The 209,375-nt window shown below is 33.3% G+C and overlaps 3 protein-coding genes across 6 annotated transcripts; 1 reads left to right on the top strand and 2 right to left on the bottom strand.

The window, feature by feature from the left end:
* Positions 1–61,281: 61,281 nt before the first annotated feature.
* Positions 61,282–118,943, bottom strand: LOC148275389 (uncharacterized). 2 transcript variants are annotated; one of them, XM_088235777.1, is made up of 17 exons: positions 118,872–118,943; positions 118,578–118,697; positions 110,519–110,736; positions 107,121–110,132; positions 105,859–106,078; positions 104,927–105,002; positions 104,121–104,223; positions 103,258–103,347; positions 101,827–101,985; positions 92,363–92,533; positions 89,518–89,727; positions 88,018–88,150; positions 87,459–87,552; positions 86,328–86,664; positions 84,383–84,495; positions 82,482–82,605; positions 61,282–62,511 (listed from the first exon to the last, which is right to left on the bottom strand). In XM_088235777.1, exons 2-17 carry the CDS (start codon positions 118,660–118,662, stop codon positions 62,392–62,394), a joined length of 5,265 nt encoding a protein of 1,754 aa, XP_088091903.1. In that variant the 5' UTR covers positions 118,663–118,697; positions 118,872–118,943; the 3' UTR covers positions 61,282–62,391. The 2 variants fall into 2 exon arrangements, with proteins under 2 accessions (XP_088091903.1, XP_088091902.1); XM_088235776.1 differs by having other exon boundaries at positions 118,578–118,943.
* A 2,357-nt stretch (positions 118,944–121,300) lies between these two features.
* Positions 121,301–132,024, top strand: LOC148275388 (uncharacterized). 3 transcript variants are annotated; one of them, XM_088235774.1, is made up of 7 exons: positions 121,301–121,420; positions 122,910–123,820; positions 124,961–125,134; positions 126,524–126,661; positions 128,344–128,411; positions 129,610–129,787; positions 131,385–132,024. In XM_088235774.1, the coding sequence occupies exons 2-7, from the start codon at positions 122,923–122,925 to the stop codon at positions 131,501–131,503; spliced, it is 1,575 nt and encodes a 524-aa protein (XP_088091900.1). In that variant the 5' UTR covers positions 121,301–121,420; positions 122,910–122,922; the 3' UTR covers positions 131,504–132,024. The 3 variants fall into 3 exon arrangements, with proteins under 3 accessions (XP_088091900.1, XP_088091899.1, XP_088091901.1); XM_088235773.1 differs by having other exon boundaries at positions 126,515–126,661; XM_088235775.1 differs by having other exon boundaries at positions 126,515–126,661; positions 131,368–132,024.
* Positions 132,025–134,829: 2,805 nt separating this feature from the next.
* Positions 134,830–178,329, bottom strand: spz6 (Spaetzle domain-containing protein 6). The gene is made up of 9 exons (XM_088235768.1): positions 178,120–178,329; positions 142,746–143,011; positions 140,926–141,060; positions 139,689–139,808; positions 139,424–139,574; positions 138,802–138,908; positions 137,158–137,338; positions 136,405–136,521; positions 134,830–135,929 (listed from the first exon to the last, which is right to left on the bottom strand). The coding sequence occupies exons 1-9, from the start codon at positions 178,138–178,140 to the stop codon at positions 135,822–135,824; spliced, it is 1,206 nt and encodes a 401-aa protein (XP_088091894.1). The 5' UTR covers positions 178,141–178,329; the 3' UTR covers positions 134,830–135,821.
* Positions 178,330–209,375: the final 31,046 nt, after the last annotated feature.

Genomic DNA, 209,375 nt, shown 5'->3' with positions numbered 1-209,375 from the left:
TTGTAATTCTGTTTTTTTTAATGACTTTTCGGAAAAAAAATTTTTAAAGCTTACCATGAGGAATGTTCCTCTGAAAGTTCGCGGTCTGGCCCTGAAAAACCGTGTGTACACAAACAAGTTTCTGATTGCCGTATTGAAATAACGTTAAACTGTGAAAATCACTGAACAGGGAAGTTCTCTTCTATCTATGATAAAAGCCGTTCTTACGAATGGATGCTATTGTATTAATTTCGTTCAACCAACAATCGCGAATAGCGGAGTCTCTCGATTAGCATTTAGATGAGTTTAGCTTGTTGATATTTGATTTTTCTCAACAAAACCGATCTGAAGAGGAACGTTCAAAGTTGAAAAGAAAAAGCTAAAAATATATATATGATATGTATTTTATTTTATTTTTAATTATTAATAAAACATAACAATACGTAACAAGAGATTATACTCCCAGGAGTTATTGTTTATATTATTATTTATATCACTACAGAGATGGGTAGAATTTTTGTTTCAAGATTATGGATATTCGAGCGTTTACAGGGCTTATGACCTGTCATAGGTTGGGTTCAAGTGGCCACTTTTTATGTAGAATTCTACAACATCCCCCATTCCGCTTATTGGCGAATATCCATATCGGTGACATTTTTGGTTTTTGTATATATGTCATGAAACAAGGAAAGCTTTCGCTAGCGCGTTTGGAGCGCCAGGGACAGTACATAAAAATTTAAAATTTTTGTGACAATTTATTTATTTACTTCTTTATGTATTTTTTTACACATTTTTGAGACATAAGTCCCAACTCCGCGGGACTAAAAGTCCTGTGTTGAGTTGGGACGAGTATTTGGTTGACACAGACACAAGAGTATATCACCACAAATATCTGTACCTTGAAACTGAAATGCTGGAAGTCACATTTGGTAAAATGTTCAGGAGAGCGGTTTGAAGTTGTAGAACTGTTTCAAACGTATCTTTAGAAGTAAAAACACAATGTATTGCTGTTTTTTTTGATTTCTAGGCTTTTGATAAAAATATTTAAGAAAAAAAACATTTAAAAAATGGACTATCAAATAACTATAGGACTTCAATGTTTTTTGTTCAAACCGCCCAGCCCGCGCCCTAATTCCTCCTCGGACTTTAGAATAAAAAATAATGTAGAATATTGAATGAAAATCTTTGTTCAACAATTTTTAAGTAGGTCCAAATGCTTGCAAACTGGCTGGATTTTCTCCCTTGGGAGTTATTCATATTTCAATTTATTTCAACAGTGGTAGGTGATTTGGTTCAGCCAAATGAATCACACTCACGTGATAAAGGTTTCAGCTCTTTAACTTCAAAAAAGTCAACAGATGGAAGAGTTAAGGAAATGTGGATGTTTAAACATGGGCAGAATGGTGAATGTTACGCAGTGTGTAAAGTGGCCACTTAAACCAGCCGATGACAGGTCATAGGCCCTGTAAATGCCTAGACTTTCATATTCCCTTCTCAAAAATGTTTTCCTACTCTGTTGAAATAAATTCGAAAGAAAAATTTCAGCTCTTTTACTTCACAAAAGTCAACAGCTTGCCCACCACATACCGCACACTGCATCTGAGGACTTAAGTCTCCTTGGCGATGCCCACATACACGGAAAATTTGCTCGTTGTCAAACGAGAAAAGCTGCCCGAAGGAGCTCTCTAAAATCTGGTAGCCTTAGCATCTTTGTGCTGAAAGAAAGTAATCCAGAAGTACATAATATGTACTCCATTGGATTGAGAAGAGAGGGAAGTGAATTCTTCACTGACTGGGATTAAATTGATTGGACATGATCAATTCGCCGAAATGATGTTACACAGTGTGTAAAGTGGCCACTTAAACCAGCCAATGACAGGTCATAAGCCCTGTAAATGCCTAGACTTCCATATTACCTTAGTTAAGGTATTCTCTATCCCTGTTGTAATTTGTTAAACTCATATTTGTTTCTCAATCGACAAAAGTTTTAAATCGGATTCGAAACGTTTTTTTAAACTTTATTGCGTAAAAAATATCGACGAGCTATAATTAAGTATGACGAATGCAAATTTAGAATGATCGGTCATGAAAATAATACGGCGGTTGCAGTATTGAATATCATATTATGGACGGGCAGGGGTAGAAGGGGCCATATTAGGGGGAGGCATCCCTCAAAAGAGTGGTTTGTCATGTTTTCCCCAGAGATGCAGAAAGCATGCATGAATTTCTATGTCCCACATGCATAGTAAATAAAATAAATAAATAAATATATAATCGTAAATACTGAGCACTTATTTAATCCGGTTATATTTTTAAACTAGAAAAATAATATTACAAAGAACGTAGAGATGTTTGTTTTAATATGTAAGTATACTTTTCTCACTGGCCATTTGAGAAATTCAAATTTAAGAAATAAAATCAACATTCAGAAATAATTGTTTGCTTGAAATCTAAAAGGACCGTAAAAAAAATTGTTTCGACTTCACAGAATGTAAGTACAACACCAAAAGATATTTGTGATTTGAAAAAATAATAATTATAACACATATGAAAAATAAAATACAAATCACACAATGCGTGTGCAAGTGTTTTGAAAAACAATTAACAATTAAAAATTCAAATAATTATCGGTTCTTCACTTTTGTTTAAACTCTTTACTCTTGTGTGTGTAATTATTTTTTTTATTTTTTATTGTTTAATATTAATATTTATATAAACCATGAAGTTAACTTTTTAACTTTCCTTTTAAAGCACATTCTTTTTCTACTTTTGTTTCTCTTCCTCTTTTTTAAAACTGCTATTTTCTTTAATTTATCTTTCTTTTATATAGGTTAATATTTATATTTGTTACAGGTGTAATATTTCTTTACTATAAATACTGTTTACTATTGTATACTTTTCTCGATGTTTTTGTTCTTTATAAATATTGTGCTTTTTTTGTTATATTGTAATTATGCAAAAGGTTCACGGAACCGTAAATAAATAAATAAATGCTATTTACATTTTTTTCTGATTTATGAATATACATATATATATACAGTGTTAAGTAACTTGAAAACCTTATTTTATAATTTTCACCACCATGTTATAGTATGTATGTGGGTGAATGTGTATGTGCGTGTATATGTGTGTATAATTATACATACGTGCGCACGCATGCCCATTTGCATGCATATGTATATGCACTTATTTATAAAAAAATGTTTTATATTAATTTATTTTTTGAAATATATGTGTTTTTTGTAATTAAATTAATAATGTTGTAATCTTACAGCAAGCACAAGAGGTTGCTTCTTTTTTGGTGTGGTATTTTCTTTCCATTTTTTTATTCTGTCCTTTTGCTTTATTATGTATTTCTTTTTGTTAACATGTCGTTACTTCATATTATATTATATTTAATAAATAAAAATAATAATTAAAAAAAAAATTGGATTGATTGTAGAATTTTTAAAAAAATAAAAATTTTATACCTTAATTTGGTCTGTATTTTTTTTTTGTTCAATGCTTTAAATTAGTGCAGCAAAAAAAAAAAATAATTCAAAAACGAAATTCCTTTTATAATTATTGTGTTAAAAGATAATTCTGTTAATACGAGTAAGAGTCGCCATCTATTCTTAAAATCACAAAAGGGTTGGGAAGAATAAATTTAAAATCACGCATAAACAAGCCGATAAAAAAAGAGCCTCGAAACCGCGCGTAAATTGGCTATTCTAAAATTGTATTTGGGGGAGTTATTAAAGATTGTTTAACAATATCGGAGACGATCAACCCTTCACGCATCGAGCGTCGCAAGAACGGGGGTTGTTTTTCTTGGTGTGCGGGGGAAAACAAGACACAATAATAACACTCGGGTTTGTTGGCTGAGACAGAAACAAACTCCGCTGTATCCAATCAACTTCGGCAAACGTTTCAGGCAGGTGGAATAAATTGGATTGGCTCAAGGGTAGGCGGAGATTTCAGGAACCTGAAATGGAGTCGGTATGAAATGGACAGTCTGCAAACAGCTTTAAGGTCGATGTTTACACTGCATTGTTTATTAATTTATTTCCTTCGATTTTTCTCTCTGAGTCCGGGCGGATGGAAAATACAGTTATTTTTTCATTTTATTTGGGAAACCAATAGTTCATGCATGAATATTTATAGTTAACATCAAATATATTGCGTGGATTTAGAATCAATAACAGGTTTCTTCAAATTGTACTAGAAATATAAAACATATTTTTACATTTTATAGATATCTTAAATGGTCACCTTAAACTGTAAACCTCGTAACTCCATGAACAGCAACTTTTCAATTGAGACTTAAAATGACATTTCTTAACTATTATTTTGATGAACAAGGTTATTGTATGATAATATTTTTGTTTTTATTATTCTATATTTTTTAAATACCTTTTTAGAACTAATAAACGGAGTTCAGAGGTTTACACTTTAGAAAAACAAACACGACTTAGAAGTTACAAGCATTTTTCTTTATGTTATTAAACATCATTAAATTCAGAAAATTCAATAATAACAATAAAAATAAGTACTAAATATAGGATAAATATAGTAACTTCGATTTTCATATATCTGTCAAGTTTTTTGGAGTGCATTTGAGAATGTTGATGAAAGTAGTTGATTTGCACCAATAATTCACATAAAAAATTACAAAGCTGTTTTAGACGCCCATTCTTGTGTATAAGATATTTATTTTTTGTAAAAATAAAAAATCCAATTAAAAGTAGTAGCAATGAGCAAGAGGAGCGAAAATTAAGAGATTTAAATACAAATGGGCGTAAAAAGTAAAAAGAAGTTACGAGTATTGCATTTTGACTTATAAACGTGATGGAGTTTGAAGGTTTGTATTTTAATGCCTAATCATCTAAAACTATTTTATGCATTTTCGAGGTCACCGAAGATGTAAAATAGTTTAAACATGCAAATGGTATTTAAATCTGATTTTCGACAAAATCGGGAGTTACGAGTTTTACAGTCTAGGGTGGCGATATATAATTATGATATTTAAAATAACAATACACGAAAATACGTTTTAAAATATATATATTTATATATAACAGACATATGATTTTAGTAAACGGTGCGGAAATGAGAATCCTTCTGAAAGAGATACTGTATATCTCTGATTTGATATTTTAAATAAATAATTATTTATTGTATGATTATTTATTTCAAATATAAAATCAATAATTCAGTAACTCTATCACTTTTTTCTTGAAGTTTATAAGTAACTAGCGGACCCGACAGACATTGTCCTGCTCGAACGTTAGCTTGACTGCTATTTATTACCTTGGAAAAAGACTTTTCATTGATAAGTAGGTACCTAGGTACTTGTTTATGATTGAATTCCAAAACTAAAAATGGTTAATTTTCAAATATTGAATTTAAGTAGGTACCTAGGTACTTGTTTATGGTTGAATTCCAAAACATAAAATAAATATTTTTTCAAATATGGCATTCCCGGTCTTCTCACCAACAGAGGGGTGTACGTACTTATGTAGGAATACGATTTTTTTTTAATGTATTGAATTTAATATTATTTTAGTGCTACCAAAAATCCAGTTAAGAGAAATAAATGGGTAGAAATTATAAGGAGTTGTTTAAGGAAAGAATTTGATTGAGATCCACAAAAAACAAATGCTATTTGTAAACATTCAATAAAAAACTTTTTTATACACAAAAAACGAACATCTTTCCATTTTTTTGTAAATGCATTCTTCTCGAATGCAACCCTGGTAGGTCGATGAATAAAACATTTATGCTTCTTACTTATTTTTTACACATTAGATTTAAGATTTTAATATCTACGAACACGCACAGCGCAAAGATCTATTTTTCTCTGAAAACCGCACGTAAATCGGTTAAGCCGTTTAGGAGTTCAGTGACATCATACGTACGGAGGAATTATATATATAAAGATTTGTGCATGAAAATACAAATTCATAGGTCATATTTAAAACCCTTTAACTAGGCCTGAAATCTTGAATATTAGTCACAAGACGATGAGGCTTTCACAAGTTGCGGGGAAATTTCGTTACAACCCCACCTCCCTGTCTTGGAAAGGGTTGGGATAAGGGGTGCGGTACAGGAAGGGGCATACATCATAATTGTGTTTGCCACCAAGATTGGCCGCTGATTGGCGGAGACAAATTTGCAGAGAGCTGTTTTCGCCTCTCGAAGCATCTTAGGACTAACAACGTGAACCAAAGTTACAAGAGCCGATTACTTGGATAGACAAAGAGGGGAGATTGTTCAAGAATATTATGTAAATAAACTCTCGATCGATACGACATATATTTACTAACACGAGATAAATTAATTAAAACAATATTTATGCTCCATTATTTAAACATTGATTATAATTTTGTTGTAGCAATACATGATTTGCTTACAGTCCCGACTAACTAGAAATTTCCTGTGTTAAGTCAGAAGGCTTATTCTGTCGTAATTTCAGTTTCAGTGCTACAGAGCAGCGTTTATTTAATAATTTAAAATACAAATGACAATTTGTAACCCACTAAGTCTAAAGGATTTTCGGTGGGACAATTTTTTTTTATAACAGGTTTATTTTACTTTATTTTATTTATATTATTTATTTTATTTTTACATAAACGGCATAAATTGCCTTTAACATATATTGAACATAAATATAAAAAAACCATATGTAAATGCATAACAAAAATTTATAAAATTGCATAACTATAACAATTGTAACAAGTAGGTAAATACACATAAGCAACCAAAAATATTGATGAAATAAATACATGAATATATAAAAAAACAAAAAAGAATAACTTTATCAAATATAAAGAAAAGTTTAAGAATAATATTGCGAGAGAAAAAAATAAATCAGACTCGTTTTAAAACTATCAAGTCCAGAATCAAATATATCAGCCTTGTCCTCATACTGATTGGCATATCTGTGGAGCCTAGGTATAGGCGAGTGCATGTGAAAGTTGGTCATAGAACTTGCAGAACAAAAAGGAGATCTGTGGCGGTCGATTATTTAAATTTATTTATCAACAGGTATAAAGTATTTGAAAATATATTTCTTCAGTTCTTTTTTTTTTAATTTAAAGGTCTTTCATGTTAATGATGGTTTGTGGGAGATCATTGAAAAACCTTGGAATGACGCAATTTAATGTTCGCTCTCCGAAGTAATTTGTAATTCGGGGAACGATCAGGGAAGCTCTTAGTTTTAAATCTAGTGTTGTGAGTGTGGGAAACTCTTTTTTTTAATTCAGGATTAACAAAGTGATCTACGATCAATTTGTAGTCACAAAGTTGTTTTACCGGCAGGACATAACAGAATTAAAAAAAAAAAAAAAAAAAAAAAAAAAAAATATATATATATATATATATATATATACACCTTCGCCCGTATGTTTCGCCTCACGGATTATGCTATCTGGTACCCTTTAACAGTCTCACCTGAAAATCATAAACTTTACCCAGATGAGACTGGAAGGTGAGACCCCAGACACGCACTCCGTAAGATATAATCGATTCAATGAGCGAGGTATATATGTATCTTAACGTTTTGAAAAGTAGTATGCTTTTGCTTTCATAAATCACCTAAAGCCGGTACCTTAATTTCGTTTCGTAAGTTCGTTCGTTCGTCATATATCCATCTCACTCTAACGCAATCAAAATAGATTTTGCTCGCGTTCCATCTCATACGGTACAAATGAATTCACGAAACGAATTGGTTACAGAATAAGGCCACAGGATTTTTTTGTTACTTGAGGACCCTAGCAAAAAAATCGGATAATCGTCATTATTCCAAAATAGGTTTTTTGATTGTTCATGATAGAAAATATTTTTTTGACAAAAAACTAAAGATACATATAAAAAATGGCCATTTGGAGTAGAAATTAAGGTATTAAACATATATATATGTATTTCATTAATATGTAATTATCCTTTATTTTCTAATACTCTGTTTGACCTCTTATGTAACTGTAAAAAAAACAACAACAAAAAAAAATTAAGACTGATTCTTTCTGGCTGCGATACGATCCCACTTGCTATTTAATAATGCTCACACTTACACACTCCTGAACATTTACTCCCACATACACACAAACACACCTATACACTTACTCTCTTACAAATACACATAAACACACCCTTTTGTTGTACCACAATTTAGTATGTATGATTTTTATTTAGAAACTTCGCTAGTCTGTCCTTAAACCGTATCTTTTTTATGTTTTTATTTCATTGTCGACTGTTTGTTTCTGTTAAATAAATAAATAAATATTAAAATTAAAATTTTTTTGTTAATAAGTACTTTTTTTTTAAATCACTGAACTTCCTCATTGTATGTTTTGGTTTCAAAAACAGACATTTTCCGATCGTGTTTTTTTTATATATTTTTTTATTTCTCTCTCTCATCTCTACCCATTTATTTTATGAAGGTATAAACATAGATTTGATATTGGTTTCTTGTATATCCGAAACAGAAAATAATTTCTGCTGAAAATTACGAAAATTGTTATTGTCCCGCTTTGATACTAAGGTCCACACTTATTCATCATGTACCAACCGAGCCAGACCGCGAAACTTTGAAGAACATTCTTAATGGTAAACTTTTTAAAAATTGTTAAATCTCTTTTTATTCACGAAGAAAAATAATTATCACAACTGAGGGGTATTATTTGAAAATGGAGACAATCCTTTATGTATCGGACTACATCTTTTCATTCGTCTGTCTATCCATCTGTTCATTCGGGTCATTAATAGCGTGTTTTATGTGTGCGTAACACAAAGTTTTCAAACAAAATGTGCGAATGTGCGTACAAATAAAATAAAAAATGTTTTTTGGTTAACAGACATGCACTAACTTAATAGTCACTTATATATCTTCAGGTACAGTCGAACCTGGATATAAGAAAGAGACCTGGACATAAGAGGAACCTCTTTAAAAAGCAGCTGGCTTAAGGTCCCGTCATTATACATTATATATAAACAGCTATACATGGCACCTAAAATGACAACATCATTTGGTAAAAGGAGTCAAATATACCTTGGACCAAGAATATATAACAATATACCATTTGCCACAGAAGCAGATAAACATCTTGAGAAATTTAAACTATTTATAAAAAAATGGCTACTTGATTTGGGTCCCGAGAACTGTCTCGAGATGGTCACCCCACCAAAGCACCAAACTTGTTTATATTTAATTATTTTTGCATTTCATGTTTTGTATTTGTATCCACACTGTGTCTCTATGAATATTTTTTTTATTTTTTTTTATTTATGTATTTCACAGTTTTAAAATGTACAGAGTTTATTTGTTTCAGGTCCCGACTAGCTAGGAAATTCCTGTGTTTAGGAAGGACCTTATTTTTTTCATGTGTTTTTTTTTATTTATTTCATTAAATGATGCTTAATAAATTCAAAGAATAATAATAACATTAGAAAAAACCAATAAAAATATAAATTAAAAAACATGCAAGTAATAATAATAAAAATTGAATCATAAAAATAAATTAGGAAATATGCCATTAATAGTAAATAAATGAGACATAATATATGTCATACACTCGTATATTTGGCGTTTATGCGGATGTTGGGCCACCGGGAGCTGACAGTAGCTTGTTACTTGACCAACAAGCTACAAAAAGTGGCTTGGTGGGATTTTAGTTTTAGTAAAAATATAACAAGCGAAATTTTTTTAAATTGTAAAAATGTATAATTATGCTATTAAATCAAATAAAAAAAAAATAATAAAAAAAATGTCTGCACAGTAGTTAAATGTGTGAGATGTACCAATAATATAATGTTGTTTTCTTTTTCTTCTCTTTTTTCTTTCTTTTTTTTTTCTCTTACTATTATAAATGTATATATATCGGCGTGGATTAAAATATGAATAAGTAATATTTAATATGTATTTTATAAATATATTTTTAGGCACTATAAGTATAATATAACAAAATAAATTATTTTAATTAAATTACAAATTTGAATGCTTCAATTTAATTAACTTAACAATAGAATCACCATGTAAAGCGCCCTTGAGGTATTTTATTACGAAAATGGCGCTATATAAGTTATCCACAATAAATAAATAAATATATTAAATCATGCAAATGAATGCCTCGACACGGGTTGTGCCCAGTGAGGTATTCTATTTAAATTTTTTTTTTGTGTAAAACGTGAAATTGAAAAAATAAATAAAAAAATAAATAAAAATAAATTAATTAATTAACAGAGAGCAGAAATAACTTTGTATAAGGGAGTCGTTCTATCTGACCTATATATGAGAGAGAGCCGAAACCGTGACCTATGTATATACTAGAGCGTTTGGTTTGCAGATGTAGCGGCAGCGTCACTGCTTGTGCACGTGCTAACAATAAAACAATTTGTATGATTTATGGATGTGCATCTATTTATTTATTTTACTAACATAAACGGCAGATCTGCCTTTTAAAAAAATTATAATACTAACACAATCGGCTTTATATTTATAAAAAAAAAATATTTTACCCAAGATTTATAAAAAAATGAAACCTAAAAATGAAACAAGATACTCAGTAGAAAGTTTAAACAATTTAATAATAAGTGTAAAAAACAAATTATATAATAAAATATTTTAAAGTAATACGACAAGAAAATCGCAAATTCTGTTACATACGGCTGGGCAATGTGAACAAAAAATTGTATATATTATGAAATGTATAAATAAGTATAATTACCAATATAATTATTAATGTACCTCTTTTCCTAATACATACATATGTCATGTACTTTCGTTTTTTTGCACCTCCCGTACATATGTACATAGTAGTACACAGCAAACTGTGATTGTGTAAATAAATAAATATATTATACTTATTTGTCACGTGACTGTTATCTAATTATATTTTTTTTGATACTGCAGTATCACTGATCTGATGTTTTAAATAAATAATTGGTCAAAGTGCGATTCGTACTCGATTTTTCTGCATTTAGATGTATATCAAACACGCATATCGTATTTATATAAATAAGACATCATGGGCGAATATGTGCCACGCTGGGAGCCGACGGGGGGTCCATTTTGGCGATTGTGGGCGACCGCGGGCGTTATAGTGTAAACACTAATCTCGCATCTGGACCGCCCGTCACGAGAGGGGGTCCGAATAGGCACAGGGCTGACAATACTGCCCCATTGGCGGTCATGCCCCATGCCACGCTACTACGCCACTGCAGAGTACAGAGATATTGCGATAAATTAAGGCTAAATACAGACTAGTCGGCCATCGGCGCTAGGTATTTTACGTACTGACACAGTCCCACATCCCACCTCATAAATACAGGGTGTTCTTTAAACCCTGTCACATCCGAAACCACGATGATCAGTATGGGCAAGAAGACATATTAGCATATTTAAAAAAATATTTAGGACGCAGAAATTAAAAAAATATAAAATATTAAGAAAACAAATGGTTGCTTACTTCTGCGGGAAAGAAGCGAAGGGAGCGTGGTCATGTGGTTGACGGTGTATCAAACTCCTCCGTCCCCTCTCCTCGCTTCTCCCTTGCAGAAGTAAGCAACCATTTGTTTTTTTTAAACATTTTATTTTTGTAAATTTTATTCGTTCTAAAAATTTATTTCAATGTGCCAATATGTCATCTTGCTCATACTGATCATCGTGGTTTCGGATGTGACAGGGTTTAAAGAACACCCTGTATATATATTACTTTTTACAATTTAAACCGACGCGCTTCTAGCTCAAAAAATTTCTCAAGACTGAAAACTAAATTAATACATTGAAAGAATTACTTCGGCGCGCCGCTGCCGGCCGTGTTATATAAATTTGTATGAAGATAGCCGACTCTGGCGTTTCGAAATATTCCCAAAGTTTGATTGAATAACACTGAAAATGTCAAAGGAAGTGGTTTTAATACATTTAGAGTAGATTTTATTTAAGTTATTTTATCTGGGATTTCAGCAATTACACGATAGAAATACGAAGCAAATGTGTTATATTTCACTAATATCGAGACTTCTTACTAAGAAGATAAGAAAACATCCCTTAGTGAAAATGCACACAGCACGGTAAAAAATACAGAGGCTAGATATACACGTAATTGTTTTATTTTTGTATTGTTTTCATGCAGGCAAACGCACGAACCAGTACACTATGAATTGGACTAATCTTTATTCGATTTCCTTTTACAGGGTTTTTACCTGAAAGTAGCCCCTAAAAAATATAAAATATTTTATTTTTTTTAAAATCCACAATAATTTTACCGTGTTGGGTGCGGATTTGTACGAACGTGACCGATGCGGTGTTAAATTGGTCAACTAGTGCAAGAAATAGGCGGTGAAAGAAAAAAAATCATTACTAATCTATTAATTTAATATATGAATATTGAACATCACATTAAATAAATGAAATAAATATAAAACTGGCAATGTATCTAGTATCCACAGTTAAATAAACCAAATCAAATAGGGTTGTATGGCCTTCTATAGTAGATGAATCGAGGATCTGGGGAGGGTAAGAAAGGTAAATAAATCCGCATCGTTCTGATGTTTTAATTACAACTGAAAGGGAGAACGGAGAAGTACATTTTGTCTGCCGTTAGGGATGTGGAACCATTTCAAGATTAGTAATAAGCGATGGTTAGGGCTGTAGTCTCATAAAAATTAAAGAAATCATACGATTGAAATGATTTAATAATAATTTTAAAAATATAAGAATTCGAGATACGTTTACAGCAAAATATTAATGCTCATATCGGCCGTCAAATGGCGTTTAAATATTGCTGAAAACACACTGTAGAAATGAAGTGTTTAAATTCTTAAAAATATTCTTTAAAAAAATAAAAATGAAAATGTAAGTAATATGGCAACCAAAAAAAGAATTGGGATTTTTCGTACGTGGAAAAAGTTGAATACCAGAAAATAATTTGTTTATCAATTAAGCGCGACTAACCATTTAAAAACTAAAAATTAAGGCGTACACTTCTCACAAAAGTTAATAGCACATACACTTTTTTGAGAAAAATCACAAGAATATGAAATTTCTTGTAATTTTCTTGTCCCAAATTGCTCTTACGACCAAAAGGAATCTTCTCCAAATTAACATAATTTATTACGCATTAAAGTGCGACATGGTCGGTATTCTGAACGGATTTACAACGCGCTATAACGTGTATTTAGTACTTATTTTTTATTAATATCCCTACAGAGATGAGGTAGAATTTTTTCAAATTCAGGATTATGGATATTGAGTATATATCTTATTATATGAGAAACCTCATTTAATAAGATATATACAAAAATCAAAATGTTACCTGTGTCGATATTCGCTAATAAGCGGAATGGGGAATGTTGTAAAACGTAAAGTGGCCACTTAACCCAGCCAATGACAGGTCATAAGCCCTGTAAACGCTCGAATATCCATAATCCTGAATTTGAAAAAATTCTACCTCATCTCTGTAGGGATATTAATAAAAAATATATACCTACTCCCCCTCGGGAGAAATCCAGATTTGTGTATGTACAAAAAAATACACATACCAAAAAATAATGTTGTGTATTTAGTACGTAAAAACACGCTATAGATGCGTTCGGCAAAAGATGTGTGCATTTCGCGCGTGACAGGTTATGACCTGTCTCATTGCGGTGCGTGCGGAGGTGACGAGGCGGGAGTAGATCATGTCGCGACACGCGTTATTTGTCAATTATTACATCACATTGCGTTACTAATATTATTAGTAATTGGTAATTATTTGTTCATTGTACATCATGGCACCATTTAATGTAATAAAAAAACGCCCATTTGGGAATATTGTGAGATTTTTAAAGACGATATTAAATAAACTGGCGGTGTATTTGCTGTGCAACAACAAGATCTCGCGAGGTATTATTTATTAGGAAAAGCGCAATCGTTTGCTACCAGCAAATACTAAAAAAAAAAAAAATTCATTATAACAAATCAAAATGACATAAACAGACAACAAAGACAGCAAAATAAAATATTGAAGTAAGCATATGACCTACCCTATCTAACAGCAAATAAAGAACTTTTTACACAAACTAAACAATTAAATGTAACTGAACTCTTTAAACTAGAATCCTAAGAAAATATTTATAAATTAGCCACTGATGTAATTGTAGACGAAGACGAAACATGAACACAATACGAGAATATCAGAAAAATATCATATACAACCTTTTAAAACGAGAAAAGGACAATAGAGACTAATAAACCATGGACTGAAATTATACAATAAACTACCAGACAAAACTAAACAAAAGACTCAGACAACCTTTACAAAAGATGTTAAACATAGGGATGTAACGATTCCGATACCGATATATTGGGCGATATAATCGGCAGGCCGATATATCGGCATCGGCGATTATATACAGCCGCTATTAAGAGTTTGAAAAGCTACAATACTTTTCTTATCAACTGAGCTCAGTTGCCTTAGAGCGTCTGTTTTCAACTGCAGGTCTAATACAAAATAATTTGCGAACAGATTGTCTGCTAATAATTTGAACAAACTTTGTTTTCTTAACGAAAATATACCAAAACTTAACTATAATTACTGAATTTATCTTGTGTATCGGTTTATTTGACCACTTTGTGTAATTGAGTAATAATTAATTTCTTAAGTAGCGCTTTGATTGCTTGATAATATTCTTGATTATTCCATACAAATAAATGTTTTCTTTGAAATTTAATTTAACATTTTGGTTTACAACCTTTTCAAGGTTCAGCCTCTAATAAATATATGTGACTTTTATGCAGAATAAAGACAATTATTCATTATTTAATTGTTTTTTTTTTCTATTTCTACTAAGCCACCGATATCGGTATCGGTATCGCCGATTATTTACTCTAATGATCGGTATCGTATCGGCAAAATTATGTATCGTTACATCCCTAGTTAAAAATATTATTATTAACAGTAGAATGTGAATTTTCAAAGTAAAAATGTTTTGTTAAATGTATGAAACCCGTAAGGGTTTATCAATAATAAAAAAATAATAACTTACCACTGATGGATTTTAAGTATTAAACTAATAATTTGTGATTAAAAAAGATATATTTTTGGATAACATGTGCGTTTTTTTTTTGTTCATGATTAGGTACGCAGTATTTGGTCTGATACCGATTTTATTTGTTTATATTCGAGTAGGTCGAATACCGAATAGTAGCCGAATGTTCGTGGCATCTCTAATATCGAACCTAAATGTGATCACTCGCCTGGAGTAAACTGATGACCCAGGCCAAGGACTTCACTCTGATTCATTGAGCAAGAGTGTGTGTAACGAAAAATTGAAAATACGTCCAGATAGGTCCTTGAGAAATTTCCTAAGTGAAAATGGTTCACATCATAAATCTACGCTGTTCCAAAGAAGTTGCCGTTCTCTGCTTGTCCACAGAGGCCTCGTAACGACCTCAATTGTTAACTCAATTATCCGGCTGGTGTCCCTGGAGATTCGGGAGTACAGTTTTGATACGGGAATAAAGGGGAAACTGTGGGAAGCCTTTTCATGTGAAGAGACAAAGCGGTGGCAACCCTGTTTTTTTTATATTTTATTTTATTAAGTATAATGTAATGGATGATAAATAACCAATAATCGTTTCGTCAGAAGTTGATTAAAAAAGGTTTATTTTATTTGTTTTTGTAAATAATCCATACTAATAATCTGAATGCGAAAGTGTGTTTGATTATTGTGTTTCCTTCACGTCTCAACGGAGCGACCGATCGACATATTTTTTTTGCATGGGGATAGCCGGAGAGATGAGAAGTAAAACAGGATACTAATTTTCCATCCCGAATTTTTAAAGAAGACAGTAAAAAATATACATATTATAATATCAACTTTGGCCAACATTATTTTCAAATGCGTAGGCGGTAAGGTAGTATGTCAAAAATAATAAATTTAAAATTAAACGATTAAATTTCTATAATTTAGTTGCTTTATCTATGGTTAGTTTGGTTTGCGTTTCGTTTTGGTTTTGCAATAGGAGGACTGGCAATCGATACAAGCTACGTTTAACTTAAAAATTATACATTGTTTTGAGTATGTCCAAATACTTGCACACTGGCTGGATTTTCTCTCTAGGGAGTTATTCCATATACTAGACTTTCATATTCTCCCCTCAAAAATGTTTCCCCTCTCTGTAGCAACCAATTTAAATTGAAAATTTATATTATTTCATCAGGAAAATACTTATTGATAAACGACAAAACTAATTAATTATCTAACTAATTAATTCCTAATTGATTATTTTTGACATCTCCCATCTTCATATTCATGTCAAATATTTTTTTTCATGGAACTTTTTTTAAATTCGGGATGAAGAATTTGTATCCTATTTTACTTCTCACCTCTCCGGCTATCCCTATCCAAAAAAATGTCAATCGGTCGCTCCGTTGACACGTGAAGGAAACACAAACAAAAACACTTTTGCGTTTATTATTTATTTATGCTTTATTAAGTTAGTTCATAACATCTTAAAAACTAATATAAACTTTCAATAATACTACTATTTTTTTATCAAAATTTCTCAATAACATATTTTTTCAAATTAATTTGAAATATTTAGATCATTTATATCTCCTTTATTTCTTCAGGTGACTCATTGTACAGCTTCAATCCCTTGTACAATGAGTTGTAAGATTCTGTTTTTCTCCTCATTGGTAATCTTATCTTTTTTTACCCCTTGTTTCATATGTATGACATTGTTGGTTACATTTTATTATTGTTTAAATTTTATTCACCCCCTTAATTATTTGATGTGTAAAAATTGCTACATTATATTTAATTTGCTGCTTTACTGTAAGCAAGGCAATTTCTTTGTGCATTCTTTCTACATTAGAATAGATATTTCTTTTGAGTATAATCTCATCGCCTGTAATGATATATAATATTAGTTCACCGTTGACTGAATGTTACAATAAAATATATAAATAAAACAAAAATATTCCAGATATCTTATCTTTTTCTCGCTAAAAACCCGATGACAAATCACCTTGTCTGCATCAATCGAACGTACCTACATTATGAGAGATCACAGTATTATATTTGTTAACAGTAGACAGGGGTAGGTGAAAATATGAAATTCATCTTCTTTTGAATCTGAGCGCATCGTTTATAACCCTTAATTTTGGTTAGCGATCATTAATATCAATAAACATCCCCTTATTACATCACGCGGTGTGCTACCACCACCTTATTTATAATATTCTCTTAACTCTTTTCATCGCTTACAAAGGTTCGGCCATTTCAAAATAAATATTGCTGCGTATGCATGTATTTTTAATCAGCATCTGTTATCACGGTTTGGATGCGTAAGTCTTTTCTACGGATATGCAAGTGCAGACTTTTTCGCAATTCCAATTGAATAAATTCACTAAGAAAGAGTCTTAAGTTATGTTGTAAATTTTAATCTTTACGTGTTTTCTTATTTATTTTTTTCCACATAATAAGCAAAGATTAATAATGAAAATAATATGACCTCACTGGGGTTGGGAGTGCCGAGGACGCTTATACTTTTATGTACATAATTTACTTTAAAAAATAAATATTTTACAAGAAGACTTAATAAACAGAGATAATTAACAAAAAGTTCAGACAGTTTTATACACTATGTATTTATGTTTATATTTCATTTATGTATACCTATATTATCTATATCATAAAACGCAAAATAAAAGAACGAAAACATAACATATAATTATACATTAGTAGAGCAGTTGATTCAATATTGGTTTGGGCGAATAAGACAATCTATTTTACTTCTACCCAGCTCCACTATCCATTTTTTTATAGCCTTTTTGAACATTTCATCATCATTATTGCCTTTTTGCACATAATGGTGCATAGGGCACTTCACGGTACACCAATCGCAGCGTATATTGATCAATTTTGTAACATGAAGGTAAGGTGATCAGTCTTAGGCTTCAGGTACCAGTCCAGGGACTATAGAATATTCAAGTGTAAAAACACCCTTTTCAATGAATATTTCACATCAACCATGTCGGGAATCGAACCCGAGACCTCTTGCATGGTAGGGAAACGCGCTGACCATTACACCACGAGGCCGACAGTTTAAACATTTTCTCGTTACTAATTATTTTAATGTATAGGTTGTGTGCGCGTGAGTTGATTTGAGATTAAATGAGAAATATGGATTGCAATTTAATTTAATTTTTTATTTTATTTTATTAGGTAATTCAACAAAGATACATACTAGAAAACATACAATTTAAAGCATTCGTCGAAATAATTTAACATGCATATATATCTTCAATTATAGAATTACACAAAATAGATTTATACGTTAAGTTGTAATACATATTTTTTAATATTTTTGTTTATACAGGATACAATGCAATAAAAAATAAGTTGTACGTGTGTACTTATTGAATTAGATTTATTCCTAAGAGATTATTCGCAAAAGCTGAGAGAGTATCATGAAAAATGACAATTTTATTGTTTCGGCAGTATATATTATATTCCCGACACATGCGGGCCATAGGTGTGTGGTATGTAGCATTATTTGAATTTAAGTTGTTTATTGAGTAGTTACACACGAGTTACATCCTATTGTCTTGTAATAGTATAAATAATAGCGAACACTGGTGAGGAATTTTTACACGTAGTCGCCTTCCTGTTCTCTGCAGTTTGTAAGTCGTGGCACAAGCTTTTTGATGCCCTCCTCATAGAACTCTCCCGCCATCTCCTTCGTTCACTTCAGGACCTCTTGTTTCACCTCCTCGTCGGTAAGAATTTTATTCCACCCATGTGAGTCTTCAGGAAGGTGAAAAGATGAAAATCTGAAGGCGCAAAGTCAGGGAAGTATGCAGGGTGGTTCAAAATGTCCCAACCGAACGAGTTCAAACGCGTCTTGGTGGCGTTAGCCGTGTGCGGGCGGGCGTTGTCGTGCAACAAACACACTCTATTTGTCAACATTCCCCTAAGTTTCTTTTGAATCGCTCTTTTGAGCTTTCGTGGGGTCTCACAGTATCGTGTTGCAGTAATCGTCTCCCCCTGGGGCAAAAAATCAATCAAAATTATCCCTATTCGGTTCCAAAACATGGATGTCATGATTTTTAGGGCCGAAATTGAGGTTTTGAATTTTTCATCAGATGGGGAACTGTGTGCCGCCACAGTGATCACTGTCTTTTTGTCTCAGGGGTGTGATAAGCCACCCATGTTTCATCACCAGTCACAATGGAGCTCAGAAAATCCTCACCTTCCAATTCAAATCGCTTCAGGAACTCGCGAGCGCTAGCGGCATGATTCAATTGCGCACTTCGCCCTTGGCGGGATTTCTTATTGAGATCTTTCTCAGAAAGGAACACTACTAGGCAAGTTTTGGTACTAACGAGGGTCGCCGGTGCCCGTTGTGTTCAGGAGACCCCCCACTACTAATCAGTGTTGCCCACTTTTACTTTATGGATATGGGTTGTACATTAGTAAAACAGTTCTGTAATTTTCCCTCGTCGGTTCCGTTAGCGCCCGCCCCACGAGATGGAATAAAAACAAAATTAGCATACCGGACTAGGAGAACACTCGGCAGCGGATTATGTACGCTTTATTGCCAATTTACAATTCAAATGCGCCGCCTTTCAAGGGCCAATATGCCCCGTGGAATCCGTCTTTCGGCTTAGCGGCATTCGGGAAATTGTACTCTTTTCGCTAATGCGAAAGAAAAACATGATGCAATTATTCTGAATGATGAAGATTAGCCAATTTTCTTGTTATTTTTTAAATTGTTTATAGATTACGCTGTCGGATCCATAAAGGATTAAAAAATGTATTTAAGAAATCAACAAATTACAACAGGGATGGAGTATACCTGAAATAAGGGAATGGAAGAACTGAAGAAATATGGATGTTTCAAACATAGGCAAAACGGTGAATGTTACACAGTGTGAAAAGTGGCCACTTAAACCATCCAATGACAGGTCATAGGCCCTGTAAATGCCTAGACTTCCATATTCCCTTATTTAAGGTATTCTCCAGCCCTGTTGTAATTTGTTAATCTTAATAACTCCCGAGGGGGTGAAATCCAGTCTTTTGTTTACGAACATTTGGACAAACTCAAATATTGTATTTAAGAAATGTTGAAATTTGCTATGATTTTATAGTTAAACTACTTTTAAAAACACGGTTTTATGAACTAACAGCGCCTTAAATTACATATTATACCCGCCAAAAATAAAAAAAAACATTCGGAATGATTCTGTTTTTAAAACACGGTGTGTGTGGTGCGGTGCTTTCACACCAGAGACCGATTAAAAAAATGTACGAGGTTGGTTCGGAGAATAACGGGAATTTTCAAATTTCGCGGGTTTGGAGAGTCCGATTGTCAATTTTAAAAAAAATCTTTTGGTATACATGCCCTTGAAGTATGCTAAAACTCTCAGCTATATTAATTGTTTACTTTGTCTGCGGCAGCCGCTGAGGTTAGACGTGTTCGGGGTGTTCGGCGATTTTCGTCTTGAGGATCCAAAATGCTTCCATTGGGATTACCTAAGATGTGCATTTTGCAGAAAACAGCAAGCCCTAGTAAAACTCTGATATGTTGTGTCATTATGTATTGAACAAATTATTTTAAATTTATATAATGGTACTAAATTGTAATGAATCACTTATTTAATTTATTTTAATAACTTTGAAAATAATGTTATTATGCGTTAAAGCAATTTTGCTGATTTTTTTTTTAATCTGGCTGACCACACAATCTAAAATATGCATTTTGCAGAAAAAAGCCAGATCTAATATTGAATGATACCTCATTCAAACTTTCAATATATAAGGTGACATTCGGTATTGAAACATATTTTTTTATTACAGGTATTTTTAAATTCACGAATTTATAAAATTGAAATACTAAATATGCATTTATTCACTTTAATTAATTTAAGAGATCTAGATTTCTGGAGCCATTGATCATGCCGTAAGATTTTTCTAGTGCTGTGGGTGTTTTCTGCAAATTGAGAAATGCCGTTTTTGTGATCGACACTATTTTCAGAAGGCGATTATTACAGTTTTTTGCATGAAAGCGGCCTGGCTGTTTTAACAGAATATAGAATTATTGACCTTACGGCACCTTACGGCACCATATAACACCAATATTGTTTTTTTATTGAGGACTAGCTGCTTTCTGCATAACTACGTTCAATTTTAAATATTTTTTTGTGCAGAAAAATCGAGTGTAGATAGATATTCACGAGATATTTCTAAATCGAGCGCCATTAATCATTTGTTAGATGAACGAGATCTTGCAATACAATACGACGGTGTTCTGTGGTCCTTAGTAAATCACGTGTCACTTTCACACCACTCGCATCCCTTGATTCCACAGTTGCCACTGGGGGTTGGGGGTTGGGGGTCGGAGGGTGGGTCGAGGGGTGTGTGTGTACATATTTCTGTGGCGACATCGCGCTTTTAAACGGAGAGCAAATATTGTAACAAGTGTAACGGACACATCCTTTCACACGGCAGTTTTGCCACTGGCTTCGAAAGAAAAATACAAATACAGGAGGTGGCCATCGAATAACGATCACCTTTAGAATTTTTAGATTCGTAGATACAATAAAATATATTGAACAAGTAGACAATTAGTAATTAACGTATTATAAATCTTGTACAGAACTTACAAAATTCAATGATCAAATTATTAATTGAAAAAAAATTGTACTGTCAGCGACACGATATTCCAATATCCTTATTGTATAAATCTATAAATATTTTATCCGTTAGAGCTTTATTGTAGTCCAAGCTGGTTTCTCAGCATGCGTCTCTATCTGAATATAGAAATAAATTGAAGCATGTATATAATACTCGGTTCACTAGTGTAGATGGACTAGCTTTCCCTTAATTCAATAATAAATATGGGAAATGAACACTAGAGTACAATGTACCAAAAATGTGTAATATGCTCCCATTAAATATTAAAAATCAAAAAAACTTATCTAGCTCAAGAGAAAGACGTCTGCTGAGAATCTGGCTTTTAAAACGTGGTTTTTTATATTAAGGTTTTTTGTGTTTTTCTTTTTTATTTGGACAATTTTTTATTTTCCATGGACATATTTTTCTTTTTTTTCATGGTAGTAAGAGTTTTTATATGTTTATACAATTTAAGAGATAAGATTATGTGTATATTTTATACTTAACTATCAGCACCTGCTGACAAACTGCATTTTATGTAGTTCAGTAGGACTTGATAATTTATATGTTAATTTTGTATGCTTTTGATTTAAAAAAAATATTTTAAATAATGCCTTAGCCAATTGCAACAGTAACTGAAGAACCTTTTCTAACTCTATGCCTTAAACGACAAAACATTGAAAAATTATCACCCCACTATGTGGTTGCGCGAGTGGTTGGTGGGATTGATTGGTTTGTGGCTGGATAGACTGTCAGTTGATAAAGGTCCACCTATCCTACACCCACCATGTAATTTCCCAACATCCACTCCACAAAAACTTATTTATTTTCCTCGTCGCTATGGCCATGGGTAGCTACGGTAGCTATGAGAACAATATTCTATATCCATAGCAACCAACATCAACAATCTTGTTTTTCCTCTTTGCATAATTCGTTATGTAGACAACCGCGTGTATTATAATTTATCTGTCCGCATCTGCTCGCTTTTTAATCATCTGCCCGCATCCGCACACCTTTTCATCTTCTGACCGTCGCCGCATTCATAGATATACACCCATTCGCGCCATCATTTAGTGAAAGTGTTAAGTTATGTGATCGCCGACAAAACAAATCACTACGCGGAAGCAAAGACTTGGAGATATTAGCATCCGGACTCCAGTCCCTGATCCCCTTTCCCGACGTCCCAAAGGTACGACTTTTGTTTGCTGAAGTTCGTTTGGCCGCAGACTGTTTTTATCCGCATCTACCATCTTTGCGCACCGCATTTTTCTTTATCCGCAAATCAACACAGATCAACGATTCATTCAAATAATCTCACGCAAATCGTAAATCGCCAACCCGCTATGTATTCCTGATTATTAGCAATAATCCAATTCCTACAAGTATAGAAAAAAAAACGACATTCTTTCAACGTTAGATTTGATTCTCGTAATGCAAACATTGTGTCTCAAAAGACACAAAAAACTAACTCTTGAAAAGTAAGGCATTTTGACTAATGTGATTGTTTTCCCCCACCCCCCTTAGATGTAATAGTTACTATGGGGGGAAAAGCAACACAAATAAACACTCACGACGTTTCCTTGTAGGGGTAGGCAGAGAGGATAGAACTCCATTAATATAATTTAGGAAGAGTCCTCCACGCCTGTTCAAAGGAAGTCAAGTGTTCATACATATTTCATAGATCATTCAAGTTTTTTTTTTCTTCTATTCTAATTTTCTTCAGACAGATTTGAATTTATCTGTTGAAATACTGTTCGTTATCAGTTTCAACTTTTTTAAAGGAAAATCGCATTAAACAGTTTGGCAAAACAATAATCCTTAGACCTTTGTCCAAATGTTTGCATACAAACCTCGCTTCCTTTACATTCATACATCTCGTGCACGTGTGCCGATTGTTCCGATATTTGACTTGTCCACCTACAAATATTTATTGGATTTGTCTTGCTCAGCCTTCCTGGATTTCTGCATCCATCAATATTCGCATCGTAAATCTTTGGGGATAACGTGTTTATTTATTATACGTCTGTAGTAATACCCGAACAACAGCACAGCATAATTAGGGATTTGCCTTCATTGTCAATAATAATTCATAACATTATTTTTTGGTATGTGTATTTTTTGTACATACACAAATCTGGATTTCTCCCGAGGGGGAGTAGGTATATATTTTTTATTAATATCCCTACAGAGATGATAGATGATAATACATAAAATAAAGTAATATGCTAATTAAAAATACTTAACTTCAATATCAATACATAGATGGCGCTCCAACACGCTAGTGAATGGTTTCTCATTTAATAAGATATATACAAAAATCAAAATGTTACCTGTGTCGATATTCGCTAATAAGCGGAATGGGGAATGTTGTAAAACGTAAAGTGGCCACTTAACCCAGCCAATGACAGGTCATAAGCCCTGTAAACGCTCGAATATCCATAATCCTGAATTTGAAAAAATTCTACCTCATCTCTGTAGGGATATTAATAAAAAATATAATTCATAACCATAGTAATATTGATAAAATTATGAGGATTGAATATATTATATCAGTACCTTAAAGGATAAACCACGGGAGTCACATTGAAAGAAACGTTCGGGAAACGCGATTTTGTGATTGTGCTATTTCCAAAACATCTTTACTTTTTAACAAAATGAGATTATTTGAATCTATATTAAACTTTCAGTGTAAAATAACAATAATAATACATATTAAAATAGCGTACCTAAGACTTTTGATGTTTTTTGTGGAAACAAACTAAATAATTGTATTTCAAATTAAAAAAGCATTTAAATGACGAAAGTGGATTTCGGCGTTTTATTCTAGTATAAAATAGCTCATTTCTGCACTTTTAAACTTCAAAGTGGCAAAAAAGGACTACTCCCGAGTTTTATCCTCTATTATACATATGTTATATGTTGAGTTTCCGTAGTTCAATTAACGGAAAAATATTTGTGTCATTGTACAAATTATTTGTTTTGAGGTTGCTTGCATAAATATGCCCTACTACTGTAGACAAGGACCCGTGATTTGTTTGCCGAATAAGTAACAGAATAGTTTGAAGGGGTTGAAAAGGAGCTGAAAGGCTCTCCTTAAGAGTGTGCGGGGATGATAGAACGCCATTAACGTAAATTTAAGTTTACGACGTTAAATTGCTCTAATTGAATAATTCATGCCCTCAGATGACCCGAGTTTTTTTTTAGAAATAAACTTTAAAAAATATAAATTGGTAATTCTAATGTACAAGTCCTGAACGTCCACTGCTGGCTGTCGACAATAGTTCGTGTTTCATCCATGAGACCTGGATTTGATGCAGAAAAATGCACATTTGATTTATTTATTTGACACTTTTTAAGCATATACAATATATATACATATAAGGGCGGGCATATTGCCTTAAGGCAATTTCTTCCTACCTACCCAAACCGTTCAGTTTGAGAAAATTATGAATACATGGACATATTAAATCTTACAATTTTATACAAAAATTTAAAACAAAGATTAACAAAATAAAAATATATAAAAAAAATAATTAACAGTATACTATGAAGAGAGGAGAGGCTATGGGAAGGAAAGAAGAAGGATAAAGAAACAATTTAAATATTTAGATAGTGACATTTCAATCTTGACTTAGATGTAAATAAAGAAGGGGCCTAACATTAGTGGGTAGATTATTCCACAATCGAGCGGCTACTACTGTGAAAGAGGAGGCAAGAAAATTAGAGCGTTGACAGGGTATTAAAAAGTACATGAGTTGATATCTGACGGGCAAAACGTCAGTTGGTTGTCTATATAATAAATACCCTAACCAGGGAGCGGGCATGAAATGAGAAAGTTCAGTGCTACAGGAAATTTAATGTAAAAGTGTTTTCTTACACGTGGTAAATTAATTGTAGGGCGAAGTTTTTCTAAAATTTGTGAAGAAATAATTAAAAATAACTACTTTAAATGACGTTACAAGTTCGTCTAAATCAACCAATGAGAGAGTGCTGTTATCAGGGCTTCTTTTCCGGATCCAGGAATCCGGGAAAATATTTTTTCCGATCTTCGGGAAAAAACGCGAACGCATCGAAAACTGACATAATCAGCCGAGCAGTCACTGTTTCGATAATTATTTCAGTTGCAGACAGGATCCGATTACTAAAGTTCCGAAAACGAGATTCAAACAAGAGGATGGGTCATGGGGTCTATCAAAAACTCTCAATTTAAGTAAAGAAATTTCAGGTTTCTGGGCCCTAAAATATTCAATATGTTACCCGAACATTGCAAAACCATGACCCGAATTCAATTAAATAAATTTTTGAAAAAAAATATTACTAAAAATGTTTCGAGAAAAATCGAAAAATTTACTCAAAAACATTCTTTAATAATAAATGGTATAAGTTAATATTGTTCAACTGTATAATAAATTAACAAGTAGGTAGCAATATTATTGTTTATTTAGCATAAAAATGTCTGCCTTAAAACAGGTTGTACCTAGTTAGGCAGACTAGACATGATTCAGAGAAATCTATTACCTAAGTGTGTATGTAGTAGATAAAGATATTGTTATTTTTGTTAATAAACCGTGATTATTATTATTTTTTTTATTTTTATTAAGTGAAATTTTCTGAAATGTCGAGAATAAAAACATTTGAGGATGAACTAAAGTAAAATATAAGTAAAGCTCATAAGGAAGATACGCAAACGCTGCAACATTTATTAAAATTTTCGATTATTTGAGGTATCCGGAAAACGAACCCCAAATTAAAAATTACTTCGAAGAACGAACATTAAATTGCGTTATTCCAAGGTTGTTCAATAGTCTCCCTTAAACTATCATTAATATGAAAGATCTTTAATTGAAAAATAAAGGACTGAAGAAATATATTCTAAATATTTAAATTTATTTCAACAGAGGAAAAACATTTTTGAGAAGGGAATATGGAAGTCTAGGCATTAATAGGGCTTACGACCTGTCATTGGCTGGTTTAAGTGGCCACTTTACACACTGTGTAACATTCATTTAAATATGAATAACTCCCTAGGAAGAAAATCCAGCCAGTCTCCGAGCATTTGGACATACTCAAACATTGTTGGATATTCTACATACTTTGTAGTGTCTGTTAAAGGGCAATTATTGAATATGTTTGATATAAATGAAATATTATGATATAACAGAATTTAATAATATGTGTGATTTTTATTGAGAAACTTCGCTGGTCTGTCTTTAAACCGTATTTAAAAAAATATATATACATTACTGTCGACTGTTTGTTTCTTTAAAATAAATAAATAAAATAATGTCAAAAAAAAACTGTTTAAAAAAATGTGTTCAATCGAAAAGTCTTTAGACTTAGTAGGTAACAAATTGTAAAATGTGTTTTTTTAATATCAAACAAACGCTGTCCTGCAGCACTGAAACTGAATTTGTGGTTGCTTTAAAAAGCTTTAATATCTGTGAAACTAACTTCCACAGAAAGTGAAAAAGCTTTTTCAGCGGCTGGCAATTTCGGCAAGTCGGCTTTCCGGTGAGGCGTTAAATGCCTTAGCACGTCTAAAGGCTTATTTTACTAAACAATATGCAAACGATTTTTGTCCATCCGTTCGACCTTGTAATAATGCATTTTTCGTAGATCCCTGATTCCCGGTGAAAACCCGGAAATTTTTATTTAGTTTTCCCGGGCCCAGGGATCGTAAAAAGCCCGGGAGTAGAGAAACCGTAATTGTGATAGATTTCCGGTTTCCGGGAAGCCAACCCACCGATCAAGACAACGCACCGAAGAGAACTAGTGGCGTCACGATACAATGCGTAAAAAAATAAAGTAAAAGAGTAGAAAGAAGAGATCAAGGAAGAGAAAGAAGATGTTTCTTCAGACGTGATTTAAACAGCGATACTGTAGTAACAACTTTGATAGTGGATGGTAGATGATTCCACAGTTGAGTTGCAAAGACGCTGTATGCGTTAGAGAAGAAAAAAGAATTGTGGATGGGTATTAATTTATTTATTTATTGTGGATAACTTATATAGCGCCATTTTCGTAATAAAATACCTCAAGGGCGCTTTACATGGTAATTCTATTGTTAAGTTAATTTAATTGAAGCTTTTAAATTTGTAATTTAATTAAAATAATTTATTTTGTTGTCACGTGCTACGGATATATTCAAACGATTTAGAGAACAAGTGGGTTTTAAGTTTTTTCCGAAACATCACTTCACTTTCACAGCCTCGCACCTCTGCTGGGAGAGCATTCCATGCCATAGGGCCTGCGACCGCAAATGCGCGCTCACCAAATTTAGTGCGCTGTTTGCGTAGAGGTATAATAACTTTTCCTCTCGCCGTAGACGTAGCTGATCTAAGCGTGAGACGCCTGTCAGCTAGTTCATCTGGAATGCATAGTTCCCTTAGATATTCCGGAGCCGAGTTGTGCAGTGACTTATACATAAGCCAACAGAGTTTGTATTCGACCCTCTGTGGAAAACGTAGCCAGTGTAGTTCCCGAAGTAGTGGAGTGATATGACTGAACTTAGAGATTCCGAAAATAAGTCTCGCTGCGGCATTCAATACAGATTGTAGGCGAGTCATTTTGTTCATTGGTAGACCTGCATAGATACCATTACAATAATCGACTCTAGACACTACAAACGCATTTATTAATTGACGGGCGGCATCAACCGGCAAATTTTTGCGTATGCATTTAATTTGTCTCAGCTGGTAGAAGCATGAACTTATCGTTCTACTAATTTGAGCGTCAAGAGATAGGTCAGAATTGAGTAAAACTCCCAGTAGTTTAACGGTGGGTAAAACGGCACTCCCTACATTGGGTAGAGCCGTATCCTGGATCAAATTCTGTCGTCTGACTGAAGCCACCCACAGTTGTTCAGTTTTTGATGGGTTTAATGTTAGTCTGTTTTCAGCCATCCAGTTTCCTATTTTCTTGATGCATCCATCAATTAAATTGACAAGCACACTTCTCTCGCCTGGTTTGCAATAAAAATAAATCTGCGTATCATCTGCATAGCAGTGCGACCACAATCCACATATTAAGAGGGTGCTTTGAGAATTAGAACAAAGAGGTAAACTATGAACAGATAAGCGTTGAAAATTTTCACGAAGGTATTTAGGTGCGTTGGGAATATGAAGTGCTATCAGAAGGACTGTTAGTGATTTAATAATGATATCCATCTAACCCTGATTAAGTAAAATGATAAATTCATTCGTGTTAGCAAATTGAGTATATAGGACAACTGAGGCCTTACTTATAAACTTACTTACGCCTGGGCATGGTGCTAGAATAAGGATTAAAATAACATCTTAATTATATTGATAGAATAAGGATTCGAATACCATCCTAATTCTACCACTATACCTAGGAGTAACTTTGTACGAGGTTTTCAAGTAAGGCTCCTGATGGTTTTTTGCTTAAAAATTAAAACAGAATGAATATCAGATTTTTATTTTAGCTTTAAAAAGCATTTTTATGACGAAAGTGGACTTTATTCAAGTGTAAAATAGCTTATTGCGATGTTTTCTGGATTGTTAACTTAAAAACGGCAAAAGTAGACTCCAGTGTTTTATCCTCCAAAGTGCAGATTTTTTATATCAAATTTTCAACGGCACTGAACTTTCACATTGATGGAAGATTTATTTTTTATTTTATTTTATTCATGTTTATTATTGTGCAAACAGTGCTATATTGGTATAATTAGTGTTATCACAAAAAACATAAACCTAACACAGCACCAATAAACAAAACGTTACAAGAATATGTTTAACGCATGACTCCATTTGTGTGAAATGTGGTGTTTGTTTTATATCAATTTTTGTTTTAAAAAGAGGCTAAATATTATTAATAGAGGCTAATGTTATTAATCGAGGCTAAAGACAGTCGAACTTGGTTATTACGAGGAAGATGGGACGGGACCACTTGAATTTGCTCGTTATAAGCGTTAATCGTTATACCAGAGAAATGTTTTTTTTTATACAATCGCTATTGCACATTGTCACTAAGTAAACAAGTAAATATATGCGTGTACATATAATTTATACAGAATTTTTTTACAGGGGTTAGGTTTTAACTGATCTGGTCTAGAACTCATCTGATATCACCCACTTGTAATGTTTATTGTGTATTTAAATAAGCCTAGAACATTAAAAAATCTAAAAAGAACCCCGTAAAAACCCCCGAAACAAGCATGGCATTCATAAATTACAAAAGCAGCTGTAAATTGTAACAATGTGCCGAACCGGCACTTACTAAGTTCACAAAGCTTGGATTTTTAAAAACCATGCGTGTTCATTTTTCAATATTGTCGGCGAAAAATCCAATTAGGTACTTAGACACTTACTTATGTATTTATTTTATTAGGTAAACAAACAGTATGTATTTATTTTATTAGGTAAACAAACAGTATGTACACATATATTGCCAATTTCTTTGTATAACTTTATCTGCATCTCTCAAAATTTCTATAATTTTTTACCTAAATTTACATACATTGTCACAGAAAATATCAGCCTCGGTAAATATATTGTTATATTGGTCGCATATTCTGGGTTTCGTCGATTGTTTAAAATAGTTTGTTGACGCGTTTTCAGTGTAAAACAGAAGATTTTGTCTTGTCGGTCTAGATGGCACACGGAATGGAAGTCTTTCAAGTAGGTGTGGAGAAACAATTTTATTATTTATTAATTTGAATAAAAATAACTGGTCTAACATTATTCTTCGATTTTTAAGAGAGTTTATTCCATGGTACTGCATACTTCCAGCATGATTAGAAAAGTTAATGTTTTTTAACTTACATAGCATAGCTATCATAAACATAATCCGAACCCAACGCCCGGCGGTATTTATCCTTTATGTTAGCCGGCCGTTTAGATTTTATTAATTCTTATTTCGAGAATGATGTTATTAACAATTGAAGATTTTTTGTATAATCTTTAACAACATTTTTGTTCGGTATGTCCGAGAAGTAGCTCGTTATAACAGTGAATGATTGTATGGAGAAAACTATGAACTAAAATGTCAACTAATGTTTCCTCGTTACATCCGAGATCTCGCTATTTCCGTGATCGTTATAACCGAGTTCAACTGTATTGTTAAAAGAGGAAATATTATTATTGTAAATGAGACTCAGCTTCTAGCGGAGAGCTGAGTCGCTAAATAAATCAATCAATTTGGAAAAATGACTAATTGCTCTTCCTAGTAGAGAATTCTGAGCTGGTCTGGTGTTGCATTTGTCGTTGCTCAGTAACGAAGTGTGTCTAGTGCGACGAAGGGGAATATTAAAATTGATTTCAGCCAGCAAATCGGCACGATCGATCCGATTATTGAGTAAATTATAAATAAACAATTGATCCGCAATCATGCGCCTTTTGTGAAGGCAAGGTAAATGAAGATTAGGCGAATGCAGGTCCAGTTACTTCAAGAAGAGACATGCGAACGATTTCTCTGTCATTTCATTCACATTGTATAATTGAATACTGCGGCCGGGTATTCCAGGAATCCGATTATTGATAGTTCCACCGGACGGGTCGTAAATTAGCGCCGGTAATAGCGACGGCGGAATGGTATCGCCTATTACGAGGACAATAAAGATAGCCAGTCCTAGGCCGGCCGCTAGACGGTTGACGGTTGGCGGGCCAGCGGCGCACGGGAGGCGGTGTGCTGACCGTGCTCGGGGGACGGGAGACGGGAGACGACGCCAGGCGGGGCCGCCAGACAGATAAGAAGATGAGCTAAGACGATCCGAGGCATTTGTTTTGCCGTGGCTTCTCAAATTATTCCATCACAGTATGAAAATACCCTCAAGCATCATGGTACCTTCATCGGTACATACCGAGACGGTATACTTAACTTCTGTACTGTCTCTATCTACCTCGGTATGTTCTACGGGCTTGTCTTCTCGACATCATATGATCGAATCCAACCAATTAGTGACCCCGAGAGTTTAGTTCGCGTTCCATAATGAAAATTTAAAATAGTTCTAGTTTTTATTTCAAATAGGCTTCTCGCTGCCCTAGTTCTCACTTTTATATGTTCAATAGACTATGCTGCGAATTTTACAAACGACATTTTATTTGTTTTTAAAGTCAAATAAGTAAAATCAGTATGTGGAGATTGGCACTCAAAAAATGGTGAAAATACTATTTAATAACGGTAAAAATAATAATTCTCTAGCTACATGGACGCGTAATAAGATAATGAACATATTGGCATTCATAACTCAATTTTCTAAAAATGGTCTATTGGACATACAACTAGGGCAGCATTCTGTGATAAAAAGTGGCCACTTTAAAGCGATTATAAGCTCCAATTAATCCCAATTCAAGCAAAAACTGTTCGTTTGACCACGATTTTTATATGACTTGACAATTACCAAGATGATATGCTTAACGATTGTCTGTATTTATCTACCGAGCGATTACAAAGCCGGCTCCTTAAACGTCTCAGTACACTCAGGAAGATAGTACAACAGATGAAAAACAAAAAAACTCAATTTTTTTTTATAGTGGAAACTTTTTCACGCCTAGATGCTCTTTTGTGTTAATGGGGCAGAATCTAGCCGTATTATCTGTGCATCTAGGCGTTCGTTTTCAAAACTGAGAGTTATGTCTTTGATTGTTCCTTTATCCTTCTTCTTTCCTTTTCATCCCTTCTCCTCTCTTCATAGTATAGTGTTAGTTTTTTTTATTTTTTTTATTTATTTTTGTTAATCTTTGTTTATAATTTTTGTATAAAATTGTAAGATTCAATATGTCCATGTATTTATAATTTTCTCAAACTGAACGGTTTGGGTAGGTAGGAAGAAATTGCTTTAAGGCAATATGCCCGCCCTTATATGCATATATATTGTATATGTATATAAAGTGTCAAATAAATAAATATCGGGACTATATTCGACTTCAAATTTAACTCATTTCTCTCTAATATTTTTAATAGGCTTTTAAGAAAAAAAGTGTCAACCGTCAACGTAACAATCGGCGGAACTGACCGAGAAGAATCGGAAGAGCACTTGAGACGACTCACGCGACGTAATTTCTGAATTTAAATGTATTTCAACAAAGAGGGAAAAAAATTGAGAAGGGAATACGGAAGTCTAGGCATTGGTTCAGCCGGAAAACCCTTCTCAAAAATGTTTTGCCTCTGCTGAAATAAATTTAAATATGAACAACGTCCTAGGGAGGAAATCCAGCCAGTCTGCAAGCATTTGGACATACTCAAACATTGTTGTAATTTCCGAAATAAAAAACTTTCAAAAATCATAGCGCTTATAATACAGAGTTTAGTAAAGTTTTATTGATTTTCTCAGAAATGTTTGAGAAGCGCTTTGAATCCGGGAATGACACACGAGCTGATAGATACCTAATTATGGTTTAGGTCAAATCCTCCAAACAAATAGAGAAAAAACTGGAGATTAGAGTTTCGTGCGTGTCACCCTCCTCTTGCGGCCGGGCATCGTACATTACACGTAACATTATGCGACCCGTGTCTCGTGAGCAAACCGCAACTTTTACGTTTATTGGACTATTCTGCGGTTATTCTAATTTACATACGGGCTTAGATAAAAATGGCAATATAAATAGTCATCTCGTATGTGACGACTCACGGCACGGCGCGGGGCGCGGGGTTTTTAACTAACGACACCTGATTTTTTCAAATGTTTTTTTTAAAAAATATAACTACTTTATTGAGATTCTTTATTGATTAAAAAAAAACTTCGACGCCCTTCGAAAGATAAGTCCCCCAATAATGCGTGTATCACCGCTTATTTATAAAACATTAATTAAATCAAGTAATCAAAGTAAAAGGATATTAATACTCGTAGGCAGTAGGGGCGAATGGTCCAAATAAGCGATTATGCACAGCTTACCGTTATATATGACTTTCGAAAATAATGTTTTATAGTAACTATGTTTATGGAAAAATAAATAAAATAATTGTTATTTATTATAAATCACCACCACTTATATCTTCATACAAAAAAAAACTTAGAAACAGAAATTGCCTTAAGGCAATATGCCCGCCCTTATATGTATATGTATATTAAGTGTCAAATAAATAAATAAACATTTTTTTTTACATACCTACATACATCACCTCTCCTCTCTTTATAGAATAGTGTACATTTTTAGCTTATATTTGTTCAAAATATTTGTAAAAAAATATAAGATCCTGTAAATATAGAGTGTGTCTATGTACTTGTAATTTTCTCAAACAGAACCGTTTGGGTAGGTAGGAAGAAATTGCCTGCAGGCAATATGCCCGCCCTTATATATATATAAAACGTATAGGTAAAAAAGGGGTTAAAAAACATAAAGAAACATGCCGAGGTAGATAGAGATAGTACAGAAGTTAAGAATAAGGTCTCGGTATGTATCGATGACGACAGCCTTTATAATCGCGGCCCAGGTTCTCGACTTTCTGGACGTCAGAATATGGGAGTCTAGGCATTTACAGGGATTATGACCCGTCATTGGCAGGTTAAAGTGGCCACATAACACACTGCGCAACAAATTAAAATATGAACATCTCCCTAGGGAGAAAATCCAGCCAGTCTGTAAGCATTTGGAAATACTCAGAACATTGTTGAATTAACTACCTGGTAAAAGAAGAAGTATAAAAAATGTAAAATTGTTTTCAGACGTTGCCTAGTAGGTGAATTGGTTCAGCCGGATGATTCTCATCCACATGATAAAGGTTTCAGTTCTTTTACTTCACAAAAGTCAACAGATGGAAGAGATGAGGAAATGCGGATGTTCAAACATAGGTAGAATGGTGAATGTTACACAGTGTGTAAAGTGGCCACTTAAACCAGCCAATGACAGGTCATAAGCCCTGTAAACGCCTAGACTCGCATATTCTGAACTCGAAAATGTTTTCCCTATCTGTTGCAACAAATTTAAATATGTACAACTCCCTAGGGAGAAAATCCAGAGAGTCTGCAAGCATTTGGACATACTTAAAACATTGTTAAAAACTGATTAACGTCATGAACCTTTAAAATTTAGGTAACGATTGACTATTGGTAAATTCGTGGCCGAAAAAGTTGTCTTTTTAACGAATCGTGGCCCACATTGATAGGGCCGGGCGGGGTGATTCATTGTCCGGCGATAATGCCGCGTGAGCGTGCGTCCGCTATCTCGCGCGGCACGACGGCCCGGGAAAACGGCGGCGGCGCACATTCCTGGCATAGTCGCTGGTCGCGCCTCCTGCCTCCAGTGTGCAGGTAGTGTGGCGGCGCCGACCACTGCGCCGTTATCGGCGACGTGTTATTTATGCCCGATTGATTACATTTGGTAAGAAAGATATTTCTTGAATCATCCTTAAAAACATAGACGGAAGGAAGCATTTTTTACTATTCACTTTGTTACACATACAAAAAAAAAAAAAATTACCTAGTTATCGGCTCACTGAAAAACAACTGTAAAAAATATTGACAAACCTTGACAAATACCAGTATTCAACAATGTTGGAGTATGTCTCACCCGCGTTGTTTTCAGGCGTTGCCTAGTAGGTGATTTGGTTCAGCCGGATGAATCTCATCCACGTGATAAAGGTTTCAGCTCTTTTACTTCACGAAAGTCTACAGATGAAAGAGTTGAGGAAATGTGGATGTTTAAACATGGGCAGAATGGTGAATGTTACAGTGTGTAAAGTGGCCACTTAAACCAGCCAATGACAGGTCATAAGCCCTGTAAATGCCTAGACTTTCATATTCTCTTCTCAAAAATGTTTTCCCTCTCTGTTGAAATAAATTTAAATACCAGTATGTTTTTTGTTGGTTGGAATATGTTACTTATATAAGCAATAATGATAATGAAAAAATATGTTTAAGGTGTTTTTTAACGAATTGTGTATTAAGTTGTGGTCATTATTTATGCCTATTTCGTAAAACAAACTTTAAAGCTCTATTTCTGGAAATTCTTGTTTTGGTCTGTTGGACATAAACGAACTGAAGCGCCAATATATAAAACATACGCATTCATTACATGCGGTACATATAAATGACGCAAGATGTACATTCAGCAACTATCCCAAACAATCAAATTCATGAAGAAATTTTCTGTATAAATGCAATGTGTAGTTAAAAATGTCTGCGTTAATACTGAGTTCATTACAATTTTTACAGGTACGTGTATACGAATTTGAGGTTTAATTAATTCTACAAGTTGGTCCCTAAAAACGAAAATTTAAACTGGCACAGCGTAGTGGACAACGAAAATGGATATTTCACAAAAGGTGCGGCGAATCAATCATATTATTAAAAATCTTGAAAAGAAAAATTAAATCACATGCGAGACGCCTTTTTTGTAATGATTATATATTTAATTAAATCAAAGATAATACATACTGTGCAAAAAATGGAAGAATAAATTAATAAAAGAGCAACAGTCATCGTATACGGCCTCTATTATTTAATAATTTAAGTACATAATAATATGTAAGTACTTTGATCGGGATGCATCTCGAACGGGGGGTGGTATTTGCTACACTGGCATATGGGGGAGAAGGGGAATGAAAAAATATGCATAGTGTAGAGGGTGCGATTTTAAAGCAAGTGGCTAAATTCAATATGATTTAGATTTATTGAAATTCAACGCACTGGAAGAGAAAACAAAAAACAGCCGGGTGGTTAAGTACATAATGAAAATAGGTCAAGTACACTATAAAATTTTATATCTCTACAAGAAACTTAAGACCAAATTATTTTTTTATACTGCATATATAAATTTTAAAATAAAATTGTTAAAAAACGTGACTTTACAAAAACGCGAAATGTTTGGCCTTGATAATTGAACGTTGTTATGTAGACAGCAGCTAGCCATAGCAAAGTGAAACTGAGATAATAACAGTGAATAATCAAATCCGTAGTGGCGGCCTCCGTAGTGTTGTGCTCAAAACGCTTGACTCACACACGGAAGGTTCCGGGTTCGATTCCCGGTGAGAACACAAAAAAAATCATGTGATTTTTCTCAAGTCTGAGTGTTCTGTGATGTAATTCACCACTGTAGTTGGGCCTCCTGGCCTGTTGTGGTGCAAAAAAAAAAGCAAAAGCAAAATCTACACAACAGTTAGAATGTTTTTGACTTTGACAGGTTATAAACAATTAATATATTCGTTTGTTTACATTTCAAACAAGTATCGTACTAATATTTGACCAGTTTTAGTAGTATTTTTAGATTTAGATTTTTCTAGAGCTGTGGGTGTTTTCCGCAACTTGAAAAATGCCGTTTTTAAAATAAAAACTATTTTCCGAATGTGATTATTCCAGTTTTTTGGAAGAAAGCGGTCTAGCTGTTTTCAGCAGAACATAGAATTGACCTTACTGCACCCGATAACACCAAAATCTATTTTTTTCAAAAGTGTAGACTGGCTGCTTTCCACATAACTACGTTCAATTGTGACGTCAAGATTCGTGACGATATTCTATTTAAATTTAAAAGGTCACAAAGTTTAAAACTTAACCGAATCGCGACGTATTAGGGGCGTGACCAATGCAATGGACCGTTTTCGAGGAAATTCAAAATTACAAACATTTTTTAGGCTACTAAAATATGTATGATAATAAAAGTTACATTAAGTATCGATGAACAGTAATTTACATATATTTAAAAAAAAATGATAAGAGTGTTTGTATTTGATTTTTCTTAATCCTCCCTTTAATGTTGTTTCATTTTTATTTGTTACGTATTGAGATTGCATTTTTTAAATATATACATATATTTTTCATTATTTTACAAAAAAAATATGTAGGCGCTACCGCGATATTTTTTGTGATTAAAAATAAGTAAAATACCCTTTTATTATTAAAAGCATATACAGGGCGATTCTAAACACATTTGTATTATTTTAATCCACATTTCTCAAGTGCCCAGTGCACCTAAAGCAAACATTGCACATCTGAAATAGAGACGTACAGAGTCAGATTAAAAAAACATTAAAACAGGGGTGAAAGCACAGCCGTCTCTTTTGTTACTCACTGTCAGAGAGGGACGGGGGTAGATGGGACAAGTGTTTTTCTGTCACTCCCCGAATGCGAGTATAATCACATCATATCGGTACGAACAATTAACTACTGATACACCCTTATAATCTCATCTCAGCACTAAGGGATGAAATAGTTACAGCCCCTAACCCCGGCTTACATATTAATAATTTAGATGCATTTCCGCGTACCAAGAATAAATGTGTTCTCTATAAGTAATGAGTTAATGAACAAGTACCTAAGTAAAATAAATAAAAACAACTTTGTTTTCAGCCACTTATTTTTTTTTTTTATACCGACCGGTTTCAAAGCTATACAAGCTTATTTATCAAGGTATACTTCACTAATAAATTATGTTCTTTTTTCAAGTCAACGCTCGTGTCGGTTTGTTTTTTGTTTTCCTCGTAAATAAATACAGTTTATTGACGAAAAATAGGCGTTAACTATAAAAAAAAACAATATTTTTTTATTTATTCATATTTTTTGTCTTACAAACTATAATTAATAATAATAATAGTGCAATATCACTGGGGTTAACCGTGCTGAGGATACTTAATAATATGCTTTTTTTTTTAAATATTTTTACATCCGAGAATAAAGAAACAAGACTAACTTAATAAACAGAAATAATTAACAAAATGTTCAGACAGTTTTAAACACTACATATTTATGTTTATAATTAATTTATGTATATCTATATTATTTATATTACAAAACGCACAATGAAAGAACAAAAACCTAAAATAAGCTATACACTTGTGGAGCAGTTATATATATTGCATTTGCAAAAAAGTTGGGAGTATCTTTTTTTTTTTATTTATTTACTTAAGTTAGTTAATATTACATTGTATATTAACTAATATATTTACAATTATAACAAATACTTATTAAATATTTCTTACATAACTACATTATTACAATAAACATAACATTTTTTTTTTTAATCCGTAAGTTTTCTTTCATTCTTCATACTTTCAGGCATCTCATCATACAGTTTTAACCCTTTATACATTAAGCTATTTTGTTTTTTTCTTAAGTGGTAGTCTTATCCTATTTCTATTTCTTGTCCTATATTTATGTACATTTCTATTTAATATAATTTCACTTATAAAATACTTTGGCATGAGATTATTAAACACTTTATATATAAATACAAATACATTATACAATAGTCTTTTCTTTATTCCTATCCAGTTCAATTGTTATCTCATTTTTTCAACACTATTATATTTGCTTTTTTTCAGTATAATTCTCATTACTCTATTTTGTAGTATTTCAAACTTGTTTATGTCTCCCTCGTTAGCTAAATATAATATAGTAGAGCAATAGTCCCAATGAGGGGTAATTATTGTTTTGTATATAAGTTCTGCACTCTTACAAAATACAAAAAAGTAAAAATTAAATAACAATTACTGTGGCGACTGCTTTTCTTGACATTTGGCTTGCCAACCGCCGGCTTAATGCAATAAATAGCATGATAAATAATAAATAAATAAATAAAAATAGCAGTTTTGGAATATTTTCCATATTAACACCGTGAAATTAAAATATGTGATGATTGCACAGCAAGATTATACGTCGCGAAACGTAAATATTTTGACATTTAATATTATGTGTTTACGGATGTTCCATTGTGATCGCGAATACGACAAACAACCATGGTGAGAAATTGTTATCCCGTCGCTTATTAGCACGTCGATATTTATTTGTGATTGAGCTACTAAAAACATTGTTATTATATTAACGGAATCCATGGCTTTAGCCCACTGAGTTCCTCCAGGGTATGCTCGGTTACAGCAGTTTGAAGGCCAGAAGGAACGTGTATTTAACTACGCACTTCTTTCGATTGCTGCGCGATATCATTGACAACCCTGAAATTATGCGGAGCATCAGCTTTTACGTTCCGGATAGTTACCTTAGACAGCGTCAGCATAGACTGTTTCACATTCCAATATACAGGACTAACCTGCCAATGGTTATGCCTGTTGGAAGGACTATCTCTACGTTGAACAATATTACTTTGGACATAGAAATTTTTCACGTCTCTGAGGGAGTTTTTCGTTACAAGATTCTCTTACTTTTTAAACATATTATTCTCTGGATATTATGTATACTTATGAGTTATTTTTATATATACCTAATTTCACCTAATTATTTTAATTATTCTATACGTATGAATAAAGATATTCCATTTTGTAATGTACATATATATAAATAAATAAAATTGAAATTAAAAATTGTTGAATTTTAACATTTTATAACTAAATGTTTTATTGTACCACTTTCCCCAAGTTAAATCTACAGTAATAGTATAGAAAAAACCCATTAAACTGTCTTATTGTATTCAATATTTTGAATCTACAGCTTTTCAGACATTAATCAAAACAATTTAGTGGTGTTGTTACCACCTTTATGTAGGCACCTAGTTGGTGGCCTAATTTTGTGATGTACAAAGTTATGTGGGTGCACAGAATGAGAGCAAGTAAAACAGGGTACTTACGTTTTACACAAAGATTTATTCACGAAACTAAACTACTGAAGCTAACACCTTGAAAGAAGGATTCTAATAACTATATTAGGCAAAATAAAATGAAGTTGGTAAATCTAAATTGGCGGTAATTTTGTGCCTCGAAGACGCGTGCGGTGAGGTCGGAATCCGGTAGTTTTCTCCTAGCCGGTTTGGCCCGTTCGTACGCTCTACGTCGGCGTTCGGCAATGTTCGGCTCGTGCCGTCGTTGTCGACCCGCCACACAGCCCCCTTCCAAGTTTTGCAATCTGTTTTTCAAAACTGACGCTGTATCACCCTCCTGCCGCTACGCGTTGTGTATGCCGGTTGTTCTGTTGGTGTTTCCGTTTCTGCTGGACTGGCTCGTTCTTCCGCTGTCTGGAACGCCGGCTTGCACCTGTCCAGCGAAACCTTTTTATGTTCGCCATCCACGTCCAGTGTTACCGTCTTTTCCGCCCTGGTGATGACCTTGTAGGGCCCCTTGTAGTTCGGCATCAGGGGTTTGTACACTCTGTCGTCCCTCAGAAACAAGTGTGTGGCTCTCTTTAGTTCCGGGTGGATGAAAACGTTGCCTTTATTGTGGTGCTCGACTGGTCTTGGTTTGACGTTTTGCATGAAATTTACCAGTTGCCTAGTGTAGGAGTCCGGGTCAATGTAGTCGTTCGTCTGCTCCAGGATGTCTGCTGGTAACTTTAGTTTGCACCCATACAGCATCTCTGCTACTGAGTGCTCTGCATTCGTGCGCAGTGTGGCCCTCAGTCCGAGTAGTATGGTGCTGATCGATTTTGTCCACGGAACAGGGTGGTGAGCTTTAATGGCCGTCTTCAGCGTTCTATGAAATCGCTCGATCATGCCATTACTTTGTGGATGGTAAGGCGTCGTGTTGGAGTGTGCTATGCCTGATCTGGAACAAAACAAGTTAAAGTCCGTAGACATGAATTGCCTACCCTGATCAGTTATAATTTTCTCCGGTACGCCGTATCTCGCAATCCAGTTGTCCCAGATGGCTCTGATGATTGTGTGGGTCTGGATATCTGCGATAGGGATTACTTCCGCCCATCGAGTGTATCGGTCGATACATGTGAGGCAGTACCTCAGTCCCTCTGATGGTGGAAAAGGTCCGATGAGGTCGACATGGACCACGCAGAATTTCTGTCTCGGCATGTCGATCTTGATGATCGGTGTCCTCGTGTGTTTGTTGACTTTGCTCTTCTGACAGGGTATGCAGGCCTTCGTCCAAGCTGCGCAGTCTGCTTTCATATTTTTCCAGACGCCTCTTTGACTGATGGTCTTGGTCGTGGCGTCGGCTCCTGCATGGTTGAGGTAATGCACTTGGTTGAAGAAAGATCTCTGTAGCGTTTTTGGGATGTACGGTCGCATGTTGCCTTTGTTGAGATCGAAGACGATTTCTTGTCCCTGCATGTTGGTTTTGATCAGGTTCAGAGCAGTGTTCTTGTCGTCCAAGAGTGCGAGTAGTTCGTTGTCCTGCCTTTGTTCTTTATGGATCTTTTCGAACGATATGTTTGCCTCTTGTTCGATCATGTCGATTCTTGATAAGGTATCGGCGACGACGTTGTCTTCTCCTTTTATGTATTTGATGTCCGTGCTGAACTGTGAGATGTAGTCTAGATATCTGAGTTGTCTGGGGCTTTCTTTGTCGTGACTTTTCCTTCTAAACACGAATTGTAGTGGTTTATGGTCCGTGTATATACAGAATTCTCTGCCCTCCAGATAATGTTGAAAGTACCTTACAGTCTCAAAAATGGCTAGTAGTTCCCTGTCGTACGTACTATATGAACACTGAGCCTTGTTCAACTTTTTTGAGAAGAAACTTATCGGTTTGTAGTTGATGCCGTCTGTGGTTTGTTGTAGCACGCCCCCGATTGCGTAATCTGAGGCGTCTGTCCCCACTGACATCTTGCTGCTTTCCTCTGGGTAGCTAAGCTTAGTGGCGTTGATCAGCGAGTTCTTGACCTCTTCGAAATCGTGTGTAGTGACTTCGTTCCACTCTACTTTTCTGTTGTCATTCTTTTTTGCTCCCTTGAGGTAATCGTGTAGTCGTATCAATTTGTGTGCTGCTCGTGGTATGAATCTTCGGTAGAAGTTTCCCATGGCCAAGAATCTTCTCAACTGCTTAATGGTTTCTGGCTTGTTGAGGTTCGTGATGGCTTCCACTTTTGTTGGCGAGGGTCCGATGCCTTCAGCCGAAATTTCATAACCAAGAAATAACAGTGTTTTCTTGGCAAACTCGCATTTAGATGGGTTTACCACCATTCCATGATCTTGAAGTCGCTGGAACAAAGCTTTTAAGTGTTCCACATGTGTTTCTTCGTCTGGTGAAGCGATCAATATATCGTCGATATATGCGTGTACTCCTTCTAGACCTCTTGTGACTTCGTTGATGTGACGTTGGAATGTTTGTGCAGCGCATGATAGTCCGAATGGCATTCTTACAAATTCAAATAACCCGAATGGTGTGGTTATAGCTGTCTTTTTAATGCCAGTTTCATTAATTGGAATTTGGTGATATGCTCGTTGTAAGTCAATTTTGGAAAAAATTTTACAGTTAAATAAGTCATTGCATATATCGTGGATATGTGGCAAGGAATAACGATCAGGTACCGTCTGTGCGTTTAAGCTACGGTAATCGCCACAAGGGCGATAAGTACCATCGCTCTTCTTCACCATATGCAATGGAGAGGCCCACTCACTCTTGGAGGGTCTACAAATACCTTGAGCCACCATGTGATCGAACTCTTGCTTCGCCTGCCTCAGTAGTTCTGGGGACAGCCGACGAGTCTTACACATAACGGGTTTGCCACGGGTATCTATATGGTGGATTGTGTTGTGTTTATCCAGCCCTGCGTATGGTTTATTGATATCTACTAGTTGTGGATACTTCAATATGAGTGAGTGGTAAATGTTGGTTTTGTCTGTTAATGATATGGAACATGTTATGTTGTTGTTTGTGGAGATGTCAAATGCTCTGATTATCTTGCCGTTTGTATTGTCTACTAACCGTTTGTTCCTAACATCTACTAACAGGTGGAAGTTGTGGAGAAAATCTGCTCCTATAATAGGGCGTGTCGTATCCGCTATTATAAACTTCCATGTAAACATTTGTTTACATCCCAGATTCAGTGTTACCGTGGTAACTCCGAAATTCTGGATCGTAGTCCCGTTCGCTGCATAGAGAATTAGCTTAGACTTTTCTCCATGGCGTTTGTGTAAAGATCTAGGAATTAATGATATTTCCGATCCGGAGTCAACGAGGTATGACACACCGGTATCACGATCTTTAACAAAGAGACGTGTTGTGTTGGTTGAATCAGCCGCCTCCGCTATGATTCGACCATCTAGTTTTTTGAAGCTAGATGCGGTTTAAATTCACATGGTGTGACGCATTTCTTAGCTTGATCGCCAAATTTTGTGTGGAAGTAACAAAGAATAGTTTTCTTGTTATTTCCGTTGGCCCTATAGCTTGTTTTGTTGAAATTGTTGTTGTATTTGTTGTTATTGAAATTGTTACTGCTGTTACTTGTTGTGTGTTTGAATCTATTGTTATTGTTGTTGTGACTATGTTGTTTGTTGATTGTGTGAAATAAACTCTCTACCTTATGGGTTAGAGCTTGTACGGACTGTTCTAAACTACAAATGTTATTTTTATTGTTGGTACCTACTACCGCTACATTATCCTGTGTGTACACCTGTATTAGGCGATCTGCTATCGTCGCTTGCCTATCCCAGTCATCTTCGCTTATGGCTAAATGCGCTTGGATCGTCTTGGGCAGTTGTTGTATCCACAAGTATTGCAACGTCGTTTCGTCTATTTGTAAACCTATTGCTAGCGTCCGCATCTCTCTAAGTAGGCTGGATGGGTTTCGATCCCCAAGCTGTAAGGAAGAAAACAGTTTTTCTCTCCTTCTGTCCTGTGGACAGCCCATGCGTTGGATTATAGCTTCCTTCAGCCTCGTATATTTTGCTCGGTTCGGTTCCATGAGTAAAATATCTGAAACTTGTTCTATGTGCGTTTGTTCAAGTTTTGACACTAAGTGACTATAACGTGCGTCTTCTGAAACTATGTTTGCCAACTCGAATTGTGCTTCTATCTGTTTAAACCAAAGTTCGATGTTGTTCACCCATAGCTGTGGTAGTTTAACGCTAATCCTATCCGTGTGGAACATGTTGTTTGCTGTGTTGATATTTGTCAAGTCAGTGTTGTCCTTGTTAGCCATTGTTTACAGTTTAAAAATATTCGTTTTTAAAAAAAAATTCAGAGAAATGTATGTAATAATGATTACAGTATAAGTTAAAATATTGAAATAAAAGTATTCAATAATGAGTGTAGTTGTATTAAAAAGTTAAGTTTAAATTATTAGATTTAAATTTAAATTTAAATTTAAATTTCAAACAAAAATATTTATTTTTTAAATGTCAGAGTCACTATTTGTTATGTATGTACTGTGCAAGTTATAGAAAAGAAAATTAAAAACAGAAAATTTAAATAATTATTTTACCATACGGCGGAACACATTTTCCAACTATTAGGTATTTGTATTCTCCAAGCCTGAGTGGTCCCCTCAATATTAATATTCCTTTTGATTGTCCGTTGTACAATATATCAAGTTTAAAAATGTTTATGGTAAAACTTCAAATCTGTAACACATAATAACATGCATAGCCTAGGTTAAAAATATAAACATATATAGTACAGTCACACAATATAATGTATATAGAAAAAAAGTATGGATACTAATGTCCACGTACTAAGTTAAACATTCGTCGGCTTAGCCGCCCGAATATCTGTTTGTTTGATAGTTTCAAGTTGTTTACAAAAATAAAATTTTACAAATTGCAAGTATTGTGAACGACTGCGCCAGCTGAAAAATATTTCCGATAGATTTCGCTGGTAAAAAAAAAAAACTTACTCCCGCAGTGCGTTCACAAGGAGAAAACTTTCGGATGCCTACGTCCCGCTTGTCTCGCCATATAATATTTGTCAAAAATAATTATGTACCGGATTTTTGAAAAAAAAAAAAAAAAAACAAAATTTAAGAACTATAAATAACAATTATTTTCCGGTACCCTGTAAGTACCTCTACTCAATCTGGCACCCTATGTAAATGTTCGTGTGAATTGTTTGTGTGTTCGACTCAAGAAAAATAAAAAAAATAAAATTTATATGTGTTGTAGGAATGTATTACTCGGCGTGCGATTTTTGGTGAGCGAGTCGCTCGAACGTATTATATTATGTTTGTTTATAATAATTTTAGTTAAATTATGAATCACCTGTTTGAATTAATCCCGGCCGAGTAATATTGTTAAGAAATTAATCACAGTTTAATCAATTCACTAGTTACATTAATTACATTTACATTAGTTACATTTACATTGAAGATTGTTACCGACAGAAAAATTCACTCGATTCGCTCGGTCTTTGAAAAATCTAATTCTATTATATATTATAATTATTATAATATAATTCTATTATACTAAATTAATTAACCTTACAATAAGTTAACCTTGAAATAGATTAACCTTGATTAATTACAAATAAATTAAAAGTGCAATCAAATTAAAAATGAAATTTTAAATTTTTCATGTACCGACCGAAAAAAAGTAATTGTTGTACAATTTTGTCAAGCGAAGATATTTCTGTCTGAAATTTTGCGCAATTTTTATGGAATTTGAATGGGGTCACCGTGATTGATTGTTTAATGTTGTGTTTTCGTGTTCAAACGTCGGGGTATACCACTTTAGTGGTGTTGTTACCACCTTTATGTAGGCACCTAGTTGGTGGCCTAATTTTGTGATGTACAAAGTTATGTGGGTGCACAGAATGAGAGCAAGTAAAACAGGGTACTTACGTTTTACACAAAGATTTATTCACGAAACTAAACTACTGAAGCTAACACCTTGAAAGAAGGATTCTAATAACTATATTAGGCAAAATAAAATGAAGTTGGTAAATCTAAATTGGCGGTAATTTTGTGCCTCGAAGACGCGTGCGGTGAGGTCGGAATCCGGTAGTTTTCTCCTAGCCGGTTTGGCCCGTTCGTACGCTCTACGTCGGCGTTCGGCAATGTTCGGCTCGTGCCGTCGTTGTCGACCCGCCACAACAATTTCGACCTGCGTGCGCAATATGTGTAAAGCAATAATGCCAGATTTGCATAAGTCCCTCTTATTGTGTCATTAATGTCACGGGAAGTTGATTCAATAGTATTTAAACAGTGACCCAATGGTCTGTCTGAATTCAGTCGGCTGAAAGCGTATTGTGATTCAGAGATCTAGCTACATAAAACGGCGATTTACTGTTAGCGCCTACTTCGGATATATGGGGATCATCTGTATTACAAGTAGTAATTTAAAAGATGAAATGCTGATTAAAAAAATAGGTGCTTTAAGATAAACAATAAATTATTGCGAATTTTTCAAAAATTCCAAATTGCCTGTTTTATCTTACTTGAATAATTTTTTATTTTTATTTATTTAATTTTACAATACGCCCAAGGGGCATTTAAAAAAAATTACAGGTACAAACATAGTCAATAATAATTTTAAAAATAAACAACACATTTAAAAAATAAATGTATACATGTAGAAACAATAAAAAGCATACAACAATGCAAAATAAAAAGTTAAACTTCGCATTCTAAAAAAAGATACAAGATATGGATATAAGAAAAATGTTAGAATTAAAAGCAAATTGTAAATAACTTGTCAATAATTTAAACAAAATATATATCCATACAAATTAATGTTAAAAACAAACTTATTTTATGCTTTTTTTTTACATTTTTCTAAATATTATTTGAAAACGTAAATTATATGAACTTTTTTTTTGGCTCCTTATATTTGAGTTAGTAGAAATTATTATTATACAACTATGTAGTGTTATCATATGTTTTAATGTAAAGGATCTTTAACGACAAGCCATATATTAATTGGCTCGGTGAGTCCTGTAAAAACTAATATTTTTTTTAATGTTTTAAAAAATAGTAAAAATGTATTATTGTATGTAAATAATAAATAAAAAATAATAAATAAAAAATAATAATATAAATAAGTTTATAGTAAGTATATATAAGATAATAATATAATATAAAGTGCACAAAAATATTTGATAAATTAATTTCAGAAAGAGATAAGATAATAATAATACGCATCAAAAACATTGAAAAAATTGCATGAAAAATAAAGTTTTATTACGATTTTAATAATAAGTTTTAAACGGTGCATTTAAGAACGTTTTAAAATGAATAATTGTTATATTAAAAATGTCTATATCGCAAGTAAATTTATTGGCTAAGAAATGTAAACGCGGAATCGGAGAGTGTCGTGCATAGTTAGTGCCTATGTATGTAGTTGCAAACAACTCGGTACTTGTTTTAACAAAAACGAAACAATTTTTTTTATGCAACTTGTTCTTTATATCATCAATATGATTTTATTTGAGAAAAATTAAATTACCAACTAATAAAAAATCACCACGTGTTATTTGAAAAAAAAAAACTATATTTCAACAGAGACGAAATAAACTGATTATTTGATTTGAGATGAAGGCATTATTGTGGAATGGCTGGTAAAGTGATCTAATTGTTTTAATTGAATTCGATTTTTGGTTATTAATTATAAATAGTAAGAAAAACAACATGACGCGGAAATATTTATTTATTTACCAATAAACACGGCACGTGGTGCCTTTTACTTTACAAAAAATACATATTGTGTAGAAATAAACACTTCAAATAATGTACAGTAGATAAACGAGAAAAAAAATAATAAAAAGTTTGTATGTACGTATTATAACACAATGGTTTCATTCAATGTACGCGCTAACATATTGTGTTAAAAATAAATCATTAGAAGGAATATAAAATTAAAAAGAACGAAAAATGTTTTTTTGGTTTGAAGATTTTAAAAAAAGGACCGGTAGCTAGTATAAAAAATTACAAAATGTAATAATACTAAGTTTAAGAGAAAAAATGTTTTTTTTAAAGTAAAAAGTTGAAGTTTGTCCAAATGTTTGTAGTGCAATTTAATCTTAGGGCGACATATTTTATTTATTTAATAAATACAACAACAACAACAACAACAAACCATCACGCCGTTTCCCCGTAGGGATAGGCAGAGAGGATAGAACGCCATAACACTCTATCTTGGCATACAGACCTCGCTTCCTCTACATTCATACATCTTCTTATGCACGCACGCCGATTATTCCTACTTTTGACATGTCCATCTTCAAGTATTTGATGGACTTGATCGTGCCATGTCTTTCTCGGTCTTCCTCGTTTCCTGCATCCATCAACATTTGCATCGTAGATCCTTTTAGTCGTTCTTTCGCTGTCCATTCGCTCTACATGTCCAAACCAACGCAGCACCCCTTTCTTGATTCTGTCAATAATGCATGTCTCAGCCTTACACACTTCACGGATCTCGACATTTGTGCACCTATCATACATCGTTTTACCACACATTCGCCTGAGGGATCGCATTTCGACAGCATTCAACCTACTCTCATCATTATTTTTCCAATTCCATACTTCGCTCCCATACATTAGAGTTGGAATTTAATAAATACAATATATTATTTTTAAGGATATTACTATAAAGAAGTGCCAGCGTCGGGGACACCTGACAGGGTGCAAGAAAAATAACGATTTGATCTAGTGACCGTAATTTCAACAGAAACGAAAGAAATTATTAAAATTATTTGATAGATATCTTAACTGAGATACATGAATTTCTCAAAGAAATGTGGAACTCGGGACCTGCCATTGGACAGTTTAAGAGATAAAATATTTTTTTTCAACTCGGTTGAGATATTGATGAAATAAATATTTTCTTTTGCCCCTGTTGAAATATTCGTCTCATTGAGTGAAATCCTCAAGAGGGTTGTCTACAAACATTTGGTCATATTCAAAATATTGCCACGCGATACTGTTTTTCTTAGCAAATAAAATTATTAACCAAAAGTCGAATCCACTTTAAAAAATAAGTTCAAAAGAGCAGCACCACCCCAGTCTATCGTCGAGCGTGTCCAAACTTATTAAAACATCCAGAACTTAACCATGTTAATTCCAAATGTAGTTAGTTTAGCGACATCTGCGCATCGCCCCCCACTACTCCTGCTACGGAGTTAGGAAGGGGGTGGTTCATGATTATTGAATTATATGTATAGAAATCACGAGGGGGCTCGACTCTCCTACCCCTAACGATACGGGAGCGCGATTGTCACCGTAAAATAATAATGGACTCGGGTTGATTCCTGTGCACAGTGCAGGGAAAAAAAGGGAAGGTATATGTAAGAGCTGTAAAATTTGGGGTCAGCGCGTTTGCCTACCATGCAAGAGGTCTCAGGTTCAATTCCCGACATGGTTGACATGAAATATTTATTTGAAAAGTTGTTTTCACGCAAGAATATTTCATAGTCGCTGTAGCTCAATCACAAATAAGTATCGACGTGATAACAATTTCTCACCATGGTTGCGTTATCGTATTCGCGATCACAATGGATCCGTAAACACCTAATATTAAATGTCAAAATATTTACGTTTCGCGAAGTATAATCCTGCTGCGCAATCACATATTTGAATTTCACCGGTGTAAATATGGAAAATATTTAAAAACTGCTATTTATATTTATTCATTTATTATTTCGCATGTTATTCACTGCATTTAGCCGGCGGTTGGCAAGCTAAATGTCAAGAAAAGCAGTCGCCATAGTAATAATAATTTAATTTTTACTTGTTGTATAAGATACTCCTTACTATTTTGCAAATGCTATATATTGTATTATTTTTTTATGGTAAACGTCGATTTTTCGCCAGTGAACTGTATTTATTTACAAGGAAAACAAAAAACAAACCGACACGAGCGTTGACTCAGAGATTACACACGCGTTGACTTACGACTGCGGTAACTTTTTTTTTGCATATCTTCAACTTTTTACAATATTTGAGTTTGTCCACAACACAGACATACGAGTATATCACCACAAATATAGTATAGGATCAGAAATATAATAATAATTTATGAAAATAAATATATGGCACATCAATATGGCAAACAGCAAACTCGGTTTAAATTTAATAAAAAATGAGAGAGAAAAAAAGATGGTCATATATTCGGAAAAGAAGTTCGCCGTTTAAATCCTTCCCACTAAGTAATATCTAGTCTTTAACTCGTCTCTTGAAAATAGTTTTTGCCCTTGAGAGCTTAATATGGTCATCCAAAATATTTTTCGCTCTCGGTGCGAAAAACGAGAGTTGTCTCGAATTGAGCAAAAGTCATACGTAATATTTTTTTATATTTCTTCTACGTAGTTAGGGGAAGGCGAGGCTAGTTGTTACATTCTAAATAACTCCCCCACCACTAGGTTCTGTGTCGTAAGTGTTGCACAGCATGTCAGGGTATTGTGTCCGCAGTGCCTGACGGAACTTCACTGTTGCCGGTCGCGCGTAATTCAAATAAAACCGATTAGTTAAGTTGATTCAAAGTAAATTGGTAAAACTCTACATGTCTCTGCTTACATTCAGATAATATATCGAAATAATAACACTTACCGTGTTAACGCTACAACAATTTGTTTTTATTTTGGGTCAGAGAGGCTAGTTGTTACAACGATGGGGAGGCAAGTTGTTACTGTTACAACTAGCTCTACAACGTTTCCCTTTTACTTCAAATGGCATATTTATTTAAAATTATTAAACCATTAATGATTGTTGTTCTAGATTTTATGTAACAATCGTACGGACATATAAAAAAACAAACAATAGAGGTGAAATTTCCGAGAGACCTACAAAAGAGCAGCTAAAGAAGTAACAGAAAAAAATACCTATTCGAGAGCTGCCGAAGCATACAAAGTAAATTTTAAGCCATTACATTGTTACATAAAACGTCAAGAGAATAGTCCAACCACATCTAACTTAGTGGGTTACAACAAACCTCGGAAAATATTTTCTGTTGATCAGGAAAAGGAGCTTACAGCATACATAAGCTTATGCTATAATATCATTACATGTTATTTTATATATTATTCATACATGTTTGATTTTTGTTTTAGTTCGTAACAACATGCCCCCCATCTTGTAACAACTTGCCCCTGTGTGGGGCACATTGTTTGAGTTTTAATTTATTTTTTGAAATGCTATTATTATTTTTATGGGCTTTGTATGAACACATGTAAATTGTTTTATTATATTCTAATATATGTACATTAAGATATAATCAATATAATGTGTCTTCAGAATAAACCATTGTCATTTATTTAACTTTTGATTTTTTTGTAACAACTAGCCCCCCCTTCCCCTAAATTATTCAACATGGAATGACACAAAGTTAGTGCTTCAAATATAAATTTTGTAGCATTATGTGTACCTAACGTGCCCCCTATTCCGCCGCAAATTTGACAGTGATCCTTAAAACAAAATCCGACAAGTGTTATTGAACGCTCGTTACTATCATATCTACGGCCCGGCAGCCATTGTGAACTGACACAGGGGAGTACAGTGTCTCTTTGCCTCTAACACAATATAACATGACCCATCTTGATGGAGGGTATAATGATACGCGACAATGATACGGATCGAGACATCAGTACGGGACAAGAGATACATATGCCACAAAACGGCATAGACCACTGTCACCCGGGACAGAAATTAGGGGGATGAAAATTTATTGCAGCCCTTTATTTTAATTGTTGAATAATAACGCCAGAACGCGAAAACTTACGAATCTGCCCTATTCGCAAAAACATTGTTTTATGAAGGACGCCTCAAAATTTGATTCTATTTGACTTCATCGGTACAAAATCGTTTTTTTAACGGTAATTCTTAGCGGCGTGAAACTCAGAATCAACATGTAAAATACCATTTTTAGATCAAATGTAATGATTTTAAGCTATTTTTTTTTCTTCTTCGGTGTAAAATATAAATATCTTTTTAACGGTAGGTCGTAGCGATGTAAAATTTAGATGACACACTTAAAATGCCATTTCTAGATCAAACTTACTATTTACATACAAAAAAATTCTCAGCGTTCCTGGGTATAAAATCAAACTTTTTAACGGTATGTCATAGCGACGTTAATTTAGAATCAAAATTTAAAATGCCATTTAAACCAAACTTTTCTCGTACTTCTTCGGAATTTTTTTATGTATTTTACTATGAAATCCAACTTTTTAACGGTAATTCGTAGCAACGTGTTATTTGGAATTCACAATACGATTTCTAAATCAACGCTACTCCCCCAAAGTAAGTCGTACAGACACGGAATTTAGAAACGTTATTTAGAATGCTAATTTTAGCTCAAAATACTAATTTTAAACTACGTTTCTTGGTAATTGTGACTTTCTCCCAAACGCGCAGCGGTAAATAGTAGCAACCCGTAATTTAAAATTCCATTTCTATGTCAACTGTGCTATTTTCAACTTGAACAATACCCGGCGCTACCGGTGATCGTGACCTTCTTTGCAAATTTTATACACATAATTTAATATACAAAATCTCCCAAATTTCAGTGAAATGAATAGTCTAGTATATTCCATCAGACCACAATAGGTTTCTGTGAATTCCCACCCCAGTTAGTATACCAACTCGTATTTACGAAGCGATGCGCAATGTTTAAGCTTTTGATCATCTAATGCGTATTAAAGTACCTACCGTTAGATTATCGGGGGGTTGAAACTTGTAACAATCACCTCGGGCCATTCTGTTCCACTAGCCGACTAGCCAAACAAATGAGCAGGTATTTTATTTTTGCTCATTTATTATATTTATATTTTAAATAAATTTAATGAATTAATACCATACCTACTGCAAAGACGAGATCACTTCAAAAAATGGGTAAACGACTAGATTTTTCGTGGAGGGAAAGATTTGAATAGAAAAATTGTCGATGTCATTATTAACATAATTTTATTCTAAATACGTAAATACGTTTTCATATATTTTTAAATTTGCATTTATGTACGATTATCAAATGGCGATTTCTCCAAACCAACCAATAAAATAAAATGCGTTTTTTTTGTTCCAATACGCATGTGAAAAGATATATGAAATAAAAAACTAAATGGAATAGATACTTAAATATTACTTATTATCATCATCATTTCTTTTCCGCATCTAATGGTGCATAGGGCACTGCATTGGTACACCAATCTCAGCGTATCTTGATCATTTTTGTTACATGAAGGTAATATGATCAGTCTCACACTTCAGATACAAGTTCAGGGATTATTTATTTAATTTTACAATACGCCCAAGGGACGTTTACAAAATATACAGGTAAGTACAAAGCATAGTAAGTAATAATTTTAAAAATAAACAACGCTTTTTTGTATACACGTAGAAACAACAAAAAGCATACTGCCATGCAAAATGAAAAGTGAAACTTTACATAGAAAAAAAGAAAAAAATATGGATTTAAGAAAAGTGATTATGAAATATTTTTAGTGTGAAAACACCCTTTTAAATAAATATTTCAAATCGACTATGTCGAGAATCGAACCCGAGAACTCTTGCATGGTGGGTAAACGCTGAATAAAAATATTGATATGAAAATATAACTAATAAAAATTAATTAATATCAATACTAGTCTTCATTTTAGAACGGTATAATTGACCACCCCGGAACTAAACTGGTATGTGTGATAATCATTCCCTTTTCGCACCTAATGATGCATAGGGCACTGCATTGGTACACCAATCTCAGCGTATCTTGATATATTTTTTTGTTACAAGAAGGCAAGATGATCAGTCTTACGCTTCAGGTACCAGTCCAGGGACTATTTTTATTAAGCTTTTTTATTGTTTTTTTTGCACTACAACAGGCCAGGGGGCCTAATTACAGCGGTGAATAACAACACAGAACAAGGACATCCGGGCTTGAGTAAAATCAAAATTAATTTTTGTGTTCTCACCGGGATTCAAACCCGGAACCGTCAGTGCTAAAGTCAAGTGTCTTAACCACTACGCTACAGAGGCCGCCAAGTTTTTTACTCAAACAATTAAATATATCCGAGTTAAAGTGTTATATGTGTTATTTCAGATATATTTTTTTTACGGGTGCAAAAATAACGTATAAACCACTTTTGCTAGGGTAGATCTAATTGTTTAAGTTGAAAAATGCTCATGACTTGATTTTGTCAAAAATATTACATCGACCAGTTTAGTTCCAGGGTAGTAAATTGTAATATTTTAAACATTAATCAAACTCGGAATAATATAACACTCGCTTTACTTATAATGGCGGTTTATTCACCCTTAACTCTTAAAAGACTGTGGTAAATAATCCCTTTGCGCGCGGTGATGTAACATCGTGTTACCGCAAGTAAACGACGGTATATTCTAAAGTTCAGTCATTTGGAAAAAAATACGGAGACATACTGGTCAATAAAAACACAACAGGAAATAATAACAAGATATTCCCCAAAAGTAAATTACTACGTGCCATAAAGTAAAATAACTTTGGCCAAGAGACTATATAGTGTGTGCTCATAAATGTAATCAAAACAAGATAAAAAATAAATTAAATAAAGTAAAGAAAATTAAAAGTACATATTAAAATTAAGATCTAAAAAATGTATGTTTCACATTTTGTAAAATGTTTCCCTCGGCACGGGACACCCCAATACGGACACCCAAATACAAACAATGTAAAAGTATAAATAAATGAATCTCAAGACATGTATCCTATGTGTCGACTAGTGTGACATCACAGCCACACAAGAGTTAAAATTTGTAATAAATATGATAGAACTTTATATTATATCGTACTCAGCACAGAACGAAGGTTTTATGGAGTAGGAACCTAGTTAGTATTAAAAATAAATTTGAGTGAATTTTGTGAATTACAAACAAATTAATAAAATAAACAAAAGATTTTTTTTTAAAATTATTATTGTTTAAATATATTTTCACACCTGTGACAGAATAAGTCGGATTTTTAGAACAAAAGCATAAAAAAATACACCACACGACAGAGATCGCCAATTCAGATAGCCATATTGATTGGATGATTGGCAGTCCTAAAGTACGACTACATTTCACCGAACGCGACAGATGTGGGTGAGTGCATCAAAGGACGGAACCACTCGAATAGTCGCTAGTTCGACTCCCCCCGCGGGAACATAATTAAATACAAACAGAGTGTAATCCACAATCGCTGTTTGCTTTGTATATCAACATTTTTTCGATTATTAAATTAATATACATAATTTAATTTTAATCGAAGGGTTGGGGAACGTTTAAAATGGTACAATTTGTACCGTGTTATAATTATTATTGAAACTATTATTACAGGTGGAAGAGATTTTGTGACACTTCAATTTAAACTATTAAAACGGGGGAAAAAATTGTTTCCGCCACGTGCTTTAGTGGTTTTTATATTTTTTCTCTTACAAACTATAGTTAATATTAAAAATAATGTGACCTCACTGGGGTTACCCGTGCCGAGGACACTTAACAATTTTTTTTTTTAAATAATTTTACATTTGAGAACAAACAAAGGAGACTAACTTAATAAATAGAGATAATTAACAAAATGATCATACAGTTTTAAACACGACGTATTCATGTTTATAATTAATTTATGTTTATATTATTTATAAATTGCATTATATAGAATCAAGGACCATCCAAAAACTCTTAAAATCCCATAGTTTTATATGTCGTCTTTAGACCCACAGTTTGCAATAATATATAATAACTATTTTAGAAAAAGGAAAACGTGCCGATATAGAAAATATCTTTCTAATAGTTTTTCTAAAGAAAAATAAATAAAATCCGTCAGGTTTGCAGATGATACAAAGCTGTATGCAAACCCACTCACTCACTCACTCACTCAACTCAACTACAGCAAGACCTGAAAAGCATTCATGAATTAACCACGAAATGGCTTCTCACACATTTAATGTTGACAAATCTACAGTTCTTCACATCGGCTCGAAAAACCCCAAACTTATATATAGTCTAAATGGTGTAGATTTGAAAGCTGTAAAACAACAAAAAGACCTCGGAATAACAGACACTTTGATAATCCAAAGGCCCTTATTTTATTATATTATACATTTGTCAGAAGCCATTTGGAATACGCCTCTCAGATATGGAATCCCCAGTATGCCATATATATAAGTAGAATAGAAAATATTCAAAACAAATTTATAAAGTACCTTAAATACAAAACCGGTATTTCTTATGTATCTACTCTCACTGCCTCCACCTTCCATGGAATAATTTCTCTACAATACCGCAGAGTGTGTGCGGACCAACTACTGCTTTACAAAATTGTGACAGGAATGGTTGACTGTACAGAGCTGCTTGGTTTAATAACAATACATGTGCCAGCCAGGATTTGTAGACGGTACCACCTGTTTCATGTACCAATAAGTAAAACATCGTATGTTAAAAATGCTTTTTTCGTAGGACTTTTTCAATGTACAATACAAAATTTAAAAATATAGATTATACAAACATCTCTCTGTCAGATTTAAAATTTACACTAAAAATGTATTATGTAACTTAGTAGACATTATAATAATAAATATGTACATCTCCCCCCCCCTCCTTATCCTCTCTTCAAGCATTTTTGTCCTTATCCCGCCCAATTTACAGTAACTTAAAGTTCTTAAAATTAATATTTAAAAAATCTTTGATTATTGAGTACATGAAAATAACATTTTTATATGTATAAATTGTATGTATTTATTTGATATGTAATATATATTTTCTTTACTAACTTTGTATACTATGTGGAAATCTGTTATTAGTTTTGAGTTTATACACTATATCTGTTTGTTTACTAAAAATATGTATGTAGAACTGTTGATTTCCCTAATAAAATAAAATAAAATAAATAAATATAAAATGGGAATGTCACATACTAAACAAAACAAAAAAATCGAATTAAATTATCTACTTGATAAAAAAAAGCCTTCTCATATATAACACCTAATACGCTAATGAAAATATATCAGAACTATTCTCGAATACGTGTTTCAGGTATGGAATTCCTATTTTGTTAAGGAAATCAACTTGTTAGAAAGAGTCCAAAGACAAGCTACAAAGTTGTCTCCGAGCCTGAAACGGCTTTCATATGTGGAGAGACTGGAAACTATCGGTTTCACGACGCTGCAGGAACGGCAAGAAAGAGGTGACCTGATAGACAAACAAGATACTCAACAGTCACTATAGCTGCTTAAATTTGGATCCCATGTTCAAGCTTACACAAGATGCTCGTCTTTGAGGGCACAGTCTCAGGCAGGAGAAAACGAGATTCAATCTAAATCCATGGAAGCATTTCCTGAGCAATAGGGTTGCTGATGGTTGGAATAAGCTCACACAAGAGCTGATGTGTAGCCTTAGGGTTAAAAAATGTACTAGATTTGTTTCGGAAAAGTTGAAGTGCGCCAACAGCTAACTTCCATTGAACTATTAAGACATATTTTTTATCATGACTTTAAATATGTTTCTTACTATGTATTCTGTTTTTATTTCGCATTTTACTGAGTTTCAAAATATTTTTATAGACATATTTATATATTTTAATGGTTTTTACTATGTTTTCACTGCATTTATTACTTTGTTTTTATCATGTTTTTTTTGCTACGTTTTTTTACTACATTTTTACTATGTTTTTACTACATTTTTATTATGTTTTTACTACATTTTTACTGTATTTTTACTTCAATTTTACTATGTTTTTATTACATTTTACTATGTTTTTACTACTTTTTTTACTTTGTTTATCACTTTGTCCTGTATCTTTATAACTGTTTCTATATATTGATTACTGTTTTTTACATTTTTTTTTACTGTCTTAGAACGGGGTAAATAACCCTAGTTAGACAGTCAAAGGAACTTTACATAAATTATAATTTTGTGTATGTGATATAAAAAAAAATAATAATAAAAAAAATTAGATTTAAGCTTTCAGCTGCTAGCTTAAAATCAATATAATAATAACGTTGGGAAGGGAAAATGGGAATTCCAGACATCGATTTTGATCGAGGCATAATCATTCCGACGTGCAGTTGACATTTTTGCATAGTATTCGAGGAGACATATGCGAGGAAGTGACAAAAAAAGTATATTCAAATACCTATTCATCAAACCGTTCTTCCGCGACATAGGATTGATCCAAATGATTATATAACTGGTGGATTTTCGATTTTTTAAAAAGAAATATTGATTTATGTTTAACACACTAGAACACGAAGAGTTTATCGAATTGGGTGGTAAAAACGATGCATTGTAGTTAAGTACCGTACTAAGTGCTAGAATATTGAATATCCGAAGTACCATTAAAAAGAGTGGCATATCGAGAGTTTAATTGCTCGAAAAAATTGCAGGGGAAGAAATGGCGGCGCATGAATTTAGATTCAACAAAATGTTTTTATTTAAACTTTGATACAATTATCAATAATGAGTAACTTATCACCTTAATAAAATGCATGTATTATTTGTTTAAACGACGTTTTTTTGTTTAAAAAAATGATGATGACGACTCAATCCAATAGCTCAATCGCAAATAATATCGACGTGCTAATAAACTATGTGATAACAATTTCTCATCATAGATGTTTATCGTATTCGCAATCACAATGGAACATCCGCGAACACCTTATATTAAATGTCAAAATATTTACGTTTCGCGACAATCCTGCTGCGCAGTCGCATCCGAGTATTTGAATTTCACCAGTGAAAATATTCCAAAATTGCTATTTTTATTTACTTATTGATTATTTTTCATGCTATAAATTGCATTTAGCCGGCGGTTGGCAAGCCAAATGTCAAGAATAGCAGTCGCTATAGTAATTGTAATTTAATTTTCATTTTTTTGTATCAGATACTCTTTACTATTTCGCAAATGCAATATAATGTATTATTTTTTATAGTAAACGCCGATTTTTCGCCAATGAACTGCATTTATTTACGAGGCAAACAAAAAACAAACCGACACACGCGTTGACTTATTTATTTATTTATTTATTCATATTTTTTCGCTTACAAACTATAATTAATAATAAAAATAATGTGACCTCACTGGGGTTTCCCGTGCCGAGGACACTTAACAATTTAGTTTTTTTTTAATTACATTTGAGAATAAACAAAGAAGACTCACTTAAAAAACAAACATAATTAACAAATATTCAGACAGTTTTAAAAACAAGGTATTTATATACATCTATATTATTTATATTAAAAAACACACAATGAAAACAACAAAAACCTAACATAAGCCATACAGTTGTGGAGCAGTTGATTCAGCATTGGTATGGGCGAATGAGACAATCCATTTTACTTCTACCTAGCTCCACTATCCATTTATGACTGCGATAATTTAAGCATGTTCATTATTGTTTATTGTGATCGCTCAAATGCTTAGCATGTTTTTAAGCAGGTCGATAGTTATTTGTGATTAAGCTGCAGATATGCCTAATGGCCTACAAATACTATTTATTAATGACCTACGTATATATGATTGCTCACAAGTTCGATCCCATCTAGAATATGCCTCTCTTATTTGGTCTCCATTCTACAGGACAATCTTTGCTCGGATTACAAAGGGGTATTTATTCCTATTTTGAAATAGAGCAATCTTTCAATCTGTCTGTTCTTTGCAGAAACGTAGAACTGAGATGGACCTTATATGCATTTTCAAAATACTTAATGCTATAAGTGATATATGAGATAATCAAATTCTTTTCATGTTCCCAATCAAGTCATTACAAGTCAAAATTAGCTATTTATTAAATCTTCTAAAAGCAACTTTTGCTTTAATGCCCCAATATCCAGAATATGCAGATTAGACAATTCGTCAAACGACTTGGAATTCTTTGGGATAGATCTTCCGGCTTTCCGAAGATATCTTCGCCACTAAAACAGTGCAGGATGAAGATGGATTGGAATGGTTTAACTCGAAGTCTTTTTAAAAATAATATACTCTTACATATAGGTGCAAGTTAATTAATTAAATTTTTTAGAATGTAATATGTAAGCCACAGACGAGCCATGCCTGGAGTCATGCGTAATCAACATATATATATATATAGTTGGATAATTTATAAAGCGCCATTTTTATGAAAATCGCCTCAAGGGCGCTGTAAAATTAATAAATATCCCAGTACGTCTTGCAGCTACAGAGCGCATGGACGGTTGGGATTCTAGTTCCTCGTTTTCAATTAAGATCAATAAAAAAATATAACAGATAAGAGCTAGATTACAGGACGTCTTGCAGCTACAGAGCGCATAGACAGTTAGAAATTTAGCCCGCATTTACACATTTTAAAAATTGACAAATAAATTTAGTGTATTAAAAAAAAAAAAAAATGAATAACAAAAAGGAGTAAGATTACAACACGCCTTGCAGCTACTAAGCGCATAGACGATTGGAATTCCAGACCCCGTTTACAAAATTTAGGTATTTTAAAGTTGATATATAAAAGCTATATAACCAATCATCGTACAGATACAAAGCGCATGGACGAGAGGAATTCCAGCAAAGTTAAAATAATATCAATAAATTTATAAAAAATAGAGTATAGTAGTAAATTGGTCAAGTTCATGCCAAGAAGTAAGAAATAAAAAACTTAATAAATCACCATCCTCAGATATGAGGCACGGATTGAAGAGAGATATGGAAGTCTAGGCATTTTCAGAGCTTATGACCTGTCATTGGCTGGTTTGAGTGGCCCCTTAAAAACCAAACCAGAAAATGACAGGTTATACTTTTAAACCAGCCAATGACAGGTCATAAGCCCTGTAAATGCCTAGACTTTTATATAACGTTCTCAAAAATGTTTTCCCTCTCTGTTGCAACTTAAATCTAAATAACTCCCAACGGACCAGCCTGTCCACAAAAATTTGGACATACTCAAACACTGTTAATTTTTTTTTAAATTTGTTTATTTTTTCCTACATATATTATTTACATAGAAACATAGTTACAAAAATACATTTTAGAAACATACATCTTAAAATTAAGCTATAACATGAATTTGAAAAAATGCCCACAAAGACTACAGCGTCTGAGCGTGGGCCATTCCATTGTTAATTGTCAAAAAGTTTATAGCATATATATATGATATATCATGACCATGAAAAGAAAAGAAAAAAAAATAAAAGAAAACCCAAATTAACATATTCTGATATAACGAAAACATGATTTATTTGCAGTGTGCATTTTTTTTTTTTTTATTATTTTTTTTTTTTTTAAGAAATGTGTCTATCTGTTCCTTCCATGTTAATCCAAGACCTCAAACGTGCTTTAAACTGTACCAGCGATTTAATGTTTTGCAGTTCCTTAGTTCGAAGATTGAAGGATCTTGGACCAACATGTAAGGAGCGCCTCTGCGCGAACTTAGTTCTGCATCCTGGAACTAACAGTACACTATCGGATCTATTACTAATAAGTTTTAAATTATTACTAAACAATTCCCTCTACAAGTAAACATATTTCAGGCACTGAAATAAATATAATTTTCTAAAACTAAGGAGTCCACTCTCTACGTATAATTTATTACTAGGAAATAAATGTTTTTTGTAAATTATTTTAATTATATATTTCTATTGTTTAAGTTTACCAATATTTAACTACTTGCGTTTCAGTGAAATTTCGCTACAATATATTATGACGCCGTCAGCGCAAAAGTATGGATGTAAAATTACGTAATTTTACCATAAAGCCTGGTAAAATACCGTAATATACGGTTAAAAAAGTGAAAACAGTACATACCGAATGACCTTGAACGTCCTATACTTTTAATGAATCTCGACAACCACCCGATGGATCTAAACCTGGTTTTCGCAGTCATGTAAAGCGTTCTAAAACAAAGCCACTCGTATTTGTAATATCTTTTAAAAATAAAAATTAGTACGTCAAATCCGTTTCTTACCGAAAAATACCGTATTTTACCAAAATCTGGTAAAATCCCAGTAAAATACCGCGGTAATTTTACCGCCTTTTATCTCTACGCAAAAGTGACCAAACCCTCAATCCTGACTTACCTACTACAAATTATTTAAAACGTGCTCAAATTTCATGCAAAACCGGCCTATCCTTAAATAACAGTACATTTCACGTAGCATTTAAGCATCATCATTAAACATAGTGCCAAAACGTGAAAAAAATATACCAAAAAAACAATGTTTCATACAAAAATCAAAGGGTATAACAAATAAAATAAATAAATAAGTATTGAAGAAAGCTTAACTATCCGAAATGTACGCAACCGATTAGAATTGAATGGGTAGGTACTCCGAATAGAAAAATGTCGATTTGAAAGTTCATTGTCTTACCTGACTAAGTCATTCATTCTGGGTGCTACAGCGGAAGTGGCGTAACGCAAAGCGGAAGTGGTGGCTCGCTGCAGAGTGGTAGCTAAAGCGCATGAAACGCCAGAGTTCACGGAAAACTGGAACAAAAAAATGACATTATTGTAGATTACTCGCAAATGTATATCGCACCTTTAGAACGAAAACGACTTAACTAAAAAAACCTTAAAATGAGTTGAGTTCATAAAACGACTTCAATGAACTCCATCTTTCGGCATTAAAAAAAATCAACATTCGGATAGGAATAAGACAAAACCGTTACATCGGTCTCTTTGTTATTCAGAGAATTTAGGTTCCGTGTCAGTACGGAAGCGACGCAATTCGTGTGCAACGCAGACAAACAATATAGTGTCCGAAAGCCGATTGAGTCGATTTTATTCTGATACAAATGGCCGCTTCACTTTATTTTTTAAAATACTAAAACGACCAATTTAGCTTTGTGATTGTTTCGTTCCGACTTAGCGATAATCTTAGTGACTTATGTAAGTCTATATAATTTCGTGAATAAATAAAAACATGTGTTTGGTGACCTGATCTGACCTAATAAAAATTATGTCATTTTATCTTATTTATTAAAGTGCATTTGTTTGTTTGTTATCTGTCAATCTAATAAGGACTCATCAAATAAATGTCCGGTTTGATGTTAAAATAATTTATTTTTATTAGGCTTTTTTTTCATAGATTCATAGCTGAATGCCTTCGGTATAATTTTTAACTCAACATTTGGTGCTTATTTTGAAAAATAGGGAACAATCGACGAATGAATACGAAGATGTCACAATTAACGTTCTTCTTTAGCAGTTTCCAAAAAAATTGATTTTTTTTAGTTGTTAATACGCATCAAACAGCAAACCTCGTCTTCTCTGTCAATCTCTAACTGGGGTAGGAACTCCAACCAAACCCCCAAATTCTTAATCCTACATATTAAAAGGGAAATATCACTTTTTTTTCAACAATTTTAATGTTATAATGGTCTACGAAATATTTTGTGGCAGGTACTTATTAGTAGCAAAGATAATATTATTTAATTTATTATTTTTAACTCCCGCGAAAACGGTTCAATACATCGGCCATGCCCCTAATACGTCAAGACTTGGTTAAAATTTGAATTCTGTTTAAATTAAAATATTACAACAGAGATGAAGAACATTTAAGAGAAGGTAATATAGAAGTCTAGGCATCTACAGGGCTTATGACCTGTCAATGGCTGGTTTAAGTGGCCACTTTACACACTGTGTAACATTCACCCTTCTGCCCATATTCGAACATCTATATTCCTTCAATTCTTTCATCTGTTGATGTTTGTGAAGTTAAAGAGCTGAAAACATTATTTATGCGGGTGAGATTCATCTAATTGAATTTTTTCACCTACATACTAGGCAACGCCTGAAAATGTTATTTTTTCAATTTCTATACTTCTTAATAGACCAGGTGGATTTATCAACAATATTTTGAGTTTGTCCAAATTTATTCTGATTAAGACCGTTTAAATTTAAATAGAACATCGTCACGAATCTTTACGTCACAACTATCAAGGCCGTTTCAATTTATTTTTTATTGTAGATTTTGTCGGCCAATTTTTTGTAATATGCATGTATTTGTATGAATAAAATAAAATAATAAATTAGTACATACTGATGCAACCTCTTAGGATTATTTAAAACTTTTTGATCCACCTAGTACATATCGAATCATCAACGTAGTTATCTTCTGTCATCTCCAACTAGTGTAGGAGCGGCCTCTCATCAACAACCCGACAATCCTACAGTTTCAGGAGCGTTAAAAAATTACTAAATAAATGTTAAAAAAACATGTTACATGCTTTTTGGGAACAAACATGACTTAAATATCAATATTTCTCTCGGAACTGGCTATATTGAAAATACCTATGTAACTAAATACTTGGGACTATTTATTGACTCCAAACTTTCATGGAGCTACCAATTTGAGCATGTAAAATCAAAAATAGCACCCGTAACTGGCGTATTGTATAGACTTTGAGGCTTGCTTCCTCATTCCGTTTTGTTTGCCGTCTACTACGCTTTGATTCATTCCCACCTATCTTATTTATCATGCATATGGGGTTTTGCCAGCAAAAATCAGATCTCGGAAACACAAGTTCTTCAGAACAGAGCTCTAAGAAACAAAACAACACACGGCTTAAACGGGATTCCCGTGTCAAGGATATCTACCGACAAACAAAGATACTTCCTTTCAAGGTAATGCCACTGCATGATATAACCAATACTATTTTAAATATCATCAACTTTTCTGCTCATTCAAATTTAAAACACACATTTGGTCATAATATTCATAATTACAATACGCGTTATTCAAGGAATCTTCGTGTGTCTAAGTTTCGGTCAACAAAGTTTGGCAGTGGGTCCTTGGAAAATATTGGCCATTCCGAATATAATAAACTGCCTGATGAGCTAAGACACGAAAAACTCAATAAAAAATCCAGAAGTGTCGCAATTAAAAAATATTTCTTAAATCTTTTTGATAGTGATAATTATTAATGTAGTTTATATAAGATGGTGTTTTATGTTTCTCATCCAATAATGTTTTCTTTTTATTTCGGATGTATTAATTTGTATGATGTTATGTATTGTCAAAAAAATGTTTTTTCTTATTTACGGTCCCAAATGAGTTTTTAATAACTCCTGGGAGTATAATATGTAATTTTTGTATTATATGTTTTATAAATAATATTTAAAAAAATATTTTTTTTTTAATTTTAGACTCATTAGCAAATTTCATCGCCATTTTACTGAAAATATTTCAATCTCTTTCGGTATGAATAGAATTTTTAATAATAAATTAGCGAGCGACGCGTTACCTGAAAATATTTTCAACCTTTCATAATCTGGTAAAAAAGCAAGTAAATCTTGGGATACTGAGCGGAGTTGCGGAAAGAGAAATAAATTACGTTTTCAAAAATGTTTACGCAAAAAGTTATTTTAGTAAAAATCTAATGGAATAAAGACCGGAGTCGATGGGGTGGGAGAGTTCTGAAAAAAATTTCAGTCATAACACAAGTCGCTTGAATATCGTTTTCCCCATAGACCTTTCTACCTCCCCTAAAGCTTTTAGGCTTAATGCAACCGGCCCCCCTACGCCCCCCATAGGCTTGCTATATACATAATATACATGGCTTGTGCTATGCGGAATGAAAGTAAGCCGCATCGACCGACACTTAAAAAAATACAACCTGAAACGTATCGTAATTTCGCTATCGGCACTCAATGGAGAATGGAGCACTGAATTTGAATTCCGATTGCGGAGTATCTGGATCATTTGATCGTAAGATAAGATGATCAAAAATGTTTCGAGTTTGTCCAAATTTTTGTAGACTAGACTTCTGGACTAAATCCATCTAGTTTAAGAAGAAGTATCTTATTTGAAAAATATTTTAAGGCGTTGCCTAGTATGTAGGTGAAATAATTTAATCGTATGAATCTCACCCGCAACAAAAAGGGTTTCAGCTCTTTAACTTCACAAATGTCAACATATGGAAGAATTGAAGGAGTATAGATGTTCCAATATATGCAGAATGGTGAATGTTACACAGTGTGTAAAGTAGCCACATAATCTTTCATTGATTCATTGATTCCAAACTTTCAAAATTTTCCTTCTTTTATAAAACACGCACTATCCTGGATTTAAATTAAAGATGTGAACTCTTTTTTTCCATGATATGTTTTGTTGCCCTCTAATAATAAGGAATATTTTCATGTTTTTTTTAATACTTTTTATTTCATTTTTTAAAAAGAATAAAAAAATACCGTATAATCTTTTACAGAATATTTATTTTCTCTTGCTGATGTCACATAAAAATATTATAACTGTCTATTTTGGGAGCAAAAATTCATCAACATTTTCTTGTATACCCACGAACATTTGGGATTTTTTGTTTACTATTTTTACTATTAATATGTATTTTATTGCTATGTAAAAATCCTTTATTTTTTTAATACTCCGTTTTACCTCTTATGTATATTGTAAAAAAAAAACTTTAAAAAAATCCAGCCAATGAGACTAGACTTCTATATTCCCTTCTTTAAAGTGTTCTTCATCTCTGTTGTATTATGTTAATAAGATGATCAGTCTTACGCTTCGTTTGTCAGTCCAAGAAGAGTGAAATATTGCGATGCAAACCACCTTTAAACCTTTGTTCTCTGAACATAGATTTAGCAGAGTTTTCGAACTTATTCTTTTTTAATTAATTAATATTAAATTTATATAAATTTTATATTCGACGCTCTAACTTTGTGAATATTCATTATAATAACATAATTAAAACAACTTTGTTTTTAAACACTTATTTTTTTTTCTACCGACCGGTTTCAAAGCTATACAAGCTTCATTATCGAGGTGTACTTAAATAATGAATTCTATGCTCCACATATGGAACTAATAAATAAAGTATTTTTGTCTTTTAAGGATGAGAAGCGTATCCGTATAGCGCCTGCTTATATTAAAATACAGAAAAATAACTTTATTTCACATATACATATATTAAAAGGGAAATATTCCTTTTTTATATAACAATTTTAATGTAATAATGGTCTACGAAATATTTTGTGGTAGGTACTTATTAGTACCAAAGATAATATCGTTAATTTATTATTTTTAATTCCCGCGAAACTGTTCAATACATTGGCTATCCTCCTAATACGTCAAGATTCGGTTAAATGATGAATTTTGTTTAAGACCGTTTAAATTTGAATAGAACATCGTTAAGAATCTTGACTTCACAATTGTCAAGGCCAAACATGTCACGTTTTTGTACATACCTATTTTTGAACAATTTAATAAAAAAAATCATGTATGAGAACTTTTCTCCGCAATATTTATTTGTATGTTGAAAATTCAATTATTTTTTTCTAAATTCATTTCACATGTTTTTATCGGTATTCGTAGAACGTGATACTTCCCTACAATATTTTTATTTTTAGTAAAATTTTAATGCTCATGTCGGCCGTCGTTTGGCTTTTTATTTATTTATATGAAGTTTTCATTTTCATTTTTAATGTTAATTTATAGAAAATTCGAGATAAAAAAAGCAACGGTAAATTACATATTTTTTCATTGTAGTCGGAGGCCAGGTTTTATTTTCAATTGGTGAGTTGGTTTCTTCGTGTTTAACGCCAGGCACATAGTACTTTACAACCTCTTTATGTATCCGGGAGCTTTTATGACGTTTCGCTGTGAAATGATAGTATATGACAGAATAAATACAGAAAGGAATCGGTGTAATATACATGCTAAAAGAATCCATAATTCGTTATGAAAAAATGATAGATAAATTAAATACCCATAGTACGAAGAAAATTGGTTATATAAGTACTTACAGTACCCGGCAATATATTAGATCGTACGTCGGCATTTAGAAAGAGACCTTCGACTGAATTTGGCTTTGTAGAGAGCTTCGTCTTTGTCATACACGTATCACGTGTAATGTCCGCCAGTCGTTGTTAATGTAGTACGTCTTTATCTTTTCATCATAATCAAGGCCCATATATAATATGTTCGGCATACTAAATGGTATAATCGATGTGCCATCATTTCTGGGACAGGAAAAATTCCATATTCAAAAATTTCATATTTGTGGGTTGAAAAACAATGGAGTACTGTTCATCGATCAGCATAGAACAAACTTTGTACTTTGAATAATAGATAAAATAGAATAAATAGAATAAATAGAATGAATAGAAAAATACATAAAACAGAATAAATAGAATAAATAGAATGAATAGAATAAATGAAATAAATGGAATAAATAGAATAAATAGAATAAATGGAATAAATAGAATAAAAATAATAAATAAAATAAATAAAATAAAAAATATAAATAATATAAATAAAACAAAGAAAACTAATAAAACAAATAAATAAAATAAAATAAATATAATAAATAAAATAAATAACATAAATAAAATAGATTTTTAAAAAAACAAAAAAATAAATTATAAATAAAATATATCAAATAAAAAAATAAATCAATAAAAATGCTTACAGTTTTTTTATAATGTTAGAAGTTCTGTATCTTATTCGCCATATAAGTGCTGTATCTTATTCCCCATGTAATAAATATGCACAAATTTGGAATATCCAGTGACCGGTTTCATCGCTTTCGCGACATCTTCGAAACTAATATCTTTATTAAGGAGTTTAATGTGTTTATACGAAACAGAAGTAAGGATAGAGAATTCAAAAAAGAAAGTAAATTGAAAAAATTAAATTATTTTTATCTTAAGGATCATTAACAACAAAAAATCTATTTAACTAATGAGTTGCTGTAATGCTATTTTTATAAGCTTAAGTAGAATGACTTAATGAACAGATAACACACGTGCATTCTCCATTACTATACCCATTGTAATATATTTTTATTAATGAATTTTTACCCTTTGTTTTTCGGAAATCATAATTGACAAAAACCACACTAAAGAAGGATGGGACACTAAAAATAAAAATAATATACTTAAACTCAATAAAAGAGCATTATATCAACTCATTAGTTAATCCGAATTTTTTTGTTAATGATCCATAAGATAAATATAATTGTATTTTTTCAATTAATTTCATATAATTTTGAATTCTCTATCCTTACTTCTGTTTTGTATAAATACATTAAACTCTTTAATAAAGTAACCAGTCTCGAAGATGTAGCGAAAGCGATGAAACCGATCAATGGATATACCAAATTTGTGGATGTAAGTATCACTAGTCTTTTATTTCTATGATAAATTACAATGAACTTCCATCAAGAATTTTCACTTACAAACTTAAATGTTTTTAAATAAATATGCATTCAAACAACAAACTCGTGTCTTCTGTCAATCTCTAACTGGGGTAGGAGCTCCAACCCTCAACAACCTAATCCTACATACCTACGATTTTTTTCTCCGAAGGAACTAAAGATGTAATGATATACAGACCAAATCGACGGTTTGTGGGTTACGATATCATACGTCGGAAGGGTCGATATATAAATATTTGTATCAATCAGTATTTTTCGTCCGTGTAAACTTTCAGATTTGTAGTGATTTAAATTCGGGGAAGATAAGAAAAGACATACACCCCGTTCTATATACGAGTAATCCTACGCCTCTAGTACGCCATTTAGGGGACGCAGAATAACAGCGGTCCAAGTCCACTAAAGACAATTATATTTTGTTTAGATACGAGTATCCTATTCGAACACATAAAGAAAAAAATTAAAAAACAAATTTACTTTTTTAAAACTATAAGAAATATAATAAGCTTAAAAGAACTTGTAAAAGTATATACGCAATAAGTCAATCAGTTTTGGAATATGGAATAATTGGATGGGGATATGCAAATGACACACTGATCAAACAAATAATAATTGCACAAAAAGCTTTAATAAAAAATATCTTATGAGTCCCAATCAGAACTAGTTCCCTCGGTATATTCGAAAATCTTAATGTTAAAGCTATCAAACAACTTTATGTAAAAGCTCTGTTACTACACGCACACTAACATTATTATCTGCCTTCCATAACTCAAATACAAGAGTTACTAGATACTCCACCCTGATGCTGCAAAAATAATTAAAAATTAATACAACCTTCGGTCGAAGAGGAATGGCCTACTACTCGGTTAAAGTGTACAATCTACTTCCATTATCCATAAGGACAATTAGTAAGTTCTCACAATATAAAATTGCTATTAAGAAATGGACAGTGGAGGTGGGTTGCGCATGGATCGAGGAGTACATCAATCCAAATAAGTAAAATGTGTGTACTGTTTACGAAATTTGGTCTATATAAATTGGTTATGTTTTTTATGATAATTTTAGTTTATATAGTTTATTGTGTTAATGATAATTAGGTTAATTAGATTGATTACGTTTTTTTAAAAATATTATTATGTTAACTTTGTTAAACAACTAATTTAAGGCATGTTTCAAATTTTGTAAAATGTTTCCCTCGGCACGGGACACCACCCCACCCCAGTGAGGGAACATTATTCTGTATAAAAAAAAGAAAACAAACAATGTGAAAGTATAATTTAAATTTAAAAAATACTAGTTTGTCGAAATAACAAAAAAAACCCAAGAGAAATTAATTAATTAACCGCTCAAAATTACATAAATTGCGAAATAATAATGTGCAAAAAAAATAATGAAATAATAAATTGATCAAGGAATACCTTGATCCACGCAGCACAAACTATAACTTGCACGCACCAATGTCCTGATTGTGTCGTATTGTAAACTCAAGACAAGATCTGGACTTTTTTTGAGTACCTACGTCTTTATATTTTTTTAGATTTAGATTTAAAAAATCACTAAGAAAGACCGGATCTTGTCTTGAGGTGGAAATTTTTTTTTCGTCCTAGCTTTAATTTTATTTACATATATTTTATTTGATAAGTACCTGTATTTATTATAAGAAATTGTATTTACCATTGTTAGAATGGACTGCGTGAATCCGTCAATAAATAAATAAATATTACAACAATGCCTTGAGTATGTCCAAACGCTTGCAGACTGGCTGAATCTTCTCCCCAGGGAGTTGCTCATTTTTAAATCTGTTGCAACAGAGAGGGAAAACATTTTTGAGAAGGGAATATGGGAGACTAGGCAGTTACAGGGCCTATGACCTGTCATCGGCTGGTTTAAGTGGCCACTTTACACACTGAGTAACATTCACCATTCTGCTTATGTTTGAACATCCACATTTCCTCAACTCTTCCATCTGTTGACTTTTGTGAAGTAAAAGACATGATAAAGGTTTCAACTCTTTTATTTATTTATTTATTTTATATTTTATTTATTTAACTTTTTTGTACGTAATGTTATTTGTACATTGGCAAGCTTATTGCCAAGTGGCAATTTCTTCCAACCAACCAATAAAATAAAAGTTTCATTTTTATAATTCAAGATACAGAACATATTCAATAGAAAAAAATATTAAAAAGCTAAAGATATATTAAAATAGAAATAAACGTAAAAAATTACCTTAAATCAAAACCATTACTCAATAGGAAAAAGGAAAAAAAGAGGAAAGCGGAAAGGAGGAAAGGGGGAAAGATTAAGGAAGAGAAAGGAGATGTTTCTTCAGACGTGATTTTAACAGAGATAATGTAGTAACATCTTTTATTTCACAAAAGTCAACAAATGGAAGAGTTGAGGAAATGTGGATGTTCAAACATAGGCAGAATGGTGAATGTTACACAATTTGTAAAGTGGCCACTTAAACCGGCCAATGACAGGTCATAAGCCCTGTAAATGCCTAGACTCCTATATTCCCTTCTCAAAAATGTTTTACCTCTCCGTTGCAACAGATTTAAATAAATAGTAAATAAATAAATATAATCAAAATACAATATGGTAATGGTTTTATCAATAAAATACCACTCCCCTTTCTTTCTTTTTTCGTCACGTATGTTTTTCATGTTAAAAAAAAGTTTACTCAAAAAAATTCTTCACACGGCGTGAAAACCGCGTATTTCAAAAGAGTGCGGAGTTGGAGCGTTATTATTCTGGGACATCTCATTAACAAGTTGTATTGATAGTCCATTATCGCGCCACTCGACCGCTGTTTGCCGTACACTCGCGGCCAAAAGTCGCGCGGGATGGAGGGAATCGCATAAATATGTTTACTCAATCATTAGCGCTTATTGGCTTATCGCGGACATGACACCGCGGACAGAACAATGCGACATATTGCCCGCCGGTGCACCCACCGGTGGTTGCTGTGATTCGAGATAACGGGGTGGGTAAAATGCTACATTACGAATTGAACGATTATTGCAATACACAATATTTTGAGTTTGTCCAAATGTCTGAAGACAAAGACTGGATTGCAACAGAAATGAAGAACAGATATGAAATATTTATTTGTGTAAGTGTTTTTACACTAGAATATTTCATAGTCATGTATGGATAATTTATATAGCGCCATTTTTGTGAAAATCACCTCAAGGGCGCTGTACAATAAAAAAATATCAATGATTCTAGTTCCTCGTCTCCAATTATGATATAAATGAGCTAGATAACAGAACGTCTTGCAGCTACAGAGCGCATGGACAATAAGAAATCTAGCCCCTATTTACATTTATTTTTTTTATTTTTTTATTTGACAATGAAGTTTAGAGTTTAAGTGATATTTTAAAAACGAAATAAAAATCAAATTTATAAAGTTGGAAGTTAGATAGCAACAAGTCTTGCAGCTACTGAGCGCATGGACGGTTGAAAGTCCCTGGAATTGTACGTTTTTTGGTTCTTATTATTTACTCAAATATTTGAATTTTCAGACCATTTCCTAAAAGTCGTAAATGACTTGAGCTGGGTGAATGGAAATCGAGTTGGCCCGAGAGCCCAGAGTAATGCCACGGGACCACAACCCGATTTTTACCTGAAGCGCAAGACTGATCATCTTACCTTCATGTAACAATCGCAATCGCGAAGATTATTTATTTATTTAAAACTTCAAGTACAATAAGTACTATGGTGGATTTATTTCTGAAAGCAATGTCTTCCAGCCAACCGAAAAACAGACTGGTCTAAAGAGTTGGTCGTAATTTGATACTAAAAAGACATAAATATACATGAAAAGATACATAAATTAAATAAAAATTACCTTTAAATTTATTTCAACAGAGAGGGAAAACATTTTTGATACTAAAAAGACATAAATATACATGAAAAGATACATAAATTAAATAAAAATTACCTTTAAATTTATTTCAACAGAGAGGGAAAACATTTTTGAGACGGGAATATGAAAGTCTAGGCATTTACAGAGCTTATGGCTAGGAAGGTGCATTTTTTATATGAAGAGGTAGCTCATTCCAAAGTCTAGCAGCTTGGACGGAAAAGAAATAGCTGAAAAATGATGTGCATTATACATATATCGTGGGCATACGAGAGAAATTGACCAAGTGACAAAATCAATAATGTTCAGGGGATCCATTTTAGTGTTTTTCTGGAGTTCAATTGCTTCTCAAAGATCAGATTTTTCAAGTAGGTGGTTGGTAATTATACATTTTATGCACGGTACTTTCAACTTTAATGTAAAATATAAACGTAATTTAAAAAATAATCACTTTTAAATAAATAAATAACAAATTAAAACTTAGTCAATTTTGCCTGTAAAATTTGTCATGAAATTTTGCAGATAATCATTTTTGTTTCGTTCTTCGAGGGAGGTAGTATTTTATTTTATAATTATAAATTATGTTTTTGGGATTTTTTAATATTTATAAAGGTTAAGTAAACACAGAAATTTAAAATAAATAATTAAACAGTGTTACGTAATAATCTAAATAATACATTTTATTAATTAACTTTTTATTTTAAAAAATACCATATCTGTCAAATACAAAACGCATACTAACTTATTAACTACTAACTCTTAACTAACTCTTCACTCGTGACATCTACCTACATGTACAAGTGACTAACTGTTACTTGGTCAGTTTTACTTGTCAAAAACCTGTGAGCTTCTATCAAATGGACACATATTTTAAAAACTATTTTTTTTGGGTGTCGGATCGATTTGGCATTTTTACCAGTCAAACATTATGCTAATACGATGTTAAAAAGTCAATAATTTCAATTCCGACATTTTTGCAAATGGTCACTTTTACTTGTGTAACGACGATATATAAATAAATAAATAAATGAATTAGGTAAGTACTCGCGGTTCCTACATAATACAATCCCGTAATAGTGTAAACATATGGTATTATGCTCATAAGAGACATATGGAATTAATTGCGATAAGGTTATAAAAAGGGATCACTATTTATTATTCCTGATTGGCTTTGATTATATTATGTCTGTAATCATGATTGCAACATTGAGTGGATAACAAAATGTTTCCACCTCGTATTGTAGTGGTTAGCGCGTGTCGCTACTATGCATGACATCTCGGATTCAATTCCCGACGAGATCGAAATTAAATAATATTTTTTAATGTGTTCGCACCATATCTACGTAAAAACATGATGATCCTTTTTTCATTACATTAAAATCATCTTGTACCGTGTACTGTAAATTTAATTCCAACTGAGCTTATATGCAGTTAAGAGCCAAATAAGAGTGGCTACTCGATTAAGGGTTTTAATATTAATAGAGTACAAAATGATGTGTTCTCATATCCAGAGTTGATTTATATAATACTAGCGGACCCGACAGACTTTTCATTGATAGGCAGGTGCCTAGCTAACCTAACTTGTTTATGATTGAATTCGCAAACTAAAAATAATACATTTTCAAATATAGAATTATTTTTGCATATGTCAAACTCGACTCTTCTCACCAACAGGGGTGCACTTTATTTATGAATATGATTTTCAAAAATGAATTGAATGTCAGTTAATATGATTTAAGTGTTACCAAAAATCCAGTAAAAATAAATAAGTGGGAAGAAATAATAAGGAATGCAAGGAAAGAATCAAGGCCGCGATTATGAACGGTTATCTTCACCGTTATACACTGAGACGGTAAAAACTTATATCGATATTTATGTACGAAAGTGTGTATATCTGTATGAAAATTCAAAGTATCTTCGTCGGTAACCTGTAAGTGAACATGTTAAGAAATAAAAATTGTAACCATATTCCATTTATCATAGAGAAAACTTAATTTTACTAAGTAGATAAAATTTAACTTTCTATCATAATCGAGGCCCTGATTGGGATCCATTAAAAGCGAATGCTGTTGGTAAACATTCAAAAACAAACTTTTTTTAAACACTAAAAACAACATCCTTTCATTTTTTTGTAGATGCATTTGCGTCAAATTCAACCCCGGTAGGTCGGTCTTTTTTTTTACAGATTTGATTGAAAAGTTTAATACCTACAAACACGCGCAGCGCAAAGATCTACATTTCGCTGAAAACCGTACGTAAATCGGTTAAGCCGTTTAGGAGTTCAGTGACATTACACGTAAAGAGGAATTCAAATGTCAAGAAAAGCAGTCGCCATAGTAACTGTAATTTAATTTTCACTCTTTTGTATTAGATACTCTTTTGCTATTCTGTATTTTTTCTGAACTGTATTTATTTACGAGGAAAACAAAAAACAAACCGACACGAGCGTCGACTTAGAGATTACACACGCGTTGACTTATGACCGCAATAACTTAAGCAAGTTCATTATTGTTCATTGTGATCGCTCAAATGCTCAGCATGTTTTTAAGCACGTCGATAGTTATTTTTAATTATGCTACAGACATTAAATAAGTAAATAATTGTTAAACAATAAATATTGATCCACCGTGCTGTATTTATCATGCCGAGTAAATTTTGCCGTGGTGTGGAATGAGCCAATCATGCGATATCACGCAGTGGGCTCGTGGTTTGCACGTGCACAGCGGTCCAGTCTCCGTGAATACACGGTGGGGTTATGAACTGAATTCCTCGTTCGCCCGGACACAAACAAATATAACAACATCAGAACAAAACAAATAAACAAGAAAAAAAAATTGAGCAAATTTTAGACGTAATCACTGTAGCATACTCGTGTATGCGCGTAAAAAGAACATTGCCAATCGTGAAATCGAACTTCGGCTAAGAGTAATATTTGAGCCGGATAGGCAATAGAAATAAAATTGATTGAAAATTTTCGGTCGTTAATTTTTACAACCCAAACTTACAACGACGCTTACGCGAACGGGGTGAGGTACGAAACTTGCATGTGAACAGTAATGAAAAGTGAACGTCGTTAGGCATAAAGCAGACAGTCCACAATTTTGAAAAAATTAAATATTTGTGTTATCGGGTGCAGTAAGGTCGATTCTATGCTCTGCTAAAAACAGCCAGGCCGCTTTCGTACAAAAAAAATGTAATAATCCCCTTGTGAAAGTAGTGTTGATCGCAAAAACGGCATTTCTCTTTTTTAATTTTATTAATTTTTCACGCCCATAAGGCTTTTACATACAAGGAAATTATATAAAACATGAGTATATTATCATGATCATTCCCTTTCCGCACCTAATAGTGCATAGGGCACTGAATTTGTAAACGAATCGCAGCGTATCTTGATCATTTTTTGTTACGTGAAGGTGAGTATAAAAAGAACATAAAATTTAAAAAATACAATCTAAATCAATAAAAGATAAAAGAGGGTTGTGGCCCCGTGGTTAGTGTTGCGGACTCACGGATCAGAAGTCCGAGGTTCGAACGCCACTCTACCGCAGTTTTATTTCCAAATTTCTAATAGTGAGTTATTTACAACTCGTTGAAAATGGCTGCCAAAATTGAAATATTTGGGTAGATATAAAAAAGAAGATGAGTATGTAAACAATATAAATTTAAAAAAATACAAAATAAAGAAATAAAAGATAGGAACAGTGCTCTCTTATGCTGGAGATGGTTCAGAAGTAATTTCTGAGGTATCTTTACTTAAGAAAGTGCGGATATTATCCGTGGTTGTACCCGTCTGACTTCATACTGGGAATGCTTGGCTACAATAGTTTAGAGAAAATAAGAAATGCATACTTGCTTAAGTATTTTTTTCCGATTGATCCGTGGTATTACGATCAACATAGGTGTACTGGAGAGTATTTTTCTTTATGTTCCTAATGACTACCTTAGACATAGACAGCTTAAGCTGCTTTATCTTCCTGCTTGCAGAACCAACCTGCCGATGGTAATGCCAGTAGGAAGAGCAATGTCTTTACTCAACCGTATCTCTTCGGATATTGACATCTTTCATATTAGTGAAAAAAAGTTCAGAGAGGATAGCATTCTTTCTCTATAATTGCTGGGTATTTTTATTTCACCATTTTTGTATATTTAAATTTTAGTATTATTTTTTTTGTTTTATGTATGCATTGAACTATTTCGTAATGTACAAAAACGTTTATAAAATAAAAATAAAAAAATTAAGATATATAGTTGGTATAAAAATAAAAATAAAAAGATGAGTGTATAAACAACATAAATTTCAAAAAATACAATAAAAAGAAATAAAATAAGGTTTAAAAAAAATTAATAAAAAAATAAGCTGTAGAAGCTAGATATTAAAAACAAAAAATACATTTGCAGAAAACATCCACAGCACTAGAAAAATCTTACGGTATCTTACGCTAACGAGAAGATTAATGCCTCCAGAAATCTAGTTCTCTTTTCAAAAAATATGTTTCCATACAGAATGTCACTTCATACATTCAAAGTTTGAACGAGGTATCTGGCTGTTTTCTGCAAAATGCATATTTCAGTCAGGTCAGCCAGACTAAAAAAAAAGCCAAATTAAATTATTTTTAAAGTTATAACAAATTAATTAAGTTATTTTTTACAATTAAGTCGTTTTATGTAGATCTAAATTTGTTGCAGCAGAGGAAAACATCTTTGAGAAGAGAATATAGAAGTCTGGGCAAGATCTGAATAACTCCCTAGGGAGGAAATCCAGCCAGTCTGCAAACATTTGGACATACTCAAAACATCGTTGAATCAACTAACTGGTAAAGAAGAAGTATAAAAAAAGGAAAATTGTTTTCAGGCGTTGCCTAGTAGGTGAATTGGTTCAGCCGGATGAATCTCACCCGCATGATAAAGGTTTCAGCTATTTTACTTCACAAAAGTCGACAGATAGAAGAGTAGAGGAAATGTAGATGTTTAAACATAGGCAGAATGGTGAATGTTACACAGTGTGTAAAGTGACTACTTAAACATAAAGAATATTTTATTTTCTCTTTCTTATGTTACACAAAAATATTATAACTGTCTATATATTAAAATTTTCTTGTATACACACGAACAGGACATGCCTTTGTGGGATTTTGTTGTTTACTATTAATATGCGTTTCATTGCTATGTAATTATCCTTTTTTTTAAATACTCTGTTTTACCTCTTATGTATATTGTAAAAAAAACTACGAAAAATTTAATAATATTTTTTTTTTTTTTTTTAATCAGCCAACGACAGGTCATAAGCCCTGTAAACGCCTAGACTTCCATATTCCATTCTCGAAAATGTTTGACCCTCTCGCTGCCCTAGTTCCTGTGTGTTCAATAGACAATTTTGCAAATTTCTCAAAAGACATTTTATTTGTTTTTAAAGTAAAATCAGTAAGTGGGGATTAGCACTAAAAATTGCTGAAAATACTATTTAGTAACGAAAAACGCGTAATAAGATAGTGAACATATTGGCATTCATAAGTCGATTTTCTAAAAATGGTCTATTGAACTTACAAGATCTAGGGCAGCGCTCTGTAGCAGCAAATTTAGATCATAATAACTTTTATTTTATTTATTTATTTGACACTTTATATACATATACATATCAGGGCGGGCATATTGCCGTAAGGCAATTTCTTCCTACCTACCCAAACCGTTTAGTTTGAGAAAATTATAAATACATGGACATACTGAATCTTACAATTTTATACAAAAATAAAAAAGAAAGATTAACAGGATAAAAACATATTTTTAAAAATTAACACTATACTATGAAGAGAGGAGAGGGGATGGGAAGGAAAGAAGAAGGACAAAGGAACAATTTAAATATTTAGATAGTGACATTTAAATCTTGACTTAAATGTAAATAAAGAAGAACTAAAAATAACTCCCAGGAAATCCAGCCAGTCTGCAAACTTTTGGACATACTCAAAACATTGTTAACTACATGTAGATGTAAGATCATAAGAATATGTTTATGTGTGCCCTATTTCAAGATTAAAAATAAACGATCAAATAAAAATAATGAGAGAAATATGGGTTATTTTACACCTGCACAGATTCGTGTCATCAAATACCAAAAAGGATTAATGTGGTTTTCCATCCCTCAAGAAATATCAGGCCGCGTTAATCCGGTAAGGATTTACTCAAAACTTTGTTGATTATGTATTGTTTTTATTATTTTACTATCATTTCGGAAGTCGCCTAAAGGTGTAGGGTGTGTCATGTATGAATGTACTATAGTATCTATAAATATTTTTAACCCCTTGGCTACGCGTCTATCTACACACGGCCGCGTTGTTTATTGTGAAATATGATACCGTTTTCTCATTAATGAATATAGACTCCCAGTATTATCATAGCGCCACGGGTTAAAAGCTTCTATTTTAGTAATCCGAAAATAATTTCCGTAAACAATTTTTAACATTTATTTTTATTAAATATTGAAAGAGATAGTGGCCCAGTGCAATTAGAGCAAAGAAGAAGTCGCGAACGTAAAATTGAAGAATTCGTTTTAAAAACATCAAATGTCCAAAAATGTCCGACATTTTTGGATTTTATTATTCTCTGTCTATGCGTCAGTACAATCGTTCTTTTCAAATATTTCTAAAAAATCGAAGGTACCCCAAAAATTCACTGTTAAAAATACGGTGATATTGTGCGAAAAATTTTTTTTTCACTTTAACAGTAAAAAGGGTCTATGAAATACCGTCCAGTAAAAAAAAAAGCTAAATTAATAATTAAATTAAATGATAAAATTTGTAATTTTGTATTCCCGCAAAAACGGTAATTCCATTGGCCACGCCCCTAATACGTCACGATTCATGTTCATTTTTAGCTTTTTTCCAAACCATCGAAATTTTCATATAGCATCGTCACGAATCTTGTCGTCACAACTATCAATGACTAACATGTCGCGTTTTTCAAGTGACACATTTTTTTAATATTTTCTTTTTTAAAGTTATATACGAAAATATTTCTCCACAATATCTATATCGATTTGGAAAATTCAATTAACTATTCTTAATACATTTCATATATTTTTATCGGTATTCGTAGTACGCGATTTTTTCCTATTGTCCACATCAATTTGTAAAATTGAACAAAATATATGTTTTGAGTGTGTCCTAATGTTTCTAGACAGACTGGATTTACTCCCTAGGCAGATATCAAACATTTTGAGGGGGGAATATAGAAGTCTAGGCATTTTCAGGGCCCACGAACTGTCAATGGCTGGTTTGAGTGGCCACTTTTCACACTGTGTAACATTCACCATTCCGCCTATGTTTAAACATCCAAAACTAACGGGTATAAAGAGGAGTATAAAACTTGAAAAGGTGTTTTCAAGCGTTGCCTAGTAGGGAATAATTCAATCAGGTGAATCTAACCTACATCAATAAAGGTTTCAGCTCTTTTACTTCACAAAAGTCAACAAATGGAAGAGTTAAGGAAATGTGAATGGTGGGTGAATGTTACACAGTGTGTAAAGTTGCCTCTTAAACCACCTAATGATAAGTCATAAGCTCTGTAAGTGCCTTGACTTCATATTCCCTTCTCAAAAATGTTTTCCCTCTCTGTTACAACAAATTAAGACTGATTCATCAAATCGCTCTTCCACGTATATCCGCTGAATGCCTTATATATTGTTTGCAAACCTTATTTATACAATATATTAATGATTTACTATGCATATTTTTTAATTAAATTAATCTACATTATTTTTTTTTTAAACATTGAAAGTTTAACATAAATAAGCATTTTACTGACATCTACCGGCCTTCAAATTATCAGTTGTAATGTTTACAGATTCCTACTAAAAAACATAACATGTTTCCCATAACAACCAACAGATGTCTCAAATAATACTATGAAAAAATAATACCAGATTATTTAAAAGGATGTTTACCGCTACCAGATCTCCTCACCGGAATGAACTACTACGACACCATACAGCAGGCCTCAGAGAAATGCTCAGGAAAAGCCCAAATTTTATGATAAAAAAACAATGGGAGCCTTAATTTTTGCAAAAGAAGGTATGTGTGTAAAATTTGAAGTAATTCAAATATTTGGAAATATATTGCTACAGTCCTTAAAATATAGCTGGATTAGAATGACATTTCTCAGAAAAAGTGACGACATAACTTTGTAGTAACGTCAAAGGAGTTATTTATATTGACACACGAAAAATCATTCATATATGGCGTGTTAATTTATTTTTTTAATACAATGCTTGACACATAAATCAACATTAATACATAAAATCAGCTTTAAAAGTAAAAAAAACTAAAATAAACCTAATTATTAATGACGTTCTTACAAGGTTACATCATTTTGCAAAAACGTTAGAGATGGGACAAATTGATCAATGTAAATTGATCGAATAAAAAAATAATTCATTTGATGTTGTTCATGAAAAAAGTATAAATGTCTCAGTTTTTGGTGAACAATTATATTAAACACACTATAAAAGGCTTGTTTTTCGTTTTTTATATTAATTTTCGGAAACAGAGTTTCATGATTGCGTGAAATAACTGATAAAATCGATTTGATCAGAGATCAGTAATTTCCCATCACTAATGAAATTCGTTTGACAGCTGTCCTTCTAATCAAGCTATATTTTAAGGACTATAGGGTTTTGCTTATAAACCCGGTATAAAGTTACGCCTAGGTAAAGGCGTAGAATAAGAATGGTATTCCTATCCTTACTCTACCAGTATAATAAAGATGGTATTCCCATCTGTATCTTTTACTTTGCCTAGGCGCAACTTCGTACCGAGTATATAAGTAAGACCTCTAATATCGAGGCTTTACTGACAGAATGCATTAAGTCAATAAAACAAGTTTTTATTATTTTGACGCATTATTTCTCCCACAATTTTCATTTATTTTAATTTTTTTTAAAGCTTTGAAAGAGTATTTTTTATTCTTGGCATGGCGTAAAATTTGAAATCAACATCTTTAAAAATATTTGAAATATATAAAGACTGTTGACTTAGTGAATTCTGTCGGTAGCCTCAAAATAATATTTTTGTTTTATTTAATGGCTGACCAACACACTAATCATTTCACTATCAGGCCGACTGATCTCTACTTAGTAGGAGATTTACCTGGTCTGGTATTCTGAACGCTTTATTAGGACATATTTACATACTAAATATGCACTACGCTCGCAAAAGCATTCAGAATCCCACCCCTGAAAGTAGCCGCTAAAATATCAATTCACACCAAATTTACCATGTCATATCGTTTGGATTTGGAATATACGTATGAAATGGATCGATCTCTGATACCTAATTATTTTTTTACTTTAACACTTAATTTAACTTCATTAATAATACAGAGACCAGAAAACATATTATTTTTTATCGAGTAGGATTATATCAACTAACCTGGAGTCTTTGTAGCATGAGATCAATGAGGCATATGATTTTGTTTGATAAGATGACATAATCACTATTCTGGGGACAATTTAGACACGCCATTCTGTAGAGATTTCCGGTCGTTATGAGAGTCCTAGAAAATAAAATAAAAACATTTATTAGTATAATGCAATGATACCTATCTATTTTATGGTCGCAAAATAGAAAAAAAAACGCAATAATATTAGAAAATCTTTAAACCCTAAACTGGGGTGATGAAAAATATAAAAACAAATGTGGGGAAATATTGGAGGGTATCAGAAACAAACTTTGAAATCTCCACAAAAACAAAAAAATTGTTATTAAATATTTGTATATAACCACTTACTGACTTTTCTATCTAACTTGTCTACCGGTTTCGAGACGAACCCGTCTCTTCGTCAGGACACCAGTTAAACCAACATGCAAACCGACATGCAAAACCCATTATACACCTTCACCATAGTTGTTGCACAAAAATATAAAACAAACAAGACATGCATTTTAATAAGCAGCAATTAGTTATTGATGCCAAAATAAACTGTGCATAAAAACCTACCTACCTAAATAATAGCGTAATTCAAAACCGTCTCTAAATCTTGCAAAAACATGTTACAATTGAACGTAGTTATGCAGAAAGCAGCCGGCCATAGAAATATTTAAACTGAGATAATAGCACTTTTGTGAAAAGAGTGAATAATCGAATGTACACAACTGTTGAAATGTTTTTGACTTTAACAAATGATAAACAATGAATACATTAGTTTTTTTTATATATTACAAACAAGAATTTAATTATGTATTTGACCAGTTTTATTGATTTTTAAAGTACTGTAAGATTTTTGTAGTACTGAGGGTGTTTTCTGCAAATTGAGAAATGGCGTTTATGTGATCAACACCAATTTCACAAGGTGATTAATACAGTTTTTTTTTATTTAAATTTATTTCAACACAGAGGGAAAACATTTAGGAGAAGGGAATATGGAAGTCTAGGCATTTACAGGGCTTATGACCTGTCATTGGCTGGTTTAAGTGGCCACTTTACACACTGTGTAACGCCCATGTTTGAACATCCACATTTCCTCAACTCTTCCATCTGTTGACTTTTGTGAAGTAAAAGAGCTGAAACCTTTATCACGTGGGTGAGATTCATCCGGCTGAACCAAATCACCTGCTAGGCAACGCCTGAAAACAATTTTCCAATTTTTATACTTCTTCTTCAGCTCTTTTACTTCACAAAAGTCACAGATGGATGAGTTGAGAAAATGTGGATGTTCAAACATAGGCAGAATGGTGATTGTTACACGGTGTGTAAAGTGGCCACTTAAACCAGCCAATAACAGATCATAAGTCCTGTAAATGCCTAGACTTCCATATTCCCTTCTCAAAAATGTTTTCCCTCTCTGTTGAAATGAATTTAAATATGAACAACTCCCTAGGGAGGAAATCCAGCCAGTCTGCAAGCATTTGGTCATAATCAAACATTGTCAGTTTTTTTTTGTATGAAAGCAGTCTGGTTGTTTTTAGCAAAACGTAAAATGGACCTTACTGCACCCGATAACATCAATGTCGCATTTTTTCAAAATTGTGGACTGGCTGCTTCTGCATAACTACGTTCAACTATACTACTGGACCCGCAAACTAAGCATTCTCCATTGAGTTGGTAAAGCATAATTAGAAATCATACAACTCTGTTTCCAAAGTTTTTCGCAAATATCTCAGCAACTCCTTCAATGGAGATTTCAAAGTTTGCTTCTAATACCCCCATTTGTATGAGAATGTAAAAATAAAAATGGGACTTGAACATTTCGGCATGAAAAGCGGTAAAATGTAAAATTGTGGAATGTAAAACTGAGGATTTACTGTATTAATAAAAAATATACGAAACTTACTTCATAGAAATATCAGTGTAGTTTTCCTTTTCGTTGGTACCAGTAGAAAGAATTTCATTTAGTATTGTAAATCCGTTTAGCTTCTGCCAAGTCAGTTTTTCCGAAGGATTTATCTGCAACAAGAGAGCACAAATATTAATGATATCAGACGACAATTGAATTGGGGATAGAAAGTGTATTTCTATCTAGGCCAAATAGAAAAATAAAATATCTTCAGAAATCTGCTCATAAAAGGTCTAAACAACTAGGTTACTTCAAAATCAGCAATGAGGAATTCCACTATTTAACTAAGCAAAAAAAATATATTTTTTGTGCGTTATTTACAAAGATATGATTTTTAAAGTTACATTTATCAAGTACCGCGCCAAATGACTGTAATCAGTGTGTCACTTTTCAGTAGTGACGTCATGAAACGGTTGGGGTTCTTACTTTCACTGACCTGACAAGAATCTATGGAATATTGTTTTGATTACTTCATTTAGTTGATCGTAATTTGCTCATTTCTATGTTATGGTTGTTTTTACAAACGTTTCGATTTATAAAAACCTAGAAAGTTGACACAATCTCTGGTTGAAATGTCAAATTATACAAATTATACTCTTTTTTTCTATGGTCAAAACGTTGCGGGGGCTTTAAAGCGGAAACCGGAAATACTACACGTAGATATAAGGAGTGACGTCATTATTTACGATTTAAAAATGAATACTATTTTTAACATTTTTTATTCATTTTTGCGTGCAGTTTTGAGATATTTCATCCTACTCCAAAATTTTTAAATATTCACGTGTACACGAAAACATTTCTAAAATTTAATTCCGGGTTGGGCTGGAATTCCTCATTGAGGACCATTTTAACAAAGCATATTATCTACAAAATGTAAATTTTTCAGAAAAGAAAAGAAATGGTTAAAGAAATTGCATTCACTATTTTGCCTACGCCTGAACATCCATATTTATTAAATTCCTCCATTGATTATTTTTGTGAATTTAAAGAGATGAAACCTTTATTGATGCAGGTGAGATTCATCTGACTGAATTATTATTTACTTATCTCACTCACACTGTGATAATTATTTTTTTGACACTTTATATACATATACAATATAAATACATATAAGGGTGGGGCATATTGCCTTAAGGCAATTTCTTCCTACCTACCCAAACCGTTCAGTTTGAGAAAATTATAAATACATGGACATATTGAATCTTACCATTTTATACAAAAATTAAAAACAAAGATTAACAAAATAAAAATTTATAAAAAAAAATTAACACTATACTATGAAGAGAGGAGAGGGGATGGGAAGGAAAGAAGAAGAACAAAGGAACAATTTAAATATTTAGATAGTGACATTTCAATCTTGACTTAAACGTAAATAAAGGAGGGGGCGTCTCTAACATTAGTGGGTAGATTATTCCACAATCGAGCGGCTACTACTTTGAAAGAGGAGGTAAGAAAATTAGAGCGATAACACCTGTATAATTAAATGATAATTAAATAAAAAAGAAATGTGTTTTTTTTTGTTGATAAAATTTTGGAGACCTTTATTATTTTTACTATGAAACCACTTTCGTCTAAAAATATTTTTATTTTTTTATCTTTGTTTTGAAATGTATATTACATGCTGCATTTTTGGCTAGTGAAATGATATATTATTTACTGTCTTAGTACATGGTTATTTACCCTAGTTAAACATTTAAGGTCAAACAGCACTACAGCAACATTGCACTTCGGCGGCGCTTCGCGTCAAAATTGTGTATGGAGTGTCGCGCAGTGTAGCGCAGCTGTAATACGGTTTATTTAATCCAAAACAGTGAAAATAATATTTCTTGTTGTTGCAATGCACCGTGCAGTGGCGATTTAAGTGCATTTTGACGTCAAAGGCAACTTCATAGGCGTTATAATTTTAAGTGTATAATATGATAAATAAATAAATATATATTACCTGTTTCTCCATTATTCTCGAAAGCTCTCCCAAAAATCGGTCCAGCTGATTCAAATTTCCGCCGAGTCCATTAACAAAACCTTCGCTCTTCAAGCTGCTATTTTTACTCAGGTCACTCAACGAGGAGTGGACGGATCCGATCCTTGAATCTAAACCGCCACTCTTCAGGATATTCTGACTCTTGACCACAGAGCTGGCCATCAAGTTTTGAGTGCTGGAGACGTGTTGTTGTCGCTGAACAATGTTGGCTATTTGGTTGATGGATCGAGACATCTTACTCTTTGTTGAAAAGGCTTCCGCTGTGGGGAATTCATATGACGCTTCGTATTCTTGACCTCTGCAAAAAAATATAAATAATCATTCGTCATCTTATTTGTGAAAAGACTGAAATAAAACAAAAACTTAATATCTCTTTCGTAACCAGTTTTTTACAATGTTTTTTTTTTTAATTAGCGTATCCAGTAATAAATATTCCCGTGCGGCCATAATACGGAAGAGGTCAGAATGTAATTTTTCAAGCAATACTTTTAGTTTGCCCAAAAATGTTCTCCATCTCTGTTAATAATTTATTTATATATACGCCCAATGGGCATTTTTAAGGACATATTTATACATGGAAAATTATTATAAAGGAAAGTAGAAAGACACAATAGTATATAGTAGACTTGGTGGGAGTGGAAGCGAGAGAGAGGTGTTTATAATTGAATATTCAGTGATCTTTTGAAAAAATACAACTTTTTATCAAAGAAATCAAAACTGGTATGTTTGTTGGCAGACCTAAGAATTCTAGGCATAGGGGAATGAAAACCATAGTTAGTTCTATGGTTATCAGTATGAAAGAGTAAGTTTTGTCTGAGGTTTCTAGTTTGAATATATAATTTTATTGAGCTCAGTAGTTCAGGCGCATCAAAGAGTGAGTTGAGAATTTCAAATATGACTAAAAGGTCAAATAATGTAAAATACCTGACATATTAATTTTGATAAACATTAAAAAGATTTTTGTAACATTTAAATAGCCCATATCAGAATCGAGGGATTACAAACTGAATAGTTCTCAAGTGGATAGATTTGGGCATGTCAAGATTTTCTCTTTATCTGGTACTTAATATTGTTGAATTATACTATACATACTTGGTGGACATCCTTTGCTTGATTTTTTTAAGCTTTTTCTTCTGTGTTTTGTGCTTTTCTCTGGAAGATGATGAAATCCTGATATCTTCGTTACCTTAAAAAAATTAAAAATCTTTCAAACTCTTAATTTATTTTAATTAATCATCATTCGCTTTCCGCACCTAATGGTGCATAGGGCACTGCATTGGTACACCAATCGCAGCATATCTTGATAATTTATTATTGTTTATTATTATATGAATTGTTTATTTATCTCTCTCTCTGAATCAATTATGCGATACGCTATAACTTCCTGGGGGTTATCAAGTGAAACTAATATTAATTTTATTCAAACTTTGCGAAATTCTTTGATCAAATTGCTACTACATAAAGATGTATACCGCCAGAGACACACTATTTCAGTATCATTGATGTATGAATCTGTAAATAAATTATCAGTTAGGGCTCTACTTTGGAACAACTTGATTAGTCAGCATGCGTCACACTCCGAGTATAAACACATATTCATTTGACACGAAAGGCATTCAACACAAGATATATAATGTATCATATAACATACCTTCTCCAATATTGTTACAATTAGTTTCATCAGAATTGGAATCCCTTTGCGGTGTTATTGAATCTCTGTTTGAAGGGTCGTTTTTCCTAAATGAATCTTGAATTGTTTTACGGGATGCTGAATCTCCAATAGACTGCAAAAAAATATAATACATTATTTAAAAAAACGAAATATTATTTTTTGGATCCTTACATTTGTTGATTTCCATGGAATCAAATAAATATAGAAATTTCAACATAGGCCGAATGGTGTAAAATTATCACTTAAATTTATTTATACATATCATATTATATTATTCATAAGAAATTTTTAAATACATATTTGGAAACATTAAAACAGAAGCATGTGTACGAATTTGTATTTTTTATGGTTTATAAATTAAGGATGTAACTATACTCACTTCTGTTGATACAATATTTATTTATTTGTTGATGGACTTATGCAGTCCATTCTAACAATGGTAAATACAATTTCTTATAATAAATACAGGTACTAAACAAATAAAATAAACCTCGTTTTTACAAAGCTCGATTTAACGTTTTCCTGCTTTTTACACTGAAAAATATAGGTCCCATTTTTTTCCACACATTCTCATTAAATTTTCCCCCCAATTAATGTTTTTTACGTTTTTCGTAACCCCAGTTTTACGTCGAATTTTTTTCATAACTCATTCGATCTGTAAAAAGACGAGCCGCGCGCCGTCGTTTGATTGGAGAATAAAATCGAGGTGAATAAAAAATGTGTAAATTATTGTCTCAAACTCAATTCATAATAGGTGCAGTGTAATTGACCATTTTGTTTAAGTGTCTTATTTTGCCATTTTACTAAAAAGGGACATGCAGTTAACGCATGTTTAGGAAGAATAAAGTCATACAATAGTTCTTCCCCTAAATATTGGGAAATTTTATTTAAATGGTATCACTTTTTTTAGTATGGTAACACAGAATTTCAACTGTCAATTACACTTGGCAAAAATGTTTCACACTTTTATGATGACTGTTTAAATATCTTTTTTTCACATTATGTTCATAACTTCAAATAATATTTCTATTGATAAATTTTAGAACTTTCTGCATCGTAATTTATTGATGTAAAGATTTTATTCTTCCTAAACATGCGTCAACTGTATGTTACAATTTAGTAAAATGTCAAAATTAGACACTTGAAAAAAAGGTCAATTACAATTACACTGCACTGCTGTCAATTGAATTTAGTTTGAGACAATAATTTACACTTTTTTTTATTTGCCTCGATTTTATTCTCCATTCACGCGGCGGCACGCGGCTCGACGTCTTCTGACCAATCGACCGGGGTTATAAAAAACACAAAAACGTCAATTGGGGGGGATATTTGAATGGGAATGTATAGAAAAAAATGGGATCTTAACATTTAACATAACAGTGTAATAATTGGGAAAACATAAAATTGAGAAATGTAACAACGAGGTTTTACTGTATGTAAAATTGAATGAAATAAATAAATCAATAGTCAGCATCTCACCTTCATATTCCTATTAACATGGTTCTCTTGCAGCACGGATTCCGGGCGCTGTGATGATAGCTCCAGGGCGCGTTGCCGGATGAGGGATATGGTCTGCTGGTGCCGCCGCGCGGTCTCACGTTGCTTCAGCGAGATCCTCCTCCTGAGGGCCTGAGCGGTCGCGGCCTGGGCGGCCAGAAGGGCAGACAGGCGTTCCGACCTTCCTCGAGCCTGTGGAAATTCAATTTTTTATTTTATTAATATACACGGCATGCGATGCCATGTGATAAAATAAAAATGATGTATGTATTAAGAAGAAATAAATACTTCAAATAAAGAGTAAAAACATACATTTATACATATCAATGGTAAAAAGTTTAAGTAACTGATAATATAGAATAGCTATTGAATATACCACTTTTTTCAGAATTTTAAGCTGCGTCATATGAGCCCAACACATATGGATATCAGATGTAAATTTTGGTGTTTACATCAAAAACCCTCTTTTACGACATTCATAAAAATCAACGTATTTACCACAGAAAATTTGACTTTTTGTGAATACTTGTTTTAAGTTTACAGTTAACAGAAGAACAGAAGTCTTCGATAAAAGGACAAAATTAATGGTATACAATGTTTTTATACTTCCACACTTTGTTTATGGATTAATTATATGGTCGCAGTGTAGTAAACAAATGCAAGAATTAATTGAAAGAACAATTAATGAAGCACTCAAAATAAAATTAAATTTTTATAAATATACTAGAACTATATTTTTATTTAAATAACAAAAATGCTCAGATTAGATTAATTAATTAACACAAAAAGGTGATATTTAAGATGAAAAATAATAAAATTCAAAACAAACATAAAATCAGATTTTAACTACAATATACATCCAAGAAATTCAAAAGTGTCAAATAGTTAACTAACGAAGAACCTAGGACTAACAGCAAAAACACAGTTTCATATATACAGCAATAAAGTTCTACAATTCACTTTCTAATGACTTAAAAGATATCAACAATATTTTGAGTTTGTCCAAATTTTTGTAGACAAGGACTGGATTCAACTCCCTAGGGAGCTGTTTATATTAACATATTACAACAGAGACGAAGAACATTTAAGAGAAGGTGATATAGAAAATATTGTTGATAAATCCACCTGGTCCATGAAGAAGTATAGAAATTGAAAAAATAAGATTTTCAGGCGTTGCCTAGTATGTAGGTGAAATAATTCAATTAGATGAATCTCACCCGCATAAATAAAGGTTTCAGCTCTTTAACTTCACAAACATCAACAGATGAAAGAATTAAAGGAATATAGAGATATTCGAATATGGGCAGAATGGTGAATGTTACACAGTGTGTAAAGTGGCCACTTAAACCAGCCATTGACAGGTCATAAGCCCTGTAGATGCCTAGACTTCTATATTACCTTATCTTAAATGTTCTTCATCTCTGTTGTAATTTATTTAAAAGATATACAAAACACATACATACTTAAAAAACAGCTTAAAAAAACTGTTCTTACAGCTCATGTGACGAGTGATATGGATGTTATTTTATCTAATATTAATTGTGTCATAATATATTATATCCCTTCATACCAGCAATTTTTTTTGAACAAATAAAATTTGCAATGTAATAGTTAGGTAAATATCTAAGTAAATTTTTAAAATACCATGAGAAATAAATGTAGGAATTTACGTAAAAACATAAAAAAATACCTTTTCTATCATGCTTTTTACTAAAATATTTTATCAAAAAAACTTTCATGATCCCAGATAAAATAAGTCAAATACTCTCACTGCATTAAAACCACTATAAAGTAATTGAATTTTCACTGTGATTCAATCATACTTTGGGAATATTTTTAAACGCTAGTCGCCTGTCTCCATAGAAAATTGTATTGACGCGGCCGGCGGCACCGCACTGAATCAATTCTAGCTATATATAAATTTATTTGTCAGTTCTGGGAAATATGTTGAGCTGGATGCACATGGGATTTGAACCTTTTTTTTTTATTTTTTTTATTTAATAGCATAATTATACATTTTTACAATTTAAAAAAAATTTCACTTGTTATATTTTTACTAAAACTAAAATCCCACCAAGCCACTTTTTGTAGCTTGTTGGTGAAGATTATATTTATACTGACTTAATAATATTATTTACATTTATAAAAACAATGAATAACATATAAAAATTAACAGCCGGAAAGATCAGAATAAACATGTTTATACAAATAATAACATATAAATTTATTTTTTAAATACAAGAAAATATATGAAAAATTAAAATATTTACACCTAAGCTACTATTCATATATAAACTATTGATCGAGTAGCCACTCTCTTATTTTGCTCTTGTTACAATGTGAGTTAAATTTAAGTTCTTTTGGTAATAAATTAGAAATTCTAGGTACTAAATATTTGAGAGTTCTATTTCCATATTTATTACATACTTTTGGTACTACCAAGCCATCATTAGACGTGAAGCGTGTATTATGGTTATGTTTGAGAGGAAACTTGAATGTATTACTATTAAATTGTTCCAAAATGATGCAAAGCCACAGTAGTCCTCGAACAGGCAGAGTTTTGATTGTTTTGTACAGGAGATCATTATTACTTCTTTGTTCGTAAATCTCTGCAGGTACAATTCGCTTAACTATAGAATACTGTAGACCCTGGATCATTTTAATATTAGTTTTAGTCGAATGTCCCCACGACTTTATACCATATCTTATTATTGCTTTGGCATTGATTCATAAAAAAAATAATTAATAGACTCCCTTGCAAAATTTACTTTATGGCACATCGTCATATAGCCTTTTTACCATAAATACGTATTAATTATAATTATACCTTTTCTTCAGCTAACTGAGCTCTCTCTTTCTCCTTTTGCAGTTGTTGTCGTCCCACTCTCTCTTCTCTCTGCCTCCTGCTTTCTCTCATCTTGTCCAGCTTCATAATCCTCTCCGTTTCCAGAGCTTTCCGTCTCTCTTCGACGGCGGCCTCCTTAGCAGCCTTCTCCTCCTGCCACAAAAAATCATAATATTGGCTAAACTGGAACCTCATTTTTTTAATACAGTTTCAAAACAAGGTTAAAAAATTATTTAAACATTAATTAAACAATGTGTAATAGTAATATAATTATGAATACTATTCTTATTAGGGTTGCAAATGATGAAATCAGACGAGAGTGCAAATCTGAGACAGGTTTAATTGATAAGATTAAGAAAGGATCACTAAAATGCCCTGGTCATGTAGAATGAATGGATGACAAAAGAGTGGTTACTATTACTACTACCTTCATGCTATTTTCCCATAGGAGTCGGCAGAGAGAATAGACCGCCACACACGTCTATCCTGGCATACATTCCTAGCTTCTTCCACATTCTAACATCTTTTTATACATGCTGTACTGTACAAGTAACAGTTTGGACTGTATTCCACAATCCTGTAGCAAGGGGTAGGTGTTGGCCGTGTCTCGCTGCCGTCGTCGCTCTCGGGGTCGTAAATCCCGAAAGTTATGTAGTCTCGAAATTCCTCTCAAGTCCGGTGTCACTGCGTAGGTCGGTGGAAGATACTGGTTCGTAGTCCTGGGGTGAAGCGATGGTCAAGTCCAAGGTGTAGATCCAGTAGTAGAGCGGGAGGTCGGGCGGGGTGACGAAATGAAACGATCAGACTAACTTGATGTCTCGAGGCGAACTCAATATTTATTGTTGTAAATGTACACATTATATAGGGCGTGTTGCGGGCTCCCGCTACCTGCGTCCGAACCGGCGTTAGGCCAATACGGGAGTGGGGGGGGAAATACCGCTCCCACTATACCCGGCCGGCGCGCCTCCCCCAAAGTGCATATAGGGAGGTGCCGGCGCTCGGCCCGGTCACTTCGCTGGGAGCCGCCGCACGCGCCACATCAATTACAAAATGCCTTTTGAAGGCAGTCCTTAGTCTTTATACAAATACAAATATGCATGTTAGGGCAATAACGCGTCAAACGTCTAGATTCAGGCCCTTTTTAGGGCCTGTAACACAAATTCCTGCTCTATAGTACCCCGGTATCGCTAAAGTCAGACCCGAAAGTGGAATATTCATCCTTTATTGTGGGTCCAACATTTAGCCTACAGATACCGGGGGCCCTAACTATATTATTGCATTTTATTCTCATATTTAACCGTCCGTTACACTCCCCCCGATGCCACGCTGTTCGGCTGCGGGGGCATCTTCTTCTCTGGACGGTCCTCTAGCAGTAGTGGGATGAGCCGGATCGCTGGTCGGGCATATTCTCCGGCCGCCGTCTGAACTCGTGCGGTCCGCACCTGTCCATCGGCAGCCAGTCGTGTCTCCATGATCCTCCCTCTTGTCCACTGGTTGCGGGGTGATGACGGGTCGGCGATCACTACAAGATCGCCGACTTTCAATGGCTCCGATCTATCGAGCCACTTTTTCCTCTGCGCTAGTGTAGGCAGAAACTCGCCCAGCCAGCGTCGCCAAAATTTGTCGGCTAGTTGCTGGGCTATCCGCCACTGCTTTCTCAGGCAGATATTCTCCGTTTCTTTGGGGTAGAAGGCGAGATGTGTGCGTGCCCCGGCCGAACCAATTAGGAAGTGGTTCGGAGTCAATGGGGTTTCATCTGCGGGGTCCACCGCCACATGGCTAAGGGGACGGCTGTTAACCGAGAATTCGGCCTCGGCGAACGCCGTCAACAGGGTCTCCTCTCGTGGAGATTGTTCTTTGAGGATAGCGACTAGGGAGGTTTTAACTGATCTCACTAGTCGCTCCCACGCGCCACCCATATGCGGTGAGGATGGCGGTATATACTTCCATTCTACGCCTTTATTTGCAAGTTCTATTTGGAATGCGGCGTCATTATGGAGATCGGCAATTGATTCTCGCATTTCTCTGTCGGCGCCGTGAAAATTTGTTCCGTTATCGGAATGTATCACCCTCGGTTGGCCTCTTCTAGCGGTCATCCGTCTGATGGCTTGGATGGCCGCGTCACTTGTCAGGGATGATGCTAACTCGAGGTGTATGGCTCTGGTCGTCATACAGGTGAATAAGACACCGTATCGCTTCTCCCGGCGTCGCCCTATCGTAACATATAGGGGGCCAAAGTAGTCCAACCCACAGTGGGTGAATGGTCGTTGGTAGCTGGCCACTCGCGCCTCCGGTATCTGGCCCATTTGCGGTGTGCCGGCTCGTCCTCGCCGAACTCGGCAGATGGAGCATCTGTGACTTATATTTCTCAGCGTCCCTCGTAACTTGAGCACGTAGAAGTTACGTCTCACGTCACATAACACTCTCTCCGTCCCCGGATGCCCGGCTCGTCTGTGGTACTCCTCCAGGAGCAGGCGGGTATATCTATGGGCGCCATCCAATATTATAGGCGCCCTCAGTCCTTCTGATGTATCTGTGTTCCTCAAGCGTGTTCCCATTCGCACGGCACCCTTGTCGTCTATGTGCGGCGTCAGCCCGTATAGGCGGCTCCGCGTAGGGAGTCGCTCCCCCCGTCTCAGGGTAGGTATATCGCCGCCGAAAGCGTCCGCTTGCGACTGACGGACCCAATGGAGCTCAGCATTTTCTAGCTCCCCAGCCGTCAGTTCGCCAACTTCGCGGGCGCCGTCTCTTCGGCGGCTTTTTCTCACGAAGCGCAGTATCCACGCCGTTGTCCTTATCAAGCGATTCCACGACGAGAATCGCTGTGGCGCGGGTAGCGCCTCGCTGGTGGTTATCGCCAGTACCACTCGCTCTGCTTTCTTCTCCAGCATCGCATCGTCCGGAGTGGGCGTCATCTTCTTTTCTCGAGGCCATGATTCTTCTCCTTGCCGGAGGTAGTCTGGCCCCTGGAACCATACTCCTTCGAGGGACAGGTCAAGCGGGCGGCCATCTCTCGTACCGATGTCGGCGGGGTTGAGTTTTGTCGGCACCCACTTCCAGTCCGCGGCGTCGGTGAGTTCGTCTATCTCACCTAGCCGATTGGCCACGAACGTTGAGTAGGCGCGCGGCTCCGACCGGATCCAGCACAGGACCGTTGTGGAGTCAGTCCAGTACACCACCTTTTCTATGGCGCACTGGGTTTCTCTCCTGATGGTGGCCGCCAGTCTGGCCGCCATGAGTGCGCCCTGTAGCTCAAGGCGCGGTATTGACATCACCTTTAACGGCGTCACTTTGCATTTACTGCTGATAAAGGTGGTCTTCTTGCCCTCGGTCGTGTTCTCCACGTAGTAAGCTACTGCGCAGATCGCCACTTCCGAGGCGTCGCTGAATAGATGTAGTTCTCGGCGGTTCCACCGACTTACTATGGCGCATCTGGGGATGGCGCAATTTAAATTTTCTAACTGTGCGATCCAATTTTGCCATCTAGTCTTATGATCTTCTCTTATCGTTTCGTCCCATCCGGTTTGAGCCCTCCATACATCCTGTAGGAGCATCTTAGAGCGGATGACGAGACATCCCAGGAATCCGACCGGGTCAAAAACTCGCATCACTGCACTCAACAGCTCCCTTTTAGTGGGCCAACTGTCGCTACCCTGGCCGAGTGGGTCGTCGAATTGATAAATAAACTCATCTGTGGCAGGTCTCCAAGTCACTCCCAGGACTCGTCCTGTGAATTCATTTGTAGCACCGGCCGTCTCGTGCGCTTCCGTTAGGCATATCGGCATGGCCGGCGCGGCGCGCGCTTCAGGCGGCACCGAGCTGAGCACTTCACTCTTGTTGCTAGCCCAGTTCGTCAGTGTAAACCCGCCTCGGCGTAGGACTTCGGATACCTCCCGGACCATTTTCTCAGCAGCGCCGGCATCGTCCATGGCGTCCAAATAATCATCCATATAAAATTTGGATTTGCATGCCGCCGCTGCCTCCGGGAACTCGTTCTGACTCTGTTCGGCCACTGTATTTCGCACATACTGCGCAGAACTTGGTGAGCACGCGGCTCCAAAAGTCATTGACGTCATCTTGTAGGTTTTCGGCATCGACTCCGGATTATCTCGCCAGAGATAAAGTTGAGCGAGTTGATCTTGTTTTGTGATTTTTATTTGTAAAAACATTTCACTTATGTCCGCCGCAAGCGCTATATGTCCCTCCCGGAATCGAAACATATTTCCCAATAGCGATGATAATAGGTCCGGTCCGGCCATTAACTTGTCGTTGAGAGAGACGCCTCTATACTTGCTTGCGGCGTCGAAGACTACCCGTATTTTGGCGGGTTTCTTCGGATTAATGACCGCAAAATGTGGCAGGTACCACCTCTTTGGTACGTTATTTAATTCACTTTCACATACCTCGGATGCATATCCCTTTTGTAAGTATCCGTTCATTTTCTCATGATATGCGGCGGCAAGCTCTCTGTTATTTCTTAATTTTCTTTCCACTCCTTCCAGGCGGCTGAGAGCGTGTTGCCTATTGTTGGGCAACCACGTATCTCCGTCTTTCCACAAGAGTCCAGTCTCCCAATGTCCATCCTGAAGAGGTTTTGTCGTGGCTTGCATGATCGCGTATGCGCGCGTTATCTGTCTGTCAACGCGCGTGGCACTCGTTACTCCCAACGAGTCGATTGTGAAGTTATTTTTTACAAGACTTGCTAAATTAACGCAGCACTTGGTTTGCTGCGCCCTATCACTGTCAGTCGGGCTTGTGGGTAGCTCCGACACGATACGCTCGTTCTGTCCGCGGCACTCGTGATTTACTTCGGTGGTTACAAACGGCCTTACTGGCCCGTTACACTCGCGATTCACTTCCGCAATTGTAAGCGGCATTACTAGCGAGCTATACTTGCTATTCACTTCGGCGGTTGTGAGTGGCATTACTAGCCCATTACGCGCGCGATTCACTGCCGCGGTTATGGGCGGCATTACAAGCCCGCTACACTCGCGATTCACTACCGTAGAGCACTTTGATTTACTCATAGTCGCGAGCGTAATGTTGTTTTGCGCCAGTGCGCTGCCGTTGACTCTACCGTGAGTCACCCAGCCTAACAAGGTTCTTGAACGGATTTCATCACCGTTCGTTATCACTTCCCGCGACACTATTACGCCAGCGTTGTCTTGCCCGATGATCATTTGTGGCTTGACAATTCTCGAACCGTTCGCAGTTCCACTGCGTGCACACGGCGCTTGTGGAAGGTTCAATTCTCGCACTGTGTTCGCTCCGATGCGATATGAAATGTCACTATTTCCTTTTATGTTCACTTGCACTCGGCGCGTGTCTATTGTTGCACTATTTCCACCGATTCCGCGGATCGAGATCACATCACTGCGTCCGCGGGCTCCCACTTTGTTCGCGACTTCATTGTCTATCAACGTGATAGTGGAACCTTCGTCCAGCATCGCGTTCACTGTTACGCGACCCCGTGGTCCGCTTATTTCCACTTCGATCACTTTTAATAAAACTTTCGAGTCACTATTCGGTCCGCTCATTACCCCGACGAACTGATTCCCGTCGGGCACTATTGCGGTTTCACTAACGCTGTCCGCGCTATTCACTCGCGGCTCGCTGTGTAATAACTTGTGATGGTTCGCTGTACACGTACCCACGTTGCACTTAGCGGTGCTTCGGCACTGGTTTGCTCGGTGTCCGTCACTCAGGCACCGATAACACAATTTTCTATTTCGCACAAAGTCTCGTCGCATCAATAACGACATCTTCGCAAACTCGTTACATGCACTTAACTTATGACCGCTACGGCCGCACTTCGCGCACTTTGATTCTGTTGTTGGCCGTGATTCCGTCGCCGCGAACACTGTTTCCTTTCCACGCGCCGGTAACTTCGTCTTTTCAAAGGCGCAGGCGTCCTTGGCGTTGTCCGCGAAAACCATGATCCAGTCCACGAAGTCGCGAAGTGTTGCCTTCTTGTTAGCTCCTTTCCGCGACATCACCCAGAGTTGCCGCGTGAAAAACGGGAGTCGAAGCACCATCTCGTTCAGCAGTTCGTCCGAATGCAGGTGTTCTTTGCGCCTCTTTTCCAACGTGAGGCACATGTTCCGTACGGCAATCGCGAACTCCACTAAATCGTCCATGGTGCTTTCTGCCGTCAGTCGCGGTGATTTTCGCAGCTTGTCCAACTGCGTGCTCATGATGACGTCCGGGCGGTCGTAGTGCGTCTCGAGGGTGCTCATGATCTTATGAACATCCTTTGATTCCACTAGTAGTCCCTCCACTAGCGCACGGGAGGGCCCTTTGAGTGCCTTCTTCAGCCTGAGAAGGTTTTCCGGGTCCGTCAGTTGGCACAGCTCTGAAGACTCCCAGAATTGGTCGCAGAATGCCGGCCAATGCACGGGGCTGCCGCTGAAGTCCTGTAGCTCCCTGGCGTTCCCCTGTCGAGCGAGCATGGCGCCGATGCGTGTTTCCTCTTCCTGGGTTTGTCCTCGATTCCCTCCTTGCTTTGCCAGCAAGGCCTCGAGTGCCAGCGTGAAACGGTCGGCTGGTTCGGCGTTGGTGTGCTCCTCGACCCATCTCTCTGTGTTGCGGCGCGCCGTTTCCTTCGGCCTCGCCTCTTGATTGTCCTCCTCAGAGAAAGGCTCGTTCCTCTTGGGGTAGACAGGATCAATGACTAGCGCGTCCCGGTCCTGGGGCGCGCTCGATGTAGCTTCCTTCTCCGCCTGGGCCAGAGCGGTCCGCGCTCCGAGTTGCGCGGTGTCTGGCTGAGCGGCTGGCTTGCTTGTAGTTCCCAAAAGCGACATCAATTGCTTGATTTGCTTCTCGTAGTGTCTTCTCTCCCGACGCCTCTCAGATCTCTCGTTCTGCAGCGTCTCGTCAGTCGCAGTCGGCGAGGGGGTTGCTTCTTCCTGAAGAGTGATGTCACCTTCCGAATCGGAATCTCCATCCGATACGGGCTTGGTGGGCTGCTCCTCGGCGTTCTTTCCAGAGCGTAGTGAGGCGGGCATCGTAGATTCGTCTCGGCTGAAGACTCAAAGTAGATGGCAGCTGAAGATCACAATCCGGCTCGAAGGACCAGAAACTGTACTGTACAAGTAACAGTTTGGACTGTATTCCACAATCCTGTAGCAAGGGGTAGGTGTTGGCCGTGTCTCGCTGCCGTCGTCGCTCTCGGGGTCGTAAATCCCGAAAGTTATGTAGTCTCGAAATTCCTCTCAAGTCCGGTGTCACTGCGTAGGTCGGTGGAAGATACTGGTTCGTAGTCCTGGGGTGAAGCGATGGTCAAGTCCAAGGTGTAGATCCAGTAGTAGAGCGGGAGGTCGGGCGGGGTGACGAAATGAAACGATCAGACTAACTTGATGTCTCGAGGCGAACTCAATATTTATTGTTGTAAATGTACACATTATATAGGGCGTGTTGCGGGCTCCCGCTACCTGCGTCCGAACCGGCGTTAGGCCAATACGGGAGTGGGGGGGGAAATACCGCTCCCACTATACCCGGCCGGCGCGCCTCCCCCAAAGTGCATATAGGGAGGTGCCGGCGCTCGGCCCGGTCACTTCGCTGGGAGCCGCCGCACGCGCCACATCAATTACAAAATGCCTTTTGAAGGCAGTCCTTAGTCTTTATACAAATACAAATATGCATGTTAGGGCAATAACGCGTCAAACGTCTAGATTCAGGCCCTTTTTAGGGCCTGTAACACAAATTCCTGCTCTATAGTACCCCGGTATCGCTAAAGTCAGACCCGAAAGTGGAATATTCATCCTTTATTGTGGGTCCAACATTTAGCCTACAGATACCGGGGGCCCTAACTATATTATTGCATTTTATTCTCATATTTAACCGTCCGTTACACATGCTCTTCGGTTCTGTCTGCTTTTGACATGACCAGACTTAAGATTTTGGTTTATCTGATCATGCCACGTCTTCCTTGGTCGTCCTCGTCTCACGTTACCGTTAATTTTCACCATATATACTTGTTTTACCATTCTTTCGTTGTCCATTCGTTCTACACAACCAAACCATCTCGGAACCCTTTCTTAATCATATCAATTATACTTGACTCAGATTTACACTTTTGCCTGATTTCATCATTCGTAACCCTGTTATACATTGATTTCCCACACATTCGTCTAAGAGATCGCATTTCAACCGCGTTCACTCAGCTTTCATCCTTCCTCTACCAGTACCATTTTTCACTTCTAAAATCTTAAGTCTGGTCATGTCAAAAGCAGACACAACCGAAGGGCATGTATGACAAGATGTATGAATGTGGAAGAATGCATGTCGGGATAGATGTGTGTGGCGGTCCATCCTCTCTGCCTACCCATATGTTGAATTTCATAAAAAAAATTAAGGTACAATAAATAGTCAACAAATTAATTTTTTCAAATCACATATGTTTTCATACGTTTTGCTTTTTTGATAAATTGTTTTTCATGGGAGCTAGAACCATCCAAAGACCCAAAAAAGCGTCCAGTTTTATCAGCCGTCTTCGGACGTACGGTATACAAAAATTAAAAATAATTTTGAAAAACTAAAAAGGTACCGACAGAGAAAATTTCATTCCGAAACTTTCTCAAAAAAAAAAAACAAAATTGGTTCAGTTTCGGGGTGCGAAAAACCAAACAACGAAACCTAGATTTTAATTAGGCATAATCAGTCCGACGTGCAGTTGTCTTTTTTGCACAATTTCAGGGAGGCATATGTGAGAGAGTGACAGAAAAACTATGTTCTTATGTATTTCATTGCTTTATATTTGTTTTATTATATATTATACCATATTATTTATGTTTAAGTTACATGTATTCTTGGCACGTATATATACTTTATATTTGTATAATAACGATTTTTAATTTCTTACATTTGATTAGCTAGGCATTTATAATTAAGTCGTTTTAGTTTTTCTTTTTTATGTTATTGTTTTATTAGTAAAGGACTACTTATGCTCTAAAGATAGAAAATCTCCATCTTGTTAGATGGAGACTATCATAAACAGAGAACACTCCGTTTTCATTTTACATTAATTGGTTTTATATAGATTCCCTGTTATTAAGTATGTATATTATTTTTTTGCAATAAATTTATAAATAAAAAAATAAAAAATATTCATGCAATTTCTTTTTAAGAAAAAAATTAAAGTACACTAAATAATTAACAATTTAATTTTTTTGGAATTCCAAATTGATTTGTATACGAGGAAACCTATCCAGCTTTGTTATTTTAAAAGTATAATTTTTTACACAGTACTGTGATTCGTATTCGCCGTGTAAAAAGAGGTTGCAATGCATTGTAAAAATATTTTCTGCAATCTTGTGGGTAAACACAAAACGTAGCATTCTTCAAATTCCCCCTTTGATTTTTACTCATGAAATCACCGTTTATTATTCTTTGAGTAGGTAAAACATTTCGATTATGTACATATGGTAAAACTAGTAAAAAAAACTTACCAATCGCCTCATTCTATCCGCCCTGACTTCTATAAGTCGTGATGTTTGTTCCCTGCAGAGGACCAAGAAATCATGCCTTTTATTGGCGGCCTCTAATTGTTTAATGAAAGCGATTTCTCTCAGCTTTTCATCTTCATCGTGCGCTTTCCGTACAATATCCTGGGGGACCAAACAATAAAATAATTACAACTCATTAAAATAAACAAGCAATAGTAGGGGCAAATCGGCTGCCTTGATATGGAAGGAGGTTTGATATGTTAATGTTTTCTTCCTTATCAGCGGAGGTAGAAGCTCTATATTTGTACCATAGATGGCTCTCATCCATACTCAGATCCATACAAAAGATGGCGCCGCTGTCACTAATATGTCAAATTTTACATTCGTGTTACACTTTTGACATACCATGCCAAAATTTTTTTTATTTACTAAAAATAAAATAATAATAATAATAAAATTTAATACAAAGTACAGTAAAACCTTGTTTTTACATTCCTCGATTTTATGTTTTCTGCTTTTTACACCGAAATATTTAGCTCCCATTTTTTTCAATAAATTCTTATTCAAATATTCCCCCCAATTATCGTTTTTTACATTTTTCATAATCCCGGTTTTACGCTGAAAATTTTTCAAGACTCATTCGATCTGTCAATAGACAACGGGCCACGCGTCGCCGCGTAAATGGAGAATAAAATAGAGGTAAATAAAAAAATATTTAAATTATTGTCTCAAACTAAATTCAAAGTAAGTGCAGTGTAATTGACCATTTTGCTTAAGTGTCTAATTTTGACATTTTACTAAATAACGACATGCAGTTGACACATGTTTAGGAAAAATAAAGTCTTTACATTATCATCATCAATTATGATGAAGAAAGTTTAAAAATTTTCCCATAGAAATATTATTTGAAGTTGTAAACATAATGTCAAAAGAAGATAGTTCAAACAGTTATCACAAAAGTGTGAAGCAGTTTTGCCGCAATGTAAATGACAGTTGAAATTCTGTGGTACCATACGAAAAAAAGTTATGCAAATTCAAATTTTCGTGTTTTTAAGGTTAAGTGCCTGCATAAAATTATTTGAATATGTTTTTTTTTAATTCAATAAAAAATAAAACATTGTAGTATTGCTTGAAAAAATACTAAGCATTTTTAATGAAATCATTGGTAAATATGAATAATCCCCAATTATGACAGTTCTTACAATTTTTCTGTAGTATATTTAGTATAGTCTAGTACAATAATTGTATTTTTATGAAATTTAATTTTTTCCATACATTTTCATATCCTCACTTTAGAGTTTTCCTCAGTTTTGCACTAATTTTTGTTGCTCCCTTGAAAAATGTAAAACAGGAGGTTTTACTGTTACTATTAATATTAATAGTTGTACATTTTGTTTTAATTTTCAAAATGAGAGACCATAAATGATGTGTTACCTTCAAGCGCTGATCTCTATTTTCGGCAGCTCTCTGTAATCTCTGCTCCATCCTCAATCTCTTCTCTTCGATAAGTTGGACCTTTGCAGCCTGGAATATAAAGTGAAAAAAAAAGATAAAATAAAGTTACATGAAAAATGTTACGTAACCTAGCTAGCGAGTCCATCCATAAAACGCATGCGTCGTTAATTAACAGTAATTTTTTATTTTTTACACACCATTTTAGCGTTTGCAAATATATAGACTACATATGTAGAGACTATGCGTAGTTCAAATTATTCTGCGTTTGCATTCTTTAGTCAATACATTTACCTGTGATATAGACATTAAAAAAAAAACTATTATTAATTTTAAATGAGTAAGTAAAGCAGATTATTTATTTGTTTTGAACTAAGCCAAAAAAAAAAAAAAAAAAATTTATATATATTGCATTATCAGCGCTTTTTTAAAGTTTTGTATTTTTGAAATTACTCCGCATGCGACGTCAGAGATTCTCATCCTCTTATTATCGTTCAATTCTGCCGTTTGGTCCGTTGACGATAAATAAACCGGATATCTTTCACAGCTCATTGGTTGATTTATATGAACTAGTGATGTCGTTCGAAATTCAATTTTATTAAATTATATTTTATTATTTTTTCTTACATTTCAAGAAACTTAGGTGTACAATTTAACGGTCTAATTTTTACCACTTCCAAGAAAACATTGTTTGTATCCAACTTCTCGTAGAGCTGAAGTTCCTCATTCTTCTTAAAAACATTGTTTTAAATTTTATTTATTTGGTACGAGACTCTGCTTTTCTTGCAAGGATTTCTCAGTTTTTACTGTTTATACAGCTTAAAATAATAAAAATAGATGAATACCTTAACATCTTCAACTCTGGCCAAAAGCTGGTGTAATTTTGTAGATCTTTCTCTCTGCAAAGCGTTCCTATGCTGTTCTGCTCTTGCCTGCTTGGCTTGATATCTGAAAAATAAGAACATAATTTTATTTTTTTTATTTCATGTTTAATCTTGGACGCTGTAATGCGATCCAAAATTTCGGAATAGTGCAAACGACATAGGGCATAATAACCCAGAAAAACTCATTGCTCTAGAGCATCTAAACGGCCGTGAAAATCTAAGAATAGAAAATATATTGGTAAACTTGAATCTAAATGCTTGGTTAATTTATTGTTTTTTATTCTAGTTTTATTTGATTTGCCCTGTAATAAGTATCACAGTTCAATGCATAATGAACATTACAAGTGGGTGATGTCAGATAAGTTAAAACCTTAGCCTTGAATTGTAAACATGACTACCAACAGAAGTGTTTCAACTTGCAAAAAAGTGGTGATTATTTGTAAAATGGAACGCGGCACGAAATATGTTGAAGTGTGTAAAAAGCTTTCTCTATTCTTATCACATTGTCAACATTGTGAACAAATACAAATGGTTATTTATCTAAATTTGAAATTTAGAAACTGGTATTTTTGTAAGCCTTTATTATTATTTTCAATAGTGAGAATATGCAATGGAGATTGGATTTAAAAAACCTTTCTCTGGTTCAACGAGTAATGCTTATAACAAGCAAATTCAGTCGGTCCCGTCTTCCTCGTAATAACCAACTTTGACTGTCTACATCATTACATTACAAATCATGTAAATAATTCAAAGGTGTCAAAAATTACCGTTTTAGTGTTTCTTGAAGACTCCCTCTGCGTCTCATACTATGGGATAATTTAGCATGTAACTGTTGGGCTCGACCTAAGCAACAAAAAATGTAAAATTATTAAATATCATGTGCGTTTCGTCCATACATAAATGAAAATTTAATTTGCTACCAAACTTTGATGTCTGAGTTGAGGTTACCACTGCTCCCCACCAGAAGGACAATTGCTGACCTCACTCTAATGCACTAAGTGATATGCACCCTAATAGATTGCCCAAAATTACTGTCCCTGGTGTACCCACAAGGACCAACAGACTCCGACACATGTTCCAGTGTGAGTACAATAGGAGAAACTTTACCCACCATTTTCTCCTGGCACGCGTCCACAGAACCGCTAATAATTATGCTGAGCTGTTGGACTTGCTCCACACCACTCCTACTGCTATCAAATTAGCTATCCTATCCACCGAATGGCCATCCCCTCAATTCTCCCTTTTTTAATGTGTTTCTCAATTCATCTATCTTTACATTATTTCCTTTTTCTTTTTTTTTTAGAATGAATCACATGTTAAATGTAAATGATATGATTTTATTTTTGTTATTTTCTATAATATTTTATGTACTTTTAAGAGCCCTCTGGGCGTTTATTAAATAAATAAATAAATACATAATGTGGATGGCATACCCTGTAAATTGGAAAATAATATTTATTTAAAGGGGCGCTTTTAAAGGGCCCCGATTATAAAGGGAAGTTATCTTTATATAATGATATGGTAGAACTTCGTTCATTCGGATTGCAAATATCAGAATCGTTATTGAAAAATAAAACATAAAGATGTTATAATAATTAGCTATAAGCTAGTGATAAGTGACATATTTAAGTAAGTTTTTACATGATGGCTGGCCTGGAAAATATACAAAAAAAACAGTTAATTTCTTGTTATTTCATACCTGGATCCCTGGAGACCAGAGACTCGAGTGCCGCCAACACGTCCATCCGTTCCACCCAGCTCATGCTGGACAGGATCGGCTCGTAGCGGTCTTCCAACGACATGTTGTCCTGGCCGTTGCCGGATACGCTGTCGGTGGCACCCCTGTCCTGCCCGGCGGGGTACTTAGCGCTGTCCTCGACGGCATCTTCGTCTTCTTCACAGAGTATTTCACCGTCGGTCTGGGAAAGAGAAAAACGGTTTTTTGTTTTTTTGACAAAATGTACAGTGAAAAATCAATTACTTATATGTAAATTGTTCGTTGTCTGATAGTGGGAGTTTTGTGATTGGAGACATGAGTGTGATGGTTGATTGATGATTCTGACACATTTTTCTTTTAGGGTCCACTCATACGGTCACACATTACAACTTTCTTATTTTTTTGAATATTTCACTTTCGATTGGACCGTACTCGATAGTTTGAAGTAAAGATGTCGAAAATTGTATTGTGACACTTTCGTTGCAGACTGTTTTTTATACACAATATTTCCTCCTATCATATAATTACTTCAGTTTCGCGTAGGCTATAACCCTCTTTTACCAACAACGTGTTTTGGACTGAAGAGGTAAAAGATAATGTTTTTTTCACTACTTACATCAATAATATTTTTTTACATTACGCACAAAAATGCCACAAAAAATAATTTTAAATAAGTTACAATAATTCATGCAATTTGCCGATTTGTACGAGAATGTAAGAATAATTAGCGTTTACCTAAAAAAAATTATGCAACTGACCCTCTAAGGCCAATTTTGAACTAACTTTTATTGAATCAATTTTGTTTACAATTTTTTTTTTATTTAATGGCAGGCAAGCGCACTAACCAGTACACCACGAGGCCAACAAATCTCCACTCGATTTTATTTTGCAAGGTTTTTACCTGAGTGTCCGCCAAATAAATAAAAGCAATAAAATATTAAAACTGAATTCACATTAAATTTACCATTTACAGCCCTAATATTTCCCTTCTCAAAAATATTTTGCCTCCCTATTGCAACAAATTGAAATCATTTTAATTTCACAATGTGGCATGACTGATTATTCCAAAATTGTGGATCCAAGTCTCACTCGTCTTCTTTACTTTCATAAATTACAATGAATCACCACATTGCCATACAATAAAATATACACTAAAAACTTGGTCATTAGCTCAAATAATATGTTTGATTACAAACTGGACAGCTGATAAAGATATAAAATTTAATAACTTTAGACAATCATACCTCGGTATCATCAGTTTCAGTGTCCATATCAAAGTCTGACCCCTGTTGCAATTCTTGAATCTGTTGATTCAGAAGTTCCTCTTCTTCAGATAGTTTTCTTTGGTCCTCTTCTGACTGCCAATCCAGAGCGAGATCCATTTTCCTTTCATTCTCCTCTATCTGATTTGTCATCATTTCAATTTCATTAGCCTCTGTGTCCAAATTATCGGAGATCGTGTCTTTAGCTTCGTCATTGTCCCCATCATAAACTTCTGAACTTTTGTGTAAGGAATTTTGCTTGAGCGAATCTGTGTCGATGCTTATTTCGCTAGATGTTAATTTTTCATTCGTAATGTGCTCGAGAGAATTAGATGTACTGTCGCTGTTCAAACTCTCGAGGGAAAGGTGTACCGTAGATTTGACCTTATTACCGTCCGCTTGATCCGGTAATTTGAAGATATTTTTTAGGGCAACATTAGTAACGGTCTCTTTTTCAGAAAGGATTTTGCACTCGCTCAAATCCTCCGAAGAAAAATGCATCTTTGTGTATTTGTTCTTGAATTTTTTCGATCTCGGCAAATAATCGCAATCGTCGAATATGTCTTCTTTCGAGTTGTATTTATATTGTGAATCTAATAGTTTCAATTCCTCTGGAGAAAAGCATTTAGAAGTATATTTCAAGTCCTTGGCTTTTTTAGACTTCAATCCTGTTATATCTGATTTTTGCCGCAGTATACTGGAAGTTGCTGCGACCTCCGTTTTCCTTTTTGGTTCGGCTTTCTTTTCTTTTTTTGATTTTACATTTTCAGTTTTCTTTTTGTCGCTGGAATTCTTGTTCGAGGAATTATTTTCAACCGATATTTCAAGTTTTACAAAGTCATCGAATTTGGATTTACCATCCTTGGGAGATTCGATGATGTTGAGAGTGGGAAGACTAGCCGTTGCCGAAGGTTGGTGGTACCGGTTCGCCCAATGGGAGCTGGATTTCTTGGACTGGCTATTTTTACTCAGTCTCTTAGATTTCACAGTGAGCCAACCGTCGTTTCCGCACCTGTCATTTGATACTTCGCCGTTACAATCCATGATATTTAAAACTTCCACAGATCCGGCAAATGTTTCGCAAATATCATAATCATTATCGGGACAAAGAGTTCGGATACTTTCATTAGATTCTACGTGCGATAACTCGTGTCTCGAATTGACAATAGTCTCGGAAGAACTATACATGGCATCCGAGCAAGGAAATGACGGTTGCAAATATTTGAAATGCGTTTGGACTTCATTCGTCGGTCCATTGTTCAATACAGCCGGTGCATCATTCTTTTCGGAATTCTTTGCGATGGCAGTATCCTTTTTTAACGGTAAACTGTTTGGTCGAAAACTGGTCACCACTTTAGATTTGATTCCGTCTCCTTTACTAAGATTATTATTGATTCGACTAGTATTATTTCCTTCGAATAATTTTCCCCTGCCGACAGTTAAATTAAAAGGGTAACTACCCACATTACGATTAATCTGTTTAGCACTAGGCCTATTTACATTTTTAGGATCCATCTTCCTGCAAGTACCCTGTTTGATATCTGCTATTGTCTTGCTCCTGGTCATGGTATTATTGACTGGAATTTTCATTTGGGGTTTATTTTGCGTGGGTGTATTTTTAGCAGGGACATTATTGGCAGAGTTGGAATTGATAAGACTATTTGATTTAGGTTCAATCGAATTATTCTTTCCAGTTGAGGAGACAGCAATGGGATTTTTCGGTTTTGAAGCAGCTTGCGAGTATGCTGGTTTTGATGGTTGAGTACTTGTTTGATCAATTTTATCTTTTTTATCACTTTGCAGGGCGGGTTTAGCGGTACTCTGAACGGTTGAAGAATCATCTACCACAACACAAACAGTTTCGGTGGGAGTAATAGCTTTATCATGAACTACTACAGAAGATGGTATATTGTTTGTATTGCCCTTCACATCTGTTTCATCAGATTTTTTACATTGGTTATTTACAGAATTTGTAATTTCATTATTTTTAGCATTCATCTGGTGAACAGAATCTGGAATCGATTCTGCAACGTGGTTCACTTGGACAATTGTATTTTCTGTTATTTTTATATTTTTGGCAACATTTAAATGTTCATTCTCTAAAGCATCTAAAATATCAGTGGTATGTTTGACATGCGGGGGTATTGCTGGTTTCTTAACATCAGTACTTTTTTTTATCACAGTCTTAACTTTATCACTAACTTTATTAAGTTGAACGTGCTCAGTACATTCATTGACGGCACTCTTAGCTGGATTCTTCTTAATAACTATTGCCTTACGCGGTGCAGGGAGAGACGGAAACTCTGTGGCAGTGCCGATCTCAACTTTTGGCAACTTCTCCGGTGTCCCGGGGAGAGGCAAATTCTTGCTCGCACCCGCAGTAGATTTATTACTACCATCTACTCCATTTTCAGTACTTTCCATTAATGATTCTATTTTATTTTCTGCTACTTGATCAACTGCAGCATCTATAAGAGAAGCGTCGATGACTCTTTTCAAAATATCTTCGGCAATCTTTTTATCGACATTCTTCACGACCTGCCCTTCTATAATCTTTTCAACTTTGCTGAAGAACGTATTGCTCGAGTCGCCTTTTTGCTTTGGACTCAAACATGCTGCCATAATACGAGGACTGATTTTTCCCGAGCTGCTAGGGGATATCTTATGCATTGTGAGATTCGGACTGCTTTTTCCAGTAGATGAACATGGACTATTTTTGCCAGAGAAACAAGGGCTATTTTTACCAGAAACAGAGGGAGAACTTTTGCAAGATCTCGCTTTCCTGAGTTCCGGTTTAGCCGGACTAGTCTTTCTAACTTCCCAGGCGAGGCTAAGAGGTCTTTGGGGAGATGGAGTGTTGTCGTAATCCCATTTGAGGCGAAACCACTCGCATAGAGATTTAAAGTCTCGAGTATAATTCTCCAGTACAAGAATAACTTCTTGACACTCCGACATATTCTCGTGTGCTTCTACTGTGTTATAAATTTCGCCAATCTAGAAAACAACAAATATTGAACATATATGTTTAAAATTGCATTTAATAAACTATTCAACGCTGAAAAGCATAGACAAAATCCGTGGAATGGTTCTTCATTATAATTTAAAACTTATTTTGTAGTTTATCAATGACATGCTTGTTTCGAGGTTGTTTATTATGTTTTTTTAGATTTTTTAGTGTTTTATGATTACACCGGGCAATGCATACAAGTGGGTTATGTCAGATCAGTTCTAGATAAGATCGGTTAAAAACTAACCCTTGAATTATAAACATGACTACTAATAAGAGGAAGTGTTGTTCAATTTGTGAAATAGTGGCACTATTGAATTATTTATTTTGGAAATGAATTATTATTAATAAATAAAGATGACAATTCGCTTACCGCTCGCTGTAAGTTTCCAAACAGCAATCCCCAGTAACGTGCCTGCAGTTCCGATCTCTTGTCTCTGCCTGTGGAAGCTGACCTGACTCGCGCGCAGGGCTGCTTCTTATCCTTCATGCTGGCCTCGGTCTTACTGTGGTCGCTGGTCATGTGGTAGAGGGGCGAGTCTGACATGGGGGACAGGGGCGCTCTCGGAGGCTTGCGAGACACTTTGCTGCCTAAAAGAAGCAAATTGTATAATTTAGTGTATTATGTTATTTAGTTATTTATTCATTAATATATATAAGGCGTGCTAAAAAAAAGAAAGCAATCTTCACCATTGGTCTGAAATGAGTTAAATATGGCAATGGTGGAGAAACAAAAATACTATTGACAACTACAAAAGTTTCAGACCATAAATGGCAGTATCTCATATTACTATCTCATTTATTAAATTCATTTTTAATTAAATATTTTTGGTTGTTGTTGTATGAGAACTTAATTTATTAATTAGCAAACTTAGTCCATTCAAAAAATGGTGAACACATATCCTTATAATACATAAGGCACAATTGAAATAAAATACAAATAAATAATATTAAAGCTAGGACAAAAAATTAAATAATAATTAATACCTCAAGACAAGATCTGGTCTATCTTAGTGATCGTTTAAACCTAAAAAGACTTACACCAAAAAAGTCCAGATCTTGTCTCGATTTTACAATGCGACACAATCGTGACATTGGTGCATGCAAGCCATAGTTTGTGTTGTTGATCGAGGAACAGCACATTATCATTTCGCAACTGGCGGATTGGAACGTTGAATGCCACTTGTTCCAGTAACGATAGTACATCGATTAAGCCATTTAGTAAATGAAACATAAATATAGAATCAATGTTATTTCTACATTTTTGTGGACTTGACATTATCATTTCGCAACTGGCGGATTGGAACGTTGAATGCCACTTGTTCCAGTAACGATAGTACATCGATTAAGCCATTTAGTAAATGAAACATAAATATAGAATCAATGTTATTTCTACGTTTTTGTGGACTTGAGATTTTTAACATTGACTCCATTTCTCCGTGAGTGCAGTCGCCCCTCTCGAGACCAATCATCCATGCCATTTTTTTTTATCAATTGATGTTGCACCGATTCAATATGATTTATCCGGCCTACATAGAAGGGTGACCAGATCACGGAGGCATATTCTTAAAGAGAACAGACAAGTGAGCTTTAATTGTAAGACTTGGGTTTCAACAGGATGGTGCCACATGCCATACGGCACGCGAAATCATAGACTATTACAGGAAGAGTTTGGTGACAATGTTATCTCAAAAAATGGACTTATGAGCTGGTCTCCAAGATCGTGCGATTTGACGCCTCTTTAGATTTTTTGTGGGAGTATTTGAAGTCATCGGTCAATGCGGACGAGCCAAAAACAATTCCAGCCTTGGAAGCCAACATCGAGCACACTATACGTGACATACGGCCGCAGATGTTGGCCATAGGCCATACAGGCATATGCCTGAAATATATTTTTTTCATTAATGGCAAAGAAATATCTATTAAATTAAATAATATTTGGCTCATTTCCTTTACTTTTTTTATTCCAATTATCCTCGAGCTGCTTAAAAACGGACTTTAGAAAAACGCTTATTTAAAAACGAAGAAGTTCAAAGGTTTTTTTAAATCTTGTAATTTTGAAAACCCCCTCTCTAATTTCTCTTAACTTTAAAAGTTAAACCTCGTACTATTCTAAAAACAGATTATTTGTACCAGATTAACGTCGAAACTGTCTGTCTGCGTAATCTATAAGTGTGAAAGCACTACAATTAATGATATGAATCAAAAATGTATAAAACATGCGAGTCGAGGTCCTGTAAAAATACCAAGACAAAATAAGTACCCCGGAAAACGTAAATCTATCACAGCAACATAACAACACTATAATTGAACATGGTTATGCAGAATGCAGCCAGTCCACAATTTTGAAAAAAAAAAATATTAGTGTTATCAGGTGCAGTAAGGTCAATTCCGTGTTCTGCTAAAAACAGCCAGACCGCTTTCATGCAAAAAACTGTAATATCACCTTCTGAAAATAGTTTAGATTACAAAAACGGTGTTTCTCAATTCGCAAAAAACACCCACAGCACTAGAAAAATCTGATGGTTCTTTAAAAATCATTTGAACTGGTCAAATACATAATTAGATTCTTGTTTGTAATGTAAAAAAACAAGTGTATTCATTGTTTATCATTTGTCAAAGTCAAAAACCAATCTAACTGTTATCGCCTTACAATTTGTACCAGATTAACGTCAAATAAAAACAAAAAAAACAACACGTCAAACAAAAACCCCGGAAAACGCAAATCTATCACAGCAACATAACATTATAATTGATTGGTTATGAACCTGTGAAGTTTTAAAGTAGTAAATTTATATTAAAACCATATTTGTTAATTTTTTCATACATTTTTTAAAAATTTCACAGTACAACTAAATGCTATAATTTTTACCGCGTGAAAAAAAAAAATTTACAATCTAATTTGCCATAGAACTTCCTTATTACAAATACTTCAAAAGATAACTTATATATGAATATTATAACCTCTAAACTAAATTATAAAGAATTGCAACAGTTAACCTACTAGAAACTTTGGAATAACACAACAGTTGCTTAAAATTGAAATTAAATTAAGGATAAATTATATTTAATAGCACAGGAATGAATAGTGTAATTAACAAACAATTTCTTACATTAATTGGAACACCTAATACATCTTTGACTGTTTCTTGAAGTATGTAACTCCACACCCACACAGCTACAAGCATCAAGTAGTTACGCCTACCTTACTCGGTATGGGTATTGTGGCATTGTTGTGTGAGTGAGGTAACTTTACTCGCATACATATAAACATGCCCATATTTGAAATCATTTAATGACATTGCCCATCCTTATAATACCAAATTGTGTACGGATGTAAAAATCGCTATATTTATAACGAGCTGAACCCGGCAATGCTTTGCTATTGCTAGATTTTAGTACATCCTTGTGTATAAATTAAATGAACACAATCGAAATTTTGATATCAATTATTGTATTTAGCATACTTTTTGCACCTAGGTACTTGTTTATGTTTGAATTCCAGAACTTAAAATAATTCATTTTTAAATATTGAATTAAAGCATGTACCAAGGTACTTTTTGTTTGAATTCCAAAACATAAAATAATTCATTTTCAAATATAGAATTATTTTTGCAAATGTCAAACTCTGATCTTCCAACCAACAGGGGTGCACTGTATGTGGGAATGCGATTTTCAAAAATGTATTAAATGTGAGTTGATATTATTTAATCTATTATATAAATAAAACACGAGTGATACTTTAATCCACAAATTTGGTATATCCAGTGACCGGTTTCATCGCTTTCGCGACATCTTCGAGACTGGTATCTTTATTAAAAAGTTAAATGTATTTATACAGAACAGAGGTAAGGATACATAATTCAAAGTTATATGTAAGTAAATTAAATAAAGTTATTTTTATCTTAAGGATCATTATCGACAAATTTTCTATGGGTTAACTCATAATTCATTAGTTAACCCATAGAAAATTTGTCGATAATGATCCTTAAGATAAAAATAACTTTATTTAATTTACTTACATATAACTTTGAATTATGTATCCTTACCTCTGTTCTGTATAAATACATTTAACTTTTTAATAAAGATACCAGTCTCGAAGATGTCGCGAAAGCGATGAAACCGGTCACTGTATATACTAAATTTGTGGATTAAAGTATCACTCGTGTTTTATTTATATAATAAATTACAATGAAGTTCCATCAAGAATTTTCACTTACAAACTTAAATATTATTTAATCATTACTGAAAATCCATTAAAATAAATGGGTAGAAATTACAAGGAATTTAAGGAAATAGTCTGATTGGGATCCATAAAAAGTTAATGTTGTTTGTAAACATTCAAAAACATTCTTGTTTATCCACAAAAAATAACATCTTTTCAATTTTTTCGAATATGTATTCTCGGCGAATGCAGCCCTGGTGAATGATGAAAAAAACATTTACGCTCCTAACTTTTTTTCTACTTACTTAATTGAAGATTTACATGGCTGTAAATACGCTCATTGCAAAGATCTACATTTCGCTGAAAACCGCAAGTAAATCGGTCCGGTAGTTATTCAGTCCATCAAGGACACACATACAAACACTGCCTTTTATATATATAATATACATAATATTACACATGTTATTTTTTAAACAAATAAAACATGTTTTTAATTAAAACTTCCAAGTACAGTAGAACTAGGATCTATTTTAATTAATTACTGTTGACATATTATGTATCACATAGGACATGTAGTGTTCGCAGTGGGCATTTTTGGCATTATTAATTTTAAAAGGAATCGGCCAGTGCTGACTGTTACAGCTGGTCATCATAGTATTTGTAAAAATATTAATAATTAAAAATAAAATATTCAAACTATTGTAAGACGTCACTTCCCATTATGCACACAAGAATTGTTTTTTTCTTTTGGGTAATGGGAAACGATGTAAATATATGTATTGGTAGTAATAGTAGGTAGTAATATTATATCCTTATAATAGTTTATCTGAGTATAAAAAAATATTTGTAAGAAGGTGTTTTTACACTAGAATATTTCATAGTAACTGGACTGGCACCTGAAGCCTAAGGCTGATCATCTTACCTTCATGTTACAGAAAGGGTCGAGATACGCTGCGATTGGTGTACCGATGCAATGCCCTATGCACTATTAGGTGTGGAAAAGGAATGATGATGATGATAAGCGATGTCCCATCTCTGTTACAATCAATTTCTTTTTATGTTCCCAACCGTGTCACCAGAAGTAAATATTCACCCGAGAGATCGCATTTCGACAGCATTCAACCTACTTTCATCCCTGTTTTTTCAAGTCCATACTTCGCTCCACATCAGAGTCGGGACCAGGACTTCATTGTGACCTGCTATTTTTGCCTCTTGCGACAAACATTTATTTGCCAATACTGTAAACTATTATTTTATTGTCCTTGTTTGTCTTTGCTACATGTATTTACGATATGTTTGTTCAGTTTTTTATTTATATTTTTCTTTGTGTTAAGTGTTGTAAATGGCTTAGGTCGTAAATGCAATAAACAAAAAAATATTTTCAAAAAATACATAGTGGGACCTACTTTACGACTATTTAGCCTTAAACAGTTACTCCCACTCTTAATTATAAAATAATAAATATTATCATTGCTAAAATCTAACAGTTTTAATAGCAATTGAAGAATGGACACATATTTTAAAAAGCAATACATTCATGAACTTTAAGGAAATATTTCTAAATAACAAATTAAAAATCTAATATGGTTGGACGTAGGAAGCGTAAACATAGAACTAATTTATAGTTTGAGGTCAGTGTGTTTTATTATTTTGTAACACAAAAAGAAGATTATCTGTAGGTGCATGTCATAAATTTTTAAATGACACAGGATGTAAATCCAGCGTTAATATGCGTAAACATATCATTCAAACACGATATCATAAAAAATGCCTGAAACATTGTTATATATTCCCAGAATCCTGAACTCCCTGAGTGTTTCCTATTTTTTTTTCTTAAATATATATTTTTATCCCTTCTTCTTTCATCGGTTCCTCTTTCTTTCTCCTTCCAAACTCATTATCTGATCCCACATTCCTCTTCATTTAATATGTATAACATAATATATATTTTTTATTTATTAATGTTAATGTGTGCAAGCCTTATCTCCCAATTAAAAAACAGCCGTTATTTTTAATTAATTAGTTTTTTTTTGTTTCATAATATGTGTGTATCTTTATTTCGTCAATGAAGGATCTTGGCATTACTTTGGATAGTAAATTCTCCTATCGTGAACACATTGATAATATTGTAAACAAATCTCTCAAACTTCTCGGTTTTATCAATAGAATGGCAATGGACTTCAAAAATATTAATACCATCAAAACTCTTTATTGCTCATGAGTTCGACACCATCTAGAATACGCTTCTCCTATTTGGTCTCCATTCTACAGGACTCATGTTGACCATATCGAGTCAACGCTATTTTCTAAGAAAAGTGGCATGGTTGCTCGAATTATAAAGAGGTAATTATTCCTATTTTGAAATAGGGCAATCTCTTAGTTTGTCTTCGTTGGAGAAACGTAGAACTGAGATGGACCTTATATGCATTTTCAAAATACTTAATGCTATAAGTGATGTCCCATTTCTGTTGCAATCTATTTTTTTTCATGTTCCCAACCATGTCACCAAAAGTCAAAATCTGCTATTTATTGAATCTTCTAAGAGCAACTTTTTTTTTATGCCCCAATGTCCAGAATGTGTAGATTAGTCAATTTGCCAAACGACTTAGAATTCTTTGGCATAGATCTTCCGGCTTTTCATAGATGTCTTTGAGACTAAAGCAGTGTGGGATGATGTTGGATTGACACGGTTTAGCTCGAAGTCTTTTGTTTTTACGAATATATTGTATATTTATTTATTTATAAAGGAAATCATAGAGTCTTTATGTAAAATAAGGTACAAAAGAACAATTAAAAAAAGTAAGACCAATTACAGATAGTACACAAATTTATTATGAATGCAGGGGGAGAGGGGAAAAATAATTGAATTCTAAAAAAGTAAAAATATTAATACTAGATAAAAAGTACATAAAAGGGAGAAGACATTGTATAGCTCCAACTCTACTTTCCTCCCTCTCTCTCTGCTTCCATGAACATTTAAAATTATTTGTAAAAATTAACAACCAACAATAATTTATTAGATGCAGGTAGTAGATGTACATATGAATAAGTATAAATTAGGAGTTGAAATCAACAGAACCAAAGGGCATGTATGACAAGATGTATGAATGTGGAGGAAGCTAGGAATGAATGCCAGGATAGACGTGTGTGGCTATCCATTCTCTCCGCCTACCCCTACGGAGAAATGGCGTGATGGTAGTAGTAGTACTATTATTATATTGCCTTTGTTTGTATTTGCTACATAGTTTAATGTTCTTTTTGTTCAGTTTTTTGTATTTATGTTTCTTCATGTAGCTGTTGTAATTGGCTTAGGCTGTATATATAATAAATATTAAATAAATAAATAAGTATCTTTCGATACATATTTATGGTTTTTAATACAAAATTTTGAACAATCTCATCTTTTGATCAGTCTGTTTTTTGGTTGGCTGGAAGATATGGCTCTTAGCAATAAGTCCGCCCAAGTACTTTTTCTTTGTACTTGAAGTTGTAAATAAATAAAATAAGTGAGAAATCAATTAACAAAATAATAATAAATAAGCTAAAACCAAAAAAAATGGCTAGATCCATACAGTATTATCGACCAAATCAAGGGTTGCTGCGTTGGTTTGGAGATGTAAATCGAATGGACAGCGAAAGAACGGCTAAAAATATTTTCGATGTGATTGTTGATGGATGCTGAAAAGGAGGAAGACTAAAAGAGACTATAATTCATAAATCACTTTAAAATTCTATGATTGTTTATACTGTTTTTTTTTCAAAATGCTTCGAAGATAATGGTAATATTTGGATTCGTTACATGTGCACCGTATGTAGAAAAGAAGAATAGCAAATGTACACTGACACACACAATAAAATACTACAAAATAATGTGGTTATTGTGAAAGGATTACCTTTTTTGTCAACCTGTTGTAAATTGTATTGACCCTGAAACTCTGTATACACAACAATCACAATGAAATGATCGTTATAGATGCAAGAGGTGAAATAATGGACTGAAAATATAAATATACAGGCTTACCTAAATAAATTTAAATCAATGAATTTATATTGGTACAAACATGCGCTGACAGATTAGCGTTTGACAGCGAGAATTTTTGTGCGTTCAAAATAAAACAAACGAACAACGAACTAAAATGTCATTTAGAATATTCGAAAATTTGAAAAAATATTTGGATAAGAGCGGAATTACGGTTTTGTTTGGGGTGGGACAGGGTCTACGGAAAATGCACAAAACGATGAATTAAAAAATATTTTTGACGTTTACCTGGCGGATCTACGGAAACATGGAAGGCCACAATATTTCTCGCCTCTCTTCCTTCTTCCTGAACTAGCTGCCGTACTTCTTCCATTTTTCTAAATTATGATGCTACACTTAGTTTAAAAGCTAAAAACAAACACAAAGGATGACATCACTAGCACGTCGATTTGTATTTATTTTGCATTAGCTGCGCAACGTAAAAAACGGCGACCGTTAATAATAAATATTTGAATTTTCGAACTATTCACATCGTTACTGCGGGAGCGTAGAATAATTTAAATGCGAAAACTAAATGTTTACATGGAGCGTAATCTCAAAAAGCACGCAGCTGATTATGGATTACGCATCTGTCAAATTTCGCGAGGCGAGGACAATAATTTTTCAACTGTCGTCTACAAACATTGTTCCTGCCATCTTGCGGCAATATAATGAAACAAGATATTTGCCCTAAAATTCATATTGCGCGCGATAAAACAGAAATCTACAAAACACACTCATTGCAGTTTGCAATAAACTCATGGCGGGAAAATTTGCTTTCTCTTAACTAATCGCTCATAGAAAGTTTTATCACTAATGATCTACCTAATCTATTTTTTTTAAATAAATTTAAAAATAATACTGTAGCTATCATGGTATGGATATCGTGCATCGCACTTTCAAAATTGCGACCTCATTATTTGTCAACCGTTTTTTAAACAATGTTTTGAGTATGCCCAAATGTTTGCAGACAGGCTGGATTTCCTCCCTAGGGAGTTTTTCTTCTCTAAGTGCCCTGTCAGGTATCCCCGACGTTAGCAATTACTCTGCCTAAGGTCTCTCTGTTCTGTGCTACCCGGAAAATTTGTTCCGCAATCCTGAAGCCAGTCCAGTCTCATTTATATGACGCAGCCAGTATATTTGTCTTCTTCCAGCCCCTCGGTGACCCTCAATATCGACCTTAAAAATGAAATAAAGCAAACGGTACTTTTCTCCACGCATTATATGCCCCGGATACGAAATTTTGCGAATTTTTATTAATAACTTAGGACTTTTGAGTTCGTTATCAGGTCTGTCCAAAATATCTTAAGCATTTTATAATGTAACCACACCTCAAAAACCACCAGCTTGTTCATAATGTTCACCTTCAGAGTCCAAGTCTCACAGCCATACAACAATTACAGACCAAACATAACACTTTACTGATAGTTACCTTATTTTCAGGTTTAGATTGTCATTGCAGATGACAAATTTCATTTTGTAAAAAGCAGCTTGTGCTGCCTCAATTCTGCATTTGATTTCTACAACTGGGTCGAAAGCCTCTGATAGAATGCTGCCGAGGTTCTTAAACTTGTCCACCTTTTCAATGTCACTAGCCTTTAATTGGAGAGAAAATGCGAAGAAGTCAAGTCAGCCAAATGTTATCTATTTTGTTTCAGGAAGTTATTTAGATCTTAATTTGTTGCAACAGAGAGGGAAAACTTTGAGAAGGGTAACCGTGGTAGAAAATGGGAAACAAGTTGAAATAGAGCAGAGTTCAAACCTCGTACCTTCTGATATCCAATACAAAGTCCACGGCACTACCCACGGGACCAGAATCTGTCTAAGTTTTTATCAATTTGACTGTTAAAACTTATAATATAAGAAATCAAACACTTTTTTATATCTGTACCTCAAAGGCAGACGGATGCAAATCCAGAATTCGATGAAATGACTTTTCGATTTTCGTTTTCAGATCATGATCATGTCCATTGATTTTGAAAAATGTAAGTGTTATAATTAAAGATCCAATGTATTAAGATACTGAAAATACAAATGAATGCTATAAGGGATTAGAAATTATTTAGAGAAAGTAGATTCTTTAGGCTTTGGTGGAACATTTGACTTTTGGATTTGCATCTGTCTGCCTTTAAGGTATAGGTATTACATGTTTAAATATGGAGTTCTACAAAATAAATACCAAATCAATCAATAAATTGACTGCCTAACTTTGTTTCGAGAGTTTTTTTGCAATTTAATATTAACTACAACTTGGTAAATTAACAAAAAACCAACTATCATAAAAATATTTAATACAAAATCAAATAACTCAACAAAGTTAAACTGGTGATCATGGCCACACAGTATAGAGGTTAGCGTGTTTTCCAATCACATGTAAGAGGTCTCAGGTTCGATTCCCGACATGGTTCACTTGAAATACTTATTTAAAGGGTGCTTTTACACCAAAATATTTCATTGTCCCTGGACTGTCGCCTGAAGCGTAACACTAATTATCTTACCTTCATGTCACAAAAAATGATTTAAGTAACCCTGCGATTGATTCTCCAATGCAGTGTTCTATGCACCAGATGTGGAAAGGGAATGATGATTATAATTAATCAAACTGGTAGCAATATCCATATCATCACTAATAGTTACATTGCTTGAATTTTCATTTCGGAAAGCTCACGTGTTTGCTCAAACTAACCGTTTCATCTGTACTCGCAGAGGTTAATTGATTTACTATGTATAAATTACAGAGAATTCAATGTAATCAAAATATTTTTATTAAGTACCTACCTTAAAAAATATAAAAATTACGCATAATACTTAAAAGTAGAAATTTCAGTGGCGCTACGGCTCAGCTTAATGCCATTTTTTATGTTGTATTTGCATTCATGCCTATTGCATTCATCAACACAAGAATAATAATTTTATTGTTGCATTTTTTCTAATGGAATATTCTTGCAATTTCACAAAGCATTTTGTTTTTCAGTCTGAAATTCACGACCGTCGTCTGAGCACGTATTTTAATATTTTAACTTTGTAGTTTTACAAAAAAGTTTTTAAATTTTAATGTGCACTGATTAATTTTTATTTTCTTGTGAATTTCGGTAAGCGTTTTCTTACTAAGTATACGTTTTTATCATTGTGTTATGCTCAAATAATTGAGCGTCCATTTTTAATAAAAAGAACTATGTAGGTACCAATAGTAAAATTATCTTTTGACAAATTAATAATGTTACAATTTTTTTTGTGAAACGTTCAATTTATTTACATTAACACCCCTGGTCTCAATGTTTACTGGGTAAACCTAGAATTTTATTGTTGTAAATTACATATTTAGCTAATTAATTTATTGCAGAAGTAATATTGCTACCATAGAATTAATTGCTACCTACTTTAATATCATCAGTCAATAAATGAGGAAGTTTAGTGTTAATAGACCATCAAACTAATTCAAAAAATATTTTGATGTACGGTATTATCAACGGTATGATTTTTAAAAATTGGAATTTTGAAATTACTCCACGTGTGACATCACATGTTCTCTTCGGTGAGTTCTGCTGATTGGTGAATTGGCTTCCCGTAAACCGTGAATTTATCACAACACTATCATTGATTGATTGAAAGGAACTAGTGACGTTGTTCAAAGTAGTTTGTATTTATTGAAATCATTTTTTTTTCATACATTTTCAAGAAACTTCGCTGCTATGAAAATGCTTAATTTTGCTCTAATGAAATCGCAATAAAATGCTGTAATTTTTACCATGCGGAAGAAAATCGTTTTGATATCAAATTTCCCTTAGCACTGAACTTCCTCGTTGTCTTATTCTTGAATGAATGACATATTGTTTTTCCCATCTGGTTTTACTAAATAAATCAAAAAATTATTAAAAAAATATTATTTTGTATTTTTTAACATTAAATTATTAATATTAACATTATTCAGGTCTTCATTTTTAGATTTCATATAAGAGTCCGATTCTTTATCCCATTTTTTTTTTAAACATGCCTACATAATAATATAATGTCCATTATTGTTACAAACTTAATAATTGTCATTGAACATATTATTACACAAAGACATGCCCTGAGCCTTCAAAAATAATGACACTCAACTCATGCCTAGACGCTCAGTCATGCCCGACGCGTATTTAGTCGTTTTTCGACCGCCAGCCAGGTGTGGCTTTTAGAATCTAAACCAAAATGCTTGCTTGTATCATATAAGCGTGTAAAAACCGTTTGGATTGTGTAACTTTTCATTGGATACTATTTGTTCGTGAGTGATCAACAAGACATAATACAACAAACATTTGAATATCAATACTATTTTTTGTAAATGTCAAACTACGCCGAGCGGCGCAATTGCGAAGATCTTCGTACTTACAGGGCTGCACTGATATGAATACATTTAAAAAATATAATAAATGTGAGTGGATATGATTTTTGCATTCTCCAAAATCCTGTGAAAAGGAAAAAATAGGTCGGAATTATAAGGAATTTAAGAAAAGCATTTGTAATTGGGATCCACCAAAAACTAATGTTTTTATTAAATGCATGGTTTATTGTTTTGATAACAACTAGTAAACCTTTTTTTAGATCACTTCATAAAATGGCTGCCGCAACGCTATCCTATTCTAACCATCAACTCAACGAGCAAGCCTGGTCTTCGGAAAGTAGTCTTATCACTACAAAAAGCCAAGACTCAAACCCGGACTGGGGACAAAATGAGAATAGCACTTCATTGTACTCTAGCGGAGATTCTAGCCCATCTTCTAAATCTCCGACTCAAAGTCTGATCGATAATAACCAACCCCCGGAGGACTCGGAAAGGGAAGAGGTTTTATACTCGCAAGAAGAGAAGAATAGAGAGATTAGGGAATATTTGAAGAATATGCCATGCAACGATGAGCAGGACAAAGCTCACTGGGCATACTTCAAGACAATCATGGCGCAGGAAGGACAAGACAAGGTTCCATTGGCGTACTTGAACTACATGAAAAACGAGAGGATCTACGCTCTGCTCCAAGCGTACCGCGCTCAAGAAGACAAGTATAACTGGAACATCGAACGCCAAAAAATCAAAGACGAGCAGCTGTCTCATTACAAGCAAATGACCAACTTAGAAGAGACTTTACAGAACAGGGCAAACCAACAAGCCAATTACGATATTGATTACTTCAAGAACAAATGGGAGTCGTATGCTCTGCCTACACAGACGGGTCTCAGTCAGGATATGTATAGAGAGCTAATGCTGAAGGGCAGGCAAGCGCTGTTGAGTTCTCAAGAAAACTTGGAGATGTTACAGAATAACTATTCTCATTACAACAATTTGGGTCAAGAGAGTCACGTTGGACACACTCACTCCAGCAATGTTCAAGATGTGTTGGATTCTGATGGAGCTAAGTTCTACTATAATCACCTGAGCAATCAGATTGATCCTAAAATTCAAGCGCAATTCATGGCTCAGCAGGCGAAGCTGCCCCAACCTATCACCAAGAGGAACAAAGGTAAACTTATCAAGCATTAAGTTCAATTCAATTTATCTCATCCGGGTCTAAAATAATATCTAGGGTCCCCCAGTAGCTTATTCATTTCAATAACTTTTTTGCTAATCATCATATTAATTATATTTTTTTATAATACATTATCCTACCTCCAGAATGTATAAGAAATATTAAAATATTTTTATTCCGAATTCTTTCAATTATAATTCACATTTGCTTTTTGGTTTTCCCATGTGCAAACAGCAAAAATTACAATGCGCCGCTCCAAAGTTTAATAATCTTTAATACATCGGTCCATTTGCACATGTGCTTCTTTCTATTTGGTGGCTTTTTTCCAGCAATAACCACAATTATCGGGATTTCATGGATTACATTTTACATTCATCATCATTCCCTTTTCGCACCTAATGGCGCATAGAGCACTGCATTGATACACTAATCGCAGTGTATCTTGATCATTTTTGTTACATGAATGTAAGATGATCAGTCTCACACTACAGGTACCAGTCCAGGGACTGAAATATTCTAGTGTAAAAACAGATTTTAAAATTTATTTTTTTTGTTTTTTTTACAATATACATTAGAGGTAAAACAGAGTATTAAAAAAAAGGATAATTACATAGCAATGAAATAAATTTTAACAGAATAAATAATAAACAAAAAAATTCCACAAAGGCATGGCCTGTTCGTGGGTATACAAGAAATGTATATGAATTTTTGCTCCTATTATAAATACATGTCAACCATGTCGGGAATCGAATCCGAGACCGCTTGCATGAGGCCGACATTCCCCCTCTCAACTCCCCGTTGGACCTCCCGGTTAACGGATAGTAATACTTTAAATCGGTGCTGTTTAACGTATAACAGCAAGAGAAACGCATTGTCATCCAAAAAACGTAAATATGTATTATCAAATTTAAATAGGTACAAACTTATCTAGTAAATGTCAATCCACCATAATTATTCCATGCCATTTAGATTAAGATGATATGTGTAAAATAGGCTGTTCTTCGTCGGGTATCACGCGGCTGGTTTGTTTACTTGTAAATTCTAGAAATAATGAACAGAGTTTAGTACCTTAATCTGCCACAGATTCTTTTTTTCAGTTTCAAGTTTGGGTGTTAATTTTTGTTTCTTATTCAGGTGAATCCAATGCTCTGGATGATGTGATGGCGGATTTCCAGGCTAATGGACACGATAGTACCGCACCCCCATCCCCTGGAGCTTCACGCACCTGGGGAGGTGTTGCTCCAACCCCTAGACCGAGTCTGCAGAATATAAGACATCTCATGGCACAAACTGCCACTACCCCTGCGGGTAAAATTCAGTACATTTTAATACCAATGGACAGAAATATTGCGTTCTTATGATTTACATAAATAATTCAACTTAGATGCTATTTTCGATAGTTATAAATCAGTCACTATTACAAAATGGGAATTAAGTTAGGGTAAAGAAAGGTCAAGGTAAGGTAAGATAAGTAAGTCAAGGTCTGATTCGTAAGCCTGCAACACTAGCTATTGGACTACAATAGACATCTTGCGCTTAGATCAGCTAATATCTTTAGTGGTAGGAAAACCATTTTACCTGTATACAACCAGCGCATTTAATTTTGTGAACTTGTATTTACGGCTGCAGGACCTATGGCAAGTAATGCTCTCTCAGCAGAAGTGCAAAACTGCAAAAGTGAAGTGATGTTTGGGAAGAATACTTTAAACCCACCTTTCCTTAAATTATTTGAATAAATCCTTAGCACATAATGACAGATGAAATCTTTTTGCTTAAAATGTTTAATTTTAAGCCAAATAAATTAGAAGGCGCTCTATAAATTATATTACCGTAGTAATAATATGTAATTTTTGTTTTGTGCTATGTATCCAATGTCAAAAATATTAATTTAGTTAATTTATTTGTTTATCTACATCTAGGCTGCTATTTTAAAATCTCTTGGCTGTAAAAAAAGCTTTAATATCGCGTGTTTAGATACAAAATACGCAAGATAAAAGTGTTTTTTACGGGCGCGAGAGTGTTCGGAATAGCAGCGCTGATGTATTAAAATATATTACATATCTTTTGAACTCACTTAATGAAACCAGTTTCTTATGTCAAATAATTGAAACATTACACATTTATGAAATTATTTATGCATTATTAAGTGAGTTCAAAATTACAACAAACTTTATTTTAATAACAATACAATTTATATAAAAAATTATCAAGAACATATTTTTCAAATTGATTTGAAATATTTAAAAGTTTCCTGTTTCTTTTATTTCTTTCCTCTTTTATTTCTAAGTTACTAAATTGTACAGTGAGTCTTGAGATTCAGTTTTTCATCTCATAAGTAATCTTATATTTTTTAAACCTTAGTTTCGTATGCATGGCATTGCTGGTGAAAAAAAATTGTGATTTTTATTTTATTTAACCCTTAATTATTTTATGAATGAAATTGCCATTTTTTTGTAAAATGAAATTATTTTTATATTCCTGGGAAACCTCATAAAGACGCTAGCCTTTTAGAGATATGTTAGAAGAATTTGATCTAACAATAACTTAAAATATAAATCTAAAGTTAAAAAAATATATTTGTTTTCGATTTCTATTTTTGCAGTCAAATGTAAGTTTGCATTCAGATTTTAAATAACAGAATAAAATGTGTTATAAGAATGATAAACTAAGTAAATAAATAATTCAAAGTTCTTCCAGTTCCTCTGAACCCCCTGTTGGCTAACCCTTTGGCTAGAAGTACTGAAGCTGACCTTCTCCGTCAGTTAATGCTGATGAATCTAGGTGCCAATACTGCGCAGCTACAGAATCAACAGTACTTCGCTCCCCAAACCTACGGTAATATTTTTTTTTTACCATTTACAGTTCATTCAATATGCCCCCGTGATCTGATGAACATCGTCTGCTAAGAAAAATAGCACAATGATTGGCTTCGAGAAGGAAGACTAAAAATTTTTATGCATTCAAATCACAGTATTAATATTTTAAAGAATAACGACTTGCCTTACTACTTTATAGCAATCGTGGTGGAATATACAAATATGTGTTTTTTGTGAATTACTCAAAAATGCTGATTTTAAAGTTACCTATTTATTTATTTATGCTTTATGTTAGTTCACAACATCTTTAAAACTAATATAAACTTTTAATATCATTACAATATTTTATCAAAATTTCTCAATAATATATTTTTAAAAATGAATTTTAAATATTTCAATCATTTATATCTCCTTTATTTCTTTAGGTAACTCATTGTACAGCTTCAATCCCTTGTACAATGAGTTTTGAAATTCTGTTTTTCTCCTCATTGCTAATCTTATCTTACTTATTTTACCCCTTGTTTCATATGTATTACATTGTTGGTTAAATTTTATTATTGTTTTTATTTTATTCATCCCCTTAATTATTTTATGTATAAAAATTGCTACATTATATTTAATTTGCTGCTTTACTGTGAGCAAGCCAATTTATTTGCGCATTATTTTTACATTGGAATAGATATTTCTTTTGAGTATAATCCTCATTGCCTTATTTTGAAGAATTTGTATATTTTTAATTTCTTCTTCATTACATAAAAAAAGAATTGAAGAACAGAAATTGATGTGTGGACATTTGATTTTAACGGAGTTTTAGTCCCAACACTTATGTATGGAAGTGAATCATGGAACTGGCAAAGGAAGGATGAAAGCCGAGTGAACGCGGTTGAAATGCAATCTCTTAGACGAATGTGTAGGAAATCAATGTATGACAGGGTTACGAATGATGAAATCAATGAAAGTGCAAATCTGAGTCAAGTATAATTAATAAGATTAAGAAAGGGTCTCTGAGATGGTTTGGTCACGTAGAACAAATGGACAACGAAAGAATGGTAAAACAAGTATATATGGCGAAAATGAACAGTAACGTGAAACGGGGATAATCAAGGAAGACGTGGCATGATCAGATAAACCAAAATCTTAAGTCTGGTCATGTCAAAAGCAGACATAATCGAAGGGCATGTATGACAAGATGTATGAATGTGGAAGAAGCTAGAAATGTATGTCAGGATAAACGTGTGTGGCGGTCCATTCTTTCTGCCTACCCCTATGGAGAAATGGCGTGATGGTAGTAGTAGTAGTAGACATTTGATTGTTTTATATATAAGAACACTACTCTTTATATCTATCATATTTCGCAATCTTCTGATAAATATGTATTTCCATATTTGTCTTAATTACCCCATGATATTATGATTATTCGAATGCAAGACATTTATGGGACCGAGAAAGACATGGCACGATCAAGTCCATCAAATACTTGAAGATGGACATGTCAAAAGTAGGAATAATCGGCGTGCGTGCATGAGAAGATGTATGAATGTAGAGGAAGCGAGGTCTGTATGCCAAGATAGAGTGTTATGGAGTTCTATCCTTTCTATTTGTTTGTTTGTTTGTTCGTAAAAATATGCACTTTAAGTGAAATGTTGATTTTGAAATGAACGAGTTGTATAAATTATACTATTCTGATTATTCAATTTTCAGGGTTCCCGCTTGGAACATTAGCTGATGGACAGTTTCGTCAGAGACGTAGAGTATCGGTGACACCAACTGTAAGTATCGAAATCATTTTACCAGCTATCTTGAGCTAGACGTTGTGCAGTTTCCAAAAGAATAATTCTTGGGCCATTTTATTTGCTATTCTAATTGCTATGCTAATGACGTAGAATCTTATAATTTTATACAAAAATTTTAAACAAAAATTGACTTAAAGTTTACACATTACTATGAAGAGAGGAGATGGGGTAGAAAGGAAAGAAGAAGGAGAAAGCAACAACTCAATCATTTACATAGTGACAATTCAATCTTTATTTAAATGTAAAGGAAGAAGGGGCTTTTACATTAGTGGGTAGATTATTTTATAATTGATCAGCTACTACTGCTAATGTTGACCGTTAACAGTATCACAAGAATAGAATGTAACTTTTTTATGTGGGCGCAGATCTTGTATTAAATTTATGTATTTCACCCGATTTGTGTATTAGGAGACAATATTCAATGGATAAAATCTTGTGCAAGATTTTGTAATGTTTTCTGACTCGTGCAATATGAGCTTGACACTAGTTCTGTAATGATAGTATTTAATTTCTATGTGTGTAATTTTCTATTTAATGTTGATAATATAACAATGCTTTGTTTTTATATTTAAAATATATATTTAAGAACCAAAATTTATTTACAAGTAATTCAAAAAGATCAAGTAAAAGACGGAATCGTGTGTTAGAAATACCACATTGTAAAACGAAGCTAGCACAGAAATATGCATATTTTATAGGCCCAAATTTTTTTAATTATTTTTTACTGAAAATATTTCATTGATCCCAATCTTTCAAAATTTTCCTTCTTTTAAAAAACATGCATTATCCTGGATTCAAACTAAAGAAATGAACCCTTTTTTCTATGATATATTTTGTTGCCCTTGGAATATTTTTATGTTTTTCATATTTTTTATTTCCTTTTTAATTGCTGTAAAAATAAATACCTTATAATCTTTTACAGAATATTTTCTATTCTCTTTTTTATGTTACAAAAAATATTATATCTGTCATTTTATTATAGGAGCAAAAATTCATAAACATTTCTTGTATACCCACGAACAGGCCATGCATTTGTGGGATTTTTTCGTTAATATGTATTTCATTGCTATGTAGTTATTCTTTATTTTATTTTAAACTCGGTTCGCCCTTTTATGTTTATTGTAAAAAAAATAAAATAAATGTTTGTATAAAAATGAGAATTTTTCATTTCTAGGAGTGTGCATTTTGTCGTAATAATGGAGAACAGCCCATTGTGTATCGTGGGCACATCCTGAAGGATGCAGAAGGACGCGTGAGGTGCCCAATCTTGAGGGATTATACCTGTCGTAACTGTGGGGCCACAGGTGACATGGCTCATACTGTCAAGTATTGTCCCCTGACTCCCAAGACTGGTAATTCATTTTTTGATTTAATGATTCACCCGAATACCATTGCAATTTACAAAAAATCAGATGCTAAAGAGATTTTTAAATTCTATTCAACTTTATATATTACGTTACCAGAAATGAATCAAATACGGAATTTTATTTTATAATTCATAAAATCATCAGGAAATATTGTAAATAAAATCCATTGTACACATTTCCTAGTTTGCTAATGGTAATGTGTTAAATTTGAGTTAGCGGCAATCGCCAGCGGAGGGCAAAAGGGAGCATCGAGGAAATGCCGCGCACCTCACACCCAGGTTTCATCTAAACACGTTTTAGTTTGTTTAGTATTGATGTCCTGACTATTGACCAAAAAGAAACTTAATATTTCTAATAAAACGAACTAGATAAGGTTTGGTTAGGTTAGGTTTGGTTCAATTAGGTTAGATGAGGTTATTTCTGTTCCTTCATTTCATATATTTTAATTAGACTTATTTTTAAAGTCCTATTATCTTTTTTTTTGCACCACAACAACCCAGAAGGCCCAATAATAGTGGAAAGTTAGAGCACAGTACTCCCAGGCTTGAGAAAAATCACATTTAATTTGTGTGTTCTCACCATGTCAAGTGTCTTAACTATTACACCACGAAGGCCTTATATATTTCTCTCAATACTTAAAAGTATGTAATTAAGTCTTCATCATCATCATCATTCCCTTTCCGCACCTAATGGTGCATAGGGCACTGTATTGGTACAACAATCGCAGCGTATCTTGATCATAATTGTTACATGAAGGTGAGGTGGTCAGCTTTGCACTTCAGATACAGTACAGGGACTATGAAATATTTTCATGCAAAAACATATTTTTAAGTTAATACTTTAAGTCAACCGTGTCGGGAATCGAACCAGAGACCTCTTGCATGGTAGGCAAATGCGCTGACCACTACACCATGAGACCTCCGTGGTGTAGTGGTCAAGACGCTTGATTTACGCACGGAAGGTTCCGAGTTCGATTCCCGGTGAGAACACAAAAATTAAAATGTGATTTTTCTCAAGCCTGGGTGCTCTGTGATGTAATTCACTAGGCCTCCTGGACTGTTGTGGTGCAAAAAAAAATGTGAAATGTGAAATGTGAAATGTGAGACCGAAATTAAGTCTTAGTATTCTTAAAATAATAATTTATACATTTCCCACATATTTCCGGTAATATATTATACATTTTAAGGAGGCGTTCAAAAACTATGAGAAGTGTGGGAAAAATACAGAAAATATTTACAAATTAAATGACTGCTGAAAATGACAGCTAAATAATGAATATATCCATTGCAAAACTTAAATAATTATATAGTGCTGGGAGATATTGTATTCTTGTAAACAGTCAGTAACAGAAGTGTCCCAATATGTTATTCAAATTAAATTTGCTTCAAACCATCAACTACGGTCCTATCAGAAGTGAAATATTAAATAAAAAAGATAGTTAGGAAATGTGTCAATATAAGTGAATGATAAAGTTTGGTTGTATGACTTAATTTTATTGGGTTTTCCTTAATTATAAGGGCCCAGTTGTATCATAATGACCATATTTCATATTTTCCCATTTTCAGAGCTTTCTCTTACTCAGTTGCAGAAAAATTTGCGTATGGCCAACGGCAAGAGGCGAGCTTCTTTCTCCGACCAACAAAAGTGCTTCCAGACCAATCTGGTTTAATCCCAAACAACCCATTTTCAATCCAGAACTGACCTGACCAAAACCACTTTTATGTCTTCTGCAAGCCTTGTTTTCGATTCACCTAACAAAGTTAAGTACATTTTTCAAAAATTTCATTTGAAAAATAACGCTCTATCAGCGTGTTTGCCATATTTTAAAATAAAACCTATTCAAATATTAATTTTAATGATTTTTTTTTTTTTAAATACATCTACATAGATATTTTTAATCATAATTATGAAACTTGTTGGCACATTATTAATTTGTATATGAATCTTGCCACTTGTCTAACATTTCATACAAATTTCAATTCTTTTCATTTGAAAAATCAATTTATTTTACTTATGTCGGGTTTTATTGTTTTTTTATTAATTTCGCGCATGGCAAAACACTTTTTTCATTTTAATGTTTACAATAATAATTCAGAATCAAAAACAAGCAAAAAGTCTTTCACAATTTCAATTTTTTATCTTTCAAAATAATTTTACTGTCGTGTTGATATTTTGTAACAATGCTTTTTCAGAATTCAAACTATTACAAATATAATATAAAATTTCTCGAATTATGATCAAATATTAGAATTTTTATATTGGAAAGAAATTATAATATTTTTGAAATATTAATTATTTTTCAAAAATAAATAATTATTGTTTTTTGCAATTTATTATCTACATAATAATTATTACTTACATTCAAAATGATTGGAAACGAATAATTAAAATCATTCCTTTGTTTTATATAATGTAACAGAATTATTTTGTAAATAGTGGTGCAAATTTTTATATTTTATAAATAATCATACATAGTTACAATTTTTTTCTTGGATTTTGACGGAACAAAATTTAACGAAATTTCCTATTTTATGAACAGAATGAAATGCAATATGCTGAGCATATAATATTTTCCATTTTTGTTTATTTATATTATTATAATTATTATGTTTCAATGCCAACATTTATTATTAATGTCACAATCGTCACAATTATCAAAAATACATTTGTGGTTTTGGCAATGTCTTTTTTGATTTTTTTCATTTTATAACTGCAAAAACAATTTGCACATTTTTCAAACATTTACGTAACATAATATTGTATGGGTGAAGGGTAGATTTTTAAGTTTTTAGATCAAAACTTTAGGTTTTCTTTTATTTCTTTATAGTGGAAAGTATTTCACATTTTAAAAAATTATATTATTTTTAGGTTAGTTGACAAAGAAATATTTGGTTTCTATTTTTGTTCTTATTTAGTACCAAGTTTATTCTCTAGTAATTGGACTAGTTTATTTTATAGTTTGAGTAAGTTATAAGTTTTATTAGTTTAATCAAACCGTTAATATTACTTTTTACTTGAGTATAAACTTACCTACATACTTTTATTTTTTCTGCGACTGACAGATTTTCCACAATTTCTTGGATATTTTAGTTTTTAAATTAATTTCATAAGTTTTCTTCATTTACGTAGTTATTTAGAGTTATGTTTGTACTACAATTCACAAATTGTCTTTCGACGTGCTAGCTGCCGCACTTTCTTTTTTATTTTATTTTTTCTCAAATAAAAATTACCAAACATATTTTCTTTTTATTTATCCTAATAGATAACCATTTTAATCAAAAACTGTTTCGTTTCATTTTTTAAAAACTGATATTAAAAGTCTGTTCGAAAAAATATAACCTGGAAATTTGGAAGATATTTGGTTAACTGCAAGATAATGCTTTTAGCAATGATTCCGCCTTACTATTAAAAGATTTAAAATAAATAAATAAACAAACAAATCGTCACACCGTTTCTTGTAGAAGTAGGCAGAGAAGATAGAACGACACGCCGTTTTTATTTTCACATACAAACCTTGCTTCCTTTATATTCACACCTTGAATGCACGCATGCCGGATCATTCCGACTTTCTGCATCTTTAAATGGTTTTATTTTTATTTATTTAAATTAACATAAAGTAAAAACAAAATATTACATGGACCTAGTAATAGTAATAGATCGACGCATTATACTTCTGACTGAGCAGACTGCTCGTGTTTGGAGAGGAAGTTTGTTTTACTTTTCTTTTTTTTCCTGTTTTATATTTAATTTTCTAAATGATTTTTGTCTAGATATCATTATTGATTTTAAATGGATAATTTCACTAATTACATAATTTTCCTTTTTTTTTTCTTAATAAATATGTAAATATTAATTGAATTTGGTTTTTCATTAAAACTTTGAAAATTTAGAAAACGAGTCTATTTTTAATTGAATTTTAGGAATTTTAAGTTTTATAATCATAGAATTAAGAATAGTCCAGAAGGAGCGTAGAATCATTTTTGAATATATCGGACTGTGTCCAATAATTCCCCCACTCCGCCTTACTTTCGCCGCGTGCATTACTGAAGTCGCCGGGTAATATTGCTTGATGGGAAAAAAAAAATCATATCACAAATGTAAGGTAAAAAAAAAGTAATCCGTTAATTTCTCTAAAATTTTATTGTGCACGCGGAAACATTGATTGACACAACAGAGTAGATAAGTAAAGAGTCATTAAATAAAAGTAATTAAATTAATGAACTTTGAACTTAAAATATAAAACCAATTTTATTGACATAAAACGGATATTTTTATATCATGTTAAATAATATTTGTTGTTTTAAAGATAATGTCGTTCAAATGTCCCCCACGGCGTGTTTAATCTGAGTTCTAATTTTCATTAATTATTTCATTAGATGAGCAAAATAGGGTAAAAAATTTACTACCCTGGACGCTAACGAAATTTCCATTTTGTTTCTTCGACGATCTGACAGATGAAAAAATAATTAAATTTTTAAGTAATGCATTTGTTATATACACATTTATTTGCAATTTACAGATGAAATGTGATTGCATCCTGTTTCTTTAAGATCCTAGCGGTATTTCTAAACTAGAAAAGGACATAACACGACATAGTTGAATTCAAATCAGGAGTTGCGTACTGAGCGACATCTATAAAGAAACTAATGAGTCAAAACGTAAACCTACTCATTTATGAGTAGTTGAGTCGCCTTCTGTTTGATGTGCGTATGCGGTTTCTGGACTATTCTTAATTCTATGGTTAAAATGATGTTTTTTCTGATTTTTACATAATGCTTGTATTGAATGCGCTAGCAGAATTTGAGTAAAAGTTTAGTTAAACATATCTGTATTTGTTTTAAAAAAGTATTGCACTGTAAAAGAATTAAATCTGACCAGTTGTTTTATTCAAATAATACTTTTTTTGTATCATGTTATGTTTTAAAACTGTTCAAACGTTGGCAATGGTCTGACGACATGGCATGAAAACATTTAAACAAACCTAGTAAAAAACAAAACTCAAGGAAAATAACAAACACTTAAAAATATATTTAATTATTTATTATAATTAACAATTAAATTACAAAACCCGACCCATCCACCTCAACCAAATATTTTTACAAATTTATTTCCCAAAGTAAAATTATTTATATTAAAACACAATTGTCTTAGAAAACCTTGTTAAAGACAATGAAAGTACTGAAAGAAATTTAAAATAAAAATTAATTGGTTTTGTTTCTAAACTTAAATATGAATTCGTATTTACAAAAGATAATCACTGTAATTATTATAAGATCGCTTAAGACTAAAAGTTTCGATTTTAACCTACTTTAAATTTTTCCTAAAAAATAATCCTAAAATGTGTCCTTTGATCTAGATATTAATTAATTATTAAATAATATTATAATGCCATTGAGAAAAAATATTTACATACTCTTAGATTATTCTAATTAATGTTAAAAATATGTTGAAACCGTTTATTATTTTTTTATGCACTCAATTATACAAGATACTGGGTTAGATTTGTGCAGTAATTTGATATTTAAAGTCTAGTTAAAATATAGTGATCTAAGCCTGAGGATTTTTCTTTTGCAACTCAGAATATATTATTTCTATAATATATCTAGACACTTGATTCTTTATGGTGTTAATGACACTAGTTCCATAATTTTAATATATTTCTGATACTTTGTAAAGACACAGTGGGCAATGTTGGATCACATAAGAGCTACTACGTTGTATAAATAGAAAACTCTATAGTCATTTCCATTGAAGGTGGACCATCGTAAGAAATTGGTGGAGCTATTTAATGGGTATAACATTTTCTTTTCACTATCAGCAAAATTCAGAATATTATAAGTAATTGGTCCCGTGTATCAGACTCGGAAGAAATATTAAAGTGAGAATTTGAGATACCAACCACCATTAGTATTCCAGACAATTCCAGTTCTTTCCGCGTAGCTTCTTACGATGATCGGCCTGTAGCAATGTTTAATTAATTAATTTTTAAAAATGTCATAGCTTATAATAGGGTTATTATTTAAAGATCTGGGCTGGTGCTCTTCCTGCGAACGTATCTGGCGAAGTAGTCTGGCCTCCAGCATTTGCAGGAGCCGGGAACTAGGAACCAATCATAATAAAGGCGAACCTACGGATAAAACATAATCATTATTTCAACCATAAAAGCATCAGCAGTCTTTTGCATTTTTTTGTTTACAAGTAGATGTTTTATTCTATATAAGGATGACTTATGGTCCGTGGCACATATTAAACTATTAGTAGTTAGTATAATTATTAACAAGGGAAATTACAAAGGATAAAACAGAAATGAATATATTATCAAGTCAACTATTGAAGTATCATCAGACGACGAGGAATCTTCATCAGCATCTGTGACAAATGCCTCCCAAACCTAATTCAAATCAATATATCTGGCTTCAGGGTATTGGTTAAAATATGTAAAGAGAAATATCAGTTTTACGGTCTTTTTATAACGCCTATTTTAAGGTTTGGACAGAACCAAACCAATGTATGAAAAATATCTCTGTTATCTGCTGTTGCTGCAAATTATTTCAAATGGTGTTAACTTTTTAAATGAAAATGTTTCTGGAATTTTATGTTACCTGGAAGCATCCAAGTTCATCGTGACCATCGCAGTGCGGGGGCTTATCTGTACTTAGCTGAGCATCATCAGATGGAGCCTGGAGACCAGCTCTCTTCTGGAGGTACTGTTGGTAGGCCTGAAAATTATATATTTTTTGTCATTTAAAGGTGGCTCCACATGCTTGCTAAGCCTCGACAAGTGGAAGTGTGTGGATCTGGCATTTGTACACGGATTAAAACAAAACAATAAATACAGTGTACATATTTATGTACACTGTATTTATTTATTTAACACTTTATATACATATAAGGGTGTGCATATTGCCTTAAGGCAACTTCTTCCTGCCTATCCAAACCGTTCAGTTTGAGAAAATGACAAGTACATAGACATATTCTAGGTAATTATATAGAATCTTGTAATTTTACACAAAATTTTAAACAAAAATTAACTGGCATAGTAATAAAGTAAAGTAATAAAGTGGCAATGGCAGGATGTATGGCTAGACTAGGAAACATCAGATGGGGGCCACAAATATTGAAGTAGAGGTTCTGGGCAAACAAAAGGAGTATCGGAAGGCCACCGAAGAGATGGACCAACAACATTATTCAAAAATGGTGGTGCCTGGATGCAGAGGGGGCAAGACAGAGATCGGTGGAAGGAGTTGGAAGAACTAAGCCCATATTCAGCAGTGCAGAGATGGAGGCTAGAGAAGAAGAGGTCTCGCAGAGGATAGTTTTTATTTTTAAAATTGTTTATTAAACCCATCATTTACCTGGAAATCATGAACAGGGGGTGGTGTTGTAGCCTCTGATGAAAGTGGTGCTCTCTGCTTGCTGTAATTAGGGGCAGACAATACTGCACGGGGATAATGTAGTTCCGCAACCAGTAGAGAAACCCACCTTGGTGAACTGAGACACCCCCCTTCTAGATAATGACATCTAGACTGCATACATCTAAATCAAATTCAATCAATTTAACAAAATGCATTGAAAAAATAATTGTTCTTATTCTGAAGAATGGGTGGATGGCTCATGTTTTTATATTGCTAAATCTCCCCCTTTAAGCCGAGGTCCTTAAAGTATCTGGCTACTAGACACAGGACGAGCGCTCTTACATCCACAGCTTCAACCAGTGGTCCCCCGAGGATGCGACATATTTTGTGAAATAAATCATCACATTCACATAAAATGTGTATGGGTGTTTCATCACTTGCATTGCAGAATCTAGAGTTTCAGAAAGATGCATTGAAAGGTGTTAATTCTATCTGCAGTGCCCAGTAAGGCTCTAGTGTTGTTCTAGTTGGAAGGAGAAACGGGTACAGTAAAACCCCCTTTTTACGTATTTCAAGGGACCAAGAAAAAAGTGTAAAACTGAGGAAAACACTAAAGTGAGGAAATGAAAAATGTGTGGAAAAAGTAGGAATTACAAAAAAATAAAATTGATTTGATACACTATAGTGTAGGTACATATACTTCCAGAAAAATAGTAAAAACGTTGATAAGTGGAAATTGTCTTTTTTTACCGATTTTCAATGATTTCACTAAAAATATTTTTTAATTTTTTCAAACAATATAATGTTATTTGTTTTTTTATTTGATTTAAAAACAGCATGTTAAAATTATTTTATGTGTAAATAAGAAAAAAACGAAAATAGAATTTGCATTAAATAATATCACTTTTTTTTTCTATGGCATTACTAAAAACAATTGTCACATAGATCGCGGCTTTATGAACCATCTTTTTATAACTTTAAATATTTATATTGTTATGTTTTAAACATCGCAATTTAATGATATTAAAACTTTATTGTTTCGTTTGTCAACTGCGTATCATGATTTGTACAAGTCAATATGACGTTTTTGTACAAATGAAAACTAATACTAACCCTAAAGGAAGACACTTAAACAAAAAGATCCATTACACTGCACCTGCTTTGAATATAGGTTAAGACAATATTTTTTCCTTTATTAGTTGTTTACCTGTTTTTATTCTTCATTCGCGTGGCACACGCGGTGGCGCGCGGGCCGCGGCGTCATTATTACGACATCATTTTGGCATTTTTGACACATCAAATGAATTTTTAAGCGCAAAACCGGGGTTATGAAAAGTGCAAAAAACGTTATTTAGGGGGAATATTTGTATAATAATGTATAAAGAAAATGGGTCCTGAACATTTCGGTGTAAAAAACGGGAAAACGTAAAATCGAGGTTTTACTGTATATGAAAAAAAGAACTAAACAAAAATAAATTTATAAAGTACCACTAGGGTCAATACTGGGTACTTTATTATGTTATTACTAACACTAATATTTTTTCTCGGTTTGTGACTTCTTCTTATATTTAGCCACACCACATAATGGTACATAGAGCACTGCATTAATACAGTAATTGTAATTTATTATAGTAAAAAAAATACCTTGTTACTTCGATAGTTTGTGTAAAATATCCTTCATACGGAATTTGCACAACATATCTCCACACCCCTTGATAGTTTTTGGCAAATACTGGTGTTGCATATTCCACCTGGATGTAACACAAAATGAATAGTTAGTTGTTTATTCTAGAAATGCGTGTACGATATTTCACTTTATTATATCATTTGTTTTGAATTGATCAGCTAGTCTAATTTGGATGGAGTTAATGATATTTTGTTTTTGAAGATGTTTAATTTATTCAGACTAATAGAATCTTCTATTAGTCTAAAGTTTACCTTTCTTTATTGGTTATTTGACTATGAAGGGAATCGATAGCTCATAGTGGGCTGTGCTGATGTAGTGAAGAAGAGTTTCAACATGCTGGACTGACCAGATAAGAACTGCGACAGACTCTTCAGTGTCTGCAGCGTTCCCCCTAGCTAAGTTGACAGTTGGAAGAGTAGGTACAGCTGACAAAGTTATAGCTCTTGATTTTTATTGGAATCAACAGAAAAATAAGAAAATTGTTTTTCTCATTGATTCAAAAGCGTTGCATTAGCTGATGAAAGAAATGAATTGTTTTGCAATGGGGTCCGTGCGCATATGCACAAATCAACAAATTACCTTTGCAGGGCATGGCGTGGGCGGACCTTCAAATCTCTGAGGTCCAGCTTGACCTTGTAGTGCCTGCGGTGGGGTTTCATCTCGCCTTTCTGCTGTAAGTGGTTTTGGGTCTCGTGATTCGCCGTTGATGGCTTTGTACAACATGCAAAACCTGGAAAACAACACATTGTCTGTAATTATTTACACTAACGAATTAACGTGTAACACTTATTTCATTATAATTATCGGAATTAAAGTATGCATTACTAGTTATTTGAATACTTACACTCCCCCACCATCGCAGAACTTCCTTCCCTCCCTAGTATTGGTCTCAATACCCCTATGTTCTGGTCCATCTTCAACTGGAGCCTCTCGCTTTTCTCTCTCCCCTTGGTAAGAGTTGATACTGAAATTGAATTGTTTAATTAAATCTCCACTTCTTTTCCATAAGTACCCGCTTAGCTTTCACTGGGAATGTCAATATCAAGTAATTTTCATTCATACATTAAAGCCATAGATAACCATTTTTTAATACCGTACATAATTGTGAACGTCCAGAACTAAAGCAAGTTAAGCAAGTATGCAACGACAAAACCAACTTAAACTAAGTAGAGCGGGTAATTGTGACTAACTGAAACACATCTGTTTCAAGGCAGTTGTTCCCGGGGCTCTTAATTGTATGCATGTGAAGTTATTATACAACCGCCCTTGAACCTGTAGCAATTGCACAGAAATCTTTAATCCGAGTCATTTAAAAAAAAACATTTCGTTATCCAAGTGACTAGCTCTTCAAAGAATTCAGAGTACTGAATATTATTCAACAGTATATATTGAGAACGGTAGTGGTTACACACATAAATAGAGACATTTACCCAAGCGTCAACCACAACCATAATACAAGATACTCTAATAGGGATCTGATACTAAGTGAAGGGGTCAACACTGTTCTGGCATCGAGACAACACTATTACGTAGGCAAAAACGTCCATAACCTTTTGCCAGAATCGTGGAAAGACGGGAGTGTTGTCAAGTTACGGAAGGTGTTGACCTCGCTCTTTCATGACATTGGTCGTAGGGAGTCAGAAAAGTTGATGCATGCCACGGATTGGAGAACTTTACTGGATGTCAAAAATAAAATATAAAAAATAAGGAATAATTAAAAAAAAAAATATTTATAGATGACAACCATGAAGTTTCGCATAAATAAATTGTCTATGTTTTTATGAATGTATGTATGTGTATGTGTATGTACATGTGTATATATGTGTATATTTATATATATGTGTGTATATATGTGTATGTCTGTATGTATATGAATCAAAATGTGTATCCGAATAAGTTTATATTTTGTTTGTCTGTGCTCTATATTAATTTGTTAACTATTATAATATATTAAAATGTAATTGTCTAGCTTGGAACGGGGTATGTACCCTTGTTAGCTGGGCAAAGTGAACATGGAATTGTATTTTGATAAAGAGTGTGAATAAATAAATAAATTTGTTAATATTGGGTCATTGTCTTACTCATTGTGTCCAAAGGTGTCCAATGCATCTTCAGCAGTGGTTTGTAGCTGAGCCACCCTTGGGAGTGTATCATCAGCTCTTAAGATCGGCAAAGTTCTTGATAAAAACTTTAAAGTGTGATTTCGAATCAGCTCACTGAAACAAAACAAAAAATTGTTTTGATAACTAAAAACACAGCAGCGAGAAAAGGGTTGTTTTTTAAAAAGACACAAACATTCAATAATGTAAAAAAATGTAACTCCTGATCAAATAGCCACTCTTTTATTCTTGTGCCTTTTCAAATACAGGTTGGCAACAAATTGAACAAAACTGAAATGACATATTTTAATGTTCTTTTTCATATTATTTGTTACATATCTTCGCAATTCATTTTGCGTGAATCGCGTATTATAACAATGTTTTAATACGTTTTTGAATTTGTTGCTTTTATGTCAACATGACTCATGACAAGTAACTGAAATCATGACCGCTTTTTCATCATCTTAGATTAAATAATTTTAATCAAAAGCACTATGCTTTTCATCATTCGTCTACCTTATCATCATCGTTGTTATTATCATCTTCTTCAACATCAAAATCAGTATCTATATCAGTGTAAGCATCAACTTCAGTGTCAGCATCAACTACTAACATCAATGTCAGCACCAACTTTAACCCTTCTGTGATTATGATGTCACATGACACATGAGTCTACATAGAATACAAAAATTGATATCTATCTTATTAAAAAAACAATGAAGTCGTATTTTTGTATAAGGCCTAAATTATATTATTATTTTTGGAAAAATATGAATGGATGTGTGTTACAATGTTGTTTTTAAAGCATCATCATCATTCCATGTCCACTCCCGACTTGGAGCATATGGTGTCCATAAAGATCCTCCAGGCATCTCTGTCGGCTGCCAGCTCCTGTGCATCCTCCCAAGTTAGATTCGCGTCCTGTAGTTCTGACATGAACTGTTGACAAACAGTCAGCCGTGGACGTCCAGGGTGTCGAGAACCTGATGCCTTGTAAATTAGGCAGGCTAGGTTGAAGCTCTCAGAAAGCATCCACAGTACATGGCAAAGCCATTTGTATTGCTTCTGCTTCGTGACAGTTGTCTGTGAGTGAGTTTGCTGTGTCCGCTCTCTGATTACTTCATTCTGCACAAAGTCAAACCACCGCACACCCAAAATTCTTCCGAGAGACCTATTCTTAAAACTCAATATTTTGCTGTTTTGGGCCCTAATAAGTTGCCACGATTCGCATCCATAGAGGAAAATAGGAATAATATTTTTTTTCTTGATATTTCTTCATAAAACTCCATAGTTAATGACTTTGATAAAATTACAAATAAAGTTATCAATGAAACTTCTTGGTTTAGTTTTACTTTATTATTTTGACCAACAAGCGCTTTCGCCTAAGTAGGCATCTTCAAGACTGGTGAATTGTTTACAATGTTTACAGCTTTTATACTATTCTTTACATATTTTGGAGATAAGAAGATCAAATAAGTATTTTAACAGAGGACAGAAAACATAAATATTTACAACTAGTTTGCTAAACAGTTCATTTTTGGGAGTTTTTGGACCGGAATTGAGATTAAGCATTTATTATTTAATAGGTGAGGAATATTTTTAAATACCTGTTTTAAAAAATATATGGTCTTGTATGGTCTTTTAGAAGTTACAGCACCGTTTTGAAAATTTATTTTTAGCAGTCTTTTAAGAGTTAGCCTCAGCATCATTTTCAACATCAACAGCACCATTAACTTAAACATCAACATAGTCATTACCATTACCATAATCATCATAATCATACATATTACAAGGAAACTCACAATGGATAAGGCTCTCCATTATTCCCTTGTCCCATGGGGTTCCTTGGTATCAGGCCCCTGTTGAGATCCCCACACAGGTTGTGGGGAGACGCTCCCAGCTTCTCCAGCACGCCCGGGCAGTCGGACTGGATGTGGCGGTACGGAGGAGGGCGCACGCGCGGGGGCACGGCGCTGGGGGACTCCACGAAGGCGTAGTACCCCTCGGGCGGGCTCTCTGACGTCACTTCCGCCTCCTCGGCGGACCCGAGCACGAACGTCCCAATTAACTGGAAAGGAAATATTAAACATCAAATTAACATACTCAAGAAGAAGTTCAGTGCTACAGGTAATTATAAAATATTTTCTTACACGCTGTAAAAATTAGAATAATAAGTGAACGTGTTGTGGTCCCGTGGGTAGTGACTCGGACTCACTGATCACAAGTCCGCGGATCGAATTCCACTCTACCCCAACTTGTGAGTTATTTACAACTCGTTGAAAATGGCCCTCAAAATTAAATATATGGTTAAATCATAAGAAGGCAAATATTTATTTTATTGGAAAAAAAAGTACTTTGATTTAAGTTAATATGTGCAAGCCTTATCCCCCCAATAAAAAACAACTGTTATTTTTTATCAATTAGGTTTTTTCATGTTTGTATCTTTTGACACAATAAATATTTTGTTTTTTTAGTACTTACAAATTTTTTACAAGCTCTTCTTTTGACCAAACTGTTTTTTGGTTGGCTGGAAGACATTGCTTTTAGTAATAAGCTCGCCAAAGTATTTATTATTTGTACTTGGAGATTTAAATAAAATGAAAAATTACAAAACTTTAAACCATCATACCAATGATAATTCGAAATATTTTTTTTAACTAAGTTCCATAGTTTATTGACAAATAAAAAATATTCCTCAGGAGTGTATATTCCCGTGCGTAGATTTTCACTCTAATTAATCAATATGTACGAGGCATATCCAGAAAGTAAGAGTACTCTATTTTCGTATTAAAAAAAAAATACAGTACATTGTTTGTATATATATATATATGACTTATTTTTCCGCGTAGTCGCCTTTCCGTTCTATGCAAGTTGTAAGTCGTGGCACAATCTTTTTGATGCCCTCCTCACAGAACTCTCCCGCCATCCCTTCGTCCAATTCAAGACCTCTTGTTTCACCTCCTCAACGGTCAGATTTTTTTCCACCCATGTGCGACTTCAGGAAGGTGAAAAGATGAAAATCTTAAGGCGCTTAGTCAGGGGAGTATGCTGGGTGGTTCAAAATGTCCCTACCAAACTAGTTCAAACGCGCCTTGGTGGCGTTAGCCGTGTGCGGGCGGGCGTTGTCGTGCAACAAACACACTCCCTTTGCCAACATTTTCCTCCGTTGGTTTTTAATTACTCTTTCGAGCTTTTGTAGTGTCTCACAGTATCGTGCTGCAGTAATCGTCTCTCTTTGAAGCCAAAACTCAATCAAAATGATCCGATGATTTTCCGAATATTTGAGTTACTATTTACCATATTGATGTGCCATATATAAAATTATTTTTTATGTTTCTGATCCTTTATTTGTGGTTATATACTCATGTGTATGTGTCTACTAATTGATAGTCCCAATTAAGAACTTCAGCCCTACGGGAAATTGGATACAAAAAATGTTTTCTTACGCGGAGTAAAAATTAGAGCATTAAATTGTAACGCAAAGTTTCTTGAAAATGTACAGAAAAAATAATAATAAATATTTTGATAAAACCGCACTACTTTAAATGACGTCACTGGTTCATGTGAATCAACCTATAATCTAAGAGCTATGGAAGATTTCCGGTCTGCTTGTCGCTTCTGGACCAATGGGAAGAACTGAATGAGAATAAGCGGAAATGAACTTCTGACGTTACACGCGGAGTTATTTCAGAAATACAAAACTTTGAAAAATCGTAGCGCCGATAATACGATATATAAAAATTTTTAAAAAAAAAATTGACTTAGTTTAACAGTCTATTAACAATTTTTTTTTTTTTAAATCACTGAACTTCCTCATTAAACACAGGACTTTTAGACCCATGGAGTTGGGACTTATGTCTCAAATAATGTACAATAAACTAATGTATGTAAATAAATAAATAAAGTACGATTGGTACAATACAATACAAAACAATAAGTAAATAGTTTATTTGCGTTAAATACAGGATGAAGAATAATTGATCTTAATTTTTTTCATGTCTATTCGTCGTTTTAACGCATCGGACTAGAATTACATATATACCGTTTTAATATTTAGTTAATCAATTAATAAACAGATTTAATAAACTCTTATGAATCTTGATTTTCTAATTTGTATTTTTTTGTTTTTATTTTGAATCTTGAAGAAGGGAAACCCATTAACATATTTATAAAGTGTTTGTTTAACACATAATTATGTCTTAACCTTAAGTTTGAATTTTGATTTTATTTTTCTTCATAAACGTTTTTTTTGCATCATAATATTTTTTTACTGACTTATATAAAATTGAATTTGTGACTTCAGCTTTTTCCTAAATGGGAGTCTAATTTTTACCTTTTTTCAGATATTGTGATCATGTTCATGTTGGCTTTGATCAATGACCATACTGTGTACCTATCTATATATTTGAATTATAAAGCAACTTTCGGGTTTATTTAAAAAAAAGCTTACTTGCCCCTCTCTCCATGGTGACAAAAAAACTGTCCCGGTTTAGAGATTAATAATAGGATATATAATTTTTTTTTAATTTTCAAAGTAATAATGGTCAATGAAATACTGTCCAGTAAAAAAATTTTTTTTTTGCTAATTATTAGTAGCATAAAAATTCATTTAAATTTGTAATTTTGAATTCCCGTAAAACGGCGATCCATTAGCCACGCCCCTAATACGCCACGATTCATGTTTATTTGTTCGTGGTCGTTGAAATTTGTGTAGAACAATATCACGATTCTTGACGTCACAACAACCAAGGCCAAATACGTCGCGTTTTTGTACGAACGTATTTTTATTGAATTTCTTGTTTACATTTATGTATGATAACATTTCTCCACAATATCCATATTGATTTTGAAAATACAATTAATCATTCTAAATACATTTCATATATTTTTATCGGTATTTGTAGTATGTGATATTTCCCTATTACGGTATGCCTACATATAGCTAGTTATGCGTACGGTTTGAAATTAAAATAAAATAAAATAAATAACACATTTCATTTTATTCAATTCAATTCAATTCAATAAATTTATTTTAAATTTAACATAATATATTCAATGCGTACATATAATAAAAAAGAAAAAAAATACATGAAAGAGACTCATGTCAAAGTAGTAGGAGAATCCTGCTCCGGAAAACCCCTTCGGATACATGGAACAGATCAATATCCAGAGCGATGTTGTTCAGCATAGCGGTAGCCCTTCAAACAGGCATAACCATAGGCAGACGCTGTCTTAGGTAATTATCAGGAACATACAAACCAATGCTCATCATAATCTTAAAATTATTGATCATACCGCGCAACAATCGATAAAAATGTGTAGTCAAATACACATTCCTTCTAGTCTCTAAACTGTCGTGGCCAAGCATACCCTGGAGAAACTCGGTCGGGTAGAGCCATTTATTGGTTCATTGGAAGAAATTGCCGTTTGTCCAAATGCCGAATATGAATGCACAAAAAGTAAAATATATGATTATTTCTCCGCGTCTATATTATTAATTTACTGTGGGAAAGTGCACTTGCACGCTCTATTACTCAACAAGCGACCTGCTTATCTGTTACTTTTTATAATACAAATTAAAGAAATTTCCAACATTGCATTGTGCTCCGATGTGGCTCTTTAACGGTGAATGGGTCCATACGCCATTCCTACCATCTCTAACCTAGAATCATCTCGATGGTGCCATTAGCTGTCGATTTTCAACTGCTCGATGATCTTGATGCCTAACTGACCGAAAAGAAGACGATTTACTGAACAAGTAGGCAAAAAGTTTACAGTTTTGTTGCATCGATTCTTACCAACATGCCAACTCCTTGGAGGTAATAGATAGCTGTCAAAAGACATCCACATCGATAGATTGAGTAGACATATCCAACCCTCAAATAAGGTGGTATTCTTGTAACGCGGTTTCCATATAACGCGTTATTTGTAAATGACAACATTCCAACGACGTCAATGAATCAATGTTCCCAATAATTATACTATAATCCTTAAAATTTAACATGATTAGAATGACAGTTGTCAGAAAAAGTGACGACATAACTTTGTAGTAACGTCAAAGGAGTTATTAATATTGACACAAGAAAAATCATTTGTATTTGGCGTGTTAATTTTTTTTATTACAATACTTGAAACATTAATCAACATTAATATATAAAATCAGCTTTAAAACAAAAAAAAACTAACAAGTTCTTACAAGGTTACATCATTTTGCAAAAACGTTAGAGATGGGACAAATTAATTAATGTAAATTGATCGAATAAAAAAAATATTCGTTTGATGTTGTTCATGAAAAAAGTATAAATGTCTCATTTTTTTGGTGAACAATTATTTTAAACACACTATAATAGGCTTGTTTTTTCGTTTTTTATTTGAATTTTCGGAAACAGAATTTCATGATTGCATGAAATAACTGATAAAATCGATTTGATCAGTGATCAGTAATTTCCCATCACTAATGAAATAAGTTTAACAGCTGTCATTCTAATCAAGCAATATTTTAAGGACTATAGGGCGAGATCTCATGCACTGCTTTCCACACCCAAAAGCCGTACAAATGCAACTCAAAATCATCCATTAATAGGGCTTAATTAACTTGGTGAATACGGCTTCTTCGGATAATATGGATCTATTTTTCTGTACATATCGGCAGTTTTCTATTCATTACTTTCTAACTTGTATTTACAGTCTGCATTACGCGATGGGTTCAATCCCGTAAAGTAATACAGACTACAATTGTCAAATAAATAAACTAAAGTACTTTCGAAAACCAGGATGAATATTTGGAAAGTAAATAGGATTTTTGGCTATCAGAAAAAAAAGGGCTAGGCCAATAATGTATTATTTTTTTATTTTTTTTTATTTGACACTTTATATACATATACATATAAGGGCGGGCATATTGCCTTAAGGCCATTTCTTCCTACCTACCCAAACCGTTCAGTTTGAGAAAATTATAAATATATGGACAAATTGAATCTTACAATTTTATGCAAAAATTAAAAGCAAAGATTAACAATAATAAACATATAAAAAAAAACACTATACTATGAAGAGAGGAGAGGGGATGGGAAGGAAAGAAGAAGGATAAATGAATAATTTAAATATTTAGGCAGTGACATTTCAATCTTGACTTAAATGTAAATAAAGAAGAGGGCGTCTCTAACATTAGTGGGTAGATTATTCCACAATCGAGATGTAAAGACTGTTGACTGAATGCATTCTGTATATGATATATGATATGTATATGATATGTATTAAATTAAGTTTTATTTAAATTTGTTGCAACAGAGAGGGAAAACATTTTTGAAAATGAAATATGGGAGTCTAGGCATTTACAGTCATTGACTGGTTTAGGTGGCCACATTACACACTGTGTAACATACACCATTCTGCCTGCGCTTGAGCATGCACATTTCCTCAACTATTCCATCTGTTGACTTTTGTGAAGTAAAAGAGCTGAAACCTTTATCATGTGGGTGAGATTCATCCGGCTGAACCAATTCACCTATTAGGCAACGCCAGAAAACAATTTCCTAATTTTGTATATTACTTCTTTTACCAGGTAGTTAATTCAACAATGTTTTGAGTATGTCCAAATGCTTGCAGACAGTTTGTTTTCATGCGTTGCCTAGTAGGTCGCTCTAATTTTTTTGCCTCCTCTTTCACAATAGGAGCCGCTCGATTGTGGAATAATCTACCCACTAATGTTAGAGACGCCCCTTCATTATTTACATTTAAGTCAAGATTGAAACGTCACTATCTAAATATTTAAATTGTTCCTTTATCCTTCTTCTTTCCTTCCCATCCCCTCTCCTCTCTTCATAGTATAGTGTTATTTTTTCTTATATATATTTATTTTTGTTAATCTTTGCTTTTAATTTTTGTATAAAATTGTAAGATTCAATATGTCCATGTATTTATAATTTTCTCAAACTGAACGGTTTGGGTAGGTAGGAAGAAATTGCCTTAAGGCAATATGCCCGCCCTTATATGTATATTTATTGTATATGTATGTAAAGTGTCAAATAAATAAATAGGTGATTTGGTTCAGCCGGATGAATCTCACCCACGTGAAAAAGGTTTCAGCTCTTTTACTTCACAAAAGTCAACAGATGGAAGAGTTGAGGAAATGTGGATGTTCAAACATGGGCAGAATTGTGAATGTTACACAGTGTGTAAAGTGGCCACTTAAACCAGCCAATGACAGGTCATAAGCCCTGTAAATGCCTAGACTTCCATATTCCCTTCTCAAAAAAAAAATTTCCCCTCTCTGTTGAAATAAATTTAAATATGAACAACTCCCTAGGGAGGAAATCCAGCCAGTCTGCAAGCATTTGGACATAATCAAACACTGTTAAATAAAAAAATATTTATTTTATTACATTAAATTAAAACTATCATTTATTCAGGGTTTCTTACAGCGCAATTTCCATATTACGCGGCAGCCGTTACTATTAAAGTTTTTTCTGCTTTCTACCAAGTTATAGTAGAAGCTTAGCGAATTTTTCATAAGCAAAACGAATAAATTATTTGTTAATCGTCGACAGCCAGATGTTATATTTTGGAGATACGGTATTTTCTATTAAACATAAGGTCAATTTTAAGTATGTAGCTTCATCTTATAAATTAATGAATTAAAAATTAAAAATATTATGTCTTCGTCCAACTTTTTGCAGATAAGTACTGGATTTCACGCGTAACGGTCAGTGCATTTGCTTACCATGCAAGAGGTCTCGGGTTCGATTCCCGACATGGTTGATATGAAATATTTATTTAAAAGGGTGATTTCACACTGGAATATTTCATAGTCCCTGGGCTGGTACCTGAAGTGTAAGACTGTTCAGCTTACCATCATGTAACAAAAACGAACAAGATACGCAGCAATTGGTGCACCAATACAGTGACCTATGCACCAATAGGTGCGGAAAGGGAATGATAAAAATTGCATTACTTAAATTTACATGAATTTATTTATCAGCCCAAAGATGCCTGTTAGTGGTAAAAGCGTGGTCATTATTATCATATCTTTATTCGCACCCAGCGGTCCATAGGGTACTGTACAATAAGGTTCACAAACACAATGGGAAAAATATATATATTTTTGGAAATTTGTAAATTGAATAAAAAAATTATCAGCTTTCAAAATTATTTTTTTCAACGCCCTTTTTCTATTTTTTTATCCATTTTCTAATTTTAAAAATATTATTGTAACTTAAGTTTTCTTTTTTTTAAGTTATTTTTTTGTTTTATTACTTTTAAACCAGTTTCTTTGGTTCCATACTTTAGAATTATTTTAATTAATTAATTGTTAGTAACACATTGTATGCTGTAAAAAATGAGGAAGTTCAGTGCTACAGGAAATTGGACAAAAAAAAATCTTACACGCAGTAAAAATTAGTGCATTATTTAATTGTACGGGGAAGTTTCTCGAAAATGTACGAAAAAGGAATAAAAATGAACTGCTTTGCATGAAGTTTCGAGTTCTTGTGAATCAACCACTGATAGACTGTTGTGATGCAGGGAAAGCCAATTTATCAATCAGCAGAACTCACCGTAAAGAACTACAAAAAAACGTACGTAGGAATTTAAAAAAATGTGCGCTTGACAGCAACCTACGGTAACCTACTGTCATCTGTCATGTGATGTTACGATACTGTTGATGGTGATCACGCATGACGTCATGACATCAGGGACCTACTTACGGCAAAGGACTTTTGGTGATAATAACGGTGATCTTAACATGGAATGTTAGCGTAATGCCCGTATTACACAAACCAGAAACGGGAACAAAAATTTGATAAAAATCAGTATTCCGACTAAAGCTTAGTCAAGAGTGTTTTGAGTAAATCCACATTTTTTTCGATAGTGCGGTATTTCAATATGTATTTCTTGTAATTTGTGATGTGATCCCGTGTAAGTTGGATTTGTTTCAACGTTTCGGCTGACATGGCGACGGTATCTACCTACTGTCTACAAAAGCTTATCTTCGGACATCTATCTCCCTTTGTTAACCGTGGAGTTGAAACAGTGTTTTATTTATTTAGTTTTTTATTGCTTACTTTTTTGCATGAACACTTGACAAGTTTACTACTATGCTCCATTTTTTGTAAGTTTATTGATATAATCTTAACATTGCTAGAAATCTGATGATTGGTTATCTAGCTTTCATATTTATTTATTTTATTTATTTATTCATATTTTTCGCTTACAAACTATAATTAATAATAAAAATGATGTGACCTCACTGGGGTTTCCCGTGCCGAGGACACTTAACAATTGGTTTTTTTAAAATTACATTTGAGAATAAACAAAGAAAACTAACTTAAAAAACAAACATAATTAACAAATATTTAGACAGTTTTAAAAACAAGGTATTTATGCACATCTATATTATTTATATTACTAAACACACAATTAAAATAACAGAAACCTAACATAAGCTATACAGTTGTGGAGCAGTTGATTCAGCATTGGTATGGGCGAATGAGACAATCCATTTTACTTCTATCTAGCTCCTTTGAATTACCTAAATTTTGTAAATGGGGTCTAGAATTCCAATCGTCTATACGCTTAGTAGCTGCAAGACGTGTAGTAATCTTACTCCTTTTTACTAATCATATTATTTTATTTTTTTTAAATATCATTAATTCACTAAATTTATTTGTCAATTTTTTAAATGTGTAAATGGGGGCTAAATTTCTAACCGTCTATGCGCTCTGTAGCTGCAGGACGTCCTGTTTTCTAGCTCCTATGTGTTATAATTTTTTATTGATCTTAATTGAAAACGAGAAACTAAAATCTCAACCGTCCATGCGCTCTGTAGCTGTAATTCACCACTGTAATTGGGCCTCCTGGCCTGTTGTGGTGCAAAAAAATTGAAATTGAAATTGAAAAAAGACGTACTGAGATATTTATTAATTGTACAGCGCCCTTGAGGTGATTTACAAAAATTGCGCTATATAAATTATCCAACTATATATATATTGCAGGACCCATCTTCAGGGTGTGTTTTGTACACACTGCAAAAATGATACTGAATGTGCCTACTGCCGACTGCAACACGGTACAAATGATAGCAGTGACCGTGAAAACCTTAGCATCTATTTGATGCTGGATTTTACTACCTAGGGAGTTATGAAAATTAAAATTTATTGCAACTAGGCGTTATTGAGTAGGCGCAACTAAATTTTTTCCAGGCGTTGTCTCATAGGGTAAATAATTCAGTCAAAAAAAAAACTTGGGACGTAGGTAATTTTTACGCCTTTTGAATTACAAGCGATCTATTCCGATTGCATTTTTAATCTATTTATTTATTTATTTATTTAACTTTTTGTACATAATGTCATTTGTACATTGGCGGGCTTATTGCCAAATGGCAATTTCTTCCAACCAACCAATAAAATAAAAGTTTTATTTTTATAATTCAAGTTACAGAACATATTCAATAGAAAAAAAAAAAAAAAGATTAAAAAGTGGAAAATATATAAAAATAGAAATAAACGTATTTGTTTATAAATTACCTTAAATCAAAACCATTACTCAATGGGAAAAAGGAAAAAAGCGGAAAGAGGAAAAAGGAAAGGAGGAGAGATTAAGGAAGAGAAAGGAGATGTTTCTTCAGACGTGATTTAAACAAAGATAATGTAGTAACATCTTTGATGGTGGGTGGGAGATGATTCCACAGTCGAGCCGCATGGACACTATATGAGTTAGAGAAGAAAGAGGAATTGTGTATGGGTATTAAGAGAGTGCCTTGAGAATGAGAACGAAGAGGTAAACCATGAACTGATAAGCGTTGAAATTTTTCACACAGGTATATAGGAGCGTTAGGACTATGAAGTACATTGAACAGAAGTGAGAGGGAGTGATAGTCTCTCCGCTGTCTAATTTTGAGCCATTTCAGTTGCCTACGATAATCAGAAATGTGGTCATATTTCCTAAGACCAAAAATGTACCTTATGCATGTATTCTGAAGTCGTTCAAGTTTATCGAGTTGCTCACAGCTTAAATCAGTCATGGAAACATCAGCGTAATCTAGAATGGGTAGTAGTAATGCTTGTACAAGAGTGCATTTAGTACTAATCTATGACTTTTTAATAAATTCACTTGATTTAGAGTGATTTAATATTTCTCTTCAACCTTTCTCTCACTGTCCCAAAAAACATTCGTGCGTTAAATATACAAAAAAATGAGATATTTCGAATCGGGAAAATGTAACATTCATATGCAATTACTTAAATTATTTATTATTATTATTTATTTTAAGTCAAAAGTGATTATATTTAAATATAATTTCTAAAAACATGAAAAAACATATTTCCTCATGCTCGCAACGTGGGCAAAAGAACTGACACTGACAAAAGTCAGATAGCTACTAACTGGCGTCTGGGAGAAGTACTAGAAACTTCACGCGTGTAACGCGTGAAATTTTCTCTCTTGCTCCCTTATATAGCTGCATTATCGAAAGCGAGACGTAAAAAGTGTGCGTATATTAGAATTACTTTTTTACTACGTTATACGTAATATGTGACCTTCTTCAAATACCACCACTGAGATCTTAGCACAAGACAGTTTGTATTATATCTAGGGCATTCAACCCAACAAATTAAGAATTAATATTTGGCAGCTATATTTTTATTTACCTAAGTATGAATAGTATAATATTATAATATAGTACAATATATAAATATCATTTTAAAACTGTGCAATATGTAAAACTACATCGTTTTTGTATTATTTTATAGTTTTGTATCATCATAATCATCATCATCATCATCATTTCCTTTCCGCACCTTGACCTGATATTGTTGTTTAAAATTCCTAATTTAATTGTTCCTAAATTCCACACAAGTCATGGTCAAAATAGCTTTGTCTTCAAAGATGTATAAAATTATTATAATCTTCCCAATGAAATAAAAACTATTAAAAATAATTTATCAATAAATTAATTAAAAATAAATCTAAAGAAATTTTTTGAACACGTGTAAAAACTACATTAAATTTTTATTAGTATGAATGTATTATTGTTTAATATTTTTTCTTTATATATCGTATGTTTTTATTTTTTTCTCGTGTACTCTTATTTAAAATTATATAAACTCTTATAAATAAACAACTATAACAGTGTAAGTCACCCTCTAAGCACAAGAGTTAGTCTCTTTTTTTGGAGACTTAAAGTAATAACATTTACTAGATGTGTAAAAATAGATATGTAATTTTTAAAAAACATGTACTTTTTATGAAATTTATTAATAAAAAAAAATTATACATAATTATTAAAACCCATCATTTCTGACCAGTTCTCTGTTCATATAATACAGGCATTATAATCCCGTTACTGACAGAATATTTTTTTCTGATTCGGTTACGTCGTTCACTCTCCTATTTTTACGTATGGGGATGAGAGAGAGGCAGATACTTTCTGGAATGCATTCGACAGTTGTTTAAACTAATTGTCGAATAGTTACGTGATGGATGTCGAGTTGGTTCGGACACGTATAGCGAATAGACAGCGAAAGAGCGGCTTAAAAGATTTACGATGCGAATTTTGATGTATGCAGAAATAGAGGAAGACCCAGAAAGACATGGCATGACCAAATCCATCAAATACTTGAAGATGGACAAGTCAAAAGTCGGTTTAATCGGCGCGCGTGCTTGAGAAGATGTATTAAAAAAAAATATGTTTCTTATATTTGTTAATCTTCTATACATATATTTACATTTCCAAATGACATTTAGCAACTTTACAAATGAGTCAATCATTACTTTATATTTTTTTAAGATTATTTATAGAAGATCTCTTTTTTTTTAATATTTCAGAATCACGCCAAAATAACACATATATATTTTTTTACTTTGATACAAAGTCTTACTTTTTATTTATTTATTTTTATTTTTTAAAATTAGTTTATATTTCCATGCATGTATTTTATAGAGAATTTTAATAACAAAAACACACTTTAAAAAATACATCTTAAAATTAAGCTACAATATAAATTGGAAAAAATGCCCACAAAGACTTCAGCGGCTGAGCGTGGGCCATTCTTTTTTTAATTATCAATAAATTTATAGCATATATATATGGTACCAGAAAAGAAAAGAAAAGAAAAACAATATTAACATTTGCTGATATTACGAAAACAGGATTTATTTGCAGTATGCATTTTATTTTTAATTTTTTTTTTTTTTTTTAAAAAAGGTGTCTATCAGATCCTTCCATGCTAATCCAAGACCTCAAAACTACTTCAAACCGTACCAGTGATTTAATTAGATTTAATTGTATGAATGTAGAGTTTGAATGTACGTTTTATCCCCTCAGCCTACCTCACTGCTCTAAAACAAATACACTGATATTTTGACGAAAATGTATTTTTTAAATGTTTTTGTAACATCTGATAAAAGTAAGTGTATAATTTTCCGACATAACTGACAGTTTTGAATACGAACGCCTAGATGCATAGATTATGTGTCTAGATTCTATCCTATTATCACATTAAAGCATCTAGGTGTCAAAATGTTGCCACTATGAAAAATAAATTTGGTTATTGTATTTTTTACATCTGTTTTACTATCTTGCTGAGTGCACGTATCGAGACGTTAAAGAACCGGTTTTGTAATTGCTTGGTAGATAAATACAGACGATCGTTAAGCATACCGTCATAAAAATCATGTTCAAGCGATCATTTTTGGCTTGAATTGGGATTTATTGGAGTTTATAATCGCTTTGAAGAGGGCACTTTTTCCCACAAAATCATATTTAAAATATAAATGAGAACTCAACAATGTTTGAGTATGTCCAAATACTTGCAGACTGGCTGGATTTCCTCCCTTGCCTAGTAGACGATTTGGTTTATCCGGATGAATCTCACCCGCGTGATAAAGGTTTGAGCTCTTTTACTTCACAAAAGTCAACAGATGGAAGAGTTGAGGAAATGTGGATATTCGAACATGGGCAGAATGGGAAATGTTATACAATGTGTAAAGTGGCCACTTAAAGCAGCCAATGACAGGTCATAAGCCCTGTAAATGCCTACACTTTCATATTACCTACTCCAAAATGTTTTCCGTCTCTGTTGAAATAAATTTAAATGATAAATATTTGGCATTTTAATTAAGTAAGGAACGCAGATTTAATTTTCAGGGTCATTCATTGGTTGGATTCGATCATATGATGTCGAGATGACAAGTCGGAAGAACATAGCGAGGTAGATAGAGTAAGTACAGAAGTTAAGTACACCGTCTCGGTATGTACCGATAAAGGATAGCCTTTATAATCGCGGCCCACTGGTGGTGGGCCTCGTAGCTTGTTGTGATGCAAAAAAATATAATATTTTTCGTGCGATTATTTCACCTGAAATCATTCTGCCACCAAACCAGCTATTTTGTTTAGTACAAACGTACCACTAATCAAATATTTATGATAATCTAAGTGATTCCCACATACCTACGCCATGTTCTCGGTAACAACAGTAAACCAATAAATACTTCGCGAGTTTGACCCGAATACGAAAATCGTCAAATCTCCTTTTTAATAAAATTTGAATAAAATATTCAAATATGTCATCAGATTACTAGTTCGTCATTTGACCTCATCAATTAATGTATACTTATTTATTCGTCATTGATGAATTTGAGAGAAATGTCACATTTTAAGTAAATATGTCGAGTAACGGTTAGAAAATGATCATTATCAGCATTTGCTAATGGGTACAGATGTTAAATTTCCCAGCCGAATTTGAGTGTTACCCGCCGTAATGAGGAAGTTCAGAGATAAAAAAATATATATTTGTTAAAAGACTAACAAAACCAAAGAGAAAAAAAATTGGTATAATATATCTTCGCTATGATTTTTGAAAGCTTGGTCATTTTGAAATTACTTCGTCCGCAACGTCACGAGTTCAAGTTGGTGTGTTTTTCTGACATTTAAAAATATAACCCTGTACCTTTCACCCGGAAACCGGAAATCTATCAAAATGCACAATCAAAATGCAAAAATCCTAGTAATAAACTACGCATAGAGGGTGGACTCCTTAGTTTTAGAAAGTTATGTTTATTTGACAAATTACAACAGAGATGGAGAAAATTTTAGAGAGGGGAATATGAAAGTCTCGTCATTTTTTAAAGTATTTTTTTTATTCACTCTTTTTTTTTTGCACAACAACAGGCCAGGAGGCCCAAATACAGTTGTGAATTACATCACAGAACACCCAGACTTGAGAAAAACCACATTTATTTTTTTTGTGTTCTCACCGGGAATCGAACCCGGAACCTTCCGTGTGTGAGTCAAGCGACTTGACCACTACACACGGAGGCCGCCTGAGCTTATGCTTATGTTGAGCTTATTATATTTACTGAGCTTATGACCTGTCGTTGGCTGGTTTAAGTGGCCAATTTTCACACTGTGTAACATTCACAATTTTGCCTATGTTTGAACATCTATATTTCTTAAATTCTTCCGATTTTAGTGAAGTTAAAGTTTAAGAAATTTAAATTAAAAAATATTTACTTAAATTTAAAAATTTAAGTAAATATTTTTTTATAACCACATACCGACTTTTCTCTGTCTACCGGTTTCGAGACATATCCGTCTCTTTTATGTTTTCAATACAAATAAATGAAGAAAAAGTGGTCTGCACTTAAATAAATTACAAAATTTTGTCATCGAATGATATTTTTAAAGAATTGCATCTAAGCTTGTTGCAATATTGGCACAAGTGTACTAGTTCTTACAAAATAACTACATAATATATTGAAAAGTATTTGAAATGGCGAAATTCGTGTGCCTTCGTAGCAGGAGTTCTGTGAGTTAGCAACGTTTCTTAATCGTTAATCACTCGATTACGTAAAATAACTGTCAATAAACTTACTATTACATTATTGCAGATGATATTATATTCTATATTACATTCAATTCAATTCAATTCTATGTACCACCTAGATTAAGCAGAACATCTACAATATTTTATTGTCAAAATTCTCGAACGGTAGCTCAATATAACTCACCTATTGTTAGATTACAGAATACCGGGAATGAATATGCATCACATTTTGATATATTTAGTTTATCTCTGCCTAACTTAAAAAATAAAGTGACCAACATATTTTTATCAAAAAGAGCAAATCATCTTCAGAAGATTGGGTTGGAATAGTTATAATTTGATTGATTAATGTATTTTGTCATTGTATAATTTCTTAAAAATATATATGTATTTCAAGTAATTAATAATGTGTACAGTACGAGTATATTAATATTTCAAGCTCGATTTTTTTTTAAATATTTTTATTTTTAAGCACTCTTTATACCACATATATGTAAATGGCAGAAATGCCGTATATAAATAAATTCATTTATTTAAATATAACATAGATAAAAAAGAAAAAAATACATAAAAGAGACTCAAGTCAAAGTAGTAGGAGAATCCTGCTCCGGAAAACTTCTTTGGATACATGGAACAGATCAATACCCAGAGCGATGTTGTTCAGCATAGCGGTATCCCATCCAACAGGCATAACCAAAAGCAGGTTGGTCCTGTATATCGAAATATGAAACAATCTATGCTGACGCTGTCTTAGGTAATTATCAGGAACATATAAACCAATGCTCATCATAATCTCAGAATTATCGATCACACCGCGCAACAATCGATAAAAATGTGTAGTCAAATACACACTCCTTCTAGTCTCTAAACTGTTGTAGCCAAGCATACCCTGGAGAAACTCGGTCGGGTAGAGCCAAGGATAATACCCGCACTCTCTTATGTGGAGATATCTCAGAAACTTCTTTTGGATTTTCTCTATCATAAGAGAGTACTTCAGTTCATGTGGCCCCCAAATCTTCGAGCCACTCTCGAGTCTACTTTGCACCAAGGAGTTGTAAAGAGTTCTCAGTATGCGGGTATTTTCGAAAACCCTGGCAGTACGCAGAACAAATCCTAACATCTTACATAGTACTTAACACAAATCGTTATCAATTTGATTTATTTTCCTTGAGGTGGGTATCAAGAATATCCCAGCTATGTTGAATTCGATTAAAAAAAACGACAAAAAAATTGATATGATTGACATGGTATTGTTTATAAAACCGTTTCAGAATATTTCTCGGTTTCCGCGAAATTCATATTTTTTTCATAAAGTACTGTTGCGAGAGGATGCTGTAAGACATCGCGCAGCTTTCGCTGTGACAGGTTGAACAGCACTGATCTAATGTCGCTAGCGCAGAGGTACAGCGTAGAGTTGGGAGGAGGAAAGCAGGTTAAATGAAAAGCACGAAATCCGTGTTTCGTGGTTATGGCTGGAAATTTACGCCCAAATAGCAAAAAGCACACGTGCGGAATGACCGACATATCAAAGATTATTAAGCGATAACTTGTAATGTTTGCTGTTAGCATGAGGGAAAACAAAGACATAAAATGTGAATTATTATTGAAATGAAAAGCAGTAAAATATTTTAATTTTACTTCATTTTAACTTTGATAAATGAGGGGTATTAGAAGCAATCTTAGAAATCTCGACCAAAATTGAAAAATTAGTTGTTGATGCCAAAATAAACTATACATAAAAAACTACCTACCTGAATAAAAGCGTAATTCAAAACCATATCTAAATCTTGCAAAAAAATATTTCAATTTTATTACTTGACACCTCAAACTTAGTATTCTCCATTGATTTAGTAAAGCATAATTAGAAATCTCACAATTTTTTTAAAAAAGTTTTTCGAAAATATTTTAGTAACTTCTTCAATGGAGATTTATAAGCTTGTTATAAGGGTATTAATACCCTCACATTTTTAAAATTATAGGGTAGGATTATGGAAAAAATGAAATCAATATGATGATAAACAAAACAATTATTGGTATAGTTGGGGGACCCTAGACACCTCCCTTAAGCCCGGAAGGGTTAAGGGCACATCACTCGCGCGTGGGAAAAAAAAATCTTCAAAATGGTTCCAGACTACTAACGCATACAATCGCAATTTTTGAACACACACTGTTTCACGTTGCGCCAAGGGTCACATAGATATTAACTTGGCAAATTCATTATTTCTAACTCAGAATGAAATTGGATTACCCTAATCATTTAAATACTTATACCTTCGAAACTTAAATTCTATGCTCGTTCTTTATAGAGTTTTCAAATTTATTTTTTAAAAAACGTAGGTATGTAGTTTTCAAAATAAAATCATAAAAAGATTCAGTTAAAAATTGACTCGTTTTCGATTTTCCTACTAAAACATTTTATTTCTATTTCAGTACATAGAGAGACATTTTTAAGTAATTTTTAACAAAACTTATTTTAAAGAAAAACGCGATATTGAGACATAGAAGAAAACTTAAGCATTACGATAAACTAAAAAATAAGGTTATACCATATTTACAAATACGTTAAATACCTTTTCGAACGATAACTGTTTTCAGTGATTTCATGATCTTTGAAAAAATTTTTCTGTCAAGATAAAAAAAAAAAAAAAAGATACTGAGCCCTAGAAGAAAGTTTCAATTTTGACAAAGTATTTTTAAAATTTGGCTAGGATTACTACAAGTACTTTAAATATTCCATCAAAATATCAAATTTTAGCATTTTTCAGGCCACTCCCCCTTAAGGAATCCGATTAGAGCATTTTCACAATGATTGCATACAAGTATCGCACGGTAACGAAATATGTGCCGATTTCTCATAAGACGCAAAACGTCTCATCTTCAGGTATGTAATAAAAATGTACGTATTTTTAACCACTGTAGAAAATTTATCCGACGTCGCACGGAAAAAAAAGTATGGCTACCGTCGTAATTCATTGCTTATCAAAAAATAAATATTTATTTATTCATATTTTTTTTCCATTATAAACTATGATGAATAATAAAAATAATGTGACCTCACTGGGGTTTCCCGCGCCGAAGACACTTAAAAATATACTTTTTTTTTTAATTTTTACATTTAAGAATAAACAAAGACTTTTACAATTAAAAAAATGTTCAGACAGTTTTAAACACTACGTATTTATGTTAATAATACATTTATGTACATCTATATTATTTGTATTACAAAACGCACAATGAAAGTACAAAAACATAACATAATCTATACATTTATGGAGCAGTTGATTCAATGTTGGTTTTAATATATACTCGTATGTGGAAAGAAAAAAAAACTAGTTTTAAACGAAGTATATTATATTTCACGAGTAATCATATTATATATATCGTCGCTACAATATTTGAGTTAGTCCAAATGTTTGTAGACAATTTAAGGTATTCTCCATCCTTGTTGTAATTTGTTATATCGTCGCGATCGTAGAATAACGACAGACGTGCAAACAATTTGACACTGACTTTCTTTTATATTTGATTTTAAAAAGGTTTTTACTATTTCCTAGTAATGAAGTATACCAAAAGAGTGGACTCCTTAGTTTTAAAAAAATATATTTATTCCAGTGCATGAAATATATTCACTTATTATTTAGTAATAATTTAAATCGTATTAGCAATAGATCCGATAGTGTACTGTCAGTTCTAGAATGCAGAACTAAGTTCGCACAGAGGCACTCCTTACATGTTGGTCCAAAATCCTTCAGTCTTTTTACTAAGGAATTAAAAAACATTAAATCACTGATACCGTTTAAAGTAGGTTTGAGGTCTTGGATTAGCATGGAAGGAGCAGATAGACACCTTTTTTTTAAAAACAAAATTAAAATAAAAAATAAAATGCATACCGCAAATAAATCCTGTTTTCGTAATATCAGCATATTATGTTAATTTTCTTGTTCTTTTCTTTTTCTTTTCTTTTTTTTTCATGTCATGTCATACCATATTTATGTGCTATAATTTTATTGATAATTGAAAAAGGAATGGCCCACGCTCAGACGCTGAAGTCTTTGTGGGCATTTTTCCCAATTTATGTTATAGCTTAATTTTAAGATGTATTTTTTAAAGTGTAATTTTGTAATTAAAATTCTCTGTAAAATAAATGTATGGAAAAATAAACAAGTTTAAAAAATATAAATACGTGTTATTTTGGCATGATTCCGAAATAATTAAAAATATGAGATCCTTTATTAATAAAAAAAAATAATTAATAATTGACTCATCTGTAAAGTTGCTAGATGTCACTTGGAAATTTTTCCTTTCCAGCGTCCATGTATATAACGACAACAAGTATCAAGGGAAAAACTTTTGTATTTAAAAGAAAAAGTCTCAGAAAAAAATTAAGTCGCTCTCATGTAAAGTTGAAGAAAACCACATATGTCTTTATTCTACTATCATGGTGATGTATCATTTTAATTATTTGCAATCAATGTGTGAATGCACTACAACAACTAAAGATTCTAATCGAAATCGAATTTATTTATTTATTATTCACTATTTGACAAACTCTGGCCTGAAACAGCCTATACGTCCTGTTTCATGCAAAAATCCTGCAATCTGAATATGTACGCAACTCGCTAGTTACATCGAAGTTGATTGCAAAAATTCAAATACCACTAGATTTAGTATAGAAAATACCTCTGAGCTCTCTTGAATTTCCCATATAAGGTTACATGAATTAGCATACGCGCTATATTTCAATCGCTCCAGGAAAATATTTAAATTATTCCAGGAAATGTCATACAAACATAGACCATAGATTATTCCTGCATCCTTAATTGACATGTGACGTAAATTTAAATCATTCCTGCCGCAGTTTTCTGACATTTCCTGATTCCCAGCGAAATAGCAATTATTTATACAATTTCTATTCATGGCTAAGAGACGCCTCGATAAGAAGTAGTTTTTTTTATTACTTCAAATATTTTTATAATTGATTACATCTTACTTAGTTAGGATAATTCTAGGAAATATGGCCATAGAAAAGAGATGACCAATCGAAATATTTTTCTTCCAGTCCGAATGCTGCCAAAAAAGCGTCGCAAAGAAAAAACTTGTAGCAAATTAACAAATAAAAAGCGAGTAATTTATTTAAAATAACTAAAAGTGGCGGTATTTCTAGGTGCCAGAGATCGTAATCAATCGAAACTCGCAGAGCTAAATTTTCTAGAATGTTACTTTTGTAACCAAAATATACACCAAGTCATTGGAACAATACGCACCATTCCACGGTAACTGCACATATGTGCATCTACTATCTTCCTATAATCAGCGAGCATCCTGTTAGCCACATGTTCGGCAGTAACTATGATACCTGTAATCTAAAAAAGCTACCCTACGGATGACTTACTTTATTTAATAACCATAATGTTGAAACGGTTCTTTATTTTTTTAGTTTTTTGTTTAATTTTCAGGGTGAACACTTGACAGATTACTTACTCTCAACGTTTATTTTTTGTTCATTTATTGATATAATTTTAAGTTGCTAGAATTTCAACCGTCCATTATTATAATATCAATCAAACACTAAACTTCATTTGTAGACACGGTAGATTTGACATACGTATGTGTGAGTTTTGCGAACGCGCTAGCTTTAACCAGTACACCAATGACTTTAATTTTTGACTGACCTGCAAATCTCGATTTCATTTCTTTCAAGCCTGGACATGAACATAAAAACCGAGCCGTGTAATCGAGGATAAAGTGACTACAATTTATATTTTTAATTTTTAATTAATGCATACGATTATGATTGGACAAAGCCGTAGTTCTTTCTTTTTTTCTGACAACGTTTTCCTTAACAAATTGTTTTTATAGTAACTATGACACAAAGTGACAAACATGCTAATGATTTTGTTTGCATAATCTCAACGGGAATCACATTCCTACATAGACGCTACTCTAATATGTACATTGGGTATACATTGTTACATGACATAACTGATTTAAGACTTATATTTTACATCAACATGAAATTTTTGTCAATTGAGTCGGCCATTATTATAACGGATTGAACGAATTTGTAGAAGTAGGTACAGTAAAACTCCGTTTGTCTAAATTCCAGTTATCCGGATCGCGAAATATTCAGATCGTTTTCAGAAAATTAAATATAAAGAAAAAACGTTTGACACTAGTCTATGACTTAATAAATCTCTCTTTTTTTTTAAAAATCAAGTTGAATTTTTGTAATCTTCAAATTGACATTTCCACACCGGATTTAGAAAGTAATTTTTGTAAAACTATGCTGGGTTTTAATACAAAAAATATTTATCCTTGTTACTCAAAAACGAATGTCCGCCAATGCAGCAATAAATCTGTATAAGAGAGAACACAAAGATAGAACTCATAATAAAGAAGACAGAGACGCTGTTCTGGGGTCAGTGTTTGAGTGAAATAAATTATTCTTCTTCATTCTACGTTATTCTTTTTCCGCACCTCATGGTGCATAGGGCACTGCATTGGTACACCAATCGCGGCGTATCTTGATCAATTTTTCTCATATGAAGGTAACATTATCAGTCTTTCGCTTCAGGAGTCAAGGTATTATGAAATATTCAAGCGTAAAATCACCGTATAAAATAAATATTTCACAAAACCATTTCGGAAATCAAACCCGAGACCTTTTGCGCTGACCACTACACCACGAGGCCGACAAGATACTTTATTCCTTAACAATATCCACCTTTATTCCTAAGAGCAAAGTTTAAAAATGTATTTCCATATATTTTTTGTTTATTATGTATTCTGATTTAAAAATTGTAATGTTATTTGTACTGTAAAACTTTTTTGGTTTACATTTGTTTTTGTGCTAAAAATGATCAATTTTAACTTTTTTTTTCTCTCTGGTTTAGAGTCATTTCAGTTGAATCACACTAGATCAGAAGAAATTGACATGTTGTATTTTTTTTAATTTATTTTATTTTGGCACTAAAACAGGCCAGGAGGCTCAATTACAGTGGTGAATTACATCACAGAACACCCAAGCTTTAGAAAAATCATATTTTAATGACACTTTAAACGCCATCTCCACATAATTAAAAAAAAGAAAGTATTCAATGTTAATGTCTGTTTTGTAGGTAAAGCTAGGGTTTCCAAGGACAGCGGTGCCCGTATTTTAACGGCCGTAGTGAACGGTGATGCAGTGGATAGCCGTCGTAACGTCGACTAGAGAGTGGTTTCCTAGGAAAACGGTGTTAAATGGTGTTGATAACACCGTTTTCCTAGAAGACCACACTCAAGTCACCGTTACGCCGGCTGTCCACTGCATCACCGTTCACTACGGCCGTTAAAATACGGGCACCGCTGTCCTAGGAAACCCTAGCTTAAGGTACTAATATGAAAAAAATACCATAAAACACCAAACTAATTTTTCCAATTCATGACTTTTTTGTTTTGTTTTTTCGTTCATTACGGGTTTGTAGTCAGATATAATATAATGTAACCTCATTATTGTGTTTAATTATTTACATCTGTTATATTATTATGCATGCAACTAACGCCTTCAAAACAAGTTTCGGCCAAACATGTTTTTGGAGTAGCTTCGTTACGGCACTAGGCGCCTAGCGGTCCGGGTGACTCGGTCAATATTTCACGGCATTATACATACTAGTGATGAGAATAATCGGTTGTTGAACATAATCGATTAACTCAAAACCAGGTATAAAAATACCCGATCGATAAAAACTACCAGTGCTTAAATAATCGTTACCGACATATAAATGAACATTTTATATTGAAAGTATCTAGAGCTGAAACCTTTATTGATCTCTCACTTCCCAAACATCAACAAATGAAAGAATTGAAGGAATATAGATGTTTAATTATAGGCAGTATAGTGAATGTTTTTTTTTTGATTGAAGATAAATATTTGCGTTCTTATGATTTACCCAAATATTTAATTTTGAGGGCCATTTTCAACGAGTTGTAAATAACTCACTATTAGAAAATGGGAATCAAGTTGGGGTAGAGTAGGATTCGAACCACGGACCTTTGTCCGTGAGTCCGAGACACTAGCCACAGAACCACAACCCGATTCAATGTTACATAGTGTGTAAAGTGAACACTCAAACCAATAACAGGTCATAAGCCCTGTAGATGCCTGGATTTATATATTCCCTTCGATAAAATGTTATTCATCTCTGTTGTAATATGTCAATATTAAAAATTTCCTAGGGAGTTGAATCTTGTCGTTATCTGAACACTGAACATATTATTGAATGAAATAATTGCTGCTTTTTTGTCAAAGTGTACAAAATGTGTTGTTGATGAAAAGGAACAACAATCATTTGATTTTGCGCATTTTCACTAACACCTATTTTTTTTAAATAACAAGACCACATTTATTAGACTCAAAAACATAATAAAGAGGCTTTACTAACAATGCATTTAGTCATAAAAACAAAGTCCAAGATAATTGCAATTAAACCTTTTTTATTCTTTCAACGCATTATTTTTCCCACAATTTCCTTTATTATTATTTTTTTAAAGCTTTGAAAGAGTAATTGTTATTCTAGGTGTAGCATACAATTTTAAATCAACATATATTGCACCCATTTTAAAAATATTTGAAATGTGTAAATACTGTTGACTTAATTCATTCTGACAGTACAGCTTTGATATAATATATCCCAAATATAAAGTATACTATTGGTAAAATTAATAAAAAGTTTTTCCCAACGCAGCAAACTTTCTTCGTCATCATCAAAATACTTTCGAAACGACCCAAATCTTTACCGGACACGGAGCAATGAAAAGTTACCTATATAAGTTTAAATTAAGGTATGATGACTATTGTCCATGCGATGATATTTCTTCACAGAGTATCGAACATCTGTTAGTTCAGTGCCCATTTTTCAGTTTACAACGCCATAATCTTACTGTCGTTAAAAGTAGTAATCACGCGCTATTGTTCTTGGACTTTGCAACAATGGTGATAGGACTCATAAAGGTAATAAACCAAAATCAGTGATCAAACATCCCATTTACATGATTTATTTATTTATTTGATTATTTATATATTTTATTAGGTAAACAAACAGCATGTACACAAATATTGCCAATTTCTTTGTATATTAGTGTAAGAAACTCATGTACACACCAAAAAAATTGTTTACACTTAATACAATAATTTAAATTATGTTCAATATAATAAATGTTGAAAAACGAAATGAAAAAATATAAAGTTAAATATCTGCTTCTCTCAAAATTTCTACAATTTTTTACCTAAATTGACATACATTGTCACAAAAAAATCAGCCTCGGTAAATCCAATGTTATATTGGTTGCATATTCTAGGTATTGTAGATTGTTTAAAATAGTTTGTTGACGCATTTTCTGTGAAAAACAGAAGATTTTGTCTCGTCGGTCTAGATGGCACACGGAATGGAAGTCTTTCAAGTAGGTTAGGAGAATTAATTTTATTATTTATTTATAATCAATAAAGAATATATAATATTTTCGAGCACCTTAGCCTTGTACATGACACATAAGGCTACTAAATACAAGGGTTCTAAATTTATATTAAAAATATATATATTCCGAACTTATTTAAATTTAAACTTTTTTATTTTAACTTTTTGCAGTCCAACTGGCACTAATATAGCTTGCGTATTTACTCCCTGAAAGCAAAAGGATTTGTCAAAACCGACATCGACAGACTGTGACTTCTCGTTCGCACACATAAAAATGGTGTCAGTAAATATAATACAATCTATGAAACAAGATAAAAAAAGAGACAACTATTTGTGCCACCTAAAATGACAACATCGTTTGGTCAGAGGAGTCACGTGTGCTTTGCTCTCAAAATTTACAACACTCTACGTCTTGATTTAAAATTTATTTCAAATAAACAGAAATTTAATTTATTTGTTATAAATGGCTTCTGGATTTGGGTCCTGAAAACTGCTTTGAGATTGTCACCCCACCAAAACAGTCGTCTATTTGAATATGGAATGCCTCGACACAGGTTATGCCCAGTGAGGTGTTTATATAGAAAAGGAAAAATATAATATTTTATATGAAATAAATAAATAAAATAAAAATAAATAAATCATATTCGAATAATAGAAATATTCGATTATCGTGACCAGTTACGCGCACCACTAAAATATGGTAATAAAGTATTTTACGGCTATTCGGTTCAATGCCTTGTGGCGACCTTGACCCGTTTTTGGGTCCTAGAATGCAAGGTGACGGACCCGGATGTCGAACCCATGTTTTTGGGTCACACCAACCTGTTAATTACAACGCCTGAGGAATTTACCACTAGGCTAAAAATATGTTTTTTTTAGTTTTCAGCAGTTGAAAGACCTTTTTGAAAAGAATATGGAAATCTGGACATTTACAGGGTTTATGCCTTGCCATTGATTGGCTTAAGTGAGCAGTACAATAATGTTGAAAAGCATTCAAGTTTATACGACTACAGGTGGCTTCAGCCAGACGACAGAATTTGATTCAGGATACGGCACTACCAGAGGTAAGGAGTACCGCTTTACCCACGTTAAACTACTGGGAGTTATCCTTAATTCTGACCTTTCTCTTAACGCTCAAATTAGTAGAACGATAAGTTCATGCTTCTACCAGCTGAGGCCGCCCGTCAATAAATTAATAAATGCGTTTGTAGTATCTAGAGTCGATTATTGTAATGGTATCTACGCAGGTCTACCAATGAATAAAATGACTGGCCTACAGTCTGTTTTAAATACTGTAGCGAGACTTATTTTCGGAATCTCTAAGTTCAGTCATATCACTCCACTACTTCAGGAATTACACTGGCTACGTTTTCCACAGAGGGTGGAATGCAAACTCTGTTGGCTTAATATCTGAGGAAATTATGCATTCCAGATGAACTAGCTGACAGGCGTCTTACGCTTAGATCAGCTACATCTACGGCGAGAGAAAAAGTTATTATACCTTTACGCAAACGGCGATCTAAATTCAGTGAACGCGCATTTGCGGTCGCACGCTCTTACCGGGGAAGAAGTGCGAGAGAGCGACAGAAAGACAATGCACCGCACTCCTTTTAAATTTAAAAATATTATGTTATACGTACTATTACGTAATGCGCATCACTATTTTTTTTTTGTAAAATTTTCTTTTTTTAATTGACATCTTTAAAAAAATACATTAGAATCGAAAGTAAAAATTAACCGGGTTGTCGTCTTGTGGAAGTGGTGTGGACTTACTGATTTAAGATTCAAATTCTACTCTACCACAACTTGATTCCTATTTTTTAGCACAAATTATTTTCGGCGTTTTTTTTGCACCACGGTAAGTCTACAGCTCAATCACAATAGCCGTAATTATCGACGCGATTAAAAAATATGTCGTGATAAACATCTGTGATGGAGCACTAGGAGGCCCATTTACAGTGGTGAATAACACAATTAATTTTTGCGTTTTCATCGGGAATTTCGATTTGCCCAGAACCTTCTGCGTGTGAGTCAAGTGTCTTTACCACTACACATATAACAAGAAATAAGGTCGCTACTAAGAACTCAAATGTTTATATTTCCATTTGAAAAAATAGGCGCGGAAGCCGCGCAAAACAGAGAAAGACATGAAACAATAAAGTCCAACAAAATCCTGGGGAGCAATTATGAATCTTCTCTACGAATGAATATTTTCTAACCAATCTCCTAGAGAGTGGTTAATTTGGGAATATTTATTTTTTTCATGCGGCTAATTTTTTGCTTCATTTATGGCCAGACTGATGATTAAACGTCAAAAAATATAATCACGTGAAATCAAACATTATGATTTTAATTTAAAACATTGTCGAGACCTTAAGCACTACCTAAAACACTAAATAAGGTTGAATTGATCAAACCGCATTAGTTTTATTTCCGTTTTTTAAGCAGATTTATACACCATTTGACGTTTAATCATGAGTGTGACCATTATATGAAGCAAAATGTCATCGCATTAAAAAAATATAAAAACATCAAATTAATCACTCTCTAGGGGGGTAGGGATGATCCAGAATACCACCCCTGAGAGTGAACATGTCAAATTATGATTTTCAACTACAGAAACGGTGAATCTTGCTCGTAAATAAGAATGTATTCATTTTAAATGTTTTTCCTAAATACAAAGTATTGAAAAACGACCAAAAAACTGTGATTTCTGTGTCCTGGAATGAAAAATACAGCTCTGTGTGTGAAATAAAACAAAAATCACAGACGAGTGTGTTCCACTCGATGGCTACTACAGGTAAAAAACCGAAATAGGAAATTTATTGAAGAAAAGTTCGCATCGTAGTTTAGTGGTTGGCGCACACGCTTTACATGTTGGAGAACCTGGGTTCGATTTCTGGGAGGGTCAGAATAAAATATTGGCACCTGAAGCATAAGACTGATCACCTTATTTACTGAAACAAATTATCAATATTGAACTCATTCAGCGCCGCATACACCGTCAGGTGCGAGTAAGGGTTTGATGATAACGATGTGGAAATTTCCTAGATTTTCAGGCCGCCCAGGGCCCCGACAACAATGGGAAGTTAACAGAGTTATCTTCGACTGTCTATAAAGAAAAATCGATATTTGTGTACGAAAATCAGTAAATTTGTATTAAAATTTAAAGTATCTTCATCGGTAACCTATAATTGAACACGTTTAAAAGAAAAAAAATGTATGCATATTCTATGTGTAAACCTTTTGAATAAAAATAATCGATATTTTTTTTTATACAATTCATTAGTTGGTACTAATTGGAATTTGGATCTGTAGTCTGGTCACCACATTACATAACTCGCATTAATTTAATTTAATCTGTGCAAAAAAAATTCTTCGTAACCTCACATTTAAATGTAACCTGGGCAGAACCCTTCAGTCTTATGATCAGCGCCTAGAACATTTTGGTCTAGATAAGTTGGAATTTAGGAGACAGATTTTAGACTTGATATATCTTTATAAAATAATTAATTGTTTTGTTGATTCTACATTTTGTTTAGAGAATGCACCCCCAAATGTCCCCAGTCGGCGATTGAGATCGTACACAACATTTTATCTTCCAACCTTCAATAAGAATATGGCGCACTTTAATGCATTATCACGTATGTTAAGATTGTATAATAATGTAGAAAATAATGCTGATATTGATATCTTTAACGATACATGAAATAAATATAGGAAAACTTTAATGCAATTTATAAAATCAATTAGTCACTTATGTTGGTCAGGTTAAAAAAAAGTAAAACTTTATTGTTATAGTTTTTATAAAAATCATAGAATTCAATAAAGCTAGCCAATTTAAAAAAAAAAAAAAAAACTTTTTTTCTTTATTTGTGCATGCTGTGTTCACATTTAATTGACGAAGAATATCTAAGATAACAATTTGTGATTATTATACCAATGTCATATATATAAATTTGGATAATTTATATAGCGCCGTTTTAGTGAAAATCACCTCAAGGGCGCTGTGCAATAAATAAATACCCTACCACGTCTTGCAGCTACAGAGCGCATGGACGGTTGGAATTCTTGTTCCTCGTCTCCAATAATGATATACGGGAGCTAGATTACAGCACGTCTTGCAGCCACAGAGCGCATGGACAATAAGAAATCTAGCCCTATTTACATTTTTTATTTTTTGTTTGACAATAAAGTTTAGAGATTTAAAAAAAATATAAAACAAACAAATTTATAAAAATAGAAGTTAGATAACAACAAGTCTTGCAGAGCGCATAGACGGTTGAAATTCTAGACCTCATTAACTAAATTTGTATATTTGATAGTTGATAACATTTACCTATTGAAGCTAGATTACTAATCGTCTGGCAGCTACAAAGTGCATGGACGAGTGAAATTTTGGTAACTTAAAATTATCAATAAATTTACAAAAACAAACGTTGAGCATAATAGTAACCATTTGTGTATGTATTGTTTATTGTTTGTGAACCACAATAAATAAAATAAAATTTTCTGCTTTTCATACCGAAAACTTAGTTTTACTTTGTAGATAAAATTGAAGATAAATGTTAACTCCCCATTGTAATCGGGGCCCAGGGTACGTATTCTGATGAGAAGTTAAAATTTATCTTCAATTTCATCTACAAAGTAAAAGTTTTCTGTATAAAAAATACAATACATTTACAATTTTTTTTTCTTAACATGTTCAATTACCGGTTACCGACGAAGATATTTTGAATTTCCATACAAATATACACACTTTCGTACATAATCGATAAGAGTTTTTACCTTCTCAGTATATACCGATGAAGATAGCCGTTCATAATCGCGGCCCAGATGAACAATCATATCTCTGATGATAAACGCTGTAATGCAATCCATAACGTCGGGAAAGAATGCAAACATATAAAGAAAAGCTCGTTGAGTATAAAATTTATTACAATAGAACTCCAATTATCCGAATCAATTGGGACCGGACCCCATTAGGATACTAAACAAATTTGGATAATAGGATTTTTTTAGAAAAAAATGTCTATTTTAATTAATTTCTGTTGAAAATGGGTGAAAAACTATTTTTAAATAAAACGATCTTTTAATTTATTAAATGAAAAGGCAGCACTTTTACATGTTAAGCGTAGTTACAAGTGCTGTACATTATGTATTAATTAAGATAGTACAAAAGAGACGAAAAACATTTTAGAGAAGATAATATAGAAGTGTAGGCATCTACAGGGCTTATGACTTGCTATGGCTGGTTTAAGTGCCACTTCACACACTAGAACATTAATCCCATATTTGAACATCTATATTCTTCAAGACGTTTCCTGGTTATGTTGGTGAATGCTTCAAAAGAGGAATCTAAGGGATCAGCTCTTTAGCTTCACAAACATCAACAGATGAAAAAAATTGAAGGAATATAGATGTTCAAATATGGGCAGAATGGTAAATGTTACAGTGTGTAAACTGGCTACTTAAACCAGCCATGACAGGTCATAAGCCCTGTAGATGTCTAGACTTTTATAATACCTTCTCTTAAGTGTTCTTCATCTCTGTTGTAATATGTTAATGCAAACAGCTGCCCAGGAACTTCAATCCAGTCCTTGTCTACAGGAATTGGGAAAAACGTATTATATATAAAAAAAGTATTGTTCGACATTGATGTCATCTTCTTCCTCGACGCGTTCTCTTTCACACTTTCAATAAGTTATGACTGCGATTCGGATAATCAGCGATTCAGATAGTCGGAGTTTGGATAATAGGTAATTGGAGTTCTTCTGTATTCATAATAAACTTTAAATAATTTAATATGTCAGGCCCTCAGCATTTATATAAATATGAACTGCCGACGTGCCCGCCATAGATCACCTTTTTTAGAATCTATCACATGAACGTAGTTATGAAGAAGCAGTCAGTCCACAATTTTGAAAAAATTAAATATTAGTGTTTTTGGGCGTAGTAAGGTCAATTCTAAAAAAACAAACCATCACGCCGTTTCCCCGTAGGGATAGGCAGAGATGATAGAACGCCATTTCACTCTGTCTCTACATTCAAACATCTTCTCATGCATGCACGCCGATTATTCCTACTTTTTATATGTCTATCTTCAAGTATTTGATGGACTTGATTGTGCCATGTCTTTCTTGGTCTTCCTTGTTTTTTGCATACATTTGCATCGTAGATACTTTTAGCCGTTCTTTCACTGTCCATTCGCTCTCATGTCCAAACCAACGCAGCACCTCTTTCTTGATTCTGTCGATAATGCATGTCTCAGCCTTACACAGTTCACAGATCTCGCCATTTGTGCATCAGGAAAAATACATGTCAAAGAAAATCTACTTTTGGGTCAGCATTTGATTCAGGCTAAGGAAAACTTGTCGAAATCCGGCGCTCCTCAAACACTAGATTTGGAGATCGTGCTTTTGCCGTTGCCTGCCCCTCTGCCTGGAGCCAATTGCCTTCAAACTTACGAAACATCGACAGTCCCAGTCAGTTCAGATCCCAACTAAAATCTCACTTCTTTAGATTATCATACCCTCAATTTTAAATCTGAAAATATAATGTCTTTTAAGTTTAGTTAGAATGTAAGTTTAGGTATACAATTGTAAAGTGCCCTTGAGGTGATTTTTCACAAAAATGGCGCTCTTTAAATCAGACAAATATTATTAATATTATTATAGTTTAACCACACATTCGCCCGAGGACAGCATTTAACCTACTTTTATTGAACAATATAACTTTGGACGTTGACATTTTTCACGTCTCTGAGGGAGTTTGTCGTTACAAGATTCTCTTACCATTTTAACATATTATTCTCTAGATATTATGTATACTTATGTGTTATTTTTATATATGCCTAATTTAACCTTATTATTTAATTTTTTTCTAAATGTATGAATTAAGATATTCTATTTTGTAATGTACATATAAACTAATAAATAAAATTGAAATTGAAAATTGAAAATTGAAATTCATCATTATTTTTCCAATTCCATACTTCGATCCCAAACATTAGAGTTGGCACTAGAACTCCATTTTGAACTGTTCGTTTTGTCCCCTGCAACAAACATTTGTTTGCTAAAGTAGATTTTACTGAACCGTTCACCCTGTTCCCGGCACTCACCCTCTTTTCAATATCTTTCTAAGTCTTTTCATTGCTAGTAAACATACTTCCCAGATACACAAATTCTTCTACCTGATTCAGAATATCTCCGTTCACACTGATCTCACATTTAGTTGTATGTTATGCTAAAAACAGCAAAGCCGCTTTCATAAAAAAACCGTAATAATCACCTTTTGAAAATAGTGTTGATTACTAAAACGGCATTTCTCAATTTGCAGAAAACACCCACAGTACTAAAAAAATCTTACGGTACAGATGCTGATGGGAAGATTAATGCCTCCAGAAATCTAGTTCTCTTAAATAAATTAAACTGTTTGAATGCATAAGAATTTTAATTTTAAAAATTCCCTAAAATAAAAATACCTGTGATAAAAAGAAAAACAGAATGTCACGTCACACATTCTGAGTTTGAATGAGGTATCATTCAATATTAGATCTGGCTGTTTTCTGCAAAATTCATATTCGAGGGTACTATTTGCAAACCTGGCAAAATCCATACTTCTTTATTTTGAGAAAATCACAAAAAACTGATAACAATACCTAACATCAACTTTTTTTTAAATTTAAACTTTTATTACAATCAGTTAATATTTTAAACGTAAGCAGTGATGGCATGAGCATGATTATGTCAAAAAATAGTTGAGGAATAATACATTTAATTTTATACATTCCAACTTTACAATATTCAAGTACAGGTTGCCTTGTTTGCAACAAACCCGATAATTTAAAAGTCAAGTTCTTAAGCTCGGGTTTCCTAGGACAGCGGTGCCCGTATTTTAACGGCCGTAGTGAACATTGCTGCGGTTGACAGCCGTCGTAACGGTGACTAGGGAGTGATTTCCTATAAAAATGGTGTTGATAACACCATTAAAAAATAAAACCACTCTCTAGTCACCACTACGACGGCTGTCCACCGCATCACCGTTCACTACGGCCGTTAAGATACAGGCACCGCTGTCCTAGGAAACCCTAGCTTTACAAATAAAGCCATATTTTTAACGGACAATGTTATAATTATTTTTAAAAATTGTATTCTGAATGAGTTTCAATTGATATTTCACTTTTTTTAGATTTTCGATTTTGTCGGGTTTGCAAGTAGTTTTAGGTTGTGCAAGACGTAAAAAAAAAAATCACAACAATTCATTTTACTCATAATTAAATTATTGTTTAAGTCATTATAACAATTTTGTAACGCGATTCTTTACAATTAAGTACCCTAATATAAATATAAATTAAAATGTTTAATACATAATGACACAAAATACTTCAGAGTTTTTACTAGGGCTGGCTGTTTTCTGCAAAATTCACATCTTAGGTTCTGTTGTCAGCGAGACTTTAAAAATCATTAATACTGGTCAAATAAATAATTTAATTATTTTTTGAAGTATAAAAAAACGAATGTACCCATTATTTATCATTTGGCAAAGTGAAAAACATTTTGATTTGATTTTTCTCTCTTTTCACAAAAGTCCTGTCATCTCAGTTCCACTTTTTTATGGCAGGCTGCTTTCTGAATAACTACGTTCACATGTACTCGTGTATTTCCAATCCCAACAGAAAATTTCTAATAAGGTAGGATTTTTAAATCGAACAAGAAAAAATCTTGGACTAAATACAAGTTATTTAATTTTAAAGGCAATTGTTTTGCCGCGTTTTAATTATTATTTTAGTATTCTCTTTCCGAGCACTGAAAATCAATGCAATGTCATGCAAAAAGCTCAGAATAGCGGAATGAAGACAATATTGAGATGTGGAAGATATGCAAAAATTCTACATATGTTGACGGTACTCAAACATAATTTCGGTAAAGCCTAGTCATATCAAATACAGTAGTGTTAAAATTTACATTAAAAAATAAATTATTGCACGAATTCATGTTGAGTGATTTTCAGAGTAGCAACGAAATTCATCGCTATCCTACAAAGGGAGGTAAAAGTTTCAGACTCCCCAAACCGTGAATCCCAGCAACTCAAAACAATCTGTATCATAAAGAACTTCATGTGTTTAAAGAGTTGCCAAAAGAGATTAGAAATGCTTTGTGTATAACAACGTTTCGGGGAATGGCGATGATTTTCGTTAAAAACATACATTTAGGTAAATAGAGCGCATAGTGTCTTGATTTTATAACAATGATTAATTTTTGAAGTTATTTTGGTACATGTATTGTTTCATCAATATTTTGAGTTTGTCCAAATTTTTGTAGACAAGGACTGGATTCAACTCCTTAGGAAGCTATTAATATTAACATATTACAACAGAGATGAAGAACATTTTAGAGAAGGTAATATAGAAGGCTAGGCAATATTACCTTCTCTAAAATGTTCTTTATCTCTGTTGTAATACGTTAATATTAACAGCTTCCTAGAAAGTTTAATCCAGTTCTTGTCTACAGAAATTTAGGCAAACTCAAAATATTGTTGATAAATCCACCTGGTCCATGAAGAAGTATAAAAATTGAAAAATAAAAATTTCAAGCGTTGCCTAGTATGTAGGTGATATAATTCAATCAGATGAATCTCACACGCATAAATAAAGGTTTCAGCTCTTTTAGTTCAAAACATCAACAGATGGAAGAATCGAAGGAATATAAATGTTCAAATATGGACAGAATGGTGAATGTTACACAGTGTGTAAAGTAGCCACTTAAACCAGCCAATGACAGGTCATAAGCACTATAGATGCCTAGATATAACCAAAATGCATTATAGAGTTGGTAAGGGTTTGAGGGCTTATTATAAATCGGGTTTAATCTAATTATTTACTCGCAATATATAATAATTCTTAGACTTTTCTGTTTGAATATTTTTTGTTTATTTTAATGTTTAATTACTTGTGTGTATTTATTATCTTATTGCTACGCAACGAAAAAAAACTACCTATATGCATTTTGTACGTTCTTTGAATAATGTCAAAGGCAATTTATACAGCAGTATATAAGCATATACAAAATTAATAAATAAAGAGCTATAGAAGTAATGAATTTTAAAAATAATGCAATTCACGTATAATAAATTGAAATGTAAAACACTATTCTAAAAATTTGTCTTTTTTTAAATTTTTTTTTTTTATACAGGTGATATTTCAATTTTAGAAATTTTATGCAAATATTAATTTGATTTAACAAAACTGTCATTGGTATTTTTTATTTGGTATACAGTCTTTATTCAATAAAATACACATAAAAAGAAAAAAAAAATATTAATCATATTTTGTCTCGATAAACTATTAAATAATATTTTTTTATCGGGTGCTCACACATCAGTTTTAATTAAGAATCAAATGAAAAGGTAAAGACATAATGTTATTTTGTTTTTGATGCTTTGAAAGAAAAAACATATTAGTAAGAAGAAAGAGAAGAAGAAAATGAACAAAACTAGATTAAATGGTTTTAAATATTTTTATAAAGTAGGAAAATAGAGAAAAATAAAATAGTTAAAATAAAAAAATAGCCATTTACTTTAATGAAGTTTAAACATAAGAGAAAAAATATATTCATGCGTAAATAATGGATTCTCAGAAATGTAAACAAAAAAAAAAAAAATAATAATAATTTTAAACGTACTCTATTAGAAATCAAACACTGATTCGAGTCTACTGAACCCTTTTTTTTTATTTTTACAAATAAAAAAAATATAAAAACAAAAATTGACTTTCGCCTTGTTAGTGCATTTTCAAACGAATGTTCATAAAATATGGAGTTCTACAAAATAAATACCTAATCAATCAATCATTAAAAATAATGATGTAATTATTTGTTTGTAATATTAAATAAATAAATACTTACAATCAATATTCTTAAATCCATATTTTAGTAGATTTTTCACTTTTTATAGTTCAATCAAAATGCTTTTTTTAAACAACACATGTCATGTAAGGGCAGACAAACAAAAGCACTTTTTTTTAAAATGATTTATTTTATAAACCAAAATTCAAAAACAGTTTCAGAGCGAGCTGTGAAAAGTTTACTATCCCGTAAGAAGTTCTGAGCATTACTGACGGTCAAGATCGAGGCTGGTTACGAGAAACGAATACACCTGTTCCTTATAGAGAAAACGGCTTGCAAATCAAACGAACGTGTAAAAAAACCACCATCAAGTGCGTTAAAAGATTAAAAAACCAACAAAGAAAACAGCGCTTTTTACAGTTGCCATCTTTCTGAACAAATTTCGTGGAACTGTTAAATAAAATCCTGACGGATTCATCGAAATCATTTTAAAATACAGTAATATGTTTTCATAAAAAATACGTTTTAATTCCATGACTTTAAAGTGCAAGTTTGTTTTGGTTTTAAACCTTTTCGAAAATTCTGATTTTTATGTGAGGTACGTGTTATACCATGAAAAGTAAAGTATTGGAACGGAAAAACAACATTTCGCAAAACGGGTTAAGTCCGATTTTTTTATTTCCTTTTTGAGCTTTTCTGTGAATTGAGGCAATACCTGTTGATATATATATTATTATTGCAAATTATGGCTTCAACTTCCTCACCTTTTTACTTTATTTTACACCTATTTAAGCTGAAACGGTAAAGGGTACTCGGAACCCCATTTGTAATTTGGGTCACCGAATTTGGGGCTTACGAATTGCAGGTTAATTTTTTCACCAACACAAAATTGCTAATTAAATAAATTTCTTAATATGCGCGCCAATGACTTCATTTTCTAAGTTATCTACAAGACATGATTGATTTTAAAATAAAAAATATTTTGAGCGTATCCAAATGTTTGTAAACACGAACTGGATTTTAAAACCCAACGACTTCATCAAGTAAAATTTATTAACTTAGACATATAATGAAAGGATTCAGTTAAATCTCATCATCCGCACACGATGGTGCATAGGGCACTGCATTGCTATACCAAATGCAGCTTATCGCGATCATGTGTTACGCGAAGGTGAAGTGTTTAGACCGGTCAGTCTTACACTTCACTAGTCAGTCGTAAAACTACTTAGAGAACAAATATTTCACATCGACTTTGTCAGGGATCAAGTATGGTAGACGAGCTCACCAACCACTACACTACGAGGCAGATATATTTACACTCTATTTCCTTGCTCAGTTTTTCGCTCATCCGGTTGACAAAGGAAATAGGTACTACTGACTTTGCAACAATAACCCAGAGATTCAGTCTGTTTGTATAATATACTGATATATAGGTTTATTTATTTTTGCTGAATTTTTGCGGGAATCGAACCCGGAACCTACCGCGCGTGAGTCAAGAGCCTTGACTACTACACCACGGAGGCTGCCAAAATAAATATTATTTTCCTTTGTTACTAAACATTACTTTTGTCGAGTTTTCCCATAACAATGAGCTATGTTTTCTTTCTATTACATAACTTTGTACTTAACTTTAATTTTGTAAAAATTGGCTACGGCCGTTAAATACGGCGCATAAATAAATAAAATAAAAAAACAATGCTTAACAAAATCCCGCTAAACAGAAGTAATTAGATAATACTAGTATTATAATACCTGTCACACGTAACTTTTCTCCTATATGTCCTAGATCATTAATCAATAACCCACGCAAAACTAAAATCACTACACATAAAAAGTGTACCAGTTTAGATAATATATAAAATTAATTTCACAATAAATTGTAGTTGATTACCAAATATTTTTTCCTCATTTCTCTTATCCTACCAGTGCTATTATTGAGCGTCCGCTAACTTAACCTAACATATAGAGCCTTATTTAATAACACACATTCCCGAAGGTTCTCAAAGTTTAACATCGATAAAATAACGTTTGCCGTCAATCTGCCTATCGTCGGCTCATGAAAGGCTGTGCTACAAAATTCCTTTACACGCGGTGACGCGACATCGTGTTACCTCAAGCAAAAAACAATATTTTTAAGTTCAGACATTCAAAAAATAATACTTATTGATTGATTTATTATATACACTATAATACATATACAATTTATGTACATATAAGGGCGGGAATATTGCCTTAAGGCAATTTCTTCCTACCTACCCAAACCGTTTAGTTTGAGAAAATCTACTATATACGATTGTGTCTTTCTACTTTCTTTTATAATAATTTTCTATGCATTAATATGTTCTAAAAATGTCCGTTGGGCGTATACAGGGTGTTCTTTAAGCTCTGTCACATCCAAAACCACGATTATCAGTATGGGCAAGAAGACATTCGTTTTCCACAGAAGGTGGAATACAAACTCTGTTGGCTTGTGTATAAATCACTGCACAACTCTGCTCCGGAATATCTGAGGGAACTATGCATTCCAGATGAACTAGCTGACAGACGTCTCACGCTTAGATCAGCTACGTCTACGGCGAGAGAAAAAGTTATTATACCTCTACGCAAACAGCGCACTAAATTCAGTGAACGCGCATTTGCGGTCGCAGGCCCTATGGCATGGAATGCTCTCCCAGCAGAGGTGCGAGGCTGTGAAAGTGAAGTGATGTTTACGAAAAAGATTAAAACCCACTTGTTCTCCAAATCGTTTTAATAAATCCGTAGCATGTGATAACAAAATAAATTGTTTTGATTAAATTACAAATTTAAAAGCTTCAATTAAATTAATTTATCTATATAATCACTATGTAAAGCGCCTTTGAGCTATTATATTACGAAAATGGCGCTTTATAAGTTATCCATAATAGTAATAATAATATTTTCATATTAATAATATATTTTTTGATAATCTTTGTTCTATATGTCCACTTATATTCACTCCACACTCTCGCATACATACAATACTCATACACCCATATACATATACACACACCCTTACACACCCTTAATATATATACTCACCCTCACTAACAGGCACAATAATAAAACGGATACACTAAATTTTTTGTGACTAAAACTGGTACTTAGAGTAAATATTATTATGTAATGATAAAAGTTATACTCATGTAATTGAGACACATTGAATATATTAATTTCTACCGGTATATTGTAAACCATTGTATAAATTCCATAATGTGTTTTTTTTTATGAGAACATTTTGGTCTAGATTAGTTGGAATTTAGGAGACAGATTTTAGTAGTAGTAATGTTGATTCTACATTTTGTTTAGAGAATGCACCCCCAAATATCCACAGTCGGCGATTGAGATCGTACACAACATGTTATCTTCCAACCTTCAATAACAATATGGCTCACTTTAATGCATTATCACGTATGTTAAGATTGTATAATAATGTAGAAAGAAATGCTGATATTGATATCTTTAACGCTGTATTAAATAATTATAGGAAAACTGTAACGCAGTTTATAAAATCATATAGTTACTTATGTTAGTTAGGTTAAAAAAATGTTATAACCCGTTTGTAACACTTTATTGTAATAATTTTTATAACAATCATAGAATTCAAAAGGCTAGCCAATTAAAAAAAATCTATTATAAACTTTTTTTTTCTTGATTCGTGCGTGCTGTGTTCACATCTAATTGATGAACAATATCTAAAATAACAATTTGTGATTATTGTACCAATGTCATGTATTGTTTATTGTTTGTGAACCATAATAAATAAAATAAAATAAAATAAAATGAAATAAAATAAAATAAAATAAAATAAAATGAAATAAAATAAAATAATATAAAATGAAATAAAATAAAATAAAATAATATAAAATAAAATAAAATAAAACAAAATAAAATAAAATAAAATATAATATAAAAATAAAAAATAAAAATATAAAAAAAATAAAAATAAAAAAAAATAAAAATTAAATAAAATAAATTAAAATAGAATAAAATAAAATAAAATAAAATAAAATCAAATAATTTAAATTAAAATAAATTTTTAAAAAAATTAAAAAAATTAAATGAAATAAAATAAAATAAAATATATAGGTATATTTATTGAAAGATTAGTAGCATTTTTTAAAAATAAAATCCCGTTATGGGAAAGTTTAAGCATCTGTGGTAAGTGATGACTAATGACCGATTGTATTATAATTATGAAAAAATAAGCCTACAGGTGTATTGAATAATTTTACAGTAGCTTAAACCGCACGCCCGTGTACATTTATAACAGTTATATAATAATCGATAACACGTCTATGTAGATACATATACAATCATTGGTAGGGCGAATTGAATGTGCAGTGAATTAGATTAAGATTAAATCAAAAGAAAATACGCTGAAGGGCACTGCTTTGGTACCTACTTATATCTTGAGCATTTGACGATACATGAAAGCAAGATGATTAGAGAAAGATTATAACAGGGACTTGATTAAGTCTGGACTGGATTTTGTCTAAGGGAAGAGACCATTGCAGGAGACTGCTGCGAGATATTGCATAGATTTATATACTATTAAGTATTGCCCAGATGTCCTTTGAAATGTACGTATGTTGTATATCAGTTACGGAATAATAGGATGGGGAGGAACAAGTAAAACCACATTAGAGCCATTAATGAAAGCACTAAAAGCCTTACTAAGAGTAGCCAACAAAAAGCCTTACCAATACTCTACAGACAGGCTTCTTAGAGAATTTCCAGTACTAGATATTCCAGATACAGATGGTTTGGTCACGTAGAACGAATGGACGACGAAAAAACGGTAAAACAAGTATATATGGCGAAAATAAACGGCAACGTTAAGCTAGGGTTTCCTAGGACAGCGATGATAGTATCTTAACGGCCGTAGTGAACGGTGATGCGGTGAACAGCCGTCGTAACGGTGACTAGACAGTGGTTTTATTTTTTAAAGGTGTCGTTAACACCATTTTTCTAGGAAACCACTTTCCGGTCACCGTTACGACGACTGTCCACCGCATCACCGTTCACTGCGGCCGTTAAGATACGGACACCGCTGTCCTAGGAAACCTTAGCTTTAGACGAGGACGACCAAGAAAGACGTGGCATGATCAGATAAACCAAAATCTTGAGTCTGGTCATGTCAAAAGCAGACAGAACCGAAGGGCATGTATGACAAGATGTATGAATGTGGAAGAGGCTAGGATTGTATGCCAGGATAGACGTGTGTGGCGGTCCATCCTCTCTGCCTACCCCTACGGAGAAATGGCGTGATGGTAGTAGTAGATATTCCAGTACTAAAATCTCACTTCTTTAGATTATCATACCCTCAATTTTAAATCTGGAAATATAATATATTACTTTAGTTTAGTTAGAATGTAAGTTTAGGTATACAATTGTTAAGCACCCTTGAGGTGATTTTTTACAAAAATGACGCCATATAAATCAACCAAATATTATTATTATTATTGTATAAATTATATTCAATAAATCAAATTAGGCATTGGAATAAAATATGTAGCAAATTGTAGAGATTTTTTAATCAAGTAAATAATGATTATTTAGAGAAATTAAGACACAAGCAACAAAAAAAAAACAGATAAATGAACGATGAGTAGATAATTTTAATTGATGAAATTAACCGTTTTACCTTTGCTATGTAAACACCTACCAGGAACTGTTTGTGCCTGTACATATTGTGAGGCGAATTTGGTTGTGTTGAACTTGTTATGAACTCCGTAAAACCTACACGGGTATTTAACCTACATTTTGCATAGTGAATGAAAGAAAATGAACAAATAATCACTTCAATTGTTCGTATTTATTTATTTTATTACAAGCTATTACCCGCGGCTTCGCTGACGTGGTATTAGGGAGAAATTATTAAGGTTTTCAATTTTAGTCCTTAAAATGTAACATGATTAGAATGACAGTTGTCAGAAAAAGTCACGACATAACTTTGTAGTAACGTCAAAGGCGTTATTTATATTAACACACGAAAAATCATTTGTATCTGGCGTGTTAATTTATTTTTTTATTACAATGCTTAAAACATAAAATCAATATTAATATATAAAATCAGCTTAAAAACAAAAAAAATATCCATTACAAAAAATACAACATCATCATTTAAAAAAATAAGAGAGTTGTATCCTTCTTAGATTCGTGTTACACCACAGCCACACAAGAGTTAAGGGGGCATATTTTTTTTATTTCCGGTACAAACCGAATGGTCGGAATGCAACCGGAAGGTTTATGACTGCATTTGGAATGTGTGCCGATGACGCTTCGTATTTACGGAGTAAAGTATACCTACCAAGTACCTATGGCCTGGTAGTGTTATTATGTAGGTAGGTTGCATACTTAACTTCGCGGTACGGTTCCGCACGATTGTGACATAGATTCATTCGGTGAATGTTGGCCATTGCTTTAAAAGCAAATCGCTGCAGAGCGGAAACAGGAATTCAACTCTTTTTGGAAAACATCTAAAATAATAAAACAGAATTTAGGAAAGAAAACTGATCAAAATCAACTTGAACATGTTCACAATACCAGAGAAAATGTAAAAATCAGACTCACATTTAGAAAAAAGGCGTACCTAGTCAAAAAATTAAATTTTATATAAAGTAGTTAAAAAATATTGTGATAAAAAATATTAAAATTAAATGTTAACAAAACCAAATATATGAATATAGGAAACAAAAGAATAGAAATTACACCATCAATTGTAATAGAAAATGAAAAACTTAATGAAGTCACTGAAATTAAATATTTAGGTGTAATGTTGGATTCAAAACTTACATTTCACCAAAACGCTAAGATGGTAAAAAATAAGATTGCAAAAAAAATATCAATTTTGGGAAGGATCAGAAGATTTATTGATAAGGACTCCTGCAAAACTATTTACAAAGCAATTATTGAACCACACGTTAACTACTGTAGTAGCATTTTATTTTTATCAAACAAAGAAAACATAGATAAACTAACTGTATTACAAAATAAAGCCTTGAGAATCATTTTGAAAAAAACAGATACACGAGGGTAAAGTCGATGGTAAATGAAATGAAATTATTAACATATAAACAAAGAATATTTTACAATACAATGATATTTGTTCATAAAATTATAAACTCTAATAAAAAAACAGAATTTTGGAAAAAAATTGATCGGAACCAGCATGATCATTGAACGATCACAATACTAGAGAAAAGAACAAAATTAGACTTCCATTTAGGAAAAAGGCAAAGTTCAAAATTTAATTTTATTTAAAGCAATTAAAAAGTATTACGAAATGGAGAAAAATATTTATGAAGAAAAAAACATATCAAAATTTAAAATAATGGTCAAGACATATGTGATAAACAATTTATAAATTAAATATATTTGAAATGTTATTATTAGAACACACATAACAATATGTATGATATGTGTGCCCTACTTTAAGATTTAAATTTTAAAAAAAAAATATATCAGAAAAAAACATTACGAAGAAAAACTTTCAAAATTCTAACCTTAGGTTTATCATACATATTAAACAATTCATAAATTAAATATTTATTTATTCTACAGAAATAAACAGTCGAGAACGGAAAAAAATACGGTTTAAAGACAGACCAGCGAAGTTTCTAAATAAAAATCATACATATTAAATTGTGGTAAAACAAAATGGTGTGTTTGTGTGTATTTCTATGAGAGTAAGTGTTCAGGTGTTTGTAAGCGTGAGTATAATAAAATAGCAAGTGGGAGCGTATCGCAGTCAGAAAGAATGAGTCTTAATTTTTTTTTAAATAAATTAAGGGGCATGTTAAATATATCAATAGATGAAAAAAAAAGCATTATAGATTAAGCAAGAACGATAGAGGAAAAATTGTTGTGCATAGTTAGTGCTACAGACTGGCAGGTGGAATAAATACTTATTTCTGTCACGCGAAAGGGGACATTAAAATTAATTTTGGAGAGTTTACTTTATTATTGAATAATTTATTTAAATATGATATAAACATACAATGCTATTATTATTAGACTATTGTCGGCCTTGTACATGTTTAATATGAAATATTTATTTAAAAGGGTTTTTTAACACAATAATGTTTCATGGTCCCTGGACTGGTACCTGAAGCGTGAAACTGATCATCTTACCTTCATGAAACAAAAAAATGATCAAGATACGCTGCGATTTGTGTACCAATGCAGTGACCTATGCACTATTAAGTGCGGAAAGGGAACGATGAGTTAAAAAAAAATATTGTGATAAGGAAATTTAAAAAATAACAAAAAACTGTAAGGTTAACAAATAAATATCTCTCACTCCGGGCATTCAGAGCGTGTTGTGTCTGTACCAAAAGCAATTTAAACCGTATTGACTTTGTTTATCACTGCTTATGTATCAGATTCATATAAAGTTGATTTGACGAGCGGACAGACACCAAACCTTTATTTTAATTCCTTGATAAAAAAACGTATTGAGTTGAAAATGTGGTAGCGCGGAGTTGAATGTGGCCAGGAACTGGTGTTTTTTATCGTGACAGAACTTTCAATTTATAATACTGCCTTTTATCAAACTAAAGCTCGTATTACATGAGTCAGAAAATAGTTCAAAATCATGTGTAAGCTTTGACCAAATGAATATTCTGTCACGTAATATACAAATCGGGTTAAAGCTGGGGTCAAATCCCAAACCTGTCATTCTGTTAAGGCCAAACCGAACTACGGCATCGCTGCACTTTGGCAGCAAGAAACATGATTGGCATGAAAACAATACATAAAATAAAAAATACAACACTTAAGGTTGAACTTCTAAAAAAGGGTCTGGCTCTTGTATTTGGCAAGTATACCGAATAATATTTAAAAAAATCAAAAATGCAAAATCACTAACAAAGAATAAATAAATAGATAGGTGAAAATTTTTAAAAATTGACAAAATATAACACCTAAAAAAAATTTAAAAATATAAAAATAGGTACCTACAGTTTATTTTCAATATTCAGAATGTTAATTATGTAAGGAAACTATTCTTTAATTTACCGGAAAAATTTTCATCAAACACACTATCTAAATATTTGAGTTGTTACTTTTTCCTTCTTCTTTCCTTCCCATCTTCTCTCCTCTCTTCATAGTATAGTGTTATTTTTTTATTAGTTTTGTTTTAAATTTTGGATAAAGTTATGTGATATTGTATAATTCCTTTGAATATCTCCATATACTTGTAATTTTCTCAAACTGAAAGGTTTGCCCTAATGTGTTTATTTATTGTGAAAGTATATGGAGTGTAAATACATAAAAAAAAAAAAAGATTGGACATAAGAATGATTGTACAAGAAACTACTCAAGATCTTGTCCACGATCTTGTATTATTTTCTAACCCATTTAATGCGAGCTTAAGAATCGGGTTCTTTGCTTCCCTTACTTCATTCTCTTCCATTACTGAATAATCATGTCTAAAAAATAGAAGATGATTCACTAAAGTTGTCAGATTACATTACTTCATATAAGGAAGAGATTGACGAATTAAAAGTATCCACAAATAACGTCACAAGTAACAAAATTAATTTTCTACAAAACCATTTTCTAACCCATGTAATACGAGCTTAATTTTGATATTTTTGAAAACATTTTACATTCAAAGAATTCTTCTTAATTTCTTTATTTAAATAATGCAAGATCCTATATATATTTTATAAAAATAATCAAGTTTATCAAAAATACAAGTTTACAGTATGATAATAAAAACCATAAAGTTAGATAACAATTTATTTTTTTAAGAATTATTACATTCATTTGCTTTTTTGTGAATATTAGGATTGCTGTTTCTAGATCCGCCCCTGTTTTAAATTAAATGAAAATACCATTGTGTCTGAATTACCTATCAGAGATGGCGTACTTTATAGCTATTTGTGCATTCTTTTCAAATAAAGCTAGGAAAGTCGGGCGGGCAATAGAAACATGAATTGACAATCATTTTTATTTATTTATTAATTAATTTAGTCTTTTAACTTCAAATGTATTTTTTATAATAATTCAAGAATCAAATATTCGCGCAACCCACCTACATTATTCACATCTTAATGACATTTTATAGTGACAGTGCTAATTAATTGTCCCTATGAAAAATGGAAGAAGTTGTATACTTTAACCTTCCTGTGCCCAAGCGTGAAATGAATCCGCGATTTCCTGAGGTACCAGGAATAACCCCCAGCTAAAATACTATAAATACAACTAACTAAAAAAAAAACACACCATTTAATCTTAGTATTTACAAACCCTGGAATACAGAAAAGTGATTGCAAATCAATTATTCAAATTTAAACTTGTAAACAATGTCATAGATTGCCCAATACTTACAAAATTATTTGTTTTTAATATTGTTGACTCCACTTCGTGCTGCTGAGAATATCCTAACCAATCTTCTGAACACATCCTGTGGTCTTGTCCCTTTCCCCTTCTCTATGATTACCGAATGGAGCTTCTCGCTACTATCCGTGGCCCTGTTATAGGTGCTGTCAGATATACAGATCTGGTGGCTTCCAAAAAGAATTTCAAGGCTTTTAAAAAGTTTTGTAATCATTTCGGCGAATTGATCATGTCCAATCAATTTAATCCCAGTCAGTGAAGAATTCACTTCTGGATTATCTTCTTTCAGCACAAAGATGCTATGGCTACCAGATTTCAGAGAGCTCCCTTGGGCAGCTTTTCTCGTTTGACAATGAGCAAATTTTCCGTGTATGTGGGCACCGCCAAGGAGACTTATGTCCTCAGATGCGGTGTACGGTATGTGGTGGACAAGCTGTTATACTTACAAATCTCCAAGCTACATTCAATTTGCCGATGCCCAGGACAAATTCAAGAAATAATTATTTTTTATATAAAGCATGTCATTATTACAATACTGTCCTCTCCGGTCACGCAGACATTTTTCATCTCTCCTATACTAAATATAAATGATTACTTATAGGCGTTGATAATACGCCTGTATAATTATCTGAATATGTTATTAAAAATGTATATTCATGTTTATGTTTCTTCAATATTATTACAAAGTTGTTATTTTATTTTATTATTTAAAAAATATATTAATAAATGTACTTATTTATTACATATATATATTTTATTCTTATTGATTATTACTGTTCTTAAAAAAAAACTTTAGTATTATAATGTACTATATTTGCATATTGTATTTGAATGGGAGCGAAAATGGGTGATTTAAAATCAATTGTCTTTTGTATGCTGACGATGCTTTACTCCTTGCTAATAACAAAGAGGAACTGCAATTCTTGGAAACAAAGGTCTACGATGTATGCAAGAGTAGCGATTTGCTGATGAATGTCGATAAATCGAATGTGATGGTTTTTGAAAGAAATGAAAGTATGACTAAATGTGAAATCACTGTGAATGGAGTTATACTAAAACAAGTAGAGGAATTTGTGTATCTGGGAAGTATGTTCACTAGGGATGGAATGACTGAGAAAGATATTGAAAGAAGGGTGAGTGCCGGGAACAGAGTGAACGGTGCACTTAAATCGACCTTGGCAAATAAATGCTTCTCACAAGAGGCAAAATTGGCAGTTCACAACGGAGTCCTGGTCCCATCCCTGATGTATGGGAGCGAAGTATGGACTTGGAAAAACAGGGATGAAAGTAGGCTGAATGCTGTCGAAATGCGATCTCTCAGGCGAATGTGTGGTAAAACTATGTACGATAGATGCACAAATGTTGAGATCCGTACATTATGTAAGGCTGAGACAAGCATTATCGACAAAATCAAGAAAGGAGCTCTGCGCTGGTTTGGACATGTAGAACGAATGGACAGCGAGAGAACGGCTAAGAATATTTACAATGCGAATGTTGATGGATGCAGAAATAGAGGAAGACCGAGAAAGACATGGCATGACCAAATCCAACAAATACTGAAAGATGGACATGTCAAAAGTCGGAATAATCGGCGCGCGTGTATGGGAAGATGTATGAATGCAGAGAAAGCGAGATCTGTATGCAAAGATAGAGTGTTGTGGCGTTCTATCCTCTCTGCCTACCCTTACGGGGAAACGGCGTGATGGTTTGTCTGTTTGTTTGTTTGTTTGTTTGTTTGTGTATTTGCAGTTTCTAAATAACTAACATTCCTTAACTTTAAAATTAATTTTATTCAATTACTGTGTTATTTTAATGTGTACACTTGATTAATAACTTACATAGCGGTGGAAAATAATTATTGACAGTTTTTACAATTTCAGTTCCGATTACCCTTATCTTCTGTCTGAATTATATGTAAAAACTGTGGTTTTTTTCGCAAATATAAATAAATAAAACTATTTCATAATATTTCAAGTTTTCTGCGAAATTCATAAGTTTTTACATAAAATACTGTAATGTGGTTTATTTGGCTCGCCTTCCCACACCTACCCCTGTTTTTACCACCCTTTCGGGATTATAAGTCCGCTTCGAAATGTATTGGAAGGCATTCTTTAATAAGTTATTTTTTTATTCTTGAAAAAGTTCACACATATGAACATATTTTTTGTGTGCTCTAATAATAACATTATTTATATCCTAACAGAAAACATTAACATACATTGTGTACGATTTTTTCCAAATTTAAAAATGAGTACAAAAAAAACTCCAGGAAATTCAAAGTATTCATCTAATGGTCCACAAGTTTTATAAAAAAAATATTAATGCTAAAAAACCCCTATCCTAACCACGACAAACACGGTGTTTGATTTTGTGTTATTTTAAGATGTTGTAAAAGTATTTCATTGTTTTTTTATATAGGTACGGAAAATAACTAATATTATAAGTCACGTCTTAACATAAGCTGTGTCTTTTTTCCTAAATTTCAAAATGAGCACCGCAAGTATAAAAAAATGGTACAGGTTATACGCCATTCGAAAGAAAAATTTCTGCTCTAAAAGATATTGTATTTGCTTTTACGTTACAAACATTATTTTATTTGATTGTATGCCTTCCAAATATAATGACAAAAAGACGAAAGTGGGCATTTTCGAGACCCCTTCTGTTCGCGTTCACTCGAGAGAATAATAGAGAAAACAATAATGAGAACAAGTAGAATACATTATTGACTAATTTGTTGTATTTTTGTTTTGTTGTGTCCTCTTGTATTCTTCTTTTGGAAATAAACGGACCAACGCCAAAAACGTTATGCAGAAAAAACGACGACCCGTTAGTCTATGACGACGTAGAATCGTTATTCTGTTTGAATATTAATTCACTATTCCTCTAAGATTTTTTTTTCAAGAATTCCTTTTCAACTTAGAATTTTCGCGAGGGAGAGATATTTTTTTTCGGTATGAAAAGTAGCCTATGAGATTTTCAGCTCTTAGGCATGTGTAAAAAATCACAGTGGTATATTTAATCAATTTAATTTAATCATTTAATTTAATTGATGTAATTAATTTAATTCATTTGATTTTATTATTATTAATTAAAATATTTTATAATTAATTACATTAATTGAATTTATTTAATTAATTTATACATAATTTAATAATTGAATTAATTTATAATTAATTTGAATAAATTTAATTAATTTAACTAATTTGATTAAATTAATTTAATTTAATTAATTTAATTTAATTCACAAGTATTTAAATTTCAGAGCATAATTTATTTGCATTTCCATGAACAATATACTGCATTTTTTAATGTGAAAAATATTACAAAATGAACAGTGATAACTAATACCCGGGCGGTTCGTAGCAATGCGGTTTTTTATAATATTACATACACAACGTTTGCCTGACGAGTGTGATTATTTATTTTAACGTTGAATAGAGGTGAAAGAAAAATCAACGGTACCTGCCGTTGGCAAACATGATGTAATTATTCATATCCGTTCACCTATTTACACGCAATACATAACACCATACACCATCAGTGCCGCCATACTGTAGCGATTATTACTCAAATTACTCATTAGCCACTTTATAACATTCTTCACAACCCTTGTACACGAAAATATCTTGCTGAGAACTTCATGTACTTTCTGGTCCCTGATAAAGATAGGAAATAAAATAAATAAATAAAATATCTATACATGAGAGAGTGCGGGTATTATCTCGACCCGATCCAACCCGATCTAGGCTTTAGATTTGTGAGCACCCTGACATTCCATGAACACATACAGACAATCAGTGGTAATGCATTTAAGATGTTAGAATTCGTTCTGCGTACTGCCAGGGTTTTTGAAAATACCCGCGTACTGAGAACTCTTTACAACTCCTTGGTGCGAAGTAGACTTGAGAGTGGCTAGATGATTTGGAGGCCACATGAACTGACGTACTCTCTTATGATAGAGAAAATCCAAAAGAAGTTTTTGGCTACAACAGTTTAGAGACAAGAAGAAATGTGTATTTGACTACACATTATTATCGGTTGTTACGCGGTATGGTCGATAATCCTGAGATAAGAAGCATTGGTTTGTACGTTCCTGATAATTACTTTAGGAAAAGGAAAAGGAAAAGGAAAAGGAAAAGGAAAAGGAAAAGGAAAAGGAAAAGGAAAAGGAAAAGGAAAAGGAAAAGGAAAAGGAAAAGGAAAAGGAAAAGGAAAAGGAAAAGGAAAAGGAAAAGGAAAAGGAAAAAGGAAAAGGAAAAGGAAAAGGAAAAGGAAAAGGAAAAGGAAAAGGAAAAGGAAAAGGAAAAGGAAAAGGAAAGGAAAAGGAAAAGGAAAAGGAAAAGGAAAAGGAAAAGGAAAAGGAAAAGGAAAAGGAAAAGGAAAAGGAAAAGGAAGAAAAAAAAAGGAAAAGAAAAGAAAAAGAAAAGAAAAAATGTTGCGCTTTATGCACTATCGAGTATGATGACTATAACTAATAACTGCTAAGCACATGCAACTGCATTGTGCATATTATTAAGTACACGCCCTTTGAATTGAAGTATTATGTCATGTAGGAGATGATTTAGAATAAATGTCTAAGAAAAAGACAGACACTATCCGTGGTAGACTTTATACTAGGAATGCTTCGCTACAGTAGTTTGGAGAAAAGAAGAAATGCATATTATATGCTTACGTATTTTTTCCGCTTCATTCGTGGCATTACGATCAACTTAGGTGTAATGGAAAGTATTTTTCTGTACATGCCTAATGACCCAAGACATCGCTTGTTTTATCTTCCTGCTGGCAGAACCAGCCTGTCAATGGTAATTTCAGTAGGAAGAGCAATGTCTTAACTCTTGCGTGGCTGTGATGTCACGCTAGTATACATACGATGCAAGACTTGATATATCTCTCTTATTTTTTGTCGACCTCGTGGTGTAGTGGTCAGCGCGTTTCCCTTACATACAAGAGGTCTCAGGCTCGATTCCCGACATGGTTTATGTATGATTGTTACGCGGTGTGATCGATAATTCTGAGATTATGATGAGCATTGGTTTGTATGTTCCTGATAATTACCTAAGACAGCGTCAGCATTGATTGTTTCATATTCCGATATACAGGACCAACTTGCCTGTGGTTATGCTTGTTGGGAAGGGCTACCGCTATGCTGAACACCATCGCTCTGGATATTGATCTGTTCCATGTATCCGAAGAGGTTTTCCGGAGCAGGATTCTTCTACTACTTTGACATGAGTCTCTTTCATGTATTTTTTTCTGTTTTAAAATATGAACGTATTGAATATATGTTTGTAATGTACATGTTATATTTTAAAAAGTGAATTGAATTAAATTGAATTGAATTGAATTGAAATATTTATTTGAAAATGGTGTTTTAACACTCGAATATTTTATAGTTCCTTGACTGGGGTCTGAAGCGTGAGACAGATCATCTTACCTTAATGTAACAACGATCAAGATACGCTACAATTGGTGTACCAAAACAGTGCCCTATGTACCATTAGGTGCGGAAAGGGAATAAGGAAAAAAACAAATTTGTTAAACAGTGAAGCTGTATTTTTGTAATCTTCAAATGAAAATTTTTACAATGGATTTAAAAAGTAAATTGTGTTTATTTATAAATATGTAAGAATAGTTATGCTGGATTTTAATACAAAAAATATTCATCTTTGATACGCGAAGAACGAATGTTACGCCAATGCAACCATAAATCTGTGTAAGAGTGAGCACGGAGATAGAACTCATAACAAGGAAGACAGAGACGTTGTTCTGTAGCCGGTGTTTGTGTGAAACAGATTCATTCGGTTATTGACAGCGATGGAGACGCACGCATGTAGATTGACAGGCGTATTTATGATTTTTAGTTTATTTTGCAATAGCAGCGCTAAATTACACGTGTATTTTTATAAATTATGAAAAACGTCATTAACCAGAATGTCTTCATGTTTTTTTTTAATGTCTGAACTTTACAATATTCCGTTATTTGCTTGTGGTAACACGATGTTACATCACCGCACGCAAAGGAATTATTTACCATAGTATTTTAGGAGTAAAACCAACCGTATCTCTTCGGATATCAACATCTTTCATGTTACTGAAAGAAAGTTCAGAGAGGATAGCGTCTTTTCACTCTTATTAACGGATATTTTTTTTCCGTTTTTCATTTCATTTTTGAAATTTAAATAAATAAAAATGTAATTTTTTTTCTTAAATGAATTTGATATATGTAACAAGATATTTATTTATTTATTAACATACTTAAGTTTATTGTACATTATTTGAGACAATAAGTCCCAACTTTATGGGACTAAAAGTCCTGTGTTGAGATGGGATAAGTAATTATATGACAGACACATGAGTATATCACCGCAAATTAAGGATAAGAAATATAAAAAATAACATATTTTATATGGCACATCAATATGGTAAACCGTAAACTCAAGCATTCGGAAAATCATCAAGGGGTTTCCTACTCAAATCCCTGCCACTAAGGAAAATCCAGTCCTTAACTCCTTTCTTGAAAATAATTTTTGTCCTTGAGAGCTTAATACGTTCTTCCAAAATATTGAACACTCTCGGTGGGATAAATGAGAGATGTCTCTGATCAAAAGTCGTACGGGTTTTGGGTATGGCATAATTCATGCTCGGAAGTCGTTTGGAGTTTAGTTCCATTATTTGGTCGCCACATGAGACTCGATACTCTTTGATGGTGGAGAGAGTGCAGAAAAAAATTCTGCGCTATCTGTACCTAAAAGAAAGTGGATACTATCCTTGGCTCTTCCCAACCGACTTTTTACTGGGGATGCTAGGCTATCAGTCATTATGGAGGAGGAAGGACGTTCATTTGAGTGTTCACTTTTTCCAGGTGATTGGTGGTCGCATACATAACTCAGAAATTCTAATGGATGTAGGTCTGTTCGTACCTGATAACTATCTTCGACAAAGACAGCATCGATTGTTTTACCTACCACGATGCAGAACCAACCTGTTGGTTGGTAGAGCAATCTTGCTACTTAATCGCGTCGCCTCGGATGTCGACATATTTCACGACAGTGGGCCTTTAGGAAAGCACTTTCTAACTTATAATTTTTCTTTTTACATTTTGTTATATTATTTTAATAACATAACTATCTACTGTAATTTGTGATCTATTATTGTATTTAGATAAATTGGGTCTTTTTTCTGTAATGTTCTAAATATCTGAATAAATAAATGAAATGATATGATAACTAAAGGTTTAGGTGTTTATCGTATAGGTTTTAAAGTACAAATTAAATTAATAATTGCAATGATAAAAGTTGGGTATAATTTTCGGCACAGTTGCAGCGATGATTTAATATTTTAACTGTTATGTAGATAATGAATTATGTATCGAAATTATAATAATACATTCAATGTAAAAATGATCCGAATTACGGTCCTTTTGAGAAGCGGTATATAGGCGGAATCATAATCAGTATGGGGAAATATGGGGTACTGTTCATAAAAAACGGTGGGCAGATATTTTTTTAATACATAATTTTGTTTGACCTTACTGTATTAATTCGTTTCTTGTCCAAAGCTTTCACAACTTTTAAACTCATTCCAAAAATAGGCCCCATTTTTAAAAAATCGACAAGTTTCGTTTGCGCGAATAACTCGATCATCGTCATCATCATTCCCTTTCCGCACCTAATGGTGCATAGGGCACTGCATTGGTACACCAATCGTAGCGTATCTTGATCGTTGTTACATTAAGGTAAGATGATCTGTCATAAATTTCAAACTAAAAATCCATGCCTCATGTCTGAGGATGGTGATTACGCCTGACTCCAGGTATGGCTCATCTGTGGACAGTCTCCCTCCATCTGGAAAGGTCTTGTGCTCTTCTGTAGGCATTTGTAAGTGATAAATCAGTGACAGAATCTTGTCAAAGCATTTACTTATGTTTATCAACAAAAAAAAATTCTGTATATATTGGCAGTAAACAAATAAGTTTTTATTTATAGATACGTACTACCTGCTTTGGATAATAACATTACTCTGTACACGCTGCTGCTCAGTCTGCTGCAAATGTTTCAAAGCTAGAGCGACTTCATCAAGAAGTGACATGTTGGAACATCAAATCACACATCCTGGTGTTCGAGCGCGACTACGGAGCGCCGTGCTCTGGCCAAAAGCCTTATCAGATATTTGGTATCCGGTATCTGACCAAATCCAAATCCACTGTTTGCTTTGCTTATTGGATACACTGTTGCAAGTCCATTACATATTTTGAAAACACGTATTTTACTTACTAAACATGCTATTATTGCATATCCGGTAATGAAACATACAGTTCTGCGTATGAATTAAAACCAGAACTCTAGACAGGGGTGTAGTAATATTTTCTCTAGGAGGGGGAATCTTTTCTAATAGATTTAATTAAAATTTTGAAAACGTTAACAGTAATTTGTTACAATGCTATTAGAACCTATCTTAATCTTATTTTAGCACTTGTCTAAGAAAGTTCTGGCTAAGTCTTAACATTTCTTTCTCAAATTTATTTTGAAACAATTTTCTTACATTTTTGATTGTAACCAAATTTTAACCTGCGTAAGAAGGCGAATAATAACGCGGCCGCCCTGAGAATTTCTTAACGGTTTCCACTAAAAATTACAAAGGTCCAAATATTATCCAAAAACAGCAAATGTAACACTGACCTTTAATATAATACCTTTTAAATTTCTTCCTGTAGACGTCTTGTCCTAAACGTAGGTCCCCTACATTCTTCTCCATGCCAAGCGGTCTAAGGCTATTTGCATCCACGTTGTTCCCGAATGCTTCACAATATTGTATCTCTAGCTGAGCTACGGTCGTATTTCTGCCGCCCGCCAGAATTCGTGGGGCTGACTGTTCTCAAAAGAATATGAAATTCAATATCGTTATGATTTTTCTCAAGCCTGGGTATTCTGTGCTGTAATTAACTTTTGTAATGGGGCCTCCTGACCTGTTGTGGTGTAATATTAAAAAAAAAAAAATAATTGTAATATTTAATAAAAAACTGATGGCTGAAAAAGTAGCTTTCTGAGCAAACATTAAAAGAAAGTATTTGGTTTATTCATTTATAAGTGGATTGCCTATTTTGTGGACGAAAAAATAGTAAAAACAAAATCTATGGAAAAAATGTTTAATAATCAGTAGAATTTCGATGAAATTCAGTAAATCGATAGATTTTTTTTGTGTCCTCACCGGGAATCGAACCCGAAACCTACCGTGCGTGAGTCATGCGTCTCAACCTCTACACTACGGAGGCCGCCGGGATATTTAACATATTATATATGTCAATTTTATGTGGTTTTGTAGCATTATTCTGAATGACTGATTATTATTTTTGTTATTTTAAAAAAATATATTTCAATTTCGAGGGCCATAAATAACTCAACATTAGAAAATGGGAACCAAGCTGTTGTAGAGCCTCAAGTCTACCTTTTCCTTTATCTAATTAATCAACTAAGGCCCTAAGTAGCGATCAACTGAAGCCCGCAGGGCCGATTAAGCGAGGCCCAAAAGACCGGATATCCTAGCACGTAACAGTCGGTGATAGCCTGCTAGTACTTATAAAATTTTCAAATTGATGATTGCGATTGATTTATGATGATTTTGTTCAATTAAAAGATACAAAAACCACAATAAAACCGTAATATTCAGTTTAACTCTTGTGTGGCTGTGGTGTCACACTAGTCGACATGGGACACAAGACTTGATATATCTCTCTTATTTTTTTAAATGATGAATTCTTATTTTTTGTAACCTTTAGTATACATTTTTACACCGAATTTGGAAAGTAAAATTTGTATAACTATGCTGAATGTTAATTCAAAAAATATTTTACCTTGCTACGCGAAGAATGAACGGCCTCTAATTTAACTACACACCTGTATAAGAGAGAGCACGAAGATAGAACTCATAACAAGAAAGACAGAGACGCTGTTCTGTGGCGGTGTTGGGTAAAACAGATTCAGACTTCAGTCGTTTGATGACAGTGATGGGGGACGCACACGCGTAATATGAGCGGCGTATTTGTGATTTTTAATTTATTTTGCCACAACAGTGCTAAATGATATGTTTATTTGTATAAATTATAGAAAAAGATTTATTAAACAGTATGTCTCCATGTTTTTTTTCAAATGTCTGTATATTCCGTCATTTACAAGTGGTAAGACGATGTTACATCACCGCGCAAAGGGATTATTTATCACAGTCTTTTAAGAGTTAAACACTCCCCTGAAAAAAATGGTTTTTGATATTTGAGGTTTTTAAAACAAGGTCTTTGATTATTAGTAATTGAAAGGGATCCATCAGCAAGCTGTCTACGCTAAGCGCACGACAGTTGGGGAAGCTAGCGCATGAACCGTTATCGAGTACCTCCGCGGAGCCGCAAGCTGTCGTGCGCCAGGTACCGGGAGGGGGTAAAGGGTAGGGGGAGTGGGAGGTATGCCGCAGGCCTACCTGCCAACGGGAAACTGGGCCTGAGAGGGGATCGGGAGGCGAGAGGGGGTGGGCGAGGCGTTGGTACACCGTGGAGCGAAAATCATGACTCGTTCAAAAAAATACATATAAAAATAGCGGATGCCCAATGAACCGCGTTGTTTATTTATTTATAAATTTATACAAACATTACAAGTATGAAAGTGTAAGTCAAGTAAGACAAAATGGCACAAAAAAACGCTCTGACAAATTTTGCTTGTACTTGGAGTAGGCTTAGTATATGAAGGGTCGGAAAGCCAGAAATATTTCTATGCCTCATGTTGCATTTGGTTCCTATATGGGCAAATGCCTGTTCTAAGAAATCGATTTGTTGCGGCAAATATGGTTATCAAATTGCCATAAATAAAAACGGTTTTAATTTTATAATTTTTTTCATTTTATTTTATTGATACACCAATCGCAGCGTATTTTGATAATTTTTGTTACATGAAGACAAGATAATTAGGTTTACGCTTTACAAACCAGTCCAGGGACCGTAGTTAAATATTCTAGTTCAAAAACACTGTTTGAAAAAAACATTTCATTTCAACCACGTCGGGAATCAAACCCGAGATCTCTTGCATGGTAGGCAAACGCGCAAAGACCATTACATCACGCGACCGACAAATAATATTAAAGAATAGAAAAACAGTAATAGCTCCAAAAAAAAAATGCTGTTAAAATTAAATTAAAATAAAAAATAAATAAAATAACATATTTATAAATGATTCGATGGAATCGCATAATATTTAGATTACTATCCTTCACAAATTTTCTGATTCCTGAGTTAGAATGTTTGTCAACCAAATCGTAATTCTCTTTTTCAATACTGTTAGTTCATCAGATATCCAACTCACGGAATCAGGTAATATAGTTTAGGTCCGTTATAGAGAAATAATTTTTGTAAAACCGCTATACGTGCTATGGAATCACCAAATCTTTTTTTACTGTACTCCTCACAATCACCTAAGTGCTCCTATATTTGTGAATGTGTGTTATGGTCCCGTGGTTAGTGTCATAGAAATACGGATCAGAGGATGAAGTTTGAATCCCACTCTCCCACAAATTGATTGGCATATATTCTAATAATGAGTTATTTACATCTCGTTGACTCCCATATAGGAATCATCATCATCATAGTCAAGTAAAGATGATCAATTTTACGCTTCAGGTTCAAGTCCAGGTACTATGAAATATTATTGTGTAAAAATACCCTTTTAAATAAATATTTCATGTCAACCATGTCAGGAATCGAATTTGAGGCCTCTTGCATGTTAGGCAAACACGCTGACCACTACACCGAAGCTTATTGTTATTATGTTTCTATGTAAGCCTAATAGAAATATTTAAGTAGTATTATAAATTTAATATGATATTTGAATCATCTGTTACATGACAGTAAGGTGATCTTATTTTCTTATTCTTAGTGGTGGGGGTTAGTGCTATGCAAGCTCCTGACGTCACTGTGACCTGTGAAGATCTATTGTGACGGGTCCCCGTGAATAGTTCTCTCGCCCTCAAGCCCAGGTCTATGAAGAGCCCGGCTACTGTTACTGTGTGGAAGGCGAGAGTTTACATTTTGAAAAATCTCCCCCTCCAATCCCAGATCCGTTAGGTAGGGGGCGAGGTAAGGTGATCAGTCTTACGCTTCAGGTGAAATCCGAGAGAAAATCCGAGAGAAATCGAACCCGGGACCTTAAGTATGGAAGGCAAACGCGCCTACCACTGAAGTATGAGGCGGACTTATCTCAACTCGATTTTTTTATTCGGTATTTTTACCCAAGAGCAGCCATCGAGTCGAAAACACTCCCGGTCCACGATTCTGGTTCGTGTTGGATTTTTTTTACACATTTGTTCATCTAAAAGGTTTTTTTTATTGTGTTTAAAAGTTTTGCGGCACCTTGTAGTCGATTATGACGTAACACGACCTTGTTGAAGGCGCATTCCCTTGCGATGCGTAGCCAGTAGCCACCGTGTATGTAGGTCACTGGTCACGTGGGACATACTGAGGGGTAGTTCGGGAGGATACAACGCCAATAACACATACGACACTATATCACAGCGACTTAATCTATTTCATCATCAGAATCGTTACATTTTCCGCATATTATGGTCCATAGTCCATAGGGCATTACGTTTGTACCTTCACTAACTGCGGCGTATCTTGATTTTTTTTTTTTACTTAGGTAAGGTGATCAGCCTTACGCTTCAGGTGCCAGTCTGGGGACTATGAAATATTCTAGTGTAAAAACACCTTAGCGGACATAATAAATTATTTATTAGGTTTGAAAATCTCTACCTCGTCGTCAATGGTTTATACACCAACGGTTCAAAGAACCTTTTACGAAAAAATGTTTTACAGAAATATTCACAGCAGTTAACAATATATTATGCAACACATAATGTTTAATAATAAAATAATTCAAACTACACAATTTATTGAACAAAAAATATTAAAAAACAACAATAAGTAAAAAGAAACATAACATTTCTAAATAAAAGATAACAATTAACATGTGAAAATCTTTTAAATATAATTATAACAAAGTAAAGTTGAGAATAATTTAACATAAAAATTAAGTGATATGTATAAACAAGGTGAAAATGAACGGTAACGTGAGACGAGGGCGCCCAAGGAAGACGTAGCATGATCAGATAAATTAAAATCTTAAGTCTGGTCATGTCAAAAGCGGACAGAATCTAAGGGCATGTATGACAATATGTATGAATGTAGAAGAAGGAGCTAGGAATATGCCAGGATAGACGTGTGTGGCGGTCCATTCTCTCTGCCTACCCCTACGGGGAAATGGCGTGATGTAGTAGTAGTAGTTGTAGTAGTTGTACGCCAATCATTTTGTTGCCTACATTCACTCTCCTTTCAATATTTTTTTCCACTCAGTAGGTAATAATAAAAAGGTTCTAGGTAATAATAAAAAGAAAATTAATGCAACATTAGCACTTTTATAACAAGAAAACTTAAATTATCTGAATAACACCTTTATTTTATCAGTTGGTCGGAAGAAGTTGCCATTTAGCAAAAAATCTACCAATGTACAATTTATTCAATATTATGTACACTTACTTTATATTATGAACCTACCTTAAATAGTTCAATGTTTTTTTTTCATCTATTGATATATTTTACATACCTTAATTTATTTAATGATAAATCAAGACTTATTATTTCTGGCTGCGATACGATCTCACTTACTATTTAATGATGCACACTCCTAAACACTTACTCCCACACTAATACACATAAACACACATCTAAACTTACTCTCATACAAATACACATAAACACATCCTTTTGTTGTAACACAATTTAATATGTATGCTTTTTATTTAGAAACTTTGCTGGTCTGCTTTGAACTGTATTTTTTTTTAAATGTTATTATATCACTGTCGACTATACACATAAACACACATTTACACTTACTCTCATACAAATACACATAAACACATCCTTTTGTTGTAACACAATTTAATAATATGTATGATTTTTATTTAGAAACTTTGCTGGTCTGTCTATAAACTGTATTTTTTTTAAAAATGTTATTATATCATTGTCGACTATACACATAAACACACATCTACACTTACTCCCATACAAATACACATAAACCGATCCTTTTGTTGTGAGACCATTTAATAATATGTATGATTTTTATTTAGAAACTTTGCTGGTATGTCTTTAAACTGTATTTTTTAAAAATGTTATTATATCATTGTCGACTGTTTGTTTCTTTAAAATAAATAAATAAAAACAACGGAAGAAATTAGGTGCTCCAACGAATGTCGATCTGTCAAATTTGAATGCTGTTTTAAGTGGGATTACTGATTGCAACCAACCGGAAAAAATAGACGCCATTTGGAAAAATTGCAGCAATTAGAAAACAAAAACTAGACATTATAATTTTGTTTATTATGGGATAAATAAAATCGCTAAGTCAGTGTTCGATTGAACATACATACTGCCTCAAAGAGCTAAGAACCCAGATGTGATTTTTTTTAATTAAAAATAAACAATACTCCTAAAGAACTAAATAAATCAATCGGATTTATAAAGATAAGTAATAAAAGCACTGTGAACTGATGCGTTATGCGGCTTGCAGTACTCAGTACTCAGATTCGCTCTATAAATAATGTTTGTAGGTCGCTTGAAGCAGGCTAAGTGGTTTTGCACCATTATTTATATTATGCACTTTGTACGAAAGCCTCGAGTCTTTGGAATGTAGCATTGTAAAAATCGCATTTCCGTGTCCGGGGCTCGGCCTGGAGGCAGAACCACAGTTCCAGGTTCCAGTTATGTGCGTGAAATAGAAGCAGAACCCTGAACGAGTGTTTTCGACTCGAGGGCTACTCTCGCATCTAACAAATAGATTAAGTTTCGCTTTATCATTAATTGAAACGTTTATTATCGACGTATGTACATATTTTTCATTTATTTATTTATTTAATACTTCACAAGAATACATTATATAATTGAATTATCAATGTATTCCTTACTGGGAGAAACCGTGCCGAAGAAAAAGAAGGATTGAAAATGTTCAACAAAAAATTTAAAAATACCTAGATTATAAAACAGATTTTTTACCCTTTAAAATAGACGCACTATATCTGAATTATGTTTTATATTTAAGTTATTAAATAATAAAGTAGACGCTTTTAACCTACTCTCCAAAATTAATCTTAATGTCCCCTTTCGCGTGACAAGAAATAATTATTTATTCCATCTGCCAGTCTGTAGCACTAACTATGCACAACACTCTTTCCTGTATCGTTCTTGCTCTAACTATAATGCTTTTTTTTCATCAATAGATATTTTTAGCGCGCCCTTTAATTCATTTAAAAATAAATTAAAACTCGTTCTTTCTGTGTGCGATACGATCCCACTTGCTATTTAATGATGCTCACACTTACTCCCACACACGCACAAACACATCTCTACACTTACTCTTATACAAATACACATAAACACACCCTTTTGTTGTACCACAATTTATTATGTATGAATTTTATTTAGAAACTTCGCTGGTCTGTCTTTAAACCGTATTTTTTCAATGTTATTATATTATTATCGCCTGTTTCTGTAAAATAATTAAATATACAAATATAGTTATTTTTTATACAATGAATTATTGTACAAGACCATTTATAAAGATATTCCGTAGAATTGAAACATCTGCTGACCAACATATGCTCCAAAAAGATCTCGTACATTGAATACCTACTTCGTGTAAACTGAATAATATGCACCTACATGTACAAAAAGTTACAAAACTACATTTATAAGGAAAAGAACAACAAAATATATCATTTACAGTATTAAAAATATGAGCATTCATTCAGTTAACACTATTCGAGATCCAGGAATAACTCTTGACTCACGCTTTACATTTTCCACTCATTTTCATAATTTCAAAGAAAAAACCCTAAAGATATTAGAATTTTTATTTAGAATATGTAAATCTTTTAAATCTGTATCATCGATAATTTGTTTATACTTTATACAATTTATTAGTTGGTACTAATTTGGAATTGGATCTGTAGTCTGGTCACCACATTACATAACTCACATTAATTTAATTTAATCTGTGCAAAAAAAGTTCCTGGTATCCTAACATTTAAGAGTAACCTGGGCAGAACCCTTCAGTCTTATGATCAGCGCCTAGAACATTTTGTTCTAGATAAGTTGGAATTTAGGAGACAGATTTTATACTTTATGAATTTATAATTAATAATTTATAGTAATGTTGATTCTACATTTTGTTTAGAGAATGTACTCCTGAATGTCCCCGGCGATTGAGATCGTCCACAACATTTTATCTTCCAACCTTCAATAATAATATGGCGCACTTTAATGCATTATCACGTATGTTAAGATTGTATAATAATGTAGAAAGTAATGCTGATATTGATATCTTTAACGATACATAAAATAATTATAGGAAAACTGTAACGCAATTTATAAAATCAAATATACCCTTATGTTAGTTAAGTTGAAAAAAATGTAATAACCTGTTAGTAATACTTTATTGGAATAAATTTTATAAAACTCATGGAATTTAATTCAGCTAGCCAATTAAAGAAAAATCATTGATAAACTTTTTTTTCTTTATTTGTGCGTGATGTGTTCACATTTAATTGATGAACAATATTTAAAATAACAATTTGTGATAATTGTACCAATGTCATGTATTGTTTATTGTTTGTGAACCATAATAAATAAAATAAAATAAAATAAAATAAAATAAATTAAATTAAATTAAAATAAAATAAATTAAAATAAAATAAAATAAAATAAAATAAAATAAAATAAAATAAAATAAAATAAAATAAAATAAAATAAAATAAAATAAAATAAAATAAAATAAAATAAAATAAAATAAAATAAAATAAAATAAAATAAAATAAAATAAAATAAAATAAAATAAAATAAAATAAAATAAAATAAAATAAAATAAAATAAAATAAAATAAAATAAAATAAAACATAATAAAATTAAATTAAATTAAATTAAATAAAACAAAATATATAAAATATTTAAAAAATAATTAATTTTAAATACAAGTAAATTGTAACATATTTTCAGTCTCGTTGTGTAATGGTCAGCGCGTTTGGGAGAACTCAATGTCTTTGGGTATGAACTAAACTTATAGTTTGTGCCGTCATTTCCTATCAAAGTTAACTAGTTACGCTAACCTTTGGTGTTGAAATTGTTAAACGTAGAATCTACCTACTAACAAACCTTTCACTGTGACTTAATGAAATTGATGTAGTTATTAATCTTTAAATAAGCAATGCTACATGCATGATAATGGGATTCATCTGTTGCTAACTTAAAAGGTTATATTATAATCTAATTAAACGTAATCAAAAACTTAAAAAGAGTAACTTGTTTATTGACAATAAATAAACTTTTTTTTACTAAAAAAAAGAAGAAATATTTGCGTTCCCTTCGTTATTATGATTTACCCAAATATTTAATTTTGAGGACCATAATCAACGTGTTGTAAATAACTCACTATTAGAAAATGGAATCGAGTTGGAGTAAAGTGGGCTTCGAACTACGACATGAGTATGAGACACTAGCCACAGGACCACAACCCGATTTTTTTTATATAAAGACTCGGTGTCGGATATCGGCCTCATGGTCATCGCGTTTGCCTACCATGAAAGAAGTCTCAGGTTCGATTCCCGGCATGGTTGATACGAATTATTGATTTCAAATGATGTTTTCACGCTAGAATATTTCATGGTCGGGTCCCGATTACAATGAGAAGTTGACAGAGTTATCTTTGACTTTCTATAAAGAAAAACCGATATTAGTGTACGAAAATTAGTAATTTGCGTGAACATTCAAAGTATCTTCGTCGGAAACCTATAATTGAACATGTTAGGACGAAAAAAATGTATGCATATTCTGCTTTTCAAACAGAATACTTAATTTTATTTTGTAGAAATTGAAGTTATTTTCCTATGTAATCTATGGTATCTAAAGCATAGGATGTTTTAAACTATTCTTATATTGTAATATTTAAACCCTATAAATTGTATACATGGACATGTCCTTTAATAAATAAATAAATATGTGCCCTATGCACCACTAAGTGCGAAAAGGGAATGATGATTATGATGAAGACTCACGTTTTTTAAAACGGTTTCGGGTGTGTGAAGGAAGTACTTTCCCAACTATTGTAAACTTAATATTACAACAAAATATGGTAACGTTTCTTTAAGGCTTGTCAAAGTAACGTACGTATCTACGAAAAACGATAAAAAATTATTTATAATATTATTACTTTTTATGCTGTATTGTGTTATGTTTAAAAATACAGTAAAAAGAAACAGTTAATGTCATTTGCTGAAACCACATTTCTTACTCGATAAAGATTATTATTTATTATTATGTGTCCTATTTTGGTTAGAAAAAACGTGAGAATTTCACATAGGTAAGGCAATACCTTCATTGTAATTTTTCTGAGAGATAACACTTGCAAACAAAAAAGTGGGATGGTTATATAGAAGCTGTAGAAGATGTAAGCTCCATTTGATTTCAAAGTTCATTTATTTTTTTAAATTTAAAACCTCATGTACGAAGAATAAGTATTTTGGCGGACTTATAACTTAAAGCTATATCTTCCAGTCATCCAAAAAACCGACTGGTCAAATGAAGAGTTGGTCAATTTTGTACTGAAAAACCATAGATATAAATATATCAAAAGATACATACATAAGATAAAAATAACCTTATTAATTAAAACTAACATTTGTTTTTTAATTGGGAGATAAGGCTGAACATATTGACATTTAAAAGAAAGTACATTATTTTATACATATAAAATGATGAGAAATCTAGAATCAGATTATGAGTTTGGAGAGAGAGAGAAAGAGGAAGCAAAGAAAGAAAATGGGATAAAAGTAAGTATTTCAAAAAATATTTTTTAAAAGTAAAGAAGAGTTCAGGATTCTGGGGATATATCTGGAATGTTTCAGGCGTTTCTTGAAGGTGGCTAGAGAAGGTGCATTTTTAAAATAAAACGGTAGCTTATTCAAAAGGCTAGCAGCTTGGATGGAAAAAGAATAGCTGAAAAATTATGTGTGTTGTCGAGGAATGGAAGGTGTTCTTTCCTGAGAAAGACCGTGATCAGAAAGGTAAATGAAATTCTCAGCAAGATATTTTCGAGCGCAAGGATTGTGAAGAATATTATAAAGAAGTGAGAGAGATTAAAAGTTTATGCGTTGATAAAAATGAAGCCATTTGAGTTTGGAGCGAAAGAATGATACATGATCATACTTTTTGAGATTGAAAATAAAATGGATGCATTAATTCTGCAAACACTCTGAAAAAAAATATGGTTTTTAAGTTCTAGAGACATTTTGATAAAAAGTTGTAATGCTATTAAAAGTTTTTATTACTTCTAAGATGTTATGAACTAACTTAAAAAACAATAAATAAATAATTCTATAATGTGACGAATGTATCAAAATTATTAAAATATTTTTCTACCGATTTCTCTGTGTTATAATTCGAATTTGTGTTTGAAATATTACAATTTATACAGTAAAATAATCTTTGATATCTTGGTCTGTTCACAAATGAATTTTTTGCTATGTCAACGAAAATTTCCAGCCATAACCACGAAAAACCGGACTTACTGCTTTACATTTTAAATGCACTCCACCTCCCAACTCCCCATTTTATCGCCCCGCTAACACGTAGCGAGATCATCGCGCCATTTCCCCTACGGGTAGGCAGAGAGAATGAACCGACACATATGTCTATCCTGGCCTACATTTCTAGCTTCTTCCAAATTCATACATATTGTCATACATGCCCTTCGATTCTGCCTACTTTTGCATGACCAGACCTGAGATTTTGGTTTATCCGATCATGCCACGTCTTCCTTGGTTGTCCTCGTCTCAAGTTACCGTTCATTTTCCCCATATATACTTGTTTTACCATTCTTTCGTCGTCCATTCGTTTACATGACCAAACCATCTCAGAGACCCATTCTTAATCTCATCAATTATCAATTATACCTGACTCAGATTTACACTTTTAAAAGTGTATTTTGTATGTAAATACACGAGATAAATGGTTTATCGACGGCCCGAGAGCGTTTGGAATACCAGCCCCGGTAGTGTTAAAAATTGAGTATCTAAACCTGCCAAGACAAGGAGCTAATATAATTGATGAATTTTAGAAATAAAACGATATTTTCTTTTCACATCCATTTATTTTTTATACAATTTATTTATATCGAGATTTGGCAATAAATTTAATAATAAAATCAATGGTTTTGTACAAAAACATTTGCGTAAATGTTATTTATATATTTTATTAATATTATATATACTTCTTAAATATTATCTTTAGTTTTTTACAATTTATTATAATGGAAACCGTAACAATTTTTCGTACATTTATACTAATTATAATATTTTAAAGTTACGTATAATATTCAAGAAGTCGGTGTCTTTTGACAGATTCATTGTGACCAAATCATTATATTTTAAAAATTGAGTACGCCTAAATGTTTGAAGATAAACTATTACTGAATACATACTTATTTTAAAAATAGAAAACCTCTTTGATAAGATGATTGACTGGTTAAACATATCGATTTCTTTATTTTTCCTCATCCACTCCTAAGTCGAGCATGGAGACATCACCAGACGCTTTCAAGGGTCTCTTGAAAGCGTCCGGTGATGTCGGTAAGCAACACTCGCCTCCTCCAACGTAACTTCCGCGTCTCTTAGTTACGTCAAATAAAGCCGAAAAATCTTCATCGACGGCCTTCTAGGACGGCGGGAACCCGCAGGCGTGAAGAAGAGGCAAGTCGGGTTAAGGATCTCTTGAGCATCCGAAGCACGTGTCCAAGCCAGGTCCACCACCTACACTCTTAAGACGCTCATTATAGAAGGTTTCTGCGCCCGTTCTTAACACTCAAGCTCTAACT

This window comes from Micrasema longulum, unplaced genomic scaffold (assembly GCF_059751315.1).
Source record: "Micrasema longulum isolate JH-2025_06_02 unplaced genomic scaffold, ASM5975131v1 h1tg001434l, whole genome shotgun sequence".
Lineage (NCBI taxonomy): Eukaryota > Metazoa > Arthropoda > Insecta > Trichoptera > Brachycentridae > Micrasema > Micrasema longulum.
The sequence above is the reverse complement of the archived record's forward strand: the minus strand, read 5'-3'. Positions and strand labels throughout refer to the sequence as shown.

What these genes read in the sequence shown, in the direction of transcription:
- LOC148275388 (XM_088235773.1), top strand. Translation starts at nt 122,923, where the DNA reads ATGGCTGCCGCAACGCTATCCTATTCTAACCATCAACTCAACGAGCAA. An exon ending in GAGTATCGGTGACACCAACT is followed by an intron (nt 128,412 to 129,609) that starts GTAAGTATCGAA and finishes TTTCATTTCTAG; the next exon opens with GAGTGTGCATTTTGTCGTAA. An exon ending in TCCCCTGACTCCCAAGACTG is followed by an intron (nt 129,788 to 131,384) that starts GTAATTCATTTT and finishes TCTCTTACTCAG; the next exon opens with TTGCAGAAAAATTTGCGTAT.
- LOC148275389 (XM_088235776.1), bottom strand. Translation starts at nt 118,662, where the DNA reads ATGGAAGAAGTACGGCAGCTAGTTCAGGAAGAAGGAAGAGAGGCGAGA. An exon ending in CGGATAGAATGAGGCGATTG is followed by an intron (nt 92,534 to 101,826) that starts GTAAGTTTTTTT and finishes TTTTTGTGGCAG; the next exon opens with GAGGAGAAGGCTGCTAAGGA. An exon ending in TCATGCTACAAAGACTCCAG is followed by an intron (nt 62,512 to 82,481) that starts GTTAGTTGATAT and finishes TTTTTGTTCCAG; the next exon opens with TTTTCCGTGAACTCTGGCGT.
- spz6 (XM_088235768.1), bottom strand. Translation starts at nt 178,140, where the DNA reads ATGGATTTAAGAATATTGATT. An exon ending in AATGGAGAGCCTTATCCATT is followed by an intron (nt 141,061 to 142,745) that starts GTGAGTTTCCTT and finishes GTTTTGTTTCAG; the next exon opens with TGAGCTGATTCGAAATCACA. An exon ending in TTCTGCGATGGTGGGGGAGT is followed by an intron (nt 139,575 to 139,688) that starts GTAAGTATTCAA and finishes GTTGTTTTCCAG; the next exon opens with GTTTTGCATGTTGTACAAAG.